This window comes from Canis lupus, chromosome 24 (assembly GCF_011100685.1).
Source record: "Canis lupus familiaris isolate Mischka breed German Shepherd chromosome 24, alternate assembly UU_Cfam_GSD_1.0, whole genome shotgun sequence".
In the NCBI taxonomy this organism is placed as follows: Eukaryota; Metazoa; Chordata; class Mammalia; order Carnivora; family Canidae; genus Canis; species Canis lupus.
In genome coordinates this window covers 18,341,421-18,554,299 of record NC_049245.1, presented here as the reverse complement: position 1 = coordinate 18,554,299, position 212,879 = coordinate 18,341,421, and the positions used below count along the sequence as shown (strand labels likewise).

Sequence of the window (212,879 nt, the reverse complement as noted above, 5' to 3'; positions counted from 1 at the left end):
AAACCACTGCGCCACCCAGGGATCCCTCTTTTTTTTTTTTTTTTAAAGATTTATTTATTTATTCAGAGAGAGCGAGAGAGAGGCAGAGACACAGGCAGAGACACAGGCAGAGGGAGAAGCAGGCTCCATGCAGGAAGCCCAACATGGGACTTGATCCCAGGTCTCCAGGATCACACCCCAGGCTGCAGGCGGCACTAAACCGCTGCGCCACCGGGGCTGCCCCTGGCTGGTTTCTCTATCAGATTAGTACCACTGCCCCATTCCCCACCTGTGGATGGGGTCATGTTTAGCATCCTGCCTCATACTCAACTTACAGATTGTTAGTTTTGCTTTTTTTTTTTTTTTTAAGATTTTTTATTTATTCATGATAGAGAGAGACAGAGACAGAGACAGAGATGCAGGCAGAGGGAGAAGCAGGCTCCATACCAGAAGCCTGACATGGGACTTGATCCCGAGACTCCAGGATCATGCCCTGGGCCAAAGGCAGGCGCTGAACCGCTGAGCCACCCAGGGATCCCCTAGTTTTGCTTTTTTAAACCCACTTTGAATGTGTTGAATAATTTGTTAACAAAGATCCAACATGCATCCTACGCTGGTGCCAATGTGTAGCCTGGGGGTCACTCAATTGCCAGGTTAATGGGGAGGGGCTACTAGTGGCTTTACAGGCCCAGCTTTTTTAGCCTCTTTTCTGAAGCTTACCTAGAATCAGGATCATGAGGCCATCTAGGACTCACTGTGTTTATTTACTTTATTTTTTTGTTTATTTACTTTTAAAAAATTTGAGAGAGAGAGAGAGTGGGAGGGGAAGAGGGAGAGGGAGAGATAATCTCAAGCAGACCCCATGCCAAGTGCAGGGCCCAACAAGGGGCTCAATCTCATGACCCTGAGATCATGACCTGAGCTGAAATCAAGAGTCAGATGTTCAACCAACTGCATCACCCAGAGACCCTTATTTATTTATTTATTTATTTATTTATTTATTTATTTATTTAATTTTTAGGGCCTACAAATTGTCTTCTCCATGAATGGGAATGAAGAAAAGGACCACTCATTTTTTAGAAGGTAGAAATGCTGGCAACAGGGAAGACCAGATCAATAAGCTTATTAGAAGGATGAAGTAAAGCATCTACTGCTTTTATTTTTGTAATCTGGTCAATTAATAAATGGCTACTTTCATTCTTTTTTTTTTTTTTTAAGATTTTATTTATTCATGAGAGAGAGAGAGAGGCAGAGACACAGGCAGAGAGAGAAGCAGGCTCCATGCACCGGGAGCCTGACGTGGGATTCGATCCTGGGTCTCCAGGATCACGCCCTGGGCCAAAGGTAAGCGCCAAACTGCTGCGCCACCCAGGGATCCCTAAATGGCTACTTTCAAACTGAAAAAAAAAAATATTTTTAAGTAATCTCTATACTCAACATGGGGCTCAAACTCACAACCCCAAGACTGAGAGTCACACACTCCAAACTGAGCCAGCCAGGCCCCCTCACTGTGTTTAAGCTTTTAGTTATGAGAAACTTTTTTTTTTTTAAAGATTTTATTTTTTTTTTATTTTTATTTTTTTTTAAATGTTTTTTTTTTAATTTTTATTTATTTATGATAGTCACAGAGAGAGAGAGAGAGACAGAGACATAGGCAGAGGGAGAAGCAGGCTCCACGTACCGGGAGCCCGACGTGGGATTCGATCCCGCGTCTCCAGGATTGCGCCCTGGGCCAAAGACAGGCGCTAAACCGCTGCGCCACCCAGGGATCCCTAAAGATTTTATTTACTTATTCATGAGAAACAGAGGGAGAGAGAGTCAGAGACACAGGCAGAGGGAGAAGCAGGATCCTCCACGCAGGGAGCCCGACGTGGGACTCGATCCCAGGACTCCAAGATCACGCCCACAGCTGAAGGCAGACGCTCAACCAGTGAGCCACCCAGGCATCCCTATGAGAAACTTTCAATATAAAAATAAAGGAGGATAACTTCCATGTACTCAGTTTTTATAATTTTTCAACTCATGGCCAATCTTATAACCACTTTTGAAATGACAAGTTGTATTCTGTGGCTTCCTAACCATGGGTAATCAGTATTAGGCCTTGAAGGTCCATAAAAAAGAGAAGTTGTAGGGTGCCTGGCTGGCTCAGTCAGTTAAGCATCTGCCTATGGCTCAGGTCTTGATCTCAGAGTCCTGGGAGTGAGCCCCACATCAAGTTCCCTGCTCAGCAGGAGTCTGCTTTTCCCTCTCTCTCTGTCCCTCCTTCCCGCTTGTGCTTGAGTTCACTGTCTCAAATAAATAAAATCTTAGAAAGAAAAGAGAAAAATTAAGAAAGAAAGAAAGAAAGAAAGAAAGAAAGAAAGAAAAAAGAAAAGAGAAAGAAAGAAGAAAGAAAGAAAGAATAAAGAAAGAAGAAAAGAAAGAAAGAAAGAAAGAAAGAGAAGAAAGAAAGAAAAGAAAGAAAGAAATCCCAACCCGCCGCTCCCCCACATCCTCCCTCTCCGACTCCTCCCTCCCCCTCCCTCCCCCTCTACCTACCGTCCCCCCCCTCCCCCCTCACTCCCTCCCCCGCCCTCCTCCCTCCCCCCACGCCCGCCCCCGCCCGTCCCTCAAGCCAGCGGTTGTGATAGAACAAAACTGAACTGGGCTGGACTCTACTGGGAGCAAGTGGTATCAAACCAGGCCTGTTGAGCTGGCCCATAAAGACAGGCACCTAGAACAAGCAAATGAGCATTTTGTATATTGGGAGCTCCAAAACCAGAATTAACCCAATGAGTTGGAAACAGTCAAGTGTTTCTTATGGTGACGGTGGGGGGTAGGGGGTAGGGGGTGGGGGGATGCTAACCATGAAAAAGGGGCCACACTACTAAAGGACTCAGGGTCACAGTCAATGTAAAGTCCTGGGTCCCTGCTTCTGAATCACCATCCATCATATATACATCCCTCAGCCACCTGACATATATACATCCTCAGCCACCTGAGATAATCACCCTGAGGCTCCAGTACCCTCAGGAAGAGGGTTTATTTCAAAACAGAGCTGGTGAATTAGCAAATGTAAATCCGTGGTATTGAGAGGTTTATAATCAACTTCAATATTACACATACAGATCAATAATGTCATTGTTACTACTACTAGATGTATCTGGTCTACTTTTTGAGATGTGAAAGTTATTTAAAGTAATTCCATCATTAATTTGGGAACTTTATTTATTTTTTAATTTGGAAACTTTAAATGCTGAGAAATATTTAAGTAATAACTGTTTAAATTAAGCTTGAAAAATTACAAGTGGTTAAACCCAAAAGTTTTCATTTATTGAGAATAATATATACAAACTTAGAAAAATGTTAATCACTATTTCAAGAACTGCTTATTTGAGAAATTTATTAGATTAGTGGACAGATCACTAAAAAATGCACAAGGGTCATAGGTTCCCCCTCACCCCCACCATGCCCTTGGGATACAAAGGGTTTTAGAATGCTTCCAGGACATGAGAAAGGGATGTGCCTTTTCCTCCCTTCTGGCCTGTGGAATGAGGAGGTGGGAGTGCTACAGTCCTCCTGCCACTGGAGGTGGCAGTGGCTGAGGACAACGGAAGGAGAAGGAGACCTGGATCTGCTGTCTTGTTTTGGGAGAATCCCTTTCCAGTGGGGATTTTAATTACTTGTAACTTGATGGCCTGTCTCTCCACTCCACCCCCACTGCCTTCTCAACTTAGGCACACACTGGAATCTCCGACTGATGCCTCCTGGGTCTTACCCCCCAAGATTCTGATTCCACTGGTCTAGGATGCAGCCTGGCATGAGACTGTTGACAATTTGACAATTCCCCAGGGGCTTCTCACCACCTCTCAGGGGCTTCTAATGAGCAACCAGGGTTGAGAAACATCACTTAAACTGTAAGCCTTCTTTTCCCTTTATAATTTTGTTTCTTTCTCATACTATCAGTACCTTTACCTGTTTCTTCCCTCTCCTACTGGATTATGGGCTCCCAGATGGCTTTCCAAACAATGCACGTGGCTCTTTCCAGCTCCAGGTGACTCCAAATGCCTGTTGCTGACAGAAGCAGCAGTCATGTCTCACTTGGAATTTTAAGTACTATAGTTAGTGTCTATAGCACCAAGTAAATCAAAATCATCCTTGATAGCACTCAGGAAGGCTCTACCCTACAGCCTGATGTCCTGTCTCCATCACCATCTATAGGCAGTGTCTTCCACGGTGGGAACAGAAAGCTGCCTCCCCTACCAGGCATCAGAAGTGGGTGGTTTATGTTTAAGGGGTACCTTGTAGAAAAATACACATTTAAACTCATGCCTCACCCTCAGCACAGCAGGATGCTCACACCACCAAGAGCCCACAGGAACTAGAGTGACTGACCCTACAGGAGTTACACATCTCCCATCTCATACCCACTCCTGAGCATATGGTCCTTACATCCACCAGTGGGTGGAATCACCCGCACCGTTTAAACTTTCTGTCCAGGATGGAGAGCTAAATTCACGTGATGGACCATAGGAAGTGCATCTCTCTACTGCAGAATTCAGCTCAAGCAGGTTCCTCGCTTCCTTCCACCTGCCCAGCCTCTGTCCCTCCCTGACCACCCCTCTCTCCTTCTCAAAGATGCTTAGGACTCTACCTTGGCACTTCCCTCTCCTCTTTAAGGGCTCTCAGCCCTCTGTGGGGCTCCTAAAACCATCCATATAAACAAAAGTGAGACCTCCCTTGCCAGTTAGGGGAGATGTCCTAAGGTTTGCTCTGGGACATGGGTAAGGAAGAGAAAGAATTCATCTTTGTAGGATACAAAGAAACACAGTAAACACTCAATATTCTTTTTAAATAAATGAACACATAAGAATGGAACTTTCATCTGCTTCCACAGGGCTTCTCCCACCCATCCCCCAGAAATATTCTGAGCACTAGACTTTAGTTGATCATCTGGGATCCCAGGCCAGGTCTTCTGTCACACCAAGCCACACCAAGCTCAGCAATGCTCACAGGGCTTTAATCTAGAACTGCCTGGCCACATTCCATCTCTCCCCCAGGGTGGTGGGGAGGGATCAAGATGTATGGCCAGGTAGGCTGTGCTAGCTCCCAGTCCAAAAGGGAAGGGCTAGATCAGGCGGGGGACTGGAGAGAAGGCTCCTGGCCCCAGGAGATGAGGGAGTTGCTGGCCTGGGCAAGCTCAGTGATGGACACCCGGCCCCGCTGTCGGATGAAGTTAGCCACAGCAGCCAGTTCCTCGGGAGTTATGTAGATGAACTTGCCCCGGTCGTCAATCACACCTGTGGGGACAGGATGGTTGTAGAGCTGAGCCCTCTAGGGCCCTCTCCCCCTACTACCAGAAAATGCCCACCCAGCCACCTCTTCACAACTGGCTCAGAGCTCTCCAGGCCTGTGTACCTGCCTAGTCTCTCCTGGCAACATCCAATCCTGGCTTTTGTGAGTCAAATCAGGCTTCCTTGCCTGTCCCTGTTACCCTGAGCCACTCTCAGGCCTGGGCAAGTCCCTCTGTTCAGTGCCCCTCCTGCACACCACCTCCTGACCCAGGGCTGGGAGAGGGGTCATCCTGCCTCTGCAACAAATCCCTGCAGGCCCTCTGTGACAAGACACTCCCCAAGGCCAGGGCCTATAGTGACTGCTTCTCATCCCCTCACCTGTCAGAGTCCCCTCAGCCAGCAGATCCTGGATGCGGTTTATGGTATCCTATGAGAAGAACAAGTCTCAGAGCAGAGATGGGCACTACCATCCCAGTAGACAACTACACTTTCCCTCCCACCACCGCCAACTCTCCTCTCCTCTTCACGGCCACCCACAATGTGACTGTGTGCTTCTGCAGAAGGGCTCAGAGGACACAGGGCTCTGATCCCAGGGCACTGGAGGACCTCTGAGAGAAGCTTTCTTCAAGGCAGGAGAGGAGTGGTGGGGACATTTGGCCGTGAAGGCTGGCACAGCCTGTTTGCAAGGGAGTTGTCAAGGTAACTGGGTCTGGGCTGCCTCGGTGACAGGGGCTGCTGGAGTGATGGGAGTTTGGGCTTTTTTCTTTCCTCTGTCTAGTAGAAAGACAAGATTCCTGAGGTGCCAAAAACTACCTATAGTCTACTCTTGTTTGAAGGCAGTAAGACTCTATCTTTGGGACGCCTGGGTGGCTCAGTGGTTGAGCATCTGCCTTCAGCTCAGGGCATGACCCTGGAGTACTGGGATCGAGTCCCACATCAGGCTTTCTGCATGGAGCCTGCTTTTCCTTCTGCCTGTGTCTCTGCCCCGCCCTCCCACCTGGGCCGCCCCTCTCTTTTATGAATAAATAAAATCTAAAAAAAAAAAAAAAAGACTCCATCTTTAAGGCAGTCCCCCTCTGACAGCTGTACAGACCCCCTGGCCACATTCCACAGAGGAGGCCACCTTCAAGTACTTACCTGCGTCCGCAGGCCCACCTGGGAAGCCAGGTCTTCCAAGAGCACGACCTTGGACTGCTGCGAAGGGGAGAAAGGGGGACCTTGGGCAAAGGCTCTCCGCATGGGAGCCCTCTAAGGTTGGCACACCGACCTGCTCTGCTCTGGGTGGATGGCTAAGCAGGATACGTGCTCCCAAGGGAGAACCTCGTTCCCTTCATACACTATTCACATGTTCTCCCAGCTGCCTGGACACAGATACACACTCTCATGAACTCTCGTGTCCCTAATTACTGGGAAGGATGTGCCCAAACCACCACCTGCCCCAAGTAGTCATGTCCTGGCCTAGAGACTACCCTGGGACCGATATGCATGGAGAGCTAAAGCACAGCTGCTACCTTCCTCCTCTGCAGCCAGCCGTATCATTTTATCATGAATGGCTGCAAGGGGAAGCGCCACAGAGATGAAAGGAAGGGCTGACAATTGCCAAAAGCTTATTAAAAAACTGTCACTAGGGCCTATGTTTGCTGAAGGTCTGCTAGGACAAGGAGCAGAGAAGGTGTGGGGGGTACGGTGGTCCACAAGACACAGTTCCTGCCCTTGACCTCACAGCCAGCGCAGAAGACAGACGAGAATATGGACAAGAAGAGAGCAGATGGGAAGCCCTGACGAGCCAGGGTCTTGGTGGGAACAGTATAGCTCATTCGTGTCTCACCTTTGTTCACTGCCCTCTCTGCCTAGAGATCCCCACAAGCCTGACATGCCACACTGTGCACCATCCTCTTCAGGCTGTTGAGGTACTGCATCTACCCGTAAGATAACTATCACTAAATCTGCTCAGTGCTTCCCTCACACTCTCAGTAGAAACTTTGGTTCCTAGTTGGGTGGGTTGGGACAGGAGGGGAGTGGGGGTGTGGCCGAGGGTCCACTGCCGGGTCCTACCCATGCATCTGCCCTGCCTCCCCCCACACAGACGGCATGTGACTTGAGAGAAGGCGGTCTGTTGCGTTTCTAGGAATCTTCCACAGCAAATGAGCTGGGGGAGGAGTGACATGGTGACACCTCCTCAGCTGCAGATGGCATGTGACTCTTCAAAATGCCAAAATGAATGTGCAAGCAGGGAGGTAAGTGAGTCGCAGTTGGGCCAAGAGGTGGCAAGCACAAGGTGACCTGGCCAGCTGGCCTCTACCTACCAAGCAGGGAGCAAACACTGGGGTCTTAGGACAGCTCAGAATGCAGAGTCACCCCAGGTGTCCCTGAAGACCTGGCCTGGGGGAGCTGCTGGGCCAAAAGTGTGCTTGGAAAAACAAACCAACCCACTCAGCTCTGCTCAGAAAAAAAGAGGGAATCAACAAGAACAAGTCATGCCTACGCTGCACATAAACTCTGCTTGGCACAAAAACATGCCTCTAGTTCTAAAATCCTAGGATTACAGGGCCCATTCCCCTGGACCCTGGAAGAAGGCAGGTGGGCTGAATTCTGAAGTCTTCCTTCTCCATGTAGACAGCAACTCTAGAAGGACCAGTCTGCACAGGCTGGAAAGACCTCTATGGTCCAGAAGAGTCTGGAGAACCCCCAGAAAAGGACCTCTCCAGAGAGCCTCTGAAAGCAAGGGCTGGAACTGCCCCTAGGGCCTTTACTCAAATGTCTGTAGAGAAGAGGGGAGATGAAACTGGTGGAGGAGACCTTCCTGGAGGAAGACTCAAGGCTGGGCTGGTCGCTGCCCGCTGGGGAGGGGGGGATGGGGAGTTCCAAACAGCAGCAGGAGAGTGAGAGAGAGAGAGATCTTGCCAGCCCTGAGGGTGCCAGGGTGGAGAATGGGCTGCCTCCCTCCCAGGAATACCACTGGGCCCCCAGGCGGTGAGCCCCGCCCCTCACCGCTGGGAGGAGTTCGAATTCTGCTCCATTTGGAAGAGGCAGGGGGAGGATTATGCAAGGCCTGGCTCCTTGGCACCCCCTAGGAGCACCCCCACTGCCGCCCCCACTCCCTCTGCACGCCTTCCCTCAGCCGCCTCTGCACCTCTGAGCTGCACTTGGAAACCTCTCCCCTCTCGCATCCTTCGTGGGAGAGAAGTTGCTTAGCAGCATAGCAGAGCAGGACGTGCTTATGCAACCTGGAGCAGTATCCAGTGTGGCTACAGGCAGAGGGGGACACACGTGCTGCCCCGCCCTAGATTCCAAAGGAAACATCATCCTGTTTCCCTGAAGACCCAAGTCTCTGGTCAGGAACACGTGGCAGGGGATGCTTGTTTCAACTCAGTAGAGCCTCAGTGTGACAGAAGTGACAGAAAACACATATGAAGAAACTTGAAAACAGTGACTCACAGAGCGTGGGGTCTGAGAAGCAGGAAGACTGTCAAACCCTAAATGTGAGAAGAGACTGGGGGCTCAGGCCTCCCACACAGACCGGGTCCCTCTTCACTGTCAAAAAAGAAAGGGCTCTTTTGCCCAGGACCGGGCAGGGCAGCTTAGATTCTCAGGTCCCCTGCCCTCTCCTGCATGAGCTTCAGCAAGCCGCCTAGAACCCTGCCTTGGGTCCACTTAGTCCCCCAGCCCCTGAAAGTGCACGCATGCGTGCACTCTCACACACCCTACACCCTATACATAACATGCATGCGTGAGGCAGGGAGCGGATGCCCAAGCTCTGTCCTGCAGCTTCTTACCTTAATGTAGTTGATGAATTCAGTCAGGAAGCTGTTGGACTAGAGGAGTAGAGAAATCAGGGTGAGTGTCGCCTTTTAGGGGCCACAGGGGTCTATGCCTACCCACCTGCTTGCCACCTGCGTGAGCAGAGCTCCCCATAGTGAGAGATTTGGAGGCATGGCCTCTCCTGAGGACGAGGCCTTTGGCCACTAGAGCCTGCTGAGCCTGCTGCCTACCCACCTCTCAATGCCTGACAAGGGTGGCAGGCAAGGAACAATTGGGTATCTGGGATGTGGTGGCAGGCTTGGTGGGCACAGGGATGGGCTTCCCAGGGGCAGCGGGCCCACCTGTTCTTCAGTCATGGTGTCGCCCACACCTTCCTCCTCCACCACGAAGGCTTCTTTCAGTTTCAGGTACTCTTCATGCTCTCGCTGGGCCTGCTCCTCCCGGGCCTTCCTCTCTTCCTCCTCCTGTGGACAAGAGTTGGGTACTTTGGGGCGGGTGACCACTCCATCCGTGTTCTGGGCTGTGCTGCCCCCACAGGGCACCAGGGCATACAACCTGGCCTTTTCTCAGGAACACAGTTCCTTCAGGACATTTTTCCTTCAATCCCAAGCTGAGCTGCAGGCAGAGGCCCTTGTTTTCATCAGTTCCATCACCTCCCAGATGCATGCTGTTCAGCCCCCTCACCTTTAAAATTCTGCCAATGACTTCAATCCACAGTATCTTGCTATCACCTTCCTTCCTCCTCTTCCTGTCTGTCTCATCTAAACTTCGTGGACACTCAGGCTACATTTCCTCATCATCCATTCACCCTACCTGCGCACTCCAGTGGCTTCTGATACTCAATTCTGCCCAAACAAGTGCTACAGTCTCACCCAGGCCCTCCATCCCACCAAATCCAGTGGGACAACTGTGCCTCATCACCCTGTTGTCTCGGTGCTGCTGAGAGAGCCAATCATTTCCTCTTCCTTCACTTGGCTGGGACACCCACCCTCTTGGATTTCCTCTTGCTCCTTGGGCCATTCTCCCCACCTCCTCCATTACTCAGTCCCTCCTCCATCCTTCTTCCTCAGGCCACCCGGCATGCATCACACAACCATCTCCTTGCCCGTGACCGCCACAGTGGTACCCCTGCCCAAATCTCTCCTTCCATGTGACACACCCACTGGGCCACCTCACAGGCACCTCAAATTGAGTATGTCCAGAAAGATTTTGTGATCTACTCCCCACATGTCCGGTGTTCCTCATGGGTCCCTGGCTCAGTGAGTCACACAGCCATCTGGCTAGCTGGTCAGAAATAAAGTCCTATCTACCACTTCTGCCTTCAACTTCCGAAAAACTTCTCAGTCCATCCATGTCACTCCACCACCACCACCACCACCACCAGAGCTTCTCTCCAAGTCATCCTATTTTCCAGAGTTCTCAAAAAGATTTTTTTAAACCATGTAGCTAAAGCTGGGACAGAGAATATACAAAATAAGCCTGGAGCATCTTGGCAGTGCCAAAAAGTAAGAAAAGTACTCAGAAAACAAAACAGGTTACATCAAAGGTACACGGGGCCCAGCTGCAAGAGCTCCTGATGACCTACATAGTAAAGATAGTACCTGACTGCAACATAAAATAAATATCCATGAGTCCATGTAGATAAAAACAATTAAATTTAAACGCAGGGCAGCCCAGGTGGCTCAGCGGTTTAGCGCCGCTTCAGCTCAGGACGTGATCCTGGAGATCCAGGATCGAGTCCCATGTTGGGCTCCCTGCATGGAGCCTGCTTCTGTCTCTGCCTCTCTGTCTGTCACGAATAAATAAAATCTTAAAAAAAAAAAATTTTATACGCAGAGTAGAAAAGGTAAATCTTCCATACAAAGCAATTCATACTCATCTCTCAAGGAGGCGGAGAATAACTCCCCATTCCATTAAGTGTGGGCTATGTACAATAACTGTTCCTGTTTCCGAAGAAGTACAGAAAGGAGGGAGTAACATTATAGCGGAGAAATCTGGCAAGTAAAACCTGAGCCAAGCAATCAAGGTCGACATCAGTAATGACAAGTCGACAACACATAACCTTCACATGCTGTGTTGAGAATGGCACTTCACCTGTGATCTTCTGAAAAATCCACAACCCCAGTCTAACCATGAGGAAAAAAAAATCAACTGAATGCAAACTGAGAAATATTCTACAAAATACTTCTCAGTACCCAATACTCCTCAACACTATCAAGATCATTAAAAGCAAGGAAAATCTGAGAAAATGTCATAACCTGAAGGAGTCTAAAGAGACGCAGTAACTAAGTGTAACATGCTATCCTGGATGTGACTGTGGAGAACTCTGACATTTATGGTCCATCAGACAGGATCAATGTTCAGAAAGGCAGGGATGCCTAGATGGCTCAGTGGTTAAGCATCTGCCTTCAGCTTAGGGTGTGATCCTGGAGTCCTGGGATCGAGTCCCACATTGGGCTCCCTGCATGGAGTCTGCTTCTCCCTCTGCCTAGGTCTCTGCCTCTGTGTCTCTCATGAATAAATAAAATCTTAAGAAGAAAATGTTCAGAAAGGTAAAAAACCTTCTCCACTGGGGCACCTAGGTGGCTCAGTGGTTGAGTGTCTGTCTGCCTTTGGCTAGCTCGTGATCCTGGGGTCCTGGGATCAAGTCCTACATCAGGATCCCCACAGGGAGTCTGCTTCTCCCCCTGCTTATGTCTCCGCCTCTCTCTTTGTGTGTCTTATAAACAAATAAGATCTTAAAAAACAAAAACAAAAAAAAACAACCCTCTCCACTAAGGCCTCCTCTCTGCTGTGCTCTGGCCCATCTGCTAGTGCACCCAAAGCCAGGCTCTCTGCCATCCAGGGCCAGTGAGAGGCCAAAGGCACCAGCGAGGTCTTCCTAACTGGGGCAGCCCTGTTTACACGTCACACCTCTGTGATGTTCTGATGTGGGCATCGGTTCTCAGAAAGAAAGAAGGAAGTATCCAACAAACAAATGCTCATTAACCACCTCTACCTTCTCTGGGCATCTATCTCCTCCATGCCAGACCCTGAACAGGACCCAGCTCAGGCAGGACCCACCAGCTCTTACGATGACCTTTAACAATTTTAAGTCTTTTAGGTTCCAGATTCCACTCCCCTCTCTGATCCCTCTCCGACCCTTCTCCTTCTTCCTTATCTTGTTTCAGCCACTCCAACCATCTCAATTTTCTTTCATTGCTCTGGGCATGTTCAATAAATCACATACACAAAAGTTCCCACCTCACACTTTGCTTTTCAGCAGTTTTACACAGGTTGTGTTTAGAATCCAGGAACCAAATAAACCAGAGCCTGTTCCTGAACCCAGGATGAGTCTGTGGCCCATCTTCTAGGTTAGAGGTGTGAGGAACTGCATGAGAAGCAAGGCTGTCTGGGCAGGGGTCAGAAGTCAGGAGGGAAGGGTCGGCTCACCTTTTGTTCCTCCTCCAGACGAAGCCGCTCCTCCTCTTTCTTCCACTCTGCCTCACGCTGGGACTCAAGGCGTTTCCGCTCCTCACGCTCAGCCTCCTCTGCCTGGAAAGAGGCCTCCATTGGGAGCACATCCCCATCCCCAGCTAGAGCTTTCCAACCTCACAAACAGGCCACAGCAGGCAATGACTGGGTCAGACCACGGACCAAGGCTGTAGGAGACAGTCAGGCAAGCAGCATGCAAAGAGCCCAAGAGGAGGGCCTGACACAGGGAACAAAGGAAGGCAGGACCCTTTCCCATTTCCCAGAGCTGCACCCCAACCCTTCTACTTGCCTCACGCTGGGCTTTTCGCGCCTGTTTCTCCTCTAGTTTCCGTAGTTTCTTAGCTCCGATTTTCCCTGACAGGTGACTTTCCACCGGCTTCTCAATACTTTCTTCCTCCTGGGCTGCATACAGTCCAAAAAAGGCATTTCAGGTCCTGGAGAGGGCTGATGATGATGGGTTCATCCCCTGCCTCATCCCTCTCCATATGGTGGCAAATCCCTTCTCCCATCTGTAAATATCACTAGCCCAGCTCTGTCCTCCAAAGACATCTACCATGAATGCAGAAATTAACACTCTGAGTGTGTGTATGTGAGAGTGTATAAGGAGTGTGTATGTGTTGAGGGTAGAGGATTAGGTGGGAGAATGGTGAGGGAATTATGGGGCAAGGGAACAGATAGTAACTTTGGATGCTGCATAGCCACAAAAAGGGAGGTGTCAGGTTCCAATATCTGAGTGTCTGAAAATCACAGGCAGGGATGTTTGGGCTTGCAGAGTTCTCTGGTTTGTCTCTGAGCCAAACCTCCAGGGAAGGCTGGCCTCATGGGGAAATGTATCCCTGCCTCATATCTGAATCTGTCCTCACTGCAGTCAGGAACTGCAGTGGGCTCTGGCCTCAGCCCCTGGCCAAAAAGACAGCTCCAACCCCAAGACTACCTAAAATTAGGGTCAGCTAAAAGTTAAAGACCTGTTGGGGCACCTGGGTGGCTCAGCTGGTTAAGCACCCACTCCTAATTTTGGCTCAGGTCATGATCTCAAGAACCCCTTAGCCCTTCCAGCTTGTAGAGTTTGCTTGAGATACTTTCCCCCTCCCCTTTCCCTCACTCCTGCCCCTGCATGGGCTCTCACCAGGCATGTGCGCACGCACACTCTCTCTCTTTCAAATAAGTAAGTAAGTAAATAAATAAATAAATGGGGCCCAGGTGGCTCAGTTGGTTAAGTACCTGCCTTCGGAGCAGATGTGATCCCAGAGTCCCAGGACTGAACCTCACATAGGAGCCCTTGCTCAGCAGGGGATCTGCTTCTCCCTCTCCCCTTTTCCACTTGTGTTTTTTTTCTCTCTCCCAAATAAAAAAATAAAATCTTCAAAACAAAACTTATTGATGATCGAGCAGCAGAAATGTCTGATCCCAAGTCTAAGACAAGAGGGATGGCACTACAGTGCCTCCTTTTTGAGCCAAAGGGGCTAATTCCCAAAAGTAGAAGGGTAAAAGGCCCAAATGCCCCTTCCTCAGGCTCAAACCAAGAGAAGATATATTTTTGCCCCACAATCCCAGGGGCTCTGTTGGTCTGCCAGGAATATGGAAGCTATGTCAACAATATGTCTCTATCTCCAAATTCTTTCTCTAGGGTTACACGTGACCTCACTTCAGAAGCTCCTGCCTAGGCACTCTGGCCCTAGCGTGAGGCTCTCAGATAATGCATGTGCCCATACCAGTAAGGTGCGGGGATATAAAAAAGTGGTCTGAGGAACTCTGGGTCAATCTGAAGACCCTACCCTCTTACTTAGACACACTGAAAGCCATGGAGGAAGAGAGGGCTGGCCCAATGGAACAGGGGTCAGGGTCCAGAACTGCTGCTCTCTGTGATCAAAGGATGGGTCCCAAGTCTCCCCTCCTCTAACTCTATCCTGTGGCTCCCAAACATGTTTCTTTTCTTTTTTTTTAATAATTTTTATTTATTTATGATAGTCACACAGAGAGAGAGGCAGAGACATAGGCAGAGGGAGAAGCAGGCTCCATGCACCAGGAGCCCGACGTGGGATTCGATCCTGGGTCTCCAGGATCACGCCCTGGGCCAAAGGCAGGCGCTAAACCGCTGCGCCACCCAGGGATCCCCCAAACATGTTTCTTACATTGTACCTTCACAACCCACTCTTCCACCCAACTTTGGAGGTCCCCTCATGCCCTAAACCAGCCCCTGTCTCCTCCAGGCTGGGCCCCTCTCACCTGGGATGATGACCTCCTCCTCATTCTCCTCCACCTCTGCCCAGGCGACACGCTGGGCTCGACGCTGGGCCTGCAGGCGGCTGCCCAGGTCCCTTCGGCGCCGGGGCCTGCCCCCGGCTCTCTGCTCCTCAGGCTCCAGGGGCCGAGGCTGGGCCACTGAGCCTGCTACTATGGGCTGCTCCTCATTGTGCAATGGGTCTTGGCCAGCTGTAGGGATGAGAGGAACAAAACACTGTCTAGCAGCTCAACCCACCTGATGGCAGACGACTAGCACCCTGGAACTCAACTTCCTCCCTACTCCAGCTGCCCAAAGCACAAAGCCTAAATTTCTCAAAGAGTCCTTTATAACCCAGACTCACGCCTTGGTCCTAATGCAAGATCACCAGTTCACCCTTGACTTTGTTGATACCTTTCCAGCTGGTATGTCAGAAGACTACCAGCCTACAAGAGGAGATGAAGCCCTACCTCCTCCAGGAAGCTCACCCTGACTTCTCCAGACCACATCTGCATGCCTACTGCAAGACTGCATTTATTTCTTCCCTAAAACCACCTGCCGTAGTTTTATAAAGCATCCCAACGGGGAGCACAGCTGGGAGCTGAGTCTTCCCTTTCAAGAAGATTTCTTGGCTATCTGCCTTACTTCAGCTTTCTCTCCCCTGCACCTGGGAGCATGTAGGTGCTCTGAAGTTGCTTGTGGGCTCAGAGACGAGGAGAGATGTACACACAAACCTACCGACTGACAAGAAATAGAGGATGCAGGGTGACAGGCATATCTGTTCTGTACCATGGCAAAAGACACGGGCTCCTGGTCGGGGTGCAGATGAGGGAGGAGGGTGCATTGGTGCTGTCTTTGAGGGGGAAGGAAAGAGCTTCAGGGAGTTACAGCTCGTGGGTAGACACAAAAGACTCAGGTGCTCCCTTCTTGGCACCTGCTCTGGAGCCAGCCTGGGTACGACGGGACACCCCTACGGCCTCTGCTAGGGGCGCACAAGGGGACAGCCCCAGTGAGGGATGGGAGAATGTCCGTCAGGAGATGCGGGGGGGGGCGAGGAGGGAGGAGGGGGGCGGGGTAGGGAGGAGCCGAGAAGGGGATTGGAGCGAGGCTCTCTCTGAGGCTGGGAGAAAGGTGTAGGAGCGGGGCCATCCCGTCCCGGAGTAGGGCTGCGGTACCGCAGCTCCGCCGGCTCCCCCACGAGCAGGTACGCGCACGCGCGCAGCTGGCCTGAAGCGCGACGAGCGCGATTCCGCGCAGAGCTTTCCGGCAGCCCAGCCAGCAGGCCGGCGCATGCGCAAGAGCCGCGGTGCGACGGCCTACAAAGCCTCAGGAGGCCAAAGAACGCGGCCCCACCGGCCCTGGAGCGGCGGCATCTCCTACCTGCTGCTGTCCGGCCCCGGCTGCGAGTCAGAAAAAGGATAAGGCCGACAAGCAAAGCCGCCGCCACCAGGTATACCACGGGGGTCACCATGACGAGGGCTTCCAGTCTGAACCCGCGCGTCCACCCAGGCCCCGGATCTCCCGGACCCCGCCCAAGCCCGCTTGGCTCCTCCCACCACAGGCTCCGCCCACCCAGCGGGGCCCCGCCCAGGCCGCACACTCCAGACGGACGCCTCCGTTTTCTAAAAGGAATTTGGGGGGCAGACGCATACTCATAAATGGAAATTATCGCAAACGATTTTATGCGGTGCAACATTTATACATGGCTTTAAAAAGCGTTAAGCAATATCAGCGTATTTATGTAAACACATGTAGAAAAAGTACAAAAAATGCGTAGGAATGATACAGTCAACTTCAGGATGGATGTTATGAAGAGGAACAAGGATTAATGGGATTAAGGGCAGAGCTTTGCCTGTATCTGTGACATATAATTTCTTTAGGAGAGGGGAGGGGAAGAGACCAAATCTTATATTTATTTTGGTTTTCAAGTCTTCTATTTAAATAAATTGTGATATAGTTTTGTGACCAGACCTGCAATTTTAGACCTATTTTAGTATAAAATTAGCCTTATTAGACTAATACAAGAATTAGTAACCCAGTTTTCCAGAGTAAACACTCAAAATTTAAGTACCCACAGGGAATTTAAATTTCCCTGTTTTTTAACTTAAATTAGCCAACATAAATTAGTTTCAGATGTGTTGTTATTTATCAGTTGCGTGTAATACTCAGTGCTCATCACATCATGTGCCCCCCCCTTAATGCCCATCACAGACCATCACAGAGGTACTCCATCCCCCTCACCCACCTCCCCTCCTTCAACTTAGTTAACAGTCTCATGGGTTTTCTCCCTGATAACTTCCTATTGAGTTTTCTCTCCCTTACCCTGTGATCCTCTGCACTTTTTCTTATATTCCACATAGGAGTGAAACCATATAACTGTCTTTCTCTGATTAAGTTATCTCACTCAGTTCCTCTGTTCCATCCACATCAATGTAAATAAATGGTAAGTATTCATCCTTTCTGATGTCTGAGTAATATTCCATTGTGTATGTATGTGTGTATATATATATCACATATTTATTCACTCATCTGTCAATGAACTTCTCTTTAATTCTTAAGAATTATTTAGAAACTAGGAACTAATTATACCTCAGCAAAGTTGTTTGGGAAAAAAAAACAGGACAGGATATAAACTCAAAATTTTTGAAAAAGCAAATAGCAACCACTGGGAATTTGCTGTAACAGCAATATGAAACTTTGTGTGTGTGTGTGTGTGTGTGTGTGTAACACAAAGATCCAAGGACAAACGGTATGAAGTGGAAGATTTGAAAAAAGATGGCACCATGTGAGCATCTCAGTATTTGTTAAACTGGAATAATGGGAACTTCTGCATCTATTTTATTATTTTCTCTAACTCTGGAATATTTCATAATTTACATTTTTGGGGGCACCTGGGTGGTTCAGTGGTTGAGCCTCTGCCTTTGACTCAGGTTGTGATCCTGGGGGTCCAGGGATGGAGTCCCTGCATCAGGCTTCCCGCAGGGATCCTGCTTCTCCCTCTGCCTATGTCTCTGCCTCTCTCTCATAAATAAATAAAATCTTAAAAAAAAATACCTTACATTTTTAAATTTTAAGCAAGCAAATAAGCCAGGATGGGTGAAATGAAAATAGCAAATTTCAAAATTATTAAAATTGGGTAATAGGTATATTTGGGCTCATTATAGTGCTCTTTTGTATTTTTTGTTAAGTTTGAGATTTCCCACAATAAAAAGTTTTATTAAAAACTAAAAATTAGGGGATCCCTGGGATTGAGTCCCACGTCAGGCTCCCTGCATGGAGCCTGCTTCTCCCTCTGCCTGTGTCTCTGCCTCTCTGTGTGTGTCTATCATGAATAAATAAAATCTTAAAAAAAAAAAAAAAAACTAAACTAAAAATTAGGGACTCCTGGGTAGCTCAGCGGTTGAGCATCTGCCTTCGACTCGGTCTGATCTTGGGGCATCTGCGTGGCTCGGTGGGTTAAACATCTTACCTGCAGCTCGGTCATGATTCCAGGGTCCTGGCATTCAGCCCTGTGGGCTCCCTGCTCAGCGGGGAGTCTGCTTCTCCTTCTCTCTGCCCTCCACCACGTACATGTTCTATCACTTGCACGCTCTCTCAAAAAAAAAAAAAAAAAACCCAAAACCAAAACCAACCACTACATTCAGACCACATTGCCTCATCAGACTGCCTGAACTTCAGGACTACCTAAGGACAATGCGTTTTGGCCTATGCAATATCTTGCTATGGTAAGGTCATTGAGCAAAGGTTTTTTGATATTCCCTGACAAATCCTGGGGTCTACAAGATTTTGAGATTATCAGGAGACAAGAACATTAAGCAAAATAACTCATCCAGGCACTGAGAGACCTCTGACTTGAGTTTCCTCTGTCAGGGATTTCCTCACCAGGAGAAAGGGGCCCTGAATCTGCCCTTGCTGTTAGTCTGTGCTTGCTGAGTCCCTGGAGGAAGGAGACAGGTGGCTTGTTCAATGGGGGTGTCAGCAGTGGATCAAGGCCTGTCACAGGTGGGTCTGCTGGGGGCACTTTCTATCCTTTGCTGCTGTGGTGGAGGGGAAGACTTTCTCCTCTGCCTCTGGTCCTTCTACCTGGACTTACAATCAAATTGACATGAGACAGATTAAGAGGAGAAAATCAAATTTAATAGGTGTGTGTAAACGGAATCCACGAAGACAAGATTCCAATGACAATGAAGCAACAGGATGCTTAAAAGAACTAAGAAGGGGTAGGGGCTCGAGCATACAAAGGGGAAAAAACTCATTAGCGAGAAGGTGAAAAGGGATGTTTGGGAAACAAGGTTGCTCTGTTATACAGATAATTACTTCATGGTGTGTGGGTGTGAGTCTGCTAATACTTTTCTTCCAGTTGCAAGCTCTCCAATGTAAATTTTTGCAGTTATGGTGGAGGCAAGAACCTTTCCTGCATCTGCTGTTTTTATTACTTTTAACTCAAAATAATCTTTATGCCAAAGGGGCACATGTTGAGGCATCTCATTCTGCACTCCTCCACTGTGTTCGGGATGCAAAGATCTGGCTGAGGGAGCGGGCATGGAGAAGGCATGATGGATGCGAGAAGGTGTAGGGATGAGGGAATGAGGGAGTTGAAATACTGAGTTCCCAAGCCTGGAAGATGGGTGAAAAGACCTGGCTTGCTTTAGGCTGTGCTAAATTTAAATTCAGAGGCAAGTAGTCATCTGAAAAGAAAATAATTTCAAAGATACCGAGAACAGATTGGTAGTTGGGAGCTGGGAGAATGGGTGAAGGAGGTTGAAAGGCATAAATTTCCAGTTATAAAGTAATCCTGGAGACGTACAGCGTGGTAGCATGTTGACTGTAGTTAACAATATTGTACTGCATATTTGAAGGTTGCTGCGAGAGTAAAATCTAAAGGTTCTCATCACAAGAAAAAAAACAGGTAACTATGTAAAGTGATCGATGTTAACCAGACTTACTGAGGTGAATGCTTCCAAGTGTATACAGATACCAAATTATAAGCCGTACACTGAAACTAACATAGCGTTATATGTTAGTTACATCTTAAAACAAATTCCTTTTTTAATCCACAAAGTAATCAGAGCTGGCGGGCAAGGAAAGAACGGAGTGGGGCTGGAGGTGAGGTCAGGATAAAGATCCAGATTTGCAGCCCCTGCCCAGAAGGACACAGCTCTCGCAGGTAGATTTGGAGGTGCCCGCGGAGAAGGCGAACCGCCCAGAGCACCGGACAGCAGCTCATTACCGTGCAGGTTCTTTGCTTCCCTCGATGCCCCCTTCCCAGAGAGGGGAGAAAGCAGAGGTGGGGCCGGCGGCTGCAGTGGTCTCTTCTGGTCTTCGAAGAGACGTCCCCTTGGCGGAAGGGCATGGTCTCAACGCGCTCGACCGCCAGTCTCGGGAAGACCCCGCCATTCCGGCGCAGACGGAATCCAAAGTTCCTGCTTCTGGGAATCTTGTGGCTAGCACTGAGGACGGGAGTGGCCGGGCCGTCCTCCCTTCTAGCGCTCGGGGCCCCAGGCTGCTCAAGCGGCGCTCGCCAGGGTCTGAGCAGGGAAGCCGGATGCCCAGCGTTCCCCGGCCTGGGGCCCTACGCCGGAAGCTGCGCCGCCCGGTTCCGCGTCAGCGGAAGTGCCTGCCACTCGAGGCAAAGGGCTTCCGGTGGGTCGGCTTGGTCATCGGAGTCAGCATGGCGGCCCCCTTGGCGGGGAAAAAGATCGTGTTTGTCACCGGGAACGCCAAGAAGCTGGAGGAGGTGCCGGGAGGGCGCGGGAGGCCGACCAGTGGCGGCTGGGGTAGCGCGTGGTAGGGCCCCCTGGGGACCGGGCGGAGAAGCAGCCTCCAGGCGGAGTGCGCATGGAGGGGCTGCCCCGGGCGCGTGGAACAGGCTGCGCCGCGCTGAGTGAAACGGCCGTGCGTGCACAGTGGGGACGGCCGGTGGTTGGCCTTGATAGAGCTAGGGCGTTGACAAATCCGGCCGTGCGAGCGCGGAAGCTGCGGGAGCCAAAGGAGTGCCAGGTCCTCAGTACCTGCCCCAAAGATCCCCGATTAGGCTGGACCCCAAACCGGGGCTCTTGACACAATTCTGGAGCTGATCCAGACCCCGCTGCCGACCTGGGGTGGCAGGGGTCAGAGCGTGGGACCGGCAGCCAAACTGGGCGGTCCACGCCCCACCACTGTCCAGAAATGTGATCCTCAGCCTCCTTCCTCTTCTGTGAAATGGGGATGATTTGGAACATCTTTTTCACAGCGCAATGGGGAGGAGTGAAGAAGAAGGCAAAAAAAAAAAATTCAAAGTTACTGCTTCTGGGAATTTTGTGGCTAGCAGTGAGGATTCTGCGGGTGGATTGATAGCCTTTGGGTGCAAGTAATAGAGACACACAGGGAACTCATGTAAACCACCAGGTGACTCTTATGGGAATACCAGTGTAAGGATGCCCCCCAGGACTTGAGTGTCCCAAGGGCCTATCTTGCCTTTGTAGTTCTCTGAATGCTCATCCCTTTCCTAGTAAGCGTTTTTCTGCTTACTTCCCTCCTGGTGGAGTGGACAGTGAGGCTTCTGCCATACATTAGCTCTCGCTAGCCTTGCTTGGGAAAAGGGTTTGTCCGTGCTCATTTATGGCCAAGGAGGTGGGTCATGAACCAGAGCCCTGGGCTGATAAAAAGTTTGGGATCCTGAGGCCGGGCCAGGCCGGTCCAACAGACAAGTAGTGCCACCCTGAAAAGAGCCCCATGCAGGATAGTGGATGCCCAGTTCCCAAACCCGTCTCTGGTTGCGAATGTGGCCACCTACATTTTAAGGGGCTAGAATGGCCAGAGGAGGCTTACTGGAAAAGATGAAGTTGTCTTAGAACAGGGTGTCTTAACTCTTTATCTCATAGTCTTCCTTTTTTTTTTTTTTTTTTTTTTTTTGAGATTGATTTATTTATTCATAAGAGACACAGGCTGAGAGAAGCAGAGACATAGGCAGAGGGAGAAGCAGGCTCCATGCAGGGAGCCTTATGTGAGGCTTGAACCCAGGATCCTGGGATCATGACCCAAGCCAAAGGCAGGTACTTAACCGACTGAGCCACCCAGTTGCCCCTATCTCATAGTATTCCATTGACAGGCTGATGAAGGGCGGCCCCAGTGGCACAGCGGTTTAGTGGCGCCTGCAGCCCAGGGCGTGATCCTGGGGACCCTGGATCCAGTCCCACATCAGGCTGTCTGCATGATGCCTGCTTCTCCCTCTGCCTGTGTCTCTGCCTCTCTCTCTCTCTCTATCTCTCTATGTGTCTCTATGAATGAATAAATAAAATCTTTAAAAAAAAAAAAAGACAGGCTGATGAAGCCTATGGACCCTTTTTCAGGAAAATATTTTTAAATGTACAAAGTAGGGGATCCCTGGGTGGCGCAGCGGTTTGGCGCCTGCCTTTGGCCCAGGGCGCGATCCTGGAGACCTGGGATCGAGTCCCACGTCGGGCTCCCGGTGCATGGAGCCTGCTTCTCCCTCTGCCTGTGTCTCTGCCTCTCTCTCTCTCTCTGTGACTATCATAAAAAAATAAATAAGTAAAATAAATGTACAAAGTAAAATACATGCAATTATAAAGGAAATTCTCCTAAAATACAATTCTCAATGTAAATATTTGTGATCTAGTTAACATATGCTTTATTAATGTATTAAAGGAGCCAGTCTACCCATGTGTGTAGTTACTATAATTTTAAAATAGGGTTGAAAATATTTCGAGAGAATCTACTACAGCTGTAATGAGATACATCTGTGATTTTAATGGATTGAAAGGTCACAGGAACTGCTGATGCTATTTTGGTTTTTCATATTCACAGCTGAAAGAGATGCTAAATTCAACTTGGGTTTAGTGATAATAAAGGCATTTTTTTTTTCCCCATCTGGGTTCATAGGCCTCTTGAATTCTGGATAACCCCTCATAGAGAATTGCCAGAATAGGAGGTTATGTAGAGTTTTAGGGAGCAGGGAGAAAGGATGAGGGTATTTTGGGTGGGGATTTAACATTAGCAGAGAGACCTAAAGTAGGAGGGGTAGGAGACTGAGGAATTGGGGGAGCTGACCTGCTAGAGTGGGACCATGCAGTCTGCAGTGAGGCCCCTGGGCCTAACTTGCTAAGCTTTAGGGGGCTGGCAGGAGAGTTACCTGAAGAGAAAGGTGGGTGACAGCTTCTGTAGTAACAGGGAATTGTAACAAATGGTGATAAATATTCTTTCATTTTGGAACAGGTCATTCAGATTCTGGGAGATAAGTTTCCATGCACTTTGGTGGCACAGAAAATTGACCGTATGTTTGTCTTTTGTTTTATTTTTTGAAAGATGGTTTGATTTCTGTTTCCCTGTGACCTGACTCTCTTTGTATATGTTTCTCCAATAAGTGCCGGAGTACCAGGGAGAGCCTGATGAGATTTCCATACAGAAGTGTCAGGAAGCAGCTCGCCAGGTGCTTGCTCCTTACGTGTCCCATACTTGCCCCTCTTGTCCTGGTGGCTTCTGGGTGCTGTGCCTGCTGGGCTCAGCAGAGAATAATAGGGTGGGCACAGTTGGTCATAACTTCAAGGACCTGTCCAGGCCTAGCTAGATTGGAGTCAGTTAATGTCGACCCAGGAATACTACCTTTCTTTCTCCACCTTTACTTCCTAATTCTCCTAGATGAGCACTTGTGTGCGCTCACACACACGTACACATGCACACACTTGTCTCCAACTTCAGATACATATATTCCAATGCCTACATTCTCCCCACACACATCAACCCCTGCACTCACACATCTCTGGAATTGGGAAAGAGCACTTTATGGAGAGTCACAGTGTCTTGAGTGTGAATCCCACTGCTCTTGCTGTGCCTGGAGTAAGCTTTACAATCTGCCAAGTTTTTGGTATTCCTATCTGTAAAATGAGGATAAGAGATTAGCCAAGGGCTGTTTTCTATAGCTGTTCACTGCTACTACTATGGATCCCAATTAGCCGTGGGTCTGGCCCCAGCTGGGGTGGCCTGAGAATTCAGGTTTAGGGCAGGGATTACTCTTGGTCACAGGTCCCAGGCTCTGCTCCCCTGTGTTGCAGGTACAGGGGCCTGTACTGGTGGAGGACACCTGTCTGTGCTTCAACGCCCTTGGGGGCCTCCCTGGCCCCTACATGTGAGTGGTCCCTGACCCCCTTGCAGGGCCCTGGCCACAAATCACCCAAACTTTGAACTGATTGGTTACCTGATATTGTGGGTCATTCATGGCCTTGGTGTCAATACCAATATTTCACATTGTCCTGAGGAAGGATTAGGGATTCGGGAGAGGCATGCCTTTCTTTCTTTTGTAAAGTGTGAGAATGTGATTGTGTAATTGGAGATGGGCAAATGGAACCCCCACTCCCCCCCTAGAGAAATCCATTCATGGCAGATCAATTTCAGGAAAAAGGAAATAAGGAAGTTGATATCTGAAAATGGATTTCTTTAAAACTATCCAATGCCCTGGACACCCTCAGATGGTCTTTGTGTGTCTCTAGGGTACACATATCTCCACTTTAAATATTCCTTGCTGGGGTTGGAAGACATGTGCACAGAGGTGCTTTTTGGGTTTTGGGTATGTTTAGTTTGAACTTCTGGATTGCCAGTATGTTTGCCAAGGCAACAGCACCCATATGTATTGCTCCATATCCTCACCAGCACTGAGTATTGGGACTTTAGTGTTCTGTAGTGTGGGGAATGTGAAATGTTACCACATTTGGTTTGGATTTGCATTTTCCTAATTACCAATGAGGTTAAGGCCTTAATAGGTTTTATTTATTTTTCTGTGCATTGCTTGTTTACCTCCATCCCTTTTTCTATTGGGTTATTTCTCTTCATTTTGAGCTAAGACATTATCATGCCCCTTTGGGGGGGGGGGTGCAGCCTGGAGAAGATGGTAGGAAGATCTGTCTGCTCCTGGTGTCTGACTCACCTTTATTTCTCTTGCAGAAAGTGGTTTCTGGAGAAGTTAAAGCCTGAAGGTATTAAGCTCGTTTATTTCTTCCTTTATCTGTTGGGAATTGAGAATCCAGAAGTGGTCCAGGGGAGGGGTCCCAACTAGTAATCAGGAATCTCAGGTTCCAGCCCCCACCACGGAGCCTGTGTTCACCTCAGTTTTCCCATCTATAACCTGTGGCTTAGACTTTCCCCACATACCTGGCTCCAGGGAGCGCTGAGATGTGTAAAGAGTGGATGGGAAGGGTGTTGGGGGCTGTGAGTTTGAAAGGCTGCAGTTGATTCTGGCTGAGAGAGCTAGTCCTACTGACTGCTGGCCTGTCTGCCTCAACCAGGGCCTGGCCGAGGGGGTGGAAGCTGGCTGCCTCTCTGGGGCTCTGACAGTGCATACCCTGTCACGGTTGTGGGCCAGAATGTTCCCTCCTTGGGTAGTTGTAAAAACACTTTAGGTTATGGAACTTTTCAGACATGTAATAGAAGAGAATCTATCTGATAAGCTCCCCAAATTTGGTGACTACCCCTCCAGGACCTTAGGGGTGGGGAGTAAGGTTGGGAGTTGAGCTGAACAGACATCACTATACTCCTCTCGCAGGTCTACACCAGCTCCTGGCAGGGTTCGAGGACAAGTCTGCCTATGCACTTTGCACTTTCGCATTCAGCACCGGGGACCCCAGTGAGCCAGTGCGCCTGTTCAGGGGCCAGACCTCCGTGCGTACCTACTGTGATTCCCCCATGTGCCGCCAGAGGGCGCTGCGGCACGAGCCAATGGCACAGGGCCTAAGGCAGGAGGGTGGTGGGAAGGGCCCTGGTGGCCAGTTAGTTCCCAGAGCTTTGCCCAGACATGCCCCTGGGCATCACACCTAGAAGTGCCATCAGTCCTGAAATCTATCTGACTTCTGAGCTGGCGTTTCAGGGATACACACTGGCTCATGGCTGTTGAGGGCTGGCATAGCCAGAGCTCTGCGCTGTGTGCCTTCCTAAGAAGCAGACGTGAAAGCTGAACAGAACTACATGGACAACCCAGTTTTTTTTTCAGCTCACATTTTATCCAAGTGCTGAGGTTACAGCTTCTCGTAAGAATCTCCCATCCTTCCAATTTTTCACGTTCCTGTAGAATCTTACTTTCCTCTGCTCATTCCTTCCCTAGCTACCCTTCACCACAGCCACGTCTGCTTGTCAGACCCTTGTGTTCAGTCACTTCTCCCAGAGTGCACACCACCCTCAGAGCTGGCCTGCTCCCCATCCCCAGCACAGTCATTCCCACCTTGTGCCTTCTGGCACGTCGCTCCTCCGCCAGTCCCTTCTGCTCATGATAAAATCCAGAGTCCTGAGTAGCCTACAGAGTCCTACCGCAGAGGCTCCACTGGGGGTTGTCCACAGACATTTTGTGATGCCCTGCTTGGTTAATGGTTCTTATTTGTTTTTAAGATTTTATTTATTCATGAGAGAGAGAGAAAGAGGCAGAGATATAGGCAGGGGAGAAGCAGGCTCCTCACAAGGAGCCCAATGTGGGACTGGATCCCAAGACTCTGGGACCACGCCCTGAGCCAAAGGCAGATGCTCAACCCCTGGGCCACTCAGACATCCCAATTTTTTTTTTTTAATAGTGGAAAAAAAATAAAAATAAAAATTACCATCTTCACCATTTTTAGGTGTTCGGTACAGTAGTATTAACTATATGTGCACTGTTATGCAACAGAGCTCAAACTTTTTCCATCCTGCAAAATTGAAACTATACCTATAGAACAAAAACTCCCCTTTCCCTCTCCCCACCAATCCCTGGCAACTGCCATTCCACTTCTATGTCTAAGACTTTGGCAACTTCAGACCCCTCATACAATCGGAATCTTTCATACAATATTTGTCTTTTTGTGGCCAGCTTATTTCTTGGCATGATGTCCTTCCAAGGATCATTTGTGTTGTAGCTCGTGACAGAGTTTCTCCTTTTTATTGCAGCTGAGTAACATCCATTGTATGTATATACCCATTTGTTTTGTCCATTTATCTGTTGATGGACATGTAGATTGCTTCCACATTTGGCCATTGTGAATAATGCTGCTATGAACGTGGGTGCGCCAGTTATCTCTTGAAATCTTGTGTTCGGTTCTTTTGGATATATACCCAGAACCAGGACTATTGGGTCATACATAATTGCTGGGTTGAATATAGTCATTTGCTACTTTCACAAAAATATTCTCTAAAAAATCAGAAGTGTGAGCAACCACAGTCCTATCCCTGCTGATGGGGCCTGGTCATTGAGGCCTAATTGTCTCCCCAGCTCTGGCTGCTTCATGTACTTTGTTGCTTCCCAGCCTCTACTTTACCTGAGGTGGCTTTGTTTCTTTTTGTTTTGTTCTCACTCAAGCTTTATAAACCCAGTCACATTGTCCGTTCAACAATACGTATGCTGAAGCCTTGCCCATCTTGGGTCCCAATAGCAGCTGTGTCCTCCACCTGGAGTGTTCTTGCCCATCACTTTATGTGGCCAAAGTATCTCCTCAAAGCATCTCCTGAGTTCCCCATCTGGGTCACTCCATCCTGTTATTCCTGAGCCCAGCTCCCTGTTCCTTCTAAGGCACTTTGCATTTTGTAATTGTTAATTTGTTTACTAGTGAAAAGCCTGTTTTGCTTAAGAGGTCCATTTGATGAGGGCAGGGCCAGGTTTGTTAGGATCCCAGTGCTGAGAGCACTACCTGCCCCACTGTGGATGTTCAAAAACTCTTTGTGGTGTGGATGAGGTCCAGAGTGGCTCAGTAATGGGCCTCAGTCACGTAGCTACCCACCAGCACTAGCAGAATCTGCCTTGGTTTGAACAGGGTGGCAGTTATGTGGCTAATCCCCATTTTCTTCCCCTTCCTTATATATTTAAAAAATTTTTTTTAGGGCAGCCCCAGCGGCCCAGCGGTTTAGCGCCACCTTCAGCCCAAGGCATGATCCTGTAGACCTGGGATGGAGTCCCACGTCAGGCTCCCTGCATGGAGCCTGCTTCTCCCTCTGCCTGTGTCTCTGTCTCTCTCCCTCTCTCTGTGCCTCTCATGAATAAATAAATACAATCTTTATTTTTTTTTTAAATTTTTATAACATTTTATATAACTCATAAAACAGTGCTTGTATAAAAATTCACACAAAGTTGCTAGAGAGCATACAATTTCCAAAAATGTCCTGGGTTTGTTTTGTTGTTTTTTTTTTTTTTTTGTTACATTCAGTTTTCTAAGGATGCACTCAAATCAATGGTAAGATGCAGACATTATGCGGTATTTCATTATCTTTGGTAAAACTATGCTCATTGTTTTGTCTCCTTAAATACAATCTTTAAAAAAAATTTTTTTTTTTTTTTAATATTTTACTTATTTGGGATCCCTGGGTGGCTCAGTGGTTTGGCGCCCGCCTTTGGCCCAGGGCGTGATCCTGGAGACCCGGGATCGAGTCCCACATCAGGCTCCCTGTGTGGAGCCTGCTTCTCCCTCTGCCTGTGTCTCTGTCTCTCATGAATAAATAAATAAAACCTTTAAAAAAAAAACTTAAAAAAAAAGATTTTACTTATTTGAGAGAGCACATGTGCATAAGCAGGGGAAGAGGCTGAGGGAAAGGGAGAAGGAGAAGCAGGAAGCAGACTCCCTGTTGAGATGGGCTAAATCCTGGATCCCAGGATCATGACCTGAGGTGAAGGCAGACATTCAACCAAGCCACCCGGGTGTACCTCCCTTGTATTTTTTAAATTTTTATTTTTTAACCTTCATGGCAACATGACATCTCATGGTGTTGAATTAAATTGGTTCTCTTGGTAACATTTTCCCGTTGGAATTTGCCTATTATAGTCAGTATTTACTGAACTCATTGATGTATTGGACAGTGTGGTAAATAATTTCTTCATTTAATTGTTAGAGCCTCAGTTGCATTTTGAGAAATGTAGCAATTTATTTCACACTTAACATAATAAAAATGAGTAGCAGGCATGTCTGTATAGTTCAGGGCCTCATAACTTCCTTTTTTTTTTTTTTTACGATTTTATTTACTTACCTGACAGAGAAAGGGCACAAGCAGGGGGAGCAAGAGGGAGAGGGAGAAGCAGGCTCCCTGCAGAGCAGGGAGCCCCACACAGAGCTCCATCCTAGGACCCTGGGATCATGACCCAAGCCAAAGGCAGACGCTTGACCGACTGAGCCCCTCAGGTGCCTCGTCATAACTTCCTAGGAAGAGAAAATGTTTTCTGTCAGTTTTTCCAAGCTGACTCTCTTCTTCAGTGAGTTCACAGTTTGTCAAGCTGTAGAGATGGAGAGCAGCTCCAGGGACACCAGTGGGCTGAGCACGTTTGTGGTTTTCTGTGTGTGTGTGTGCATGTGCGTGTTTATGTGTGCGATGGGAGAGAGTTGTCCCACTGTGTTTTATTTATGTACTTGGTAAATATTTTCAGGTACCATGGACCTCTTGAAACCACATATTTTGAGTAAATGGGGCTTAGCCAAATACATAACCTAACCAGACTCCCAACTGGCTACCACCCTCCTCCCAAGCCAACTACTGCATGTTCAGTGACAGACCTGTCCCCCCCTTTTCCTCTGGCAGGGCCGGATTGTAGTGCCCCGAGGCTGCCGAGACTTTGGCTGGGACCCCTGCTTTCAGCCTGATGGATATGAGCAGACGTAAGGAGCCACATTTTCCTCCAGGGATATGGGGTTGGGAGAACCACGGTTGGGGCTGGCTCAGCACCCTGTCCAGGTGTGGGCATGCATATCTGGGTGGGAACAGGTTCCAAGGTGCTGCTCCAGCTGAAGGCGGTTCTGCTGGGGTGGATGCAAGGAATGTGAGTGGGCCAGTCTCCAGTGTAGGCGGCAGCCAGGCACAGCTGGGAGCTCTTGGGCTCTTGGGCTCTTGGGCTCCAGTTCGCCACATAGCAGCTGTGTGACTTTAGTGTCTTCTGCTCTCTGCCCTTGGCTTGTTATGTATGAACTGGACAGTTTTGTGGGATGATCTGATCTCCCCGTTCAGTTTGGAAAAATGTTAACACTTGCAGCCTTTGGTGGGCACCTCGTGAAACCCCCACAGTGCCACGTGTTCTCAGTACTTCACACTGACCCCTCCACCCCCCTCTACTTACACTGGCCATGTACATTGGCCATTATTAGAATCAAGTGTTCCAGGGGCCCTTAGGGAGGGTGACCTGAGGCCTCACAGTAGCCAGACAGAGTTGAGGGTAACATGAAGTAGCACCATCCAAGAATGCAAGATAGAGGAGTGCTCTATCTCTACACTGTTCAATCTAACATGTGGTTAGGGTGACTTAGGAACCGAAATTATTTTTATTCAGCTCTGGTTGATTTCAGTTTACATGGCCCCTTGTGGCTAGTGGCCACATACAGGACAGCACAGATCTGAAGCACACAGTAGGGTGTGGGATTCTCACCTCACTGAAGTCCTGATATGGAGGCGAGGCCGCTGGCCGGCTGTCCCATGCCACCCCCACAGTACAGGAGACTGTTGTGTTTGCTCTGTCAGGCCCCACTGCTTCCTGTCAACAGATGACAAAGCTGATCAAACATGCAGCTCATCCCCCTGTCCCTAGTTTCCCTTAATGACTTTTGGACACACTAGAGCAAGCCTAACATCCTTCCACATTCGTTAATACGGGTTTCTGCCTATAGGGGAATTTAAAACTCTCTCTAGTTTTTTAAAAATTAACTCTGGCTACTGGGAGCTCATGGCCCCACCACCCTTTCGTGGCAACTCCTGGAGCTTTGGGCTACAAGACAGGTGAGGGAACCCTGAATCTAGGCTCCTCTGAACTGCTCTTGTCACCCCTTAGGTATGCAGAGATGCCCAAAGCCAAGAAGAATGCCATCTCCCATCGCTTCCGGGCCCTGCTTGAGCTACAGAAATACTTTGGCAGCCTCACTCCTCTGGTAGTTCGTGATGATTGCCCTGGCAGGGGATCTGGGGAAGGCTAGCTTGCCATCTCTCCCATCAGACAGGCAGCCCTCCAGGTACTGCCTTCAGGGTTAGACCTTCCTAGGGGTGTTGAGACAACCTCACCAGCCTTGTTTGGAGGAGCAGCTGGCTCTGCTTGTAGAAACTTGGGATAAGGGACACTATTTTCTTGCCCTCGGGGATTCAGTGGTCCCTCCTATAGCCTCCTGGCCTGGGATCCTGAAAGGACCTTGGATGTTAAACTGGTCATGGCAGGATCCAGGGTTTGGGAAGAACCACACAAATAGCCCTTGACATTTTTAAAGTGGAAGAAATAAAAATACTGGAAGGCACTTGCCTCCAGAATAAACTGGATATATCAGCTTTGAAACTTGCTCCCGGAGGTTGTCTGTCTCCTGAGCCGTCTGGCAGGAGCAGGAAACCTCTAGGGTCTGGGGGCAATGGTGGGACAAGAGTAGCAGCCGAAGGTGTTTGCATGACCCTACTCGCTGGAGTACTGCATCTGTCTCAGCTCAGGTACTGACCTTTTCCATCCCAGACCTGTGCTGCCCACTCATCCACGGAGGGATGCCACCCTCTAGCTGATCTCCATGCTTTTTGCTGGGTTGGGGGTGGGCAGTACAGGATGGTGAATGCTTGGGCTGTATTTCATTATAACATTAGAGCAGCTAAAATGTTGGGGTGGGGTTTCTCTTTTTTTTATTTTATTTTTTTTAAGAAAAACTGTAGTGGGTAAGGGCAGAGGAAGAGAGAATCTCAAGCAGGCTTCTTGCTGGGTGCAGAGCCGTACGTGGGGTTTGATCTCATGACCCTGAGATTATGACCTGAGCTGAAATCAAGAGTCGGATGTTTAATTGATAGAGCCATCCAGGTGCCCCTAAAATGTTGATTTTTGATCATAATGCGAAGTTCATTTTTATGGAGGGGGTGCATGGAGTCCCGATCCCAGTTGCATTAACTTGACATGGTTCAGCCCCTCAGGAAGTGGGTCTCAGCTGCCCCAGGTCCTAGGAGGGACCTGAGGGGCCTTTCCTGCAGGTGTTTCTTTGGTGAGGAGGAGGTCCCCACCCCAAGGATATTCAGAGAAACCTGTTGTATGCAATGTGGGAGGAGGGAACACAGTGCTCGGTGGGGGGTGTCACTCCCAGGCTTATTTTCTTTGCTCGTAGTCAGCTCCAGAGAATGGCACTTCCAGTCTCTGTTGCTCAGTCCTAGCAATGTGGCTGGGGCCTGAGGAGGTTGTTTTTTTGTTTGTTTGTTTGTTTAGATTTTGTATTTATTTATTCATGAGAGACAGAGAGAGAGAGACAGGCAGGCAGAGGGAGAAGCAGGCTCCATGCGGGGAGCCTGATGTGGGGACTTGATCCCGGGACTCCAGGATCACACCCTGGGCCGAAGGCAGGTGTGCTAAACTGCTGAGCCACCCAGGGATCCTCGGGGCCTGAGTTTATTTTTATTTATTTATTTTTTGGGGGGGCCTGAGTTTAACTATAGTTTCCTCCCCTAAATTGCAGCCGTGTGTGTGTGTGTGTGTGTGTGTGTGTGTGTGTGTGTGTGTGAAGAGAGAACATCATTCCTTTGCTTCCCATTGTCAGTGAGGCTCAGCTGGGTTGTTTCCCCAGGAAGTGCCAATGGCCCAGTCTCCTCTGAGTCGTCTTCTCCCCACCTGGTGATGCTGGATATGGTTTTACCTGGAGGGAACACCCAGGCCACTGGGGAGAGGCCCCCAAGGATCATGTGCCACATGGGTGGGGTAAGGCCACAGGCACTGTCCCCCTCTGTTAACTTTCAGCCACCCATCCCTGTGAACACTGTGAACATGCTCATCCCCACACCCACCTGCCTGGAAGCAGAGCTGCACAGTGGGAGGATGAGCGATGTTGATTGGGTACCAGCCTCTACTCCCCTCATCTGTGCACCAGGGCACACACCTCTCCCACTCGGCCACCCATCTGGACTTGGTAGGCTTGTTGTTGCCAGTTACAAGTGGAAGATGCCATCTCACTGTTGGGCTGCATTCCTCAAATGGCCAAGGGCATTGAGCATTCCTGCTGCCCCTGTTACTGTTTGGGTGCCCCCTAGGCCCCACCCCTTCACAGGTTTGCCTCCTCTATTGAAATCGGAGTTTTTTTAAATGTGTTGGCTTGCAGGAATTCCTAGCATATCCAGATATTAGTCTTTTTATTATGTCTTCCCCCGTCTACTTCCGTGGTCTGTGGTGTATCTGTCAAGCCAAAGTCCTGTTTGCCCTTTGCTCTACCACTGCTGGTGCTCCCAGATGTGCACAGGGCGTGCTCCTGAGTCCCAGATCCCTATTCCCTGCTGCCGCGGACTCTGGCCAATCACCAAGTGACCAAGCCAGAAACATGGCACCTTCTCGCCTCCATCAAACCAGTCCTCACATCCTGCCATTGGATTCCTCCACTTCTGTTCACCCCCACTATCCGTGCCCTGGTGCAAGGTGCAGCCCCTGCATCGCCCCCACCATGCTCCCTTCCCTGTGCCTCCCTCCTGCACAGAGCACCTAGCAGGGCATATGTTGCCGTGGTGGCTCTGACCTACATGAGGCTGTTTTTCAATCTGTTAGGCTGTTCTGCTGCTGCCTTTGGGAACCCAGGTCCAGGGCTGTCAGCCCCATTTATCTCTTCACCAGCAGTGGCTCCTCACTGGCCCCAACCCCTCTCCTCAGGGCCCTTGCACTTCCTGGAATACTTCCCCTGTAGTTTCTTGGCATCATGGCAGCGCTGGGGCCTCCCGGATCTTCCACCATTCCCCATCAAGCCAATATCCACTGTGTGGGGTTGGAGGTGACAGCCTGTGGCACTCCACTAACACTGGTCTTTTTCATTCTACCTCCCCTTTACATTCTACTGTTATTCTCCAGTGGCCCTCAGGCTGGGGCACGACGGGACAGCAGAGATGAAGCATAGAAATAGGAGCTTTATTCTCTAGTGTGCATACAGCAAGTTCCTTACACAATCAAGGAAATGGTTTCTCTTTCAGACATCTGACTCTTTTATCAAAAGAAAATCCGTCCTGCTTAGTCCCATTCTGGACAGAAGTTGTCCTGAGCAGTGTTAGAGATCCAAGTGAAAGGCTAATGGGGACTGGGATAGGCACATACTGTGGGAACCCGCCCTCCCCCATGCCTAGATGCCCTAGGCCTGTTGGAGCAGCTGGGAGGGGGTGCGGCAGAGAGCAACACCCCAAAAGACACCCAGACCTCTCCCCACATGGCCAGAATCAGCCTGGGAAGAGCCAGGGGGACAGGTGAATAGAATATGTCTGGCCCTTCCAGGTAGGGCCTTAGTGCTCAGCATCCATGGCATCCAGATATTTGGCTTCAATGATTCGGGGCAGCAGGTTGTAGCTGGGGGGAGGGAGAACAGACCCCAAGATGAGCGTTGGGTCAGATCTGCCCCAGCTCCCCTCGCAGAGCCAGGCTGGGCACATCCTGCCCCATTGCCCCTGCCCTAACCCATTCTTTCCCCGCCAGCTGGGTCCCTCCTGCCACTGCCCATCCTCCCGTACCGGATAGGGATCATGGCAATCATGATGAGAGGGAAGATCATCTTCATGTAGGGCAGGGTGCTCATGCCAAAGGCACAGAGCAGCAGCAGCTGTAGGACCTGCAGGCCTGTGAAGTAGTGGATCTTCCTCTGGGGCACTCTCCGGATGTAGTGGGTAGGCGGGTACGAGGTCTGCAGGTGGCCGGGACCAGCTGTGGGTCTGGAGCCGTACCCACCCCAGCCCCCCCCACCTCTCGACCTCTCGGCAGGACACTAACCTGGTCCTTGAGCAGCAGAGCCACACGTTCAAAGAGCTGGTTGCCATCAATGGATGTGAGCGCGATGTAGAGGAAGAGGCCATAGAGCACGGGCTTGGGGATCCACTGCAGCGGAAAGGGTAGCAGCAGGAGGGAGAAGCCCACCAGGATGCTGGCACCCAGGGAGGTCAGCCGTGTCTCCTTCACATTCACAATCCTGCATGGGCCCAGAGCACCAGATCGCCTCCAGCCCTGGTCCACAGGGCCGGGTCCCATCGCAGGCCACATATTGCTCCCTGGGCTCTTTCACTCCTTCTGAGGTCACATGTGGCCCAGGGCTACCCCGCCCCCCTCCCAACCTCAGGGTCCACGTGACTTGCCTCCCATCTCAAGGGACCACTCACGTCTCATAAATGTGTCCATTCTCCACACGTTCCTCCACCAAAGCCAGTGCCCGCACGTGCAGTGGGGAGTGGGGGTAGGCAGCATGGATCCAGGGCAGCCCAAACAGAGACAGCCCACTGTTGATGATGGCGATGAGCAGGAGGTCCCAGTGGTAGGCAGTGCCCTTCACCAACCTGCAGCAGACAAGGGCACATGTGGCCGGACACCCGTGGCCCCTTGGAGGACCGGCTGCACACTCCCCTCTCACCGCCCCACCCCGGCCCTGCGAACCTGTTCTCTGGGGCGTTAGCCAGGGCAGCCACCAAGTTCTGCTCAATGAAGAAGAGCAAGGAGAGCAGGAAGCCCAGGCCCATGGCGCTGGCGATGGCCCCCAGGGACAGGGAGTGCATCTCGGCTACATCAAAGAGGCTCTTGCTGGGGTTGTAGCGGAACTGGCTCACTGCAGCAGAGTATAGGCCCCTGCTCAAGCCTGCAGTTCCCAAGGGCAATCCCACCCCACTGCACCCCCTGCTTGATCCCGACTCACTCTTAATTTCCCGGAAGCCGTAGGAGCAGATGAGGGAGAAGGTGAGCACCGAGATGGGCAAGGCACAGTCTGACAGGATCTCCCGCATGCAGGGGTGTAGGTAGGGGCTGGGGACACAGGTGGGTGTGTCAGTGTGGCCCAGGGGCTTGTGCTTCCTTCCCATCACTCCTAGACCCCCTTCACCTCTTTTTGAACTGGTAGAGGGTGTAGCTCAGCCACAGCGTGCCCAGCATGATGAGGAGGCTGAGCACAGCGGTCTCCCGGCCTGGGTGCTCAGCGTGGCGGCCCGTGGAGGTCAGCTCTGGTGGGCTGGTGAGGAGGCTGGTGTTGAGGGCAGTGTGGAGGGTTGTGTTGAGGCTGGTGCTGAGGCCCAGCAGGCTCACCAAGGAAGTGCTGTCTGTGTTGTCTCCAAAGTTGTCATAGTAGTACTTCTGGAAGACTGTGGATACAGGCCACCAGGCCTCAGCCATCTGGGCTCTGGGGGCTGAGGCCCAGCTTCCTCCTGGATGTGGGAGAGAAGGGGCCCTGTGGGAAGAAAGGGCTTCTGGGGGGAAGGGGAGGGAGCTGCCTCTGTCAGCCAAGAGGACCCCACTGACCTGCCTGTCCACCCCCCCCCATCTCTGACAGTGCCTCACACCTGGCCTCATTCCTCTGATCCTACCTGAGGCAGCCCCGTCACCCTCCAGCCCATGACACTGCTGCTCTCTGCCGGTAAGCTCCCGAGAGCACCCTGGACCATGGAAGTAGTCGTAGCTTGCGTGCTGCTGGGCTGCTCTGGCCACAGGCCCAAGTCCCCCAGCTCAGCTCCGTTTCCCTGGCAGCAGGCAGCCACCAGCTAGACACTCACTTTTGACCATGCCCTTGACAGCATCCAGCATGAATGTGATGGAAATGAACAAGGCAATTATCTCTTCTGTCGACCTGCCGTGGAAGTGTAATGCTTCATCAAATGGCGGGGGGGAGGGTTTGTCAGGGAGCCAGGAGGAGGGGGAGGCTTCCCTGAGGCTCTACACAGCCTCCCACCTCCTCCTGCCATGAAAGCCAGGGTCCCTCGCTTCTCTGGGGCAGTGATATAGTGGGGGCACAGGACCTCGGCGGGTGGCATGGGGGCTGATCCAGATCCCCGGCCTTGGTCTCCCTCCCGCTCCAGGATCCCAACAGCTCGGGGAAAGCCCAGTCACCTCTTGAAGAGCTGCATGATCAGACTGAGGTTGAAGATGGCATAAAGCACGAGAAAGAAACTGTTCCACAGGCCCGTCCACGCGTAGAAGGTGTTGAAGTCCAGATTGTAGTCGTCACAGATGCCACAAATTACTGCAGGCAGCAGGACAAGGGGGCTGGTCAGGGCGTGCTGGGACCAGGGACCTCGGGAGCCACCTCCCCGCCGCCCCAAGTGCCATCGCACCTTGGATGTAGAGAGCCAGGGGCGCGGTGGTCAGCAGCACCACCAGCGGCTGCCCAGAGAAGAGGGCGTATAGGAGGCCTCCGATGCTCTGCCCCGCTATGGTCTTCTGCACATCTGCGCCAGTGGGGAGTCAGGGGGACACTGCAGCCTCGGGGCTACCCCCACACCCCCACAGCCTCCCGCCCCTCACCGATGGCCCCGTTTGTGTTCTCATCGTTGAGGGACCCAAAAGCGATGGTGGGCAGCAGGCAGGCGAAGTAAAGGAACAGGGTGGTGGTGATGTATTTGCCCACAGCCTTGTTCTTCCCGATAATGCCTAGGACAGGACAGGACGGAAAGTGTGCTGGGGCTGCAGGGCAGGCGCGTGTGTCATCCAGGGACCTGAGCCACGGCTGAGCTCTGATGGGGACCACGGGGCCACGTACCGTCTGTGAAGTCCAGTGGGTATACGGGGAACCTGCGAGCGATATCCTCCCGGATGCCCTTCCCCACAGGGAGGAAGTCCTTGTGCTTCAGGGGCTAGGGAAGAGGACAGATGTCTGTCAGCTGGGAGGTCCGCGGCCCAGGCCCCACACCCCTGCCCAGGCCGCCTCTCCCAGTACCTGCGGGGATCTGTGCACACAGATGGAGTTCATGTTGTAGCCCTTTGGGCCCAGGGTCGGATACTGGCTCACCATGGTGAGCAGCTGCCTCTGATGGACCAGAGCCTCCTTGAATTCTTCCTCCGTGCGGGTGTTCAGGAGCTTCTGGCGGAAAGTGATGTCCAAGAACATGGTGGCGAACGTGCGCCCCACCTCTGTGGCTGTCTTGGTGCTTTTCTGGGGGCAGGAGACAGAATCCCACCTGGAGCTCCTGGACAGTGGAGGGCACCCCTCCCCGGCCCCGGACGTCACTGACAGGCCTGAGCACACGCAGGTGCCCCCATATGAGCTGGCAGCAAGTTTTGTCTCAAAGTTCAAGCATCAGTGGAGTCTGCAGTGATTTCCACCAGGTTGGCAGATCACTAGAGCCCCCAAATTTCCTTAATAAACTCATGTGCCCAGAAACTGAGGTATGGGTATGGTCCCGAGGAACACAAATATGTATAATCGTGGATAGAGATCACAGTGATGGAGAAAAATGTTTACCCAGCTCCACTTGACTAGTGGTATTTGTAGTGTCTGCTGGTTGATTTGATTTTTTCAGGGGGATTCCAGGCCTGTCAAGCCTGCTCTCTCCTGCCTGACCAAAGTCCCCTCTGTGAACCCAGGGCCCAGCCTCCCCCACAGCAACCTGTCCTCTGGGAGCAGTGTCCACCCCTAGGTGTTGCCTGAAGCCGCAGTCACAGGGCTGGGCCCACCCACACCTGGCTTTCCTGTCAGCTCAGTCAGGCTCATTTTCCGCAGGAGCCAGGTGCTGGGCTGGTTGGCCCGTCACAAGGCACAGTGTAGCTACTCAGCCCCCCGGGCTACTGCCCCTTCCACTTCCCTATCCACCTCACCAGCTGTCACTCCCTCTGACCCATGTGCTGCCCACTTCCCTAAATGCCCTTTCCCTCTCCCCAGCACTGCAGCACTCGGGGAGGTTCACAGCACATCTATGAAGTCCCCGGAGGGCATTCCCCTCGGTGCCCACTTTGCCTAAGAGAAAACCTGTTGAAGCCCGTGCGAAGCTTTAGCCTGTATCAGAGGCCTGGGCAGGATCAAGAAGCTAGTGGAAGTTAAGCCCCTGGAGAGGGGCTCTAACCATTTTCTTTCTTTCCTTTCTTTCCTTCTTTCTTTTCTTTTTTAAAGATTGTTTTTATTCATGAGAGACACAGAGAGAGGCAGATACAGGCAGAGGGAGAAGCAGGCTCCCTGCAGGGAGCCCGAGGAGGGACTCGATCCCAGGACCCCTGGGTCACGCCCTGAGCCAAAGGCAAATGCTCAACCACTGAGCCACCCAGGTGCCCCACCCTAACCATTTTCTGTTTATGATTTTCCCTCAAATAAGGCTCCCCAGACTATATCAGTTTGAACTACCACAAAAGCCAGACGCCTGACCAGGGGGTGTGGGACCCGGGCAGAAGTGGGGATTCTTGGCCAGCAAGTCATAAAGCCAGCCAAGTGGAAGGAGGATCAGGGTCCGGGCAGGCTGATGAAAAGCCCCCACGTTTGACTAATACTAGTCTTAAGAAGTGGGATCCCTGAGTGGCTCAGCAGTTGAGCATCTGTCTTGGGTCAGGACATTTTAAAATCCCGGGATCAAGTTCCACATCGAGCTCCCTGCATGGTGCCTGCTTCTCCCTCTGCCTCTGTCTCTGCCTCTCTCTCTGTGTCTCTCACGAATAATAAATAAAATCTTTTGAAAAAATAATAATCTTAACAAGTTATCTCTTTTCAGCCGAGAGGGAAATACAACTTTCTGGGCAATGACTAGGGAAATGAGGGCTTGATGAGGACGCAAGTTGGCTTTGGGGAGACCCAACAGGGTAGAGAGGAAGGACAGTGTGAGCATGAGGCCTGCAGGGGCCTAGTAGTCTATGGGGGCCTCTGGGACATGAGAGAGATGCCCCCAGGAAGAGGGAGGGCCAAGTTCCCTGGAACCTTCCTTCTCTGGAAACAGAGACCCCTGCAGGCCCCTACTCACCATCTTCGGTGGAGCCAGCACCAGGATGACAAACCGCACCTCACATGAGTTTTCCCCCCAGTTCTGTGGGCGAACCAGGCGGCTGATGCACACGTGCCGCTTCAGCAGGGCCTTGGAGGTACAGCTGCCGGGGGCAGGAGGGCACACAGTTGCCACCCTGGGAGCTGGGCTCCCCCACACCCCAGGACCCCAAACTGACCCCCCCGCCCCGTGAAGGGAGCGAAGAAGACCAAACAGAACAGAGTGCTCATGCTCTCCACCCCCAAACTGGGTGGGCCAGGCTGACCACTCACATGATGCAGATCCACGACTGCTGGTATTGCACCCCTGTGACCGTGGCAGTGACTCCTTGGATGGTATCTGATAGCAAGTGGGCTGAGGACAGAGGGAGGGGGGTCAGAGGATCTGCTGGCCCACCTCCCTGTCCTCCCGTGCCCCACCGTGGAGCCAGGTCAGACCTTTCCCCTCCGTGGGGGCCCCGGCATCGGTGAAAAGCATGGCCATAAACAGGTCCACGTTGCAGTCAGGCTCGGTGTTGTTGGGGTCGTGGGCCAAGCGGCAGAGCATGGCCCGCAGCACGTCATCCAGCGAGGTGGCCGTCTCATTCAGGATGATGCTGGCCCGAGCCAGGAAGCCATCCAGGTCCCGGTGTGCACGTATCTCCAACTCAAAGTTCTTTAACTTCAGGTACTGCGGGGACCCCCGCGCACAGAATCACGCAGGCCCATGAGTGAGATCTGTGGCCGTGACCTGGGCCCCTCCTCCACGGGGGGATCCCCGGCTGCCTCTGCCCACTGGCACCAACACCCCCTCCAAGAGGGAGGGCCCAGCCTGGCTGGCCCAAGGCCAGGTCAAGGGCTGGCGTGGAACACCTGTTTGGTGTGAGTGGGGGCAGCGGGAGCTATCCCAGGGAAGCAGCCACCCCCCTCCCCCCAATTAGTGGCCCAGGACCAAGCGTCTCCTGTCCTTGAAGGGCCGCTCACCTTGCGGGAGGTGTGTAGGAGCCCACAGCCGCCAGGCGAGTCACTCTCAGCTAGAGGAAAGCAGGAGGGCTCAGGGTGCCACCCCACCTGTCCAGGCCTCTCTAGGTGGAGCGGGGCCCAGTCCTCAGTCCCCTGCCCTCCCCCAGGCAGGTCCCTGCTACAACCCCCATACCAGCCTGGCTGGGCTGCACCTCGAGGTTGACGTTGACAAAAAAACGGACGCTCTCGCCAGACACAATGGAGGAGTTGACCGTGTCGAAGGCCTCATCCCCCAGGCTCTCCTCACGGGTTTCAGAGGCATCATCCATGTCACACTTGAGGTAGCCTAGAGACCCAGCCACCACCGAGAGAGACCCCCCGGAAGAGGACCCGGCTGTCAGTGCTACACACCAGAGGGTGGGAGTCCCAGTCCACGGAGCAGGGGCCCCTGGGCTGTCCCAGGGAGTGGTGACGGAGGCCTCTCGTCGGCCAGGAAGGAAGCCTCAAGCCGGGGGAGGCAGACACCTAGTCCCGGCCCGGCCCCCGTCGGAGAACAGCGGCCGCCAGCCGGCAGCCCTCACCCGACGGCTTTCTCCAACAACCGTGAGCTGCAGGAGCCGGGGCCCTGCACGCTGACCCACGGGGACCCTCCAGCTACAGAAACATACGGTGGCGCCGCAACTCTGGGCCAGGTAGGTGGTGCAGTGGTACAGTTAACCTGGCCCTGCCCCCCCAGACCCCCCAGTTATGGGACCCAGGCACGCCCGGCTCCCTGGGTGGAACCCAAGGGGAGCCAGAACCATTGTGGTATCCAGCCCACTCCCCACCTTATGGGGAATGCCTTCTTTCAGTGAGGGCATGTGGGGCAAGGCATGGAGGCTGAAAGACTCGGTCCAGACATCTGACAAGGCCCCGGAAGCAGGGGAGCCAGAGGTACAGTCGGGGACTGATAAGGGGAGCCCCAGGGGAGACCCAAGGGTGGGCATGAGGAGTGTCACAGCATGATTCCTTCCAGAGCAGAGTCTTTCGAGGGGTGGCGGGTTAGTTCCTACCACGGCTCGCAGCCCAGGACCCCTCCTCCTACAGAGGAAGCCTTCCTGGTGACATGCAAATGTTCCGCTCTTGCTTGGGCTCCTCTTGGCCTCTGAGATGACAGTTTGGGCTGGCCGTGCTACCCCTGTCCTGACCCCTGGTCCATCAAGCCTAGGCCCACTCGCCATGGCTGATCTGTCACTCCTCAGGCCAGCTGGCCAACACCCAGGCATGCCAGCGCCTGTCCTTTGAGCAGAGGGCTTCCCTCCCCAGAGGGCCTTCTTTGAGGTGCCATGGAAGCTTCCTCTTCTGGCAAGTCCTCCTAGGGCCCTGCTGGCACTCCCTCCTGACTCCTGTGGGTCCTCTATGGTTTACCACTTGTGAGTGCTCCCATGAAGGGGGTTCTGAGAGCCCAGACCCCACCAGTGCCTGACAAACACCTGTGCAGGGACGGGGAAGGGTCAGCAGCACGCCTACACCTGCCAGGCAGTGACTCACCCTGACTCACTTCCACTCTGGCCCGCCGGCTTCCTCTGCACATCCCAGGCCCTGTCCCCTCAGTGTCCTGTGCTCATCCTGAGCCCTTTGGGCAGGAGGTGCTAGGTCTGCACTGAGCTCAGAGTCAAAAGATGTCCTTCCCATTTTTGTCATGGAGCTCATGTCCATGAAAATCCCCTTCCTCCCCAGTCCCAGGCCTGCTTTGCTTACACTACCTGGCTCCCCAGCCTCCTTCTGTCCCCCCACCAGCACCCTGTTACTCCTGGGTACTTCCCTTCACACCGCCCTCTTCTCCCCCTATTCTGGGCTCTACCTAGGGCCTGCCTAGCTGATACTACTGGGTCCCTGCAATGCTCCTAGGAGGCCATATCCCCACCTCCATCCTATAAGCCCAACACATAACCTAACCTGCCTGCCAGCAGCCTGGTACACACAGTCCCCCGGCCCTGGGGAGGATGAGAGCATATCACCACTGTGTCCAAGCACCATCCCACTAAACACCCCAGCGATGATCAGGCCAGCCTCCAGGTCTGGGCACAGGAAAACCCAGAGACACGGAGAAAAGGGAGGAGCTGGTCTCGAGCAAGCAGGAAAGCTGAAGTGCAGAACTGTTAGGTTGCATTTCTTTAGAGGGGCGATGGCAGCCTCAGAGGGCTGGGTGGGGACTGAGGGGTATGGGCATATAGGACACGACCTAAGGCGGGCCAGGTAACCAGAGCATTCTAACAGCGAACCAAGGGAGGTCACCAGATGGTCCACACACACACCCGGGACCACCGGAGAGACCTGTCCATGACCGCTAAGGTGGTGTCAGCTGCTCCCCTGACCCTACCACGACCTCCTGGAGGGCAGGATCTAAAGGCATCCCAGCACCAGCAGAAGACCACAGCTGGGTAGTCAATGCCCTGTGTACCAGGTGGAGGGACTAGGTCTAGAGACTCCTGACCAAGGAGCTCTCTATATACACACCCTCACAGAGGTACTCACCTACATCCTCAAGGTATCCATTCTGCGACATGATGGAAGGCGAGTACTCTGTAAGGGAAGCCCAACAATCGTTACCAGCTACACGAACCAGCCCTGGACGGCGTCCTGTGCCAGCTGCTCCCCACCCTACACCAACCCTGCGGACTCCTCCTTACTCTTCCCAGGTACCCAGCACAGGCCAACCGAGGCCAAAGGGAGCAGGGGCTAGACCTAGGCAGGGGCCCCTGTGGAGCCAGAGGAAGCCAAGGCTGCTGTCCCTCAGCCTGTGTGCTCCGCCGGGAGTGAGCCAGGCCAGGGGAAACCTCAGCATGTTTCCTCCACGAGCTATCATTCACAGTACCCTGGCACGGTTGGTGGGCTGTGTTCCTGGGCACGGGCAGCCAGGGCTGGAGGGAGGGGGCCTGTGCCTCCACTGTCCTTGGGGTGGCCGGTCTCTCTGGCCTCCCTCTCTCGCTGTTTCGCGGCCAGGCCCAGGCCCTGGGCGGGGGGCCTCCTGCCGGCACATCGCGCCTTTCACTCCCACATCGGTCCCTGGGGCCATCAACACCCATCACACGTGCAGTCGCCCCCAACTGCGCGCGCCCGGGGCCACAGGGGGCCCACTTGGCAACGGCCTCCTCCCCTGGGTGCTACCCGCGTCCCAGGCCTCCTGGGAGGCGGAGCCGTTGGTCCCCCGGGGAGGAGGGGGCGGGGAGCGCCGGGCGCGCTCACCGCGCGGGGCCCCGGATGGTCCCGACTGTTTGTGCGGCTCTGTGCGAGGAAGGAAGCGACGGGAGGGGCCGCGTGCACGAGAGGAAAGCGCCTCCAGACGCGGAGACCCTGGGGGTCGGAGGGGCAGGATGCGAACCGACGCGCGGACCGGAGCCCGAGCTGCATCCAGGAGGGAGGGGCGGGGGCGGTGAAGCTAGACCCGAGGCCGCAGGGATGGGCCGAGGACGCGGGGCCGAGGGTCCGGAAGGGCGGGGCCGGTGCACACCTCACTCCCATCCTGGGCCCCCACGTGCAGGTAAATAAACGGCAGTACAAGCCCCCGGCTGGCCCTCGGGGCCAGAGCCGCGAGGTCAAGAGGTAAAGACCGCTGCGGCCTCGCAGGGGGCAGCCGGGGGCCCCGGGATCCCGAAGAGCGGGCAGGCCTCCCCGGGCGGGGGGCGCGGCGGTCCCGGCGAACGAGGCGCGAGGCGGCAGCGCACCCGCGGGGGCCCGCACAGCCCCGTCCCGCCCACCTGCACGCCCCACCCCTCCCCTGGCTACCTCGTCGGTTCCCAGACGGAGTTTCAAGTCGGCGACGGAGCATTAAGCCAAGCACGCAGCGTCCACGAGGCCCCGAGCCCCGCCACCCGCAGCGCACCCCCGGGCTCCCGCTGTCTCTCCGCCGCAAGCACACCCGGTCCCAGGCCTGGGAAGCTCCCACGAGCGCCTCGCCCACCGCGGCCCGGAGCCCTGCAGGCCGCCGGCGGCCGCTTTCCCCCGGTGCTCCGACGGCCCCGCGTCCCCGCCTGGCACCCGTCGGTCGCGGAGGACCACGGCCCTCCCGTCGCGTCCCCGCCGCGCCTCCCGGCTCGGGCACCCACCGCACGGCTGGAGGTGGAACATGCGCTGGGTGGCCGCGGCCATGGCCCCGGCGATCGGCCGGACGGATGCACACGCGCGCGTACGCCCGGGCTGCGGGCTCCTCACTCCCGAGCCCCGGGACCCCGAGCGGGGCGTCTCGGGCGGGCGGGCGGCGGGGGCCGGCGACACACCTCCGCGCCGCGCCTGGGTCCTAGTGCCGCCCGACGCCCCGCCCCGGTGCCGCCCTGGGCGGGTCCCGCCCGCGCCCTCGCCCGCGCTCCGGCCCGTACCCGGCTGGCTGCTCCCGGGAGCCCGGGGCGACGCGGCCAGAACGCGGAGATCGGGCTCCTAGGAGCCCGCGTGCCCGCCCAGGCGTCGCCGGATTAGGGGCTGGGCGGGGCCGGGAAGTTTCTGGGAGGAAGCTCGACGGGCCCAGGGCCCCCACGAAGTCGCGCCTCCGCCGCGGGTCGCGGGAGGACTCCCCCGGCGCCGGCTTTAAGCGCGTGGCCCGCCCCCCGCCCCGCGCCCCCCGCCCCCCGCCTCGGCAGGGCCTAGCCCGCCAGCTGCCCCGCCCCTCCCATTCATCCCGGCCGCCCGCTGGTAAGCCCTCCTCCTCCTCCGGGAAGCACGCCCGGACTAACTAGACGGGCCGGCGCGCATTCCCGGGGCGACGCCCTCGCGCGCAGAGCCTGAGGCGCTCCCCGCTGGGCGGCGTCGGGGCTGCTCCTGCGCGCCTCGCGGCTTCTCTTCTGGCCTCCGCGCGCCCGCGGCTCTCTTGGGTCGCGGGCTTGGCTCGCAGCTGCTTTCCTTCCCGAGGTGGGCCTGCCGCCGGCTTTCCCTTCCCGAACAGGGGGAGCCCGACCCGGGGACGCGCGTTCGCCGGCGCGTGGCTTCTGTGGATCGAGTGTGTGTGTGTGTGTGTGTGTGTGTGTGTGTGGACGCGCGCGTTGGTGTCGGGAGGCGGTGTACGCGCGGGCCGGCCGGCGTGCCCGGCGACCGATCGGGCAGATCCAGCCCACGCCGCGAACCCCGGGCCTGGCCCTCGGGGTCTTCTCGGCCCTTGAGCCCCGGTTTGACTCAGGAGCTCCCCCCACCAGTGTCAGCCCCTCGCCCTCCGCACTCTGGCTGCCAGCGACCCCCCCAACCTCCTGCTGGGAAGGAGTCCTCAGCCACGTTCCCCAGGCTGGAAGGGGGCAGAGCGGTCTGGTTCAGCAGAAGGCGGGCTTGCGCTTCTGGCGCGTCGGGGGAGCCCCGTGCGCACCCGGTGGGCCGCGGTACCCATTCCAACCCCTCCCGCGAGCCAGTGCACTGGGACGGAATGCAGATGGCCGGGAGTACCCGGCGACATACCCCAGAAGATCGCCACCACGTGCAGAGGACCACTGGGGGCGGGCCGCAGGTTCCCTTGGGGCTGAGCACAGGGCCCGGGAGAGACACAGGATCTTCCTGGGGAACCCCTGTACTCCACCCTTGGGACCTTCTTTCCACGCCCTGTAGCTAGACCCTCACCATTGCACAGACTTCCAGAGTCGTCCGGGGTGGGGGGGTGGAGACAGAATGACAGCCAAGGAAGAAGCAAGGTTGGATGGGGTGGGTGGGTACCAGGGCTGGACCCCTGAAAAACCACCTGTTTTGCCCCCAGCCTCTCCCTTCTGGGAATGCCTAGGCTTCTGCCTCTGTCTGCCTGAGTCAGCAGCAGCTCTCAAATACCCAGACCTTCCAACTCTCTTCCAGGGAGCCACTCTGGATTGGGGGGGGGGGGCAGCCTCACCCCTCATTTGGGACCTCACCATTAGCTCACTGAGGAAACAGGAGTCCCCAGCTACCAGTTCACCCAGTGGTGGATGGACCTGACTCTGAACTGCCACTGAGCCTTCTCTGCTTCCTGCCCTCTGTGCCTGCAGGTCCCGTCCCCCTAGTTGCTCTGGAGAGAGCCCCAGAACCCCTGTAGATCCCCCAGCCTCTCAACATGAGAAGCTGTTGCCTTTGGATCTCCCACCCACTACTTTGGTGGATCAGAGGCTGGGCTGCCTTGGCTGTCAGCACCTGTGCCCCCTTGGGTCCTTACAGGGGCAGGGAGTTAGGGATCCAAATATAGGCACACACACTTCCTCTCATCCCCTCCCTTGGGGTCTTAGACTTTCCTGAGTGCTGGGTTCCACAGGGCACTTAATGGCTTTGCAAAGGAGTTTCCACTATAGATTGGGCCTATAGATTGTGGAATCTGGAGTGAGAAGTAACTATCGCATCTCATTCAAAAATACAAAACAAGACAGGGGCACGAGGCTGGCTCAGGCCATGCAGCATGCAACTCTCAATCTCAGGGATGTGAGTTCGAGCCCCACGTTGGGTGTAGAGATTACTTAAAAATAAAATCTTTAAGAAAAATAAAAGCACAAAACCAAAACCACTCCCTTGGACACCCTTCCCCTTCCAGGTACCATCCGATTCCTCAGCTGTGCTTCACAGAGCACATTTCTCCAGAGTTATCTCTGCTCTTCTGTCTTCGTGCTGTCTCCTTACTTCTCTTCCACCCCCTCATAGGGCTCTGGTCCTCACTCCTGCACTGGAGCTGCCTCAGCTCTCCCTCCTCCCCCAGCAGGACCCAATGTCATCCATCCCTCCTCCTCTCTCTCCTCCTGGACGGAGCTCTAGCACGGGAGAGCTTCCCCTGGCTCCGTGGCTCTCGACCAGACTGGCCACAGCCAACCTTCAGATTTCATGAGTCCTGTCACTGAGCTCCTGCCTTCAAGGCACCACAAGTACTTCCTCTGTCCCTCCAGCCTGGATGGCTACTAGGCAATTCTGAGGGAACCCAGGCCAAACAGAGCTTCCAAGTCCACCATCCACCTGGCTGCTCTGGACCTGGGCATCCACGTCTGATCCATGAGCAAATTTTGTGGGGTTTACCTTCAGAACAGAGCACAGTCCTGCCCACTGTCACCTCCAGCCCCGTCCACCATCTGGCCTTTTGACTTGCCCCCACCCCTACCCATCCTCCACCAACAATGGCTTCTCATGGTGGTTAGGAAAATAAAAACTGAATAAATACAGCGAAGCAGTCTCCCTGCTGTAGGCCTAGGGGTGTGGCATAGGGGGTGCGGTACAACGTGGCCCCGGGCCCATTTCCCACCTCATCCTGTACCTCCTGCTCCCTGGGGAGCACCGCTTCTGCCACACTGGCTGCCAGCTCTTCCTTCAGCACAACCAGCTCTAGGCCTGCCTCAGGGCCCTGATCCTCTGGGTGCCTGGAGGGTGTGTCTGGAGCCCTTACCACCGCTCCTTTCGTGCTTCGGCTCTTGGGGGCCTTCCCTGCTTGTATCACCTAGAGTGGTTCCCGTTTCCTTTCCTCACACACCCCCATGGCCCCTAACTCCAGCACATCCTTCTCCATCGCTTCCCACTTTCCTGCCAGGGCCCCATCTCCCCGGCTAGACGGGAAGCTCCCTGAGAGCAAGGCTGTGTTGCCTTCCCCCAGCATAGCACGCAGTGGAGGAGGTGCTCGGTAAACCTGTGCCATGTCTCCACCTATAGCTCCCCAGTTCTCAAGCCAGCGCAGCCTTCCATCCTCCACCCTGCTCTAGTTTTCCAGCTGCATGTAATAGGGGGCCAGCCGGATAGCCCTGATTCCTGATGGCTCCCTTCCTCTCACCCCAGACCCCTCAGTCAGGGCACCAAAACCTTTTATTTCTACTTCTGGTCCCCCCATCCCCCCGCTTTCCCCTTCCTTGGACCTTTGGCAAGTGTGGCTCCCCACACCTTGCAGACATCAGGCTTCCCTTGAGTCATTTGGGGTTTTACAAGCCTCTTGGGGTTCCTGCTGCCCTGACCAGCCTTCCTAGCCCCTCACAATCCTGGGAAGAGGGATGTTGTTCCCACATTATCCCTTGCTGATGCTGGTGGCCTGGGGGAAGGAACCTAGTCTCCACCCAGCTCCTCTCCTGTGGGCATCTCCAAGCCCCATGGGCAGTGGGTGGAGGGAGACCTTTTAGTGCTCAGCTAATACAGCATTAAACCCTCTCCCTGTTGCTCTCTATCCATACTGAAAGATCTAAGCTCCTATGAGGGCAGGCAGGAGGGCAAGAAGCCCTGTGGAGGCCAACAAGGACCTCTTCCCCTTAGCAGGACAGCTCTTTGAGCCACCCCTGACCCCATTAACTTACAGTCACAATCTAGAGGTTGAAATGGAGTCTTTTTAGCTAGAAAATTCCATGAAGTCTTGGTTATCAAATCATCTTTCCTCTTCCTGTTGTCCTTATTTTGCTATTGTACATTCATCCAGGCATGAAACTTTTTTTTTTAAGATTTTATTTATTTATTCATGAGAGAGAGAGAGAGAGAGAGAGAGAGCGGCAGAGACATAGGCAGAGAGACAAGCAGGCTCCATGCCGGGAGCCTGATGCGGGACTCGATCCTGGGACTCCAGGATCACGCCCTGGGCCTAAGGCAGGCGCTCAACCGATGAGCCACCCAGGAGTTCCCAGGCATGAAACTTCTGAGTAAATATGTATAAAAAGTTTCTTAAAGATTTGCAGCCATGTGAGAGAGAGAGAGAAAAAAAAAAAAAAAACACCTCTTTATTGATATGGTAAAAACAGTAGTAATTGTAGGCTAAAATGGACACATACATTTTATTTGATTAGCAGCTTTTTAAATTTATTTTAAAGACTTATTCATGAGAGACACAGAGAAAGAGAGGCAGAGATACAAGCAGACTCCATGCAGGGAGCCCAACGTGAGACTCGATCCCAGGACTCCAGGATCACTCCCTGAGCCGAAGGCAGACGCTCAACCATTGAGCCACCCAGGCATCCCTGAATAGCAGCTTTTAAAAACAGATTTATAGTCATTTATTAGTTTGACATAAAATGTATTGACCCTGATCCCTTTTACCAAATTATTTTGGCTGGTCACTTTAGCACTTCAGAAGCCTGGGGAAAACAGGAATAATTTGTGGATAAATTTATTTTTCTCCAAATTTTTGGATAATAAAAAAAGTTTTTGGAAGTGTTTCACAACATTGGGTTTTTTTCCACTTTGGTTTTTTTCCACTTCTACCTGGAGGTCACCCCCTCATTCCCGTCTAGTTAATCATTTTGACTTGTCAATTGTTCCTTCGGAATCACTCTCCAGTTAGTCCTCTTCTCATCCCCGGCAGTGTGGAGCAATGGGTCCACCCCCACATTACAGTCTATATGATCTTTCTTTCCTCTTCTTTTTCTTTTTCTTTTTTTTTTCCCTTTCTTTCTTCTTCCTTCTTTTCTTCTTTCTCTTTCTTTCCTTTTCCTTTTTTCTTTTCTTTCAAGATATTAGTTATTCATGAGAGACAGAGAGAGAGAGAGCGGCAGAGACAGAGAGAGAGAGCGGCAGAGACACAGGCAGAGGGAGAAGCAGGCTCCCTGCGGGGAGCCTGATGCAGGACTCGATTCCAGGACCCTCGGATCATGACCTGAACCGAAGGCAGACACTCAACCACTGAGCCACCCAGGCGTCCCTATTATTTAGAGGAAAAAAAAAAAAAAGATTCTCAAAACATGTTCCTGTGGAACATCGGTGTCCCTGAGTATGCTAAGGCACTAGAAAACCACACAATGGTGGTCTTTTCTCAGTTTGCAGGGGGAAATGGTCCTATTGCAAAGAATGTTTTTGATGAAAATATTTTTTCCCTTTGGTTAAAAATCACTACCACCACAAGAGGACAACTTTGTGCTTGCTATCATTTGTACTAGAAAAGACTAGCAGAAAGCAAAATTTAAAAAATCAAGTATGTATTTGATTTTAACAGAGAAGCTCAGAAACAGCCTGCTATGCGGGTCTAGGGAGCAAGGCCTGTTTTGAGGGCCTGAGATTCCCCAGTGGGCCTGATATTGGGAGCCCTTGGAAGTGCACAGTGACCCATGGTCAGGCCAGTCAGAATATTCCTGACCATTGTGACTGGTTCAGGGATGGGAATGTGATCCCAGACTTTGGTGCTGCCTCTGGAGGAGGCTGGGTCTTCCCTTTAGGGTGTTGGAGCTGCTGGTTGCATAAAGGAAGCTCACTGCTGGGGGGGCGGGGAGGGGGTAAGGCCACCAAGTATGGAGAGAGGCTCTGATGACATCTGAGTGCCTAGGGCCAGCTTGAAGCTGGGACCACCCTAGACTCTTCTTACAGCAACGGAGCCATGCCCTTTCCATCATGGGCTGGCAGTGGGGCATATTGCCATGTTTCCTTTGGGCATGACTGTTTCCTAGACTGTGTGATAGAAATGAATACATAACTATTTCTCGTGCTTCCCAAGAGGGCTCTGTGATACTCCGCAGCTCCACCTGAGACCCTCTGCTCCAAGTAACTTCCCATCAAGTGGGGACAGGCCCCCTTCCCAGTTCCAGGCTTCCTGGCCTCTGAGTCTTCTTGGCCCTCAAAGATCATCCCGTCCAGGAGCACCCCCCCCCACACACACACATGTACTGTTTCCCCCATCTCCCTGACGACTCTGAGGGTCATCCCGAAACCCTGGTGGTTTCCTAGCAATTCCAAGCACAGGAGCTCCTCAAGGTTCACATCTGGCCTTGCAGGACTCCAGGTGGGAGACTCTGGGGAAGGGGGCTGTTGAGGAAAGGGATGCTTCTGCCACCCCCTCTCTCCCAATTCCCTGGGCTTCTCACATGCAGTTTTGCCTTGGTTTGTACATGACTACTTGAGTGCACAGAACCTCCAAACCTCAGACTACCTTCCCCACCATCTGAGGGAGGCTGCCTGCAGAGGCTGCCTCCTCCCCTAGGGCCAGATCTCCATCCCCCTGTGGAGCCCTTCTCCTGTCCAGAGGCCCCTCGCCTCAAGAGCGGGACAGAAAGCAGGGTCTCTGCTTGGCAATCAGCTCTTTCTCCACAAGGCCAGAGGCCAGAGGCGGGTGTGGGTGGCGCCTGCCTCACTGGTTTTGGGACCCCTGCCGCTCTTGGAGAGGGGTGCTGTGAGCACTCTGTTAGAGCTACAGGCCTGTGGGCAGCCTCTCTCTGGGTGGGCATGTGTGGCTCCCAGGCTCCTGGGGCAGGGCAACATCAGAGCAGCGTCCTGGAGGGACCCTGAGCCAGGGCAGTGGCTCGGGCCCACCCCTCCACCCCCTGGGCCCTTCATTTTCGATTGTTCCCATTTGTAAAGGGGTAACAAGGGCCATCTCATGGAGCTTTGGCTGGAGTTACCTGGGGCGACCAGCTTGTAAAGCACCCTGGCCAAGTTGGGGTGTGGGTTGCAAACTGACACCAGTGCCCCGCTATCCAGGAAGAGCACAAGGTCAGCCATGGATGCAGCTCCTCCCAGGGCCCCAGCCAGCTTCCTTGATTCCCTCTTTGGGTTCTGAGAGTCGAGAGTGCCCGCTCCCATGCAGGGGGGTCTCTTCATGAACCTTACCCTCTGTGAGCCTTCTGGGGCCTGGGGGTGGGAATGTGTGCCCCAAGGACCTCTCCCCAGCTGCCCAGCAGAGCATTTGTTTCCCTGGGAGGCCCAAGGAAGGGCTCTAGTCCCAGGGGATTGGCCTTCCCAAACTCCGCCCCACCTTGGGGCTGAGTCCACAGCAACAGGTAACAGTGCCAGGTCTTGCTTGTTCAGTGAGTTTATTGGTCCTTAGCATGATATCTCAGTTACCAAGGTAAATTCACATACACAACTGCAGGTAAAAACATGTAAAATAATATAAAAATAAATTGAAAGCTACTTTTATATATTTACTGAATTAAGTAGTGTAATAAATACTATAATAAGCAAAAAGCTTCAATCACACAATTCAGTTTCACTGAAGTTACAGTAGTGTTTGTAAATATGAGTTTTAAAATTTAAGTTACAAATATTAAAGCACTGAAAAACTAGTATAAAAGTGAATTTTGGCACGTAAGTGAGCTCTTCTGTCATTATTTGACAACCTGGGACAAGGAAGCCTTTTCTCACCTACTTTTTGAGGTACAACTATCCAACTAGGTCAGCAACATGCTGGAATACTTAATAGTTTACAATCTTTGAGTTAACTTTTCCCTTTTGAGAAGCCCAAAGAGCAAACCCAGAGCTTATTACTGTGCAAAAATTCTCCAAAATCCTAAGAGAATTTAGGAGGGAACTTTTTCTTGCTACCAGCAAGGCCCAGTGTCCTGGCCTCAGGTCAGAGAGCCACAAGGGCTCGGATGGGGCCAGTTGGACTCCTTGCCAGCAGCCCCTTCCCAGGGTGATCCCTTTTCTCCAATTTCTGCCTCCTCCTTCCAATCAAAAAAAGAAAAAAAAATCCCATATCAAAACGTAAAATAACCCATAACTTCAGCGACTTCAATGTTATCACACTCACTCTGGGTGATATAAAACTGAAGCTGCTAATAGGAAAGTTGGCAAAAAGCACGTAAACCCCTGGAGGACTTCTGCCTCTCCCTAAGGAATCTACTACACCTGATGTCACTGCTGGGTCCCTGGCATCCACTCCTAAGGTCAAAATCTACAACACAGTGTCATGGCCCTTCCTCTGGAGACAGCCTAAGACCCTGTCCCTCCACCTGGAGCTCCCAGAGGAGTTAAGTGGATATTAAAACTTCACAGTCAGAACCCATAGGCACCCAGCAGGTTCTAGAAGGGGCAGTGCAAGGGGGGAGCATCCTCCCTGCTTCAGTCCTCAAAGAGCTTACACAGCTAGTGTGCCTCTTCACCAGGGGCACAGCAAGTGTGCCCCCAAGGAATGCCCTTTCGCCAATGTGCCCCTTTACACTCCCGAGAAAGCTGAGGAGCGTCACCAGAGGCCTCAGCCAGTTCTGCCTTTTTGGCTTTGGAACTTAACGTTTTGACTTTTTTCAATCACAGTTTCATATTCAAGTTGAGGTAATCACAGTATTCCCTCTAACAGTAGAGGAATTGGGACAGTGGGGCAAGTTGGTGAGAGAGCATTTCTGTGGACAATGGTCAGAAACCAAGACCACCACGTAGTAGAGCCCCACGCAGTGGGAAGACCCGCTTTTATGTGCGGGCTCTGAACCCTCTTTAAAAACTCTTTTGTGCAGCAGCCAGGAAATGGCTCGAGCTCCTCAATCTAGAGCTTTCATTTAAAAGTTCACAGCAACCCACTTGGAGTAAATGGCCTATGGTTCCCCTACCCTCCCCACCCACCCCACTTCTCCTTTTTCTAAGGCTGCTCAAGTCTGAGTTTTTAAAAAGAGCTCGGTAGAGCTAAAGGAAGCTACAGTAACTCATTGCTTATTTAATCAATTGCACTTAAGATCTATGTTATTGATTCTGAAGTAGAGACAGGCCCACTATGGAACCCCAGCCTCTGGCCAACCAGAAATGAGGTGCTCCCAGACTTGGGCTCCATATCTGGGCCCTTGTCACCACCAGCTTTGGGAGCTGGAACTGGAGTACATGGGCCTTTTCAGAAGGCTTTCTTCATGCAAGATTTCTTATTGAGTGGTATTTGGGGTTTTGTTCATTTGGCTTCAAATACAGATTATTTTTTTCTAATACAAGTACATTTTATTGACAAGCCCTTAACACCTGCTTTGCTACTTGCATGGAGGCCTCTGAGTGACCAGGCACATAGGCCACATGTGCTCCATCCTTTCTTAATCTCTCCTCTGTGCCAGGGGCCATTCTCAAAAACCCCTCTACATTACTGGAAACTTTGCTGGTTTCATCTATGTGCTTCTTCCTAAGACATGCAAAAAAAAAAAAAAAAAAAAAAAAAAAAAAAGTAAAATTCAGAAAGCATTTACAATCTAGGCCGCTGAGGCGCTAAAGTCCTAACAGGCATCACCCAAATATCAGTGCCTGTGACCCCCCCCTCCCCCATAGTGATTCTGGAAGTCAGGTATGGGTACATTTGTAATTCCCCTCTGCTTTATGGTTCAGCTGAAAACAAAGCCTTTCTAAACTAGATATTGGAATTCTTTGAAACAATGCTTGGGGACATAAGTTTCCTGAAGTTTGTGGCTGAAGACCAAGCCTTCCCTGGCAAGGCTCAAGTGAGGGATGGCTGCTGGAGAGTAAGCCCCCTTCAGGGAGGCTCCACAAGTGATCAGAGCCCTGGGCCTAAGAGTAAGCAGTTGCAGGATGCTCCCCTCAAAAATAAGGTGAAGCATCATCAGAAGGGCTGAATGAGGCAAACCAGAGTGATGCCATGAGGGGAGCACAAAACCAACTTCCAGGGAGACTGCTTATAATAATTCAAAAGCCTCATGCCTCTGGAAAGCAACATGCCTTTCCCCTCAGTTAGTCTATAAGGGGACATCCCTTCATCTTAGAATAAGCTGTTGACCTCAGCCCAAGCTGTGGCTCTGTGGGTTGGGCTTGGGCTACTCCCCTGGGGCTACTCCCCAGGGCCAGCAGGGCCAGCTCCTTCAATGCAAGGGGCCTAAGTGGGAAGGCAGGCATTCCCCTGGGAACACAGTTCTCCTGGGGCAGTGTCTGAGGCCCAAAGCCTGTGGTGGCTTGCTCCTCTAGGCATGGCCACAGTTCAGGCAGCCAGGGTTCCTTCTACATCCCAAAAGCTCCTCTGTGTACAAATGCTGCCCTCTGTCACAGTGCCTCAATAGCCCAAAGGAGGTACTGTGACGAGAGACCAAGAGGTTCTGGGCTGCCAGCCGCATACACAGGGCAGTCCTTATCTGTTCATCCTCCATGAGCCCCCCCCCCCCCCCCCATCAGTGGTGCAGGTGATGCTCTTCAGCGCTGTGTGGAGATAAAGACAACATGCACTCAAGCCAGTATACAAAGGCCAAGAAGAACAAGGACAGCCCCTTTAGGGAGGGGCCTCTGGGAGAGCTGAGGTTCAGTAACCACATTTCTGAACATCCACCTTTAGGGTGGACATTCTGCAGGATGTATGGCCCAGCCTTCCCCTAGGGCTTCTGCTCAAAGAGGTCATGGTACTCCTGCTGATCCAGCTCTCGGTTATACTTCTCGATTTCCCGGTTGGCTTCTTCCACATAGTCATTCATGAACTGGTCCATAACTGGCATCTTATTAAGGAAGAGAGCCCTGTGCCAGGAGGACAAGGGAGCCTGCCCAGGCCCAGAGGGATCTGTGGGCAGGTGAGTGCTCAGCCCACACAAAGCCTACCTACTGGGCTTTTTTTATATACTGGCAGCACCACAGCTATAGAGAAGAGGTCAGGGTTGGCATGGTTCCTTCTTGAGGTGTTAGTGCTGAGCCCTTCAGCATTCATGAGCACATAGCAGGACTCCTGTCCATTTTCTCACAGGTTAACTATTGTAATCACATCTAGTCTCCAATTTGTCAATTATGATCCTGATGACCACAGAACGCAGGATGTCACCAGAGCTACATTTAAACTACAACCCAGAACGCAGGATGCCACCACAGCTACATTAAACTACAACCCACAGGTGTATTAGCAATCGCTGAATGAAGGCAAAATTATTGTTAATGACATTAGAAGGCCAAAATGAAAAGCCTGCCTCTGTGGCTTGTCGTGTGTTCCCAGAACGCAGCCTACTCTAGGGGTTAGGTTGCTGTGGCTCCAGCAGACACCCACCCTTTTTATGATCAGGCTTCCACACACCCCCAACCTTCCCACCATAGATTCTAAGGATACGTGGATGAAAATCAGTCTTGTCACCAAAGAAGTTGACAAACTGGGTGCCATTGTAAAAATAGCCCGCGGGCAGGGGGTCCAGGTGGCGTTTCACCTGTAGGAAAAAAGAGTCCTGTTAAAATGATCTGACCACTTTCTATCATTTGCTTATTTATTAGAGACAAATAAACAAGCCTATGACCTTAGCATGATGGCCCACTCTGCCCCATGGAAGGCTAGACATGTGAGGAAATGGCTCCCACAGCAGTCCTCACAGAGTAACTGACAGAAGGAACTCTGGGAGCTCCTCACGGGATTAAGCTCCACTTGTCCTCAGTGGTACTGGTTTGATAACATACCCTTCGTTAGCTGTCTCTCCTTCATTCTCTCCCTTAGTTTCCCACGTCCCTGCTAGTGTCTCCTAGAATCACTTCCAAAAGTAAGCTACTTGTACTCAAATCCATGTTGCTCCAAATGTTCTTTTAGAGCAACAAGGACTACAAGGACTACACACTACAAGGACTGCCTTCTGAGGTACCCACAGTCTCTTCTCCAGAGCACCCAGGGTTGCCCAGGACAGAAGCTGGATATGAAGGGACCTCCTCAAGTCCAAAGCAGGGGCTCCTGGAGTCCCAGATCCTCTCCCATTCACTCATTACACTACAGGAAGTGATATAGCCTGTGCTTGAGCCTGGACTCTGTCCCTTTTAGCCTTTGCCTCCAAACCCCTCAGGAAAAGGCCCCAGTGAGGTGAGGACTGGGGAAGAGGCTGGGATGGGGGTCATCAAAGCACCTCTCCTGCTGGTCCCAAGATTCTACCACCTGCTTATCAGCAGCTTCTGGACCTTGAGTTCTTCCTGGGCCCTGTTGCTTTATCTGTGGTTTACCTAGCACAGACGGATGGGAGGAGAAAGGACTTCTGTGCCTACTTCAACAGCATGTCAAAACAGGACTTCACATCATCCCTTCCTCCCACAGGCACTGCTTCTCCTCAACCTCATGCCCAGGTCACATGAGAGGTCATTCTATTCTCTTCCTCTCTCAGGCTACAAGGCTGGATGGGCTAAGGTTCCTCTACACCCAGTTTCCCTCTATGGCTTGAGAGAAGCAAGACCTCCAGAATGCCCTACAAAGAGCTCTCTCACTCAGGGGATCCTAAAGGATGGAACTGTGCCAGCCCAGAAGGATAGCTCTGGGTTTCTTAGGGGACTCACGTGGATGTTCCTGATCTCCTGCTGGGTCAGCATCCCCCTGGTCTTCAGGGCTTTCCTCTGAGGCTTCTGTGTAAAGATATAGGGAGGGAGGGGTCAGGTCCCAACAGAACTGATGGAAGTACATGAACAGGTGAAGGGCTCAGGGCTCTGGGGACCACTTACATGACTAAGATCCCAGAAGCAGGGAAAGACAAGCATAAGCACTCTTACGGCCTGGACACAGTATCCTGACTGCCTCCCCTTAAGGAGACCACTTACTACCACAGAACGCTGTGTGCCAGGGCAAACAAGCAGCGGAGGAAACACTAGTGCTTTTGCAGATAGCAGATCCTCGACTCTAAACCCCGTCAGTGCCAGACACACAGACAAAGGGACAAAAGGAAGTCCCCTGGTCAACCATTTAGGAGTTCATCCAGTTTATCTGAGAAAGACATAGCCTACAAGTAGCCATTCCTCAGTATAACAGACAGGTTTCAACTAAGCATCTACAAAGGATCCAGGCAGGGCCCAACCAACACTATTTCCAGAATTCTAAGTCAAGGTAAACCCCTGAGGCTGTGCTAAGAGGCCTAGCACCCAAGGCTTGTGTCATATTAGAGGATTTTTTTTAAAGCTTTTATTTATTCATGAGAGACACAGAGAGAGGCAGAGACATAGGCAGAGGGAGAAGCAGGCTCCCTGTGGGTAGCCTGATGAGGGACTTGATTCTAGGACCCCAGGATCATAACCTGAGCCAAAGGCAGACACTCAACCACTGAGCCACTCAGGTGTCTCATATTAGAGGATTTTAATTCCAGTCTGGGTTTTATTTTTCTTTGCATTACTGGGCTAAAGATGCTTGTGGGCCTCTACAGGTAAGAATCTTTTTCCCTGCACCTGTTTCTAGGGCCCTGGGCTCACTGCTATCAATGCCTGAAGTCTTGGTTTGCAAATCATTGTAAGCATATCTTTGTTGCCTCTCTTTTCTAGAGAGAGTACCCAAGTATAGAAGGATTCTAGGTTCAGAACACAGGACAGTCCCTGAATTAGGTTCAGCTAAGAAAAGATATTTTGCATTTAGACACCAGGCTGACCCAGGATCCACATGGAACCATGAGGTTTCACCCAGGTCCCGGTTAAGCCACCTAATAACTGCAATTTGCCTTAGCAAAAGAATTAGAAATGGCTGTAAGAATAGGTCTGCCTTGAGGTTACCCTGAGTGGCTTCCTCTCACTCTCAAAGCATTTCTGAAAGTGCTGGCTGAGCCTGTGACGGGCAGACCAGGAGGGAGGTCACGGAGGGGCTCCTAGCCCAAGGCCAGGAGCAGCTCTGGGTGTGCTGGGCACATTTGTGCCAAACGTATCTGGGCTTTGGGAACCACCTGCTTAGCTGACTGCCGCAGCCAGTCCTTGACACTTTCTTCCTTCAGGGAGCAGCCGATGAACACAAGGTAACACTCCTGCTGCCCGCTGCTATCTTGAGGTGTGCTTCTGGAATCGGGCGGTGGTGAGGGTCCCTCCAAAACCGGGACAATGCTCAGAGAATTGGCTAGAGTGTTGTGGCAGACCTCCATGGCCCTCTCAGAGTCTGCAAGGAGAACACACGGAGTTCCTGAGTCCTGAAAGGATAAAGCTACACTAAGATGTAATGTGTCGATGGTTGGGGACAGATTCCTGTGACATATGCAGGAGGGAGAACTGCCATGATTGGTGTCAAGTTAGAAAAGAGGAAGTAAGAGAGGGAGGAGCAATGTAAATTTCTGGCTTGGTTGATTTGGTAATCAGGTGGACATCACTAGCCCAGAAGGGGACTATGAGAGGAAAGCCCCTTTGGTCTCAGTGGAGGCCTGAGACAAGCCAAGGGAAGAGGCTGTCAACATACAAGTGCTGCAGAAGGGTCATGTGATAGGAACAGGAGAGATGGGACTGGGCTTATTGACTGAGAAGCCAGGGGCTTCTTAGACTGGAGACATAAGGGCAAGGTCCCCCTAAAAAGCAGGGTGAGAAAGGGATCTAAAACAAAGAGAGAATAACTTAAATAAGAAAGGGGCCAAGAGAAGGTCTAAATAAAGAAGAATACAGGGTGAGAGGGAAGGAGGTTTTATGACCTCTGAAGCAACTGGGGGACTCTACTGGAGCTTGAGTTAAGTAGGCTTGAGTATGGGGCCAAAGTTTCAAAATCAGCAACATAAATTAGGCCAAAAGCATGAGTTAAGGACCCTGAGAGATTCTTTTGTATGGGTGATGTCATCTATTTTTTTTTTTTTTTTGGTGTCATCTTTCATCTGAACTCAGATGGTTCCATGTTTACAACTCTCAGTGACTCCCTATGGCAGACACTGATGGTTGCCTGCCAGCATCCCACTCTTCCTCCAATACTAATTCCCTAGAAGTCATGGCAACTCAACTGTGGCCAAAGAGAGAAGTCTTTGGAGAAGTGGCAGGAGGTGCTTCAATAATTGGTGTCAGTATTGATAAAACCACCCACAGGAAGAGCCTATCCTATCAGGTGGGTGTTATGTTTGGATGTGACACCTAGACCTGTAGAACTACCTGGCAATGAGAGGTGGGAACCTGAGGGCAGGCTGACACATCAAGAATAGAAGAACACATATTACCTGTGTCCTCTGTGGCCTTGCTATGCTGCCTGACCTCTTCACTTCTTATTATATAGCTAACACCTGCTAGCTGAGTTGAGGTTTTCTGTTATAATAGCTAAAAATGCCTTAATAGAGATATTCCCATTAGGTGTCAATCACAGTGAACCCTTCCTGGTTGTTGCAATGTGCCATGGTTCCAAAGCACATGCTGTGCCTTTTCCCTAGAATATTCTCCCCTTTCTCAATGTTGAGTTGAATAACTTCTTGTTTTGAGGCCTTCTCTGATCTCCAGCCCAGGATGGACAGACTTCAGATCATGAGGGTTCCAGAAGTCTAAGGCTGATAAATAGGGAGAAGGCAAGTGAAGTCTTGAAAACTCTGGCAGCAATGGATATGGAGCTGAAGAGCTTAGCACTGGGGCAACTCCGAGTAAGAGGTCTAAGAGGCCATGGATGGCTTGAAGGGGTTGGGGGAAGTGCGAGTCTCTGGAACAAGGAAGTCAAGGAACTGTGAGGAGAGGTCCTAGGCAGGCCATCCAGGGGAAGATAGGACATATCCTCCACTGTGGAGCAGGATCTGCAGAAAGGGGGGGGGGGGGGGGGCGGGGAGGGCTAGAAAAGCCACTGGTGTCAAGCCCAGATGGGAGGGTTTTTGAGAGAGTCTGACCAGCATCTGTGGGAAGCTATGAACCCATATCATGAGATATGAGCATTCCATAGTACAGGACTCCCATATCCAATTCCCCAGTTACCTGAAAACTTCACTTTGCCCAGGATATGGTAGATGTTTCCAGAGAAGGGACTTGGCTTGATGGAAGACTGAATTGCTGGTGGAAGAAGAGGACAAGTTCAGGGCACACAGCTGGGAGGGTTAGGGACTGGGAAGGATTCCCACTAGAGGAACCTGAGCTCACAGGTTCTCCCTCTATCAGACCCTCCGCAGGGGCTCTGCCACTGTTCCCAGGGGTGGGGCACTCCCGGGTCCTCAAATCCCTCTGCCTGTTTTTGGACCCTAATGGTGAACAGAAAACATAGCACACGTAATACTAAAATGGTACCAGGAAGCAGGAACAACTCTGTGGTACTGTTTTATCAGGGTCTGAGACGTGTCAATCAAGGTTTACCTTTACACTTGGCCACGAAGCGAGTCTTCTCCAGGGGGCGACCAAACCATACGCAGATTTGAACCATCAGTGGAAAGACTGACCCAGCATCAAATTTACCTTCATACCTAAAAGGTTTAAAAAATTCTAAGTACAAGTAATTGGGGCTTTGGGTTTTGTTATATACTGCTCTGGGATGAATTACGTATCATTTATCCTATAATATTTGGGTTGTTTCTTATGTGCCTTTTTGGGTACAAAACACTTGTTTTAAATACATGTATGTCTCTTTCAGCTTGAGACTGGGAAGCATGGTTGCACATACAACTGCAGGCCATCTATCTTTGAAGCTTACTAGTGTGCCACCTGAGATTGGGGCTGACACCCTTAGAGCTCTTCCTCAGGGCCTCAACTATATCCCACCATTGCTGAGGGCAGTTTAACAGACTGTACATTTGGATGTGCACATTTTCCAGAAGGAACTAAAGAGCTGGGGCACCTCTGCTCTACTTTCTGTTTTGAATTCAGCAGACATCATGCCAACCACAGACTTATTAACAAGTTCAGGAATACCTGGCTGGCTCAGCTGGTGGAGGATGTGACTCTTGATCTTGGGGTTGTGAGCTCAAGCCCCACACTGGGTATAGAGATCACTTAATAATAAAAAAGTCTTTTTTTTTTTTTTTTTTTAAAGATTTCACTTATTTATTTGACAGAGAGAGCCAGAGAGCACAAGTGGGGGTAATGGCAGAGGGAGAAGGAGAAGCAGTCTCCTCGCTGAGCAGGGAGCCTGATGCAGGGCCTGATCCCAAGACCCTGAGATCATGACTGTGCTGAAGGCAGGCACCCCTAAAGAAAGTCTTAAAAAAAAAAAAAAAAAGAAAAAAAAGAACATGCCATATTAGAGCATTTAAAAAGTTTAAGTTTAAAAAAAAAAAAATAAAATAAAAAGTTTAAGTTTATATTATGGAAAATTTCAAAGACATGCAAAGACAGAGAGTACAATAAATCCCCATCACCTAACTTCCAAAATTATGGAATTGTCATTTTTTAAAAATTATTCTTTGAGATGAGTCTCCATGATAGAATCAATCCAGGAAAGGTAGTAACCACCTCATGGGTAATAATTTACACCACTCCCAATAGAAGAGCGTTTCAGTTTCACAATTCCCCCAGCAATGATTCTTATAGATATTTTTGGTAAAGTATAACAGGTGTCAATCAAAACAACAGTAAACCATCATTTTACATTTCTGAATATTACTAAAATGGAATTCTGTTATCATGGCTGGCATTTATATTTGTTCTAAAGTGAACTGTCCAAGGGTACCTGGGTGGCTCGGTCAGTTAAGTGTCCAGCTCACGTCATGATCTCAGGGTCTTGGGATTGAGCACTGCTTGGACTCCACACTCAAGAGAGGAGTCTGCTTGAGATTCCCTCTCCCTCTCTCTCTGTCCCTCTCCCGGCTCATGCATTGTCTAAAATAAATAAAATCTTAAAAAAAAGAAAAAGTGAACTGTCCACATCTATATGAACTGGGTTGTTTTCTTTGGTATCAAAATAAGCTTCTCAAATATTATATTAATGCTTTGCCACATATGATGGGAACATATTCTTCCAGTCCATTATATTTTCTTATTAGTTTCCTTTGCTTTACAATAGCTCTACCTATTTGAATTTTACATCATATGTATTGAGAATAGCTTACTCCTTATGCTTTCTTTAAAGTAAGGTGCTGGCATGATAATTTTGTAATACTGACATGTTCACTTGCCCTCTCCCCACCTAAATAAGTCATGGGAGACCATCTGCTTCTCTGGCTCTTTGTTCAGAGCCTGAATCCTTAAGGAAATTGGGAGGGGCCAAGGGAAAAGTGAAAGTTTCCTACAAAACTAGAAATAAGCCTTCTACCAGAGGAGATGGGGATGGGTTGATGAGCACAGAGAGGGTTGTGGGAGGGGAATGGCTGAGAATCTGCACAGCACAGAGCTGAGCACATCCAGAGCTAAAGCCTATTCACTCTGAGGTGGTGGGTCCTGATTCAGTGAGGGAAGGGAAAAATATACAGAGATATGTAGGAGTCTCATGGCTGCCACCTTGTTAAAAGATTAAATTATCTGAATCCTAGGAAGGGATTCAGAAGGGGGAGAGCCTGAAGGGTGACTCTAAGGCCCTTCCATCTCTGATTCTCTATAAGCATTGATCTTCCTGGTAAAGAGAAGGCTTCAGGCTTTAGATTCATAGAGGTTTCTTTTTTTTTTTTTTTTTTTCATAGAGGTTTCTAATGAACCTTTTATACCTGGCTCTCTCTTGGATCATTCTACCTCCAGGAAAGTCTGTGCCCTGAGCTGGGTCACATGCACGATGCCCAGAATGAGTCACCATGGACTCAGTGCTTGGAATGCGTGCTTTCCTAGGCACTAGGTGGAGACAGCAGGAATCTCACGACCAGGCCCAGAGGTATGGCTGGAAAAGGGTCAGTAACTGCAGTCACTGGAGAGGAAGGTTTCACCTCAGAAGCTCCATCTGTTTCTTTTTAGCTAAGATATAATTGTCTTGATCAGGCATAAGAAATGATCCACCTACCCACTGTTTAAGCAAGTATGATGTAACTCAAATCAGACGGTCCTTCTAAGAATATGCCTCAATCTTCAATTTCACAAACTGGATTTGTTTGTTTTATCAGCATAGTGCAATCAGTTTTTTGCTGGTATAAAACACTGGTGATGAAAGGGGTGATATGGAGGACACATAGGTGTCTGGGGGAAGTGAGTAAGGATAACAAAGATAATCCAAATCAACATAAGAGAATATATTTGGCTAAGCTTTAGTAATTATCTTTCCCAGAACTTTCAAGAGAGCAGAACAATCCATTCTATACAGAGACAAGCACAACATAGTGTGAGGGCTCTGGAGTCACACAAGCTGCATTTGAAATGCAGCTCATTCACACTTACTGGCTGTATGAATTTGAATATGCCACTTAACTCCTCACTTCCTCACTTACCTTATCCTTAAAAGAAGGAAAATAATGGACCCTACCTCATAGGCTTGGTTTGAGGATTAATGAGATAACACAGATAGAGCTCTTAGGGCACTTTCCAACAGAACTTTCTGTGATGGAAATGTTCTGGATCTGTGCTGTCCAATGTGGTAGCTGTTGGCCACAGGTAACTACTAAGCACTTGAAGTGTGGCTTGTATGACTGAGAGACTGATTTTACTTAATTTTTGTTAATTTACATTTTATTAAATAGCCAAATGTGGCTGGTGGCTACTGTCCTGGGGAACTTAGAACAATGTGTAGCACACAGTGAGTGCTCAAGTGATATTGGCACTGGCATGACTACAGCACCCTTGGCACTCTTTCCTCCTCCTCTCCCTTTTGGAGGAGAGGTTCATGTACTTGGGAGTCTGCAGGAGAGAATAAACATTCCCTGGGCCACAAGGGCAGGGAGCCTACCTGTCAGGGGGGACCCCTCAAAGGACTCACTGTATTCTCAGGAGCAACTCTTTCACCTGGGAAGGCCGTAACTCCCTGGTTCCAGGCCAGCCATCTCACCCTCACTAGAGGCCAGAGGAAACAAAGGACACGGTGTGCTTGGTGCCCACAGGGCCACTCCCTAAGTCTCAATATCCAGTAAGGCTCCCAAGTGGGTCCCAAGATGTGTGGAGCAGTGGGCTACTGGTAAGACCAGCAGCTGTTGGGACATGGCAGGCCATCCCACCCTCATAGAACACTTGAAATGTCACTTTCTTTTTTTCTGTAAATGATTAAGTCGTTGCATTTACAAAGAAATCTTAGCTACTTTTTAGTGATGATACTTGCCAGCCAGGGTACATTAAATATCGAGATCGTAGCATCTGAGGACTTGAAAAACTATTTTCTGAGAGAATCAGCTCAATGTCTTCATTCCTTTGAAAACATACAGAAAAACCCAGGTTAACTAGGACAATCAATCTTCATCTACCCATTTTGCTTCCTCCCCTCCACAGATGCACCAGCACATACGCATCCACTCTTCTCTCTTACCACACACCTAAAGTATACCTCTCCTAAGAACAAAGACATTTTCTTTTAGAACCACACTACGATTATCATACCCAAGGAATTTAATACTGTAGACCAGCAGTACTGGTATCACCCGGAGGCTCATCAGAACACAAGATCCCAGGCCCCATTCCAGACCCGCTGAATCAGCTTTTTTTTTTTTTTTTTTTTTTTTTTTTTTAGAATTCTCATTTTTATAAGATCCTAAGAGATCTATATGCACATTAAAGTTGGAGAAGTACAAATCTAATTCATTTTCAAATTTTCCCTGTTTTGCCAGAAGGACAACCCAGGATACAATCGGGGAATGCTTACTGAATTTATAATCTCTATTTCCCTTTAAGATAGAATAATTCTTCCAATTTTTGTTCTGTTTCTCATGGAGCTGACGTTTTTGAAGATATAAAGCCGGTGCCATTGTGTCCCACAATCTGGATTTGTCTGGTTCTTTTCTTATGGTTAGATTCAGTCAAACATTTTTGGTAAGATTAATATCCAGGTGAGGTTGTGTGCTTTCCAGAGTATCACACGAAGGAGGCACATAATGTCAGTCTGTCCACTTAGTGATCTTGCTAAGTTTAATCACGTAGTCAATGTCATGTCTACTAGATCTCTCCACTGTGAAGGTACTTTCCTCTCACTGGAAGCACTAAGTGGTCCATGCAGTGATACTTTGAGACCAGTTCATATCCTTTTCATCAATAATCTGTCACCCACTGCTTTTAATATCCACTGATGATTCTTGCCTAGATGAAGTACTATATTATACCAACGGTTACAAAGTAGTGACTTTTTAGTTCTATAAATCTTTATTTATTTATTAGTGTTTAAAGAGATTTGGGGATCCCTGGGTGGTGCAGCGGTTTAGCACCTGCCTTTGGCCCAGGGCATGATCCTGGAGACTCGGGATCGAATCCCATGTCGGGCTCCCGGTGCATGGAGCCTGCTTCTCCCTCTGCCTATGTCTCTGCCTCTCTCTCTCTCTCTCTGTGAGACTATCATAAATAAATTAAAAAAAAAAAAAAAGATTTGTATCTTGCCTGTCCCCATTTTTTTAGTATCACCATGGACTCATTTTATATCATATGCTATAATTTGATATTACATTTGTTTTCTCTTATACTTAAGTTGTCCCAAATTTGGCTAATGAGAGCTTCTTGAGCTAGCTCCAGTATCGTTTTGATATATCTCTACTAACGTTTGGTACCTCTTTGCTTTTTTAGCACGAAATGTACCAGGCTCACCTTGGACTTTCCCTGCCCTAAACCTGCAATCAGCTAATTCTCCAAGGAGTCCTGATACCTTATATTGGGAACTGGTATATAGAAACCAAGATCTGGCAGTAGAGGTGTTTATTCTACTGTGGTATTAATATTTCTGATCCCTTTCAATGGGAAGAGCTAGGAAATATACATTTGTTTTGAAATAATTAATTTATATTGACTTCCACAATTCAAATCCACCATCCACAGGGTTTTTCTTCACCTTTCTCACTTCATATTTATAATCTTTCTTATCTAACAAGTGATGTTGTTTGAAATCAGGATTTCAACAGAGGATTATGTTTAAAAGTTACTTTAATTGGTGTGTGTGTGTGTGTGTGTGTGTGTGTGTGTGTGGTTGTTATTACTTTGATCTACAGATGGATTCACTTTTTTGTTTTTAGTTTTACCCTTCTTGGTTAATTTAATTTCTGAATATGTAAAATATTTTACATTGCTCAAAGTCAAAATTATATAAAAATATATACCTTTTGGTGTATCTTTGTTGAGCAAATAAATATTCTAAATGACCAAATGTTTTCTCTTCATACACACACACACAAAGTCAATCAATTCTCTATTTTTAATTTTTAATTTGGATTTAAGTCCATGAAGTAAAAAGGTCATTTCTCTATGTTCTCTTGGACATTTCTTTCACATCTTAACACAAGGAATACTGAAAGAGTCTTGACTTCATCCTTTGAAGGCATGAAAATGTGAATGTATCAAAACAAAATATCTCTGGGTACCTGGCTGGCCCAGGTAAAACATGCAACTCTTGGTCTTGGGTTAAAAGTCTAAGCACCATGTTGAGTGCAGAGATTACTTAAAAATAAAATCTTGGGGCATCTGCATGGCTCAGTTGGTTAAGCCTCTGACTCTTGATTTTAGCTCAGGTCATGATCTTAGGATCGTGAGATAGAGCCCAATGTCAGGCTCTTTGCTCAGCATGGAGTTGGCTTGGAATTCTCTCTCCTTTTGCCCCTCCCCTTGCTTATGTTCTCTCCCTCTCTAAATAAACAAAATCTTAAAAAAACAAAACAAAGTATTTCAAAACAGTACAGGATACGGACACATGAGGTCCTCTTGCTGATTTTTACACAACATCAAAAGCACTTATATAAATGTGTAGGTCTTAGATACAAATGAAAGACCCTATGGGCCATTCTGCCAGGGTTCTGCCTTGAGAAAGTGGCTGGTCCTATAGGATAAAGTAAACTTGGTAAGTTTACCTGGTGACAATCCCATTTTCTGCAAGAATGAAGGCTGCAGTAGGGTTGGCAGCCCTGATGAGGCTCTGCAGCTGGACAAGGAGAGGGTGCCTCTGCTCCATGGTGTGACTGGTGAACACCACATTACTCACCAGGCCTGGGGAATAAAACCAAGAATGGTTCAGGCTTTGGACTCCTGATTGGGGCTGAGGGCTCACACAAATGAGCCATTGCTCCCTCCCTGATCATCCCTTCCAGTTGACACCCCTGACCCCCAACACCCGCACCCCTATCACTGCCACTTCTTGGAGTGAATGACCTCAACCCTGTAGCTGCCTCACTTCTTAACCTTCTCTACTTTCTCAATTCTGCTCTCCAGCTGACACTTAGAGTTTCTTCATCAAAGGGCCCTTTCTACATCCCTTATATTTAACCTCTTTGGGAACCTGTGCTACACACTGTTACCAGTTTAGGCCACAGACATTTATCAAACACTAACCACATGTCAGGAACTCACCATTAGATTCTCAAGGAGTGCACAGCCAAGGAGTCACTCACACACACACACACAAAATTCCAAGATAAGTGCTAATACAGATATTCACATAGTCATACAGTAAGGAAGAGTGGTGCAGACAATGAGGGATTGTGGAGTGGGTAACAATCCCTCCCAACCCTTAGGAAAACCTATGCTACAGAGAATCTGGAAATCAGAGAAGTTAACATATCCTACCATGCCACCATAATTATAAGACCTCTTCCATACTCATTTCTGTTTTGACATAGTTATGATCAGAGCATATACATCATTTCCACTATAAGATCACTTACATTTTTATTATTCAACTATTTTTCTTCACTTATTAATATTATGAAAACTTCAGAAATACACAAAAGTGTTTAAAGTAACACCATGAATTCCCATGTGCCCATTACTTGGCTTCAAGAATTAACAACACTTAGCTAACTGTATTTCTTTCATACCATATACCAGCCTTTTCCCCTTTCCCCTGGATGATTTTTTAAAAAGATTTTATTTATTTATTCATTAGAGACACACAGAGAGGGAGAAGCAGGCTCCCCTCAGGGAGCCTGATGTGGGACTTGATCCCTGAACTCCAGGATCACGCCTGGAGACGAAAGCAGAGCTTAACTGCTGAGCCATCCAGGCATACCCCCTGGATGATTCTTTTTTCCCCCTGGATGATTTTGAAGTCAATCCTAGACATCCTATTATTTCATCCAAAAATATTTTAGTATATATCTCCATAAAATAAGAACCCTTTATTTATTTATTTTTTTTTAATAAGAACCCTTTAAAAAATTAATAAGTAACACATCCAACATAGAAAATATAGCCTATGCTTAAACTTCTCTGTCTCATTAATGTTTTCTTAGAGTTAATTTTTTAAACCAGGAACCAAAGTCTACACATTGTATCTCGTTAATATATCTCATAATTTTCCTTTAATCTTCAGTGTCTCATTTCTTTGTAATTTATTTGTTGAAAAACTGTGTAAATTTCTGACAGTATGGATTTTGCTGATTGTAGCCTTATAATGTTGCTTTTACCAGCAGCTAGATCTCTTTTATAGATTCAATCTTTTTTAAAAATAATATTTTTAATTCATTAGAGACACAGAAGAGAGAGGCAGAGACACAGGCAGAGGGAGAAGCAGGCTCCCTGTGAAGAGCCCGATGTGGGACTTGATCTCAGTACCCCAGGATCACGACCTGAGCCACAGGCTGACACTCAACCACTGAACCACCCAGGTTCCCTATAGATTCAATCTTTTAAAATATAAACTATTTAAAGTTTTTTCTTCTTTCTCTTTTTAAAAAAAGATTTATTTATTTATCTTAGAGCAAGGTGTAGGGGCAGAGGGAGAGAGATAAGGCTTTTTTTTTTTTTTTTTTAAGATAAGGCTTTAAAAAAAAAATTCATTTTAGAGAGAGAGAAAGAGAGAGAGAGAATGCCTGAGAGTGGGGGATAGAGAATCCTGAAGCAGACTCCCTGCTGAATATGGAGCCTAATGGGGGCTCCATGCCAGGACCCTGAAATCCTGGCCTGAGCTGAAACCTGGAGTTGGCCATTTAACTAAGCCACCCAGAGACAGAGAGAGAATCTTAAGCAGACTCTGGGTTGAGCACAGAGCTGGACACGGGGCTTGATCTCATGACCTGGAGATACCTGGAGATCAGGACCTGAGGTGAAATCGAGGTTGGAAAAAAAAAAAATCAAGAGTTGGCCTCTTAATTGATTGAGCCACCAAGGTGCCCGCCCCCACCCCGTATAGCTTTTTGATAGATCTAAATCACTGTTTCTTATGTCATTTTTAGACAAAACCTATCAGCTTTCCTACATGACAGATGAGGAAGCTGGTATATCTCAAAGTGCTCTTTTCCACTTTGCCATCATATTCTGATTGGTTATATTAGTAATTTTAGTCCCTCCAGTAAAAGCTTTTATACCTTTAAAACTAACTATATACTAGGAATATACTTCACTCTTTTTTTTTTAAGTTTATTTTTTATTTTTTTTTTATTTATGATAGTCACACAGAGATAGAGAGAGAGAGAGGCAGAGACATAGGCAGAGGGAGAAGCAGGCTCCATGCACCGGGAGCCCGACGTGGGATTCGATCCCGGGTCTCCAGGATCGCGCCCTGGGCCAAAGGCAGGCGCTAAACCGCTGCGCCACCCAGGGATCCCCCATATACTTCACTCTTTATAATGATTTTACAACTCTAAACTTTATTCATCTCCTACTTTGGAAGATATAAAGAGAGTATCTCCTGCTGCCTCCTTATTATTCATTAAATAGAATTTCATTTATAGGTTTTCAAGATTTTCAATGTTTATATTCTATTTTGTAATAGAATTCTCATGGGTATTATCATTAACTCTATATCTAAGATTAAATTCTCAGCATTAATTTTTTTTAATAGAGACTAGCTTTTATAAATGATTTGTTCCTAAGTGGTTATCTCTAAATTGCAGACTTTGACTTTGTAATTGTAGGATCCTGAATAATGAATATTCAGTATAGTGGACTCTATACTAATACTATTTCAGTTGAGTGTGTAGATAAAAAAACAAACAAATAGCTGTATTTAGTTTTTGAGGGCAAAACTCATACAATGTAAAGAAGGGTTCACAAAGAAAATAAATAAATTACCTTCCTCCCCAGCCACCTATTCCTTTCCCTGGAGACAATTACTATTATGATATCTTCTTCCAGGATGTGCTTTGTATACACAAGTAAATGTGTGTATGCCTTTTTTTTTTCCACAAATAGTTCCATCTTACACTGTTCTGCACCTTGTTTTTTGACTTAAGCTCTTTAACTTTTTAATTTTGGTAAAGCTTGCTTTTTCATTAAAACCTTCCCTATTACCTTACCATCTCAATCCTTCCCTCATGCCACCTGGCTCTCTCCCCTTCTCTAAACTATAAAAGCTCCTATGAATAACACAGGTGGTATTTAAAATAAGGACTCTCAGTCTTATTTATCTTCTTCATAGATGTAAAAAGACAGCATAATGTAAAAATTAAAACACGGGTTTTAGAGTCAGGCAGACCATGAGTTGAAGTGGTGTTCCACTAATTACTAATGAATGACATCAGGGGCAAATTGCTCAACTTTCTCTCTGAGCCAAATTTCCTCCTCTGTTAGATGGGAATAATAACACATACCCGCAGGTTATCAATAAATGCTTATCACAGGACCTACAGATAGTGAGAACTCATTAAATGCAACTTACAGCCAACACCACTACCACCATCCTCACTGTCAGCAGAGCAACGGCCTAAGAATGAGACCTCTACATGTACACTGGGGGGGATCCATTTCTCAGACTGACAAAATCCATTTCTATTTTAAAGTTTTTAAAAATTTCTGTTAGGAAGCTTTAAAATAGACCATCTTCAGCCACAGTGTCACAGCTTCCCAGCAGGAAGCTAGGTCATGTGACTCCCACCAGAAGAGCCTACTGAGTCCATGGTTTAAACAAGTGGCCATCACTAGATTTAAGGTGACTTCCAGGATCCTCTAGTCTGAGGCAGAAGTAAATGATACTTTCTTCCTCTCACCACTCATACTAATGAAAAAAGTGTTCCAAAATTGCTAAAGACTGAATCTAACCTCATAAACAGTCCAGATGCATTCATGATCAGGGAGCAGGGATTTGGAGGTTCATGCCAACCTTGTTACCATGGGGAAAAGACACACACAGTTAGTTATACCAGGTGCTTGGGACCACAGACACCAGGACTTACAGCTCACCTGCTGAGCACAGAACCTCCTCCCTAAGTGCTTATGGACAGTTTGAGTATCTATCAGTTCCTTGGTTCTGAGATGTAGGTCCTATTCTTCTCAGGTATCTGTTAGTGCTCAGCTACTAAGCTGCCCTTAGGTCTCTGCACAGTGTTTGAGAGACCTCTCAGGATTCAAGGATGAGTTTCCTAAATGGTCTTCTTTGACATCCAAGTGCTAAGTACAGCTCTGCCTCCTCCTGTCACTTGGTGAAAGGCTGCCCAGTTCCCGAAATGTGGGCTGTGGAGGCACCTGAGTCTTCCTCCAGGCCTGGTGAGTGCTAAAGAAACCCCTGCTACCGTTTGTCTAATTCAGACTACCGGTCTCTTTGCCAGGCCACTGCTGATTCTGTGCACTTTCAGGCTTCTCTTACTACAATTCATTCTAACTAATGTAGTCAGAGCATTCTTTCAAAAAACAAAATCTGATCATATCATTTCCCTACTTAAAATATTTCAATGCGTTCCAATGACTGTCAACTTCTTGGCCTGCCTGATCTATCTGCCATGCTGTGTTTCCTCAGTGCCCTGGGTGTGCTCTGGTCACCATCAGGCCTTTGCTATTGCTGTTCCTTCTGCCTGGAACCATCTTTCCCCTCCTCTTTTTTGGCTCAACTCTTCCTTCAGGCTGTAGACAATTTGAAAAGCACCTCTTCCAGAAGCCTTCCCCAATCTCCCAGGACTGGCTACAGGCATTGGATACAGATTTGCTGAATAAATGAACAAATGAATCAAGTGTTATAAAAGATACATGCAACCTGATTTCCAGGGCAGCTTCTAAGCAGCTAAGCTGTGGGTACTCACATGCCAGAGTTTTTCCCACTTCTAAGTCTGGGCAAATCCCATTCATCAAACAGCCATCTGAAAGGTTTCTAAGACTTACTGGTATATATACATTTTTGATAGAAAATTCATAAACTACAAAAAGGTATTCAAACCAAGCTTCTTTGTCCCTCCTCTGGCACCCTGAGTCCTAGTTCTCCTCCCCAGAGGCAACCACTGACAACCAGATTTGGGGTATGCTTTCTCAGATAGTCTATGAAAGTATATAAGAATATACAGAATCACATTTTTCTTATGAGCCTCTCCCACACAAAACCTCTATTCCCAATGTCTCCACATATGACCTAGTTGTGGTAACAGCAGAGACTTAGGAATTCAAATGGAGAATATGTCAGCATTTTGTTTATTCTGTTTTAAAATATTTTAAAGGGATCCCTGGGTGGCGCAGCGGTTTAGCGCCTGCCTTTGGCCCAGGGCGCGATCCTGGAGACCCGGGATCGAATCCCACGTCGGGCTCCTGGTGCATGGAACCTGCTTCTCCCTCTGCCTGTGTCTCTGTCTCTCTCTCTCTCACTGTGTGCTATCATAAATAAATAAAAATTTTAAAAAAATAAAATATTTTAAAAATTTCTGTTCGGAAGCTGTAACATTAAGATGTACTATCCTTCAGCCACAGTGTCAGAGAAGGATCCTAATGAAGGTGACACTGGTTGTGCCTGTGCACTCAGTCCCATTTAGAAATGTCACTCTGGAGGCTGTAGGGGAAGCACCGAGGGTGAGCCTGCTGAGCCTAATGCTAGACCTCCATGTCCTATGGCTGCACCAAGGCCTAACTGGGGCCTTTGGAAACAGAGTAAGGCAAGTTCAGGAGGGTAGACCCAGAATGTGGCACAGTGGGGAAGCAAAACAGGGTTCTAGAAGACTCAGCACATTCCAGAGGTGGCAGACACAAGAGCCAGAGTCCTGCAAGAGATCTAGGAGACTGCCAGGAGTAGAAGACAAGAATGGTTGTGATGGATCTTGCAGCAAGGAATCAGTAAAAGCTGAGTGAAGACTTTTAAAGGCCCTAGGACTCTTGTTTCGTATCTTCTTGGGCAAAAGAAACTGGAGAATCAGATTTGTGCAAATGTGGCAACTTAAGTGGCATGCACCAGGGTCACAAGCACAGAACTGTCCTGTCCATTAAAAAGGCTGGGGTCTGGATTTCTGATGGATACCTTGCCCAAAGTCCTGTCTGCCTCATCAGTATCATGTAGATAAACCCTGTGGGGCTGGGATTCTAGGTCAGGAATTAGATACAGAAAAGGGGCTTTGCTTTATAGGGAAACAAGCAAAAGGATTATCCTCAGCATTCCTTAGGCCAGCTATGCAAACTACCACCTGCCAAAAGGAAATGCCATCTTCGAGGCAGGTACAGCAGTTATCTGGAGCACAGGGTGAAGAGGCCACCGGGGACAGTTTCATCTTGCTTGGGCCAGGAGCTTCCTTCTGCTCTGTATCAAAGAATGGATACCTATATTCGGCCAAGGTCTTACCAGTCTGGGCTGTGAGTGAGCGGGTAGCCTGGCCTGCCCATTCCCTAGAGTGGAGAAACACCTGAGGTCTGACTGTCCTAGTATGGGCTAAAGGCTTCTAGAAGAAGCCCAGGAGAAAGCAGTTTGTTTATTACCTATAGATACTTCTAAAAGCAAGACATGGTAGTAAAATGTCTTCACTCTTCTTTCAAATCAGCATTATACTGAGTCTTATTTGCTGGTTAAGCGCTGAGATTATTTCCTAATCCTTGGATTTCTGTAACACACATCATCTTGGGGCTGCAATATAGTCCTTTTCTCATTGTAAAACAATCCTTTGTTGTAAAAGCAATGAATCAGGGAGCATGACTCATGAACAGGAGCAAAGGGAGGCAATATGTTCCCTCAGGACATGAAGTGTTTGTCTACTGGTAGCAGATCCCACCGCCAAGCTAGCCACCAAATCTCTGAGGATAAAAGAAATACTTGCCTTTTATTTCTTCCCTCCTTGGATAGCCCATGCCCATGGTAAGCCAGGTCATACTAGTTCATAGGGTCCTTTGGGCCCAGACGCAAAGGTAAGATAATTACTAAGACACTGTCACTCTGCAAGTGATTTGGAGTTCAGAAAAACAGCTTCTATGGCCTCAAGGTCATCTACCCCCATCTGATCATATCCCTGTCTTTACACATGCACAGAATCTGACACAGTTGCTTTTAAACACTGAGTAAGTAGTGTTAATGAAATTTGTCTACCAAATGCCAGAGAGAATCCAGTCTGTCTTGGCCTAAAAGGGCTTTCCTCCTATAACATTGGCCTAAGGTTCACAGACAATGAAGACAGAGCACCTCCCCAAGGCTCTCTGCCAGGGCAGTCTGACCATCTGTGCTTTGTGTGCAAAAAAAACAAAGGGGCACTGAGGAAGAAAGTGCCAAGAAGCCAAGGTGCATTAGGGTGGAAATAATCATGTGATGGACAGGGGATGACTAATGCCCCATACCCTTAGCTTTGACCATGACTTGCAAACATACATCCAAGGACCAGACAGTGATCCTTGGTTATCCCATCCGTCTATGCTTTTGCCTATGCTTTCTATCTCAAGGACAGGTACCACCAACCTTCCCAAACTTCCAACCTCAAAACTTAAAGCAGTTCATCATACTAGATACCTCTTTCTTCCAGTCATGCCCCATATCTAGTCTATCATCAGTTCCTAATCCCCCAACCTCCAAAAAATCTCCTTCCTCTACCTGGAGTGGATACTTTGGGTAGACCCAGCCACCTCTGTTCTACTCTGCTTCTGGGAAAGCAACAAGGACCTCTAAAAGTTGGACTTGAGACTCCCTGGCGGAGCAGTCCAAAACATACATTCCTCCCTCCAGTGACCCGGCTCCCGTCCTGTGCAGCACCCAGCTCAGCTGTTTCCCAAGACAATAGCTCTGGTATGCTCAGTTGTCTCCGCTCCCTGTGGACTGGCAATGGGGTCAGGAGGGTAAAACTGTGTTGGGGACACCACGTTATTTTCTTCTGTCTGATTTCTTCTTGCTGGGCTGGCTCAGGAAGCTCAGACCCCAGGTCTTCTGACAACAATGAACATTTTATCATCAGTACAGGAAATTCAGAATTTATTCTGGGTCTCTAGGCACCATAGTTAATATGACTAAAAAGTGCTGCTGGCAGGGTTGCCAGATGGGAGGACAATGCAAGGTTGAATATAACCTACAGGATGGGTGGATTTTTCTAAACACTACCAAGGAGGTGTGGAAAATTCCAGTGTGTGTAGGAGGGGATTAAGGGAGAAGGTCCTATTGGACCACACTATGCACTCATGGGACAGGAGAGGTGTATCAAGATCTTGTTGATTTAGAAGCTAGGAATATCTAATACCTTTTCTGTCCATTGATATTAGTTGGAAGGCCAGGGCAGACTTAAGCCCAGCTTGGGGCTTATCATCTTAAGAGACAAACTCAGGAATAAATCTGCCTATCAAATATGATAAAAGAAAAAGATGTCAAAGTTTTTCCTGGACCAATTTTGTTTGTTTTAGATTTTAGAATGAGAGGAAGGAATGTGAAGAAAACTCTGTTGCATCTAAACAGAATCTGAGGGGCACCTGGGTGGCTTACTTGATTAAGCATCTGCCTTTGGTTCAGGTCGTGATCCCAGGATTCTGGGACTGTGCCCCACATTGGGCTCCCTGCTCAGTGATGAGTCTGCTTCTCCCTCCCCCTCCTCCTATGCACTCTCCCTCTGTCTCTCTCCTTCTCAAGTAAATAAATAAAATCTTAAAAACAACAACAGAATTTGAAAGGCATGCAAAAGCAGGAAATAAAACATATTGCTTACCTTGTGAACACTGGTCAAGACATTTAGGAAAGAGAAATCTGGAGGGGGTAGAAAAGAAATATTTAAAAACTATTAATGTCAGAATTGTTATTTATTATTTCCCACAAAAATGTGAATATCCAAGCTGAATTATTCAATAAGTCAGGGCATATGGTAGGCAGTACTAAGTATAATAGCTAAGCAGTCTAAGCACTTTGCCCAAGGCCTCACACAAAGCTAAGAAGTGGGAGGGCTTATATAGGGACGGACGCAGGTCTGTTTAGCACCAGAGAACTCCTATGGTTTTTGTCCCTATAAATGAGATGCTTGCTGAAGCCACACTTCTGAACTATTGCTCCTCTAGGTGCAGGTAGTAATGATGTTCAAAACACCAGGGGGTAATTTCTCTCCCACAACCTCCTTGGTGTTGGCAAGTTTTATTTTCTGAAAATACCATTTGGAACCAAATTTGGTGGATAAGTGAGCTGGACGAATACCACCTTGGACTGTTGATGTAGAGCTCTTGCTTGACTTCCTCATGGTTTCTGAGGAATTCCAAGAAGGAACTCCCATATGCTCTGAGCAAGATCAAGAGCCCTGGAACAGGGAAAAGACAACCATCCAGCAACACTAGAGTCTCCCAAGAACAGAACTCACTGACTTCACTGCACTTAGTCTGAATGACCTGACACAAAGCAAATATATTCTTAGAAAGTGTCTGTCCCCATCAGTGTCTGTGACTTTTACAGTACATGCCCTTAACGGCCCTTCTCAGCACCCTGCTTGTTTCCTCACAGCAGCCCGCAGCAATTCACATGACACACTTCTTAGACAAGACAAGCAAAGTTCTCCCTCAAGGCATCTTATCCAATCAAAGGCTGGATGTTCATGCTTTCAACCTCTGACGACTGCAAAGAAAATATTCAGAACACATGGAACTGCATATATATGGAACACATGGAACACATATATATGGCTCTCTAAAACTGGAATGCAATTTCTCATATCTTGGCATCTTTGGCATCTCTGTCGTTCAAATTCACGCTGGCTTTCTTTCCGAATCCAACCAGAAGTTATCATTGCTTCTTTTTAATTCTTTTTTTTTAAAAGATTTTATTTATTCATGAGAGACAGAGAGAAAGAGAGACAGAGAAACACAGGCAGAGGGAGAAGCAGGCTCCACGCAGGGAGCCTGACGTAGGACTCAATCCCAGGACCCCAGGATCATGTCCTGAGCTGAAGGCTGTGCTAAACCGTTGAGCCACCCGGGCTGCCCGCTTCTTTATAATTCTTATAAAATTGCATTAAATCTTTTACTATGACACTTCTTATTCTATATCATGATTGTGTACATGGCATTGGTGTGACATCTGGAAAATTATTTGACTTTTCTAAGCATCAGCTCCCTCACAGTAAAACGTGGTAATGATGTCTACCTTAAAAGGGTATTTTGAAGATTAAGAGGGGTAAAGTATCACAGTGCAAGACAAATAGTATAAAGTGAATGTTGGCTCTCGGCTTTCCTTCTCTACCTATCATCCTCCCTACTAAGCTGTAGTATTTTTTTTTTTAAAATAGTGGTAGTTTTGAAGATGCCTGGCATAGGACTCTTAAACAGAGCAGACAAGTTCTGTGACAATAAATGCTAAAATAATGTATATACAATTATGTTTATGTTATTGGCCAGCTCTTCCTCTAAGTAACAGAAAAAAATGTGGTCATAAATCTCACATAATATGTTATCCTGCTGGGGCACCTGCATGGCTCAGTGACTGAGCATCTGCCTTTGGTTCAGGTCATGATCCCGGAGTCCTGGGATGGAGTCCTGCATTGGGCTCCCCGCAAGGAGCCTGCTTCTCCCTCTGCCTATGTCTCTGCCTCTCTCTGTCTGTCTCTCATGAATAAATAAAATCTGAAAAAAAAAAAAAAAAAAAAAAGCTATCCCGCATTTTGTAGTTTGCCAACCAACTACCTGGTTTATATAAAGTTCTAGTAAATACTGATCCAATCTAACTCAAAACATGGGCCCCATAATTCCTACATGCATATCCTCAAAACTGTAAATACTACATGAGCAGAGATCTGGGATGATTTGTTCCTTGCTGCCCCCTCAATGATTAGAATAGTCCCTGGCACACAGCAGACACAATAGATAGATACTCACGGAATGAAATCCAGTAAAATAAAGATACCAGGCAAATCTCACATAGACCCATCCTGAATCTAAACTGAGCCTATCCTTGAATTAAAGAAGACACACTAATCCCCACCTCACAGAATGGAAAAAGAAGCCCTACTACACTCTGTCCTACCTGTTTTTTTTTTAACCACGATCTAGAAGCACTGGTGTAAATTTTATTTTTGCTAAGGCAGCCATTTAGAAAAAAAAAAAAAAAAAAAAAAATATTGAAGAGTTTTAAAAACTTGATTCTCAAAAAACTTTTATTATAAAAGCAATATACAATCCACAGCTAACACCATACTTAATGTTAAAGACTAGATGTTTTCCCTTTCAGATCAGGAACAAGACAGGATGTCTATGCTCACTACTTCTACTCATACTGGAGGTTCTAGTCAGGGCAATTAGACAAGAAAAACAAAAGGCATCCAGTTGAAAAGAAAAAAAGTAAAGCTATCTCTGTTTACTCATGACACACTTTTGTATATAGAAAATCCTAGAGAGTATATATAAAACACGAACAGAACTAATCAATGTGTTCAGCCAAGGCTGTAGGATGTAAGATCAATATACAAAAAATCAGGGATGCCTGGGTGTCTGTCTTCAGCTTAGGGCCTGATCTCAGGATCCCAGGATCGAGTCCTGCATCAGGCTCCCTCCAAGGAGCTTGCTTTTCCCTCTGGCTATGTCTCTGCCTCTCTCTCTGTGTGTCTCTCATGAATAAATAAATAAAATCTTAAAAAATAAAAAAGTCAACTGCATGTCCATACACTAGCAATGAACAATCCAAAAATAGTATTTGGAAACAGTTCCATTTATAACAACATACAAATAACAAAATACTTAGGAATAAATTAAACAAAAGAAGCATAAAATTGGTACACTGAAAACTATAAAACATTGCTAAAAGGAACTCAAGACCTAAATAAATGGAAAGACAGAGCCAGGTTCATGGATTGTTAAGACTTTAATATTTATAAGATGGCGGGCAGCCCCGGTGGCGCAGCGGTTTAGGTGTGATCCTGGAGACCCGGGATCGCCATGTCGGGCTCCCTGCATGGGGCCTGCTTCTCCCTCTTCCTCTCCCTCTGCCTGTGTCTGTGTCTCTCTCTCGCTCTCTCTGAATAAATAAATAAATAAATCTTTAAAAAAAATATAAGATGGCAGTATTTCTCAAACAGATGTATACAATCATATCTTGAATTTGTTTTTAAAGATTTTTTTTAAAGATTTTATTTACTTATTCATGAGAGACACACATACAGAGAGAGAGACACACACAGGCAGAGGGAGAAGCAGGCTCCCTGTGAGGAGCCCAATTAGGGACTCGATCCCAGGACTCCAGGATCATGACCTGAGCCAAAGGCCGACACTCAACCACTGAACCACCCAGGCATCCCAAAGATTTTTTAAAATTTATTCATAGACAGAGAGGACATAGAGGCAGAGACACAGGCAGAGGGAGAAGCAGGCTCCACACACAGGGAGCCTGATGTGGGACTCAAACCTAGGACCCCAGGATCATGCCCTGAGCCAAAGGCAGCCGCTCAACCGCTGAGCCACCTAGGCATCCCCATATCTTGAATTTGAATCTCATTGTCTTTTCTTATAGAAACTGACAAGCTGATCCTTAAATTTACATGGAAATTCAAGGAACTCAGAATAGTCAAAACAACCTTTTTTTTTTTTTTTTTAAAGATTTTATTTATTCATGAGAGACACAGAGGGAGAGAGAGGCAGAGACCTAGGTAGAGGGAGAAGCAGGCTCCTTGCTGGAGCCTGATGTGGGACTTGATCTCAGGACCCTGGGATCATGACTTGAACTGAAGGCAGATGCTCAACCACTGAGCCACCCAGGCGCTTCTAGTCAAAACAATATTGCAAAAGAACAGATTTGATAGATTCTCACTTCTCAATTTTCCAATTTATTACAAAGCTACAATAATCAAAACAATGAGGTACCAGCAGGACAGACAGGTCTGTCAGTGGAATATAACTGAGAGACCAAAAAATAAGCCTTCGCATTTATAGTCAACTGGTTTTTGACAAAAATGCCAAGACAATTCAGTGGGGAAAGAAGTCTTTCCAACAAATGGTGTGAGGACAACTGGATATCAACATCTGAAATAATGAAGTTGGGCACCTACTTCACACTACATGTAAAAATTAACTCAAGATGGAACACAGGTCTAAATATAAAACTCTAAAATGCTTAGAAGAAAACACTGGGATAAATCTTTGTGACTTTTTTTAAAAAAATTATTTATTTATTTATGACAGACATAGAGAGAGAGGCAGAAACACAGGCGGAGGGAGAAGCAGGCTCCTTGCAGGGAACCCTACGTGGGACTCAATCCCGGGACTCCAGAATCATGCCCTGAGCCAAAGGCAGATGCTTAACTGCTGAGCCACCCAGGCGTCCCAATCTTTGTGACTTTGGATTAGGCAGTACTTTCTTAGATATAATACCATAAGCACAAACAATGAAAGAAAAAAATAAATTCGACTTCATTAAAATTGACAACTTTTGTGATGTAGAGGATACTATCTAGAAAGTAAAACGATAACCATGGGAGAGAATTTTTGCAAACCAAATATCTGATAAAGGACTTGGATTCAGAATATAGGAAGCACTTTTGCAACTCAAAAAAAGACAACTCAGGGGCACATGGCAAGCTCAGTTGGTAGAGCATGTGATACTTGACCTTGGGGTTGTAAATTCAAGCCTCATGGTAGGTATAGAGATTACTTAAAAAAAAAGTAAAAGGAAAAAAAAGAGACAACCCAATTTAAAAATGGGCAAAGGATTTAATAGACTTTTCTATAAAAAAACCACATAAAAATGGCTGATAAGCAAATGAAAAGATGCTTAATATCATTAGTATTACGGAAAGGAAAAGCAAAACTGCAAGGATATACTACTCTACACAAAACAGACAGAAAACAAAAAGTGTTGGTGAGGATGTGGAGAAACTTGGAATCCTCATGCACTGCAGTGAAAAAACAACTGGTATAGTGGCTTTGGATAACAGCAGTTCCTCAAAGTTAAAAGTACAGTTACCACATGACCCAGCAATTCTACTTCTAGGTACCCAAGAGAATAGAAAACATGACCATATGAAAACTTGTACACAAATATTTCTAGCAGCATTATTATTTTTTTTCTAGCAGCATTATTTATAATAGCCCCAAAATGTCCATCAACTGATGAGTGAATGAATAAGATGTGGTAGGGCAGCGCAGCGGGTGGCTCAGCGCTTTAGCGCTGCCTTTGGCCCAGGGCCTGATCCTGGAGGCCCGGGATCGAGTCCCGCATTGGGTTCTCTGCATGGAGCCTGCTTCTCCCTGACTATGTCTCTGCCTCTCTCTCTCTCTCTCTCTGTGTGTGTGTGTCTCATGAATAAATAAAATCTTAAAAAAGAAAGAAAAAAAAATAGGATATGGTATATCCCAACAATGGAATATTATTTGGCCATTAAAAGGAATGAAGTTACTCACATGCTAAAACATGTATGCACCCTGAAAACATTTTGCTAAGTGAAAAAGCCAGACACAAAACATTGCATGTTACATGATTACATTTGTATGAAATGTCCAGAATAAGCAAATTCACAGAAAATAGACTAATAATAGCCGCCAGGGGTTGGGAGGAAGAAGAAATGGGGAGTGACTGAATTGTATACTTTTTTTTTAAGATAGAGACAGAGCACGAGCAGGGTTGGGGGGAGGTACAGTGGGAGAGAGAGAATCTTAAGCAAGCTCCACGCTCAAGGCAGAGATCAACGTGGGGCTCACCACGGGGCTTGATCTCAAGACCCTGAGTTATGACCTGAGTCAAAATCAAGAGTTCAGATGCTTAACCAACTGAGCCCCTGAATTATATACTTTAAAGGGTAAATTTTATGGTATGTGAGTTATATTCCAATAAAGTTATTTTAAAAAGCAAAATACATACTACGAAATATTAAATGGTTTACTCATTATCCAGAACCTGCCTCCAAGAAAGTGGCCATTTCCCAGAAGGAACCACTAACAGTTTGGTATGTATCCTCTTAGATTGTTCCTTTGTGCATACAAATAAACGTTAAAAAAATACATATTATTTTGACAATTTACTTTTCTCACTTCACAAAATATTGTGGACGTTGTTATGCATTAGTACATAAAAATCTATTTGATTTTAAAATTTTATTTATTTATTTTTTAAAATTATTTATTTATTTATTCATGAGAGAGAGAGAGAGAGAGAGAGAAAGAGGCGCAGACACAGGCAGAAGGAGAAGCAGGCTCCCTGTAGGGAGCCGGATGTGGGACTCGATCCCAGGACTCCAGGATCATGCCCTGGGCTGAAAGCAGGCACTAAACTGCTGAGCCACCCAGGGATCCCCTCTACTTGATTTTTTTTTAATGCCTGCATAGTATTCCATTATATGACTATCCCCAAATTTAACCAATTTGTTACTAATGAGTATTTGGATTATCTCCAGTTCTGTGACATGATAGTATTTTTTTTTAAGATTTTATTTATTTATTTTAGAGAGAGTGTGAGTGGGAGGAGGAGCAGAGGGAAAGGGACAAGCAGACTCTATGCTGAGTGCAGAACCTAATGCAGGGCTCGATCTCAACTCTGAGATCATGACCTGAGTTGAAATCAAGAGTTGCACATTCAACTAAGACACCCAGGCACCCCTAAACAGTGGGATATTTTTAGTAAAGATTTTTATTTTTTAAGTAATCTCTACACCCAACGTGGGCTTGAACTCACAACCCCAAGATCAAGAGTCACATGCTCTATCAACTGAGCCAGCCAGGCGCTCTGATACTATAAACGGTGCTGTTTTGAATATTGCAGAGCACATCTGTCATGTTTCAGCCTGGTCAGTATTTCTAAACAACTTTCCTAGGCTTGAACTTAGGAAGTCCATCTCTTTTGTAAACAACACAAAACTACTTTTCCAGCCTTTCTTGCAGTGTAGTGTAAGCACATACCTATGTTCCACTAACCAGATTATTACAAGACTCCCAACGGCAGTGAGCAAGGTGATTAAGAGGATGAATAAGCAGACCCCATTTTCTCATGAAGGAAGTGGCTGGGTATCCCCCTTACCAGGGCAGCCCTAAGAGGTTTGAGCATTGCTCCCTGGCTGCCTAGCCAATATAGCCTGGCTGTCCTGGAGACTCTGCAAGCTATAATGTCCTTTGGTAAATCCCTTTCCATTAAAACATACTGGAGTAGGCTCTACTGTTGGGAATTAAGAATTCCATCTGAAACAAACTCCCCTACACACACACACACACACACACGTTTTTGAACATTTGTATAAATATAATTATACAAAATTCCAGCAATGGAATGGTCAACTTTGTCTTCAAATAGATTATATCATTTTATATTTCTATCAACACTGTATGCATGTACCTATTTTCCTACACTGTTGCTATGTAATAACCCCAAAACTAAAGTGGCTTCAAATAATGACAATGTATTTGTTCCTCATGATTCTGTGGATTAAATGGGCAGTTGTTTTGGCTTGGACAGCTCAGCTGGGGTTGATGGTCTAAGATGGTCTCACGCATAACCAACTGGGGCCTCGGCTCAGATGGGAGGAATGGATGGCTAGGCCTATTTCTCCACATGATCTCTCACCCTCTATCAGCCTAGCCCAGGCTTATTTACATGGTGGTCTCAGCTCTTAGAGGCAAGAGAGGGAAAACCCAAATGTGTAAATGCTTTTTAAGCCTTTGCTTATTTCTTGCTTTTTGATGTCCCACTGTTCAAAGCAACTCATATGCCCAAGCCCAAATTCAAAGTATAAAAAGTAGATTAAACTCTTCAACTCTTCGGGGAATCCCTGGGTGGCTTAGCAGTTTAGTGCCTGCCTTCAGCCCAGGGCGTGATCCTGGAGTCCTGCGATTGAGTCCCACGTCAGGCTCCCTGCATGGAGCCTGCTTCTCCCTCTGCCTGTGTCTCTGCCTCTCTCAATCTGTGGCTCTCATGAATAAATAAATTAAAAACCTTTTTTTTTAAAGATTTTATTTATTTATTCATAGAGACACAGAGAGAGAGAGAGAGAGAGAGAGGCAGAGACACAGGCAGAGGGAGAAGCAGGCTCCACGCAGAGAGCCTGACGCGGGACTCAATCCATGGTCTCCAGGATCACGCCCTGGACTGCAGGCAGTGCTAAACCGCTGCGCCACCAGGGCTGCCCTAAATTAAAAATCTTTAAAAAAAGAAAAACAAAACTCTTCAACTCTTGATGGAAGGGGATGTTTTTGCTGTGGCCATACTTTATTTTTTTAAAGATTTTATTATTCATAGAGACAGAGGGAGAGAGGGCAGAGACACAGGCAGAGGGAGAAGTAGGCTCCATACAGGAAGCCTGACATGGGACTCGATCCCAGGTCTCCAGGATCACACCCGGCTACAGGCGGCGCCTGTGGCCATACTTTAAATTTCCACAGATGGCCATGTAAAAAAAAGATTAAAAAAAAATTTTATGGTTAATACTGGCCATGGGTGCCACAGTTCTCTTATTCTACTTCATATGAATCTCTTGCACATGGAATATAACAGCCCCATAGCCCATGGACAGGGACTAATCATTAGTTTTCCAACAGGTCATTAGTAAGCTACTACTGAAATTATTTTCTGGAAGGAGTTCAAAGGTAAATTTGGAAATTTCTCATTAATTTCTAAAAAATGAGCAAATCAGTAACTCTTATTGACTCAATACTTTTGGTCTCCAATATGAAAAAAACAAGGAAATTAGTATACTCATATTCCTAACACCCATGATTTTGTTACTTATATTTTTATATCCCATGACCCTAATTTATACATGATATATAGCCTTATTTCTATACTTAGATTATATGCTCATCTTCAGTCCTTTTATATATTTCTCATTTATTTCTTCATTTGAATTCTCTTAAGGACCCTTATTCCTCATATGTTGGCACACTCATTATTCAACATTTCATAAACATTAAACAGAAATGGGTATCTGCATCACAAAAGCTAAGTCTATATTTTATAGTCCCTCTCTTTTCTCTAATGATCTTCATTTCTTTGCTGATTTTTCCTCTTCATTTTGTTATTTTTTCAAGCTTGAGGCGCTCTGACACAGACTTAAGTTTTTGCAGTGTCTATTCTACTTCTCACTGCTTTGAGATTTTCATTGCCATAGTAGTTTTTTTTTTTTTTTTTTTTTAAGATTTTCTTTCTTTATTCATGAGAGACCCACATAGAGAGTGGTAGAGACATAGGCAGAGGGAGAAGTGGGCTCCTGATGTGGGACTCAATCCTAGGACCTCAAGATCATGCCCTGAGGTGAAGGCAGATGCTCAACCACTGAGCCACCCAGGTGTTCCACTATCTTTGTTTTCTTTCTAGGGCTCTAGCAGTGCATTTTCCACCTGCTTCTGCTAGCTAAACTCTTCTGTCCCCCCAGTCATTTCATTTTATTCAGGTATAACTTGCATATCATAAAATTTACTCATTTTAATGTGTATATTTCAATGGTTTATAAAAAGTAAATTTACAGAATTGTGCAACTATCACAATTCAATTTTAGAACATTACATCACCCCAAGAAGATCCCATTTCCCCAGACCTTTTATATCTCTTCTTTGAGCTCTTCCCACCTACCCTGTTAACTCCTCTTCTCCTTAATTTTTTTATTATTTTATATTTTTAAAAATTTTATTTATTTACTCATGAGAGACAAAGATAGAGAGGAAGAGACACAGGCAGAGGGAGAAGCAGGCTCCCAGTGGGGAGCCTGATGTGGGACTCAATCCCAGGATCCTGGGATCATAACCTGAGCCAAAGGCAGAAGCTCAACCACTGAGCCACCCAAGTGTCCCTATTTTTTTTTTTTATTAACCTCCATCTGTTGTTTGCTTATTACTATCTTTTCCTACCTTTTAAAAATGTTCGTATCTAGTTACACATTAAACATCTTTCTGTTTTAATTCGTCTTTATTTTTTTTTAGAAGATTCTATTTTTAAGTAATCTCTACACCTAATGTGAGGCTTGAATTCATAACCCTGAGATCAAGAGGTGCATGCTCCTCTGACTGAGTCAACCATGTGCCCTTTAGTTCATCTTTAAATAAAAACTTGGAAAGAAAGTTATAAAACTGATCATATCATTAATTAGTATCTCTTTGAAGAACCTTTCCTAAGGAAATTATCTGAAATTTATATGGATAAAGATGTTCCCACAGCATTATTTATAATAGAGAAAAGTTGGAGACAACCTATGTGCCTAACAGCAGGGAAACTGTTAAGACAAGCATGTATATCCACACATATAATTACATAATTAATCAAAATGCAATTACCACAGTGATACTAGAACATACATATGTTAAGTTACTGAATATGTTTATGTTAATCTAAGAAGGAAAATATAAAATTATATGTATACAACTGTAAAAAAATGCGGAGAAAAAAGGCAAGGAATTCACAAAAATGATGCTGAGTTAGTTAGATTATGGGTATATTATTGCCCAGTTTTCTTTTCTTTTTTTTTTTTTTTTAAAGATTTATTTATTTATTTGAGAGAGAGAGCACATGCATGCGAGTGTGGTAAGGAGCAAAGCGAGAGAATCTTTCAAGCAGACACCTCACTGATTGCAGAGCCCAATACAGGGCTGGATCTCATTACTCTGAGATCATGATCTGAGCTGAAACCAAGAGGCAGATGCTCACTTATTAGCAGTGAGAATGAATGTCATTAACTGATGTAAGACAACTTTAAGATGGCTTAACCATAGGGGTATCTGGATGGCTCAGTCAACTGAACAGCCAACTCTTGATTTCAACTCAGGTCGTGATCTCATGGGTTGTGTGATCAAGCCCTGTGTGGGCTCCCCCCTCAGCAGAAAGTCATCTTAAGATTTTCTCTCTCTCAAAAAAAAAAAAAAAAAAAAAAAAGATTCTCTCTCTCCCCCTCTCTCTCTGCCCTTCTATCTGCTCATACTCTCTCTTTCTCTCTCTCAAATAAACAAATAAATCTGAAAAAAAAAAAAAAAAAGCTTCACCACAGGAAAAATTATCTCTGAGATACTCTGAGTACCATGGGAAACCAAGCATACCCCCTGTAGTAAAGAGGGAAAGAAAAGGTGGTCATGAACATTCTTTCTTTCTGGGAGAAGTTCTTTCAAGTCCCACTGCCTAGATGGACAACTTTTCAGTGCACAAAGTGGTGAGAGGCTTTGGTCTATAGGTGTCTTCTGAGAACCTAGCACTAATCAAACAACTGAGTATTCATTGTACATAGGTAGACTAACACGTTCCAAAACACAAACACACATTAAGATGTGTCTCCTTCTGGTGGGTGGAAGAAAATCACTTTCTGTACACTTAAACCCACCACATCCTGTGGGCTGTAGAGGATCCAAAGTTTGTACCTGTGTTCCATGTAGCAGCTCAGGGGCTCCACGCACACTGTGATGGCACCAATGATGAAGGAGGACTTGACGATGGAGTCTGGATGGGTCTGCAGGGCCTGGACGACATCAATGACATCTGTGTAGCTGGGAGGAAAAAGAAAAAGATTGGTTTATTGACTGTGACTGCAGAATGCTGAGGGGCTAATTGGGCAAGCATGGAAGGAAAACTACAAGGAGGAGCCTGTGACTGGGTTCCTTGGGGTCAACCACTTAATGATTTAGAGCCCTTCCCTGCATTCTACAATGTTCTTGCATTCTCAAACTTCATTAGCACTCCTAACTCTGCAAGAATTAAGTGGAAAATCCCCCACCACTTCCAGGAATAAAGAGAAGCCTGTAGATGACCCTGGTGCTCTAAGGATGGGACGTGGTGTCCTTAGGCCTGTTTTCCAATCAATTTAGGAGCTCCTCTGTTGGCTTATTTCCTTTAATATCTTTTTCTCTCTTTCTACCTCATAGAAAACGCAGACAAGAGAGAAATGGGGACCATGATACACTCCTGTAGGTCAGCAGACACATGTCAAACCCCACCTGCATTTTTTTTTTTAAGATTTTATTTATTTATTCACCAGAGACACATAGAGGCAGAGACATAGGCAGAGGAAGAAGCAGGCTCCCCGAGGGGAGTCTGATGCGGGACTCAATCCCAGGACCCTGGGATCACGACCTGAGCCAAAGGCAGATGCTCAACACTCAGGCATCCAGGTGCCCCACTCCACCTGCATTTGTATTTCCTGCCTGGAACTTCCTCCGAATTCCAGACTTCCAGAGCCAATTTAATATTTTTAGTTAGGGGACGCTTGGGTGGCTCAGTGGTTGAGCGTCTGCCTTCGGCTCAGGGCATGATCCTGGTTCTGGGATGGAGTCCCACATTGGGTTCCCCAGAGGGAGCCTGCTTCTCCCTCTGCCTATGTCTCTGATTCTCTCTCTGTGTCTCATGAATAAATAAAATATTAAAAACATTTTTTTTTTCTTAGAACTTAACATATTCATGATACAATTTCCCCATGCCTGTTCCTCCCAATGCCTTGTCCTTCTCAGCAGAGGGGACTCATTCTTTCAGCTGCTAGACCAAAAACTTTGGAGTCATCACTGACTTAATTTTTTCTCAATTTTCAAAATATAACTAGAATGAGATTGCTGCTCACATTCTCCACTACTGGATCCAAATGGTTATTTCTTGTACAGATCACCCCACAGCCTCCTCACTGGCCTCATTGGTTTCTGTTCCTGCCCCTGCCCAACCTGTTTTTAACAGAGAAGCCAGAGAGATTGTGCTAATCCTACTGTGCTAAGCCACTGAGTGAGTGGCTTCCGTCCCACTCAGCATCAAAGCTTTTAAAGCCTTTACAACAGCCCCCACAGCTGTCCATGATCTGATTCCCAAACCGCAAGGAGTTTCTCCTCCTACTATTCCTTCCCTTACCTGAATCTACCCACTGTGACCTCCTGGCTCTTCCCTGAACATACCAGGCATACTTCCTCCCTGGAACTCTCTGTCCCCTCTCCTATGATGCTCTTTTCCTCAAATGTCTGCCAGGCTTGCTCCCTTGCTTCCTTCAGGTCTCTGCTCAAATGGCATCTTATGAGAGAGGTATCCTTTGACTTCCTATAGCCTATGTGATATAGCAACCCTCCTTCTGCACAACCTGCTCCTACCTCAATCCTTCGCTATAGCACTGAACATCAGCTACATACACTGTATTTTCTCATTCATGTGTTCATAGTCTGTCTCTGCAGTAATAATGTAAAGTAGTTGTTGAATGGTATTATCTGTGGTGCCTAAGCAGGACAGATGAATGAACTGGATGTTCAATCCTGGATAGACCCATGGCCACTCCAAGAAGGGGCCTCCACTCTTTTCCTTGTAGAGCACATTTTCCCAACTGATCTAGCCTATCACTAAAAAGGTCTATTCCTTTTTTTTTTTTTTTTAATTTTTTTAAAAGGTCTATTCCTATGGACGGAAGGCAAATCTGAAGGCAGCCTTGCTGATCATATGGGCCTGGGTCCTACCCTGGGCCCTTGGGAAGCTAGTGGTGGTGGCTGGGGGGATAGGTATAGCCTGCCTGAACCATTTCCTGAGTTCCTATAAATAACTCATCTGCAAAATGGTACTTGGCTTTCCCCCAGACTACAATATTCACATCCCAACCCCCAGGTCTGCCCCAGTCCTGATCAACTAGCAGTGCTTCAATCAAGAATAGGGTGTGCCTGCTTCTAGAGCACCCCCATGAGGGCCCAGCAGCCAGAGAGCTGTTATTATTATTTTTTAAGATTTTATTTATTTATTCATGATAGACATAGAGAGAGGTGCTGGGGGGGAGAGGCAGAGACACAGGCAGAGGGAGAAGCAGGCTCCATGCCGGGAGCCCATCGCGGGACTCGATCCCGGGACTCCAGGATCGCAGCCTGGGCCAAAGGCAGGTGCTAAACTGCTGGGCCACCCAGGGAGCTGTTAGAATGAGCTCTCTGCTCCCTGGTTTCTCTCCCTGCCTAGGCATGGTGTGTATCGCAACATGGGGTTCCGTTTCTCGGTTGTGCAGTGTCTCATTGGGCCCGGATTCAGTAGAGCCCCCACACTGCTTGCACTTCCAGGCCTTATGCACACTTGTTAGGCAGGACTGAATGATGTCTATACTGCCCCAAACTCTTTGTGGTCATGTTACCAGATTTAACTATCCTGGTTAAGTGCCCCAGTTTTGCTCCTAAGCATTAGCTTTCCCCCTCTTCTAAAAATAAATTTTGGAAGCTTCTCATTTTCTATGTTTGGTATGAGCCTAGAGACTCATTTCTTAGGGAAGAAAAGAACTGAAAGATTTACCAGTCCTGCAGATTTTGGTCATTTTAATACCAGGGGTTATTCTTTAGAGAGAGTGGCTAGAAAATTCCTGGGTTTTCAGAGCATTCTATTTAATGGAAAAGGATGGGAGAGAAAATAGGCCCCCAAGTCTTTGGTGAGACCAGCGTATGTAGGTGATGCACCTGGGCACTGCAACCAGGAACTGCTGTGGCAAGAGAAGAGGCTCTCGGGGTCATTCACTATACTTGCTAAGAGAGGGAGGCTGCTAGGCCCTTTCTCCCTCCCTAGCCCTTGCTCTATAATCATCCTGGCCCGGGCCTCCAAACAAGAGGAAACAGCCCTCACTACAGAAGGAAGCACATTGCTCCAGCTACCAGAGCTTGTACTTGATCACTTGTGTCTGAACTGTCTCAAATGCAGGATGAAGGCAAAAAAAACCTGGCTTTTCATGTTTGCCTCTTTCTTGTCAGTTGTCTCTTTATTAAAAATAAAAGCAAAACAAAAACCAAAACAAAACCCCAGCAGGACTTTAACTTTCTTTTTAAACAACAGATATCCTATTCAGGTGTCCTTTGGCCTCTGTTTTATGTTTGCAACCTAAGCCTACAATTTGGGCATGTGTTTTAGATTAATTCAATTTTTGTTTTGAGAGAGACTTTGTTTTTAAATGTTTTAAATAATTTAAAGAATGATTTTACAACATTCTGGAGTATAAAGAAATACAATCCCTTAAATTCCTTAAAGTTCATTTTTAAAAATTCAGATTTCTTCAGGTTTTTTTTGTGTGTGTGCATGCCTGCACATAAATTCTAGACAATTTTGTCACCTGTATAGGTTCCTATATCCACATCTACTACCACAGTCAAGACACTGAACAGTTCAAACACCACTAGGATCCCTTGTGCTGCTTTTATAACCATGCCTCCTGCCTCCCATTCCCATCCCTAACTCTGGGCAACCACCAATATGTCCTCTATTTCTAAAATTTTATCATTTCAAAATAGATTAATTTTAAAAACAACAACTCCACTGGATGTTAAAGCTCAACCGCTACGGCTACAGAAAGCCAAACAGAACCAAGACACTCTGGGGGCAAAAGAAAACTCTGCCCTATACCATAGCATTCCCCCAAGAATCCTATAAATGAAGATAAAAGTCGCATTTAGGAAATACAGTTCTTAACTGGAGAAGCCTCTGGAGTTTCCCTTCACCGGCAACCTCTGAATACTGGGCTTAAAGGTCCAGCCCCAAAGAGATGCAAAAAGGAGGTTGCCATGAGCTCCCTGCTGAGCCTCAAGAGAATGGGCCCAGCCTGTAAAAGGAGTCTTAGCGAGAGCCATAGCATTTAGCTGATATTTCCACTTGAGTCCTTCAGGAAGTCTAAGGTCCCCTAGCATCCTGGAACTGCAACTGGGCAAGGCTGGGTCTGAGTACCAGATGGGGCTAGCCACACATTGTCACTGCAATCTAGAGCAGCCAACGCACCTGACACTTGCAGATGAGTATTGTCAGAGACAAGGAGTCAATGATGCTCTCTCAAGTGACAGAAGATGGCGATGCCCTTAGCTATACAATGTCAAACTGCTGAATTTGATTCTAGGTCCACATCCCTAATGACTCAACTCTAGCAGGGGCCGATCCATTCCTTTGACCATTAGAAGCAGTGGAAAACCAGAAGAAAACAAGTGGTTTTGGGGCACCTGGGTGGCTCAGTCGGTTGAACATTTGACTCTTGATTTCAGCCCAGGTCTTGATCTCAGGGTTGTGAGTTCAAGCCCCGTGTTGGGCTCTAAGCTGGGCATGGAGCCTACTTTAAAAATGACAATACATACACAAGTGGTTTCAAGCCTTGACTCTTGCTCTGTGGCTTTCATGACCTTGGACCATAAGCAGGACAAAAGATCTGAGAAAGGAAGCCCAAGGACTGAAAGAGAGAAATGATGGCCTGGTGGGTACACTGTCCTGCCCACCTGTGGCCTCAGGACCATCAGCCTGGCTTTTCTCCATTTCTCACCATCCACCCAGGAGACTCAATAGGGCTTTGGATCTGGGCCTACTCTTTACTGGAAACAATTAGCCAATTGCAAATAGTAATTCTTTTTTTTTTTATTTTTTTTTATTTATTTATGATAGTCACATAGAGAGAGAGAGAGGCAGAGACACAGGCAGAGGGAGAAGCAGGCTCCATGCACCGGGAGCCTGACATGGGATTCGATCCGGGGTCTCCAGGATCGCACCCTGGGCCAAAGGCAGGCGCCAAACCGCTGCGCCACCCAGGGATCCCTGCAAATAGTAATTCTAAGCACAAAAAACACAGCATAGCATAAAAGCACTTTGTGAGAACTGCCAAAAGCTTCTGTATTACTAGCCATTGTGAAGACCCATAGCCTGTGTTTTCCTGACCTGGCATGTTCTCCTCTGGGCCTGGTAAGTGGTGGGCCTGCACAGGACTCCTCCCTGGAAGGCCTTAGAATAGATCAAGGTAAGCTCCTTGCAGCCAGGGTCCTTAAAGTATTAGTACTCACTCTGTCAAACCTGTCCTCACAGGGAGCCCCCCCCACTGCCCAGCTGGACTATTTATGCTCCCCACTGATGGTCCCAAGAAACCTTTCTGGACCAGCCATCCTGGGGATGGTGGGGCTCAAGACTGCAGAGTGTGGGGGCTGTCTCTGCAACTCCACATGAGGAAGTACTAAAACAGATGGCAAAGGAAGAGGCTTAGGGTTTACTGTTGTTATGAGAATTATCAAAAACTCTTGCCCTGAAAATCTCTTCTCTAATTCTCTACCTTCTGGGGATACCATAATACTGAAACCAAACTTAATTTTAATTTAATTTAATTTTTTAGAGGAGGGGGAAGGTTGAGAGAGAGGGAGAGAGAGAATCTTAAGCAAGCTCCATGCCCAGTGTGGAACCTGATGTGGAGCTTGATCTCATAGCCCTGAAATCATGACCTGAGATAAAATCAAGAGTTAGATACTTAACTGACTGAGCCACCCAGATGCCCTGAAACCAAACTTAAAACTTCTGTGCAAGCTATAGCAGTCACTCTGGGCCACAAGACAGTAACCAGAGTCTTTACTTCTCTAAGGTCTTTCTGGGTGGTGCAGACTCTGATCATGAATATGTAGAGATTGTTCTATGCCCTAGGCTAGCTGTGTACAAATAACAGTAATGGCAAGGTCATCATCACACCCCATTGTCCGCAGAAGACTTTTAGTACTCACCCTTGTAATATCACCAGCAGTCGGGTCTTCTTGCGGATGTAGGCTGACTGGCGGGCAGAGCGGTTCTGCTGGGCCTCCAGGACACTGGCAAGGTATCTCTGAAAGTGGGCAGCATGAAAACATTCGGAGCTGTCCATGATTTGGCGGTATACCATCCACCTGGAAATGGCAAGTATAATCTCAGTGTGGGGGCCACCTGATGGCCTGGCCCCACAGGCTCAGCCAGTGGATACAAATGTGACCAGAAGTCCTACAGACATTCTGCCCAGTAACCCTGCACAGGAGAAAGCAATCCTAGCACTGGCTGGGGAGCTCCATTATCTTGAAACCACTATCACTGGAACTTTTGATAGGAAATGCCTTGCCACAGCGGTTAAGCACATGACCATTAATCAGACTTTGGAGTGGAGAAAGACCCCTGACCAGGCAGTCATTTCCTGAAGGACTATCCAGTAAAATGGTTTCAGTCTGGTGCAGTGAGAAGGGTGAAGAATTCAGATTATTTCTACAACAAAAGCAATGGATATGAGGGAGGAATTGGCTAGCTACTTAGTATTTAGATAAGGCCCAATATTTCCCTAGCATCTAAAACCTGTCCAGCCTCCCAAATTTCTCTGAACTCTCAAACTTCTAGGTGATTTCCATCTTCTCCATTCTTTACAGCCTCCTGCAGGATGCCTTACTTCAAGATAGACTGACTAGATATTAAATGTCTGTTCAGGGCAGCCCGGGTGGCTCAGCGGTTTGGTGCCACCTTCAGCCAGGGGCGTGATCCTAGAGACCCAGGGTCGAGTCCCATGTTGGGCTCCCTGCATGGAGCCTGCTTCTCCCTCTGCCCGTGTCTCTGCCTCTCTCTGTGTCTCTCATGAATAAGTTAAAACTACTAACTAACTAACTAACTAACTAAATAAATAAATAAATAAATGTCTGTTCAGTTAGCCAGGGTTGTTTAATAATCTGCTGGCCATATGAAAGTGATGGATGAAATGATTTCCTCAATTTCCCCTAAGTCGACATGTCCTAGCTACACTGGAATTGACGCAGTCCCCTTGTGGTCAGGGACAGATCACATCCACCAGCATCTCCCAAGTTCTAATCACCCTGGTCCTGAACTGCCCTGCTGACTAGGCACACTCTCAGGCTTTTGCCTGTGCTGGCAAAGTGCTCTACGGTGCTCGTCTCCAGATTTCCAAAGGTTCACTCATTTCCTCAGGCTTCTTTTTTTTTTTTTCTAAGATTTTATTTATTTATTCATGTGAGAAACACACAGAGAGAGGCAGAGACACAGGCAGAGGGAGAAGCAGGCTTCAGGCACGGAGCCCGACATGGGACTTGATCCCGGGTCTCCAGAATCAGGCCCTGGGCGGAAGGCGGTGCCAAACCTGAGCCACTGGGGCTGCCCTTCCTCAGGCTTCTGCTCAAATGTCCCCTTCTCAGTGAGACGTTCCCTGAGCCCCCAATTTAAAACTGGAATCCCTCCCCCAGCTCGGCACTCCCTCTACTCTCTTTTCTGCTTTGTTTTGTCCATAGCACTTTGCACTAGCTGCTACTACTTTCCTTATCTGGTTAATAGTATTCCCAAACTAGAATGTAAGTTCCACAAGGGCAGAGACTTTCTAGTCCGTTTGTTTCATTTGTCACCCACACTTAGAACAGTGCCTGACATACAGGAAGTGCTCCGCACAAATATGTTAATTGGCTACTATGCTGACACCAATCACACCAAAAGCCAGTACATGTTGAAGGTTTCCCAGTCCCTATGAGGCCCGGGCAAAGTATCCCTTTCCCCAAAGCAAAGGCAGCAGCCATACTAACCTGCCATATTCCTTATGCAGAGTGACCAGAAAAGCACAGAGCTCGCTAGCATGACAGCCTGGGAGGCCAGTTACAATGCTGATAATTACCTACAAAAAGAAAAGTTATGTGGGTTTGTCATTCAACTGTGAGATGGCATTGTGTGAAAAGTTAAGAGAATTGATTTCTGGAGCCAGGTTCCATGGGTCTGAAACTCAGCACCAGTACTCTCCTAGCTATGTGACCTTGGGCTAATAACAGAACCTATCTTGCAAGGTGGGTGTGATGATTAAATGAGTTAATATATGTAAAGTGCTTAGAATAGCAAACACCATATACAATGTAGTGTTACTAATACAATTTCCACAGAGCAGGTTTGACTAGATCAGTTAAAATACAACAGAAAACACTAGGCAGAAAGGAGGTCTGAGACAAAATGCCACAGGCTAAACTGGTGTGGTAAGTAAGCTCAGCGAAGGAGTGGCATGGGGATATTTCCATCTGGCTGCCCAATCTGTCCTAAGGAAACAGAGTGTAGGAAGCACTCTTGAGTCATGACTAGCAGAAGAGGAGCAGATTGGACTGTGCAATCCCTGAATGGTATTGACAGGGGTTGAGGAAGGGAGGGAAGGAACCCTGCAATCCCTGAATGGTATTGGCATAAAGGACAAAGCATGTGTTTTCTTTCACAATATAAAAGACTCACCAGGAACAGGCCAGGTCACAGATAACTCAGACTAAAGCTCAGCATGGTGGCACTCATCACTTGAGCTAGTTCACTTCAGTACAGAGATGGCTGAGGATCCCTCTTCTTTTCTGGGAACCAGAAGTTCTTCTTATTCCCCTCCAACCAGGCCCCTACTCTGTGTCCCTTTCTGCCCCTTTGGACTATACTCCATGCAACTTTTTTTTTTTAAGATTTTATTTGTTTATTCATGAGAGAGAGAGAGAGAGAGAGAGGCAGAGACACAGGCAGAGGGAGAAGCAGGCTCCATGCAGGGAGCCCGACGTTGGACTCGATCCTGGGTCTCCAGGATCAGACCCTGGGCCAAAGGCAGGCACTAAACCGCTGGGCCACCCAGGGATCCCTGAAACTTTTTCTTTATCTCCTCCTTACCTTGGTTCCTATTCCTCGGCACCCAGGCCCCTGCCTCTCAAATCACAGCATCTGTGCTTAGAGCCAGATACCTTACTTTCAGATCAGTTCTATAGCACCCTTTTAATAAAATACAACTGGGAGACGTTTTCATTTTTAAACTCTTGCCTAAGGGAAAATCAAGGCTTCTACATGCTTAGTGCTCCTATTATCTCTCTTTTTAAAGATTTTATTTATTGATTCATGAGGGAGACACACACACACAGAGGGAGAGACGTAGGCAGAGGGAAAAGCAGGCTCCCTGCAGGGAACCTGGTGCGGGACTTGATCCCTGGATCCCGGGATCATTACCTGAGCCAAAAGCAGACGCTCAACCACTCAGCCACCCAGGTACCCCAGTGTTCCTATTATCTTTTGCAGCTGTCTTCTAGGTTTGCATATAAATAAATGCCCTCTCTGAGCATCTTATGACATCTGGTTCTGAAGAAATGGTGGGAGGGGTAAGGAGAAGAGGCATGTGAGATGGGAGCGGATTAAAATCCACTCTTGGGAAGACAATATTTATGAAGTATCACCTTACTCTAGTGATGCCAGCAAGGCCAACTAATAAGGCCCTTCCTCGTCTTATTAACTTCAATGTGTCACCTACTGCCAGGTAAGTCCTTGTCACAAACAGAAAAAGCTGACAGCATGAGAGCACTGAGCAAGAATTTGAAAGACATGGAGAAGCCAGGGGAGACACAGCCAGGGGTGCCAGGCTTTTATGGCTGCTGAGGGACTTGGCTGGGGACACTGCAGACGCCTGTACATACTCATTGTATAGAGCAGGTTTCATGTGTATTATTCTACCAATACCCTAGGAGGTGGAGAGTCTTACAAAAGGGATTCCACCGGAGCTCTTTTTGTTAACTGACAAAGAAGATCCAAGGGCAGCCTATTAGGATTATCTTCCTGTGAATTCCCAGCATATTTGCTGAGCTGCTGTACCTTGTCATTTTCTACTTGGTGAGTAGGGTTGATTTCAGCTTGCTGCAGCAGAACAGGGAGATGGGTTCTCATTACTGGCTCCCGACTAATGCTGCTGATGGCAAAATGCTGAAGAAACCTAGAAAATCAACGACAATGCTATTATGTTACCATCACCAGCCTTGCCTGCCTGCATGTGTTCTTTTACATGAGAAAGTCATTATTTTGTTGCTAAAAAAGAAACCTTAGAGATTCTCTCTACAGAATAAAATTGTACATGGTATGTCACTACTACCTTTTATGCTGATCCCTAAGAAGCTATGAAGAAAAAGGAGCTTAGAAAGGACCAACACTGAGGTTTCTGACATTTCAAAAGCCAGAAATTAAATACCTATAAATAGAAAACCAGAGCTCACCAGTCTAGCTCTGGAAGTTTGGCTGGGAGTAGTTTTAGAGGACTCTGTTTCTCCCCAGTAGAATGGCTTAGGACACTGAAGAGCTTCTGGGCACTGGAGTGTCTGGAATATCAAAAGTTCACAGATTAGAACTCCATCTCCCTATAGCATACATACTTTACATAACTTGTTCTGATGCTTTCAAGCCAGGGTCCCGTGACAGAGTCAACACTTCCAAAACAAGCATCTCACTGACTTAAATACAATACGGCATTAGTATGTGATGATTGGTGTGTGCACGGAGGAAGTTTCACCTGAAACCCTTGGTAATATTATGGGTTTCTGATTCTTGGTGGATTTCATCTCTCCTGACTTCTATTTCCCCTAGGGCACTGGCTACCTGCAAGTGGCAGCACTGAAATGACTGTGCTGGCCCTTTCAGAAGCCAAGACCCCTGTGTTACATAAGTTGTCCTGCAGAGAGAACAGACACACACAGCTTAAGGAAACAAGCATAAACACTGAAGGCAGCCACTTACAATCTCTTTTGTTCCACAGATAATCCATCTTCCTGGATCACTTTTAAAGACAGCCCTGAGTTAGCCTGCTGTTGCCAGGGGGAGAAGACCTAAACAAAACAGAATTTGAGCAAAGAACACTTTAAACCCAACAACAGGATATGGAATCCACATGGGGATTTGATGGTTGTTGAAAATCTAGACTGTCAGTACAGAGAAAAACCATCATAACAAACAAGTTTGTTTCAAAAATAGAGGCCTGGAGCAATTTTGTTCTGTATTTTTCAAAACTAGAATTTCTTTCTGGGTTCCTCTCCTAGGGATTCTGCTTCTTTAGAGGCCAGGAAGCATGGAGAAAGGTGTCAGGTAACACTGTTCTGGCAGCAGAGGCATGTTCTTCCCTGGGGACAAGACCAGAAGGAGCAGTTCACACAAGTCCTGCCTAGGGGCAGAGGGATGACTGAAGAGAATCGAAAGGGCTGTCTCTATGTGCTCCTGGATTGAAAGGATAAGCACATAAAGGTAGGAAGGACCAGTAGGCAGTAAGAAGGAGACAAGGCCTAGCCTGAGATGCCATTCTGTAGCCAGGCCAGTTCTTCTCTCTTCCGTGTTCCATCAATCTGGCCTGAGAGAGGGATACTGTCTCCTCACAAGCTGCTGTAATCAGATCTTTCTGAGCACTGCCAGCAGTCATGAGGCTGGCCATCTGTTTAACTTTGGCTACTGCTTGGTCTCCAAGTGGGTTGTATAATTCTTGGTAAGCTCCCTCACTTATGCAATCTGTATGGAATTGCCTATAACATGCAGCCTGCCAGGTGGGACCATTAACAAGGGGAGGGCCTGTAAACCATGGGAAGGGAGAGACCAGGGTAGGGTAGAGAGCTCTGATCCAGCAGATAGGGCCAAATAATTCAATAAAGTAGCTAAAAGAAAAAGGTGTCTAATTAGGATTTAAAAGGACAAAGATTTGTCTTAGCAGCTAAAAAGCCTTTTGTTAAGTTCCTTTAGGTTCTCATCTCTCAAATGAGAGATAACAAAAGCACCATTCCAGGACCCAAGGGGATTAGAAGCAGCCACCTCTATCAGCCCTCCCAGTTCTACCTCTCATCACTTCATTGTTAGTCCTGAGATATGGCCTTACCATCGAAACTCCTAAGGGAAAAAAAAGTAGTATTTGTTTTGCTGATGATTGGTGTTACCTCTGAGTAAAATGCTTGGTATATCTTTGATTTGGGGAAAAGGGCAATCATCAGAAAATTGCTTGATCCACGGAAATGAACTGGGAGATGAGGAAGCAATGAGCTTTTGAAGTCTATCAGAAGGACAGCAACAACACTTGTGGAATCCTGAAGAGAAAAAGATGGAGCATCAGTGAGAAAAATTATTTGCATGACACTAACCCTCACAACACTGTCAGAACACGTGTGGTGAATTTCACTGTAATTTATTTCACATTAAGTGGTTCACTGGGGTCCAGTGATAGATGTGCTTTCCAATACCCAGTTAGGGGAGATACAGGAAGTGCAAGGGTCTTTTCTACTAAACTGAAAAAGTCATCTCAAAATTTTTTCTATGGTATCAATCTCTAATCAGATATATATTCTTTAAAAATTTGGGTAGCCCTGGTGGCGCAGCGGTTTAGCGCCACCTGCAGCCCGGGGTGTGATCCTGGAGACCCGGGATCGAGTCCCACGTCAGGCTTCCGGCATGGAGCCTGCTTCTCCCTCTGCCTGTGTCTCTGCCTCTCTCTCGCTCTCTCTGAATGAATAAATAAATAAATAAAAACCTAAAATTTTTTTTTTATTTTAATGGCGGAGGGGGGGAGGAAAAAAGAGGGAGAGAGAGAATCTCAAGGAGACCCCCACCAAGCACAGAGACCAATGCGGGGCTCGATCTCACAACCCTGAGATCATGACCTGAACCAAAGTCAAACTGGGTGCCCAAATGCTGAGCCACCCAGGTGCCCTGATACAGGAATCTTTTTTTTTTTTTTTTTTTTTTTTTTAAGATTTTATTTACACAGGCAGAGAGAGAAGCAGGTTCCATGCAGGGAACCCGACATGGGACTCGATCCTGGGTCTCCAGGATCACGCCTGGGGCTGCAGGTGGCGCTAAACTGCTGAGCCACCCAGGCTGCCCCTGCTGAGCCACCCATGCTGCCCAGGATTCTTTTCCTTTTTTTTTCCCCGCCCTCCAGGATTCTTTTAAAAAGTAGGCTCTATACCCAATGTGAGGCTTGAACTCATGACCCCAGAATCAAGACTCACATGCTCTACCAAGCCGGCCAGATGAACCATGATTTGTAAATATTTTCTCCCATTTTGTGGGTTTGTTTTCACTTTCTTATTTAAAAAATTAATTAATTGATTTGAGAGAGAGAGTGAAAGAGATCACAGAAGGAGAGGGAGAAGTCAACTTGCTGCTGAGCAGAGACCTGATGCAGAACTTCATCCCAGGACCCTGGGATCATGACCTGAACTGAAGGCAGACACTTAACCAACTAAGCTGCCCAGGTACCCTGTTTTCACTTTCTTGATAATGTACTTTGATACACATAAGTTTTTATATATTTTTTCTTTTGTTGTGTTTTGGTGTCATATCCAAGAAATCACTGCCTACTTCAAGGTCACGAGGGCTTTATTTCTATGTTTTCTTCTAAGAGTTTAATAGCGTTGGCTCTTACATTTAAGCCTATGCTGCATGTTGAGTTAATTTTTTTTATATGGCATAAAGTAAGGATCTAACTTCATTCTTTTCCATGTGGATGTCTAATTTTCCTAGCACATTTGTTGAAAAGACTGTCCTTTCCCCATTGAACGGCCGTGGCACCCTTGTAGAAAATCATTTGGCTACACAGGTGAAAGTTTATTTCTGATCTATTACATTGGTCTATACGTCTGACTTTATGCCAATACCACACTGTTGTTTAATTACTGTAGCTTTGTAGTAAGTTTTGAAATAAGAAAGTGTGAGTCTTCTAACTTTATTCTTTTTTAAGATTATTTTGATTATTTGGGGATACCATGAGATTCCATATGAATTTCAGAATGGATTTTTCTATTTCTGTAAAAAATACCACTGAATTTTGATAGGAATTGCACTGAATCTGTAGACTGCTTTGGGTAGAATTGTGGTCTTAACAATGTTAAGTCTTTCTATCTATGAACATGGGGTGTCTTTCCATTTATCTAGAACTTCTCTATTTTGTTTTGTAGTTTTTAGTGCGCAAGTCTTTCACCTCTTTGGTTAAATTTATTCTTAAGTAATTTATTCTTTTTGGTGTTACTGTAAATGGAATTGTTTTCTTACTTTTTCAGATTGGCCAATGCTAGGGTGCAACTGATTTTATTGTGTCAATTTTGTATCCTGCAACTTTGGTGAAATCATTTAATTAATTCTAGCAGTTTTGTTGTGTGGAATCTTTAGGGTTTTCTACATGTAAGATCATGTCATCTGTGAAGAGAGAACTTCTTCCCTTTCAATTTAGATGCCTTCTGATTCTTTTTCTTGCCTAATTGCTCTAGCTATAACTTCCAATACTATATTGAATATAAATGGCAAAAATGGGGGCCCTTGGGTGGCTCAGTTAAGTATCTGCCTTTGGCTAAGGTCATGATCCTGGAATCCTGGGATCGAGCCCTGAATCAGGCTCCCTGCTCAGCAGAGAGTCTACTTCTCCCTCTGCCCCTCACCCCACTGCTCGTGATCTCTCTCTCTTACTCTCTTTTAAAATCTTTTAAAAAAGATTTTATTTATTTATTCATGAGAGACACAGAGAGAGAGAGAGAGTGAGGCAGAGACACAGGCAGAGGGAAAAATAGGCTCCATGCAGGGAGTCTGACGTGGGACTCGATCCCGGGTCTCCAGGATCACACCCTGGGATGAAGGCAGGTGCTAAACTGCTGAGCCACCCGGGCTGCCCTAAACTCTTTTAACAATAAAAAAAAAAAAAAAAAAAGAAAAAAAGAAAAAAAGAAATGGCAAAAATGAGCATCTTTGTCATGGTCCTGATCTTAGGGAAAAGGATCTTTTAACATTTAAATTTTCATTATAAATTTTTTAAAAATATTTTATTTATTTATGACAGATACAGAGAGAGAGAGAGAGAGAGGCAGAGACACAGGCAGAGGGAGAAGCAGGCTCCATGCACCGGCAGCCCGATGTGGGATTCGATCCTGGGTCTCCAGGATCGCGCCCTGGGCCAAAGGCAGGCGCCAAACCGCTGCGCCACCCAGGAATCCCTAAATTTTCATTATAAAAGTAATACATGTTCACTAATTAAAATTTTGAAAAAGTAGTAAATAGAATAGAGGAGATTAAAAAAATCAAGTCAAAGTCCCATTGCCTAAACTCAACCAGAACTAACATTTTAGTAGTTTTCCTTCTAGTCTTTTTTTCCTATTCACTTACTTAATTCTTTTTTTTTTTTTTTTAAGATTTTATTTATTTATTCATGAGAGACACAGAGAGAGAGAGCAAAGACACAGGCAGAGGGAGAAGCAGGCTCCATGCAGGGAGCCTGACGCGGAACTTGATCCCAGGACTCCAGGATCACGTCCCAGGCTGAAGGCAGGCGGCAAACTGCTGAGCCACCCAGGGATCCCCTAATTGCTTTTTTAAGGCAGTATAAAATACTATTTTTTTAATTCTGTATCTTCTTTTTTAATTCTGTATCTTGCTTTTAAAACTAAATTAAGTTTTAAAACTTAATTTATGATAGTATCATAATAGTATCATAAATTTATGATACTATCATAAATAAATAAAATCTTTAAAAAAAGAAAACTTTAGGGATCCCTGGGTGGCGCAGCGGTTTGGCGCCTGCCTTTGGCCCAGGACACGGATCCCTGGAGACCCGGGATCGAGTCCCACGTCGGGCTCCCGGTGCATGGAGCCTGCTTCTCTCTCTGCCTATGTCTCTGCCTCTCTCTCTCTCTCTCTCTGTATGACTATCATAAATAAAAAAAATTAAATAAATAAATAAATAAATAAAAATACAAAAAGAAAACTTTAGGGGTGATGAAAGTTGTCTGTTTTTAATTATAACAGTGGTTTCATGAGCGTATACATTCTGTCAAAACTGATCAGTGGTATCAGCATCTGCCAACTTGCTACAAACTATCAGTAAATATTTTCAAAGATTGTATTCTACATTACTCTAAAGCCTCCCCTATGGCTGGAAATTCGTATTACATTTCTCCTTGCCAACAGGACCTTTTTATTGACTTTTTGCCAATTTATTGTTATATATAGTAGTGAGAGGCTGTCTCTGATATACTTCCATATATCTGTTAACTAGTCTCATGTTAATAAAGACAGAGTTCTTCATGGAAAAGAAATATTAACTCATTTGTTTTAATCACCAAAAATGTTTTATCCAGTTTATTTTTTTGCTTTTTAATAAATTCTTTGACGTTTTAGAGTTTCAAATCATAAATTAGTTTGATAGGGATACCTGGGTGGCTCAGTGGTTGAGCGTTTGCTTTCAGCTCAAGGCATGATCCCAGAGTCCTGGGATTGAGTCCTGTATCAGGCTCCCCGAAGAACCTACCTCTCCCTCTGCCTTTGTCTCTGCCTCGCTCTCTGTGGGTCTCTCATGAATAAGTAAATAAAATCTTTAAAAAAAATTAGTTTGATAAATTTTATGCTATATCCAAACAATGGAATACTACTCAGCAATGAAAAGGAGCAGACTTTTGATATAAACGACATGGATGAATCTAAAAATCATTATACTGAGTGAAAAATGACAGACTTAAAAGGGTATAGAATGTATGATGCCTATTTATATAACTTCATTTTACTTAAAGATTTATTTATTCATTTGAGAGAGAGAGCAAGCACATGTGAAAGCACGGGGAGGGTTCGAGGGAGAGGGAGAAAATCTGCAAGCAGACTCCCTGCTGATTCTGGAACCCAACACAGGATTCCATTCCAGCACCTTGAGATCATGACCGGAGCTGAAATCAAGAGTCAGATGCTTAAATGACTGAGCCATCCAGGCACCCCCATTTATATAACATTTTAGAACTGCAAACTGATCTAGTAACAGAAAGCCAGAAGTGGACAGAAGGAGGAACTGCAAAAGGGTATTAAAAAATTTTAGGGCTGAGGTACCTGGGTGGTTCAGTGGTTGAGCTTCTGCCTTCAGCTCAAGGCGTAATCCCAGGGTCCTGGGATCAGGTCCCACATTCGGCTCCCCACAGGGAGCCTGCTTCTCCCTCTACCTATGTTTCTGCCTCTTGTGTCTCTCATGAAAAAATAAATAAAATATTTTAAATTCTGCCTCTTGTGTCTCTCATGAAAAAATAAATATTTTAAAAAAAGAAAACTTTAGGGGTGATGAAAGTTGTCTGTTTTTAATTATAACAGTGGTTTCATGAGTGTATACATTCTGTCAAAACTTTAAATGGGCATAGTTAATTGTATATAAAGTACATGTCAATAATTTAAATTTTTGGCAAAATTTTTAAAATCTTTTTTTTTTTTTATTTTTAAGATTTTATTTATTTATTCATGAGAGACACAGAGAGAGAGAAGCAGGGACATAGGCAGAAGGAGAGGCAGGCTCCCCTCAGAGAGCCCCATGTGGGACTTGATCCCAGGACCCCAGGATCATGACCTGAACTAAAGGCAAATGCTCAACCACTGAGCCACCTAGGCATCCCAATTTTTTATTTTTTATTTTTATTTTTATTTATTTATTTTTTTTTCATCCCAATTTTTTAAATCCTTAAGTGGTCAAATCTGACTTTTCCTTCAGAATTTCTTATATCATTTCTAAGCTTACAGAGTCTTCCTGTCCCTGGAAGTTTAATATATATTCATTTTATATTCTTATATTCCTCTTTCTTCTTGTAAAATTTAAAAATATTTAATTTTAATCTATCAGAAGTTAATTTTGATTTTTGATTATGAGGTAAGAATCCATTCCCCCCGCCCCAAATTAGCTAACTTACTGGCCCAGAACTTGAATGAATCACCTTTTCTTCCCTCATCAGAGTTTTCATCTAATAAAGCCATGGTTTCTGTCTCGTTGGCCTGCTTGCATTTCTGTACACCCTTTAAGGTGGTAGGTTATATGTGGAAGAAAAAATTTTCTCTGAATTGTTCATAGAACTTATTTTCGGAGCCATCTGACCAAACCACCTTACCTAGTCTCTGTCTTGGCTCCCAAACAGGCTGGTTTTGAGGCTGAAACCAAAGAGTTAGAGGGCCTGCCCTCCACTCTGATGTCATACTGAGAGATGAGCTGTGCCTTGGCCAAGAGGTACAGCCTAGGGAGAACTCATAGCTGCTTTCTTCCTTGTGAGGGGAGGGAAAAGTGTTAAATAAACTGATGAAGTTAAAGGATGGTTCTGGGGGTGGAACTTTCACAGAGGTAGAGGGGAAGTCTGAGTGTGTCAGTGGGTGGGGCTGAGCCCTCAAGGGGAAAGTGAGCCATTTCTCTTCTCTCTGGTTCACTTATAATTCTTTCTCATGCTAATGGGTAAGTGGAGTCCTATCAGTGCTAGAGGAACAGTTTCCCAGTCTTAAGTGGGTGAGCTTTTGTGTCCCTGGGTGTGAAGGGGGTCATTTGAGGCCTTCTTTAGCCTACTTTCTGGTCCTTTTGGGGATGAGTTAATTGGATATAGGTAGCAGTTGGCCCTCCTGACCCAGAAGTCTTTTCTAGTTAAGTCCTTTTTTTTTTTTTTTTAAATTTTTATTTATTTATGATAGTCACACACACAGAGAGAGAGAGAGAGAGAGAGAGAGAGAGGCAGAGACATAGGCAGAGGGAGAAGCAGGCTCCATGCACCGGGAGCCCAACGTGGGATTCGATCCCTGGTCTCCAGGATCGCGCCCTGGGCCAAAGGCAGGCGCTAAGGGTGGATCCCTCTAGCTAAGTCCTTAATGGAGCAGTGAAGGTGACAAGCAGACAGGCCTCTCCAGGAACTCCCTGTTTGCCTGCCTCAAGGGCAATGCTGGTTCCTGATACCCTAACCCATGGTGGTGAAGGAGGGACAGGGAGTTACTTGGTTTTCATGTCAGAGGTGTGAGTATTCTTCTGAATGTCAAAGCCATGGACTGGTAAAACACACCTACCCCATCATAGAACGAAATGGAATTCATGTGATCCTTGGAAAGGATGATACTTCCGTGATGACGGTGAAAAAACAGAAGACCACTAGAGAAGAAGTGCACTTTCCCTGGAAGGAAAAGAGAGGCGGTCAGAGCTGGAGGGCTGGATCCTAGGGGCCAGATCTCAGTGTCTTTGCAGGTACCAGGGCACACCACACTGGTGACTGGAGCCTCGTATTTGTGATGCTTAAGTCACACAATTTTTATGCTGAGTCTTGTGCTCTGGGGAAGCTAATGTACACTCCCAGAGTTTCAGAGAGAAAAGAGGCATCAGAGTCTGCATTAAGAATTAAAAAAAAAAAAAAAAAAAAAACCAAGTGAATAAGCTACCAACTGCTGGGGGAGAGGCAAAATTCACATTCACTTTTGGTTGTCTTCCAGGGAAACACACTCAAAAAGACTCTGGGTATGTCTGCTCCACCACTGAGTTTATAGACTCTCCTTCGTCCTATTTTGGCAGAAGGTGCCTTGGCTATAATGATACCACGTCCCTAACCTAAAGCCCAGCAAAGAGCACTAGCATCTCAGCTGAAGGACTGATGAGGAGACCTAAGGGTCTCTGTAGCCAGCAAAGGAACATCTGAGTTAGGCAATAAGGGGATTCTGTAGACACTGGAGGCCTGCTCCTCTACATTCACAAAAGCAAGATGGGTGGGATGTGGACACTGGTTGTGGGTTCTTCAGTTCAAAGATTCAGGTCTAAGGAGAGCTGTTTTTCCTAGGTGGCCAAGGTTATACAGAATAGCTTGTTAGGGGCCCTAGGGGAAAGACCAAAGAAAGGATGGATAGTTAAGACGAGAAGTGTTAAGACTAGGCTTGCTATTGAACACCAATAAAAAATAAATTAAAAAAAAAAAAAAAGACTAGGCTTGCTTTGGAGGCTTAAATGAAGCACCCAGAGCCCCCGTAAGACTCTTGGTAAAGCTGTTCTCTGGAGCTGGTCCAAGCTATATCCTTTCCATTCTTCTAACAGCCTTTCTTTGTTTTCACATCTGCAGAAGAGAGAAAATTCTTCTTGGGAGCTCAAGGCACAAGCTTGGGAATACTATCATTAATATCTTAACTGCTAAGGTAGAGGACAGAAGACAAAGAAGAGGGACCGATTCCTTGAGCTGTAACTCTAGGAAGGTAGCCCCAAAGCTCTGGAGATTGTAGGGACAATTCCAATGCTACAGCAATAAAACAGCATCCAGAACATCATGACCTCTGAAATCTTCAGCTCTAGAACCCACTCTTGGACTACAGCATCTCATCAGCCTTTTAGCTATCTCATTCCCCGATCTCATCCTTTGACATCACTGAACTTTTGAAGCCTCAGTCCCTCAGTTTTCCCCAATAGCTCAGAAATTGCTGATTTTCCTCTCACCCACATCAGAATGGGACATGCTTTAATCTCTGTTTTGTCAGGGAAAGGGACAGGAACATATTTTGCCATTGTGCCATGCATGTCCTATACATCATAGTTTTCCATCTTTCCAACAATTCAAAGAGGTAATCTTCTTCAGGACTGATGGGGAGACTCAAGCTTAGAGAAGTTTCTCCCTATCACAAAAAAAAAAAAAAAAAAAAAAAAAAGGGATCCCTGGGTGGTGCAGCGGTTTAGCGCCTGCCTTTGGCCCAGGGCGTGATCTTGGAGACCCGGGATCGAATCCCACGTCGGGCTCCCAGTGCATGGAGCCTGCTTCTCCCTCTGCCTGTGTCTCTGCCTCTCTCTCTCTCTTTGTGTGACTATCACAAAAAAAAAAAAAAAAAAAAAAAAAAAAAAAATATGGTAGAGAAGTTTCTCCCAAGGTCACAGAACTACTCGCGGTGGAGCCAGGTACAGAGCAGAGGTCTGTAGGGGGTCAAGGTGCTGTGGCATCTGGGCTCCTTGAGTTCTTACCTGGTTTCCTCCCCCTTTGCCCTTGCCCTCTCCAAATGGCCTATCTGACAACTACCTCTCTTTGCTTCTTAGCCTCAAGAGACCTACAGTGCTGTCTGGAGTCTCTCCTCTTCTGTCTAAGCTCCTCCACCAGCTTCCCCAGGGCCCAGCCAAGATTTTCAGCACTCTTCTCACGCTATGACCTCATCAATTCCAGCCACAAGATAACTCTACCTACTGTTTATAGAGAAAAGAGGGATCAATAGGTATTAGGAGATAAGAACTGCTCTCCTACTGCTTGCTACTTGTACCCTTCCAGGACCTGGGCTCGCCCTCCACCTGTGTAGCTCTAACGTGAAGTTTCTCAGAAGTAAGTCAAATACCACTTAAAGGTCTCCTGGACAACATCCTTCCAAAGCTTCCAGAAAAGAGCACAGATAAAAGAGGTTACCTCCAGCATTTCCTCTCTATATATACTCTGAAGCCTTGAAACAAAATGGAAAAGAGGAAGACAGAAATTCACAAGGCAGTGCTGGAAAAGCACTCATTATGGGGCATGGCCCAGGGCAGGAACTCAATAAATGGAAGATGATTTTACTACTGGTGCAGAGAGGCTGTCTTGTGTCACAGCTACCCATTAGCCTGACTCTGGGAGCAGTAACTATCATTATCCTCAGAGCACACATGAAATAACTGAAGTGACTCACTGGGTGTCCAGTACCTGTTACCTGGTCTCTCAGATCCTAATCCCCTTGAAGTGATGACACTTCTAGTATTTGCTTTGGATTCGTGACTGTCAGACTTTGGTCTGAAGAGATGTACCTTTGCAGAGGTTTCTCAGTGACCAAGGTAGCTAACTCTTGAGATCTCCTTGGCTCCTTGTCTTGTCCCTGGTGCCCTTACTGAAAGGCCTGTCATTCCTTCTCTGTTCTGTGAATCTAAAAACCCAAGGTAAGAGGAAGTTCCCCCTCACTATCCAAGAAGCAGCAAGGGACTGAGGCATGGTTCTGTCTCTGATTGACCTCTGCATCACCAGGAGTCCAAAAGAAGGATGAGACCTCAGGGCAAAACAAGATACCAAGTGTCAATGAAGAATTTGGTTTTCCTCCTTTAGACACCTGGCTGTACAAATAAAGCTCCTCCAATGGTTCAGCCTGTGTGAAGAGGGAACATTTATCACTGCTGGGGAAATATGATGCAATGGCTAGATAATTTTCATTCTATATGACAATATGTGAAATGTACACATATAGTTTAAAGAAAAACAATAATGGGATGCCTCGGTGGCTCAGTGCTTTAGCACCTGCCTTTGGCCCAGGGCGTGATCCTGGAGTCCCAGGATGGGGTCCCATATCAGGTTCCCTGAGTGGAGCCTGCTTTTCCCTCTGTCTGTGTCTCTGCCTCTCTCTCTGTGTGTGTGTGTGTCTCTCATGAATAAATCAATAAAATCCTTAAAAAAAAAAAAAAAAAGAAAAACAATAGCAACACAATCTAGCAACACAATCTCAATCCCTGTACACTCACCACTCAGCCTAAGAAATCAAGTATTACTAGGACCTCTGAAGCCTCCTAAATGTCCTTCCTCAATGGCCTTCTCTTTTCTGCTCAGAGGGACCCATCCCAAATTCTGTACAGTTTTACCACACTTCAATGTATCTATAAACTATATATTATTTGATCTTGTCTGTTTTGCTTTTTTTTTTAAGATTATATTTATTCATGAGACACACACACACACACACACACACACACACACAGAATAGAGAGAAAGAGAGAGGCAGAGACACAGGCAGATGGAGAAGCAGGCTCCATGCAGGAAGCCCGACATGGGACTCGATTCCAGGTCTCCAAGATCACACCCTGGGCTGAAGGTGGCGCTAAACTGCTGAGCCACCCAGGCTGTCCCTGTTTTGCTTTTGTATAATAGAATCTTAATACACATGTCCTTCTGTAACTTGCTCACTACTCTTGACCTCTGATCCCGAGTCATCCATGCACTGTAGATAATATGCAGCTGAATAATTCATTCACATTCAGAGCTGCAGATGACTTTCTCTTCTAAAATGTCCCTGACAAACTTCATGTGGACACAAGGGAATACACAAGAGGGTTGAGCATGAAGTCAGCAGACAGCAGATGACCACTGCCTGGGCCTTCCCATCATAAGAAGGTGGGACTCAGCATGGTTACCGGAGTTCTCAGGATGTGTCCACTGCCCCATGTGTCAATGGGACCAGTGTCCCTGTTCCTCACTGCTGAATAATCTCTGCCCAATGGAAAAAAACACTCTACAAATTGTAAATCACTACAGGGACAATGAAGGAGCTGCCTGAGTGCCAAACATTCATGGAGGCCTGCAGGAAATGGTAAATACACAGTCAACTGATATTCAACAAAGGTGTACTAACAGATCAAAGAAAAAGGAAAGTCTTTTCAATACATGGTACCGGAAAAACTGGATATTCCTACGTAAAACAATGAACATCAACCCATACCTTGAACGAGACTTTCTGCCCATTTGCACCAGCCACAGTAGAAAACCTCACACTTCACAGACATGTCAGGTAGAGTACTCAGAAGAATTCTGCCTCAGCAGTGGGGTAAAATTAGCCCTAAATTAAATGTTATTCTGTCTCCAGGCTAACAAAGCTTAAAAGCAAGGCCATATGATAAAACTAGAAGAAAAACATATTAAAACAATTATTATAACTGTATCCCATATATTCAAAAAGCTAGAAGACTGAACCATGTTAACTTGAGACATGAAAGATGTAAAAGATCTCTAAATCAACTTCTAGAGATGAAAAACACTATGTCTGAGAAGAAAAATACACTGAATGAGATTAACGACATTAGACAGTTGTGAAAGTTTAGCTAAGCTACTCCAAGGTATTGCTGCCCTGGCATATCTTTTGTTTGGCCAAGTGGCCTAGGGGGCGGGAGTGGTGGTGGTGCTTAAAATGACACGGTCCCTCAGACAAGCCCTATGTAGCAGCCTGCAGAGAGTCACAAGATGTAAGTTCCTGATATGAGCTCAACAGCCCTTGTGATCAAGTCTCCCTTGTCTCCTAGGGCCATCTCCTTGTGTACCCCTGTGGAGCTTACCAAAACCCTGCTCTTTTGGTTTGAATTGACCAATCTGGCCTTAGCCTGAGAAACCTGAACCACTCTACCCACAAACCCTAATAAAGGCATGTGCCCTAGATCCTGCCACTCTCTGTCTGCACTCTGCTTTGAACTTCCTGTGTGCCCTGCAGGCATAAGGCATGCCATTGCCGTGTACTTCCTCCAGGACTTATGACAAATAAAATTTTCTATTTCAATTTCTTTCATGGTCTTTTGTTGAACTTGGCTCACCATTCAATACCCTGTGCTCCACTTCACAAATGTTAACAAATTCATAACAACAATGCAGAAAAGGTTAGTAAATTAGCATATATAGAACTATGCAAAATGAAACACAAAGAGAAAAAAGACTGAAAATAATTGTACAGAGCAAAAAGGGGCTGTGGGATAATTCTAGGTAGCAAAGATATGTGACTGGAGCCCCAGAATAGGAGTGCAAAAACTAAAAAAAAAAAAAAAAAAAAAAAAAAAAAAAGGCCAAAAATACTCCCAATTTGAGGAAAATTAAATCCATCCATTGAAGAAGCAAAATGAATTCCAAGCACAAGGAACATGTTAAAACACACACACACACACCAATTCATAAAAATAAAATTGCTTAAAATATTTGATAGAAAGAAAGAAAATCAGGGTGCTTGGGTGGCTTGATTTCAGCTCAGGTCATGATCTCAGGGTCCTGAGATCAAGCTCTGCATTAGGCTCTGCGGCTTAGTGCAGAATCTGCTTGAGATTCTCTCTCCCTGGGGATCCCTGGGTGGCTCAGCGGTTTAGTGCCTGCCTTCAGCGCAGGGTGTGATCCTGGAGTCCCGGGATCGGGAGTCAACCACTGAGTCACCCAGGGATCTCCAAATTTTAAAAATCTTAAAAAAAAAAAAAAAAAAGAAGAAGAAGGAAAGAAAATCTTAAAAGCAGCTGAAGAGAAAAAAAAAGTAACTTTATTAGAAGGAACACAAATAAGGATGGCAGCGGATTTCTGCTCAGGAATGGTTGGTGCAAGCAAGAGAGTAAAGCAGAGCAACATCTTTCTAGAAAGAAGGAAACTGTCAGGAGGCCTGGCTGGCCCAGTCAGCAACTCTTGATCTTGGGATTGTGAGTTCAAGTCCCACATTGGGCATAGAGCTTACTTTAAAAAAAAAAGAAAGAAAGAAAAAAACTACCGACCTAGAATTTTTACCAAGTGAAAATACCTTTCAAAACCACTGAGGGGTGGGACTTCTGAAATGACTGTGAAGATTCTGGCAGATCCTCTCCACATAAAATAGTGATGAAACTGGTCTAATTGTTAAGACAACTATTTAAGGGCTCTGGTAATGCACCAAAGTTGTACAACAAAACTGAGAAATCTATTTGAGAAATTCTACGGAAGACTGGTGACAGCAGTGGAAATCTGTGGTGTTTCAGCCAGGGGCTAATTCGCATGACCTCCCCTTTAGTTCCATGGTGTACAAAGATCTTACAAGGGACAGGGATTGACTTTGTTTGAGGCAAAGCACAGAAAATTCTATACACAAATGTCAAAAAACGACAGCAATCAAAGGGGTAAATATTCAGGGAATGTCAACATACCAACTAGCCAGAGATATCAGTGCTGGCTGGTCCAATGAGCCAGAATGCAACAGGAAAGTCAGGAGACTGAGACATCAGATGTCAAATATTATACAGCAAGAAAGCTGTGTTTTAAGGCATCTTCCTGGTGCCATGTGCAGCAGGAGACATGTACAAGAACGCTCATGACAGGACTATCTGTAATAAACTCCAAATGTCCATCAATGTCCAAAGAATAAACTGTACATTTTCATACAAAGGAATCCCATGGAGCCATGCAAGTGAATGAACTATATGGCTATCCACAACAATCTGGATGAATCTTAAGAATAGAATAGGAAGCAAAAAAGAAAGCATATCCCTAAAGAACACAGTGTGATTATATTTGTACTCAAAAGCAAGACATTGTTTAGGGATATAGGCATATGTGGTAAAACTCTAAAGTGGGCTCCTGAGGATCTGGGGCTGGGCAGACTGCCTGACCAAGGTCAGCAGGGTGAGGAAGAGAAGGGCACATGAAGGACATAAATGAATAGGAAGCTGAATAGCAAGAAATCCTGTGATAGCAGAAATCACTAACTGGGGAAGAAAAAAAGTTCCAGAGCTGGAAGCATTTCAAAGTAAAGGAAGTTCTATTCTCTATCTACATGTTGTGCCAACCCTGGACTGAGAATCAGAAGACTTGGACTACCCTCCAGACCTACTGTGAACTTGCACTATAACCTCAGGCAAGTTTTCACCTTTGGGTCTTAGGACATGAAGCTCAATTAAGATAATGCATGCTGAAGAGCTTTTTAAATGCCTTTAAGGAATGGGAACAGATAAATTTCAAGCTCATCATAGTGTCAAGCAGAGACAGATTTATCAAGACACTAATGACACTTAAGCTTCAGAACCCCTCACCTGCCCAAGCCCTCTTCCAAGGCCCTCAGAAGAGCCCTATTTAGTGTTATTTTTCTTTGAAAGAGCCTTAAGTGGTATAAACTTTAAGCCCCACTTGACTTGAGCTCCAAAGTGGCAAAAAGCTTAACAGATAGCCAGAGGAGATTTCTGTTTAAATTCTCTGTTCCTAATTAATTTTCCTGTCTCAGAAAACCACCTCCTAATTCAAACTACATTTCCTCCAGGAACTAAGGGCATGCTCTCAATAGAATGGGACGAATGGGATGAACAGGACTCCAGAAATCCCTGGCTGTCCCCTTTGTGTAAGACCTCAGGATACACTGAATCTTGCTGGATAACTCAATATAGCATAAGATTACTTTTCTAATAAGGCCCTTTGCTAAGTACAAACTAATTTTGGCAAATATCCTTGCTAAATATTATAATTGGCTCAACTATGACAGAGCACAATCACCTCTGTTGCTTCTACAACCTGCTTCAGAAACACCAGGCAATCTTGCCCCAACACTAGTAGTACTGTCACATACTCCCTGCCCTCAACAAGTGTTCCTAATTTTGGTCTTCTGCACCAGGATCACACAGGCACAAATGTAGGGGCTGTAGGGGCTGTAGCACAGGCACAAATGTAGGGGCTGTAGCACAGGCACAGTAACAAATGCATTACTTACTACACCTCAGCATTTTGTGGAGAACCAAGACTTCTTGTGCTTTGTCTCCTATGTGAATGGAGGAGCAGAAGCTGAACCAGTGATCTGATAACAGGGAAAGGAACCTGCCACCAGACAGAATATTTTCAAGAAAAACAAATTATCCAGAAAGGAGATTGCTCAGTAGAGGCTGAAAAATTTGTGGAGTTAAGTCACAACTCTTTCTTCACAAAATGGCTATATCAACCAGGGAAAGAAACAGGACTCCTAAGAAAATTATTTTGAGGAAACCAAAAAGGAGCATGGAATGAATCCCCACGAAATCCATGCAAAACCAACAAGGCTTTTGAGAATCTTAGGTCAACAGAACATTGCCCCTTGGACTGAAAGAGACACAAAGAGCATGAAATCAAAGGGGATTACTGGGCCCCCAAATGCTACTGGCAAGAAGTAGGCTGATAAAACTCACGTACACAGTGCCACCTTTGTGAAAAAGGAAGGATGGATGAGGTGTAGCCACAAGCTTGGAAGGGAAAACTAAGACTTTAGAAGGTGAAATCAAGAGCCCAGGTGGCAGAGGTAAGAGCCATGGAGGACTATTCCCAGGTCTTGAAACCTAATCCAGACTCTGGAGTTTGCCCAGCTGGATTTTAAAGCTACCTCAGGCTGATGACTCCTTTTTATTTTCCATTCCCCCTCTTCTGAAGTTGAAGATCTACAACTGTTATCCTATGCTAGTGGTACCCTGAGTGTTGGGAGGGCAGGGCAGATAACTTATCTGATTAGTGTCACAAGGCCACAGCTACAGTACAAGTTTAGGAACTACACTTTAAATAGATTTAAAGCCAGAGCCTTATCTACATCTGGTTTAGATAATCTTGATGAGATTTTGGATTTTTGAGCTAGTGAGATTTAGGACTTTGAACTGTTATCATAATGAGATGGAGCCCTTAGGAAAGGTTGATTGTATTTTGCATGTGGGCGGGACATGAATGTGAGGCCAGAGGCTAGACTGTGATAGGCAGAAATTTAGGATGACTCCCATGATCTTCATCTCCTGATGTTACTCCTGTGTTCAAGTAATATTATATGGCAAAATGGACATTATTTGAGTGGGCTTCCTCTAATCACAAGCAGTTCTTCATAGGCAGAATTTTCTCTGGCTGGTATAGAGAAGAAATTTATACAGATTGGAAGGGTAAGATAGATGCAACAACACTAGAGAGGTTTTCAATGCTGAGATGGAGGAGGGCTGTCACAGGGCAGAGATTTTTGGGAGAGGTAGCTAAGCATGGTCCTGGCTGATAGCTAGCAACAAGATGGGGACCTCATTCCTACAATCCGAAGGAATTGAATTCTGCTGATAGTCTAAGTGAGCCTGGGAGTGAATTCTTCTCCAGAGTCTCCAGACAAGAGCCTAGTCTGACTGATGCCTTAACTTCAGAGTCCCTAACACAAATAAATCCAGCCAAGTCTACCTGGACTTCTGACCTACAGAACTGTGAGATAATAATTATGTGTTGTTTTAAGCTATTAAATTTGTGGTAATTTATTATACAGCAATAGAAAAATGAATCCAGGGGATCCCTGGGTGGCTCAGTGGTTTAGCGCCTGCCTTTGGCCCAGGGTGTGATCCTGGGGTCCTGGAATGGAGTCCTGCATCAGGCTCTCTGCATGGAGCCTGCATGTGTCTCTGTCTCTCTCTCTCTCTGTTTCTATCATGAATAAATAAAATCTTAAAAAAGAAAAAGAAAAATGAATCCAGACAGATTCTATTTCTGGACATGCCACTACTCTAGCCTATTCTGAGAACAATCCTCAGATGGCAACAAGAGGACCAGACTGTGGTTCTGGGGTCATGCCTTCCTAGCACAAGTTTCCTCATCTGCAAAATGGGTGGATAAAGACAAAAGCTGTAAGAAAACACTTCTACACCAACAAGTCTTTTCAAATATCAGATGTTTCACTAATCACAACATTCATGCCAATACATGCAAAAGAGGGACCCAGACACAATCAAGAAAAATAATAGCTGGCTCACCTTCCTCAGGCCAGGAATGTGGATTGCTGGAATAAAGATATGCTCCTTCTCCTCCTGTTAGAAAAGTGCCCAGGAAACAGGCATCCCCCTTTAAAAACAACCAGTCACAAAGAGCATATGATTTATACCATGAACTTTCAGAATCAAAAGTCCTGCCCTTTTGTCTGTCTATAAAAACTGCTAAGTTAGCCTCAAATAGACCCAACTTCTTCCATTCCTTTGTCATTGCCTAGCTCTTTGTCACGTTACTGGCATTTTTAACTTGTGCCAAGGAAAAGAATGTGTAAGGTCCTCTCTGAGTCCAGGTACCAATGCCTACTATGCTTGTTCATGTTCCAGTGGATGTCTAGCCAGTGGAGGCAACTCTCTTTGGCCTAAAGCCCTGACCTCTCAGTTCTATATGTCTAGGCCAATCTGAGATCTGCTTTTAATGGTACTGGCAGATTTAAAAGAAACTCACTAAAAGGCCAACATGGCAGAACGAATCCCTCTGTGTACCCCATTAAATGGCTACGTCTAAAGCTTTGCTGGGAGAGGAAGAATGCAAATAGGAATTGAGACAAGGAGGAACATATCCTTCAAATGTGCCATAAAATGAAATAGTCTAGATTATTTTCATAAACTGTTTACATTTCATTTTGATACAATGTTGACATTGAGGATAAGAAGGCTGCTTACCTTCACTGCTTGTTGGGTTTTCTCAGACAATTTTATTTCATTATCTTCTACCTGTATCCAAAAGGAGTGCAAATTTTCAGTTTCCTACTTCAAGGGCATAACTCTACTAGGTCTCCCTCATGTTCAATATTTCTAGAAGACTGACTGGGCGGTTCCTCCAGCAAATCCTGTGTACTCAGGCCCTGATGGCTGGCAGAGCTGGCTGGCTACCAGTCATCAAGGCTCAGAGCCCAAGGTCATGGTGCACTCTCTTCCTGGGACCTGAGGCCCAGCTAAATGAGCCTACAAGATGTGGAAATGATATATTAGTCTCCACCATATTTCACTTCAGAAAAAAACAACTATTTGTAAGGACAAAGGGAAGAGAGCATATTAAAATATTTTGAATGTATTCTAATTTAAATGTATTAATGTCAGAGAATGATTCTTGTTCTTCCTCATTCATGTCAGAATTGTAGAAACAGAATATAAACAGATTTTAAAATAGGTACTTAGACCATTACCAGACTCTCTGCTGTCATACTTTGTGTGTCCCAAGGCACCAGAGCTTCTTTCTTTCTTTTTCTTTTTAATGTAAAGATTTTATTTATTTATTTGACAGAGAAAGAGAGAGAGAGAGAGAGCAAGCACAAGCAGGGGGAGCAGCAGGCAGAGGGAGAGGGAGAAGCAGGCTCCCTGCTGAACAGGGAGCCCAATTGCGGGGCTCGATCCCAGGACCCTGGAATCATGATCTGAGTTCAAGGCAGACACTTAACTGACTGAGCCACCCAGGGCCCTGGCACTAGAGTTTTAGACCAGCTCTCACTGATGAAGATGGGACCCTTCTACATGTAGAGAGCCTTTGCTGTAAAAACTCAGCAACAATCATTCTGACCAGAGAAGGGTGCCACATGGTCTACTGCTCACTATCTGTGTGACTTTGGACAGGCTGGTCAGTTTCTAAGCCTTAGTGTCCTCAACTGTCCTTGTAAAATGAAGGTTTAATTTCTTCCTTTCATAATTTAACAGGGACCCAAACACTTAAGTTTGTTTCTTTTGGCACTTTTCCAAGATTAGAACAGAGTTAAAGAAACTAGATTCGTGTGTATAAAGACAAAGAGCTGAGATAAAAATTTCTATCCCTGAACAATAGCTAGGGGGATCCCTGGGTGGCTCAGCGGTTTAGCACCTGCCTTTGGCCCAGGGTGCGATCCTGGAGTCCCGGGATCGAGTCCCACGTCGGGCTCCTGGCATGGAGCCTGCTTCTCCCTCCTGTATCTCTGCCTCTCTCTCTCTCTCTCTCTCTCTCGCTCTCTCTCTCTCTCATGAATAAATAAATAAATCTTAAAAAAAAAAAAAAAAAAAACAATAGCTAGTTTAGGATCCAACATCCCACCAGGGACCCAATGAAGAGGCTCTTCCTCAATGTTCTCCCCGATTTTTCCACATTTAAGTCCACTTCCATCGGATGAATGACACTAACCAGCCAGGAGCAGAATCTGGGTATGGCGGCCGTCAGGACTATGAAGCTGGTTTCTGTGGTAACAGTGCCATCTGCAGGAAGACCACAGACATGCCAGTTACTGCCCACAATACCTAGGCCCACCTTGTAGGCCCAACAATTTACACCCCTCCCTTTCTCAGGAATGAGGGCTCCTCTTACTTGTATACAAAAATCTTGTGCCCTCAGAAACTGAAAACTTCCTTACTTGGAGACAGGGAGACTAATGAGAGGAAGGAGAAAGGTTTTCCCCATATGATTAACTCTATCTTTTTTTTTTTTTTTTTACAACAATAGAAACACACATTTAAATGGAGAGTCCTGGGAATTGTCCTTTTTATCTACACTTTTAATTTTTATCAAGGTAGTGCAAGGTTAAAAAACAGGATCTAGTTATTATTTCAAATTGTTCTTCCTGATTAACAGTAAGGCTGTACATATTCATATATACATATATGTGTGTGTGTAATGATGTTATACATCAATATATTAATACATGTTATAATTACAATATACAATAATGTATTATTATTATATATTATGATTTATATATGCATATGAACTATGAAACCAGATAACTTATTTTGCCAAAATAAACAAAAATTACTCATTTTGCTTCTTCCTAACAGTAAGGCTGCATATATTCATATATATATACACACACACAAATATATATGTGATGATAATGTTAATACACTAATACATTAACAGTACATTATATACAATTACAATATACAATAATATTGTAATACAATATACATATGAACTATGTAACTATGTCTATAACTTGTTTTGTTAAAAAAAACTGAAAGTTTTGCTTTCTAAATACCTTATAAACACTTACCCTTTTCTTTAACCAAGATCTGAGATGTCAAAAAGGATTCTGAGAAGACCACAGACCCTAAGCATCCCCTTCCTCCCAGTAAGTCAGGAATGTCATAGACAGTCATACAAGCCTATATCAAATGAGAAAACAGAGTTAGATTGGTTGTCAGTCTTAAACTTCCAGGAAGAGACCTTAAGAAACAGACCACAAAATATTGCTCTGAGGTACATTCTGACAGAGTACCTCAGAGTTTCTAAGGAAAACAAGTTATCCTGAACTACATCTCAGAACTAGCAGAGGACTTCAGCATCACCCAAGCTCCCCTGCAACTGCTTCTGCATCAGAGACACACTCGGGCCACAGGAATATTTTTATGTTTCTATAAATTCCCTCAAATTGCTTATCTTTCCTAAGATAATAGCCTTCCTTAATTGTGATGAAGCCCTGACCTCTGAGTTGGAGGTGTTTCTTCCAGGCTTTTGTACACTTGTACACTCTTCACATCCTGGCATATCTACATGCTCACCAACTCCTTCTTTGATTTGGGCTCAAGTTCTGAACAAGTCTAGGAAGGCAGTCATTCATTCAGTACACATGTCTTCATGGATATTTCTGGGTACATGTCAATACCTACAAATGTTCTTTCAGTACCAAAAAAATTAAAAGAAACTATTTAAGCTTTTATGGCAAGACAAAAATAGAGGCTTCAGTAGGCTGGAAAAAAAAATTGGAGCAATACCGACAGAGTTCTTGAATGGCTGGTAAAGAAGCCCTAATTTATGTTAAAACTAATGGAAATGGGACAATCTGGGGGAGGAATCTAGCAGAAGAAATGCAGAAAATGGTATGAACTAGAGCCAGGGTCTGGAATGACTGAAGATCTGGTGAGGGACATGAAATGAGTACCACAATGAGCCCTCTCAGGTCCTGTCTCCTCTTGGCCTTATATTGCTGAATGGCCAGGTGCAGAGCTCCTGAAATAGGGCTCATTTTCATACATTATTGTCCTAGCTTGGGACTTCTAGCCTCAGGAGAGAGATAAAAGCTGTAGGGCTCTTGAAGAAATTGCTAGATTCCCAAACACAAAAGAAAGCCAGAAGAGTTGAGAAAGAAACATTTAAAGCCAAAGTGGTTAATTTCTCATGTTGTCATGAAATAAGGATGTATAAAAGTGACAGATAGGCTTTTATATTTTAGTTAACCTTCTGATTAGGCCTGACAACTGGAAGGGGTAAGAGTTAAAAATAGACCTGCCCTACGACCCAGCTATTGCACTGTTGGGGATTTACCCCAAAGATACAGATGCAATGAAATGCTGGGACACCTGCACCCTGATGTTTATAGCAGCAATGTCCACAATAGTCAAACTGTGGAAGGAGCCTCGGTGTCCATCGAAAGATGAATGGATAAAGAAGATGTGGTTTATGTATACAATGGAATGTTACTCAGCCATTAAAAACAACAAATACCCACCATTTGCTTCAATGTGGATGGAACTGGAGGGTATTATGCTGAGTGAAGTAAGTCAATCGGAGAAGGACAAACATTATATGGTCTCATTCATTTGGGGAATATAAATAATAGTGAAAGGGAATAGAAGGGAAGGGAGAAGAAATGTGTGGGAAATATCAGAAAGGGAGACAGAATATAAAGACTCCTAACTCTGGGAAACGAACTAGGGGTGGTGGAAGGGGAGGGGGAGGTGGGGGTGAATGGGTGACGGGCACTGAGGGGGGCACTTGACGGGATGAGCACTGGGTGTTATTCTGTATGTTGGTAAATTGAACACCAATAAAAAATAAATTTATTATAAAAAAACCCCTGCTTTTTTTGAAGCAAAATCTGCTTCAAAGAATTTTGAACACGTGAAGACATAAAACCTTGCTGGGCAGCATGGTTTCTCTTAAATGACAATGGGAACCCCACTTTGGTTTCCAGATCAAAGACAATCCAGTAGGTTATATCCAATGCCTTACTTTTATACTCAGCATTTGATATTGAGGAAGAGGAGAGAGAAAATCAAAAGGCAGAACTTTATCTCTATTTGGAAAGGAGGACAGGATTTGGACAGAAAACAATTTTCTCTCTCTTCTTTCTTATTTCATTAGTGGCTGCTGAATGCATACTTAACACAACAGTATGATTCCACCGGACTCCTGATTGCCTTCTATTGTGCAAAGGACCTTCCAGAGCACTGCAGAAGGGTCTAAATAGAGAAGTCAGGTCTTACAGTCTGGCAAGGAGATAAAGTACTACCACCTGATATCAAAAAACATCTCCTAGCATCTTGATGATGTCACAATAAAGTCTCAGTTCTAAACAAACATCAACACATTTTGTTGACAGGTACAGGAAGCAGACACATTATAAAAAGAGAAATTAGTCACAACCTTAAAAAGTTACTATGTTGTTCTACTCTTTGTAGAGTAGACAACTCTCTGTAGATAGGACAACACTACTGCTTTTCCACTGGTGATGGTGTAGGCATGCATTTGCACTGAGTCATCCATACCTGTGCACCAAGTTCCTAGTGACCAAAAGCTCACTGGATTTAAGGCTTGGGCAGTAGCTACAGAACAGACTCAAGGTATAATCTGTGCCCATATCTACTGCAACCAGAATCTTGGTAGATGGCTATCATCCTCTCATGCATCCCTTGCCAATCTTCTGCACATCAGGATGCACTGGGCTAAATAGAAAACTTGCTTGTGACCAGGAGCAACTGTTCTAGAAACTGCTACCCCAGGCCATGCTGGCCAGTCCACCTGGGGACCAATATTTCTGCATTTCTAAACCATGCCCCTGTCCTATCAGGGTGCCCTCAGCACATGGGTCAGAAAGTTCAGCTCTGACTACCCACTTCGCTGGAGACTTAGGCCCCCAGTTTTTAAAATTTATTTTCACAGATCCCTATTAAGGACATCAACACAGGCCCTGAAACACAGAGAATCCAGCAGTCTGTGTTGAGCCAGGCTAGTACTCAGCTCATTTTCACACTAGGTCACAGAAGTCTCAGTCATTTGGAGGAAGCCTCCCTAACCTTAGGAAGAAGTGTCTCTCTCAGCTCTCAGCTAAAACCCTGGACACTGGGAAGCCAAGGCATGGGAGTATGATGTGGGCCTGGTACAGCTGCCTGGACACCCTCAAAATCACAGGCTCATCACAGCTGCAGCTGGAACACTCCTGAGAATTGACCAATTTCTTCAGCTAAGGTCTACCCAAGACTCTCACCTACTCCTATCTCACCCTTTGTAGATATTCTTCTATAGGTTACTTCCTGCCAGCTGGCTTATAGCAGCTCTACTTACCGTCTTCACGAAGTATAAGCTATCTTCAATGTCCAGAGGCACAATCCTACAAGAGAAAAAGAGACAGGAGAGACATGTATTACATTTACAATGTTTTTTTTGTTTTTTTTTTTTTGTCAATATGGCAGCACCCCTAGCCCAGATTTCTTTCAGGGCTTTTCAAAGCACTGGATTGCATGTATGCAGAAGTAGTACATAGGCCACTGGAAGGAATTAGATCCACCTCCTACTCCCATGCCTCAGTCTTTCAGTTGGAAGCACTGAAAAGATCAGGGTATAGGATCTCAGCAGAGTATGGCCAGTCCCAGGCCCAATCTTGGTCTTATGCCATCCACGCTGGCAGCTACAAGATAGCCTCTCTTCTCTTTTTGTTCCTAAGACTTGCCCCAAGTGAGCATGCACCACAAACATACACTTACCTTCCCTGATTATTCACAGCATGAATATGAAAAGCCATCTTGGAGCTGTAGATCCAAACAAAATAAAAAGTTAGTCTGCTCTTGCTAATAACCACACTGTTGGCTACTCCCCAGACACCTGCTGCTACAGTGCACCTGTGCTGGGCCCTCACGGCACATTTGCCAAGTGTGGGGCCAGCATCTGACTCTAGTCATAGCTCCGCCTCTGTGCAGATTCTCAGGGCTGTCTTGACTCTTGGATAGAGCAGGAGAGAACAATGTGACAGAACCATTGTCTACTGCAGGCTGGGAAGATCCTCTATTGGCCCACGGCTGCCTGCTCCACAGCTGTGACATATTGTTCTGATCCTCCTCTTTACTACCTTTGGGTCAAGTTGCCATCCCCTGCTCAGAGCCTGAGCAGAGGTAAAGTCCTGTGTTCCTCTCAGGAGATGATCAGCTAATCTGATTAGTGTGAGGTGTACTCAGTGAAGTGACTTTGTGGAGAAAAAGGAGTGGGGCTCCAAATGGAGGGCTGCCCTGGGAGACGCTCCTCATTGCCTGGTATTCCCTCCTTCAGCTGGGGAGGTATGCCCAGGCCTAAAAGGCCTTGGGATGGAAAAGTGGCCTGCTCTCCAAAAGGTGAGTAGCCTATATAAGGCCCCAAGGAAAGGAGGCAGGGAATGACTATGCCAGCCATGTTGATGGTGACACAGAAGACCCCCATGTGACAGCAGCTAACATTTACATGCTTAGTAACTCTGCATGGTGGGAAGACAAGGAAGCAGATGTAAAAAGAGCTCCTCGTCTTACCCAAAGTCACTCACAGCCAGAAAGCAAAGGAGATTCCTCAAACTCAAGTCTGCCAGGAATAGGCAGTGCAGGCCAGCACAAGGCCTTAAGGGAAAAAACTCCTTCTATCCCCCTCCCTCCTCCAGAGCTACAAGATCCAGAAGACCCAGAGGAAAGGGGCTGAAGTCTCCACCAAAGAAACCTGGCTCTTCCTTCTGCTCCTAGAGCTGCAGCAATAGAATTCTTGTTAGATCAACTGACTGATTTATCTTTCTCAATGTTTTTTTTCTTATTACCCAGGGCTATAGATGTAAAAAGATGTGGGTCATGGAGCTGAGGCACCCCAGGGCACATCCCATATGTGTTCCCAAAAAACTCCCCCATGTTGGTATCTTTTGCCTCCTTTGCAAAAAAAAGTACACCTAGTGGTCCTCATACAGGACAGGTGGAGGGTTAGGTAGACTGGGTTTGTGAAAGTTTAGCTATGGATACAGACCACACAGAGGGCCCTTGTGATGTGCCAGGACATGTATGATGGTTAGATTGCCAGCAAGCCTGATTCCCAGAGCATCTAGCCCCTGAGACAAGAGCAGGCTCACGGTATCTATACCTGAGAGGTAGCAGAGGCGCAGAGCCAGGCTCTTCTAAGCAGTAACTGTTTCTATGTGCCTAGGGACCCTGACCCTAACAAACTTCATTCCTGATGTTCCCAGCTTCACCTTTCTAACCTCTGAACCTGGGTCCTTCAGGTCTCTGACACTTCTGCCTCACATTCCGGCATCAGGAAATGTGTCTGACTCTTTATCATACAGTTCCTCCATCTCTGGATCCTTGGCCTCTCAAAGCCCTGATCATGAATGTTTCTCCCTCACATAACTCCTTATTTACTGGCACATTTCTTAGAGGGGAGATGGAATATCAAATGCAAGGCAGAAAAGGGTCTTTATAAAACAAACATTAAGAATGATTCCTTATAGAGAATAGCAGCCATTGCTTACCGTAGGGCTGCCTTAAACTGCATCAATTCGAAGGAATCTAACCCAGATCCCAGGGTCTGCTCAGCTACTTCCTTTGCCTGTAAAAAGCAATGACAAGACAATTAGCCTTAACAGCAGGAAAAACGTAGACCTCATGGACAGGAAGTACCCTTCTAACATTTGGTCAGAACACTGTGCCCTTCCCCTCTACATAACTGCTTCATATACATCAAAAGATCGACGTGAAAACATTGTTAAGGGAAACAGGTGCCTGCTTTCTTTGGGCTAGGTTCCCAGGAAACACTTCATTCAGGCAGGTGGGCACTGAAACCTGATCTGCCAGGAACTGTAACCAGCTGGGGTGATGCCATTGTGAGGTCTGGAAAAGGGTTTTCTCCTCCCCTCTCCCCTGGCCCTGGGGGAGGGACTACTGCCCTTGGAGTTTCTGCCAGACGCTAAGAATATTCAAATACCTAGAGTTACAAAAGATCAGTTAAAAAAAACATAAGTGTGAGAACTAATATTGCACAAGCCTACAGCTAAAGGGCTGACAAATCCCAAGTTGTACCAGGGATTTAAGTTCAGTGAGGAGGGGAGATGGCAGGGAGCTGGTGACTATGGCTACAGTCTCTCTGGTATCTACATCATACACAACCTTTCCAATGTCAAATGGCTCCTTCAGGAAAGGTCCTATTGGCATTGGGAGGCATCAAGCCGACTCTTCTCATCTCCTTACTGGGTCAGATATAGGAATCCAACTCAGCAGGGCAGGTTAACCGCAAAACAGCAAGGAAGAGAACGGTCAGAGAACGAGAACACATGTGCTTGTCTAGGATAAGCAAGTGAGATTTTCTAATTTAGTTTTTTTTTTTTTTTTAACACTGAATTATAGAAAATCACACTACGTAGCTCAAGACAAACTTACCTAACTTCATTGAATTCATAATAGAAAAACCTATATTTTTTATTTTTTAACTTTAAAAGTTAAAAGCTATTAAGCTATTAAGTAAAACAATACACTACAGAATGACTTTTCTTTAACACAACCAGATATCTACAGAGAAGTGCTGATTAGCTGTCACTCCTAGAACAATGGCAGTTCTGTCACAGGCAGCAACAGTTCAGCCCTCTTCAGGCACCTCTTTGTCTGGTGCCAACTCCAATGAGGCACAATACTGACTACCAGGTGTCCAAAACCAAAACAAACAGATAGGAAGTTTTATGTTGAAATTACTAAGGAAAGAGAAATGTGGTATTTAAATTACCTTTGTTAGACTGGAAGTTTTAGCATAACATGCAATGCCAGCCAAAACAGCCTCTATAACAGCAGCATACACCTGGGACAAGAGCCTACTTTAGAACAAAAAATATGGGTTAACTACAGCATCACAGGGTTTCAACAAAAGCTGCATGCACATAAATGACATTGCCTGAGAAACTGATTTTTAAAAAGAATGAGAAAAGCGCAAAAATGGAACTCATTGATTTATAAATCTTTTATATTTATTTATTATTTCAGAGAGAGAGAGAGAGAGAGAGAGAGAGAGAGAAAGTATGCTTATGCATGGTGAGGCAGGGAGGAGTAAAGGGAGAGGGATAGAGAATCTCAAGCAAACTCCTTGCTGAGTGTGGAGCCTGATGAGGAGCTAGATCCCAGGATCTTGAGATCACGACCTGAGCCGAAACTGAGAATCAGATGCTTACCTGACTAAGCCATCTAGGTGTCCCTGATTTCTAAATCTTTTACAAGTCATGTGCCTCACCTGATTTAAAATTTACTCTTATTAAACCATGATAAGAAAAGCCAGCTCTGCTCAGAAGACCAACCCTCCCTGCTTGTGATCCAACAAAAATGAACTCTGTGGGCTCCTAAGCCCCTCTAGGTCAGGAGCCTGAATCCCTTCAGTGTCATGGTACAGACTTCCTGCTTTTCCAGGACCAACCACACCACACTTTCATGTCGTCTCCTCCCAGGCATGCTAAAGGCTGACTGCTACTGGAACCTCAGAGTGGGAGACCTCCGGAGTAAAAGAGATTACTTGGAAAAGATGAGCTCCACTTAAATTCAAATTATCGTTGCACATCACTTTTCAAGCAGCTTGCCCGATCTAGAGAATAGAGTGTGCTTCTGAGGGCAAAGATTCCTTTCCTAAAGCCTCCCTGCTCCCTGACCACCAATCTTGCCCTTTTTCTTAGACTTCTCACTTCCCAACGTGATTATAAGGTTTCTTCCTTTGCCAGAGTGGAACTGCTTTGAAGGTCCCTAGAAAATTCAAGATTGGTTTCCCTTAAGTAGAAATTTTCAATCTCAGCATTTTGGGCCAGATAATTCTTTGTCATGGAGTCTGTCCTGTACACTACAGGATGTTTAGCAGCACCCCTGGTCTCTATCCATTAGATGCCAGTAGTACCCCCACCTGGGATAACAAAAATGTCTCCCAGGGGTGGGGCTGGGGGAAGAGAAGCAGTAAGACTGCCTTTAGTTGGGAATCACTACTTTAGGGGAGAGAGATCTGGGATCTTATCAGGATAATTATAGACAGAAGGGGTTTATCCACAAGACCCTCAATGACAGGGGAGGTGCCTGGCAAGAAACTGATAAAAACTTGCCTAAGAATATGTCTATTTTTATGCCTGAGAATCTTGTAACCAGTAAAGGAAGGTGGCAGGAGTTGGAAAGTAGGAAGGAACACAGAATTGATCCAGTCTAATGCTCTCATCTTAGAGAAGAAGCAGGTAGGGCCTCTGATGGCAGAATAAACTGCCCAAGGCACAGAAAATGAATGGCAGACTTGAATTCAGATCTGCTGTCAGCCTGGTTATTTTCTACCAGCCACATCACACTGCCAACTCCTTTATGTCTTCCTTGGCTCATGCATCACACCTCTACATTTTAGGTAAGAGATCTGAATTGGGTAGAAGAAAAAAAAAAAAACAAAAAAAACAAAAAAAAACAGAAAAAGCATACATAACAAAATGACAACTCCAAGGATTAACATATCCTTGAGATTGCTGGCCAGCTTACAACAGAGAGGTGTGTCCTGATAGGAAGGGGCCTGGTAGGGATACTGACAATGAATTTGGCTACTTACAGGTAGACCAGAATCCTACATCTTGACACCAATATCAAAGACATATAAAGATCCTTCCTCCTTTCTCCACCCAGCTTGACTCAGACATCACTCAGTACCAACACTGTTCAGGCCTCCCCACTGCTTGGCCATCTTCCTATACATACCCTCAGACAAGAGCTGAATGCAAAGCTGCCTGGCTATGAACTCATAAAATGAATGGGAGGCTTGAGACTCATGACAAGGGATGGTCTGCTCTATGCCTCAGATGGTGCTGCTGCTGCCTTCCCTAGGACTCTCCATAACACCCAGGTTCCACTAGGGGCAAGTCTCTGGATGTAGTCTCAAGCATCGGTTAATACTAGTCCTTGAAGCAAGGCACCAATGAATTTGGTTTAGGAGAAATGCCTAGGGGTTCAGAATGAAGATACAGTAGATAAGCACAGCTGGCACAGAAGTACCAGCAGGTACAGGGGCGCCTGGGTGGCTCAGCTGGTTAAGCATCCAACTCTTGATTTTGGCTCAGGTCATGATCTCAGGGTTGTGAGATTGAGCCCCACATTAGGCTCTATGCTGGGCTGGAGCCTGCTTAAGATTCTCTCTCTCTCTCTTAACCCCTCCCTACACTGCTTATGTGTATGCACTCTTTCTATAAAAATAAATTAATAAATTAATAGAAAAGAATCACTAGCAGTTACAAAGCAAGACTATATATACCCACCAAATGTGAGTGTAATGGACTTGTTGCTAAAGGGCAGAAAATTCACACACTAAAACACTGCTTACACATTAATTATAGCTATACAAAACCTAAATGTGTAATTTTTTTAAATGCAGAAAGATACTAATGGGCAGTGCTAAAGAGGAGGAATTATGGCTGATCTGGTTTTTTTTCTTTTCTATTTTCCAAATTTCCTGTGTATGATTGATTACATTCCTTATACTATATATATTTTTTAATACAACTTAGTGGTTCCCACCCCAGAGATTCTCAGTAATTCTGGGAACTACTATAGCCTGGGGATCATGTATTTATAAAAAGATCCTTAGATGATTCTTTGTGGCTTGTCACTATTGGCCTTTGGGAAGCACTCATCTAGACTGAGGTATTTTATGCAGGAATATTCAGTTAGGTAATAATAGAACTCAATTATGTTCATATTTTGAAGAAAAATTCCTTATTGGAATTCAGTAGTTGCAGCATTGTTATAGACTGAATTGTGTCTTTCTAAAACTCATGCTGAGCTCTAACCCTCAATGTGATTGTATTTGGAGGTCATTAAAGTTAAATGAAGTCATAGAGTAGGGACTTAATCCAATAGGACTTTTTTTCCCTTATGAGAAAAGGAAGAGACACAGGAGATATTTGTTGCTCCACAAGAACTCAAAAGAAAGGCTGGGTGAGGACACAGCAAGATGGTGGTTGTCTGCAACTCAAGGAGACAGGTCTCACCAGAGACCAACACTGCTGGTACCTGGAACTTGACACTTCTAGCCACCAGAATTGTGAGAAATTTAATTTCTGCTGTTTAAGTGACCCAATCTATGATATTTTGTTATGGCAGCCCAAGCAGACTAACATAAACATTAATGAGTTTATTTCTTATCTTTGGTTTCCTGTCATAAGTGAGGGGAGCGAAGTCAACACTAGGACCTTTTTAAATAATGTGCAGCATGAGTTCAGATCCCAGCTCTGTTCCTTAAGCCTAAGAGTCAAATCCAGAGGAGGAAACACTGCTCTGAGCAGACGAGGTTTCACATAGATTCTCCCAATGTTTCAGGATATTTTATTTTTGGGAAAGCCCCTGGTAAAAATATATATTATGTAGAAGATATATTAAGAATTACGCCATTGAAATGCATGAGTTTGCAGGTAGGAAGTCTGTGAGTTCTGGAGAGAGGAGTGCATAGCAAAGCTGGCAGGACTCCAAGCTGAGAGACAGGGTCTAAGAAACCACAGCTCTGTTCATCAAATGTCCTACCCACTGCTAATCTCAAAGGAGTTAGACAGGACAGCCACAACTTGTAAGTAACTCAACTTTGAGAAAGAAAAAATAAATTAAAAATGAAGACTTACATTTGTTCAGTTTTCTTGGGCAGCTTATTCTCATCACCTGTGAAAGAGGACCAGAATTAAGTGTGGCAAGATCACGGGACATACAAACACTTCACAAGGAGGTTAGAATTTCTTAATTCAAAGGAGATGTCAAGTACTACATTTTTTTTTCTTTTGGATGAAATACAGTACAATCACAAACAATAGCTTCTCCCAGCATCCTCTTAGACTTTTACTCTTGACACTGATTTTGACAACTCACTCACTATCACCCCTAAACACCAGAGAAGACAGGGAATCTCTGGAAAGTTTTTGCCTTTATTTTTAAATTTTCAAGTTAAGAGGTATAATTAAGTAGGCTCAGTTTTGACTCTTTATCATCTCCTTAATTAGCTGACTCTTAATTATCATGTTTCTTTCAGAGTTTTCCAGTCTATATGGCAACACCCAGATGAAAACCTGGTTTCTGCAGCATTCTGCATTGTGGAGCAGTGCTGAAATCCTCCTTCATTCTACAGGCTCTTCTCTATGTCTCTTCTGGTTACCTTAGTCTCTTCTCTATGGTAACTTCTTGTTACCCTAGCAAGAAGGGCAGCCCCAGTGGGCCTAATCTTTCTGGATGGCCCTGCAGCATGGAGCCCTTGCTCCTGTGAATATTCCCAGTTCACAGGTACTCTTCTACCATGGATCTTCTTCACCAGAACAGCAGGCACCTGGTTGACTCATACAAACTCCCACTGTAGCCCATATCTCCTGCTGGAGATATGGAACTTACTCATCTTTGCCTTCCCTCTGACACTGATCACATGGTCTCACAATGGTTAAACTATATACATGTTGAGTTGATAATTACTCCTCCTGAAGTACATTCTTTGAAAAATGTGTTAGGCGTATAAAGTCTCCATCTAGAATCAGAGAGGGAGTTGGAAGCCTACAAATTGGGTATCATGAGCTTCTGAGGAAAGCAGTAAATTATGGATCCATTTCTAGTTCATGGGGGAAATTCTTCATTAGGAAAGCTGATGAGGGGATCCCTGGGTGGCGCAGCGGTTTAGCGCTGGCCTTTGGCCCAGGGCGCGATCCTGGAGACCCGGGATCGAATCCCACGTCGGGCTCCCAGTGCATGGAGCCTGCTTCTCCCTCTGCCTATGTCTCTGCCTCTCTCTCTCTCTCTGTGTGACTATCATAAATAAATAAAAATTAAAAAAAAAAAAAAAAAAGGAAAGCTGATGAGATGACAAGTTACAGGGACTTACCCAAGTAAGGAATGTGAGTAGCTCCAAAAAAGTATGTTCTTGAACAAGCAAGGGGTCCCTTTGGTGAGACGCACTGTACTACCTGGATGTCAGAGAAAATATACAAGTGAAAAAAGGAGCAGGGACTCAGGTGTGTACTATTTAAGAATGAAAAGTATATAGTTAGTGGAAATCAGTTTTATCTCACCAACTGCTGATTTATTATTTTTTAAAGGCAAAGGGGAAAAGATCACCTTTAACTGTTGCTTTTCTAAATGTATTTTGTGTTGTTTTTAACCTTAGCTATACTGTGAGGTCATTGCTAGGTCAGCCCATGATGCTAACGAATTCACAACTAAGAAGGAAAAGAGGAAATGTGCTTGGGTTTTGACTGCTACTAAGAGTCCAGAACTTTCAAAGTGAGAATCTTGGCTGACAGGATGGGCAGATGTGCGGGGGCCGCTACAAATTCAGGAAAGGAGGGTGCTTCCCAGGCCCCCACCCTTGTTTGTAATTCTTCTCTGTACATAGGCCTTGAAGAAGAGAAAATAAATTCCCTAGATTTAAAAATTCTTATTCTTCTTCCCTGTTTAATTTATACAAAGATGAATACAGATGTCTTTTTCTTTTGAAAATCCAGTATCTCATGGTTCCCATAATATCAGTTATAAAACACAAAAATGCTATCATAAGAACTAAAGGGAAAAATTTGCAATATATTAAAAAATTGCTAAATGTGACGCAAATATTCATTCTACTCCAATGTTCAAAGAGTCACAAGAGAAAAATTCATGGCATTTTTCTGTAATATTGTGAACACTATGAATCCAAGTTAAAGATGTGTAATAAGAACTTGTTAGGGGGCAGCCCCGGTGGTGCAGCGGTTTAGCGCCGCCTGCAGCCCGGAGCGTGATCCTGGAGACCCTGGATCCAGTCGCACATCAGGCTGCCTGCATGGAGCCTGCTTCTCCCTCCTCCTGTGTCTCTGCCTCTCTCTCTCTCTTTCTCTCTGTCTCTGAATAAATAAATAAATAAAATCTTAAAAAAAAAAAAAGAACTTGTTAGGACTACTCTATAATTTACCATAGTGAATGTGATCAATATTGCCATGACCCTAAATAAAAAAATGCATGTACGTATTTCTAATTGTTGGTTGATAGGCTTATTTCTTCAATAAAACATGTTATTTGGATTTCAAAATTTTGATTAAAGTTTCTTTTTTAGGGGATCCCTGAGTGGCGCAGCGGTTTGGCGCCTGCCTTTGGCCCAGGGTGCGATCCTGGAGACCCGGGATCGAATCCCACGTCGGGCTCCCGGTGCATGGAGCCTGCTTCTCCCTCTGCCTGTGTCTCTGCCTCTCTCTCTCTCTCTCTCTTTCTGTGTGTGTGACTATCATAAATAAATAAAAAAAATTTAAAGTTTTTTTTTAAAGGTGCCATTTGTTTCAAACCTGCTTCCTTGGATCCTATCATAAGTTTGTTTAAGTATAGATTAGTATCTAATTTATTGACATGTTAAAAGAAACTGGTACAATATATTTTACATATATAATGTACAACTGCTCAGATTATCTGGATTTGCATGTTTTACATGTCACCTACTAATCTTCAAATTATTCACAAAGGCACAGAAATGGAAAGGTTAATTGTGTTATATTGAAAAAAGAGATGAATGAAGATGAAAGGTCAGAATCCAGGATCCCCCCAACCCCATCCCACCACAGGACCAGATCTCAGGTAAGTTCCATGACTTCATTAAATTTCATGTTTATTAAATAAAGATCCTCAATTATAATAAGTTATATAAAAAAGAATTTGCTAAATTAAAAAAATAGATTATTTTTAAGAGGAGTTTTAGGTTTATAGAAAGAAGTAAACCCAGAGATGTGTGGGGACTGTGTACTTTAGGAGTTTCCCACTCTCCCTCTAGTCCACATTCAGCCTCTAAGAATTCATCAAAAGTATTCTTTAAGGGATCCCTGGGTGGCGCAGCGGTTTAGTGCCTGCCTTTGGCCCGGGGTGCGATCCTGGAGACCCGGGATCGAATCCCACGTCGGGCTCCCTGCATGGAGCCTGCTTCTCCCTCTGCCTGTGTCTCTGCCTCTCTCTCTCCTGTGTATTCTCATGAATAAATAACTAAAATCTAAAAAAAAAAAAGTATTCTTTAAGTGTGGTTTCTGCTCCAGGTAAGCAGGCACTAGCTGTGACTCTCTAGATTCACCTCTCTAGATCTTGGAGTGGGTTTGCTTTGATACTACAGTTCTTTGATGAGTATAAGAAAAGTTATTGGTTTTCAGTTTTTCAATTTTTTCTTGTAAGGATGGGAGAAATGATTTCCAAGCTCTCTACATGTTAGTGCCGAGAATGTAAGCTGCCCTGGAACTTACTTAAATTTTGCATTTTAGCAGACCTCCTTTGACACTGTTTCCATGGGTGAACAGGGGAGCATGTTGCTTTGTTGAAGCTAAGTCCAGGTTCTCCACACAGCCTCTACTGACACCCAGTGTGTGTGTGTGTGTGTGTGTGTGTGTGTGTGTGTGTGTGTGTGTACAAGTTATTTGTAAGTGCTGGGCAAGAACAGGAGTTCAGATTCTCTGGTATTCCTCTACTGATGCCACCCTGGCTTAGGAGAGTGACACACACTCTGGGTAGGTGGTGGCCTTGTCATGGCTGAGTGGTAGTAAAAGTCCTGACTCTTCCCGGGCCTCTAATGATACTACCCAAGGAAGAACACCTTGTTACTGCTAGGTAGGGGTGGATGTTGAGGCTCCCACATTCTTTACTGATACCGCAGGGGTAGGGAGGGCTCGCTGGTGCCCAGTGGGGATGAAAGTCATGGCTCCCTAATGGGCTTCTCTAACACTAATCCTACCAGGGGTAGGGTAAGGCAATGGTACCCCATTATAGACTGGTAAGGTGGATACCTAGGTTCTTCACTTAGCCCATATCAGTACAGGTAGATGGAGATGCAGTTTTTTTCTAAGGGTTTTGGCTGGAATAGAGTAACTGTTGTCTAAAAGTTTTCCATCCTGCTAGGCTGTTCCCTCCCGAGTCCTTCTGCCAGAGAGAGCAGAAGGGGCTTTTTATGTCTGTGTCTATTGGTATTTCTGGGCTGTCAGTTTCTCTGTTTCCAGTATGGGATATATAAGCATTTTGAAAATACTTAAACTTCTACAGCCTTTTATAACACCAGAGTCTCCTATTTCAGTCTCATCTTTCCTTTAAAAGAATGTAGCTAGCAGCAGACAATTTACCACCAAATGCAAAAGTCTTCTCCCTGGCACGCTCAATAAAAGAATAATGATCCTCAATGTTTATGTCCTGAAATGTAACAGTCAAGACACATCAAACCTTAGTATAAGTCTATTTGCAAGTTAACTTAAAATTCTTATTCTGCTGACAATAGTTCTATGACAATTTAAAGAGTTTAGTTTGAGAAAGTATTTTTTTAACCTTTTTCCTTCAAATATTTAAAAATTAAACATGATGTTTTCAAATTATACCTAGAACTTACATAAAAATACAGTCAGTTTGCAATCACTTCTCTCACTCCAAAACAATTTCAAGTTCAAGGTTAAATCAATATACTAACTGGAAAGCTTCCCCTTATTCTCCCCTCCTCCTTATTTAATAATAAAACCAATTGAGCACCAGGTAGTCAAGCCACTCACCATGTGTTTGGCAAAGCTCCCACTGGGACCAGTGCTGCGTACCAGATGCCCTTCAGAAGGGAAGTTAAAGTTGCCGGCATTCAGATTTTCTCGTGTGGAATGATTACCAAAGAGAACAAATGGCTGCCTATTAGGGCTGGAGTGGCAAACCAAAAACATGATTAGAAAAGAGTCCTCCTAGCTAGGGCAACTTCTCAGCAAGTGGGCTCTTGGGGTTTTCAGGGTGGTGTTATGTGGTCCGAGTCAAGTGGTCAATATAGTCCCCCTCACACTCCTTGCTTGTTGGGAAGCGATGCCAGATGTCTCTGACTCCTACTAACTCACAGGGACATTTAGGGACATAACTAAATCCAAGTGGATTTATAATTTCAGCTTGTTCTATTTAAGGAGAAAGTTCCATTAAGTCTGCTGTCCATGATGAAGAGATGGAGCAAGATTCGAGATTTTTATGATAGCATTTTAATAGAAATTTTAAAGGATGACAGCAGTTGTGATAGGCAGACAATAGAGGCATAAACCATTCGGGAGTAGCTTTTAGGATGGGAGGAAGAGAGTGGGGTTGCAAATGTCTCACTGCCATATCCACTTACCCTGCATGCATCCCTTCTTCTATCTCTTGGTGAGACTTGTCTTTTTATTTTAGTTTTTTGTTGTTACTTTCTGCTCACTTCTCAGTTACTTCAATTGACCCCTAAGTCATTTCACTCCAATCACTCTTGCAAAAGTCACCAAGTGACTTTCATGTAGCAAATAGCAAATCCAATTTTAGTATATGTGTTGCCAAAGCAAGCACGCAAATAGCATATCCAATGGATAGGCTTCAGGTTGACCTTCCTTGGTCTCTCAGAAGCACCTGGTACCCTCTCCCTGCTAAAGCTGTTGTGTCATCAGCCATTCTCCTTCTCTATCTGCCTCTGAATATTCCTAGGGTTTTACTTTTAGTTGCCTGCCTTTCCTCTCCTCTTTCATGATCTACCCAACACCTGTTCCCTTTCCAGTTCTTGCAGTAAATAAATGTCATCATCATCCATCTAGGGACTGAGCCAGACCTGAGATACCTCCTTAGGCCTCCCTGACTTCTCCTGCCCCTTACCTTTTTTTTTTTTTTTTTTTAAAGATTTTATTTATTTATTCGTGAGAGACACAGAGAGATAGAGGCAGAGACACAGGCAGAGGGAGAAGCAGGCCTCCTGCAAGGAGCCCGATATGGGACTCAATCCCAGATCCTGGGATCACTCCCTGAGCCGAAGGCAGATGGCCCAACCACTGAACCACCGAGGTGTCCCCTGCCCCTTACCTTCCAAATCCAATCAACCACCCACATTTCATTCCTATTTGTTCATTTCCCTCAGTTCACATGGTCACAAGCCTCATCCATGCTGCCATCATTTTTTCTCCAGGCAATTGCAATGCTTCCTCACAGTGACCCTGCTTCCACTTCCGCTCTCCTATAATCTATTCTCCACTGTGCAGAGAGGACAACCTTTTATACATGCAAAGCCTTTAATGCCTTTATGTTATTTTCAGGAGAAGGACTGAAATCTTTCACATGGCCAAAGAAGACTTGCATGGTCTGGCCTGGCCAACTTTTTTGTCTCCACAGGAGGCCACTTACTTCTAACTCTTATATTCCACCAAACCCATGTTATTTTATGTTCCTTATGCTCTCATCTCAGGATGCTCTTTCCCTTAATCATCTTTTCTTTCTTTCTTTTTTTTTTTTTTAAGATTTTATTTATTCATGAGAGAGACAGAGCGGGAGAGAGAGGCAGAGGCCCAGGCAGAAAGAGAAGCAGGCTCCCTGCAAGGAGCCCAATGTGGGACTCGATCCTGGACCCCAGGATCATGCCCTGAGCCAAAGGAGATGGCTCAACCGCTGAGCCACCCAGGCATCCCAGTCATCTTTTTTTTTTAAAAAAAGATTTTATTTTTTTTTTTTTTTTTTTTTTTTTTTTTTTTTTTTTTTTTTTTTTTTTTTTTTTTTTTTTTTTATTTATTTATGATAGTCACACACAGAGAGAGAGAGAGAGGCAGAGACATAGGTAGAGGGAGAAGCAGGCTCCATGCCGGGAGCCTGACGTGGGATTTGATCCTGGTCTCCAGGATCGCGCCCTGGTCCAAAGGCAGGCGCTAAACCGCTGCGCCACCCAGGGATCCCAAGATTTTATTTTTAAGTAATCTCTACACCCAACATGGGGCTCAAACCCACAACCCTGAGATCAAGAGTCACACATTTCAATGACTGAGCCAACAAGGCATCCCTTCCTTAATTATCTTTACTCATCATTCAGATTTTCCCCTAGAGAAGGCCATGTTCGCCAGCTATGGTCTTCACAGTGCCATGTTCTTTTCTCCTTCATGGCACCAATTAGAATTTGTAATTACGTTTTTTTTTTATGAGGTTGCCTGATTAATGTCTTACTTCTCTACCACACTATATACACACTCCATGAGGGCAGAGACCATGACTGGTTGTTTATTTTTCTTTTTATTTTTTAAGTAATCTCTATGCTCAACATGGGGCTCAAACTAATGACTCTGAGATCAAGAGTCAAATACTCTACCAACTGAGCCAGCTGGGCACTGTGGCTGGATTTTTTTTAATCATGTATCTCTTACTTAGGATGTCATATATTCTCAAAAATAGTGATTAAAGGATATTTTTAAAAGATAATTTCTGCTATGGACTGAATGTCTGTGTTCCCACAGAATTCATATGTTAAAATCCTAACACCCAAAGTGATGGTATTAAGAGATAGGGCCTTTGGGAGGTGGTTAAGTCATAAGGGCAGATCCTACATAAATGGGATTATAAAAAAGGCTCTTACAAGAGAGGCTCCTGAGAGATCCCTTGCCCTCTCTGCCATGTAAGGTTATAGTAAAATGACTGCTAGTATCTAAGAGGAAGAAGTGGGCTCTCACCAGACATTGGATCTGACAGTGCCATGATCCTGGACTTTTTAGCCTCCAGAACTTTGGGAAATAAATATTTTTTGTTTATAAACCACTCAGTTTATGGTATTTTTGTCACAGCAGCTAAATAGATTAAGGCAGTTTCCTTTAGGGCAACCCAGGTGGCTTAGCGGTTTAGTGCCGCCTTCAGCCCAGGGCGTGATCCTGGAGTCCTGGGATCAAGTCCCACGTCAGGCTCCCTCCATGGAGCCTGGTTCTCCCTTTGCCTGTGTCTCTGCCTCTCTCTCTCTCCTCTCTGTGTTTTTCAAGAATAAATAAATAAAATGTTAAAAAAAAAAAAAAAAGACAGTTTCCTTTAACCCCTACCCTTTCCTTAAATTGCTCTTAGTGTGTGTCATGTGGAAAATTCTTTACATTTCTTTGTATTATTCTTAAAAATACCTCCTCTTAAGCTTTAGGCAAATAGGGGCTCTTAAAAGTAAATATAACTCTGATTTTTTTTCTGAAGCTTAATTCAAACTAAGTGACTTTTCAGGCAGAAAAAGATGACTCTGAGTTCCAGCCAGAGCAATCTGTCTCATTTCAGATTGGATTAGAATTAGGAAAGGAGGGCAGCCCGGATGGCTCAGCGGTTTAGCACCTCCTTCGGCCCAGGATGTGATCCTGGAGACCCAGGATCAAGTCCCACGTCAGGCTCCCTGCATGGAGCCTGCTTCTCCCTCACCTGTGTCTGTCTGTCTCTCTCTCTCTCTCTCTATTTCATGAATAAATAAATAAAATCTTAAAAAAAAAAAAAGAATTAGGAAAGAAAAGAGATCTATTCTCATCTCTCTAGCAGAGGAACTATCACCAGCTGGGCCCTCTTAATTACCATGACAAGAGAAGTGCTAAAGAAAACACTTCAAGAAGACAAAAGCAGCACCCCAGATTGCTGGGGCTGGGCCTTTACGCCAGGGCTCTTTGACTCCCCACAAAACGTTATTCATCCTGCCTAGCCCTTGGACATTCTGCTTCCTAGCTTTCCTGGTGTAGGGATGAAAGAGAAACTTCCTTCCTTTACATTTCAGTAAGCTACAATGTTTTAAGAGCTAGTTTGCTATAAAACTGTATTTTAAAAATATATATGTATATAAATACAAAAGTAGTGAAACGGATGACTTTTCAGAATATGAATTTCTTACCCTGTGATGACTAAGTCAATCTGTATTTTCCTGACTATACCTTCTGGACTTAGATGCTCTCTAAGCAACCCCTTAGTCGATCTACTTTTCTCTATTATTATTTACCTTCTTTTCCAATAAACTTACCTGTTTTCAGTTATATGGCTGGAGATCATTCCATGACTGAAGTAACTTCTGAATGGCTAAAAAAAGACAACATTGCATATGTTAAGATCATCATTTTATAATCACAAAACCCCTCATATATGTACAGATGTAGGCAAGTAGGTATAGAGTGTGCTATGTGTTTGAGAAGGAGATGTTTATAGATTATTATAAGACCATGGAAGGACATATGTGGTAGAAAGCAACATGAATTTTGGGGACAAGTAGCAAACAAACAAAAAACAGCAAAAAAAATAAGATGAGGCTGCAAAAGAAAAAGGAAGGTGAGGAAAAATTCTTGTTAAATTTTAGAATTTTTAATTACTGAAAGAAAATAAGACCAATCATCATCTATGGCCAAAGTTACTAATCATGTAAGAATTTTCCTTCTATTAAAATTGTGTTTCTCTACATTTCTAATAAAGGAATATATATTAATTCTAACTTACTAATTTAAAATCAGCATTGAGAACAAATCCATGGAATTTAGAAGTATACCAAAAGAAGTTTCTCAGGAAACCACAGAAGTACTTCTTAGCCTGAGTGTATAGTATTAGGCTAAATACTAACCAAAAATTAATATGTAGCATCTATATCAAAGGCGTTAAAAACTCCAAAAGGCAATTTTAATCCACTTAAATAACATCTATTGTTCTCCCCTCACCCTGATTATGTAGGTAGTATATGCTTATTTTAGAATTTAATAAAAGCCACCTATTATCTCTAATAATTGCTAACATTCTGGTATATTTTCTTCCTATTTTTTTTCTACAATACAACCGTAGTATATAGTTGTACCAAATTCTGTTAAATAGCCCTCTATTCTTGGAGATTTATATTGCTGCTCTCTCACATCATAAATAATACTTCCATAAATTTTATTTGCAGCTCTGATTATTTCTGTAAAGCAGATCTGGAAATGAAATTATAGGGTAAAAAGGCAGAATTATGTTGCCAAATTGTTTTTCAAAAAAGTTTTATCAAGGGCAGCCCCAGTGGCTCAGTGGTTTAGCGCCGCTTCCAGCCCAGGGTGTGATCCTGGAGACCCTGGATGGAGTCCCACATCCGGCTCCCTGCATGGAGCCTGCTTCTCCCTCTGCTTGTGTCTCTGCCTCTCTCTGTGTGTCTCTCATGAATAAATAAAATCTTTGAAAAAGAAAGTTTTATCAATATACACTTCCACTTATAATATATAAGTGTGTCTATCTCAGGGTATCCTCATAAGCACTGGCGATTAAATGTTCATTTAGAAATATACTTGCCAAGTTGATAAATGAAAAATGGTATCTCATTGCTGTTTTATTATACATTCCTTTGATTTCTAATGAAATAGAGTATTTCAGATATATTCAATGGCCATCTGGATTTCCCTTTGGTTAACTGTTTACTTATATCCTCTGGACGATCATCAATTGGAGTTTTGGTGCTCACAGATCTTACTAATCTGCAAAAACTCTTTATATATTAAAACAGCTAAATTTTGGGGCACCCTGGGTGGCTTGGTCGGTTGGGCATCTACCTTTGGATTGGGTTATGATCCCAGGGTCCTGAGATTGAGTCCCACATTGGGCTCTCTGCTCTGTGGGGAGCTTGTTTTTCCCTCTCCCTCTGCCTGCTGCTCCCTCTGCTTGTGCTCTTTGTCAAATAAACAAATAAATAAATAAAATCCTTTAAAAAATTAAATAAAATAGTTACATTTTACTGAAGGTTCACCATGTAAATTGTGATAGACACTTATCTCAAGTAATCCTAATAACTTACAAGGTTCATTCAATCACAAACTCCTCTAGTTCAGTTAAAAATACTGTACTAATACTAAAATGGGAAAAAATATGAAAATAAAATATAAAGTGGCCTTCAAATATGAAAAAATGTTCAAGCTTGCTCCTAATTAGAAAAATACTATTTCTTAATTATGAGACTGAAAATTAAAAAGTGTGACAATACATCCTGTTGGTGAGGCTGTGGTGAAACAGGTACTCTCATATAGAGCTGGTGGGAATGGAAACTGGTCAACCCTTTGAGAAATTTGGCAATAGCTAACACAACTAAATATGCACTTACCTTTTGACCCAGCAATCACATTACTAGGTATACAAACCTCCAACAATATGAAAACACATAAGCACAAAGTTATTTACTGTGGCATTGTTTGCAATGGTAGAATACTGAAAACCTAAATAAGCATACATAAGAGAATGATTGAATAAATAAAGATAAATCCACACAATAGAGTAGAATGAATCATAACAAAGAATGAAGAAGACCTCAATGAACTGGCTTGGAGAAAGTTCCAGGATGTATTATTGTTGAGTGAAAAAAAGCTAAGTGGAAATGACTACATGTATCTTGTCCTTCAATGAAAGAAACAAGAGAAAATACACATGTATTTGTTCATTTGTAAAAAGAAAAAAAAAGTAAATCAGAAATAAAGAGAATTGTTACCTACTGGTAGTAGAGTAAGTGGAAAATGGTGAAGAGAGGGAGGGAATGAGAGGGGGTTATAGGAAAAAAGTAGTGATATGTTACAGAATATACCTTTTTGATCTTTCATTCTTGGAACCAGAGTAATGAGAGAAGAAAAAAGAATCCAGAAAACTGAAAAGGGCATCAGTGAGATGCTGGACTACTTCAAGTGGCCTAATGCAGAGGTAATTAAGAGTTTCTGAGAAAAAGGTGGACAGAAAACATGTCTGAATAAAAAATGGCCAAAAGCTTTCCAAACTTTTTTTTTTTTAAGATTTATTTATTTATTCATGAGAGACACAGACTGAGAGAGAGAGAGGCAGAGACACAGGCAGAGAGAGAAGCAGGCTCCTCGCAGATCCCGGGATCACAACCTGAGCTGAAGGCAGGCGCCCAACCATTGAGCCACCCAGGCATCCCCAGCTTTCCAAACTTGATGAAAACTATAAATCCACAGATCCAAGAAGCTCAACAAAAGCCAAGCACAAGAAATGAAGAAACTGCTCAAAACCAGTAATAAAAGAGAAAATCTTAAAATCTGCTACAGGAAAAAAAAAAAAGACATGTACAAAGGAATAAAGAATAAAAATAAAGATGAATATTAAAGAGGAGACAGGGCATCTGGGTGGCTCAGTCTAATGGTTAAGCATCTGCCTTTGGCTCAGCTCAGGTCATGATCCCAGGGTCCTGGGGTTGAGCCTTGCATTGGGCTCCCTGCTCAGCGGGGAGTCTGCTTCTCCCTGTGCCCCTCCCCTCACTTATTCATTCTCTCTCTCTCTCTGTCTCAAACAAACAAATAACATCTCTTAAAAAAAAATAAAGAGGAGAACATCAAACAATGCAAGGGAAAAGAAAGACGGTCAAACAGCATCTTCCAGGTACTGGAAAAACTGTCAACCAAGAATTCTATACGTGGCAAAAATATCTTTCAAAAATGAAGGTGAAATAAAGATATTTTTTCAGACATATAAAAACTGGAAGAATTCATCATCAGAAGATTTGCACTATGAAAAATATTAATGGACACTCTCCAGGGAGAAGGAAATCATACCAAATGGAAATCTGAATCTAAACAAAGGAATGAAGAGCATCAAACACAATAACTACAAGGGCAAATACATAAGATTTTTTAAAAAATTTTTAAATTAAATTTTAAATTATTTAAATCTTGTTAAAAAAGATTAAACAACATTAAAAAGAGAACTGACTGCTCAAACAAAAATAATAGCAACATATTGGTGGGGTTTATAGCATATGTAAAAGTGAAATGCATGACAACAACAAAGATCAACACCAGATCCAAAGGTTAGTGCAGTGCAGGAGAGCTGAGGACTAGCGGTGCAAGCCCAACGTAGGCTCAAGTGTAAGCTCAGGGTTGCTCTTCTGATCCTTCCTGTTGACTAGCTTTGGTTCTTGATCTAGATACCTCAGTTTACTTATGGAGTGAGTCTTAGATTGAATCTAGTAACTTTACATTGTTTGCCTGGAAAGAAAGCTTACCTAGAGGTTCGACTGAGGAAAGGTATGCTACTCACATGTGGAGAATTATTTCTAGGTTTATTAACTAGTGCCTAATAGCATTCCTTGCTGCCAGAGGTACCACCACACTATAAATTGAGTATCTTTCTTGTACAGAAACTGGCACAGAAAAAAAATCTTTACAGAGGTTAGCAGGTTGGCATGAGGGTTAAAAACTTCTTTACAGCATATAACAAGCTTAAAGAAATAATAACCAAAACATATTAGGATTGGTAGTATTGTATTCTGAAAAAAATTAACAAAACAAAAACAGAAACAATAAATAAGTTAATCAACTTTTTCTCTTTGACCCTTTCCTTACATACCTCACCCGCCTGAGATTCAGAAAGCTCCAGCAGGAAAGGAATTTCTGTGTCAAAATTAGCAAAGAAGCTAGTCCACTGATGTTCAAAAGCCACCAAATCCTAGGAAGAAAATGAAAAGAATAATGTGTTTGTTCATATTAAGGAGTACTTTAGAAAATCAAAATCATGAAACTGTATCAGATATCAAAATACCAGACCATTTAAATATATGTTTTAAAAGTTAATAGCAAACTATAGATAAGTGTTATCACATAGATGAATCTCAAAAATATTATGCCAAGGAAAAGAGGCTAGATATAAATGACCACCTGGTGTGTGCTCTATTTCTATGAAATATCCAGAAAAGGCAAATCTAGAGAGACAGAAAGTAGATTAGTGGTTTGAATGAGGCCAGGCAGGGATAGAGGTTGACTGCAAATTAACACAGGGAGTTTTGGGGGTTGATGAAAATGTTCTAAAATCTGATTGTATAAATCTATAAATGTCACTAAAAATTACTAAATTGTACGCTTAAAACTGGTGAATTTTATGGTATAGCAATTACAGTCTAGGGCAGCCTGGGTGGCTCAGCGGTTTAGCGCCGCCTTCAGCCCAGGGCGTGATCCTGGAGACCCAGATGGAGTCCCACGTCAGGCTCCCTGCATGGAGCCTGCTTTTCCCTCTGCCTGTGTCTCTGCCTCTCTCTCTCTCTCTCTTTCTGTGTGTCTCTCATGAATAAATAAATAAAATCTAAAAAAAAAGAAATTATATTCTAATAAAGTTGTTTTTAAAAAAGGACAGTAATGGCCACCCAGTGCCTTACTTTAGCAATCTTTGCTGGAGAGGGGGACCTATTTATGAGGTACCTAAAAGATGGTATATCCAGTGACAAAAGGTGGTCACATCAATAAAGCTTTGTTTAAGGACAAATCATAACCTCAGTTAGGAGTTGAGTGGTGCCATGGGTGGCCCAGAGCCTTCTGCTCCCTTACACTCTTCCCTAGTGGCAGTGGGAGAATTGCAGAACTCTGTCTCCCAGTTGACTCTCCTCTTTGTGCAACCTCTCTCTGTCCCCCACCCCAGCTGCTTTTCAGCCTCCTCTCTGAATTCACTCCTGTTTGCAATCACCATACATTCCTTTGTGCTTCTGGCTTTCCTCTAAAACATCATCAGTTAACCAAAACACATCAGCTATGAGTTGCCTAAGATACTCAAATAACATCTTTGTCTTACTTGAAGTTGCTAATAATTTGTACTCATATAAGTCATCTTCACTGTCCATCTCACACAGTGTGTTTATATACTGGGCACTGGCCTAGTGCCTTGCCCACAGGCATTCTGTTTGCTGCACTAAAACCGACTGGCTGGATCTATGCTCTCCTCCATTCTCTTCCAGTTGATAAGTACTCAGACTTATGGGCTCTGTGTTACCCATGTACTGAATCTACATCTGGCCCTAGGTATAAAGCACAAAAAAGGACTTCTGCTGGGAATATCTGGTATAAACAACATTCTTTTTTTTTATTTTTTATTTTATTTATTTATTTATTTATAATAGTCACAGAGAGAGAGAGAGAGAGGCAGAGACACAGGCAGAGGGAGAAGCAGGCTCCATGCAGGGAGCCTGACGTGGGACTCCATCTGGGTCTCCAGGATCACGCCCTGGGCTGAAGGCGGCGCTAAACCGCTGCGCCACCCAGGGATCCCCTAAACAACATTCTTATTAATGGTTCCACTGCTTATTGCCCAGGTGATCTACAATTTAGATACAGATGTGTATGTGTATACATATCTCTAAAGTTATTTTCAGTAATCATGTAGGTTTTTCTGATATTGTTTTCTGTATATGTTTTATATATAATGTGGGATAAAAAAAATCAGCTATATGGGGCAGCCCAGGTGGCTCTGCAGTTTAGCACCGCCTTCAGCCCAGGCAGGACCTGATCCTGGAGACCCGGGATCGAGTCCCATGTCGGGCTCCCTGCATGGAGCCTGCTTCTCCTTCTGCCTGGGTCTCTGCCTCTCTGTCTCTCTCTGTGTCTCTCATGAATAAATAAAATCTAAAAAAAAAAAATCAGCTATATGTGTATGTATATACATACATACGAAGAGACAAACACAGATAATGTCCTAACTGTACCCACTGAAGAGATCCAGAAACAATGACCAAACCAATACCAGTGAGCATTTCTAGCACCTAGACTGTTGTGCTGAAATACCATTCCTCACTCAAAGAAACCGGAACTTACTAGAGAAATGATGGATTCAGATCTGGGACAGGAAATGTATAAGATAATCCAGGAAAATCTTGTCACAGTTTGTCTTAAAAAAAAAAAAAAAAAAAAAAAAAAAAAAAAGAGGAGCGCTTGGGTGGCTCAGTTGGTTAAGAATCTGCCCTTGGTTCAGGTCATGATCTCAGAGTCCTGAGATTGAGCCCTGCATTGGGCTCCCTGCTCAGCAAGGCATCTGCTTCTCCCTTTGCCCCTCACCCCACTCATGCTCACTTTCTCTCTCAAATAAATAAATGAAATCTTTTTTTAAAAAAAAGTACATATGTTTAACTGATTATTTTGTGAACAGTCATTGATATGCAATCCTTAGAGCTTTAATTCATTAGATCCTTTATTCAGCATTGTAAAATGATAGTATTCCAATTCTGTAATCCCATATTCCGGGGATGCCTGGGTGGCTCAGCGGTTGAGCATCTGCCTTCAGCTCAGGGTGTGATCTCAGGATCCTGGGATTGAGTCCTGCACCAGGCTCCCCGCAGGGAGCCTGCTTCTCCCTCTGCCTATGTCTCTGCCTCTCTCTGTGTGTCTCTCATGAATAAATAAAATCTTTAAAAAAATAAAAACAGACATGTAAGTAATATATATTCACTACAGAAAACTCAAAAAATATAGAACAAAAATCACTTAACATTTTAGAAAATATTCTATTTTTATAGATGTATTATATATGTTATGTGTACACACACATACAAATATGTGCATACTTGTAACTGGTAATCTATAATTACCTAGGTCAGACTGCCTTCCCATACCACCTCTGTGCCTTGGCACAGTTAACCAGACCTTCTGAGTTTGGGATCCTGACCTGCTGCTATCGGGTCCAATCAGTAACCCTGATCCAGGGTCCAAGGCAGTCTGTGTGTTTTGGGGAATACACAAAAAAAGATGGAGCATTCTGTTCCAAAAAAATTCCCTGAGAGAGCTGGATGTGTCAGTACTAATTACAGAATAAAGTAGAATGAATCATTAAATACTGCTTTCAGCTCCATGCTATGAGTGAAATAAAAGACGCAATGAATTCTTATACTAAAAATAACTAGTTGGGCACCTGAGTGGCTCAGTGGTTGAGTGTCTGTCTTTGGCTCAGGTCGTCTCCTGGGGTCCTGGGATGCAGTCCCGCATTGGGCTCCATGCAGGGAGCCTGCTTCTCCCTCTGTCTATGTCTCTGCCTCTGTCTCTGCCCTCTGTCTCTCATGAATAAATAAATAAAATTTAAAAAATAAAATAACTAGCATTATATATGAAATTTCCCCATTTAGATACACATACACACACACACAGAGTCTTAAAATATCCTAACATCCTTGTATTTCTCTATGCCCACTTTATAAATGAGACTAAGGCACTGAAGAGGTAAAGTGACCTGCCTGAGGATGGAATAATAAAGAACAGCAGAAGCAGAATTACATCTAGTTAAGAGATACTCAGAGCGGTGTTTTTTCCACTAGACACACTATTCTCCAACTTTTCCCTTAAACAAATGGTGCACTTGTGGAAATAGATACTTGTGTATGTAGGTGGAACTGGTCAGTTGCATCTGATGATGAAGGGAAAGTTTATCTGCTCAGACCCTTTGAGGCCAAATCCAGAAGACAGGCCCAGATAGATATCAAGGTCAGATAAGCAGCAGAAGTCTGTAAACCCCAAGACCCATGCCAGTGTGCCTTGGTTCTTGGCTGGTAGGGAAGGATACTGAACTTTAGACAGAACTCTTGGCTCTAGGCTGGCATCCTGCTCTCTGGTGGCTCAAAGTCCATATCCATGGCATCACTGGCAAGTGGATCTGGCTTAAGGACTAGGCAAGGGAAAGCAGCCACATTTGAACAGTTCCTCTCAATGTTCAAAAGGAGAGGATTCTGGGGGCGTTCTGTGTATTTCTGGGGCTTTCACATATGTTCCTTCTCTGTAGTTACAATGCTCATACCACCTCCTCCTCTGTCTGGAAAACCTCTGATCACCACACATGACTCCTTTGAAAAGCAATCTTGAGCAATTCCAGGAAGAGTTATTTTCCTTGTCTTCTATGTTCCACTGCAGTTACTAAACTGTACTGCTATTATTGGTCTAATAGCCCATTAAACAGTATAAGTGGGGGGCAGGTCTACCTATTTCTGCAACTTTAGCATAAGCAATATCCAAGAAATAGCAGGGATCAAGGACTATTTGTTTAATAAACCAACAAGCAGGCTAGCCCGGGTCTCAGTGGTTTAGTGCCGCCTTTGGCCCAGGGTGTGATCCTGGAGACCTGGGATGGAGTCCCACATCGGGCTTCCTGCATGGAGCCTGCTTCTCCCTCGGCCTGTGTCTCTGCCTCTCTCTCTTTCTGTGTCTCTCTCATGAATAAATAAATAAAATCTTTAAAAACAAACAAACAAAACAACAAGCAGGGGGTCCTTGGTGGCCCAGTTGGTTGAGCATCTGACTACTGATTTTGGCTCAGGTCGTGATTTCAGGGTTGTGAGTTTGAGCTCTGTGTCAGGCTCCACGCTTAGCGTGAAGCCTGTTCAAGATTCTCTCCCTCTCCCTCTGCCCCCCACCTCCATTCATGCCCCCCCTCAATTAAATAAACAAACAAACAAGCAAGCAAAAACCCCCAAAGGCACTATACTGACTAATAAGGGGAAAAATACTCAATTTCAATATTTAAAAGTATTTTAAAGAATTATATAATACAATAAAAATGAGAAAATGAAAATAAAATAATATGATAAGACTACTACCTGGCGTTTCTAAGACACAGACACAAATTATTATTTTTTTTAATTTTTTAAATTTTTATTTATTTATGATAGTCACAGACACAAATTATTTTACAAAGATGGAAATAGTACCATTTACTTTTGCCACACATTTTGAACTTCTATATCAAATCCAATTCTAAAACATGATTTTATTTATTTTTAAAGATTTTATTTATGTATTTGAGAGAGAGCGAGAGAGCAAGCATGAGTTGGGAGAAGAAGACTTGCCACTGAGTAGGGAGCCCAATGTGGGGCTTAATCCTGGGACTCCAGGACCATGACTTGAGCCAAAGCCAGACATTAAACCAACTAAGCCACCCAGGTGCCCCCAAACATGATTTTAAATGACAGTATAATGGGCCACTGAATAGATTTACTTAATCAAATTCCTATTGTTGAACATTTATTTTGTCTTCAGTTTTTATTAATTTTTTAAATTTTTATTTATTTATGATAGTCACATACAGAAAGAGAGAGAGAGAGAGGCAGAGACACAGGCAGAGGGAGGAGCAGGCTCCATGCACTGGGAGCCCGATGTGGGATTTGATCCCGGGTCTCCAGGATCGCGCCCTGGGCCAAAGACAGGCGCTAAGCCGCTGCGCCACCCAGGGATCCCTGTCTTCACTTTTTATTAACAGTTTTTGTAAATAATGCTTCACTGAACATCCTTATCCTTCACTGGCATCTTTAATTATTTTCTTGAGATAAATTACTAGGTTAAAATTGCTGGACAGGACGTTGCCTGGGTGGCTCAGCAGCTGAGCCTTTGGCTCAGAGTGTGATCCTGGGGGTCTGGGGATCAAGTCTCGCATTGGACTCCCTGCGAGGAGCCTGCTTCTCCCTCTATGTCTCTGCCTCTCTCTGTGTCTCTGATGAATAATTTTTTTTTAATATTAAAAAAAAAAAAGAAATTGCTGGATAGGGATACCAAATGCTCACTGAAGGCTTTACTCTTACTCTTTGGCCACTGGCAACTCTAGTCTCCCCCTTTAACAAATTTCTAGCATTTTAGTAGATGAAAAAGTAGCACCTCCTTGTAATTTTGTGTATCTGTGAGTACTAATGCAGTTCATCTATAAGGAATATCTCATGGAAAAAATAATCAATAAAAGAAAAAATAAACATCTCAGAGGAGTCTGCACTCTCCCTCTGTGGGATCTGACCAGGAAGCATGGAACTGTAGGGTCTCTGGCCATCAAAGAGCAGCAGGTGATTGGCCAGTGGGAATTAAAGCCTAGATGTCAATTCTGGTTTAAGATTACAAGTCTTGGCAAAGAGGAAATAGAAGAAAGCAGAAAAAGTATATGGCTGGTGGACAGAAAAGATGGTTTTAGAGAAGTCTGTAGGCTCTGAGAGAGCTGAGAGAAGGGAGAAGAAAATAAGGCAGATTTTTAAAAAGCAAAAAGCAATATAGATATGAATTGCTCCCTTTTCCATAATTTTTCTAGAGATACAAATAAAGACTAGAATTGCATTCTAAATACTTTTGGTTGTTGGATTCAAATTTTGTGAAGGACATTTGTTGATTTACCACAAGAGATCCCTGCACAAGTTTATGGTCATTTTTACACGTTTATAGTAATTTGTATCCCATGTAAGATTCAATGAGCTTCATGGATTTGTGGATTGATTTGATTTCATCAACTTGGAAAGTTCTTAGACATTACAATTCAGATTTCCTGCAGCATTTTCTTTCTACTGGGACTTCAACTATATTATATCAGGTCATCTGACATTGTTTGGCAGATACAAGATGTTGTTTTACTCCCCTTGATCTTTTTCTCCTGGCCCTTCAGTTTAGAAACCCTCTGATCTTCAAGTTCACAGAACTTTTCTTCATTTGTATCTAGCCTGCTGTTAAGACAATCTAATATATTCTTTTTATTTTAGACACAGTATTTTTCATTTCTAACATCTCCATTTATTTCTTTTTATAGTTTTCAGTCTCTGCTGAAATTGTTATTAGATTTTATTTATTTCACAGAGAGAGCACAAGCAGGGGGGACCAGCAGGCAAAGGGAGAGGGAGAAGCAGACTCCCTGCTGAGCAGGGAGCCTGATGAGGGATCATGAGCTGAGCAGAAGTCAGACGCTTAACCGACTGGGCCACCCAGGTGCCCCTCTGCTGAAATTCTTTAGCATTTTTATTAGTTATTTTAAACTCTTCATTAGTTAATTTTACTGTTTGTATTTCTCTTGACCGTTTTCTTAAGACTTAATTTTTTTTAAAGATTTCATTTATTTATTCACGAAAGATACAGAGAGAGAGGCAGAGACACAGATAGAGGAGAAGCAGACTCCCTGTGGGGAGCCTGATGTCAGACTCAATCCCCAGGCCCAGGATCACGCCCAAGGTGAAGGCAGATGGTTAACCACTGAACCACCCAGGTGTTCCAAGACTTCATTTTTGAGTAATCTCTACACCCAATGTGGGGCTTGAACTCACAACACTGAGATCAAGAGCTGCATGCTCTACCAACTAAGCCAGCAAGGTGCCCCTTGACTGTTGAATGGACTGTTTGTTGATAATGAAATTTTCTTGCTTAGTATCTTATTTTTCTTATCATATACTAGACATTTTGTTATAAAAGTTTTTACTGAGAAACTGAAGTACATAATACCTCTAGAAAAGTTTACCCTTTCTTTTATCAGGCTATTAAAGTAGGAATCTAAGTAATTTTGATGTGTAACTGATCTGGGTCTGGGTCTTACTGCATTTGTACATCTGTTGATCATTAAATTGAATTTTGGGGGTAGGGTCTGAACTTCAGCAGACTTTGCTCATGGGAAGTCAGAAAAACCAGGGAAGGGTCTGGCCTATAGCCCATGGTGATTACCACCATTGCTTCTTCAGCTATAAGATGTCACTATTGGTTCAGGTGCAATTAAAAGTGTCTTTCTGGGGATCCCTGGGTGGCGCAGCAGTTTGGCGCCTGCCTTTGGCCCAGGGCGCGATCCTGGAGACCCGGGATCGAATCCCATGTCGGGCTCCCGGTGCATGGAGCCTGCTTCTCCCTCTGCCTGTGTCTCTGCCTCTCTCTCTCACTGTGTGCCTATCATAAATAAATAATAAAAAAAAAATTAAAAAAAAAAAGTGTCTTTCTGAATGGTCCCTTTCAACTGAATCCAGAAATGCTTCCAATGTTCTAAAAAATACAGTTCTGTATGGTGAAAGAGAGTGGTCTAGTTTCATTCTTCTGCATGTGGATGTCCAATTTTCCCAGCACCATTTATTGAAGAGACTGTCTTTCTTCCAATGGATAGTCTTTCCTCCTTTATCAAATATTAGTTGACCATAAAGTTGAGGGTCCATTTCTGGGTTCTCTATTCTGTTCCATTGATCTATGTGTCTGTTTTTGTGCCAGTACCACACTGTCTTGATGACCACAGCTTTGTAGTACAACCTGAAATCTGGCATTGTGATGCCCCCAGATATGGTTTTCTTTTTTAAAATTCCCCTGGCTATTCGGGGTCTTTTCTGATTCCACACAAATCTTAAAATAATTTGTTCTAACTCTCTGAAGAAAGTCCATGGTATTTTGATAGGGATTGCATTAAACGTGTAAATTGCCCTGGGTAACATTGACATTTTCACAATATTAATTCTGCCAATCCATGAGCATGGAATATTTTTCCATCTCTTTGTGTCTTCCTCAATTTCTTTCAGAAGTGTTCTATAGTTTTTAGGGTATAGATCCTTTTTTTTTTAAAAAGATTTTATTTATTTATTCATAGAGACACACAGAGAGAGAGGCAGAGATACAGGCAGAGGGAGAAGCAGGTTCCACGCAGAGAGCCTGACGTGGGACTCGCTCCAGGGTCTCCAGGATCATGTCCTGGGCTGCAGGCGGCGCTAAACCGCTGTGCCACCGGGGCTGCCCTAGGGTATAGATCCTTTACCTCTTTGGTTAGGTTTATTCCTAGGTATCTTATGCTTTTGGGTGCAATTGTAAATGGGATTGACTCCTTAATTTCTCTTTCTTCAGTCTCACCACTCTCTTTCACCATACACAAAGATAAACTCAAAATGGATGAAAGATCTAAATGTGAGACAAGACTCCATCAAAATCCTAGAGGAGAACACAGGCAACACCCTTTTTGAACTCAGCCACAGTAACTTCTTGCAAGATACATCCACAAAGGCAAAAGAAATAAAAGCAAAAATGAACTACTGGGACTTCATCAAGATAAGAAGCTTTTGCACAGCAAAGGATACAGTCAACAAAACTAAAAGACAACCTACAGAATGGGAGAAGATATTTGCAAATGACGTATCAGATAAAGGGCTACTTTCCAAGATCTATAAAGAACTTATTAAACTCAAAACCAAAGAAACAAACAATCCAATCGTGAAATGGGCAAAAGACATGAAGAGAAATCTCACAGAGGAAGACACAGACATGGCCAACATGCACATGAGAAAATGCTCTGCATCACTTGCCATCAGGGAAATACAAATCAAAACCATAATGAGATACTACCTCACACCAGTGAGAATAGGGAAAATTAACAAGGCAGGAAACCACAATTGTCGGAGAGGATGTGGAGAAAAGGGAACCCTCTTACACTGTTGGTGGGAATGTGAACTGGTGCAGCCACTCTGGAAAACTGTGTGGAGGTTCCTCAAACAGTTAAAAATAGACCTGCCCTATGACCCAGCAATTGCACTGTTGAGGATTTACCCCAAAGATACAGATGCAATGAAACGCCAGGACACCTGCACCCCGATGTTTATAGCAGCAATGGCCACAATAGCCAAACTGTGGAAGGAGCCTCGGTGTCCATCGAAAGATGAATGGATAAAGATGTGGTTTATGTATACAATGGAATATTACTCAGCCATTAGAAATGACAAATACCCACCATTTGCTTCAATGTGGATGGAACTGGAGGGTATTATGCTGAGTGAAGTAAGTCAATCAGAGAAGGACAAACAGTATATGTTCTCATTCATTTGGGGAATATAAATAATAGTGAAAGGGAATATAAGGGAAGGGAAAAGAAATGTGTGGGAAATATCAGAAAGGGAGACAGAACATAAAGACTCCTAACTCTGGGAAATGAACTAGGGGTGGTGGAAGGGGAGGAGGGGGTGGTGGCGGTGAATGGGTGACGGGCACTGAGGGGGGCACTTGACGGGATGAGCACTGGGTGTTATTCTGTATGTTGGTAAATTGAACACCAATAAAAAATAAATTTATTAAAAAAAATACAGTTCTGTGTTTAGCCTCCATGTGTGACCTATAGCATCCTCACATTCAGAGCACTGCATGCGAGTGGGGTATGGGTCTCAGACACTTCTAGAAACTCCTAAACTACTTTTCTTCTTTCTTTGTGGTTAAATTTTATCATATTTTTGCATTCTTATAAATTTTTACATTTTCACTTTTTTCCATAATTAGGCTAACCATGGATTAATGATGATGATGATTAGGTCTTTTCCAAGTACAAAAAGTTCAGTTTTATTATTCTTTTATATTCCTATTTAATTAGAAATGTTTAAACAGAGGGGCGTCTGGGTGGCTCAGTGGTTGACCATCTGCCTTTGGCTCAGGTTGTGATCCTAGGGTCCTGGGATGGAGTCCCACATCAGGCTCCCCACAGTGAGCCTCCTTCTTCCTCTGCCTATGTCTCTGTCTCTCTCTCTGTGTCTCTCCTGAATAAATAAAATCTTTTAAAAAAATGTTTAAACAGAATGGATATTCAATTTTATCAAATGCCTTTTAGGCATCTATAGAGTCATCACAAATGGTTCTAAGGAGAAAAATTGGTATAGTGATTTACATTAATAGATTTTTTGATACTAAATTAAATAGTACACCCTTATTAAGCTGTACTTCATCAGAGAATATTCTAACATGATACTGGATTCTACTTGCTAATATTTTACTTAAAATACAGGCATTAACACTGACAAGTGAGACTGGGCTATAGTTGTTATTTTTGTTACTTTTGTTAGGTTTTAATAGAACTAAATTTTTTTTAAAGATTTTATTTATTCATGAGAGAGAGAGAGAGAAAGAGAGAGAGAGGGAGGGGCAGAGACATAGGCAGAGGAAGAAGCAGGCTCTATGCAGGGAGCCCGATGTGGGACTTGATCCCGGGATTCCAGGATCACGCCCTGAGCCAAAGGCAGACCTACTCAACTCCTGAGCCACCCAAGCATCCTTTAATATAATAATTTAATTAAAAGGCTACACACTGTTATTTTTCCATGCATGTCTAGCCATAGCCACTGAGAGACACCAATGAGCTGCCTAATCACAGCACCTGTTCCTATAGCCTCAGCTTTATCTATTGCTCCTCACTGCAAATTGCTCCACCCAACTTCATGTTTTCTTCCAAGTCCAGACATTAATGCCCGACCCTCTAATTCAGGAGTCAGCAAGTTATGGCTTGTGGGCAGGCCACATATATTTTTTTTTTAGGTCACATATTTTTGCAAATAAAGTTTCCTTGGAACAGAGACACACCCATTCATTTAAGCATTGTCCATGGTTGCTCTCAGGCTACAATGACACTGCTAGTAGCTCAAACATAGTTCTAACAGGATGGAAGCACACAAAGCCTATGTTTGCCAACCTCTGCTCTAATTCTTGATTCTTTTAAGCCAAACCCCATCTTTTTCATCTTTTTGTTTCAGGGAAAGTGTACAAAAAGATACCCTCTGTCTTGTTTTTCTGAAGTCCACCCCAACTGAAAGAATGTCTTTAACTGGAAATGTAAACCCTGGTAGGCAGCCTTGGTCTCGCCTCAGGTGAGATTTCCTCAGAGCAAAAGAGGCAATATCACTTTTCCAGGTCCCCTTGTATCCCCAAGTAGTTTGAGATAACAATCAGGGAAGAAACTGTACAAACAAAAATATATCTTGCATTTTCAAGTTAAATACTGTTAGTGGGTAACTGAAGTGGCTCTAATATTTAGAAGTTAAATACAATTTGGCTCCTTACTTCTGAAAGCAAATTCTCCAGAGACATAGGATCCATCTTGCTGTAGACATTCCATAGACTCAAACTCACATCCTGCAACTGCAACATAAGGGCAAAAACATTGAAATAAAAGAGTCAATATCATTAAGACAATCAGAACTATCATAAATGACTATCTTGGTGAAAACTCAGTGATTAGAATAATAAATCAAATTTTTGTCAATTATATTAGAACCAATACATATTAAGATGCTGTCCCATTCAAGGAAGCTATCTTTACAGAAACTTTGGTACATCTTTTTTTTTTTTTTTTTAAGATTTTTATTTATTTATTCATAGAGACACCGAGACAGAGAGGCGCAGACACACACACAGGCAGAGGGAGAAACAAGCTCCATGCAGAGAGCCTGACGTGGGACTTGATCCCGGGTCTCCAGGATCACGCCCTGGGCTGCAGGCGGCGCTAAACTGCTGTGCCACTGGGACTGCCCTTGGTACATCTTTTGAATACCATTCTGAGGACTCTACTCAGTGCCCTTTGAACTGTGTGTTTTTCCAGTCCAACTGGTGGGAACAGGTACTGTTCCTAGCCCTGAACATGCATCAGGCATTCTTCTTGATTACTTTTCATCAGATTTTTTTAACTGCCCTGGGTAGTTAACCTGACACATGAATCAGCATTAATACTCTGTTGAATACTTGGGATGGGTACAGGGTGGGGGAATCTTGGCAGATCTTTGGAGTTCTCTCTCTGGGCACTTTTCTTTTTAGTACTCTAGTTGCCTTACTCTCACCTGACTCTCCACTGCATCTTCTCAACTTAGGAAATACACTGGGTACACCCTCCCTGTGTCATAGGCCTGGAAATTTTCTTAAAGTAGTAAGCTAGTACAATCATAGAGCTGACCTTGTCTATTTCTCTCTCTCAAGGAATAACTATTTTTCATTGTTTGATGTCTAGTGTCTTGAAAACCATTGCTTCACATATTTTGTTTTTTGTTTGTTCTTTTGGTTAGGTTGAGTTCTCTCTTGGGAACAAGAGAAATCTGGTTCCTATTGTCTTATGTAAGTGACTTACTTTTCTCTTTCTGGCAGCTTTTTGTGATTTTCTTTTATCCTTAGTGTTCAAAAAAGGCACAGGCAGGCTTAAGGCTTTTTCCTTCCCATTTATATTTGTTCAGTCATTTAATTTAAAATTTTTAATTCTTTATCACTGAAAATGTTTATTCTTTTTTAAAAATTTCTTTCTGATAGCTCTGCTCTATCTTTCTGCAACTATTATTTGTTGGATATGAAGCTTCTTGGATTGGTTCTCTATGTCTTCTAACTTTTTATTCCTATTTTCTATCTCCTTCAATTTTTAATTTTACATTTTTAGAGAATTTCCTAACTTTACCTCCTCGCCCCTCTATTAATTTTTATCAATCATAATTTCCCAGAGCTCTTATTTTTCTTTATATTAATCTTTTACAACATAACACTTGTTCTATGGTCACCAAATCTTGTCTGGATATACTAATGAGAGTTTTATGTCTTAAATTTTGCTCTATTTTAATTACCTTTGGGTCTTATTCAATTGGTCTTTTTTTTCTTCTTTTTTTTAAATCTTGTTCTTTTCCTTTTAAGTTATAGGTATTTATTTATTTATATATGTTTAGATTACTTATTTATTTATTTATTTATTTGACCAATAGAGGGAAGCACAAGCAAGGAGAATGGGAGAGGGACAAGCAGACTCCCCACCAAGCAGGAGGGACTTGATCCCGGGTCTCCAGGGCTCAATCCCAGGACCCTGGGATCATGACCCAAGCAGAAGGCAGACACTCAACTGACTGAGACACCCAGGTGCCCCCAAGTTATAGGTATATAATCAAATGTCTGGTGATCTTTGGTTGCCTGGGTTTACTTCCAAATGGAAAGGCTAACTGGAAGCTTTATGCTCTCAGCAGAGTTTGTCAACTACTAGAAAGTGTTTTAGGGAGAGCAGATAGGGAGAAGGCAGTTATTCAGGAGCCCTACTCCCTTATATTCTAAATTCCAAAAGACTGAATGAATATATTTGGCCTCTTTGTATTCTGGAACAGCTTTTTAAGCATCAACAGATTTTTTTTTTTTAAAGACTTTATTTATTAATTCATGAAAGACACACACAGAGAAAGGCAAAGACATAAGCAGCAGGAGAAGCAGGCTCCACACAGGGAGCCCATGTGGGACTCCATTCCGGGACTCCCAGAATCACGCCCTGGGCCGAAGGCAGGTACTCAACCACTGAGTCACCCAGGTGTCCCTGGATTTGATTTTTTGACAGTGCTGAATCTAATTTCTAATTTTAAATGCAAACTTTGATTTTACTAGTAATTCTGAGACTTATAATAGTTCCTATGTCATCCTTCTCCCTTTTTCTGTGTGCTCTACCTACTGTATCTCATTTCTCTTTTTACAAACTCCATTCTTAAAAGGTACAAAAGAGGTATTTTTCTCCTTTTTTAATTCCAGTTCCTGGAGAAAATCTTTTTAAAAAGCATGCTGACCTATCTCTGCATCTAATATGCTATGGTTTCTTGCTTGTATTTTGTTGAATCTTTTCATAAGTTTTACTCTACTTTTCAATATGAAGATCTTCTGTTTGTCCATAAAAGGGTAAACGAATGTCTGCTCTATAGTTACTCTCATTATTCAGAAGTTTCCTATTAGAATTCTCTCCCTGGAGAGCTGGTTGATACAAATTTCCATTACTAGGTCACAGTATCAGCAGCTGGAGAGTTGAATAAGAGGAAGCTGGAGGCAGGGAAAGCCCTATCAGAGGAACTTCCCTGTGCTGTTTCCAGGAAGAGTTCTCTATACTTATAATTCAGTTTGGCCCAGCCTAAATGCCAAGTAAATCTTATGTGGATATGGCTTCCTTTCTCATGCTGGCATGCAGTTCAGTACATCTGGGACAAAACATCCTCTGGGTTAATGACTTCTTTAAAATTCTTAAAAGAATTTTTAAAAATTAAGCTTTAAGTGTCTGTAGTTCTCCTCTTGGCCTTCATTAAGGCTCCAGAGTCTTTCTGACACAGGCAGTTATCAGGCCTTAGGTGTGTGATCCAGAGTGGAATACTGCTCCATATCCTATAGGCTGGTAAGGAAGGGAACCAAGGTAGGGGAGAATGAGAGAAAAACAAAAGGAAAGTATTTGAGAGAATGACAATTAGCAGCTACAAAGAAAGGCAGGATCTAGAGAAAGTGATCTTGAGAGAAGACTTATAATAGCCTCACTATATGACCTGTGCAGTTTCCTCCTCACTGTCCATTCTACCCCATTAAAACACCACCCTACAGGAAAGATCTGCATTATCTATTATCTTTTTTATTTTTAATATTTATTTATTTATTTATTTATTTATTTATTTATTTATTTATTTATTTATGACATAGAGAGAGAGAGAGAGGCAGAGACACAAGCAGAGGGAGAAGCAGGCTCCATGCCGGGAGCCCGACGCGGAACTCGATCCCAGAACTCTAGGATCACGCCCTGGGCCAAAGGCAAGCGCTAAACCGCTAAGCCACCCAGGGATCCCCTGCATTATCTTTTAAATTTTTTTTGGAAGAGGATTTTACTGGGGTGCCTGGCTAGCTCAGTCTACGCAGAGCGTGAGATTCTTGACCACAGGGTCATGAGTTCAAGGCCCATGCTGGCCATGGAACCTACTTAAAGAAAGGAAGGGCATTTTGCTCCTTTTGGGTATGTCTATATAGTGCAATGCACCTTAAGGCAGGAGCCAGAAGGCCTGCCCCATTTGGTTTGCATTAACCCTGCAGCCTCCTAGTGTACTACTTTTTTTTTTTTATAAGTAGGCCCCACACCCAGCATAGAATCCAGTGTAAAGGGCAGCCCCGGTGGCGCAGCGGTTTAGCGCCGCCTGCAGCCCAGGGCATGATCCTGGAGTCCCGGGATCGAGTCCCACGTCAGGCTCTCTGCATGGAGCCTGCTTCTCCCTCTGCCTGTGTCTCTGCCTCTCTCTCTCTCTCTGCTCTCTATGAATAAATAAATAAATTCTTAAAAAAAAAAAAAAAAAGAATCCAGTGTAGAGCCCAATGCAAGGCTTGAACTCAAGACCCTGAGATCAAGACCTGACCTGTGATCAACAATCGGACATTTAACTGAGCCACCTAGCCACCTCATGTCCCTACTCTTCTAAATTAAAGAGCATAGAGGGGCCTGGGTGGCTCAGTTGGCTGACTCTTGATTTTGGCTCAGGTTGTGATCTCATGGTAGTGAGAGCAAATGGTGGCAGGCTCCATGCTTAGCAGGGAGTCTACTTCCTTCCCTCTCCCATTGCCCCTCCTCCCACTCGTGCTTGCTTGCTCTCTCTCTCTCAAATAAATAAATACATCTCAAAAAATAAAATTAAATAAACAAATAAATAAGAGAGCTTTACTTCCTAGCAGAGGCAGCTCCCATAGCTTTGCTGAAGTTCTGCTACTTATAGTCAATGTGAGAATACTATAGTTTGGAGCAAGAAAAGTAGAGTCCAACTGGTGTACTTCTCTTCAACCCTACATCCTATGTTCTTTCCACATTATAGATGTGGAAATCCTGTAATGTGGAAATCAGACAAGAATTCACTCAACTGATAGGGACAATGCTGCTTCTTGGAAGGAAGGGTAGTAATTAGCCCTGGGTCATGCCTCCAAAGGTTCCACCTACTTTATGCCTAATAGTATGTCCCCATTTTGAGCATGTCAATGCTCACTTCTTGTTTTCTTGCTGGGGGCAGGTCATCTCACTGGGAGACACCTATAGTGATGAGGCTAACCTATGAGGCCATCCTCCTTAATATGCACTCTGGGTGGCCTCCTCCTAGACTCAATCATTAATTCAGTTAACAAAGATCTATGTGTCATCTCCTAGATGGAAGGATTAGTGAAATAAGATACAGTTCTTTTTTTTTTTTTTTTTTAAGATTTTATTTATTTATTCATGAGACACACACAGAGAGAGGCAGAGACACAGGCAGAGGGAGACGCAGGCTCTATGCCGGGAGCCTGACATGGGACTCGATCCTGGGTCTCCAGGATCAGGCTCTGGGCTGAAGACAACGCTAAACTGCTGAGCCACCCAGGCTGCCTGAAATAAGACACAGTTCTTGACACAAAAGATAACCCTTTTTTTTTTTTTTAAAGATTTTATTTATTTATGAGAGACATAGAGAGGGAGAAGCAGGCCCCATTCAGGGAGCCTGACACGGGACTTGATCCTGGGTCTCGCCCTGGGCCGAAGGTGGCACTAAACCGCTGAGCCATCGGGCTGCCCAAAAGATAACCTTTTTATTCCTCTAGTATGCTGTACTTATCCAAAATTCTGCACTGTCCTTTTCATTGCTCTTGAACAGTTCTTCAATTATATGAATTTCTGAGATACGAACAACAATGAAAAAACTGTTTTTGTTCTCAAGGAGCTTCCAATCCAGAGGCCAAGAGTGGTGGGTACATGAGCAGGGGTGTGTGAAAATGTGTTATATAGGACAAAAAAAGGGACACCTGGATGGCTCAGTGGTTGAGCACCTGCCTTCAGCTCAGAGCATGATCCTGGAGTGCTGGAATGAAGTCCCACATCAGGCTCCCCACAGGGAGCCTGCTTCTCCCTCTGCCTGATCTCTGCCTCTGTGTCTCTCATGAATAAATAAATAAAATCTTAAAAAAAAAAAAAAAAAACAGGACAAAAAAAGCTGCAAGAGGAATCAGCCTACAGTGCTACAGAAGTACACAGAAAAACAGTGGATTCGGAATGGGGAAAAGAGAGAAAAGAGGACAGAGAGAAACTCCTAAAAGAAAGGACACAGGAGTTTAGTTTTAGGACTAGCTTTGCATAGCATCTATTTTCCATTTCAGGTTCTTTAACTTGCTCCATACTCTTGAGAGACCACTGCTAGCTTTTCAGAGTGTTATAATGATCACACTCACACTGTAGGGGCCTGTCATAAAGACAGCAAATGGCAGAGAAAAGTCAGGCATACTGCTTTTCATACATACCTCATATTTCATGGTAAAAAATCCATCCCCTCCAATGCCCTCAAGTGCAAAGGCTTGTACAATTGGCCATTTCTCTACTACAAACATATCAAATATCTGCAAATGACCTACAGGAATCAAATAAAACAACATGTATCAAATACCATCCTGGATATAACAGTCTACACCTGATCTAATGTGGTTAGACAGGCATCATATCTTACAAGTTCACCAACAGCCATATTTAGCAAAATAAAACAGATAAAGTGGTTAGATATTAAAACTAGAAATATAAAATGAAAGCCAAAGAAAATTCAAACCATAACAAGTTACATAAATGCAGATTTCTCTATAGTATATATTCACATTCTGGCTTCCTAAGTAAGTAAGTTAGTAAATAAATAGTGGTCTATTACATCTGATTTGCATCACTTAGTGGATATAATTATTAACAGACCCAAACTTGGCTCTTCCCCCTTAAGAAACATAGCCAATCAACTTCCTCAAGGGAAAAGTACCCAATCAAAAATTTTCCTTTCTTAGAGCAATAGCTCCATTGCATAAAGTTTTTTTTTTTAAGTAAGATATAAGCACCACTAAACTTGTTGATTTTTTCCTTTATTTTTACACATCATTTTCGAGCCTTACTGTAAGCATATTTTTAATAGCTACCGGAATTACTATTTCTTATTAACAACAGGCTCCACAGCTATACTCTACTATAGTTAAGTGGCACAGCTAGATGGCAACTATGATAAATCCCTTATAGTTCTTGTATCTGACTAGATGGCCTGCTGTGTTGTTATAGAAATTTCAGTTATGAGTACCAGCTTGCACAGAAAAATCCCCAAATTTCATTCTGCTTGATTCTCTGCCTTTAGTGAAAATAGATCAATGCATTTCCCAGCTGAATGCTTCCAATGGAAGGAGAAGTAGAAACACTGGATTCACACATCTAAGCAAGGTTCTGATACAGCTTGCTGTCAGATACTTACCTTGGGAGCTGTAAGGAATGCCAATTCTACTACAGTCTCGAACCATGTCCACAAAGCTGGCAATTTTAAATTCTTCTGCAGCTTCCTCATCTTCATACTGAAGAAGGAAATTGAGAGGAAAACAGGCTCTGAGGAGATATCATGCAAAACCCCCTACTTTCTTGGTATTTTATCAGAGTTCTCTCAAATGACTTTTATAGAGGACAGCACCTAAGAGGGTGTTTCCAAAGCCAAATTTTTGTGTTTGCTGGTCAGAAACACTTGTCATTCCTTTGTCTTAACACCATGCATAAAAATCACTCAAAATGGATCAGATACCTATATGCAAGACAGAAAACTTGCTTCAAAAATTCCCCAAAAGCTCATATGGAAAGAAGGGTTCTTCCCAAGTTGTTCAAGGGTCAACTGTACATCAGTATCTTTTATGATTTTTATTTTTTTGTTAGATTATAAGTCTGTTGTGTTATTTTAGTGATTGCTTAGGATTTATAATAAATATCTTTAACTTAAAAAAAAGAAGTAAAGGTTTTTGACCCATATTAGGTCACCATTTCCATGAAATCCTAAATCTCAAGTTCCAATTGCCAGCCAAATTCTTCCAAAGAGCTCAAAAGGAAACAAATACCAAAAAAATCCAAACACAGAACTGTTACAAAAGCTTATCAAGGGCAGCCCCGGTGGCTCAGCGGTTTAGCGCCGCCTACAGCCCAGGGCGTGATCCTGCAGACCCGGGATCGAGTCCCACGTCGGGCTCCCTGCATTGAGCCTGCTTCTCCCTCTGCCTTTGTTTCTGCCTCTCTCTCTCTCTCTTCTCTCTGTGTATTCTCAGAATAAATAAATAAAATCTTTAAAAAAAAAAAAAGCTTATCAAACTCTCCTGAGGCAATCCATGGCACTAGTCCCCCTAAGAGAATGGGTGCAGGCTGGTGATAAGCAGGACAGGAAGCTAGGGTGACAAGCCTATGACTAGGTCCCAATTTGAAGAGTCCCTTTGTCTATCAAGCATACAATTCATCTATAAAGTAGCCTCATAACGAATTATAAAAAGTTCCACGAGAACAACTTTTTTTGTGTAATGATATCCTGCAATTTGATTTTTTTAAGGGGCCTCCTGTTCCAGATCTATACTTTCCTGAAAGAGTACCCTTAGTGTCTCTAAGTGCCTATTCTATCTTTTCTCCTTACCTCATTTTCGGTCATGCAGTGGAAATGCAGATTTCTCCAATGTGCCACATAGGGTATGAGATAGCGATAGTTTACAGGATTACAATACAGATGGACACTATCTGATTTAATCAATATAATTACATCTGTAAGGAAAACACAATTAAATCACAACCCTGTCAAAGGCATTTCCTTTACACATTTTCTACTCACATAACTAATAATACCACTAAAACTATTTCAGAGACATGGAACAAAACTCTAAACTGAAAGTTCTTTAACTAGGCAACTTGCCTCAAAGTGACTTGTGGAACACTCACATGTGGGGAGCAAGGATTTTCTAGTTCCCATGAAATGCTCCCACTACTGTGACTCTCTGGTTACGACAATGGAGGCACAGAATAAGTCAAAAGAACAGCCTTTGGGGTGTTCTGCTTTTGCAAAGTTGAACACTGTCAAATCTGTGGTACCAGACTTAGCTGTGTACTTTGCTACACAGATAATACCAAATGGAAGCTTGATAGCCTAAAGCCACCGAGGCAGGAAATATCATCAAATATGGCCAATGATGGTTCTTCTGCAGACGTCAATGTCTAAATCTCCTGGCTATCGGTTCAAGGCAATCATGGGCCTAACAACATCACTGTTCAGCTCTGGGAAGGGTTACTGTGTAAGGGGTGAACTCTGTACACAGGAAAGGCTGAGAGGAAGGAAGTAGGGGCCAAGTGGATAAAGCTTCTATAAATAGATTAGCAGCTTACAGACTTAAGGAATAACCATGGATATTGGTGGGTCAAATAAATAAAACAATCCCAAGGGTGCAAATAAACCTAAATAAGTTAATAGAAGAGCCATGAAATGGGGCAGGAATATTAAAGCAGTTTTAAGATTGAGAAAGAAAGCAGTCATAATTCTAGAAGAAAAGCAGAGCTCCATTGCATGGCTCCTCAGAAACCAGAGCAATCTGAGGCATCTCTCTAATAAGATGATGCTAGGGAAGTTGCTGGAGGAGGCGGCTGGAAGTAAGCAAAGCGTGGAGGCAAGGAGCATCTGAAACAGCAGGGTTAGGGCAATGCCAACACAGTCACAGCCATATTCTACAAATGTCTGACAGCCCATATTCTACAAAAACCTAAGTCTGATGAATATGGACTGCAGCTGACCACACCACTGGGTGGCCTCTTAAAACTCCATGATGCTCACTTTTGATTTTTCAAAAATCATTCTGTGTCTCACACCCAGTTAGACGCAGGTGTCCAGGGAACACAGTCTGGAGTAGCGTATTCACTGCTGACTCTCAGTTAAGCACTAGAATCAAAAGGGGGCAAGGGATGGGACACAGGTCACCTCTTACCCTGTTGATCTTCATATAGGCCTTCTAAGAACCTTGCCCTGAATCACTTGTAGATTGTCTGCTGAGGAATGAGTTTGAAGTCACCTGGAGAGCCTGAGGGGGCTTCCTGCATAGACTGTGTTCTACACTAATGTGTAACACTTCACAAGGAATTAGGATCCAGTAAAAGAAATAGTGCAACAATTACTAAAATTAAGCCTTCTCAGAATCTCATAGGACTCTGATATCATTGCTCTGAACTAAATTAACAGAGTAAAAGATGAAAGTGTAAGAAAATTGGATGAATATGTAAACTATTTTTAAAGCTTTTTAAAAAATAAATCCTTCATGTAGGCTTCTTTTCCTCTCATATAGAGATCACAATGTAAACGCATAAAGCCTGTGATCTCAGCTTGCCAACTACTTGGATTTAAAAAATGAATTTACTAATTCATTTTCAATTCATTAATGATTAATTCAGTCAAAGAAAATACTCATTTCATAAGCAACCATTGTGCCATGTGGCAGAATAAAGACAATGATAAACAAAAAGCACACCTTTGAGGATTTAAACTATTTCTTTAATTTCAGTACTACAGGGATCCCTGGGTGGCGCAGCGGTTTGGCGCCTGCCTTTGGCCCAGGGCGCGATCCTGGAGACCCAGGATCGAATCCCACATCAGGCTCCCGGTGCATGGAGCCTGCTTCTCCCTCTGCCTGTGTCTCTGCCTCTCTCTCTCTCTCTGTGACTATCATAAATAAATAAAAATTTAAAAAAAAAAAAAAAAATTTCAGTACTACAATATCCTTAGCAATTTTGGCTGCAGTGAAATATGTGGCTGGTATAAGCATCTGTCTTTCTGTAATTCTAAATGGCTGCCAAGATGAATTCCTTTTTTTTTTTTTTTTTTTTTTTTTAAGTAGGCTGCATGCAAGGCTGGAACTCAGGACCATGAGATGAAGACCCGAGCTGAGATCAAGAGACACTTAACTGACTGAGCCACCCAGGCACTCCAAGACGAACTCTTTCTAAACCAGCAGATGTTGTCAGCATAAAGCAGCATTTTTAAAAATCAAAATCTAGGGGATCCCCTGGGTGGCTCAGCGGTTTGGTACCTGCCTTTGGCCCAGGGCGTGATCCTAGAGTCCCAGGATCTAGTCCCATGTCAGGCTCCCTGCATGGAGCCTGCTTCTCCCTCTGCCTGTGTTTCTGCCTCTCTCTCTGTGTGTGTCTCTCATGAATAAATAAATAAAATCTTTTAAAAAAATAAAAATCTGAAATTGAAAGAATTTTTTTAAAAAAGATTTTATTTATTTATTCATGAGAGATACACACAGAGAGGCAGAGACACAGGCAGGGGGAGAAGCAAGCTCCCTGTAGGGAGCCCAATGCGGGGACTTGATACTGGGACCCTGGGATCACACCCTGAGCCAAAGGCAGACGCTCAACCATTAAGTCACCCAGGCGTCCCTGAAAGTGAAAAAAATTTAATGGAAGTTATAATTGCAGCCTGCTTTTTCTGTACTTCCTAGTAAAAAGGAAATCTTTAATCAATAAGAATAAACATTGTTAAGGATTTTACCACAGAAGAATTTTCATACACATTAGACCAGGGTTCCTTAACCTTAGAACTACTGACAGTTTAAACCAGATCATTCTTTGTTGCGGGAGGGGAGAGTAGCGCTGTCCTGTGCACTGTAGATGTTTAGTAGCTACTCTGTCCAGTTTTGACAATCAAAAATGTCTTCAGATATTGCCAAATGTCCATTGGGGAATAAAACTGCCCCTACTTTAAAACCACTGCACAATATCCACTGCAAGATTACTCCAATGTCAATATTCAATATCATATGTTTGCTTTCATGTACTCCCCAGCTGCTTGACAAGAGCTGTCTGTCTCTTGACCAGTTTGATCTGTCTATTCCTGTGTCTCCTGATCCATCTGGCAGACAAGTCATGATGCTAAGTATGTGATATCAGAGACAGCTCCTGGGCATCAGCCCACAACAGCATCTACACAGGGAGAGTGTCTCAGAGCTGAAGAAAGGGGAATGTAAGCAGAAAGCCTCCATTGTAATCATGGGCATCCTCATGAATTAAAGTCACACAGAAAACAATTCCCAAAGACAGAGCAGGACAAAGAGCCTTTGTTCCTAAGCTGAAAATCCACATGAAGTCTTCCTTGTAGGAGTAGCCTGGAGGCTCATCCTTTACTCACAACTGAATGTGCTTTCACAGGACAACAGCATATAATGTGAACCTCCCAACAAGTAAAGGCAGTGGGCAATTCAGAGGAAAACTGGTCTATCTTGCCAAGAAGATATAAAGTCAAACTGATACACACTTTTTCCCCTAAAGCCGTTTTACCCACTAAACATATTCTTAAAACTACTTGTCACTAGTTTTGTATCAACCAGCAGGTTACTAACAGGAGTGTACTACATAATACTATACATACTTACCATCTAGAACTTCTTCAGAAAACCCTGTTTTCTCAAAATCACTTGTATTCTGATTGTACAAACCAAACAGAAGATAATTTGCCAGCTCTCTGCAGCCTTCATTGTACCTGCTATCAATTCCTGCAAGGCAAAGAAGGCTCTGATCAGCTGTACTATGGGACACAAATGAATCCTAATGATTTGCCCTGCTTACCAGACCCTGATGATTAAGGCAGAAGCTCACATCAGTTTTATCCAGAAATCAAATTAAGCAACTCTGTGAAAGAAGCATCAAGTACTCTTACTTGGACTTCAAAATCTATATAGTTTAGACAGTTAAATAGCATACATTATTGAAGTTATTAATTCTAAAACACAATTTTTGAGTATAGAAAGCAGAAAATATGGTCCAGGTTCTGGCATGGAATCTTTTTCAGATGGAATAGGTATATGGGATAAAAAATATTCACTTCTCAAAGACAGCTTTACTAAAACATGAAAGATAAGTAAAAGTAGATTAAGGTGGCTTGAAAAGTACTCAAAGAAGTGAAAAAGAGGACAAATGACACCCATCATTTCACAAATATTTATCAGGCTCAAGGCCCAGAACTGTGTTGGATGCTGGAGTGTGTGGTAAACATGCCTGCAAATGGCCACCATGAAGCTTACAGTCTAGTTGGGCTGAGGTCAAAGACAAAGAAATTAAACAATACTGCTTCCACTTCTACCTGTCAATGGCATGGGCATATGTACTACCTGGTTCCTGAGTATCTATGAAAGCCCAGAGCTATGACTCTCGGCAAACAGAACGTGTCACAGGCAGGTGGTAGGTAGCTGTCTACATGAGGCTGAGGAAGGAGTTAGAGCAGAAACAGCTCCAAGAATAGAAATATGGCTGGAGCCTGGGAAAAGGACCATTAATGGTAGCTCAGACAAGTGAAAAATAAAAAGTAATGGTCACTTAGACCACAGGGGTCCAGGGACTACCTGTGGCAAGGAATTCTACTATAAGAGAACTCCCTTCTCAGTTGAGATAAAAGCAGCACAGCCCTGTTCTACCCCATTCAGTGCTTCAGTGAAGGGAGGGGTGAAAAAGAATCAAAAGCCAGAATGGACTCGCTTATCCAAGTCCCAAAGTTTAGAAGGCCACAGAGTTAAAAATAAATAGTAGACTGGGCAGACCTAGCCTCAGCATGTCCACTTCTAATAGTTCCAGCCACATAAATTGCTGACATGAAAAAGACTGACCATGTAAACTTAAAGGCAAAAGAAACTATATGTAGGCACCATGCTTTAGCTGACAAAGTTGTTTCTCATAGGGATCCTAGGGGTTAATAATTCTGATATGGATATATATGTCTATTGGAATTCAGTAAACTGACAGTAGATGATGGCTGCCAATTTTTTTACTGGTGAAGTAGTTTATAGACATTCAGAAGGGGAAAGCTAGAATAATCTATCTGGTAATTGGGTAGGCTTGAGATATTAATATTAATTCATGTTTAACTTAATATAGATACAGATGACTCATAACATTTACAGGTAATGTACACATAAGTATTTTGTTATTTTTGTCAGCTACCCTATGGCCTAAAAGCAATGACATCCCAGTAGTAACAAGAGTGTATCCAATGCCCAGATCCTGGCTTCTAATACCATTCTCCAATAGAAGGAACCCCAGCACTCCTTAGAGAAATGCTGATTCTAGGACTGGAACAGAAATACAAAATAAGCCTAGAGGATCTTACAGTGCCAAAAAGTACAGAAGTACTAAACAAACAAAACTTTGGTGGGGGGGCATATTTCAAATGGAGGTACACAAAATCAACTGATATAACAGCTTAAGTAATGAACAGGTGCTTTTATTCATAGGTAAATTCATGGCAAAGACAGCCTCCACTCTTCTGAGAGTTGGAGCTGGAGAGAGAATCCAATGAGTGTTGTTTAAACATCTGAAACCTCTGGCAGGAATTCCAGGTCCACCACAACTATGTTTTTATGGAGACCCACCAACCTCTGGGCTGAGTAGTGGAACCAGGATTCAAACCCAAAACCTGCCTAGCTCCAGAGTGCATGTTTTTAACTACTCTGCCCACTGCCTCTCCTAAGCCTAAATGCAAGTGCTGTTAAGTGAAAACACGAAATTATGCATAGAATATCTGAGGAAAGACAAATAAGAACCTAGTAATGGTCTGCTTCTGGGAAGGAAATTGGGTGGCTGATAGACAAACCACCAGACCTAACAATTCTACTTCCACGACTCAATACTATGGATATAAATGAAAATGAAATATCTGAATCTGATCTTTCAGAGATCAGTGTTGACCTCCTAAACACAAAACACCTATATTCTTTCCCTTTTGGTCAGTATTCCACACTGTTCACAAACATCTGTGTCATGAAACTACCTCTTATACATTAATTCATTCAATAGTATTTATTGAGGTATTCTCTATGTCAGGCACAATTTTAGGTGTTGGGAATTCAAGAGTGAACAAAACAGGTAAAAAATCTCTCCTATCACTATTTGCCTCCTCAAATCTATTTAATATACTTACCTTCCAACATTCTACTCTGGTTTTTTTGCTAAAAGCTATCCACCAATTTTACTACATATGTTCATATTCTCATGCCTCAACATTATCTGTTTTCTGAAGTCACTCAGAATGTATCTATGTACCCAAAGAAGACCAATTAGATATAGAAAAATCTCCAAGAAAAAAAAAAAAGAAAAATCACCAGGATTTATTGTCAAATGAAAATTTAAAAATTAGGTTAACAACAGTGTGAATAAAATATTTCCATTTGTGTTTAAAAAAAAAGATACAACTGACAATGCTATTTCCCAAGAGTGGAATTGGGTATCTGGGATGGTTACGAAGCTCTGTTCATTATCATTGGAGCACTGTCTTAATTTTTAAATTATATGATGCATTTTCATAATAAAAAATGTAAAGAACAAGTAAATGCCCAGTTCTCCCACTCAATGGTCCCGAGCAAGTCTGTTCCATCTCCTGTTTCAGTTTCTCCCTCTGTAAAAAAGAGATAACACTGCTCCCCTCTAAGGATGTTGTGAGGAGAAATGAGATAGTATGTACAAAGTGCCTGCCCTGTGATAGAGGCTCCTCATCCCATTGACATCTCACCTGACCTCATTAGAGCAGCAACAGATTTCACAGGAACAAGAGCTTGGAGAAGGAGACTAAGTCAAAGCTTATCTCACAATGATACTATTATTAATATCTTCCTTGAACAGAAGCTAAGTTACCCCAACTTGTTAAAGTACTGACCAAGGATGCAGAGGATCCCATCAGGTTGAGACTTGCTGCTCTGGGTCAAGATGCTCTGAACCTGGCGGAGTCGGCTGCAGCTGCAACAAGAACAGAAGTTAACTCCTAAGTGTCAGCACAAGAAGACATGAAGAAGAGGATTGATGCTAGGAATGGAAACTTGTCCTTGCCTGGTTTTGGTATCAGAACTATAACACGAACTGGGAAGTTCTTCCTTCTCTTCTATTTTCTGGAAGAGATTATGCAGATTGACCTGAAGCCTGAATCTGAACTGCTGATTACAAACTGGACAGTCTGTGGCTCTGTAGTTCAATACAGGCTCCAGCCAAAGGCCCTCTCATGATCAATGCTGGACAGGACTGGACTTTAGCAGCTGACCAGAAGGCTCTCCAAGGACTTCTCAGTTTTGAGGATTATCAAAGAAAGGTTTCCACACTGATTTGCCCTAACCGTGGTCCCCATCAGTTTGCCAAAAACAAAAATGAAAAACATATAAAAACCAAAAAACTGAAAAAAAAAAAAAAAAAAAACCTGGCTTAAGGACTTAAATGAAGCTCTGATTCATTACCACAACTAATCTCAGTCAGAGTGTCAGCAAAGGATATTTGTTCCCATTTCTGTGCAGGTCTATTCCTGTGGCCTCAGGGGTACATCCTCCTCCCAAACAAAGCATGAGAGGCACTCCCAGACATTAATATCACTTCTAAGGATTCCCTGCTCTCCATACCAGCCCCTCCTCCTTCCTAGCAGTTTCAGAAAAAGGTGCTCAATTTCCTGCTTAAGACTGATCCTTCTACTAGATCTCTCCCTGTCATCTCCAGGTTCAGGATCTGCCTCCACTATTTATTCCCTAACACTCCTATATTTAATTTTTCCCTTATGGTCAACATATTTCCAGCCTTACCACATCATTACTAACTAAGATCCTCCACAAACCAACTTTACTGTTTCATCTATGACAATCAGACTTCATCCCCACTCCTTGTTGAATCTGCTCCATTATACTACTACTCACTGAAACAAGTGTTCAGCCAAACAACACTATTTCTCTTTCCTGAATTATTTCCCCCCCCAGATTCTTTCTGATATTTTCATTCAAGTTATCCATTCCTGACTTACTGGTCATTATTATTATCTTCCCTCAAGATGTTTGCATATACCACCTAACATCAAAATCAAAGACAGTTGGGATGCCTGGGTGGCTCAGAGGTTAAGAGTATGCCTTCTGGCTCAGGGCATGATCCTGGAGTCCTGGGATGGAATCCTACAATGGGCTTCCTGCATGGAGCCTGCTTCTCCCTCTGCCTGTGACTCTGCCTCTCTCTCTCTCTCTCCTTGTCTCTCATGAATAAATAAATCTTAAAAAAAAAAAAATCAAAGACAGTACTCCCAAGAAAAAAAGCTACCAACCAATATTCATCATGAATATAGCTGTAAAAACTTTTAAGAAAATATTAGTAAATAGAATTCAACAACATATAAGAAGAATTATACACCATAACGAAGAGGGGTTTGCCCCAGGGAAACAAGATTGGTTTATTATTGGTAAATCAATCAGTATAATCCATCATCCTAACAGGCTACAGAAGAAAAAAACAAACAACTATATTGATGTAGAAAAATCATTTGACAAAATTCAACACTCATTCACAGTAAAAACCCTCAGAAAACTAGGAATTAAGATTATGATAGTGAAAGACTGAATGTTCTTGTCCTAAAAGGAGGAACAAGAAAAAATGTCTGCTCTTATCACTCCTATTCAAAATGATATTGGAAGTTATAGCTAGTGTAATAAGGCAAAAAAAAGGAAATAAGAGACACAGAGACTGAAAAGGAGGAAAACTATCCTTATTTGTGGATGACATATGGCTTATGTAGGGAATCTCATGGAATCCATAAAAAAAAATCCTAGAATTACTAAGTGAGTTCAACAAGGTTGCAAGGTCAACTATAAAAACTCTAGGGCAGCCCAGGTGAATCAGTGGTTTAGCGCCGCCTTCGGCCCAGGGCCTGATCCTGGAGACCCGGGATCGAGTCCCACACTGGGCTCCCTGCATGGAGCCTGCTTCTCCCTCTGCCTGTGTCTCTGCCTCTCTATGTCTCTCATGAATAAATAAAATCTTAAAAAAAAAAAATCAACTCTATTTCTATATCAAAGCAATGAACACATGGAAACCAAAATTAAAAACAGACTATCGTTTAAATATAAATTTAAGAAAACATGTATAGGATTTACATGCTAAAAACAGTAAAACACTGATTAAGGAAATCAAAGAAGGGGCACCTGGGTGGCTCAGTCAGTTGAGCATTAGACTCTTGGTTTTGGCTCAGGGTAGTGAGATAGAGCCCCATGTTGGGCTCCACACTCAGCATGCTGGAGATTCTCTCCCTCTGCCTCCTCCTCTTTCCCTCCTCCTGCTCACATATGCTCTTTCCCTCTCAATAAATAAATAAAATCTTTTTTTTTTTTTTTTTTTTTAAGGAAATTGAAGAAGATCTAAGTAAATGGAGAGACACTGTGTCCATGGATTGGAAGACTCAAGACAGTATTGATATCAATTCTCTCTATATTGATGTACAGGTTTAACACAATTCCTTCAAAATTCCAGTAAGACTTTCTGTAGATATAGACAAGATTAACACAAACTTACATGGGAAAGCAAAAGAACTAGAATAGCTAAGTTTTTGGAAGAAGAAAAAATAGAAGAATCACTCTGATGTCAAGACTTATTATACAGCTGAAGTCAGCAAGAGTGGTAGTGACTGAGAGACAGACACATATACTGGTAGAACAGAATTACCAGAAACAGACCTACACAAATACAGTTAATTAATTTTTGATAAAGGTTCAAAAGCAAGTCAATGATAGTCTTTTCAACAAATAGTGTTGGAGCAAGTGGAGAGCCACAGACAAAAACATGAAACTCAACATAAATTTTGTACCTTACACAAAAAATAACTTAAGATAGGGACACCTGGGTGGCTCAGCAGTTGGGCATCTGCCTTCAGCTCAGGGTGTGGTTCTGGGATCGAGTCCCACATCAGGCTCCCTGCGAAGGGCCTGCTTCTCCCTCTGCCTAGGTCTCTGCCTTCTATCTGTGTGTCTCTCATGAATAAATAAAATCTTTAAAAAAAATAACTCAAGATAGATCACAGATTTAAATTTTTATTTTATTTTTTTATTTTTATTTTTTTAGATTTAAAATTTTAAATGTGAAACTATAAAATCTTTAGAGGCTAATAAAAGAAAATATTCAGAACTTATGATTTAATGAAATTCTTTTTTTTTTTCAAATATTTTTATTTATTTATTCATAGAGACACACAGAGAGAGGCAGAGACACAGGCAGAGGGAGAAGCAGGCTCCATGCAGGAAGCCTGACGCAGGACTCGATCCCAGGTCTCCAGGATCAGACCCCGGGCTGCAGGCGGCACTAAACCGCTGTGCCACTGGGGCTGCCCTGATTTAATGAAATTCTTAGTCTTGATACCAATAGTATAATCCATTAAAGGAAAAAAAATCAATAAACTGGACTTCATCGAAATTGTAAACTTTTGCTTTGTGGAAGACCCTGCTGAGATAATGAGAAGATAAGCTACAGACTGGGAGAACATATCTGCATATCACCTATCTGACAAAGTAGAATACATAAAGAATTTTTAAAACAACAGTAAAAAAATTAAAATCCAATTAGGAAAAGGGCAAAAGACATGAAGAAATAATTCCTCAAAGAGGACATAGAGATGGCAGGTAAGCACCTGAAAACATGTTCACTACATTATTATACATTACAGAAATACAAATTAAAACCACAATAAGATATCACTATACATCTAGTAAAAAAGCTAAAATAACAAACAGTGACAATACCAAAATGCTAGGGAGGATTCAGAGAAACTAGATCATTCATTCATTTCTAAAGAAAATTAAAGACACCAATAATGAAAATACATCCATGTTCATGCACTTCATATTGTTATAAACTGCCAATACTACAGAAAATGATCTACAGATTCAGCACAGTCCCTACCAAAATCCCAATGATGTTTTTTGTAAAAATAGAAAAATCCATCCTAAAATTCATAAGAAATCTCAAGGGATCCTAAATAGTCAAAACCATATTGAAAAAGAAGGACAGGGACACCTGAGTGGCTCAGCGGTTGGGCGTCTGCCTTTGGCTCAGGGCATGATCCCGGAGTCCCAGGATCAAGTCCCACATTGGGCTCCCTACATGGAGCCTGCTTCTCCCTCTGCCTGTGTCTCTGCCTCTCTCTCTGTGTCTCTCATGAGTAAGTAAATAAAATCTTAAAAAAAAAAAAAAAAACACAGAAAAAGAAGGACAAAGCTGGAGGACACACTTCAAGATTACATAAGTAACTACAAAGCTATGGTAATCAAAACAGTGTGGTACTGGCATAAAGATAGACATATTGAACAAAGGAATAGAGAGCTCAGAAATAAATTCTTTTTGCGACTAGCTTATTTCACTCACTATAATATCCTCACAGTCAAATGATTTTTCACAAAGGTACCAAGACCATGCACTGAGAAAGGACAATCTTTCCAACAAATGGCTTTGGGAATACTGTATATTCACATGAGAAAGAATACATTTGGATCCTTACTTTATAGCATATACAAAATTTAACCCAAAACAGAAAAAAGACCTAAATGTAAACCTGAAACTATAAAACTTTTAGAAGGAAACATACGAGAAAAGCTTGATGAAACTACATTTGGCAATGATTTATTGCTGTGACACCAAAAGTACAGACAATAAAGTAAAAAAATACATAAATTAGACTTTATCAAAATTAGAAACTTATGTTCATAAAAGGATACAATCAACAGAGTGAAAAGGCAACCCACAGAATGGGAGGAGATTATCTGCAAATCATATATCTGATAAGAGGCTAATATCCAGAATACATAAAAGCACTCCTACAATTCAACCACACACACACACACACACACACACACACACACACACACGCAAAAAAAAAAAATTCAAAATGGGCAAAAGACTCAAATACACATTTCTCCAAAGAAGATAAATCAATGGCCAATAAGCACATGAAAAGATGCTTAGCATCACTAATCATGAGAGAAATGCAAATCAAAAACCACAAAGAGATACTAATTGCACACAAATTAGGATAGCTACTATTAAAAAAAGAAAACGACAAGCAAGGATCTGGAGAAATTGGAACCTTTGGCCACTGTTGGTGGGAATGTAAAACTGTAGCCACTGTGGAAAACAGTTTGGTAGTTCCCCAAAAAATTAAAAATAGAGGGACAGGGGAGGGTAGGTAAAATTTAAAAATAGAATTATTTTATAATCTAGAAATTCCACTTCCAAATATATATTCAAAAAAACTGAAAGCAAGGATTTGAAGAGAGATTTGTGTACCCATGTTCATAGTAGCATTATTCCCCACAGTCAAAAGATAGAAGTGGGTATATTTTGATATGAATAAACAAACTCTGGTATATACATACAGTGGAATATTATTCAATCTTAAAAGAAAGAAGATTCTGAAACATGCTAAAAACATGGATGAACCTTGAAGACATTATAGTAAGTGAAAAATAAGCCATTTAAAAAAAGACAAATATATGATTCCATGTTTATGAGATACCTACAATATTCAAATTTATATAGATAGAAAGTACAGTGGTGGTGTTGGGCTGGGGGAAACAAGTGGGATTATTGTTTAATAGGTACAGAGTTTCAAAGATGAAAAGAGTTCCATGGGTGAAGAGTGGGATTGTAGCACAATATGAAGCACTTAATGTCACTAAATCATACATTTAAAAAATGGTTAAGATGGTAAATTTTGTTACCAGGTATTTCACCACAATTAAAAAATTTAAGTTAAGGGTAGCCTGGGAGGCTCAGCGGTTTAGCGCCGCCTTCGGCCCAGGGCCTGATCCTGGAGACCCGGGATCGAGTTCCACGTCGGACTCCCTGCATGGAGCCTGCTTCTGCCTGTGTCTCTGCCTCTCTCTCTCTCTGTGTCTCCCATGAATAAATAAATAAAATCTTAAAAAAATTTTAAGTTAAAAAAAGTCAATGTCATGTAAAACAAAAAGAACAGAGAGGGAGATCTCTTCTAGTGTGAGAGATTAAATATCCATAAGACATCTGGAAAAATTTGAATACGTACTGGGTAGTTGATGGTAGTAGAGAATCACTGTTAATTTTCTTAGGTGAGATATTATTGTATTTATACCTTCTATGTCCTTTTTTTTTCTTTTAACAGATACATAAGTACTTAGGAATGTCATGATATCTGTAACTCACTTGAAAAGGGTTTAACTGGGCAGCCCCGGTGGCGCAGCGGTTTAGCGCCGCCTGCAGCCTAGCTAGGGCATGATCCTGGAGACCCAGGATCGAGTCCCACGTCAGGCTTCCTGCATGGAGCCTGCTTCTCCTCTGTCTGTGTCTCTGCCTCTCTCTCTCTCTGAATAAATAAATAAATCTTTAAAAAAAAAAAAAAAGAAAAAAGAAAAGGGTTTAACAGAAGGGCGAAAATGAACAAGACAGGAAAACAACAAATGTTGGAGAGGATGTGGAGAAGGGGGAACCCTCTTGCACTGTTGGTGGGAATGCAAACTGGTACAGCCACTCTGGAAAACAGTGTGGAGGTTCCTCAAAAAGTTAAAAATAGAGCTTCCCTATGACCCAGCAATTGCACTACTGGGTATTTACCCTGAAGACACAGATGTAGTGAAATGCCAGGACACTTGCACTCCAATGTTCATAGCAGAAATGTCCACAATAGTCAAACTGTGGAAGAAGCCACAATGTCCTTCGACAGATGAATGGATAAAGAAGATGTGATATATATATGTGCGTATACACACACACACACACACACACAATGGAATATTATTCAGCCATCAGAAAGGACGAAAACCCACCATTTCCTTCGACGGGGATGGAACTAGTGGGTATTATGCTGAGTGAAGTCAGTCAACTGGAAAAGGACAGTCATCATGTGGTTTCACTCATACTGGGAATATAAGAAAGAGTGAAAGGGATTATAAAGGAAAGGAGGGGAACTGAGTGGGAAAAATTAGGGAGACAAACCATGAGAGAACAAAGGGTTGCAAAAGGAGAGGTGGGCAGGGTGTTGGGGTAACGGGGTAATGGGCACTGAGGAAAGCACTAGGTGTTATACTATATGTTGGCAAATCGAATTTAAATAAAAACAGATGAAAAAAAAGGGTTTAACAGAAAACGAGAACGAGGAAAAGAAAAAAATAATAAAGATAACACACAGCAAAGATGTTAAAAATTATTGACTCTAAGTGGTGGGTATATCAAGTATTCACCGTACTATTCTTTCACCTTTTCCGTATTGTTTGAATATTTTTTTTTGAATATTTTTTAAATAAAATCTGGAGGTAATGGTAGAGCAATTTAGTTTTTTTTTTTTTTTAAGATTTTATTTATTTATTCATGAGAGACACAGGGGGGCGGGGGGGGGGGGCAGAGAGAGAAGCAGGCTCCATGCAGGGAGCCCGAAGTCAGTGCTAAACCGCTGAGTCACCTGGGCTGCCAAATTTAGGGTTTTAAAAGCAGCAGAACAGGTCTGCCTTTTGCTCTGGTCATGATCTCAGGGTCTTGGGATGGAGCCCAAGAGAGGGCTACCTGCTGGGTAGGGAGCCTGCTTCTCTCTCTGCCACTCCCCGTCCTTGTTCTCTCTGTCAAATAAATAAAATCTTAAAAATATATGTTAATTGGGATCCCTGGGTGGCGCAGCGGTTTGGCGCCTGCCTTTGGCCCAGGGCGCGATCCTGGAGACTTGGGATCGAATCCCACGTCGGGCTCCCGGTGCATGGAGCCTGCTTCTCCCTCTGTCTGTGTCTCTGCCTCTCTCTCTCTCTCTCTGTGACTATCATAAATAAATAAAAATAAAAAAAAATTTAAAAATATATGTTAATTAAAAAAAATAAGTGGCAGAACAGAAATTGCCAAGACGATGAAGATTAAAGTAAGAAATGTGCTTTTCCTGAGAAGTGGCTGTCTGTCCCTCCCCACTCTTTCATGTTGCAATCATTCTCTGCACTAAAAATATTTCATCAAGCTGGTCCTTTGACCCATTTCCTAACCCATATGAACAGCAACAGACTGCCAAAGTTAGGAAAAGCTCTTTGGTTTTCAAATTAACGACCAGCCAGTGACAAAAAAGGGGGGGGGGGGATGTCACGTGACCAAGAAACAAACAGCTCCCCCAACAAGACAATACTGAGAATAGGAGCAAAAAGCATTTCTTTTCCACAAGTATCTTGGTCAAATAAAGTGGAAGTATATACAATATTGACAGAACTTCCTCTTTCCAGAGTAAAACATTATCCTAATTAGTATTTCTTATTTTGTCAAATGAGTAAAACTAAATTCAGTTCTTTCCTTTATACATTTTCCTGCTTCCCAAATTCTTTTTTTTTTTTTAAAGATTTATTTGTTTATTTATGATAGACACAGAGAGAGAGAGAGGCAGAGACATAGGAGGAGGGAGAAGCAGGCTCCGTGCCAGGAGCCCGATATGGGACTAGATCCCGGGACTCCAGGATCATGCCCAGGCCAAAGGCAGGCGCTAAACCGCTGAGCCACCCAGGGATCCCCCCAAATTTATTTATTTATTTTTAAAGATTTATTTTTATTTATTTATGATTGACACAGAGAGAGAGAGAGAGAGAGAAGCAGAGACACAGGCAGAGGGAGAAGCAGGCTCCATGCCGGGAGCCCGGCGCGGGACTCAATCCTGGGACTCCAGGATCGTGCCCTGGGCCAAAGGCAGGCGCGAAACCGCTGAGCCACCCAGGGATCTCCCCCAAATTTAATTCTTAACCAGAACATAGCCTATTATTTGTCACTGAACCATTAAACTTGTCACTTATTGAAATACTTACCTATTAAAAAAAAATCCAGTATGTATAGAGAAAACCACAATCACTGGTATTCCCAGCACCCATAATTAGACATTTTGTCATACTTGGCTTTTGTCTACCTTAGTGCCACATGTAAAATATTCATTATCCTTTGTTTGATGGAAAAAAAGTAGAATATTATATATAACTAAAATTGTCATTGTTCCCGACCCCCAGATGTCACCACTGAGCTTGTTGTATATCTGCCAGTCTTTTTTTTTTTTTTTTTTTCCAATAGAAACTTTCAAACGTACACCAAATCCAGCAAGAGCACTGCCTTCTAACTTCCAGGTTTACCTGGGCGCACAGCTGGCACATCCTGGGTATATGACCTGAGGTCACCACGACTTTACAAAGTTCCTCTTTCAGAGTATCTGTAGTCTCAGTAGACCCACTAATGTGGTTTATGTCATACACTGCTTGTATATACTTTATTTCTGACTTTCCTTGGGTTCAGACTCAGAATCCAAACATGACTGATGATAAAGTGAAGAAGCCAAGACCTAAATAAAAGTTTATCCAAAATCACAAGGCTGGGCGAAGATTAGCAGTGCCAAAATATGAGCCACCAGATACCTTAATTCTGAACTTTTCCTTTCTGCTACACCTCACTGATGTCCTAACAATAAAGTTTGCCACAGACACAGTATTTCTGAATCCTGAACAGTCATGTTTTTCCCATCTTCAGTTTTATATGTAATAATTAATTCACTGCTCACTGCTTTTACAAGTTACTATATACACAACCATGTATATTTTCTTGTTTGTATTTCATTATGTTGGTTTCTTGGAAATGAAAAGAAAAATACTTGAAAATTTTATTTTTGCTTGTTTTTTCCTCCATAAATTACTTTATGTTAACTTTTTTACTTTAAAAATTAAATAATTAAATGAACACATCGTCCTTATATTCTGTAATGCTTGTGTTTTGACTGTTTTACAAAGTGAATCCTCATACCAATCTGATTCACCTTATTATAGAAAACTGCTGTGAACAATTTGGTGTGACTCAGTAACATATAGTTTGGGTGGGTTTTTCGGGACGTGGATTGTTTTTACATAAATCATAATCGAGAGATAAGTAACTGCTCTGCAACTTGCTTTTTTCCCTTAACATCATACCTTATGATCTTTCCAAGTTAGTACATAGAACTCAACTGCATTTTTAAAAGTGCCATACTTTTAAGTATGTGCCATACATATTCTTCTGTTTTTATTTAACCAGCCACTCTGATGGAATATTCAGGATATTTATTGTTTTTACAACAGCAAACAATGCTTCAAAGAATAACTATATCCATCTTTGGCACTACAAGTTTCTGCAAGGTAGAGACCTAAAAAGTAGCACTGCAAGGTTAAGAGGTACCTGCATTTTAAATTTTGATAGATCTTGCTAAACTGTTTTCTTTTTTTTTTTTAAGATTTTATTTATTTATTCATGAGTGAGAGAGAGAGAGAGGCAGAGAAATAGGCAGGAGGAGAAGCAGGCTCCATGCAGGGAGCCCAATGTGGGACTCGATCCTGGGACTCTAGGACCACACCTTGGGCTGAAGGCAGGCGCTAAACCGCTGAGCCATCCAGGGATCCCCCGCTAAACTGTTTTCTTAAAACAGTCACCTACAATACACCAGAGTACCTGTTTCCCCACAACTTTCTAAACCACATGTTATCACTCAACTAATTTTCATTATCATAATTTACATTTTTCCCTAATCACTAGGGAAACTATCAAATGTTTATTGGTCATCTTTATTTCCTTTTCTGTGAATGCATAGTCTTGTTTTTGTCCCATAGTCATGGGGGGGGGCTATGAATAATTTATATATTCCATATTTTAAAAGTTGTGCTTTGGCCATATGTTGCAAATATTTTCTTTAAACTTTTAGACTTTATGGTTTCTTTTTCATGCAAGAGCTGTCAGGTTTTATTTAACTAAATCTGCCTAACTCTACCTTTAGGCTTAGGAGTTTTAGGTCTTTTTGTGTCTTCCCCACTCAATATTATAAAAAAAAAAAAAAAAAAAAAGCCAATAATTTAATTTTGTGTTTTAAACATTTAACTGCTCCTCTGGAACTTGCTTTTTTACCTTTGTGAAGCAGGAGTATAGCTATATTATTTTATTTAATTAATTATTTGAGAGAGAGAGAGAAAGCACAAGCTGGGGGGAGGGAGAAGCAGACTCCCTACTGAGCAGGGAGCCAGAAGCTGACACTGCTGCATCCCAGGACCCTGACTGAGATCATGACCTGAGCTGAAGGCAGACGCTTAACTCAGCCACTCAGGCACCTCAATATAACAGTATTTTTCTCCAAAATATGATTGTCCCAAAACCACATGTTGATCCTTTTAATCCTCTGAATTGAATGCCACTTTTGGCATATGCTACATTATTATATCAAGAGGGATCCCTATTTTTGGTTCTTATTTGACCTATGTATCTAATTTCTCACATACAGTATATTTAAAAAATAATCAAAGTTATTACTTGAATTTTGTAATAAGTGAATCATTTTATCTGAGAAAGCGAGTTATATCAGTTTCAAAGATCATGCATGGCTTTTATTGAACATTTTCTTTTTTTTTTTTTTTAAGATTTTATTTATTTATTCATGAGAGGCAGAGAGACACAGGCAGAGGGAGAAGCAGGCTCCATGCAGGGAGCCTGATATAGGACTCGATACTGGGTCTCCAGGATCAGGCCCTGGGCTGAAGATGGCGCTAAACTGTTGAGCCACCCGGGCTGCCCTCCTTTTTTTTTTTTTTTTAAATACTTTATTAATTAGCGAGGGAGAATGAGCACTCACGGAGGAGAGAGGCAGAGGGAGAGGGAGAAGCAGACTCCCCACTGAGCGGGGAGCCCTATGTTGCTGGATCCCACAACCCGGAGGTCATGACCTAAGCTGAAGGCAGACACTTAACCATCTGAGCCATCCAGGCACCCCTGAACATTTTGTTTTCGAGATGAATTATAAAATTAATTTGTTAAGTTCCAGAAAAATTCCCATTGAGAATCTGTATTGTGATCATACTTAATCTGGATAGCACTGAACTCCTCACTCAGGAACATGATTTATCTCTCCTTTCAGTCCTCTCCTATTTTATGGCCTTCTGTCAAGTTTTATATTTTTATTTATACATTAATTCATCATGTTTTTATTGAGCACCTACTGTGTATTAGGCATTGGTTGTCCAAGAGCCAGGTGGGGGGACTTAGCAATGAATAAAAGGGCAAAAACCCTTGGGATGAAAATATCAGCATTTACATCTATTTATTTATTCATTCATTCATGCATGCATGCATTTGTTTATTTATTTTTCAGGACTTACATTTTCTTTTTTTACATGGGGCTCGAACTCATGACTCTGGGATCAAGACCTGCGCTGAGCTGATATCAAGAGTTAGACGCTTAACTGAGACACCCAGGAGCTCCTGGAACTTACATTCTAATTGGGAAATGAGTGAGGGAGAAACACAAATAAATAGGAAAAATACATAGGAGAGTGGGTTGCCATTTTAAAGAGAAAGATTAGAAAAGGCTTTACTGAGAGGACATTTGCATAAAGACCTGAAGGAAACTAGAGAGCAAGCTGTACAGTAAGTGAAAGGTCCCAAAGCCGGAATGTTCCTGAGACCTGTGTGTTTGCAGCAAAGTGAGGAAGACAGTAGTAATAGGATATAAAGGGGGAAAAAAAGGGTGGAAATCAGATTAGAGTCTTGTCATGTCATATCAAATCATGTCAGAACTCATGATTTGAGACTTTTTTTGAAGTGTTTTGAAAAGAGGGATGATTTATATGAGAGGACTTATATTTTCATAAAATCACTTTATTTACTGTATTGGAAAGAGACCATGGGGGTTGGGGGTGGGGAGAACAAGAGTTAAACCTAAGAGACCAGTTAAGAGCCTACTGCAACAATACAGGCAGTAGATGATTATTTCTTTTGCTTATTGTCTTTTTTTAAAGTAGGCTCCACCAATGTGGGGGCTTAAACTCACAACCCTGAATCAAGACTTGGGCTGATATCAAGAGTCAGATATTTAACTGACTGAGCCACCCAGGTGTCCCTATTTTGCTTATCTTATTATATTGGCTGAAACCTTACTATGTTAGTTGGCTTAAATCAAGAATGAATATTAATTATTAAGTAGATTTTGGGAGGTGGGGCATCTACTAATCTTAATTTCATTGACAAATTTCCTTTTTTAAGATTTTATTTATTTATTTATGAGAGACGCAAAGAGAGAGGCAGAGACACAGACAGAGGGAGAAACAGGCTCCATACAAGGATCCTGATGTGGGACTCAATCCCAGGACTCTGGGATCACACCCTGAGCCAAAGGCAGATGCTCAACCACTGAGCCACCCAGGCGCCCAACAAATTTCCTAATGACAAACAACTCTTGCATTTCTGGGACAAATTCAACTTGTGTGTAAAATTGTTTTTACCATACTTCTAGATTCAATATACTATTGTTTTATTTAGAAGTTTTGCAGTTGTCGTTCTCCTTGTCAAGTACCAGGATTACGCCAGCCTAAGAAAACAAGTGGGAAGTTTTTCTGAAGTATGCACTTAACTCAGCATGCTTTCCACTTCTATCTCCCCTGCTAACAAACACAGTGCTCCTTCTTGGCCACAGTTTCTAATTGTGACTTACCCAGGAGCAAGGCAGGGAAACTAGGACTCCAATTTTAGACCTGGAAGAGAAATGGCCTCTAGGGTCATAATGCAGGAAGAACGCAGATTTGGGGCTGTATACAGAGAGGCAACTATTCTGGTAGAAGAGTTTTGGTTCCAGTTCTTGAGGCCCTAATTTTCTCACCTCTACCTACAGGAAATCTATCTCCCTATTATTCCTTCCAGCCACACAAGGCAATAAATACATCCTTTTAACTTAAAACCTTTGAGTTAGGTTTCTGTTACTTGCAACAGAAAGCATTCTTCTTAATACAAAATCAATCCCAGAAAACATTTCGGGTTGAAGCATACTAATATCTATAACTTACTTTAAGAAGCATTAAAATAGGGCAGCCCCGGTGGTGCAGCAGTTTAGCGCTGCCTGCAGCCCAGGGCGTGATCCTGGAGACCCTGGATCAAGTCCCATGTCAGGCTCTCTACATGGAGCCTGCTTCTCCCTCTGCCTGTGTCTCTGCCTCTCATTCTCTCTCTGTGTTTCTATGAATAAATAAATAAAATCTTTAAAAAAAAAAGAAGCATTAAAATATAGGATGGATCGATGGATAGAGGAATGGATATATAAGGCAAATACAGCAAATACATTAAAAATGTAGACTCTTAAGTATAGATACACATGAATGCTACTGAATAATTCTTTCAAATTTTCTGCATTTATGAACATTTTCATAATAAAATTCTGAGGGAAAAATCAACTGCAAGAGTAATACAAACAAGCCTTATCAGCATTAATTTGGACTTCAAGTATTGATTAAAAGGAGCTACTGTAGGACTATTAGTGTTTAAGAAACTTGGCCCTGATTTAAAGTGGCAATTATTTATTCCCCTTGCAAAACCAGAGACTTGAGGGGTGTCTGGCTGCTCAGTCAAGGGGAGCACGTGACTCCTGATCTCAGGGTTGTAAATTCAAGCCCCACGTTGGGTGTAGATTACTTAACACTAATATCTTAAAAAGAAAAAGACAACCTCTGCCCCCCCACCAAAAAAAAAAAAAACTAGAACTTGGAAGAAAGGCAAAAACAAAAAGGCAGGATGTGTAGCAAGGCAATATATGTCATTTTCCCATCAATATCTTTGCTGGAGCAATAACTTGCAATGGAAAAAACAAAGCCAACATTAAAACATGGTTAACCACTGACCATAAGTGACTCAAACTGAAAGGACACATACATACACACACAGGATATGAATGAGAAATACACTGGCATCATTAAATACTTGATGACTTTAATTTTCTCCCAGCACTTTCATGTAATTCATCAGAGCTATTAGTAATCCTAAACAATACCTTTCATTCCACATTATTACCTCCCTGTAGGAGAGACAATCAATTACCTAATCCGTATCCATTCTCCCCTTCTTTTTCACTCACAGTACCCCAATTTTATTTGGGGCAGCGATGGCCCAGTTTCTATGCCTCTAGAGGTAACCAATGAGACATGCAGAAGCCATCATGTGGAAGCTTCTGGGGAAGCTCTGAAGGCAAAGAACTGACTTTTAACTAGGAGAACTGTCCCTTCTCTTTCCACTTGCTTGACAGACATTAAGGCTGGAGTTCTTCCAACCATTTTGTGACCATGAAGCAATGGAATCCACTTGCTAAGAAAAACAAAACACACAGAAGAGGCCTGGTTCTCCCCCCCCCCCCATGACTTTATACCAGAACTAGCCTGCTCTTAGACAGACACCTTGTGCAAGAAAAAATAAACCCCATAGTTAAGTCTTTGCTGTTAAGCATCTTTTACCAGCTGCCAAACGTAGTTCCTAACCAATAGGCCATCTTATCTAAAATGGTTAAAATTGGTGTCCTGCAATTTAAATCTACACATATTTCATGAACTGGGGTTTATAAGACACTTAAACTAAATTCAAGAACTTCAGAAAATGTTATCTACCACAAATGGAAAATATTATCTGGAAGTCTGTTCACGATATTCTGGGTAACAACATCTTATTTTCCATTTTATTCCTTTTCTCCAGCTTTCTCTGAGCACTTCCTAACACAATCTGTTCTTTATAAAGTTAGTTTCACAGGACTTCATTCAGAAAGCATCCACAATCACTTTCCCTCATTTTTCTATTAAATGCATGCCAAATCTTAATGCAATGTGGGATCTTGATTGGATCTTAGAGTAGAAAAAAGACGTTAGTGGGAAAACTGGGGAAATTGAAACAAGTAGTCTAGAGTACTAAAAGCCAAGTAAACAAAAGTTTACTTAGTAAATTAAAGCACAATACCAGTATTAATTTCTTAATTTTGATAAATGTGCATGGTTACACATTAAGATGTTAATATTAGAGTAAGCTGGACGAAAGCTATATAGGAACACTCTGTACCATATTTGCAACTCATCTATAAATCTAAAATCATTTCAAAATAAGAAATTGAAAACAAAAGGCATGCCAAATGAGCTGACCTCTCCTCAAACTGGGGCTCAAAATCACAGATAAAAGTTTTAAATACCCACATTGAAAACTTTTTCTTTTCATTTTTTAAAACTTGCAAAAACAACAATATTTTAAGCTGTGTAACTCTGGAGGACATCTGTATCTCATTCACTCCCTTCTCTAAAAATGAGAATATCACAGAAAAGCCCAAGAGCTATGAAATACTTTCAAGATACTATAAACTATTAATGCCACCATATTCACTAAGAGATCTCAGCACACAGTCATTCCAGACACAACTGAAAAGGCAGATACTCAGACCTCTACCTCTGGGCCAGAAATAAGACCATAATAGCCTAACTAAGCAAACCCTCTTTGCTTCTATAGGTACCACACCAAGCCCCGCTGGCCAGTATCTAAGCAAGTATATTGGAGATAAAGCTTTGCATTTTCAGATATACAAAGTCATAGTCTTGCTTTGCATTCTGAGTTTTCTTAAGGCAGGGACCATCTATCTATACAATAGCAATAATTACTTCTGTAAATCTGTAAACCCAAAAGAGTACCATGAGTATTTGCCACTGGCCAATAAATATCACCCAAAGAGATAATTTGCCTTTGTGAGGCTTTACTGAAGTGCTCTCTGTAGAACATCACTGTCGTAAACCACTTCTCACCATCTAGCTCACATGATTATTCTCTGAACACTCATGAAATTTAATATAGCCCACAGCTTCAACTCTAATTATTCTCTATTTATTCAATAAATAATTAGTGCAAGCAATATTTCATAATAGCTTACAACAGCAGTTCATATTTAGTGAATGCTGTCTATGTGCCAGACATTGATCTAAGTACTAGGGCAAGCAATGTGGGAAATGGCAATAAAAAATGGTCCCAGGCTTTTGGTAATTTCCAGGGGTAACAAAGAAAAGTCCTTCCTTATGAGTCCCTTAGCAAGGAAGAAATTCCACCTGTAGATGGTAGAGAGGATCTCCAGCACAGGAACCCCTTAATCAGATTGTTTTGCTAAAGAACATCTTCCAGTGGCTTCTTAATAAAGGGTGAGTGGAAGGTCAAACTTTGAGAATTTGCATGTGTGAAGCGTCTTTATCCATCCCTCCTACCTGCTTGAGAGTATGGCTGAATTCTGGGAAGGAATCCATTTTCCTTCAGAAGGCACTGCTTCTCCACTATTTTCTAGTTTCCAATCTTTCTACAATCCCATGATTCCTGACCCTATCTATGAAATTTGTAGATATTCTTTTGACTTTATTTTTTTTAAAGATTTTATTTATTTATTCATGAGAGACACAGAGAGACAGAGGCAGAGACACAGGCAGAGGGAGAAGCAGGCTCCATGCAGGGAGCCCGATGTGGGACTCCATCCTGGACCCCGGGATTACGCCCTGAGCTGAAGGCAAATGCTCAACTGCTGAGCCACCCACGCATCCCTTCTTTTGACTTTATAGCACTCAAAAATTTCATGGAGATTCCTTTTGATCTGGAAACTCATGCCCTCCGGTTTTGAGAAAATCAATCACTTAATTATTTTATTTAACTTCTTTATTTCATGTGGCTCATTTCTTCATGCCATCAAATAACACCCACTAGTCCTTCTTGTTACAAATAGCTACAAACCTCTGGGTCATTACTCAGTTCTTCACATTCCCTAAAGATTTTTAGCTTCTTGGTCACTATCTCTTTTGCTATTACTACTCCCATCTTCATTCATGATAATTTCAGTAAGCACTAAGACAATCTTCCCACTATCCTTACCTCTCAGTTCCTTTACTCCTGTCTTCCAATGATGTTCTCTATCCTCCTTGAGCCACATCCTTCTACAATGTACACATCCAAACAGCTCAACATAGCTGAAGGAAAAGCATACAACCATTCTAACTGGGTCTCACCTTAAATTTATGACAACAAACAGTAAATGGACACTTGTAGTTGCCTGGCAATCCTAAAACATTTCCTTATTCAACTCATTTTTCCCAACTCTCCTGGATGATTTTACACCTTTGCAAACTTCTAACACCTTCTCTATTCCTCATTTTTAGCTGAAGATCTGCCTTATTTAACTGCAAATGCAGAAGTAAACAGAAGAGAATTTTTACCTTCTCGTACCATCAAGCTACCAATGCACGAACATTTGGGTCTATATATTCACCATAGATGAACAGTCCACACACTTATCTAGCCTGAGGCCAACATATCCATTGGTGTCCTAGATGCCATTCCCTCACACCTCAAGGACTTCACCCCTGCAATTGTCCCTTCTTTTAATCATTAATTTTCCTTCTGTACTCCATCATTCCCATCAACTTCAAATGTTTTAGGTGGGCTATAAGGTCTGTCGACCTAAAAACAAAAAGAACTCAAACACCTCTACCCTTCCAATGAGAGCCCTATTACTCTGCTTTCTCTGATAGCCACAGTCCTATTATTCTGCTCTCTTATAGCCCCAACACTATTGCTCTGCTCTACACCTTTGAAACATCATTTTGACTGACTATACCCACTGTCTTCAATTCTCCCATTTTCTCTTGAACCTACTGCATCAAACCTGTTCTTGTCAAGGTCACCGATGACCTCTATGTTACCAAATCTAATATTCTCTTCTTGGTCCTCATCAGCCCATCAATAGTACTTATTATTTGGCTTTCCATGACTGTCCTGGATTCTTCTCCCCTCTGAGGCAGGAAGTCACTTTCCACCAGAATTTGGAAACCACTGCTACACTGTCTTTCCTAGACAGGATATCCCAGGGCTTGGATGTTGGTCTTCTCCATCTACCTTTACTCCCAGGATCTCTACCCAGTCTCATAGATTTAAATAAAAACGTGGGAGTCATCAGCACAGTACTTCCAGTCCCAATCTTTCTGCTGAACTCCAGATTAATATATCCAAACTGTCTATTCAATCTCTCCAAAGAGATATCTGTCAGGTAACTCAAAATGAGTAAGGCCAAACCTGAACTCTATTTTCTCCACAAAACTGCTCTAATTCCAGTGTTCACAGTATCAGTAAATGACAATTTCATTCTTCCAAGAGTTGAGCTCAAAACCAACTATGCCTTCTTACATTATTGTTCCTTCAGCTCCTATTTTTACCTTGGTACTTATTTCTCAACACTCTGTATTTTGATTTGTACTGTTTTTGTCTCTTTCCACTTACAAAGGAGCTCTCTGACAGCAGTGGCCAGCTTTATTTGTCTCACAACACCTAGCACAAGTGGATATTGGATTATTTGTATAAAGAACAGTAAAATTTATTTTTTTAAAGATTTTTATTTATTTATTCATGACAGAGAGAGAGAGACACAGGCAGAGGGAGAAGCAGGCTCCACGCAGGGAGCCTGATGTGGGACTCGATCCCCAGTCTCCAGGATCATACCCTGGGCTGAAGGCGGTGCTAAACTGCTGGGCCACTGGCGCTGCCCAGAACAGTACAATTTTAAACTGATAAACAAGTCCTGAGCAGGATCAGGTCCCTCTGCAGAAAAAAAAATTTGAAGTAGGAAAGCATATTTCAGCTATTTCCACTGGCTCCTTAGTACAAATCAAGATAGTTATTTGGTAACAACTCCAAAATCTCAGTGGCTTGAAACAATGAAGGTTTACCACTTGTTCTACAAGTCAAACATAGGTCACCTGGAAGTTTAGTCTGAGTCCCAGACTGATGGATTAGTCATCACCTAGAGCACCAATAGTCATCACAACAGGGGGAAAGATAGTGGCAAATTATACACTAGAAGCTCTTCAAGTGAAGGAATACACATTATTCCTGAAGACACTAACCAAAAGGAACTCAGAAATCTATACCCAGCTTCAAGGGGGGACGTAAGTATAATTGTACCACATGCCGAGGAAGTGGAAACCAAAAATAGCTGATGGGCAGCATTGATGACTACCACATCCTAAAAAAGCAGCTTCTGGTTCTTAGCAACATTTTAACTTCTGATCTCTATTCCTCATCTGTAAAAATGAACTCTATTGCTAGAAGGGAACCACACACTAGCAAAGTACTATCTATGGGTCTTTAGGAATGTAACTTCACCAGTTAGGCCTGCCTCTTTCATCACTCAGGAGTCAGAGTGCTGCAAAGAATCCAAATATGGGTGACAGGAAAGTGCTGAGCCCATACCTGCCATTCAATGTCAAAGACAGGAAAAGGCTTGAATGGGTAAGAAAAGCATGTTCAGTTATACAGAAGTAGGGTAAAGGAGAACCTCTACTCAATTTCTTTTATCAAAGGTATATAGAACAGCCAAGCTTTGGGGTTCCTTACACTACCTTGTCTGAAGACCAACAAGTTTCACTCACACCACTTGTTTTAAGATTCAGAGTTTATGATTAATAAAGTTAGCCAACATTCATCTAACATAAAAACACTTTTATTTTATTTTATTTTATTTTTTATAAAAACACTTTTAAAAAATGCTGTGTACTGCCATACTCCTAGGAACAAAGAAGGCAGCAGTTATTTTAGAGATGGATTTCACTGGGAAGTTTTTCTCCTAAAAGTTTCAAAGACTCATGATTCTTAAGCTTAAAATGATCTGGGATGAACCCCAAGTCTACCTAGAGCTTAGATTTAATGGATGGCTGCTCCAAATTCCAAAGTATCCCGTGCAGGGGCACCTGGCTAGCTCAGTCCATAGAGCGCGTAATTCTAGATCTCAGGGTCTTGAGCTCAAGCCTCACATTGGGCATGGAGCCTACTTAAAAAAAAGAAAAAAGAAGTATCTTGTGCAGTTTCTACCCTGTACAAAGTTCAAATATTTTCTAACAGTGAAAGTGGCTGCCAGAAATGTTAGGACAGATTGGAGTTGGTTACCATAGGCAGCTAAACACTTGGAACACAAGGAATTCCACTGAAGAGCAGAGCAGGAGTTCAATGTCATCTGCTAAATTAGAAGCAAATTAGGACCCTCAAGTGCAACCATGGGTATATAGTCCTATCTCCCCCAACCTTTATTCATTCAACAAACAGAGGTGGAGGAAGGAAGGTCAGGAAGTAATAGACAGGATTTTAAGATTTAGTTCTTGCTCTCCATGAATTTGTTCTTGTTAAAAACAAAAACAAAAACAAAAAAACCAGATTGGCAAGCAGAAAGTTAAAAATACAACGCCTTAAGTACCCAAGAAAAGCCATTTTAACGTGTAAGTTAACAACCTCCTTTCAAGGAAACAACATATCTGCTTTGCTAAGTTGCTAAAATAGAGAAAAAGCAAAACAAAACAAAACAAAAAACCCTCTTCTGTTTTAATGACAGTTTAGCAGCCCCAAAGCCCATTTTTCTCTCTCTCTCTCCTTTCTTCCCTCCCAACAATCTCTGCCACAAATGCTCCTTCATTCCAACCTCCACACTCAGCTGGCGGCCCCAGAACAGCTCCATCGCAAACAATGCCCAGACTATCAAGGTCAGGCCCAAAGGCACTGGGAGCAGAAATCGGAAACGGGTCTTCCTATAACCAAAGGCGCGGGGACCCTCCCCATTATCACCCTCCCCGCACCGAGGCACCCAGTGGCTCTGTCTTTGGCCTCAAGAACGCAGGGTCCACCAATTCCTCAGGGGCTTGGGGTTTGCCAGTTTCGGGGGTTCTGGGCCTCTTTTTCCTATTCATCCAGTTAGTTTTCTCTCCTGCGCCTCCCCCCCAACCTGAGCTTCCTATTGTGGAATGAGGGAGCGTCGCGATGCAGGCTGGGGCACAGGGAGGTGGGGGAACACGCAATAGGGAAGATGCTGTCAGCCCGTCTGTATGCAGGGGGCGGGAGGGGGGCACTCCTTAGGGATGCTGCTGTCAAGGGGAAAGGCTCTAGAGGAGACCTACTGTGAGGTATTATAGGTAAAACGTCTCTGGGTACACTCATTTGGGGGTTTTCTACCCAAAGCAGCTATTGTAGGGGGGCTCTCCACAGATAGCCGTTTCTGGGGGAAATATTCTAAGAGGGAGGGAAGGGATTTACGCATAGAGAACCCACTGCAGAGGTTCTCCATGCGGGAATCTTTCCTGGGAGAAACCTACGGGGATGAGGATGTCATAGTAGGGGGTCTCCACGGAGGAGTCGCTGTGGAGCTGTCTCCAGGGGAGCCATTGTGGGAGCCGCTACCCAGGGCGCAGTTCCCGGGGAAACGTCCCTTAGGCAGCCGTTTAGGGCAAACCGTCCGCAAGGAAGCCATGTCGGACCACGCCCTGCGGCGGAGGCGTCGCCGGACCCCAACAGCCCGCAACCCCCGGCCCGGCCGCCCCTCTGTGGCCTCGGCCCCGCGTACCTGACGGAGGGCGACCCGCGGCCGGGGCCGCCCAGGGACCGAGCGCGAGGCAGCCCCAGCCGCTGCGGGGGGTACACGTCCATGGCGGAGGAGGACGCTGCCGCTGCGAGGGTCGTTCAGGCCCGCGGGGCAGCTCCAGGCCCGCTGCGGCCGGGCGGGGCGGCGGGCGGCGGGGCGTGCCGGGTGGGCGGGGGGCGCGGCGCGCGGGGGCACGTCGGAGGCGGGGGTGGGGCCCGACGCGCGCCCGGAGCGCGGACGGGGGCGTCGGGACCCGCTGGGATGGGGGTGGGCGCACCGCCGCAGGGCCGCGCCCTCCTTAAGCTGCCACGCAGCTGGGCCGGAGGTTGGGAGCGCTCCCCAGGGTGAGGGCTTGCACGCCGCGGCTCCGCCCTGTCCTCAGACCCCGCATCATGGAGCGGGGCTCTCTGCGGCGCCCCCAGCCACGCACGCGGACGCGCCCGGGGGCGGGGCTTTTGTCCGCCCCGCCCCGTTCTGCCGGCTTCGGCCTCCAGCGAAGCCTTCCGCAGCGGCAGCCGGGTCCCGGGACTCTGCGGGGACCGGAGAATTTCCCGCGTTCCCGGCTCGCTTCCCCAGATGTCCCAGGCGTGGGTGCCTGGCTGTTCTTTCTTCACCCGCTGCTAATCAGCTGCGCACCCTCCCTTCAAACATCCGGCCGATCCCTAGTCGACCCCAGGTTAGCACTGCGCGCACACATGCGCAGGGCTGGGGCGTCAGGGGCTCAAGGGTTTCCAGAGGATCCCTGTCTTTTACAGGTCACATCCTGGTGCGACCTGTTTCCGACATCAGGGTCTAATCCAACCGAGGCTTAGTCTTCGTGTGTAAAATGGGGGAAATACGTAATTTTTAGGGTCATTAGGAGTTTCGCTTAGGCGGGGACGTATTTTGATTTTGTCTTGTGTCGCATATTGACCTTGTCAAGGTGCCTTACGTGCCCCGTATTGACCTTTTTGCAATCAAATACAAAAATATGGAGCTATTTTTCCGCCAAGGTAATCTGAGTTTAAATCACTTAAATGGCAACACTAGTTGAAATATTCTACCTCCTCAACTAAAAAGATCTGGATAATTCCTATGGTTCCTCCAGCAGGTTTAGCTGAGGGGGGAAAAAAAAAGACTAGAAATTAAAAGTACCTATTATTCATTTTCAAAAAAGGGCTTTTCTTGGCTCAAGTTTCAAGTCATGAACAAGTAACCACCATTATTTAGAGATAAATTCGCATCAAAACACAAGCGCTGAAAATCAGCCAATCAGCGACAGTTTCACTCCAGTGGCTATGCTTCCGAAAATCAGCCAGTCAACAACAACCTCACTCCAGTAACTATGCTTCTTCAAGTTAGTAAATCAATGACAGCTCCAAGCTTCTGAAAGTCAGCCAATCATTGACAGCTCCACGCTTTTAGACAACAGCCAATCAGCAAGTGCCTCGCTCCGGTGACCAGGCTTCAGAAGTTAGCCGGGTGTTCAGCAGCCTTGGTGACCACACTAACGGAGCTGGAAGTTGGTGGATAGAGAGCTGGATGCTCGCGTTTCTGAAATACCTCCTATCCCCCAACGCAAGGCTTCTGAAAACATTATGTAAGATCAGCTCTGCCTTTGTTCAACGAGACTGTGGACTGTGCCTTACAAATATAGCTCTCCTTTGCAGGCAAGAGAAATTCATCTTTTTCTGCATTAAGATAACTGAGTTCAATTTTTTTTTTTAAATCTGAAGTGTGCAATCCTTTAAGATTCAGCTCCCAGCTACCATTAGTTATGAGTTTGGACTTGTGACAACTCAATCTCCGCAGTGAGATTTATCAAATACTACCTTTTCAAGTCTTGGGATGGTTGCTGTTTTTTTATTTTTCTTTATAAAGATTTTATTTTAAACAAATCTCTATACCCAACATGAGGGCCCAGACCCACAACCTGGAGTCTCATGCTCCACTGACCCAACCAGGTGCCCCCAGTTTATTTTTTGCAGTTCTGTGGGTATGTTCACAAAGTTGTACAGTCACCTCAGCCAATTTTAGAACATTTTCATCACCCCAACAAGAAAACCTACACCTTTTATAAAAGCAGCCATTCCCCCATTTCTCTCCAATGATCCTAGCCTTAGGCAACCATTAATCTTTCTATGGATTTGCCCATTCTCAACATTTCCTATAAACTGAGCCATAGGGATCCCTGGGTGGCGCAGCGGTTTGGCGCCTGCCTTTGGCCCAGGGCGCGATCCTGGAGACCCGGGATCGAATCCCACATCAGGCTTCTGGTGCATGGAGCCTGCTTCTCCCTCTGTCTGTGTCTCTGCCTCTCTCTCTTTCTCTCTCTGTGACTATCATAAATAAATAAACATTTAAAAAATAAATAAATAAACTGAGCCATACAGTATAGGTCCTTTGTGCCTGACTTATTTCACTTAGCATAATGTTTGCAAGGTTCATCCATGTTGTAACATATATTAGGATTTCACTTTTATGGTCAAATAATACTTCATTGCATAGATAAATCGCATCTTTCGTATCCACTTACCAGTTAATGTACATTTGTTTTTTTCCACATTTTTACTATTTTTTTAGCTAATGCTGCTATGAACATTAGCGTACAAGTTCTAGTGTGGACATAGATTTTCAGTTCTCATGGTTATATTATCTCATGGCATAAAATTACTGGGTCATGTTAACTCTAACCTTTTGAGAATCTTCCAAACTACTTTTCAAAGTAGCTGCACCATTTACATTTTTACCAGCAATACATATGAGTCCCAATTTCTATAAATCCTCTCCACTACTTGTCTTTTTGATTGATTCTAGCCATCTTAGTAGGTGTGAAGTGGAATCTCATTGTGTTTTTTTTTTTAAGATTTTATTTATTTATTCATGAGAGGGAAAGAGAGAGGCAGAGACACAGGCAGATGGAGAAGCAGGCTCCATGCAGGGAGCCTGATGTGGGACTCAATCCTAGGTCTCCAGGATCAGGCCCCTGACTGAAGGCGGCGCTAAACCGCTGAACCACCAGGGCTGTCCTCATTGTGGTTTTGATCTGCATTTCTCTGATAGCTAATGATATTGAGAATCTTTTCATCTACTTATTAGTCATTTGTACATCTTTTTGGAGAAATGTTTGTTTAGATCTTCTGGCCATTTTATTGCCTTATTTTTCTTTTTATTAAGTTGTAATAGTTCTTTATATATTATAGATACAAGTCCCTTATCAGCTATATGATTTACAAAAAATTCTTCCGTTTCTTCCGTTCTCTGGATTGTGTTCTCACACTCCTAATAGTGTCCTTTAAAGAAAAAAAATTTAATTTATATGATATGCAATATATATGTGTGTGTATGTATATGTGTGTGTGTGTGTGTGTGTGTATATATATATATATATATATATATATATATATATATATATTTAAGTAGGCTCCAATGTGGGGCCTGACTTCACAACCCTGAGCTCAAGATGAGCTGAGATCAAGAGTTGGACACCCAACACGAGGCTCCTGGGTGGCTTAGTCAGTTAAGCATCGGTCTTTGGCTCAGGTTGTGATCCTGGGGTCCTGGGATTAAGTCTTACATTGGGAATCCCTGCTCAGCAGGGACCTGCTTCTCGCTCTCCCTCTGTTTGTGCTCTCTTGTGTGTGCTCTCTGTCAAATTTTTAAAACTTAAAAAAAAAAGAATTGGACACCCAACAGACTGAGCCATTCAGGCACCCCTCCATTTTTTCCTTTTGTTGCTTATATTTTGAGGTCATATCTAAGAAACCATTGCCTAATTCCAGGTCATGAGAATTTACCCCCACATTTTCTTCTAAGAATTTAACAGTTTGGGCTCTTAAATGTAGGCATTTGGTACGTTTTGAGTTAATTTTTGTATGTCATGTGAGGCAGGGGTCCAACTTCATTCTTTTGCATGAGGTTATCCAGTTCTCTCAGCACCATTTCTTGAACAGACTGTTCTTTTCTCATTGAATGGTCTTGGCACTCTTGTTAAAAATCAATTGTTACTTCCTTTTTACTTGTGTACATTTGAATCCCAAAATGCAAGTGTGAAATTCATGATGAATTTTCTGAACAGGGAACATTTATTAAATTCGGAAAAAGTGCTTTTGAAGCTATATGTGCAGTATGTTAAGTGTTCATTCAATATTGAAAGTGATGGAGGGGCGCCTGGCTGGCTCAGTTGATAGAGTATGCAACTCTTGATCTCAGGGTCAGTACCACGTTGGATGTAGAGATTACTTAAAAGTAAAATGTTAGGGGTGCCTGGGTGGCACAGTCGGTTGAGTGTCTGTTGGTTTTGGCTCAGATCATGATCTCAGGATCATGGGATCAAACCCCATGTAGGGCTTGGTGCTCAGTTTGGAATCTGCTTGAGATTCTCTCTTTCCCCCTCCCTGTTCCTCCCATTTGTGTGCATGATCTCTCCTCTGGAATAAATAAATCTTTATAATAAAATCTTAAAATGGTGAAAAGTCGGATATAAACTAGCATATACTAACAGCTAAGCATAAAAGATATGATTTCTTTAACTTGTATCAAAGAAGGTGACTAACAATTTTTAAAAAGTTTTTATTTAAGTTTTCAGTCAGTTAACATACAAGTGTAATATTAGTTTCATGTGTCCAATATAGGAATTTAATACTTCCATACAATTTTTTAATTAAGAGAAATTCAGATGAATATGATAAAATAATCATAGCAGAAGTTATAATGGCTTCCCACACTGCATACTGCCATCAGTCTTTCGGCTCAAATGACAGAATGTATTGATACCAGAAGTATTTTCTAATTCCAAAACAGTAAGCAAGATTTCAAATGCCAGGACAAAGTCTACTGCAATAAAAATGTGATAACTCCATTATCAGAGCTCTAAATGCTTCATCTTTTTACAGCAGCATCATGAATGCAAGTAATGACAGTGTAGTAGAATTTTCCCTTTGTGCAATATTCTTCTTGTGAAAAGGCTCACTTGTAAGGCTCTTTTGAGTAAAATCCCTCCCAGATAAGACTTCAGAAACAAGAGCAAACTTTTGTAGACTCTCTTGCTGAGTTAGGTGTTAATGAGGAAAATCGTACTGCTTTTGGTGGAGATAATACAAATAGAGATGTTGGTAGATGTTTACAAGAAGTGCAGATGTTGTTTATTCAAAGTGGAAAGTAAAGCATGAATGACTCTATGGAAGCTGTTGGCTGTCCTGCTCATATTATACATGAGGCTGCTCAGATGGCAGCTCATGTCCTTCCATTACTTTGATGTAATTCTCATGATCTTGTTCTCTTCTCTCAGCATTTTTATAGTTCAAACTGAACAATTAAGGGATTTTTGTGATTTTTTTGTATATTTTTTATTGGAGTTCAATTTGCCAACATATAGTATAACACCCAGTGCTCATCCCGTCAAGTGCCCCCCTCAGTGCCCGTCACCCAGTCACCCCATCCCCCTGCCCACCTCCTCTTCCACTACCCCTTGTTTGTTTCCCAGAGTTAGGAGTCTCTCATGTTCTGTCAAGGGATTTTTGTGATTTTGCTGGCATTCAGTATTCTTCATTTCTCTTGTTAGAACCCTTTAACAGATGGAATTGAGAGAATCCTCCATTTGTTTAAAGCACTGGAATTGCACTTTATTTTTTTTAAAAGCCCCCAAAATTCTTACTGATTTTAGAAATAATACTTTAAGATAAACCAATTTATTTCTTGTTTGTAGTTCACCATAGCTCCTTAGCAATAGGATTATGCAAACTGAAAGAAAAGTATTACATTGCTGCACCCCATTGCTTAAGGGAACTGTTGAATGTATGAAAGGAGTGACTGATGAAGCAAAAGCTTTCCCTTTAAGTATCAATACTGTTCTTAAAAGAGACATGAAAAGGAAGAGAAATTCTGACTAGACGTGGAAATTCTTTCAGCACTTGTCATGACTGCCTTTTGAAATGGATTTAATCTCATGAGGAATTTGATTCTTTTACAGGGATATTGTTTAATATTCACACCTGACAGCATGGAAACAAGTGGAATCATCATGTATAGTATTGCAGAAGAAAGGAATAGAAATTCATTACAATGTTGTTGTTGTTTTTTGTCAGTGGACAATGTTTTAAAAAGTTCTTGATTGGGGTGCCTGGGTGGTGCAGTCTCAACTCTTGGTTTCATCTCAGATCTTGATCTCAGGGCTGTGAGATCCAGGCCCACACTGGGCTCTACGCTCAGCACAGTCTGCTTAAAACTCTCTTTCCCTCTGTCTCCCCCCGCAATAAATACATAAATAATAAATAAATATTTTTTAAAAAGTTATTGACTAAGAGATGCAAAATAATGCTGAAGAATGGAAAAGCAAGTCATGCCATGAAAGTTGGTATCTGCTTCAACAAACCAGATTTGAAGAGCAATTTTCAAGGTTGTTAACTTCATCCTAGTACATGTTCAGTATACTGGCTCATAATGCTAATATTAAGCATGTATTCTCATTAATGAATGGTCAATAGACAAAAGAACTAAGGAAGTTATATGTGAACATTGTAGAAGCTATGATACAAAGAAAATTAATATAGATTATAGCTGCAAGGAATTTCATAAGCAAATTCAACAAAACAAGGAACTATTAAAAAGAACCAAAAGATCAGAAAAATACTTGAAAGAAGTATATAACTTATTTTTATTTCCTTTAAATAACAAGTACCTCTTAGTATATATCCTGTGCAATAGTTTTATATGAATGTACATATGCATAAACAATTAGCTATAATTCACATTTAACAGGGCTCCCTGTTTTTTTTAATTGCTAAATCTGGCAACCCTTCTCATGGATGATCTGAAGTACTGTATGAAATCCATTTAATGAGGGCCTTTTGAGGGATCTCTGGGTGGCGCAGCGGTTTGGCGCCTGCCTTTGGCCCAGGGTGCAATCCTGGAGACCCAGGATCGAATCCCACGTCGGGCTCCCGGTGCATGGAGCCTGCTTCTCCCTCTGCCTATGTCTCTGCCTCTCTCTCTCTTTCTCTGTGTGACTATCATAAATAAAAAAAAATGAGGGTCTTTTGAAAGGTTTATTCCCAATAATCTTTTTTTATGGAGGTACAATTTCCCTAGAATAAAATGGATAATACACAGTCCTATGATTTTTGACGAATGTATACAGTTGTAAATCATTGCTCCCTAGTCAGGATACAGAACATTTCCATGATGACAGAAAGTTCCCTGGGGCCTCTTTGCAGTCAAATCCCCAACCCTGGTCCCAGACAACCACTGATAGATCCTAATGGCCATAGAGTAGTTTTGTCTTCTTTTGAAATTTATATAAATGGAGTAAGCATCATGATTTGAGATTGATTCATCTTGTTGTATATATCATTAGATTATTACTTTTTACTGATGAGTAGTATTCCATAGTTTGGATGTAACAATGTATCCATTTACTGGTTGATAGACATTTGAGTTGTTTCCGGTTTCGGGAAATGATATATAAACTATAAACATTCATGTTAAGTCTTTGTGGGACCGTATGTTTTATTTTGCTTAGGTAAATACTTAGGAGTGGAATTGCTGCATCATATGGTCCATGTATATTTATTTATCTATAAAAAACCATCAAACAGTTTTCCAAAGTGGTTGTGCCATTTTACACTCTCACCAGTAGTGTATGACAATTGCAGTTGCTCTATATCCTCACTAACACTTAGCAGTGTCAATCTTTAATTTTAGCCATCCTCCTTGGTATGCAGTGGTTCCCATTTCAGTTTTAATTTGTATTTTCCCCTAATAATTAATGATGTTGGGCACTTTTTCATGTTCTTATTTACTTGCTGAATATCTTTAGTTATTAAGTGCCTTTCAAGTATTTTGCCCACTTTTAAAAACTGGGTTGTTTGTTGCTGAGGTAAAGGAATTCTGTATGTATTTTGGATATGTATCATTTCTTGGATGTACCAACTTGCCAGCATCAGGAAAGATGCTCCGTGGTGGTCACGTGGTTAGGATGCATTGGGAACAGTTTCTCCCAGTTGGGAATTGCATTTTCACTTTCTTAAGGGTGTCTTTTGTGGAGCAGAATGTTTTAATGAAGTTTAATCTTTTTTCACTTATTTAATTGGTGAATGTGGCTGGCTATGGTGTCTGGGAGTACGGGAACAGGGTGAGGTGGGAAGGCCTGGACCAGCTAAGAGACCTTGTTTGGATATGATTCCCCTTTCCCTCAATGCCTCAAATCACAATGCTGAAGAAGCAAAGTAATAAATGTTTGAACAGATTAAATTTTGAAGGTTTTTTAGTAAGGTGATTTCATAACTGCCTATGGTGGTCTGGAAAGCTTCTCAGAAGAAGTGACATTTGTGCAGGAGTCCAAAGGATGAGTGATAATACAGAGCTATTATTTTTTTTTTCAGAGCTATTATTTGAATAACATAGTGTTCTAAGCACCTTTCATAAAAACCTTTGTGGTAGCCAACCTCCAAGATGGCCTCCAAAGATCCTCAGCTCCTGTATTCAACCTTTGTATAGTCTTCTCCCACACTGAATCATTTCTGGCCTATGACCAATAGAGTATGGCAGAAGTCACACTGTGTGACTTCCAAAGCTTGGTCGTAAAGGGTATATACCCCTATTCTAGAGAGAGGCAGCTGTTATTCTGTGAGGACGCTCAAGAAGCTCTTTTAAGGGGTGCTTAGGAGGCTCAGCTGGTTAAGCATCTGCCTTCAGCTCAGGACAGAATCCTGACCTGAGGGATCATGGAGCCTCCTTCTTTCTTTCCCTCTGTCCCTTCCCCCAGTGCACACTCTATCTCAAATAAATACATTATTAAAAAAAAAAAAAAAGCTCTATTAAGAGACCTGTATGGTGAGAAACTGAGACCTCCTGTCAACCCAGTACCAACTTGCCAGTCATGTGACTGTTATCTTGGAACCACATCTTTCAGTATGTGAAACATACGACTGACTACAGCCTCCATTGACATCCTGACTGCAGCCTCAGAGACCCAGTGGTAGAAACAATCTACTAAGCTGCTCCTGGATTCCTGACCCACAAAAATTACTTCAGGTAATAAATGTTTTGTTTTTGTTGTTGTTACAAGTCACTGCAGTTGGGGGAATTTGTAACGCAACAACAGGTAACTAACATATCTCACTCTAGTTCTAAAAGGTAAGAATTAGGGATATTTCCTAGCAAACAAGGAAACTGAGTTTCAGAAAGGTTAAGTGACTTGCCAAGTAAGTATCAGAGCAGGTTTTTCCCTTGACAAATAATTTACATTTCCATGGAGAAACAATGAAGAAAAATATCACAGCTCAGATAGCAAATCTCCTTAGCCCTCCTTGAACTTTTTATTTTTTTAAGATTTTATTTATTGATTTTAGAGAGAGAACAAGCATGGGGCAGAGGTGGGAGAGGGCCAGAGGGGGGGAGGGAGAATCTTCAAGCTGACTTTGCACTGAGCATAGCGCTGATGCAGGGCTGGATCTCATGAACCCTGATGACCTGAGCCAAAACCAGCTCAACCAATGAGCCACCCAAGTGCCCCAAACCTCTTTTATTTTTCCCCAGTGTTCCATCATCTTCTCTCACAAACCCTCAGTCCTGCCCAACTTCTCCATATCCTGTCATCTGAGAGTGTTCACTAAGGAAAACAAATGCTGACTACAGGAGAACTGAGTTTTGAGCGGTGGCTGGGTGGCTCAGCAGTTGAGCCTATGCCTTTGGCTCAGGGAGTGATCCTGGAGTCCCAGGATTGAGTCCCACATCGGACTTCCTGCATGGAGCCTGCTGCTTCCTCTGCCTATATCTCTGCCTCTCTGTGTGTCTCTCATGAATTAAATAAATAAAATCTTAAAAAAAAAAAAAGAACTGCATTTTGATTCTAGCTCTATCTTTCCACAAGGCCTATTTCCTAATTACTGTTTTCTAGAAAGGGTTTCTAGGAAGAGAATAAGGGATGGGCATTAGAGGCAGAGAAAACAACAAATGCAAGGAAGTGAGAGTTTGACGGAAATGTCAACTTCTGAGGGGACAGATGGACAGTGGCTCACTGTGGCTAGAGATAAACTTCCAGGAAAAAGAGGTGGTGGGGTGAAGCAGGAAAGGAGAAATATGGAGAAACCTATACTCCATGCCAGCAATTTTGGATTTCTCTACAGTAAAAGACTTTAGGTAGGATAAAGATATGCTGTTTTCTGTGTTTTCAAAAGACCCTCTGGTGGTTTAGCAGACACTGTTGGTGTTCCTTGGTACTTACCCTTCCATGTGGGCTAGAGACCCTCAAATCATGACTGACAGGAGTTGATAGATGAATACCCTGACTTCTCACTCCTTAGATAGAATGATTCGGAGGCACACACTCTACAGTGTTTCTCACGGTTCCCCAGTTGCATTAAGTATCAGTTGCCCACAGTGATAACTTGCTTGAGAATGTGCACTTCATTGGCTGCTTTGCTTGCCCTGAATCTTCCCAACCCTCCAGCTGGGTTTTCCTGGGATTACCTCCCCCCCCCCGCCCCCCCCCACACTCAAAATAGGTACTTGCACTCAAATTTTTATCTCAGGATTTACTTCTGAGCAAAGGGAAAAGGAGGACTACAAAATGAAATAGATAAAGAGGTAATATATTGAATGTTTATTCAAATACTCGTTAAAATGGTGACTTTTCCCAAATTACTCTAGAAGTTAAATGCAATTTCCAACAAAATCCTAACAGGATATTTTTAATGGAATGTAACTGATCCCTATGGTCATTAATAGCAAAGTTGGTTATGGAAAAGAAGAACAAGGAGAGGGAACTTTCCCTAACAAATCCAAGTAGTTGGATTTGTTATAAAGCTGTTTGTAGTTAAGATTTACTCTAAAGCAAAAAAAAAAAAAAAAAAAAAGATTTACCCTAAAGCTGTCATAATGGCATTGGGAGGGGCAAACAGATCTAAACATATATGAGACCTCACTGTATAATAAATGAGGCATTACAAAGCATGGGGGAATTGGTAGACTATTCAATAAGCAGTACTGAACAACTGACTACCTATGTGAAAAGAATTAAATCTCTATGTGATACACAGATTAAATCTGTGTAATATACAAAGTAAACTGCAGATAATTTAAATATGAAAAACTGAAACTTAAAATTATTAGAAAATATCTTTATAACTCAGGGAAAGGGAAGGATTTCTTAACAAGACAAAAGTCAGAAATCTAAAGAAAAGGCAGACATATCTGATTAAATCAAAATTTAAGACACATGTACAACACATGGTATAGTCAACCAAATTATCCATCTATACTATAACATGGATGTAACTTGAAAGCGTTTTGCTAAGTGAATGATGCCAGTTGCAAAACACTGCACATTGTATGACTGCATTTTTTTCCCAAAAGATTTATTTATTTGAGAGAGAGAGAGAGAGAGCATAAGCGAGAGGAGGGGCAGAGAAAGAAGCAAACTTCCCACTGAGTGGGGAGCCCCACATGGGGCTGGATCCTAGGACCTTGAGATCATGACCTGAGCTGAAATCAAGAGTCAGATGTTTAGCTGACTAAGCCACCCAGGCGCCCCTGTATGATTCCATTTTTATGAAAGGCTCGAAGTAAGCAAATCTATAAAGACAGAAGGTAAATTAATAGTTGCTAGGGGCTAGGAGGAGAGCGAGAATGAACAGTCACTGCTAATAAGTACAGGATTTCTTTTAGGGATGATGAACATACTCTAAAATTAGACTGTGGTGATGGTTGCACAACTCTGTGATTATAACTAAAACCCAATGAATTGTACACTTTAAATGGATGAATTCTATGGTATGTGAATTATTTCTGAATAAAACTTTTTTTTAAAGGCAAGACACACACTGGGAGAAAGTATTTGCAATTAATACTACTGACAAATTATATCTAATCTAAAAAGCAATAAAAATGGGCAGCCTGGGTGGCTTAGCACCGCCTTCAGCCCAGGGTGTGATCCTGGAGACCCGGGATCGAGTCTCACGTCAGGCTCCCTGCATGGAGCCTGCTTCCCCCTCTGCCTGTGTCTGTGCCTTTCTCTCTGTGTGTCTCTCATGAATAAATAAATAAAATATTTAAAAAAATAAAATAAAATAAATAAAAATGACAAGCCACCCAAATATAAAGATGCACAAAGAACTGGCAATTCAAAGATGCAGAAACTCAATAAACATACATAAGTAGGCTCAGCATCATTAGGAATGAGTAAAATAAAATAAATAAGAAAATAAGAAGGGGGATCCCTGGGTGGCGCAGCGGTTTGGCGCCTGCCTTTGGCCCAGGGCGCGATCCTGGAGACCTGGGATCGAATCCCACATCGGGCTCCCGGTGCTTGGAGCCTGCTTCTCCCTCTGCCTGTGTCTCTGCCTCTCTCTTTCTCTCCGTGTGACTATCATGAATAAATAAATTTAAAAAGAAAAAAAAAAAAAAAAGTTCTTCATCTTTAAAAAAAAAAAAAAAAAAAAAGAAAATAAGAAGGGATCCCTGGGTGGCGCAGCGGTTTGGCGCCTGCCTTTGGCCCAGGGCGCGATCCTGGAGACCCGGGATTGAATCCCACGTCAGGCTCCCGGTGCATGGACCCTGCTTCTCCCTCTGCCTGTGTCTCTGCCTCTCTCTCTCTCTCTCTCTCTCTCTCTCTCTCTGAGTGTGACTATCGTAAATAAATAAATTTAAAAAAAAAAAAGAAAAAGAAAATAAGAAAATTAAAATAATGAGATAACATTACACCCATTAATTTGGAAAACAATATTTTTTGGGGGAAACAATATTTAAAAGCTTGACATTATTTAGTGTTGCCAGGATATGGAAAAATGAAAACTCTCATATACTTTTGGTGGGTGTCTAAACTGATATACCCACCTTGGACAGTAATTTAATAATATCTAGTAAAGTAGAAGATGCTTGTACATCCCGATAAGCCAGCAATTTCACGTCCAAATAAACTTTTTTTTTAGGTTCATTTTTTTTTTTTTTTTTAGTAATCTCTATACTCAATGTGGGGCTTGAACCACAACCCCCAGATCAAGAACCACACACTCTTCCCACTGAGCCAGCCAGGCACCCCTTAAGAAACTCTTTCACAGGGGAACACATGAAGTAAATCCAAAGATGTTTATGGCACACTGTTTGTAATAGTAAAATGTGGAACAAGGGATTTAATATCCAGCAACAGGAGACCAAATGTGAAATATATATAAATCAAATGTGGAATATTCATTCACTGTTATATACTTAAATGAATATGAATAAGTCTCAGAAATACAGGGATGCCTGGGTGGCTCAGCGGTTAACTGTCTGCCTTCAGCCTGGGGTGTGATCCTGGAGTCATGGGATCGAATCCCACATCGGGCTCCCCGCATTGAGCCTGCTTCTCCCTCTGCCTGTGTCTCTACCACAAGGGAACTATATATATAAATAGATATAGAACTATATCTGTAAATTCCAAAAAACTATATCTATATCTATATCTATATCTTAGATATAGAACTTTATCTATCTATACACACACATAAATGAATTATTATGAGGAATTTGTTCATGCAATTGTAGAGGCTAAGAAGTCTCATGGGCCACCTGTCTAAACTAGAGACAGGAAACCTAGTAGTGTAGTTTCAGTTTGAGTCTGAGGCTTGAGAACCAGGAATCCTGATGGCATGAAAATTCCAGTCTCAGAGCAGAAGACTGATGTCCTAACTCATTCAGTCAGGTAGAAGAAATTCTTCATCTTTTGTTTTATTCAGGCTCACAATGGATTGGCTTATGCCCACCTACATTGGGAGGGCAATCTTTACTCAGTCTACTGATTAAAATGTTAATCTCATCCAGAAACACTCTCACAGACACATCTAGAAGTATGATTTAACCAAGTATCTGGGCAGCCTGTGACCCAGTCTAGTTGACACATAAAATTAATGATCACAATACCATTGATGTAAATTAAAATAAACATACCTGAATTGATACTATGTATATTGCAGCAAAAGTATAAAATCATGATAGTTGTGGGGTGCCTGGCTGGCTCATTCTGGAGAGCATATGACTCTTGGTGTAGAGCCTACAATAAACAAATAAGTCCTAGTATTAAACAAAAAAGCATGATAGTTGCTATTTCTTTTTTTCTTTTTTTTAATTTTTATTTATTTATGATAGTCACAGAGAGAGAGAGAGAGAGAGAGGCAGAGACATAGGCAGAGGAAGAAGCAGGCTCCATGCATTGGGAGCCCGACGTGGGATTCGATCCCGGGTCTCCAGGATCGCACCTGGGCCAAAGGCAGGTGCCAAACCGCTGCACCACCCAGGGATCCTGATAGTTGCTATTTCTGAGACTAGGGAAGGTAAACTTGGTGGATACATCTTCATCTACAATGTTGTATTTCTTTAAAAGAAAATTTGATTTAAATATGAAAAATATATATATTTGTCCATTTAGGTGATTGGTACCCAGGTATTTATTATATAAATCTTTGTTTTTACCAAACACTTCAGTATGAAAATATAAACTCCCTAAAGAAAACGGACAAATGATACAAACAGGCGGTTTACAAAGGAAGAAATACAAATAGCTAAAAATACCCACCAAAAACAAAAGATGAAAACATATTCAACCTGACCAGAAACCAGGAAAGGAAAATTAAAACAAGAAGATGGATTTTGCTTATAAAATTAACTTATCCTAAAAAAAAAAAAATAAAAACCAGTATGGAGAATTGAATTTTCTGATGCCTGCTGAATGGAGTGTAAATGGGCACAATCTTTCTGGAGGGTGCTTTGGCAAAATATATGTAGCAGGTTCTCAGATCCATTTTCAATTTGGCTTGAATGTTAGACTAGGGTTACAATATGCTGTGAATAAGTTTTAACCTGTAAAAGTTACCCTGTAAAAGTTAGAAGTACTAAAACAGTAGTTTAACCTGGGTAGAAGATTGTATCTTCCTATATTGAAGGTGTGGTAGCTGTAGGTCATGGCAGTCTGAGGAACCAGGGCCCCTTCTAAGTTGCGGTTCTGCGGCATTCATTTCTCAGGTCACCTTATGGTGTCTAATGGCTGTGTCGGTACCAGCCATCAAATGTGCATTCAAGGGCGCCTGAGTGGCTCAAGTTAGTTAAGCAGCTGCCTTTGGCTCAGGTCAGGATCCCAGAGAGCTGGGATTGAGCCCTGCATCAGGTTCCCTGCTCAGCGGGGAGTCTGCTTCTCTGTCTACCCTTCTTGCCTGCTCATGTTCTCTCTCTCTCACGCTCATTCACTGTCTCTCAAAAAAAAAAAAAAAAAAAAAAAAAAAGCCCAAACTTCAAATATGCATCCAATCCAGCAGAGTGGAGGGAAGGACAAAAAGGAGCAAAGGGTGACACCAGCTCTCTCCTCAGGAAGCTTCCATATGACAGTTTGCTTTCATGTGATGTCCAGAACCTAGTTATATGGCCATGCCTAGTTAGAAAGGAGTATGAGAAATTGAATTTTTAATCTGGATCAGCAAGATTATCTTGTTCATTTTTCTTTTTGGTAAAGGAATGGGGAGAATGGAAAGAAACAGCAGTATTTGCTATGAAACATAGAAAGAAAACAAAGTGATTTTATTTTGATATGGCCTTTCACAGGCCATGTATTAGAGATGATGTTGTGCCCCTGCCAGATCCCCTTAACCTAGCTAGCACACACAACTCCTAGTTGCTGAATTTTGACCTGGGATCATAGCTGCACACTTCTTCAGAGAATTGCCGTTGGTCTATAGCTGCCACCTCACAAAGAAATGCCTGGGAGGTTAAACTCGCCCCAGGAAGAGGGAGACAACCTATGATGTACTGACATAGGGGTAAAAAAAGCCTAGCTCTGGCCTCAAAGGGGATAACTTGATGGTATGATTCTCACTCCAGAGCTCTCCTGTGGAATTAGGCTGAAGCCAGTCTCCAGTTGACATTCCACTCATCAGTCTCTCCCTGATACATTCTTCATTCCTGATCTTCCTCCTTCCCCCTGTTTATCCTTGTCTTTTCTCCTGACATGTTTCTTCTGAGAGTACTTTCCTTGATACATTCTTCATTCCTGATCTTCCTCCTTCCCCGTTTATCCTTGTCTTTTCTCCTGACATGGTTCTTCTGAGAGTACTTTCTCAGTAAATTAGGTACACAAAAATGCCCACTTCGACTCCGGCGGCTCCACGCTGAGTGCAAGTAACAGAATCACCATGATTCTTCAGAGGCTCTTCAGGTTCTCCTCTCTCATTCGATCTGCAGTCTCAGTCCATTTGAGGAAAAACATTGGTGTTACAGCAGTGGCATTTACCAAGGAACTTGATCCTGTACAGAAACTCTTCGTGGACAAGATTAGAGAATATAGAACTAAACGCCAGACATCTGGAGGACCTGTTGATACTGGCCCAGAGTATCAGCAAGACCTGGAGAAGGAGCTTTTTAAGCTTAAGCAAATGTATGGTAAAGCAGACATGAATACGTTCCCTGACTTCAAATTTGAAGATCCCAAATCTTGGACAAACCCGTCATGAAGAAATAATGTAAAATTTATTTGGCAATTTGTCCTGGATTAGTTGTACAACTGGATCAGAATAAACATGTTTCATAACTGTCAAATGTTCAGAGAACTGTCAAATGTTCTTTTAATTCTGGTTCCAAATAAATTATTTGGTGATGGGTGAAAAAAAAAAAAAAAAGCCCACTTCAAGTTCTGTTTTTTGGGGAACTTGACCCAAGACAAGTCTCATCTACTGGATAGCAAGAAAAAAACAGTCTAATATAATTATCTGGATAGTTCTTTTAGGTAATGCCTAGTTCCTGTAATAGAATGGATTATTATTCCCAATTATTTATTCCCTCCCTGGCATACATTATTCATTCCTTTGCCATGGACTTTGGACTTGGCTGAGACTTACTTTGGCCAATGGAATGTTAGTAGATATGGTATGAGAAAAGAGGCTTTAAAGATTTTATTTATTTGAGAGAGAGAGAGTGAGAGCATGGGAAGGGGCATATGGGGAGGGAGAGGGAGAGAACTCTGCACTGGGGGCTCCATATCATGATTCTGAGATCATGACCTGAGCCAAAACCAAGAGTTGGACCTTAACTGACTGAGCCACCCAGCCACCCCATGAGAATAGAGGCTTTATTTTTAAAGATTTATTTACTTTAGAGAGAAAATGAGCACGAGTGAGAGGGGCAGAGGGAGAGGGAGTGAGAATCCTAAGCAGACTCCAAGCCAAGCAAGGAGCCTGACATGGGGCTTGATCTCACAACCCTGAGATCAGGACCTGGGCAGAAACCACAAGGGTCAGACACTTAACAGACTGGGCCACCCAGGTGCTCTGAGAAGAGGATTTAAATGTGAGTATAGTACGGCTTGGCCTTTTGCAATCCTGTCTTCTGTCACGAGAAGAGCATATCCTAGTAACTGCTAGTCCCATAATGAGGAGACTTGTGGAACCTACTTGAATTGTACCCATGGCCTGGAGCCAACTCCAGTTGATTCTAATTGAAGCAACAGAGCTGCAATGGAACCTCAAACCTATGAATCTAAGCTTGTTCAAAGTCATTGGGTTTTGAGATAGTTTGTTATAGAGTAGAAGCATGACTAAAAGAATCTTTTTAGGAATTAAAGTTCAGATTCTTAAGTTTTCTCATCCATCCTGTTCTCAAAGAAGACATCTGGGTGACCAAGGGGAAGTGGACTTATCTTCTACCTGCTGGCATCCATAGCTGATAAAACCCATTTTCTTTCTCAGTTTGAGCTGGGTCTGATGACTTAGCATCTCATTGGCTTTTGCTTGCCTTTTGGACACTTCTGAGTCCCTGTCCTGCCTCCTCTGCCCCCTCCTTAGTGATCAGTCTACCCAGAAGCCCCTGCTTGCTGCTCCATGACAGACCCCCGGGCTCTTAGCTAGCATTTGCTTCACCAGGGATCATGGGAATCACAAGAGCCCAGTAAAAGCCGTATCCCTTCTTGGCCCCTTTACACACTGCCCTTGACCAGGTTCAAGAATCACTTTTCTACATGGCTTTCTCCTAGAACCCCAATGTGGGATGGAGTGATTCCTCCTGCCCCTGGGGCCTAGCTGAATTCTCAAACTGTCTTTTTCTCCAGGCTAAAGCCTAGAATGGAGAGACTAGGGCCCATGCATTCCACGTCCTCTCTCTCCCCTTCCTCTCCATAATACCTTCAGGCCAAGGCCTAGGTTTTGTTTTTTGTTTGTTTTTAATGAGTAAAGGGATTTTTATTTTATTTTATTTCTCTCAAGTTTTTATTTAAGTTTCAGTTAGTTAACATTTAGTGTAATATTAACTTCAGGTTTATTTTTTTTTCCTAAAGATTTATTCATGAGAGACACACACACACAGAGGCAGAGACATAGGCATATAGAGAAGCAGGCTCCATAAAGGGAATTTGACGTGGGACTCGATCCTGGGACTCCAGAATCATGCTCCAGGCTGAAGGCAGATGCTTAACCTCTGTGCCACCCAGGCATCCTTAGCTTCAGGTTTAGAATTTAGTAATTCAACACATGCACACAACACTCAGTGCACAAGTGCACTCCCTAATACCCATCCCCTCTCTAAACCATCTCCCCACCTACCTTCCCTCTGGTAACTATCACTTTGTTCTCTATAGTTAAGAATCTGTTTCTTGGTTTGCCTCTCTTTTTCCCACCATATTAGTTTGTATTGTTTCTAAAATTCTACATATGAGGGGACTCATATGGTATTTTTTTTACATTTTTTAAATTCAATTTGCCAACATACAGTGTAACACCCAGTGCTCATCCCATCAAGTGCCCTCCTCAATGCCCATCACCCAGTTACTCCTTCCCCCCACCCACCTCCCCTTCTGCAATCCTTTGTTTGTTTCCCAGAGTTAGGAGTCTCTCATGGTTTGTCTCCCTCTCTAATTTTTCCCACTCACCTCCCCTCCTTTCCCTTATAATCCCTTTCACTATTTCTTATATTCTACATATGACTGAAACCATATGATGATTGTCCTTCTCCGACTGACTTATTTCACTCAGCATAATACCCTCCAGTTCCATCCACATCAAAGCAAATGGTGGGTTTTCATTTTCTCTGATGGCTGAATAATATACCTATATATATATATCCCACATCTTCTGTATCCATTCATCTGTCGAAGGACACTGTGGCTCCTTCCACAGTTTGGCTATTGTGGACATTGCTGCTATGAACATTGGGGTGCAGATGTCCCAGCGTTTCACTACATTGGTATCTTTGGGGTAAATACCCAGTAGTGCAATTGCCGAGTCATAGGGTAGCTCTATTTTTAACTTCTTGAGGAACTTCCACACTGTTTTCCAGAGTGGCTGTACCAGTTTGCATTTCCACCAACAGTGCAAGAGGGTTCCCCTTTCTCCACATCCTCGCCAACATTTGTTGTTTCCTGTTTTGCTAATTTTCACCATTCTCACTGGTGTGAGGTGGTATCTTGTTGTGGTTTTGATTTGTATTTCCCTGATGTGGAGCATTTTCTCATGTGCTTGTTGGCCATGTGTATGTCTT

General features: G+C 44.2%; 4 protein-coding genes across 14 annotated transcripts; 1 reads left to right on the top strand and 3 right to left on the bottom strand.

Moving 5' to 3' along the window:
• Positions 1-3,269: 3,269 nt before the first annotated feature.
• DDRGK1 (DDRGK domain containing 1) lies at positions 3,270-16,266 on the bottom strand. Of its 2 annotated transcripts, none has more exons than XM_038571751.1 (9): positions 16,090-16,266; positions 14,715-14,921; positions 12,778-12,890; positions 12,447-12,548; positions 9,356-9,478; positions 9,029-9,067; positions 6,390-6,446; positions 5,631-5,679; positions 3,270-5,258 (listed from the first exon to the last, which is right to left on the bottom strand). In XM_038571751.1, exons 1-9 carry the CDS (start codon positions 16,178-16,180, stop codon positions 5,092-5,094), a joined length of 948 nt encoding a protein of 315 aa, XP_038427679.1. In that variant the 5' UTR covers positions 16,181-16,266; the 3' UTR covers positions 3,270-5,091. The 2 variants fall into 2 exon arrangements, with proteins under 2 accessions (XP_038427679.1, XP_038427678.1); XM_038571750.1 differs by lacking the exon at positions 16,090-16,266 and adding an exon at positions 15,448-15,704.
• A 4,026-nt stretch (positions 16,267-20,292) lies between these two features.
• Positions 20,293-30,946, top strand: ITPA (inosine triphosphatase). Of its 3 annotated transcripts, none has more exons than XM_038571747.1 (8): positions 20,293-20,446; positions 22,924-22,981; positions 23,073-23,137; positions 23,760-23,833; positions 24,646-24,677; positions 25,244-25,359; positions 29,218-29,294; positions 30,455-30,946. In XM_038571747.1, exons 1-8 carry the CDS (start codon positions 20,381-20,383, stop codon positions 30,594-30,596), a joined length of 630 nt encoding a protein of 209 aa, XP_038427675.1. In that variant the 5' UTR covers positions 20,293-20,380; the 3' UTR covers positions 30,597-30,946. The 3 variants fall into 3 exon arrangements, with proteins under 3 accessions (XP_038427675.1, XP_038427676.1, XP_038427677.1); XM_038571749.1 differs by lacking the exon at positions 20,293-20,446 and adding an exon at positions 20,533-20,709; XM_038571748.1 differs by lacking the exon at positions 23,760-23,833 and having other exon boundaries at positions 20,366-20,496.
• A 2,550-nt stretch (positions 30,947-33,496) lies between these two features.
• SLC4A11 (solute carrier family 4 member 11) lies at positions 33,497-44,430 on the bottom strand. Of its 6 annotated transcripts, none has more exons than XM_038571744.1 (20): positions 44,336-44,430; positions 42,765-42,812; positions 40,441-40,593; positions 40,269-40,318; positions 39,744-39,975; positions 39,579-39,660; positions 39,286-39,409; positions 37,281-37,496; positions 37,104-37,197; positions 36,869-36,994; positions 36,679-36,792; positions 36,455-36,587; positions 36,121-36,194; positions 35,457-35,775; positions 35,274-35,380; positions 35,018-35,186; positions 34,747-34,920; positions 34,364-34,559; positions 34,108-34,277; positions 33,497-33,946 (listed from the first exon to the last, which is right to left on the bottom strand). In XM_038571744.1, the coding sequence occupies exons 1-20, from the start codon at positions 44,376-44,378 to the stop codon at positions 33,883-33,885; spliced, it is 2,688 nt and encodes an 895-aa protein (XP_038427672.1). In that variant the 5' UTR covers positions 44,379-44,430; the 3' UTR covers positions 33,497-33,882. The 6 variants fall into 6 exon arrangements, with proteins under 6 accessions (XP_038427672.1, XP_038427673.1, XP_038427669.1 ...); XM_038571745.1 differs by having other exon boundaries at positions 35,457-35,712; positions 44,336-44,378; XM_038571741.1 differs by lacking the exon at positions 44,336-44,430 and adding an exon at positions 43,105-43,440.
• Positions 44,431-51,890: 7,460 nt separating this feature from the next.
• On the bottom strand, positions 51,891-193,547 carry C24H20orf194 (chromosome 24 C20orf194 homolog). 3 transcript variants are annotated; one of them, XM_038571738.1, is made up of 38 exons: positions 193,395-193,547; positions 171,090-171,169; positions 167,821-167,940; positions 164,046-164,170; positions 162,861-162,957; positions 161,887-161,993; positions 155,890-155,967; positions 143,930-144,028; positions 139,602-139,657; positions 135,382-135,517; positions 131,733-131,814; positions 130,498-130,534; positions 126,615-126,702; positions 125,371-125,447; positions 123,602-123,646; positions 123,183-123,228; positions 119,893-120,004; positions 119,031-119,101; positions 117,569-117,619; positions 116,891-116,978; positions 106,732-106,835; positions 99,846-99,992; positions 98,668-98,756; positions 98,151-98,252; positions 97,756-97,873; positions 95,694-95,782; positions 93,879-94,037; positions 87,807-87,932; positions 76,232-76,269; positions 67,295-67,430; positions 64,579-64,665; positions 60,771-60,877; positions 60,399-60,473; positions 58,430-58,635; positions 57,069-57,134; positions 55,876-55,969; positions 55,117-55,272; positions 51,891-53,970 (listed from the first exon to the last, which is right to left on the bottom strand). In XM_038571738.1, the coding sequence occupies exons 1-37, from the start codon at positions 193,475-193,477 to the stop codon at positions 55,160-55,162; spliced, it is 3,534 nt and encodes a 1,177-aa protein (XP_038427666.1). In that variant the 5' UTR covers positions 193,478-193,547; the 3' UTR covers positions 51,891-53,970; positions 55,117-55,159. The 3 variants fall into 3 exon arrangements, with proteins under 3 accessions (XP_038427666.1, XP_038427665.1, XP_038427668.1); XM_038571737.1 differs by having other exon boundaries at positions 51,891-55,272; XM_038571740.1 differs by having other exon boundaries at positions 51,891-55,272; positions 126,615-126,699.
• Between the last annotated feature and the right edge of the window lie 19,332 nt (positions 193,548-212,879).

Coding starts and splice junctions, on each gene's coding strand:
- DDRGK1 (XM_038571750.1), bottom strand. CDS start 15,553: ATGCACCCTCCTCCCTCATCTGCACCCCGACCAGGAGCCCGTGTCTTT. Junction 14,922..15,447: donor CCTCTATTTCTTGTCAGTCG/GTAGGTTTGTGT, acceptor TCATCCCTACAG/CTGGCCAAGACCCATTGCAC. Junction 12,549..12,777: donor CGCGAAAAGCCCAGCGTGAG/GCAAGTAGAAGG, acceptor GCCTCTTTCCAG/GCAGAGGAGGCTGAGCGTGA.
- ITPA (XM_038571749.1), top strand. CDS start 20,548: ATGGAGGGGCTGCCCCGGGCGCGTGGAACAGGCTGCGCCGCGCTGAGT. Junction 22,982..23,072: donor GGTGGCACAGAAAATTGACC/GTATGTTTGTCT, acceptor TTCTCCAATAAG/TGCCGGAGTACCAGGGAGAG. Junction 25,360..29,217: donor TGTTCAGGGGCCAGACCTCC/GTGCGTACCTAC, acceptor TTCCTCTGGCAG/GGCCGGATTGTAGTGCCCCG.
- SLC4A11 (XM_038571741.1), bottom strand. CDS start 43,315: ATGGGTGTTGATGGCCCCAGGGACCGATGTGGGAGTGAAAGGCGCGAT. Junction 39,976..40,268: donor TCCTACACACCTCCCGCAAG/GTGAGCGGCCCT, acceptor GGGTCCCCGCAG/TACCTGAAGTTAAAGAACTT. Junction 36,995..37,103: donor CCCACTGGACTTCACAGACG/GTACGTGGCCCC, acceptor GTCCTGTCCTAG/GCATTATCGGGAAGAACAAG.
- C24H20orf194 (XM_038571737.1), bottom strand. CDS start 193,477: ATGGACGTGTACCCCCCGCAGCGGCTGGGGCTGCCTCGCGCTCGGTCC. Junction 95,783..97,755: donor ACCAAGTAGAAAATGACAAG/GTACAGCAGCTC, acceptor TTCTTTTTGTAG/GTAATTATCAGCATTGTAAC. Junction 67,431..76,231: donor TCTTGACCAGTGTTCACAAG/GTAAGCAATATG, acceptor TTTATTCCCCAG/GCCTGGTGAGTAATGTGGTG.